The following is a 288,358-nucleotide window of genomic DNA, read 5'->3' on the forward strand; positions in this document are numbered from 1 at the left end:
CCTGGCGTTGCAAACGCCATGCTCTATCAACTGAGCTACATCCCTGCCGGCCATTCCCTCCCCTACCCTGGACGACGCTGGGCCAATTGTGCGCCGCCCATGAGTCTCCCGGTCGCGGCCGGCTGCGACAGAGCCTGGATACGAACCAGGATCTAGTGGCACAGTTAGCACTGCGATGCAGTGCCTTAGACCACTGCGCCACTCAGGAGTATAGACATTTTACATTTACGTCATTTAGCAGACGCTCTTATCCAGAGCGACTTACAAATTGGTGCATTCACCTTATAGCCAGTGGGATAACCACTTTACAGTTATTATTATTATTACTATTTTATTTTTTTGGGGGGGGTTGGGGGGGGGTGGTAGAAGGATTACTTTATCCTATCCCAGGTGTTCCTTAAAGAGGTGGGGTTTCAAATGTCTCCGGAAGGTGGTGAGTGACTCCGCTGTCCTGGCGTCGTGAGGGAGCTTGTTCCACCATTGGGGTGCCAGAGCAGCGAACAGTTTTGACTGAGCTGAGCGGGAACTGTGCTTCAGCAGAAGTAGGGGAGCCAGCAGGCCAGAGGTGGATGAACGCAATGCCCTCGTTTGGGTGTAGGGACTGATCAGAGCCTGAAGGTACGGAGGTGCCGTTCCCCTCACAGCTCCGTAGGCAAGCACCATGGTCTTGTAGCAGATGCGAGCTTCAACTGGAAGCCAGTGTAGTGTGCGGAGGAGCGGGGTGACGTGAGAGAACTTGGGAAGGTTGAACACCAGACGGGCTGCGGCATTCTGGATGAGTTGTAGGGGTTTAATGGCACAGGCAGGGAGCCCAGCCAACAGCGAGTTGCAGTAATCCAGACGGGAGATGACAAGTGCCTGGATTAGGACCTATGCCGCTTCCTGTGTAAGGCAGGGTCGTACTCTCCAAATGTAGTAGAGCATGAAGCTACAGGATCGGGTCACCGCCTTGATGTTAGCGGAGAACGACAGGGTGTTGTCCAGGGTCACGCCAAGGCTCTTCGCATGCTGGGAGGAGGACACAACGGAGTTGTCAACCGTGATGGCGAGATCATGGAACGGGCAGTCCTTCCCCGGGAGGAAGAGCAGCTCCGTCTTGCCAAGGTTCAGCTTGAGGTGGTGATCCGTCATCCATACTGATATGTCTGCCAGACATGCAGAGATGCGATTCCCGACCTGGTTATCAGAAGGGGGAAAGGAGAAGATTAGTTGTGTGTCGTCTGCGTAGCAATGATAGGAGAGGCCATGTGAGGATATGACAGAGCCAATTGACTTGGTGTATAGCGAGAATAGGAGATGGCCTAGAACTGAGCCCTCGGGGACACCAGTGGTGAGAGCACGTGGTGCGGAGACAGCTTCTCGCCACGCCACTTGGTAGGAGCGACCGGTCAGGTAGGACGCAATCCAAGAGTGAGCCGCGCCGGAGATGCCCAGCTCGGAGAGGGTGGAGAGGAGGATCTGATGGTTCATAGTATCAAAGGCAGCAGACATGTCTAGAAGGACAAGAGCAGAGGAGAGAGAGTTAGTTTTAGCAGTGCGTAGAGCCTCCGTGACACAGAGAAGAGCAGTCTCAGTTGAATGACCAGTCTTGAAACCTGACTGGTTTGGATCAAGAAGGTCATTCTGAGAGAGATAGCAAGAGAGTTGGCTAAAGACGGCACGCTCAATAGTTTTGGAGAGAAAAGAAAGAAGTGATACTGGTCTGTAGTTGTTGACATCAGAGGGATCGACTGTTGGGTTTTTTGAGAAGGGGTGCAACTCTCGCTCTCTTCAAGACGGAAGGGACATAGCCAGCGGTCAAGGATGAGTTGATGAGCGAGGTGAGGTAAGGGAGAAGGTCACCGGAGATGGTCTGGAGAAGAGAGGAGGGGATAGGGTCAAGCGGGCATGTTGTTGGGCGGCCGGCCGACACAAGTCGCAAGATTTTATCTGGAGAGAGAGGGGAGAAATAAGTCAAAGCATAGGGTAGGGCAGTGTGAGCAGGACCAGCAGTGTCATTTGACTTAACAAACGAGGATCGGATGTCGTCAACCTTCTTTTCAAAATGGTTGACGAAGTCATCCACAGAGAGGGAGGGGGGAGGAGGATTCAGCAGGGAGGAGAAGGTGGCAAAGAGCTTCCTAGGGTTAGAGGCAGATGCTTGGAATTTAGAGTGGTAGAAAGTGGCCTTAGCAGCAGAAACAGATGAAGAAAATGTAGAGAGGAGGGAGTGAAAAGATGCCAGGTCCGAGACAATGGTGGAGCAGTATAAAAGCTTCATTTGACTTTAAGAAATACAAAATGTCAACAACATCAGATCTCCAGCTCTGAATCCTCCCATCCTAGACCCTCTGCAAATGCCACATCAGCCTCTCTCCTGCTTCCTAGAAGTTACCCAGGGAGGTATTGAGAAAACCATCTCCAAAATTAAAACCTCAGGTGCCCTGGATCCTGTTCCAACTGCCCTGCTCAAATCATGCACCGGGCCCTCGCAAAACACAGGTTGTAAACCACTCCCTTCAATCTGGCAGTGTCCCACTCGCACTCAAGACAGCTATCATCATCCCCCTTCTAAAGAAGCCCACACTGGACCCGGAAGTTCTGGCCAATTATAGGCCAATCTCCAACCTCCCCTTCCTTTCCAAGGTGTTGGAAAAAGTGGTTGCTGTACAGCTCCAAGACCATCTCAATCACAACAACCTGTTTGAATAGTTCCAGTCAGGTTTCCGGCCGGCCCATAGCACTGAAACAGCCCTACTCAGGGTAACCAACGATCTCCTGATGGTGGCTGATGTAGGCCCCCCCGGTCTCCTGATCCTCTTGGAATTAAGCGCAGCATTTGCTTCCAGAACACCATCAGACTCTCTGGACCAGCCCTGAGCTGGTTTCGTTCCTACCTCTCAGACAGGACTGAGTATGTCTTGCTAGGTGGGTCCAGGACCCAGACCCACCCAGTCACCTAAGGTGTCCCACAAGGATCCGTTCTCGGACCCATCCTGTTCATTCTGTACATCAGTGGTCACCAACCGGTCAATCGTGATCGACTGGTTGATCTCCAAGGTATTTCTAGTCGATCGTCAAACATTTCTTTAATAAAACCCAACGATAAATAGGAACGCAATATGTTATTTTTATTCGTATCGCGCGGTAGGTGCACCAGATTAATTTGCTCTGCGTGCTGGGTAGGCAAAGTGTTCCGATTTTGAGACATTTCAGGTGTCTGAAGGTACAAACTCTTCAGCCCGGAGAGCAAATCAAGTGCACTATAGGTCTACTGCTGGCGAATCAGATGTCTCAGATTACCGTGTCTGCAGTAACGTAGCAGGCTTAAAAGAAAGCTACAGCAAAGTTGATACTGTGAGATTTCAAAACGTTTAAAACCATGACTAGAGAGAGACTGTCAATGAATACAGCAAAAAGCTGCTGTTTTTATGAGTGAGTTCATGTTTAAGTTCTTACTCAGCACTGTCAACACTTTCTATTCAACACTTATATAAGCCATAAAATGCGTTCTTCCTACTTCCACTCGTGCTACAACCAGCACTGCATCTGCAATTAATGAGTAGGAAAGTGTATTGATAGGCTTGCGTAATTATTAGTGGCTGGTCTTTTTTAATATCGAGGAATATTTAACAGTAACAACATTTATTTGTGCATGAGGCAAAAATAATGCAGTGCGACTTGAGTTTTGCCATCAGCTGGAAGACTGTGTCCCTTTTTGGTCAGTGTCAGCGGAGGAAAGGGAGAGCCGAGGGACGTTGAGTCGGACCCTCAGTCTGCTGCGCTCTCCCTCCGCTGAGACTGACCATCAGATGCAGGCACCATCAGCCCAGTAAAATAAAAATAAAAAGCAAATTATTTAACATTTTGAACAATGTATTGGTAGGGCAATTCAAGAAAAGCCAATATGCGGTGATAATGTATTGGGGCCTATAGCCTACTGCACAAACCTCATTGCTACAGTACTGTTAATGTTGCATAGGCTTACACTTTTTAAGTCACGGGAAAAAATAATCTGTGCGGTAGATCTCGGCTTGCATTTTGACTCAGAAAGTGATCTTGACTCAGAAAAGGTTGCTGTACATGCTCCCTCTCGGTCATGTCATCAGCTGGCATGGAATGTCATTCCACTGCTATGCTGAGGACACCCAGTTGTATGTGAAACTGCCCCAAGTCCCTGCCTTGAGGAGATAACATCTCATTCAGAATCAAATTCAAAACAAAATTCAAAACCCTCCTGGTGACATTCTGATGTAATCTCAGGTCGAGCGATAGCCTGCTCCAGGACCAAGCTCCGCTCCATGGGGGATCTGGCTTTCTGTTCAACCCCCCGCCTCTGGAATGCACTCTCGGACCACCTGAAGGCACCACAGACTGGGCTCCTTTAAAACTGGCCTAAAAACCCTTGTCTTTAGACAGGCCATCTGTTAGTTTTGTAGGGTTTTTGTAGCAAATTTTTGGTTTATGTACGTTCTGTTCCTACAAGTTAGATCTTAGTTCTTTTTTAAGTAAAGACTTTAAAGGACAGTCCGTTTTTCATTTCAATTCATTTATCCCTTTGTATATTTTAAAGTACTTTGGTTTATTTCCTTGTATTTTCCAAGTTTTGAGGAATAAAACCCTCTTAAGTTGAAATTGCAAACTGATGACCTCCAACCACCTGCTGATCTCCTACCTGGCTTTGTTATCTCCACCCGACGCCACTGTCTACCTGGATCAGTCTCCGATGCCTAATTCCCGGGCAGTCAAACCTGCGCTCTTACCCTCGCTGTGACAATACGGCTACCCCTCAGTTTCGAAGCCGCACTGTTCAAAACTCAATATCTCTCCAATAAACCATTTGTCTATGACTTTATTAGTGAAAACAGCTTGGACTTCCTATGTTTAACTGAGACATGGTACAGGCAAGGAGAAACATGCCTGTTAAACGAAGCTGCATCGATCAGGCATGCACAGACGGCCGCCGAGGAGGTGGTATCGCTGTTTTCTACCATACTAGCCTGAAAATGACTCTACTTCCTCTTTCTGATTACATGTCATTTGAGTACATTGCATTCAAATGTAAGCCTCCACAAAGCCTCAGTGTCGTTGTCATGCAACACCCCACAAAAACAAAATCCCTCATTCATACATGAGTTCTCTGAACTGTTGACTTCACATTGCCAGTTTCTACCCAAGATGTTGATTATTGGTGATTTCAACATCTGTGTTGATAACCCACAGTGCCCCCTTGCTGTCGACTTTTGTAATCTTCTGGACTGCCTGAATTTAGAACAGCATGTTGATGTTCCCACCCACAACCATGGCCATACAGTGAAGGAAAAAATTATTTGATCCCCTGCTGATTTTGTACATTTGCCCACTGACAAAGACATGATCAGTCTATAATTTTAATGGTAGGTTTATTTGAACAGTGAGAGACAGAATAACAACAAAAAAATCCAGAAAAACGCATTTCAAAAATGTTATGAATTGATTTGCATTTTAATGAGGGAAATAAGTATTTGACCCCTCTGCAAAACATGACTTATTACTTGGTGGCAAAACTATTTGGCAATCACAGAGGTCGTTTCTTGTAGTTGGCCACCAGGTTTGCACATCTCAGGAGGGATTTTGTCCCACTCCTCTTTGCAGATCTTCTCCAAGTCATTAAGGTTTCGAGGCTGATGTTTGGCAACTCGAACCTTCAGCTCCCTCCACAGATTTTCTATGGGATTAAGGTCTGGAGACTGGCTAGGCCACTCCAGGACCTTAATGTGCTTCTTCTTGAGCCACTCCTTTGTTGCCTTGGCCGTGTGTTTTGGGTCATTGTCATGCTGGAATACCCATCCACGACCCATTTTCAATGCCCTGGCTGAGGGAAGGAGGTTCTCACCCAAGATTTGAAGGTACATGGCCCCGTCCATCGTCCCTTTGATGCGGTGAAGTTGTCCTGTTCCCTTAGCAGAAAAACACCCCTAAAGCATAATGTTTCCACCTCCATGTTTGACGGTGGGGATGGTGTTCTTGGAGTCATAGGCAGCATTCCTCCTCCTCCAAACACGGCGAGTTGAGTTGATGCCAAAGAGCTCGATTTTGGTCTCATCTGACCACATCACTTTCACCCAGTTCACCTCTGAATCATTCAGATGTTCATTGGCAAAATTCAGACGGGCATGTATATGTGCTTTCTTGAGCATGGGGACCTTGCGGGCACTGCAGGATTTCAGTCCTTCACGGCGTAGTGTGTTACCAATTGTTTTCTTGGTGACTATGGTCCCAGCTGCCTTGAGATCATTGACAAGATCCTCCCGTGTAGTTCTGGGCTGATTCCTCACCGTTCTCATGATCATTGCAACTCCACGAGGTGAGATCTTGCATGGAGCCCCAGGCCGAGGGAGATTGACAGTTATTTTGTGTTTCTTCCATTTGCGAATAATCGCACCAACTGTTGTCACCTTCTCACCAAGCTGCTTGGCGATGGTCTTGTAGCCCATTCCAGCCTTGTGTAGGTCTACAATCTTGTCCCTGACATCCTTGGAGAGCTCTTTGGTCTTGGCCATGGTGGAGAGTTTGGAATCTGATTGATTGATTGCTTCTGTGGACAGGTGTCTTTTATACAGGTAACAAGCTGAGATTAGGAGCACTCCCTTTAAGAGTGTGCTCCTAATCTCAGCTCGTTACCTGTATAAAAGACACCTGGGAGCCAGAAATCTTTCTGATTGAGAGGAGGTCAAATACTTATTTCCCTCATTAAAATGCAAATCAATTTATAACATTCATGACATGCGTTTTTCTGGATTTTTGATGTTATTCTGTCTCTCACTGTTCAAATAAACCTACCATTAAAATTATAGACTGATCATTTCTGTCAGTGGGCAAACGTACAAAATCAGCAGGGGATCAAATACTATCTTCCCTCACTGTAGCTATAGATAGTACACTGCATGATGAAACAATCCTTAGTAAGCTAGTGTTTTGAGGGTGGACTGACTGTATTATTTGGCATTACTGGCTTTACGCACAACAACTTTCTATCCAAGCTGGGAGAGAGCGCGAGGATGGCTCATGTTATGCAGGTTCAGGTAGCCTATACAGGACAGTTATATATTCCCAGAAATCTATTGGTAGCTGATTAATATGGCGTTGCATCTAAAATGTATTTTACAATCTGCAATGTTTGAATTTCCAACTTAATTGAACAAGTAATTACATTGCCGCCAGCCAGCATTCTAAAAATGGCAGCAATGTGACAACGTGGATAGCTTCGTGAAATGTTAGGCTTAACCATGAGAAAATTACTACCAAATAGGCCTACAAATACACATTTATCCATTAGTTAAGGCAAAGCTATACATGCCCTGGCACCACAGAAAGCCTATCATCGATGCGGTAGGCATGCAGCCGCATAGACGTCGCAATTTCAGCACCATGGACAGCGAACAGTAGTCTATACTTTGTGAGTATAGTTGGCTGACACATTCGATTTTTGCGACCTTGCGTGGGTCCAGAGAAACTGCTTTATGCCAGCAAATCATGCCCCGAGGTAAACCATTTAACCTTTCTTACACCTAGCTTATGCATTTCCCACCATCTCTTGTTGATGGAATTATGCAGAAGAAATGAAGGCTCTATCATGTTGACAAGACAATTCTACAAGGTAAGATGTGTCAATGACATGAGTACACACGTGAATGTCGTCCCTCATTCTGTTCAGGAGGGGTTTATGACACTAACAACTTTCCAACAACAAACAAAAACACGACGTAAAAACCAAGAAGTGAACTACCATGTTATAAACGCAAGCATAAGTAGTCCGCTTCAATGCTATCAATACAAGCATAGGGTTTCAGTCTAGGCTTGTTGAACCTAAATCAGCTCCTAGCCAATGCTACCTTTGTGAGAGTGAAAACATGACGCAGCACCCAGTCCTTAATAATGGAGATCAGTGTTTCTGGTTGGCCTTGGCCAGTCACTACAGAGGATTTTGATCAACAGTGAAGCATATCAATATTTTCTTACCTCATTGATTTTGTTACTTGGAGTCCTTTCCTTTCAGGATGCAACTCAGGAGCATACCTTCAGCATGTCTCCACTGTCCACTGCAAGAGCTTCAAGGACATGCACACACAGAGACACACACAGTCAGCGAGACACACAGAGAGAGAGAACCGACACAATGTCACAATGTCACCTTTTGATGGACTTGCCTTACCTCCAGGGCTATTTGGAGATAAAACATGTGGAAGGAACGCCCCACTAAACCTGCTTCACCTTGAGACTGACTGACTACAGAGTAACATCCAACAATACTAGTATTTTTTCAATGTTCTCTTAAGAAATATAGCACTTTTATATTCCACGTCTCTAAAATACACTGAACAAAAATATAAATGCAACATGTAAAGTGCTGGTCCCATGTTTTATGAGCTGAAATAAAAGATACCAGAAATGTTCCATACACACGAATAGCTTATTTCTCTTAAATTTTGTGCACAAATTCGTTTATATCCCTGTTAGTGAGCATTTCTTCTTCGCCAAGATAATCCAGCCACCTGACAGGTGGCATATCAAGAAGCAGCATGATCATTACACAGGTGCACCTTGTGCTGGGGACAATAAAAGGCCACTATAAAATGTGTAGTTTTGTCACACAACGCCACAGATTCCTCAAGTTTTGAGGGAGCGTGCAATTTGCATGCTGACTGCAGGAATGTCCACCAGAGCTGTTGCCAGAGAATTGAATGTTTATTTCTCTACCATAAGCTGGCTCCAACGTTGTTTTAGAGAATTTGGCAGTACGTCCAACCGGCCTCACAACCGCAGACCACGTGTATAGCGTTGTGTGGGCAAGCGTTTTGCTGATGCCAACGTTGTGAACAGAGTGCCCCATGGTGGCGGTGGGTTATGGTATGCGCAGGCATAAGCTATGGACAACGAACAAAATTGCATTTTATGGTTGTGAATTTGAATGCACAGAAATACCTTTATGAGATCCTGAGGCATTTTTATCTTTTTAAGGTATGTGTGACCAACAGTCACATATCTGTATTCCCATTCACGTGGGATCCATAGATTAGGGCCTAATTAATATTTTTCAATTGATTTCCTCATGAACTGGAACTGTTGCGTTTATATTTTTTGTTAATTATATATAACTTTATTTTAGATCTGATGTAGTTTCAACTCTGTGTGGGCTGGTGGAGAAATATTAAGGTTAGATGGGAGGCTGCTTGCTGATAAGGATTCTGTGCGTTTCATGTGCTCAGTACTTTCAGCACAACAACAGTATACAACTTTACACACATACACACGTCGTAAATAATGACACGACCTCTGCGAAAGTAAACTAAGGTCTCCTTTATTATTATTTTTTCCATTATATATATCTATCCGTTTTTTTCTACATAAGAGGCCTTTAAAAGTATGTCTTCATGCTTTAGGTGCAGCTTCAGTGTGGGAGCACATGCAAGATGGTGGTCCAGGTGGAGAATGCACAGCGGATGTGGGGTGAGAGGAGGGTAGAGGAGTTCTCTGACCACCCCGAGTGGACCACACCAGGACCACTGAACAGTCACCAAATAATCACAACGCAGTCAGGACGGCCGACCGAACGAGGACTATAGACCACTGGGATCACTCGGTTATAGGGAAGCAGTTCAGTTTCTTGCAAATAGTTCCGACCTGTCCATTTTGGAGGACGGTTTGTGTCATGACATCATCGATTTACATCTTTAGTGCAGTCAAAAAAAGAAGAACCATACTATAGAGAAGCAGGCAGGCTTAAAAAAAAAAAAAAACAGTAAGTTTAAAGAGAGCACGATGAAGGGGGAAGGGAACCTTTCTTTCTGGTCCTGTTCCTCCTGGGGCCTCATTAAAGGGGGTGTTGGGGGGTATATTGCTTGTGACCTGGATCTTTTCTGGGGGGAGGGGGCATCAATCACAACATGACCGCAGCCTTATTTGCAGTCAAGAGGCCTTTCAGAGACATGATTCAAAATATTCATGTGTATCACAAGGACACAGCGACACAAGACATTTGACTTTGCTCAACAATTACTAGCACATCTCTGGCAGTTGCAGTGAAGGAACGGGACTAGCATTTTTTTTTTTTAAAGGCCCAGTGCAGTCAAAAACATGATATTCCTGTGTTATATATACGCTGCTCAAAAAAATAAAGGGAACATTTAAACAACACAATGTAACTCCAAGTCAATCACACTTCTGTGAAATCAAACTGTCCACTTAGGAAGCAACACTGATTGACAATACATTTCACATGCTGTTGTGCAAATGGAATAGACAACAGGTGGAAATTATAGGCAATTAGCAAGACACCCCCAATAAAGGACTGGTTCTGCAGGTGGTGACCACAGACCACTTCTCAGTTCCTATGCTCCCTGGCTGATGTTTTGGTCACTTTTGAATGCTGGCAGTGCTTTCACTCTAGTGGTAGCATGAAACAGAGTCTACAACCCACACAAGTGGCTCAGGTAGTGTAGCTCATCCAGGATGGCACATCAATGCGAGCTGTGGCAAGAAGGTTTGCTGTGTCTGTCAGCGTAGTGTCCAGAGCATGGAGGCGCTACCAGGAGACAGGCCAGTACATCAGGAGACGTGAAGGAGGCCGTAGGAGGGCAACAACCCAGCAGCAGGACCGCTACCTCCGCCTTTGTGCAAGGAGGAGCAGGCGGAGCACTGCCAGAGCCCTGCAAAATGACCTCCAGCAGGCCACAAATGTGCATGTGTCTGCTCAAACGGTCAGAAACAGACTCCATGAGGGTGGTATGAGGGCCCGACGTCCACAGGTGGGGGTTGTGCTTACAGCCCAGCACCGTGCAGGACGTTTGGCATTTGCCAGAGAACACCAAGATTGGCAAATTCGCCACTGGCGCCCTGTGCTCTTCACAGATGAAAGCAGGTTCACACTGAGCATGTGACAGACGTGACAGAGTCTGGAGACGCCGTGGAGAACATTCTGCTGCCTGCAACATCCTCCAGCATGACCGGTTTGGTGGTGGGTCAGTCATGGTGTGGGGTGGCATTTCTTTGGGGGGCCGCACAGCCCTCCATGTGCTCGCCAGAGGTAGCCTGACTGCCATTAGGTACCGAGATGAGATCCTCAGACCCCCTGTGAGACCATATGCTGGTGCGGTTGGCCCTGGGTTCCTAATGCAAGACAATGCTAGACCTCATGTGGCTGGAGTGTGTCAGCAGTTCCTGCAAGAGGAAGGCATTGATGCTATGGACTGGCCTGCCCGTTCCCCAGACCTGAATCCAATTGAGCACATCTGGGACATCATGTCTCGCTCCATCCACCACAGACTGTCCAGGACTGGGAGGAGATCCCTCAGGAGACCATCCGCCACCTCATCAGGAGCATGCCCAGGTGTTGTAGGGAGGTCATACAGGCACGTGGAGGCCACACACACTACTGAGCCTCATTTTGACTTGTTTTAAGGACATTACATCAAAGTTGGATCAGCCTGTAGTGTGGTTTTCCACTTTAATTTTGAGTGTGACTCCAAATCCAGACCTCTATGGGTTGATAAATTTGATTTCCATTGATAATTTTTGTGTGATTTTGTTGTCAGCACATTCAACTATGTAAAGAAAAAAGTATTTAAAAAGATTATTTCATTCATTCAGATCTAGGATGTGTTATTTTAGTGTTCCCTTAATTTTTTTGAGCAGTGTATATTTCCACACTGAGGTTGGAATAATACTGTGAAAATGCTGATAATGCCCTTTAAGTTTTTAAAGCGGTTTAAAAAGGCCGCCTGAATTTTCTGCCTGCTTTGGTGTGATGGAGTTTTGGCCTGCCTGGTGACATCAACAGGCGGCAAGTTAGTTAATAGACCAATAAGAGAGTTCCAAACCTCTCTGCCAATAACATCTAGCTTTCAGTTTTCCCCTCCCCACTCAGACCACTCCCAGACAGTCCTAGCATAATTCTTGCTTGAGAAACTGCTCTTAGCTAAGACAATATTTTTGTTTATTTTTGACCATTTTAATTGAAAACAACCACAGTAAGGTACTTAATTGTTACCCAGAAATGATTTTGAGATAATAAAAAAAGGCTGCATTGGACCTTTAAGAGTTAAAAATGAAGACAAAAACAAATCAAATACATCCCAGCAGTTTCATGGGGGGCAAGGGGGAGGGAGAACAAGAACTAGACAGTGAAGGAAGAATAGTTGCACAGGCATCACATTTTTAACCAGTATTAATGCTATACGCATAATTTCCATTGCAATATAACAGAGGTTGACAATAACAACACCTTGATAATCAACAGCTACAGAAATACTGAAAGAGCCTAACAAAATTCCATCACAAAGCTGGAATACAACAGAATACAACCCATCATTTTATACAAATAAAAAAATACATTGATAAAATGAAAGTACAAAAACATTGTAATATTATACCCAGCAAACTGTGTGAAACACATCTTAACCCCCCCCCATTCTTTGTCATTGCTCAATAAAGAAAATTGTGAGAAAAACACAAGGACATCATCTTTGGTGCAGATTCCACCGCAATCTCTAATGTCCTGTTGCTATGACATTTATCGAGCTGTGTCACGCACCCACCTTATTCTAGACATTCACTATATATACAAAAGTATGTGGCCACCCCTTCAAATTTGTGGATTCGGCTATTACAGCCACACCGTTGCTGACAGGTGTATAAAATCGAACACACAGCCATGCAATCTCCATAGACAAACATTGGCAGTAGAATGGCCTTATTGAAGTGCTCAGTGACTTTCAACGTGGCACCGTAATAGGATTCCACCTTTCCAACAAGTCAGTTGGTCAAATTTCTGCCCTGCTAGATCTGCCCCGCTCAACTGTAAGTGCTGTTATTGTGAAGTGGAAATATCTGAGCAACAACGGCTCAGCTGTGAAGTGGAAGGCCACACAAGCTCACAGAACGGGACCGCCGAGTGCTAAAGCACGTAAAAATAGTCTGTCCTCGGTTGCAACACTCACTACCGCGTTCCAAAATGCCTCTGGAAGCAACGTCAGCACAAAAACTGTTTGGCGGGAGCTTCAAAAAATGGGTTTCCATGGCCGAGCAGCCACACACAAGCCTAAGATCACCATGCGCAAGCCAAGCGTTGGCTGGAGTGGTGTAAAGCTCGCCGCCATTGGACTCTGGAGCAGTGGAAACACGTTCTCTGGAGTGATGAATCACGCTTCACCATCTGGCAGTCCGACGGACGAATCTGGGTTTGGCGGATACCAGGATAAAACTACCTGCCCCAAAGCATAGTGCCAACTGTAAAGTTTGGTGGAGGAGGAATAATGGTCTGGGGCTGTTTTTCATGGTTCAGGCTAGGCCCCTTAGTTCCAGTAAAGGGACATCTTAACACTACATCATACAATGACATTCTAGACGATTCTGTGCTTTCCTGTTTCAGCATGACAATGCCCCCGTGCACAAAGCGAGGTCCCAACATCAGTGCCCGACCTCACTAATGCTCTTGTGGCTGAATGGAAGCAAGTCCCAGCAGCAATGTTCCAACATCTAGTGGGAAGCCTTCCCAAAAGAGTGGAGGCTGTTATAGCAGCAAAGGGGGGACCAACTCCATATTAATGCCCATGATTTTGGAATGAGATGTTCGACGAGCAGGTGTCCACATACTTTTGGTCATGTAGTGTACGTACAACACGCACACTGCTGGGACTCAAACCAAGCACCTTCCCCCTGCTGTTTTGAACCAAATATATTGGATATAAAAATACACCAAGCTAAAGAATACCCCATAACCATTCATTTGCAGTGTGTCTGTTTACATTGTGGTTTGTCGCTGGCCATGTACAATGCTGATATTAAAAGGTATATGACCAGCCTATAAGGGAGAGCACATAGATAATGCATTAGAAAGTTGTCATTACTGGCATCCAGAGTTTATCATGTTGTAGAAATAGTTGAAATAGAAAAGATTAACGGGAGAGGGTGGTGAAGAGGGCATATAGAATACCCAGGTATATGGACCAATTGGACTAGGAGTGAGAAAACACGGAATTGGTCATTGAGTGGGCGGTACCAAACTCAACTTTGTAAAATCTCTCATGCGTTTCTTTGTGTTGCCTTGGAAGTTTACTCACACAATGAGCAATCAACAATCGTGTTGCTTACAAGAGTTATTTAAATTATGACATAAGCTCTTGGAGACGTATGCATTTCCCAGCTCTCTATGAATGACATGGTCTACTTTACACCTTCATGACAACCCCAGATTGACAGATGTGTTATGTCACCAGACTTGTATTGTGTGGCATGACCATGACTAATCAATCCGAGGTTGTGGACATAAACATTTATAAATGCCCAGGGCATGGATGCATAATGTCCATGAGGATCATGCTTATGAAGAAGGTGTAATGTAGCTCCTATGCAGTCAGTGTCATTGACAGAAATACTTAATTCCTGTCATTATTTAGTTGCAGTGTAATCCTTCATCTCTCAAACACAAAAAGTCCAAAGTTACAATACTAAAAACTAAGCCCCCGCCCAGAAAACAAAACAAACACATTAAAGAGAGAAACATGATTCAAAGCTCCCTGTGCAGAAAAAATTAACTTGAGGAGATCCTGGTGGTTCTCTACCGAATCAGCTCTGCAGACCTCTGAGACAGTTCCCATGCAAAGCCATGGCTTACCATCAATAAGAAAAAACGTGCAGCACATCCACAACTCCCCTCAACCCCCCAGGTCAAAGGACTCAAGGAGAATCATGGACAGCCTCCACCAGGCCCCCGTGTTCAAGTATGGAATGGGAATGCACTCAATGACCAAAAATGGCAACAAATAAATAGACGTAAAAGGTCCAAAAGAGAAGATTTCAAATTAATAATAATTGAATGACTGTAACCAACATTTTGGATTTATTTTTAGCATCATGTCATATGTGCTTTTAATAAAGGGGTTGTATTGTAATGAAATAAGACATTAAAAGGTAAAATCCTACAATAGGTTAAAAAGATACCATGAAGTCACATGGCATTTGGGTTTACACTAGTGTAAATACATTTAACTGAATAGTAGAAATAGAATCTAGCCAAATTATTGTACATTCTGGTTACAGAAATACAGTGGGGAGAACAAGTATTTGATACACTGCCGTTTTTGCAGGTTTTCCTACTTACAAAGCATGTAGAGGTCTGTAATTTTTATCATAGGTACACTTCAACTGTGAGAGACGGAATCTAAAACAAAAATCCAGAAAATCACATTGTATGATTTTTAAGTAATTAATTTGCATTTTATTGCATGACATAAGTATTTGATACATCAGAAAAGCAGAACTTAATATTTGGTACAGAAACCTTTGTTTGCAATTACAGAGATCATATGTTTCCTGTAGGTCTTGACCAGGTTTGCACACACTGCAGCAGGGATTTTGGCCCACTCCTCCATACAGACCTTCTCCAGATCCTTCAGGTTTCGGGGCTGTCGCTGGGCAATACGGACTTTCAGCTCCCTCCAAAGATTTTCTATTGGGTTCAGGTCTGGAGACTGGCTAGGCCACTCCAGGACCTTGATATGCTTCTTACGGAGCCACTCCTTAGTTGCCCTGGCTGTGTGTTTCGGTCGTTGTCATGCTGGAAGACCCAGCCACGACCCATCTTCAATGCTCTTACTGAGGGAAGGAGGTTGTTGGCCAAGATCTTGCGATACATGGCCCCATCCATCCTCCCCTCAATACGGTGCAGTCATCCTCTCCCCTTTGCAGAAAAGCATCCCCAAAGAATGATATTTCCAACTCCATGCTTCACGGTTGGGATGGTGTTCTTGGGGTTGAACTCAACCTTCTTCTTCCTCCAAACACGGCGAGTGGAGTTTAGACCAAAAAGCTATATTTTTGTCTCATCAGACCACATGACCTTCTCCCATTCCTCCTCTGGATCATCCAGATGGTCATTGGCAAACTTCAGATGGGCCTGGACATGCGCTGGCTTGAGCAGGGGGACCTTGCGTGCGCTGCAGGATTTTAATCCATGAAGGCGTAGTGTTACTAATGGTTTTCTTTGAGACTGTGGTCCCAGCTCTCTTCAGGTCATTGACCAGGTCCTGCCGTGTAGTTCTGGGCTGATCCCTCACCTTCCTCATGATCATTGATGCCCCACGAGGTGAGATCTTGCATGGAGCCCCAGACTGAGGGTGATTGACCGTCATCTTGAACTTCTTCCATTTTCTAATAATTGCGCCAACAGTTGTTGCCTTCTCACCAAGCTGCTTGCCTATTGTCCTGTAGCCCATTCCAGCCTTGTGCAGGTCTACAATTGTATCCCTGATGTCCTAACACAGCTCTCTGGTCTTGGCCATTGTGGAGAGGTTGGAGTCTGTTTGATTGAGTGTGTGGACAGGTGTCTTTTATACAGGTAACGAGTTCAAACAGGTGCAGTTAATACAGGTAATGAGTGGAGAACAGGAGGGCTTCTTAAAGAAAAACTAACAGGTCTGTGAGAGCCGGAATTCTTACTGGTTGGTAGGTGATCAAATACTTATGTCATGCAATAAAATGCAAATTAATTACTTAAAAATCATACAATGTGATTTTCTAGATTTTTGTTTTAGATTCTGTCTCTCACAGTTGAAGTGTACCTATGATAAAAATTACAGACCTCTACATGCTATGTAACTCTACATGCTTTGTAAGTAGGAAAACCTGCAAAATCGGCAGTGTATCAAATACTTGTTCTCCCCACTGTATATATATATATATATATATATATAGTAACTACATGGTATATGGACAACTTCATGTAAAGTCTAGCAAATAAAACTACAATGACTAAAAAGAATTCCAGTTAAAAATGGCAAGACTTGATTAGATGGGCAGATTGAACATGAGTACCATCGATTAAAAAAAGAACGTTGTACAGAGACAGAAACAGCAAGTGATGACATCACAGCCATGAGGAATGAGAGCTGAGTGATTGGGACGGAAGGAGGTGGCCATAACCACATGCATTATTTCTCACAAACACTCAGACTGACATACACATACACACACGCATGCACGAGGCACACACAAACGCACGCACACATACAGACGCAAAGTTTCAGTGGCTGGTAGTTTCGAGGAGCCTCTCTCTCAGGCCTAGAGAGGTGGTTGGGGTGCAGTGGGTTGGGTGAGGAGGTTCCCCCTAACCTCCTGATCAGGAGTTGAGGGAGAACTGGTCCTGCTCGATGGGCTTCTTCACCCAGGCCCCCAGGCCCGACTTGTGGAAGACCTTGATGAGCGTCTGCTTGGCGTTGTGGTACTCCACCGCTGCCTGCTTGGCATCATGGTACGAGCTGGGCTTGGACACCTTGATCCTCAGTGTGGATGACAGCTGGGGTGGGGAGCAAACAGATGTTGAGATAAGAAGACTATGTTGAATCAAATATTGAGGAGCAACTTGTACAGTGTTTAAATGTACAACGACTTCATCTGTGCTTCCGCTGGTCTTAATGTGTTGTGCTGCTCACACCGTCTGTGTGCAGTGCTGAATGTCATAAACACTTAGATGCCTTGACAAGGAGAGACATTGTGTTGTGTGTGTTGGACCTTTCTGTACCTTGGAGTGCAGGCGAACCCAGCGGCTGTAGAGGGCATGCTTGCAGAGGCGCGAGGCGCGCCCCATGTCGTCTTTGCCCGTGGTAGCGTTGATGACCTCCAGTGCCTGGTCGCCCACTGCCCAGTTCACGCTGAAGTTGGGCGCCTTGCCAGGCTGCCTCGCCTCCGCGTTGCTGATGCCTGGAATCACAAATAGATGTGATTGGCCAACTCCACTTTCTAACAGTAAGCATGCAAGTCTGAGGCACTGGGAATCGAATCCGGGACATGATGAACCTAGGCATTAGCTGTGAAAGTGGCAGCTAACTCCCCTTTCTAAAGGCAAGCACGTCTGACCAAGTGGGAATCATACATAGGACTGAGCTCAAGCCTTAGCTCTAAAGGAAACATGAGTCTTCAAGTTTCAGTGAAGGCTTCTCATCGTGTGAGCGTGGTGAACTCAAGCATTTACTACACAAGCGAGGGCATGAAGGGTCAAAGATGCAAGTCTTCGTACAATCTTTGTCCAAGCAGTATCCGTCAGAGATGGTAGTAAAAAAACAGGATAAAGCTTCTTCAACTCTACTACAGGACATGTGCTCCTCCAAGCATGGGCCTAGAGGGGAGATAGACAGGAGGCATAAATACTTATTTCATTGGAGGGTGTTAAACTACTTGGTTCCTTTCTTTTCTGCAGTGTACTGGGCTGATTTAAAGGGGAACTGCACCCACTGATTTGGCCTTGTTTTTTAGCTTGCTTCTCAAGAAATGCTGCCGGACATGACAGAAGCCAAACATGAGTTGGCTTGGGGGTGTGGTTTGATGTGGGTGTTTCTTGGGTGTGTCCTTGCTACCACCAAGACACACCCATCTTTTCAGAATCTTGCCCGCAGCTGTTTTCCCCACACTAAATCGGAACAAACAAACCTCCTGCAGGTTGAGTTCAATAACTACAGGCAGATGTATGGGTGAGATGCTGGAGGAAGCTTTGAATAGGTCTGTAGCCTACAGAGTAATACGAGAAGAATGCAATTGCTGAATTTATGCAGATATTCTAAACTAGGTGTTTTGATAACTTTCAAATGAAGTAGTAGGTCCATGTAGAATAACCAACCTTTTACATAATACCATAGAAGCTGTGTTCTGCTAATATAACAATATGCACCCTTCATTTTTCATTGTCATTCCCGGTTGATACAGATACTGTGCCTATCAGCATTTTGTCTGGTGGTAATGGGGCTACCTTGGCAAACATGTCAGAGTGGTCATACCTTCCTGTGTGGTGTCCTGTATACAACAGGAGTTCCCTGATTCTGGTGCAGAATACACAGATTTTCTCTCTCCCCATATTGACTGATACAATTCAATCCAATAATAGAAAAAGACAATTTAAGTGAAAGTGTTTTGTAACATTTTAATGCAGAGTGTCAGGTCTCTCTCCATTCAGAGACATCAGTATAAAGTCCGTCTGTCAGTCTGGACTTCATCTAGCAAGTCTCCTTGTGCTGGCTCCATACATGTTTCTGTGAACACATACAGGCATAGTCACTGTTCTATTAACAATGGCAGTTAGGATAGGTAATATCTGACACACAAACTATGTTGAAGTTTGAACACGTCAGATAAAACCTACCCAATTAAGGTCTCCCCTTCAAACAACTGAGGCTGCCGTCTGGCAAAAGCATCTCCAGTCCATCTGTAGAAATAGGTAGAGTTGAGTTCATCAGTGACACATTGAATGAAACGTGTTGCTATTACTGGACATTTATGCTGTACTGCATTATTAGTAATCACCTCATTGTGGATGTTTTGAGTGCCTGGTCTCTGCATCTCTGAACACATACACATGGTCACTGTTCTATTACCAATGGCAGTTAGGGATAGGTGATATGACCGTAAACATATACAGTCGTGGTCAAACGTTTTGAGAATGACACAAATACTAATTTTCACAAAGTCTGCTGCCTCAGTTTTGATGATGGCAATTTGCATATACTCCAGAATGTCATGAAGAGTGATCAGATGAATTGCAATTAATTGCAAAGTTCCTCTTTGCCATGAAAATGAATTTAATCCCCCAAAAACATTTCCACTGCATTTCAGCCCTGCCACAAAAGGACCAGCTGCCATCATGTCAGTGATTCTCTCGTTAACACAGGTGAGAGTGTTGACGAGGACAAGGCTGGAGATCACTCTGTCATGCTGATTGAGTTAGAATAACAGACTGGAAGCTTTAAAAGGAGGGTGGTGCTTGAAATCATTGTTCTTCCTCTGTTAACCATGGTTACCAGCAAGGAAACACATGCCGTCATCATTGCTTTGCACAAAAAGGGCTTCACAGGCAAGGATATATCTGCTAGTAAGATTGCACCTAAATCAACCATTTATCGGATCATCAAGAACTTTAAGGAGAGAGGTTCAACTGTTGTGAAGAAGGCGTCAGGGTGCCCAAGAAAGTCCAGCAAGCGCCAGGACCGTCTCCTAAAGTTGATTCAGCTGCGGGATCGGGGCACCACCAGTGCAGAGCTTGCTCAGGAATGGCAGCAGGCAGGTGTGAGTGCATCTGCACGCACAGTGAGGTGAATACTTTTGGAGGATGGCCTGGTGTCAAGAAGGGCAGCAAAGAAGCCACTTCTCTCCAGGAAAAACATCAGGGACAGACTGATATTCTGCAAAAGGTACAGGGATTGGACTGCTGAGGACTGGGGTAGTCATTTTCTCTGATGAATCCCCTTTCCGGTTGTTTGGGGCATCCGGAAAACACTTTGTCCAGAGAAGACAAGGTGAGTGCTACCATCAGACCTGTGTCATGCCAACAGTAAAGCGTCCTGAGACCATTCATGTGTGGGGTTGCTTCTCAGCCAAGGGAGTGGGCTCACTCACATTTTTGCCTAAGAACACAGCCATGAATAAAGAATGGTACCAACACATCCTCCGACAGCAACTTCTCACAACCATCCAAGAACAGTTTGGTGACGACCAATGCCTTTTCCAGCATCTTACCATTAGGCAAAAGTGATAACTAAGTGGCTCGGGGAACAAAACATCAACATTTTGGGTCCATGGCCAGGAAACTCCCCAGACCTTAATCCCATTGAGAACTTGTGGTCGATCCTCAAGAGGTGGGTGGACAAACGAAAACCCACAAATTCTGACAAACTACAAGCATTGATTAGGCAAGAATGGGCTGCCATCAGTCAGGATGTGGCAGAGGTCTTGAAAAATAAGGGTCAACACTGCAAATATTGACTCTTTGCATAAATGTAATGTAATTCTCAATAAAAGCTTTTGAACCTTATGGAACGCTTGTAATTATACTTCAGAATACCATGGTAACATCTGACAAAAATATCTCATAACACTGAAGCAGCGAACTTTGTGAAGACCAATACTTGTGTCATTCTCAAAAATGTTGGCCACGACTGTACTGTGTTGAAGTTTGAACAAGTCAGATTAAAACACACCTAATTCTGTTCTCCCCATCGACCACCGTTGTTCAGCAGGCAAGAGGTGAGGCTGGAGTTGAGGTCTTTGCCAAAGCCCCATTGATGGGCATAGCAGCATAGCTCAGCTTCTGGCCCCTCAAAGATACTGGTCAGTCACACACAAACACACAGAGCACTGATTACATTATCAATGGTGGTTATGATTAGCCTGGAGGAACCAACCTGATCACTACATTCACCTTTCTATTTCACTTCAGATATCATGAAATGTGAAGTGAAAAAGAATGGTGAACACAATGATCAGGCTGGTTCCACCAGGCTAGGTTATGCCCTATACATTCCATGCATCTAGGAAGTAGAAAATAAGCAACAAATAATGTCAGTTTACATAATTTGTTTCCCAATTGGGTTATCAAAATTTATCAAAGTCATGAAGTGGGTTACCTTCTGTATTTGTACAAATGATGAGCCTGTGAAAGCTGTTGCCGCTGACAGGTGAAGGTTGCTGACCGGATCCTTGCCAACATGTGGCAGACTGTTCCATTCATAGGAATGCTCACAGAGAAGGCATGTTTGCATGATGCTGATGAGGGCCCCCTTACTGGTCTTTTCTATGCTGCATGTTTGGCTGCAAACTGGACATCTCACGAACAACTGCAGCAGGCAATCTTATGAGGTGGTGTTGACTGGGAGGGCCTGTGACTACAAGTTGTGTCTGCTTGGCTGGGGAATTAGCCTACTAGTTTATCAAGCCAGGTATTTTTTTAATACAGCTTTTAACAAAGCACATATTACCTGTCGTTGTTGATGAAGCTGTCTGTCATCAGGGCAGTAACTCGGGTCACTATCAGAGGAGGCCTTATGATGGCGTGTCCTTTTCATAGGAGTCGAGGGACACTCTGACAATAACAGAGTAGGTGTCAGAATGGTACTTGTGTTGCATGAGACTTCTATTTGGAGGTCTTGCCAGACAAGCTGTAAAAATAGCATGTGAACAGTGAATTAAATGATTTTTGGAGGTCGCTAAACCATTGCAATCACATTGCTGGACATGTTATGATACCCACCTTTGCTCCTCAGGCTGGCACCCAACTGTGCACTTTGTCTAACAGAAAAACAGGGTTAATGATTGTCATCATCCCTCAATTATAAACATAGCTCGAGAAATAATGTAACCTCGTTTGGAAGCTAATGCTATGCTTTACAGATGTAGACTGACTGGCTCAAGATTGGATTCAGGCCAGTGACGCCGTTACACTACGCAACCAACTGTGACATGCTTTGCTATGGCCTGGGTTGGTTTGAGTTTGTTGCTGCTAGTTAGTACACTGTTGTAGTCAGACATGAGTTAGCTAATACCACCATAGCTGCAACCAATATTTATTTGTGCCCTAGACATGGGTTGCACCTCGGGCGGCTAATGTGACTGTTTTGTCTAAATTACACTAACTTAAAGTGGCAAGGAAATACAATGACACTGCAAATAAATTAGTAAGAAACAACTTATTATGATGTTGTTAAATTTACTTTAGAGAGATGGCAATGTTGCCATTACTGTTCCTTGCAATAATGTTAGCTAGCTAAAATATGGACGTCCCCTCAATCTTAGTTAGCTGGCTAAAGTTAAACTGCATCTGGCGCCATCACAATCATGACAAAAGGTTTTCCTACTAATTATTTGCCTTCTTTTGAAATGTTATCATGTTTCTAAGCCAAATCCGAGTTGTATTGAGATAGGCTAATGTTAGCCAGCTAGGTAGCTAATTAGGTAGGTAGCTAGCTAGTTAGGTAGGTATATGTAGCTAGCTAGCTAGCTAGCTAGCTAGCTAACGTCAGCTATGCTAGCGATGATAGTGATAATGACTATCAAAATATACATAACCAGATACATGACCAACAGTCTATGGTCTAGCTACCGGTATACTCACCACCACTGAGGACCAACAAACTCCAACATCCTATTCCGCATGATAGGGTCCTTCGGCAGGGCATACAAAACATAGTTGTTGGTTGTGCATCCTGCTGGAAGCATGCATTGCATGGTCAATCCGTATAGGGCTTTTCAGTCTCAAATGGCCGTGATCCTTTGAATGCGTTGAGGGCGATGAAACAACGGAGCCCCATTCAATAAAGGGAAGCGAAATGGGCGGAGGGGCGTTTTGAACGTGGAGCTTGGCAAAAGGGGGCATGATTTGTTGACATAATTGTAATCCAAACCCAACCTTAATTTACTTGTGACTCACTGAGGTTCCAAACTCTGTTTTAGACGAGACTGACTTTATGACCAAAATGATCAGATTTACACTTTGTAGTCAATTTTCACACTAGAATAAATGATGCCGACTCATATCGATGACAGGCCGTTTTCAAAGGAATTAGTAGTTTTTTGGGGGGCAGTCGAAATTTAAAGGACTAAATGCAGAGCTTCCGCAGCACAAAGATCCTTCAAGGCAAAACTCTCTAAAGAAGATAAGGTTAATAACCCTCCCATTATGTCTTTACCTGCAGTTTAGGGAGCCATCGGCGGGAACAGACAGGAGGAAGAGGAAGAGGAAAGACGGTAAGGTAAGGTAGGTGAGGAGGAAGTTGAGCGCACCAGTTGGGACAGGTATTGCATTGTGTGAGATCTGGAGGGAGATCAAGGTTGTGTTAATTAGGGCACACCATTGCAAAACGTTTCAATAAGATACAATGAATGTTTTGTGCCTATTATTTCCGTTTCGTGCCTATTGAACACAACCCAGGATACTATACTGTTACTAGGTAATATTATGGAATGGAGAGGTAGTATAGGTCTTAAGCGCATAAGCAGAAACATCCTAACTACACTTCCACAATCCCTGGCAAGCCTTGATAAGGACAGGTGCTGCCAATTAAGGTGATCGTCAGTCAGTGTCCCACCTTGCAAGCCGTGAGGTTGCTGGTTTGTTTGGTGGCCCCGAAGCCTTTCGTTTTGATTTTGAGTCTTTAATTTAGGCATGCCTGTTTGAAGTTGTCTTTTTTGTATATATTTGTTTCCGTCACTATCTTAACATAACAATCAGCTTGGGCTCGCCGACCCAAAGGAGTCAAGACAGAGCTGGCCCTGGACCTAAGGTAAGGTTGCGGTCTCCCTGGGCACATGTACATTCAACACCTGGTCGCATATACTTACTTCTCACAGTTATGCACACACCCAGTCAGATTACAGAACAATTAAGCAAGCCTAGAACCCCTAGACTTAACGAGTCCAGTGTTAAAATTAGGTTGTCTAGTCGGTTCCATAACAGTAACCCTCACCCTTCCTTAGCCCCTACCCTGACAATAGGTGTAGGAGGTTTTTTTGGGCAGTCGGATAGAATGGGGAACACATTATTTTGTCTGTATATGCTACAGAACACATGTAAACTGCAATGTATCTCAGGTTCCAAATCTTTGCTATGAGACTCGAAATTGAGCTCAGGTGCATCCTGTTTCCATTGATCATCGTTGAGATGTTTCTATAACTTGATTGGAGTCCACCTGTTTTAAATTGAATTGATTGGACATGATTTGGAAAGGCACACACCTGTCTATGTAAGGTCCCACAATAGACAGTGCATGTCAGAGCAAAAACCAATCCACGTGGTTGAAGGAATTGTCCGTAGAGCTCCTAGACAGGATTGTGTCGAGGCACAGATCTGGGGAAGGGTACCAAAAAATGTCTGCAGCATTGAAGGTTCACAAGAACACAGTGGCCTCCATCATTCTTAAATGGAAGAAGTTTGTACTCTTCCTAGAGCTGGCCGCCCGGCCAAACTGAGCAATCGGGGGATAAGGGCCTGGGTCAGGGAGGTGACCAAGAACCCGATGGTCACTCTGACAGAGCTCCAGAGTTTCTCTGTGGAGATGGATGTCCTTCTGGAAGGTTCTCCCATCTCTGCAGGACTCCACCAATCAGGATTTTATGGTAGAGTGGCCAGACAGAAGCCACTCCTTAGTAAAAAGCAAATGACAGCCCGATTGGAGTTTGCCAAAAGGCACCAAAAGGACTCTCAGACCGTGAGAAACATGATTATCTGGTCTGATGAAACCAAGATTGAACTCTTTGGCCTTAATGCCAAGCGTCACATCTGGAGGAAACCTGGCACCAATCCCTACGGTGAAGCATGGTGGTGGCATCATCATGCTTTGGGGATGTTTTTCCATCGGTATGGACTGGGAGACTAGTCAGGATCGAGGGAAAGATGAACGGCGCAAAGTACAGAGAGATCCTTGATAAAAACCTGCTCCAGAGTGCTCAGGACCTCAGACTGGGGCGAAGGTTCACCTTCCAACAGAACAATGACCCTAAGCACACAGCCAAGACAATGCAGGAGTGGTTTTGGGACAAGTCTCTGAATGTCCTTGAGTGGCCCAACCAGTGCCCGGACTTGAACCCGATCGAACATCTCTGGAGAGACCTGAAATAGCTGTGCAGGGACGCTCCCCATCCAACCTGACAGAGCTTGAGAGGATCTGCAGAGAGGAATGGGAGGAACTCCCCAAATACAGGCGTGCCAAGCTTGTAGTGTCATACCCAAGAAGACGCTGCCAAAGGTGCTTCAACAAAGTACTGAGTAAAGGGTCTGAATACTTTTATTTACATGTCTAAAAACCTGTTTTTGCTTTGTCATTATGGGGTATTGTGTGTAGATTGATGAGGGAAAAAAACAATTTAAATCAATTTTAGAATAAGGTTAACGTAACAAAATGTGGATAAAGTCAAGGGGTCTGAATACTTTCCCGAATGCACTGTATTAGGTTACGAAATCATACTTTTTGGATGTAAAGTTAGCTAATGACATGTTAAGCGGAAGACCATACTGAACGATTCAGAACAATATTTTATAAATAATGAAGTGAAATTTCCACGCCTAAGTGCATTTTCACCCACTCTGGGCAGTGGGTGGTCACCCTATCCATTGATTAGATAGTCTCCTAAATATAATTTCTCTCTTTCTCTACTGGGTCTTAACTGGGTCCTTATGGGCAAATCAGTTATAATTACACATACCCAAGACCCGTGACAATCATATCAGATACGATTATTTATTTATTTATTTTTTCAGAAAAACTGTTTGGACAGTTATTTTATTTTCAGGACGGTTTTCATGCATAACCGGTGGTTACATGTTTATTTGTATATTTTTACCCCCTTTTTCGGATCAATTTGTCGGAGGAAACACTGTACAACTGGCGACCGAAGTCAGCATGCATGTGCCCGGCCCGCCACAAGGAGTCGCTAGAGCACGATGGGACAATGACATCCTGGCCGGCAAAACCTTCCCCTAACCCGGACGACGCTGGGCCAAATGGTGCGCCGCCTCATGGGTCTCCCGGTCGCGGCCTGCTGCGACACAGCCTGGGATTGAACCCGGGTCTGTAGTGATGCCTCAAGCACTGCGATGAAGTGCCTTAGACCGCTGCGCCACTCAGGAGGCCCTGGTTACACATCTATACGGTAATTGTGCAGCCCTATTCCCGACCTTCTTTGATTTGAGGGCCCCCCCCCCCAAAAAATATATACAATTCGCGATTGTTTATACCGATCTAAAATGCATATCTCCGCGATGCTTTAGCCTAGAAACAAACAGTAAGAGGAAGATGTGACATAACAATGGGAGTATATTTTATTTGGCATTCATGACAATCAGAAGCTGGGCCATGACATTCTAAAGTCGAGGAGTCAAAGAAATTGTACTTTGCTTGGGAAGTAATCTTTCACAATATGTGACTGTCACTCAATTGATCTATTCACTTTCTGTAAAAGAGAATATGTATAATTAAATAGAAATTTCATATACATTATCATAAAACATTTGGAAGCAGAATAACATTTGGGGAAATCAGGTCTAAAATTAATTGTATTTACTTTCACCATCATCACTATTAGCCCTTCACACTCGTACCCGTATACGGGATTGCAAATGGCAGATTTGCGCACTGATAAACGCCTAAATTGGAACGCATTGGCTGTAAATTAAGTCAAAATGTGCACTTCACATTTCCATATCATAAAACTCATGTCATACAGTGTCAATGTTTATGATCACTATGTACAGTTACAAGATGACATTGAGTCATACCCTGGGTTGTTCTGAACAGAATGTTCCTGTTTGTATTTGAGTAAATTCACCGCGGCACACACACACACCTGAATGCACTCATGACAGCATTCTATGCGCACTAAAATTATACTGAACAAAAATATAAACGTAACACGTAAAGTGTTGGTCCCATGTTTCATGAGCTGAAATAAAAGATCCCAGAAAGTGTGTTTACATCCCTCTTAGTGAGCATTTGTCCTTTGACCTGACAGGGGTGGCATATCAGGAATGTCCACCAGAGCTGCAGGAATGTCCACCAGAGCTGTTGCCAGAGAATTTAATGTTAATTTCTCTACCATAAGCCGCCTCCAATGTCGTTTTAGAGAATTTGACACTACGTCCAACCGGCCTCACAACCGCAGACGAGGTGTAACCAGACCAGCCCAGGACCTCCACATCCGGCTTCTTCACCTGCGGGATCATCTGATACCAGCCACCCGGACAGCTGATGAAACTGAGGAATATTTCTGACTGTAATAAAGCGCTTTTGTGGGGAAAAAGTTATTCCGATTGGATAGGCCTTGCTCCACAGCGGGTGCGCCAGTTTCTCAAGTATGGGTGCCCAGTCATGTGAAATCCATAGATTAGGGCCTAATTTATTTATTTCAATTGAGTGATTTCCTTATATGAACTGTAACTCAGTAGAATCGTTGAAATTGTTGCATGTTGCATTTATATTTTTGTTCGGTATGTGATCGGTTTCCCTGAATTGCATTATAACTTAGCTGGTCATGTTGGCAATAGAACAAGCTGTCAAATGATGCCCACCTGCCCCCAGATTGCGATTTCTAATCGACCGTTTTTGGATTGCTTAAACAACAGTAATTGTGTGATGGCGGGGATGCAGGGTCGTGTTTAAAAAAAGAAATATATTATATATATATATATATATACATACATACACACACACACACACACACACACACACACACACGTGTACTTGCTCTAGTTCCTCAATGAGAGCAAGCACCTTATAGTTGAAGAATCTTCTTTGAGTCAAAAAGTCATTAAAATGACTTAGGAACTATGCACACTTTGGAGAAGAGTGTGGCCATTTGGAGACATCAGTTAGCCCTTTCACTCAAACCCTTGTCATTTTGATGTCTTATGTTGCACTTATCCCACATTTTCCAGGAATATTCTTATCATGTTACTGAATGTATCCAGAGTATTTTCAGATTTCGTTATCAACAAATGCGGAAAAAAGTACAGTAAATGTAAAATGCACATAAATAACAGTGTAATGTTTGGATTCAGTCTTCTGTCAGGTGAACTGTTGTCCTCACCTTAAGTCTAATCATTTTCCCATAGTCTCCAAACTGTTCCCATTCAATTGCTGCCATGGTTATGCATATGCTTTTCATATTTCTTCTGTAAGAAACATTTCCATTTAGCCCTATCCATATAGGCCAATTCCCATGAGTGTAAAGGGTTAAATAGACTACCTAAAAGATGTCAAGAGTCTTGTTAAACTAAATAGAATAGCAGGAAATGAGCTTCAAAACAGAACATTTCCTAGTTCCCTCAAATTGAACAAAATCAAGCTGGTGGGTATTTAATATAGGCTCTCTCAATATGGGGGCTCTGGGGGAAAAAAGGTTGGGAACCCCTAATCCTATCTGATTACCCATGATTGGTGTTTACCCTTGTGCCCACGGAGTCACAGTGTCCAGTTTTATTAGGGTTCACAGAGACAGTGTGAGGAAACAGACAGAGGACAACTAGCCACCTAAAAAGAGTGTTGAAAGTATTGGAATGTTTGAACGTGTATGCATGCGGTGCTACTTGAGTTAGTGTAGTGTGTTTTCCTTGGCATGAGAGTCTACGCCCATGTCGTGTTCATTAGACTCCAAAGAGATGAAAACGGGGAGAGACTTTAACACGGAGCGACTACCTGGACAGAATGTTGTTTTGTGTTGCAAAATGTTTTTTTTATTCCTTTGTGTGTCCCAATTTACAATGCCCTGAGTGTAGGAGAGTCTAGACACTACAGTATTAGGGGTGCAAAGAAGTCAAGGTGTAAAGGTGAGGGTACTGACCGCTCAGTAGAGGCCTGTTGAGGCTGAACTGTTGGGGCAGGTCCTCGATGTCGGCGATGCGCTGGTACATAGCCCGGGAGAGGTGGTCGCCGTGGTACAGGCTGCCCAGGATGATGCTGGAGAAGTAGATTGGCTCTGTGAAGTAGCTCATCAGAGAGCCCTGGATGCCCACCACATTCCATCTGCAACAGAGATGTTGCATTAGTATACACAAGTACACACGCATGCACAATGACACAGAAACACACAAAGGTGCACACGCACAAATGCGTGCACACGCACACAACTTAGGAATGGGTACTCACTCTGAACGATCCAATTTCCTTTCTTTCGCTCTACATTCTGTGTTGTTACATTACCAGAGCCATGTTTCCCATCAATTTCCTTCCACACTCTCAATGAAGCATTTATGCCAATTGCCTTGGAGAGAGGCGACTTCCAAAAGGCAGACGGGAGCTAAAATACCATTACCAGACGACAGAAACGAGACCCTGACAAACAGCTCTGATAACTGCTGCTCCGCTCTCCTCCTGACCTGAGGCAGTGTGCGTGAGAGTGTGTGAAATTAAGACAGACTGGAGTCGCAGTCAGACAAGGCTAGGAGACCTCCAGTTTTCCATTAGACCTCAGCAGGGACATCTTCCATATGCAATGGGGGGGGGTTGATCGTTGGACTGTATCATTACTGTTGTTCCTCCTCTCATCCACCTGACTTGATAAACATGATTTAGCCCCTTACGAATAGCAGCCAGCCCCCAGTGGCCATGGAGGTTCTGGGGAGCACAATCAAAGAACCTTAAATCAGACAAAAATATCACTGCTCTGTGTGCACATGCACACTCGCGTGCATGCACACAGACCCACACTTGAGTGTGCTAACGGAGAGTGGTGATGAAGCTCAAGTGATTGGGACTTTGAATGCCGTCACAATCAGTTGCTTTTTCAAAGAAAAAAACAACTCTGGAGAGTAACACTTCTAATGAGGCCCTTTAACTTGCTGGGAACAGGAAGACCTAGGCCTCCATATAATGCCTTAGCGCCAGGCCAGTTAATCAAAGGAGAATGGTGTAAAAAAACACAAACCACAGGGAAAGAACAATGAGGGCTAGGTGAAACAACGCTAGTTCATTTAGCTAAATGGCCATTGCCGAGTCATTAATCATTCATTCGGAGATGGTTGGAAGTGCATTTCTTTCCTTTTTGCTGCCATGGTCATGTTGGGAGAGGATGTGTTGTGTAGAGAACTGGCGGGTAAGCCTGTTCTGTTAAGACACTTTCTATGCCTTGCTCTAAAATCAGGCTATACGCTAGGTTAGTGCACAGGCTACCTGTATACTGTCATCTTGTTTTCCTTTGACTCAGATCTTTTTGTTACATAGTATAATAATATCGACTGCCATTATTGCATGTTCAAAAACATTAGGCGTGTGACACTCCTGTTGGCATTGAAATTGGAGGAAGGGACTAGGAGGGAGAGTTAGGGAGTTGATTGCATCATACATCAACGGGGAGGGATAGATAGCTTTGCCTTGACTGTGGACAGTGAGCAGGGCCGTGTGGGCTGCCTGCGAAAATACCTGGGTTGGACCCCATCGATTCATCGATTTGCCTGAATCAAATGAGACTGGGCCTGACTGAAGTGAGATATACAGGATAACGCCTAGCAACTAAGTGCTATCACATATAAAACAAAGACTAACTGCTCTAGAAAACCAGCCCACTACGCAATTTTGCAATCCTCCATTATTCATTTTTACAATATTATTTTTGTTCTTACGCATTGGCAGAAATTTCTGCATTGTATCACAGGCCAATCTAAACAAAACTAGCTGAAAACACACAAAATAATTGCAATTAAAGAAGTATAACTCATACATAAACAGTATTTCAACCAAACCGCAATTAATCATGTATTAATCTATTCCAATGCATTAAAGAAGCAACGCAGAGTCTGCTAAATGGGTGGAAGTGGCTGATAGATACTCTACATCAATGCATTATGTGTGTGTGCGCACATGCGTGTGTGTGTGTGTGTGTGTGTAGGTGAAGTTCTGTAGGGGTAGGAGTAGATAAGCCACGGCACACTGAAGGAAGACTGTGTGTATGTGGGTCATTAGGCTTGACACTGCTAGCTCTATTACCATGCCATCACCACAGCACACACTGGCTGACATCACCGTAGCCCTATGGGTGAATTGCCCAACCTGTACTTACAGCAACTTAACGGACATCTTTACACAGATACTAGTAGCCTAACTATGGTTCATACAAGTAGGCCATAAAATATAGCTGTATCGACCACAAGAAGAGCTTACTGACAGTAAGGATTAAGTAAGTAATGGGCAAGAATTGGAGTCCAATTCAATTCCTCAATTGAAACAACCTGGACCACACCACTTATCGATACTACATGGTGTATCACAATCTTGTTGGCTTTGGGGGAGGATATTTGGTGAAAGAGATACCAAAAGGGGCCACAACGACCAGGTTACCTTGCGATCTTGTCACTGCAGGACATGGTGAGCAGCCTCTCTCCCTGCAGCACCCCGTCCCATGTCTGGATGGTGTTGCTGGTCCTCACAGGGATGGTCCCCTCCCCAGACTCTATTTTGGTCCTCAGCTGGCCCCGCGCCTTCCGGTTGGGGTGTCGGTCGCCTTGGTCTGTGGGAGGGGGGACAAGTACAAGACCGATGGATTAATCCTAAACCAGTTGCTTTCAGACCATGAATTAATGTATCTGATTTTGCCTTTAAAATGGATCACACAAAATCAATTTTCTTGGATGCTGTCAATAAGCTATTAAGGGTCAGTACCACCAATATGTATGCAATCCTGGCAACATGTACACTTACACAGTAGATTTTATTTTATTTGACAATTTAAAATACATAAAATGTTACACCAGGCAACAGATACATATAGATACAATTGTCGAGGATACATACACAAAAAAGTCAAGAGACTTGTTTCCATTGTGGTCCTCTAGGGCATGACACCAAATCATCTCAACAGTGCAAAGGATACAAAATACAACTTTAAATACAACTTCATTGTATTAATCAAAGCATTTCTAAATATTGGAATCTAATTCAAAACGCCAGCAGGCCTAATCAACTCACTGACTAATTGTACAAGAGTATTTCCTTTTGTGTTTCTCTGAATGCAGGGAAACATTGTGACAGAATAATTTTGGTGACATAAAGAGGGTGAGTAATCAGAGAGCGGGGTAGAGAGAGAGACATAAGAGCGAGAGAAAGGAGAGAGAGAGAAAGGAGAAGAGAGAGGAGAGAGAAAGGAGAGAGAGAGAGAGATGCAAAGAGAGAGAGGGAGAGAAACAGACCCACTAATTAATGTGAAATCCTAATTAAACGAAACCAAGCATAAGAGGAAAACATACAAAAATTAATTGAATAAAATAAACAAGCTCTGATATTGAATTCTCAACAAGCGTAAAATTTGATTAAAAAATGTGTCAGCCAGCTAAGTGAGGGGAATGGAGACTCTGACCCGAAGCTGAGGTTGATTGACTCTGGTTGTCAAAGGTCACTAAACATATGATGTCACCAAAGGGGACAGCCCTATATGTACATGTTCACTTAGCAGCAGCATTTAACCCCTTACACTCGTGGGAATTTGCCTATATGGATTAGGCTAAATTGAAATGTTTCTTACAGAAGAAATATGGAAAGCATATACATAACCATGGTAGCAATTAAAAGGGAACAGTTTGGAGATTATGGGAAAATTATTAGACTAAAAGGTGAGGACACAACAGTTCACCTGACAAGACTGAATACAAATATTACACTTGATTTTATATGCATTTCACATTTACTGTACTTTTCGCCGCATTTGTTGATAACAAAATCTGAAAATCCTCTGAATAAATTCAGTAACATGATAAGAATATTGTGGACTACAGGGTAAAAAGGAGGACTGAGCACGCCCCCATTCTCATTGACAGGGCTGTAGTGGAACAGGCTGAGAGTTCCTTGGTGTCCACATCACCAACAAGCTATCATGGTCCAAACACACCAAGACAGTCGTGAAGAGGGCACGACAAAGCCTATTCCCCCTCAGGAGACTGAAAAGATTTGGCATGGGTCCTCAGATCCTCAAAAAGTTATACAGCTGCACCATCGAGAGCATCCTGACTGGTTGCATCACCGCCTGGTATGGCAACTGCTCGGCCTCCAACCGCAAGGCACTACAGAGGGTAGTGCGTACGGCCCAGTACATCACTGGGGCCAAGCTTCCTGCCATCCAGGAGCTCTATACCAGGCGGTGTCAAAGGAAGGCCCTAAAAATTGTCAAAGATTCCAGCCACCCTAGTCATAGACTGTTGTCTCTGCTACCGCACGGCAAGCGGTACCGTAGCGCCAAGTCTACGTCCATAAAGCTTAACAGCTTCTACCCCCAAGCCATAAGACTCCTGAACAGCTAATCATGGCTACCCGGACTATTTGCATTTTAAAACGCATTCTATAGCCAACAGCCACGGGATGGTTTTTCACTACCGTTGAAACAATTTATTTGAAGTCTTCAATACATTTTAATATTTGTAGCTATTTTTTAAGTAAATACCTGCAGTCAACTTCTGCAATTCGTTAGGAGATAAAGATGATTGTGTTCTTCATTTCAACTGTCACATTATTTTACATTATGACGCTTATGTAGTTGAGCCAGTCACGTCTGTTTTTTTACTTCAATAGAGTGCTCAGGGATGTGCAATTACTTGACAAATAAAACTCAATGTACACTACCAGTCAAAAGTTTGGACAAACCTACTCATTCAAGGGTTTTTCTTTATTTTAAAAAATGTGTACATTGAAGAATAATAACACATATGGAATCATGTAGTAACCAAAAAAAGTGTTAAACAAATCCAAATATATTTTATATTTGAGATTCTTCAAATTGCCACCCTTTGCCTTGATGACAGCTTTGCACGCTCTTGGCATTCTCTCAACCAGCTTCATGAGGTAGTCACCTGGTATGCATTTCATAACAGGTGTACCTGGTTAACAGTTCATTTGTGGAATTTATTTACTTCTTAATGCGTTTGAGCCAATCAGTTGTGTTGTGACAAGGTAGGGGTGGTATACAGAAGATAGCCCTATTTGGTAAAATACCAAGTCTATATTATGGCATGAACAGCTCAAATAAGCAAAGAGAAACAACAGTCCATCATTACTTTAAGACACGAAGGTCAGTCAATACGGAACATTTCAAGAACTTTGAAAGTTTCTTCAAGTGCAGTCGCAAAAACCATCAAGCGCTATGATGAAACTGGCTCTCATGAGGACCGCCACAGGAAAGGAAGACCCAAAGTTACCTCTGCTGCAGAGGACAGGTTCATTAGAGTTACTAGCCTCAGAAATTGCAGTCCAAGTAAATGCTTCATAGAGCACCAATAATAAGAAGAGACCTGCTTGGGCCAAGAAACACGAGAAATTGACATTAGACCGGTGGAAATGTGTCCTTTGGTCTGGAGTCCACATTGGAGATTTTTGGTTCAAACCGCCGTGTCTTTGTGAGACGCGGTGTGGTTGAACGGATGATCTCCACATGTGTAGTTCCCACCATAAAGCATGGAGGAGGTGGTGTTATGGTGTGGGGTTGCTTTGCTGGTGACACTGTCTGTCATTTATTTACACTTAACCAGCATGGCTACCACAGCATTCTGCAGTGATACGTCATCCCATCTGGTTTGGGCTTAGTGGGACTATCATTTGTTTTTCAACAGGACAATGACCCAACACACCTCCAGGCTGTGTAATGGCTATTTTACCAAGAAGGAGAGTGATGGAGTGCTGCATCAGATGACCTGGCCTCCACAATCACCGGCTCTCAACCAAATTGAGATGGTTTGGGATGAGTCGGACCGCAGAGTGAAGGAAAAGCAGCCAACAAGTGCTCGGCATGTGTCGGAACTCCTTCAAGACTGTTGGAAAAGCATTCCAGGTGAAGCTGGTTGAGAAAAAGCAAAGAGTGTGCAAAGCTGTCATCAAGGCAAAGGATGGCTATTTGAAGAATCTCAAATATAAAATTTATTTTGATTTGTTTAACACTTTTTTTGGTTACTACATGATGTTATTTCATAGTTTTGATGTCTTCACTATTATTCTTCAATGTACAAAATAGTGAAAATAAAGAGAAACCCTTGAATGAGTAGGTGTCCAAACATTTGACTGGTACTGTATATCTACTGGATATTCCGAAAGTTATCCCACACTGGTCGATTCCGGGTCCTGTACTTTTTACATTAACAATATCAAATTATCGAGAAAAAAAATTGTAACCTGCACTTGCTGATGATACTGTGGTGTATGCTATTGCCCCAACGGTTGACCAGGGTCTATCCGAACTACAGTCTGCCTTCATTGTATTACATAAAAACTGAATTGACCTGAAATGAGTACTGAATGCAGGTAAAACTAAGTATATGTTGTTCTCTAGATCGCATAAAAATAAGTCTAATTTAAGCATATGTACTTTGGATGGTGTCCATTTTGATCGTGTCCGTGCTTACAAATATCTGGGCATCTGGATAGATGAAAAGCTGTCTTTTAAAAAGCATATTGATGAGTTAGTTAAGCTGAGAATAAAAATGGGTCCGGTCTCTCGCTAAATAGTAGAAAGCAGATTATTCAGTCGACGTTCCTATCGGTCCTACACTATGGTGACATCATCTATATGAACACAGCTGCCACTTCATTAAAGCTGTTAGATGCATTTTATCATAGCGCACTGCGCTTTATTACGGCCGACAATTTTAGTACTCATCACTGCATTTTCTACCAGAAAGTTGGTTGGCCCTCTTTGATGTCACATAGGTTGATACATTTCAATGTTTTCATTTATAAAGCCCTTTTACAAAAAGTCCCACTGTACCTAACATCATTACTCAACTTTAGAGACATGAGTTACCACACCCGGTCTCAGGGATGGCTAACTCTGGAAATTCCTTTGGTCTCTCCTGAGTTAGGTAAATCAGCTTTTAGTTTTCTTGCACCTTATTTGCGGAACAATCTTCAAAACGTTCTTACATTTGCTGTTCTGCTGCCTCTAGGGCAATTCAGAAAGTTGATTGAGGACCTTATTACATATATATTTTTTTTTTTAAGACCGTGTTTTTCTTTCTGCTTGCATTTATATTTTGATGTGTTTATTTTCTGTAATTTATGTAGCACTCCTTGATAAAATAAAGGTAAATAATTACACATATATATATATATATATATATATATATATATATATATATATATATATATATATATATATATATATTTATTGTGGTATCCTGGGAGAAAAAGAGAGCGGCGAGGAGTGAGCCTACAGATGGAACGAAGCTCCCGGATGCACGGAGATGAATATGAGAAGAAGAACCGAGCCAACCCTAAGTTATTTTGTTGTTATGTTTATTTTTTGTTGCCTAGTAAAGTCGTGTTCTGACTTGAACCACCCTCTGTGTCCATCCCTGTGCGCTCAACCCAACAACACCCCACGGTTTTCCACAATATATAAAACATTTTCCTTCAAAGAAAATACATTAGTGCAACACATCCGGCATAAAATAGCTTCATTTTCATTAGATGACAACAGAAGTGAAATGCTATTTTACAATGAAAAATAAAGGTATTTTTTGCAAAAACGATGCATGGCCATCATGTTCTAATGTTTAAGCCTATCATAGAAAGAATGCAGCCAGCTACATTTCCCAATGTTTTGCTTAAAGGTAATCTTGCACTTTACAAAGAAAAATAGGCTGGCTACACCGAGAAAAGTAGCTCCACATCAGTCAGAGCACTGTCTGCTGATAGAACGCCCGTTCGTGAATTCTCATCCGAGTTTAGAAGTGCAACTGAGGCACAAAATTAGTCTGATGCCGAGCAGCAGTTACAATATGAAGTATTTTAGATCTGCATTTACAAAACGCGACAAGATATTTCTGATGCGTTTTATCTTTTTTTCCCCCCGCGTGAAAAATGCAGATTTCTGCATTAACACGACCTCTAAGTTTACTTTTCTATCTAAGTAAGTGGATGAATTAATAAGGTGACGGGGCATCATATTGTTTTAGCTTTCTGCCATGTTTGAGAAGTCAAAAAACTTTGGATGAGTTATTTTTACAGCTGCCACTGCTATCTCTGTTCTCGACCTGTCTGCTCCTCCCCCCTCTTCTCTGAACAGAGCAGGCAGGCCCGTTGCCCTAGCGACTCCAGACAGACACAGCTTGTAGACATGCTGCTGGAGAGCAAGTACTGTTATTCCTACAGACAAGCATGCGTCAAAACTTTGTTAATTTGCTCAACGTCTCTCGTTCACATTTGCTTGTAAAATGTCCAGACTTTATGAGCTGAATTGCCCATCTTTGCAATTCGTTTATTTTCATTTGCGCTCATTAGCATATTTAGCTAGCACCTTCCATGGAAATTCACTATAACTTGTGCCAATTTTGTTAGCATTCTGGTAATAGACACTCAATGGGCTTTAGATTTTTTTAGGGGTGCCCTGTTGTGTACTTAGCCGGTAATACCGTAAATCCCATGGTGAGGGAAGGACGGTATGACGATATGAAAATCTGGATACCACCCGTCATCCTTGTCACTCTAGATCAAACATAGTGATCATAAATGTTGATACTGTAAATGACATGAGTTTTTAAATACGGAAATGTGAAGTGCAAATTTGGACTCACGGCAGTGTGGTTTGCTTCATCAAAGCAGTATTTATTATAATCCTTAACATCAAATTTTTCAACAGACAACAAAGGCTCAAAAGTAGCCCAATTAGCGGGAGGGATTTGGGCATCTTCTTGTCGCGCGCAGTGCTCAAGTTTAGAACGGTTGTCAGTCAAAACCCATACAGCGCTGTGAAGCGGAGAACCTGAGGTCTGACGTCATGTATAGCATGTTACTGTACAGCCACTGTGTTCCAATTTAGGCACTTATCAATAGCCAAATTTGACATTTGACGATTTGCAGGCAATGAGTTCAGAACAACAAATCACCAAAAATGTATATGGAAAATACTACCATCCAAAAGAGCACTTGAGATCAGAAGGGCAATGAGGTATGTGCTCTGCACAGGTATAGTCCTATCTGTGCCCATGCCTGACTGTTAGCATTGCTATTAGTCGTTAGCCTGCTATTACCGCCATGTAATACATGTTTTGTATTTCCTTCTGTTCCAGAGAAAACCACTATTACTATTCACTTCCACTATTACTCCTTCTTGTTTGCTGTGCGTTTGTCTTGAGTGTCGTAATAAATGTTTGAACTGTGTATCTGTCTCCTACCGGTCATTCTACGTCCTCTAACCGGGAAGCCGGGGAAGTTGTACCTCAGTTGATGTAGCTCAGTTGGTAGAGCATGGCGTTTGCAACGCCAGGGTTGTGGGTTCGATTCCCACGGGGGGCCAGTATGAATATTTTTATGTATGCACTCACTAACTGTAAGTCGCTCTGGATAAGAGCGTCTGCTAAATGACTAAAATCTAAAATCTTAAATTGGCACCTCCTTCGGAGTCTAACACCACTTGGTGGCGCTCTTTTTCACTTGCATTAAAGAGATAGTTCAGCGAATTGCATTAACTTAAGAACAAGAAGTTTATGATCAGAAATGTTGTTCTGGGTTTATATGACTGTGCATCACAAATTAACATAGGGTCTGCCTAGTAACCGATAACTAGGCTTCATATAAACTTAAGGGCAGAACGCATTCACATCTCCATTCACATCTAAAAGCATTAAGCAGGCGCTGGATAGCCAGACATATGCATCTGATGAAGAAGACAGGAATCATGCCATCATTGTACATGGTGGCACAGAAGGGTCAGCAAGAGGCTTGGTCACATCTCTTACTGTCATATGGTAAGGAGCAGTGCCTCATACCTTCCATGCCGGCCTCGTGCGGTGAGAAGATGCGTGCGTCTCCGCAGGGCGAGGTGCTGATGTAGAGGTGGAACTGGACGTTGTCCTTTAGTCGGTAGCCACGCTTGTCGCAGCGCATGAATATAGACTTCTGCTGCTCCTCCTTGTTGTTGCTAGGTAACAGAGGGTGAAAAAAAGGGGACAGTAAAGGGTGGGCAGTGGGACCAAATTTCACAGAAAACAAAAACTACTAAAATAATCAGCTGAAGCAAGAACAAAAAAGGAATGCCATGTTGCAATTGAATAAACTATTTGCAACCATTACAGCATATAGAAAAAGTTATGCAACAGTGGACTTGATTTTACAACTAAATACAAATCCAGGACTATGACTTCATGACCCAAGAAAGGTTAGCTACAACGAACAAACTCCAATCAAAATGGGAGTCATTGTGTGCGTTTGTGTTTTCAACGGCCTCTGCCATTGCCTTCACCCCTTGACCTCTCACCTTAGGAAGTGCTCCAGCTGGGCGTAGAGGTACCGGATGAGCGAGCGGCGGGCGATAATCTCTGCGTGGCAGTCGTTGAGCGCCAGGCCGCGGTCACTCATGTACTCGCCGTTGATGCACTTGGTGCCCGTGGAGACACAGATCACCTGGGCCTCTTTCACGTCCGTGCCTGGGGGTAGGGAACAGAGAGGCTCAAAATTCACCATTACATTCAATAAAAGCCATTTGTGTTGATGGTTTTTACTTTTCTATTATCCCATTTCATTTACATTTTATTGTATTTTAGATAAGGGACATGTACAGTGCGCCTTCAGAAAGTACTCACACCCCCTTGACTTAATCAACATTTTGTTGTGTTTCAGCCTGAATTCAAAATGTATTAAATTGATTTTTTTCCTCACCCATCTACACACAATACTCCATAATGAGAAAGTGAAAACATGTTTTTAGAAATTTCAGCAAATGTATTGAAAATGAAATACAGAAATATCTAATTTACATAAGTATTCAACAGTGCTTAATTTGAACAGGATCCGGCACCTCTCAGATTTGACTTTGTTTGTTCCGGCACCTATTTGCCCGGATCCGGTACCTGTCGCGGCATGATTTATTAATTGTTTCACTGTTCGCACTGTAGACATTCTAATAAAAGCGATCAGCGTTAAATCAAGTTGCCTTCTCGTTATTTCTCCCGGCCCCCAGAAAGACCATCATGTAAAAGCGCGGTGATCCTTCTGTGAAATCATCCCATCTTGCCACACTGATTCCAGACCTGCTCTCTTATTTGTACATAGATGTTATAGGAAGGGCCGGTGTTGTAAGTAACTGATCTTGACACAGGTCTTGGTAGTGGTGGTCAGCTAGTGAAGAGGTCCCTATGTAATCACGTCACATATCGTCTTCCTACTGAATTTGAATCGTGGGAAAGTCAAATAAAAAATGGATAAGAAAAGGAAATCGAGTTTGATGACATGAAGTCAAAAAATCCAGAGAAAGATGGTGAATCGAACCCAGAACGAGCCAGAGAACTGTCATTGCCGGAGGAGAGGAGTGAGGGTGCTAATCCCACCAGTTCAGCGTCACCACCGGCACCTCCACTAGCTAGTAGGCATACTAGCGAGTCAGACTCAGCGGGAGACGGGGATCTGGGGGAGAGGGGTTCAGTGCATCCACTGATGAAGTGCTCGGAGCAGGTGCAATTTGCAGAATTCAAAGTTGGGCTGTACAACATGCAAAAAGGTAGGGCGCTTGGGTCTAGAAACAACTGGAGGGATTCAACTAGCAAAAGAGTGGGTGGAATGTACAGTAGGTTAACATCCTATGCCTGTTCTACTGCTACATGTCTTAAATTATATGAAATTCGGGTCTTGTAAGCCCCACAGCTGAGTATGTATGTATGCATGCATATGGCGGGTGTTCTGCAGTGTCTAAGAATGTTGCTCTATATTGATGTCTAGAAAATTAGGCTATAAGAAATTCGGACTTGTGTAAGCCCCGCAGCTATACTCAAGTATGTGGGCATACTGCAGTGACGTCTAAAATGCTTTGAATTAAATCAGCACCTTGGAGAGTGCTACCACCATAGACAGTAGGCTACTTGGCTGTTTACTCTGTCTGCCGCGCTGCTACGTTGTGTTTGACACCGGTACCTCAGAGCCCCTCGGATAACCCTCCTTCTCACGCTCACTATGTGTTCCGGGACCTCCCGATTTACAAATTCAGCACTGGCATTCACACCCGAGTCAATACTTTGTAGAAGCAACTTTGGTGGCGATTACAGCTTTGAGTCGTCTTAGGTATGTCTGAATCAGCTTTGCACATCTGGATTTGGGGATTTTCTCCTATTCTTCCTTGCAGTTTTTCTCAAGCTCTGTTACATTAGATGGGGAGCGGCGGTGAACAGCAATCAATATTTTATGGGATTCAAGCCTGGGCTTTGGCTGGGCCACTCAAGGACTTTCGCATTATTGTTCTGAAGCCATTCCAGCATTGCTTTGGCTGTATGCTTGGGGTCTTTGTCCTGTTGGAACGGAAATCTTTGCCCCAGTTTAAGGTAGTTTGCACTCTGAAGCAGGTTCTCATCAAGGATTTGCCTGTATTTGGCTCCATTCATTGTTCCCTCTATCCTTACCAGTTTCCCAGTCCCTGCCACTGAAAAGCATCCCCATAGCATGATGCTGCCACCACCATGCTTCACAGTAGGGATGGTGTTAGACAGGTGATGAGCTGTGCCTGATTTTCTCCAGACAGCATTCAGGCCAAAGAGTTACATTTTGTCTCATCAGATGACAGAATATTTTGCCTTGGGCTATCAGTCTTTCACGTGCCTTGTTGCAAACTCCAGGCGTGATGTCCCCCCGTGTAGCTCAGTTGGTAGAGCATGGCGCTTGCAACGCCAGGGTTGTGGGTTCGATTCCCACGGGGGGCCAGTATAAAAATGTATGCACTCACTATCTGTAAGTCGCACTGGATAAGAGTGTCTGCTAAATGACTAAAAATGTAAATGTAAAAAAATGTGATGTCATGTCCCTTTTTCTCAGGAGTGGCTTCCGTCTGGCCACTCTCCCATAAAGCCCAGATTAGTGAAGTGCTGTAGAGACTTATCCTTCTGGCAGGTTCTCCCATCTCAGCCAAGGAACTCTGTAGTTCTGTCAGAGTGGTCATTGGGTTCTTGGTCACCTCCGTGAACAAGGTCCTTCTTGCCCGGTTGCTCAGTTTGGTCGGAAGGCCAGCTCTAGGCAGAATCAGGGTAGTTCCAATTTTTTTCTCCATTTCCCAATAATGGAGACCACTGTGCTCTTGGAAACTTTCAACACTCCAGAAATGGTTTTATACCCTTCCCCACATATATGGCTTATCACAATTCTCTCTGAGATCTATGAACAGTCCCTTGGACTTCATGGTATAGTTTCTGCTCTGACATGCACTGTCAACTGTGGGACATTATCTAGACAGCTGCGTTTCTTTCTAAATCATGTCCAAACAATTGAATTGTACACAGGTAGACAGTGCATGTCCAATCAAGTTGTAGTGACATCTCAAGGATGATTAAAGGAAATTGGATGCACCTGAGCTCATAGGGGTGTGAATACTTATGTAAATTAGATATTTATGCATTTAATGATCAATACATATTTTACTTTTCTTCTAAAACCATGTTCTAACTTTGTCATTATGGGGTATTGTTTGTAAATGGGTAAGAAAAAAATCGATTTAATCTATTTTGAGTTCAGGCTGTAACAACAAAATGCGGAATAAGTCAAGGGTTATGAATACTTTCTGAATGCACTATAGTTTCTTAGGTATTCATACGAATATGCACGTGTGTATTTGTCCCAAAAAATTGTGAATAGGAAATTTGGCTTACAAAGCCAATGATGACCAGCAGCATCGTGCACTATCAATCATGGACATTGACCCACAAACTCAAAAGGAAAACTTTGATGTGCACAATGATTGAGAGGTTGTGCTAATCCCACCCATCATGTGGTTAAGAAGCTTCATTTCCTCCCATCGATACACTTCTGCCTCTTGGCTGGGTTTTTATGGTCTGTACAAATCTAGTGGTGTACCGTTTGGCAGCAGCAACGCTTCCCAAAAGTGGAGAACGCAGTGTTTTTCCATTAGACTTAGTAACAAAGCGTACCTGTTGTCATGACGACCCCTGCCAGGACTTTCCGCCGCGCGTGGGGGGAGGTGAAGTTGTCCGTCAGCTCACTGAACTTGTCCACAACCAGGCGAGAGACTGCGTTGGCGAGGACCTGGGACCGCACACACACAGCAGAGATGAGACACGCAACAACAACCACAGGCTTCAGGTAGAGGTTGCCTGTTTGGGTTTAGTTTATCCTGCTCATTTCATCCTGCTCAATCAAGTGGGGAAGCTGATGACATCACGGATTCACATCAGACCAACTCCTTGAATGCCCTACTCCTTGAAGTTTGCAGTTGTCTAAAAAAAAACTTTAGTGTAGGTAATTAACTGTATTTATACTTGGGATATCACTTTTCAACAGTAAAAGTTGACTTTGTTTTTGCTGGAGGACAATTTTAAGCTTACCACCTTCTAGAAAAAAAGAAGACAATTAGAGCAGAGCCTCTGCAACTCAAGCAAGGAACCAACAGAAGAGCAACAAGCATAAGGACACCAACTCAGGACCAAAGGAGCAACCTGAAGGAGGAACCCCAAATTAACCAGAAACAGCCATTTTCTCCTTCATGCGGCGTGAACATTCAAAAAGCCACAACATACTTTGATCACAGACAGAGTATAACATAATTTAATGTTCAGGATCTCGAGGTCTTCACTTCTGGTCTTACATTCTATTTCCTACCTTTTCATGATCATTCTCATTATGTTTGTAAACATTTTGATGTGTTGTTAAATGCTGATTGTATAAAGAAATGGTGTTTGTCTATTCTGGTAAAAAACTCCAGTAAATATTTTGATTAGTGTTATTAAATGCTGAAAATGATTACAACCAAGGAGAGACAACGGCTGAATAAGCACAAATTAACGAGATTAGTCCAAATATCACTTCCCCGGTACGTCAGAGTCACCCAGTTGGAAGGGAATAATTTGACTTCTGAATTCCGTGGGTTGGTTGTAGGCAGCGCAGAAACGTGTGGACGTCTGTGTTATCCTTTGGGAACCAAACAGCCTGCCAAAAACAATGAGGCAATTCCAGTCTGGCAATAAAAAACAGAGTATTCTATCACTCATGTTTCCCTGATTTTCTAATTAGCCCCGTCCATATGGAGCGCCCGCTTCAGCTGGGTTGATGGTAAATTTAATAAATATTAACCGACAGAATTAATAGACCAATTAGCAGGTGCAGTATCGTTGACATGAGCTGCCTGTTTGAAGGAAGCAGGCTGATGGCAAGTGGAGGGAGAGTAAAAAAAGGAAAGTGCGAAATGTTCCTGGTGAGAAAAGACAATGGAAGCCATTGACAGTGTGCCCCATTAGCTGCTTACCTGTCTAGACTGCACTCTCTGCACACACCGGCAGGACTGACAGTCACTTCTGTGATGACCAATCCCCACCCTCACCACCAATTCTTATCAAACTGAACCAAGCTTTATTGAGTCTTTAAAAAGAGCAGGCTTTTGAAAGGGATACCTTCTTTGAGCACCTGTAAGGCTGGGTTTACACTGAGTGCTTCAATGAAATAGGTCTCACATCTAGGTAGGAAAGAGCCTGGACAGTCAATAGTGGTTGTTTCAACAAGACTAAAAAAGGAGATGTAAATTAAGATAGAGGCACGCTATTTCCTGGTGTTATCAGCTGGCGATTAGGGGAGCTAAGAGAAGTGTAAATAGATGTCTCACATCATCTCAGTACTAAAGCACCTCACATTTTCATCTCCTGTCTCATCTTCAATCATGCTTTAGGCCTGATCATGTCATCTTAATTTTCAATTAATGTCTCAAACCCAGCGTTGATTGGCAGGAGCGTTAATTGTTCCAGTGGGGACTTTCATAAAGAAAATACTTCAAAATATGAGGTAGTATATGACTGATACTGAAGGTCTTTAGATAAGGTCGTAGACATTGTGATTAAAAGAGAGGAGATATTGTTAACTCCAGTGGTGAAAATACCTCTGTGTCCTCAGCTTTAAAACCACATAAGCTAATTGAACGTTTCCCCAGTTTACAACGTAATAAAGAACTATTCTCAAACTCTCAGCAGATGGGTTTCTTTGACCAAAACATCTGGATATTTATAAATATTTAATGCACTCCCATAATTCAAAATACTAAATTACAACAGTTTGAGAAAGCCTTGCATAAGTGTTTTGGCTATCCATAATGTATCACAGAGAAGGCATACTTTCTGGGGAAGCTCTGTTTTGGACTCTAGGGTGTTAGACCTTTGTGCTTGAGGGCATAAGTGCTGTGATTCCTTTGTTCAGCACCTGAAAACATTACATGTAGAGTATAAAGCATATCACTCATCCCTATTAAAAACGGTTCACATTGGTTTTTTCACAGTCAGTGAGTGCAGATACAATTTTGGTGCTATAACCTGTTCTAAAAGGGTATTGACTGGTGGCAGAGTGGGCTTGTTCAGAGGGACCTAGGTTTGGGATCTTACCTGGGGTAGGTGGAGCTGCAGTCCCTCTCTGGGGATGGGCTGTTGGGAAGGCGTCTGGTCCAGCTGCATGTTGAAGAGGGCTGAGAGGGCTGCCTGGGCAGCCCGGGCCTTGGCCAGCTTCTTGTTTCGTCCAGAGCCTTCGAACTGCTGCGAGTCCACCAACACTTGCATGACAAAGTTCTTTGCATGGCTCTCGCCGCTCTCGGATACAAAGTCATACTTGAGGCCTGGCCTCAGCTCGTTGAGGATCATGACAGGGTTCTTGCCGCTCGAGGGCGAGGTGAAGGACGAGGGAGGGGGCAACAAGGCCTGGGCTAGGTTAGCACCTGGCGTGGAAGGCATGGAGTACTCTCCCAGTGAGTTTAAGGAGCTGCTGCCATTGGAGCCCAGGTAAAAGGAGTCCTCGGGCGGTGCAGGCGTCTCAAACCCGTTGAAGAGCATGTCTGGGAAGTCGGCCTGGTCGGACGTGAAGTCTGTGTTGACTGTCAGTGTCCGGCCCATAGCCAGGTGCGCTTCGGAGGCGTTGGGGAACTGGACAAAGGAGCGCAGTGCCTTCTCTGCCGCATTCAGCTTGGCCTTCTTCTTGGTGGGACCTGAGCCCTCGAACAGCTGCCCATTGACCTCGACGGTCATGACAAACACGGGAGCGTGGACCGGACCTGTTTGAGATAGCAGCTTATACTGCAGCCCCGGCTTAATTTCATTCAGCTGCATAAGGGCATTCTTGGGTAGAACCGGGCCTGGCGTTTTCTTACGCTTCTTGGCCCGGAACTTGGAGTGCGTGTGGCCATTGTTTCCCTCCTCTAAGGGGCGCTTCCTGCTGCCCCCGCCACTGCCGTTGGGGAGCTGCTCAGCCACAGCCTCCCCCACTTTGGAGGAGACGTTGTCCAGGTTACGGTTTTCCTTTACGTCGGTGCTGCTCGAACCTGCGGTGCCCAGAAAGAGTAACTTACAACGCCTTCGTTGCAGGACCTTGTAAATGTAAAATTTATAGATTCCTATATCACTCTTTGGAACTGAACTGGTGATGTGTGTTATGTTCATTTGTTAGAGAGGCTTAACTGATATTACATTGACCCCAAAGGATCAAATATACATCTCATGAGGAAAATCCATTTAGCAATTAAGTTTTAGAAAAATAGCCAATAATTGTCATACATATAAATTGTCATAATGATAGGACTGTACTTTCTTCAATATTCAAGGGAAGTTGGATTCTATAGCATTGCAAGAAGGATTTAATCTATACAATATATGCAATTACTATGTCAATGGGGAAATCAGTGATTGGGAAATATTGTAAAAATCAGGCCAGCACAACAATAAAAACATTGAGTTCCTCCCTCTACAAAAGGGAGAACTATTTGCATTTGCTGGCCTTTGTCAGGGAGGTTTCTGTTGATATGTCAGTTTAGGGAGGGGTCAGGGGGAAAATATGTGGAAGAGTTGTGGTACGTACACACACGCATACGAACACACTGATCTTCACTTTGATTGGATGACCTGTTCATCACCCCACAAGTATCGTTCCTCCTATCTGCTGGCTTTTTAATGATAGGTTGACGTTAGAGTGCTGAACTAGCTCTCATAATAGTGGAATTGCAGCTCTAGAATATTCTAAGGAACACAAATCACCATGTCCTGTTGGCAAAGTGGATGGAATGTTGGCAAAATTTTCATTTATAACATCCTCCAGCAAAGGCTTGATAGGTTACTCCTTTCGGTACTCAGGGGAGAGAACCGGCAGTGCAAATGACAGGGTTTATTGGGAAGATGGAGGGTGCAGGGAAGAGTGCGAGGAAGAGCAAGGAAAGAGGACACATTCCGCAAGACCAACAAAGTCTGACAAGGATGGAAGGGTCCAACCTGAGCTTAGGTACCAGTATCAGAAAGGTTTTAGATCTTTAGACAACCTAATTGATCTGATATCCATTACTGGCTTCTTGGTAACACAGAGCTCTACTTTCAAAAACATATCAAACTATGCATTTTCAAACTACATGAGATCAGAGCTCTTCAGAGGCTCTGTTGGGGTTTCCATCAACTTCTGAACAACACAGAATCCTTAGCTTCTGACAGGCGCTGATGTTCGTCAAGTTTCTGCATACTAAAATAGAGGGCACATCCCACAAGCAAGACAAAAAAATCCTGCTCTCATGTGTTTCCAAATTGTAGTCTCTTATATAACCAGACTAATATGGAGCCCTAACCCTCCTTATAATGTGCACTTGCATTAAAGGATGTTCCACTCAAACAACATAATTTACACGATTTCATTTACTTTGGATGTAGTTGATTCCCCAAGACAGTTTTCAGATCTGTATTTGCCTCGTGTGATTTAAGGTACAGTATGTATACATTAGTGTAACATGGATGTGTGTGAGTGCTTTCTGGAGGAGGTCTTGAATTGGGGAGTATCACTGACACATTGAAAATAGGCTGGTGGACTCTGAGGTAGCCATGCAACAAGCCAGGCAAGAAGGAGTCTTAACAAGGGGATGTAAGGGAAATAACTACAAAGGAGAAAAACCAAAAGGCATGAATACTGTAACATTAAGAAGTGGCTTTTGCCATTATAGACAGTGTACAAAACATTAAGAACACCTGCTCTTTCCATGACATAGACTGACCAGGTTAATCAAGGTGAAAGCTATGATCCCTTATTGATGTCACTTGTTAAATCCACTTCAAATCAGTGTAGATGAAGGGGAGGAGACGGGTTAAAGGAGGATTTTTAAGCCTTGAGACATGGATTGTGTATGAGTGCCATTCAAAGGGTGAATGGGCAAGATTCAATATTTAAGTGCCTTTGAACAAGGTATGGTAGTAGGTGTCAGGGTGCACCGGTTTGTGTCAAGAACTGAAACACTGCTGGGTTTTTCACACTCAACAGTTTCCCGTGTGTATCAAGAATGGTCCACCACCCAAAGGACATCCAGCCAATTTGAAAATTGTAGGAAGCATTGGAGTCAACATGGGCCAGCATCCCTGTGGAATGCTTTTGACACATTGTAGGGTCCATGCCAACGAATTGAGGCTGTTTTGAGGACAAAAGGCAACTCAATATAAGGAAGGTGTTCTTAATGTTTTGTACACTCAGTGAAATTGGTAACTTTTGATGAGTCAATGAATATTTAGGCCTAATTACTTTCATTTCAGTACAGCTACAGAAAACGTAAATGTCTTGTCGATTTCAGTGGAGTATGTAAATATTATTTTGAGGCATATGCGTCTCTCAATGTATTTAGAATGTCAGTGAGCATGTTTCGAACACTGTTTTTCAAACTGGAATCCAGCTGGTATGAATGTGAGCAAAGAGTGAGCATACTTGAGGAACAAACAAATATGAATAACTCCTCCTGGTGTTCAAGTAAATTACAAATGTCCATTGCTCAAAGCAATATGTTTGTAGCGATCTTTAAAGCGTCTAACTAACCTGGAGATAAATAACAACAATAGTCCCAGTATCAAAACTCCATGAAATGTCCCCCTCTGCTTTGAGACAGTTGCCGGCGTTTTAGAAACATGTACAGAAACTGACCAATTGTAATGAAGGTGTGAAACCGGTATGTGAAACTACAATGGCAACCATCCATTTCAACCTGGGATAGACCAGGCAGCCATTTTCTTCTGTCTGTTCAGAGTGGTGGGGATCTGGGGGCAGAGACCCATTCACAGGCATGGCTGCTGGAGCTCAGGGCTCAGATTCCTCCCAAAATGTCCAATTCAATTTGAAGAGGGAGGATGACATTTTTTTAGAGGGTGTGCATAGAGCAATATAAGTTGAATCCAAGGAATTTATTGAAGATGTTGTGGTGGGAAGATGTAGTTCTGCAGTGAAGTTTATGTATATGCGGTGCGTGTCATTTGTGTATGTCCTTTGTGTGCGTGTCTGTTTAGGCAGGGGATCTGGTAAGGGAACAAATGGACACAGGCAGACAGATAATTGGACAAAGAGAGACAGACTCACTCATGTTCTCCTCTTCATCCACATCCATGGTGAAGAGCTTCTGCTGGGGCCGGGGCTGCCGAGCTCCGGCTCCACCTGAGAACAACACGAGAGGAAGGAATGGTCAGTCAAACTCAACCTAGATGTCTCTACCACAAATAACACACGTGCACATTTGAAGACACAAACACATACAACTATAAAAGGAGGGGACAAAGTGTGTGGGGAAATGTCTGGGTTCCTTCCCTACGGGCAGGGGCTGCTGAAAGTGTAAAAAATCTAAATATTCAGATGTACAGACACCCATACCCACAGCCAGGTTAAGTCTACGGTGAGTGTATAAATATTCAGGGGTAGATACTAATCTGGGCGAGAGAGGAGAGGGGGCCCGGTGCTGACAGGCCATAATAGTCGAGAGCAGTCTATTGTGACTTTAATATCCGTCCGATTAGACCTCATTTCCAGCTGCCTGCCGGGAGATATACAGCCATTGACATGGACAGGCCTTTTAGTCGGGCATGACACAGACAGCCATTTATCCTCCAGTAGAAAATGCACTACAGTACACGCACAGTTGTACTGTACAGCAAAGCCGATAGATTTCTAGGTGAGCAGAATTGGGTTCATGCACATGGTATTTGTGTGAGATGGTTCTCTGCAAGTGAATGCAGTGTCTAGCCATCAGTCACCATGGAAAGACCTGGAATCTATACTGAGATCATACTTGAAATCTTTAAGTCATACATCAAGAACACACAGTAGAACTGGATTATACCAAGAGGAAAATTATGTTTTCAGAACCTGTTAAATTGATGTAGAATTGTTAGGGTTTGTCTTTATTTTTACTATGTTCTACATTGTAGAATAATAGTGTAGACATCAAAACTATGAAATAACACATATGGAATAATATAGTAACCAAAAAAGTGTTAAACAAATCAAAATATTCAAATAGCAACCCTTTGCCTTGATGACAGCTTTGCACATTCTTGGCATTCTCTCAACAAGCTTCATGAGGTAGTCACCGGGAATGTATTTCAATTAACAGGTGTGCCTTCTTAAAAATTAATTTGTGGAATTTATTTCCTTCTTAATGCATTTGAGCCAATCAGTTGTGTTGTGACAAGGTAGGGGTGGTATACAGAAGATACCCCTATTTGGTAAAAGACCAAGTCCATATTATGGCAAGAACAGCTCAAATAAGCAAAGAGAAACGACAGTCCATCATTACTTTAAGACATGAAGGTCAGTCAATACGGAACATTTCAAGAACTTTTAAAGATTCTTCAAGTGCAGTCGCAAAAACCATCAAGCGCTATGATGAAACTGGCTCTCATGAGGATCGCCACAGGAATGAAAGACCCAGAGTTACCTCTGCTGCAGAGGATAAGTTCATTAGATTTACCAGCCTCAGAAATTGCAGCCCAAATAAATGCTTCACAGACTTCAAGTAACAGACATCTCAACATCAACTGTTCAGAGGAGACTGTGTGAATCAGGCCTTCATGGTCGAATTGCTGCAAAGAAACCACTACTATAGGCCACCCGAAGAAGAAGAGACTTGCTTGGGCCAAGAAACACGAGCAATGGACATTAGACTGGTGGAAATGTGTCCTTTGGTCTGGAGTCCAAATGTGAGATTTTTGGTTCCAACCGCCGTGTCTTTGTGATACGCGGTGTGGGTGAACGGATGATCTCCGCATGTGTATTTCTCACCATAAAGCATGGAGGAGGTGGTGTTATTGTGTGGTGGTGCTTTGCTGGTGACACTGTCTGATTTATTTAGAATTCAAGGCACACTTAACCAGCATGGCTACCACAGCTTGGTGGGACTATCATTTGTTTTTCAACAGGACAAGCTGTGTAACACCTCCAAGCTGTGTAAGGGCTATTTGACCAAGGAGGAGAGTGATGGAGTGCTGCATCAGATGGCCTGGCCTCCACAATCCCCTGACCTCAACCCAATTGAGATGGTTTGGGATGAGTCGGACCACAGAGTGAAGGAAAAGCAGCCAACAAGTGCTCAGCATATGTGGGAACTCCTTCAAGACTCTTGGAAAAGCATTCCAGGTGAAGCGTTGGAAAAGCATTCCTCATGAAGCTGGTTGAGAGAATGCCAAGAGTGTGCAAAGCTGTCATCAAGTCAAAGGGTGGCTATTTGAAGCATCTCAAATATATTTGTATTTGTTTAAAACTTTTTTTGATTACTACATGATTCCATATGTCTTATTTCATAGTTTTGATGTCTTCACTATTATTCTACAAAAATAAAGAAAAACCGTTAAATGAGTAGGTGTTCTAAAACTTTTGACCGGTAGTGTATATTAGCAAAATGTTCCCACAAAGTTGACATCATTAAACTTCAACAACAACCTCCCAATTCCAGTCTTAAATAGTAGTGTTGATCATTGTTCGTCTTGAACATAGTCCAGATCCAGACTCAAGGGAGTGTGTAGTTAGTTTCTGGCCTAGAAAGAAATGCTCTTCGTTAATAATCACATTCTCTTACTGAATATATTTTTCTCTTTTCCCCAGTCCAACATGTTTTCCCCAGTCCAATGTACTAGTCTTCATTCTTGAGCAGCTACAGTATGTAACCTATGTAGAAATGATGTTGGCCATATGTATAACACATCTGTTGGTCATGTGTACAACAGTTGTCCTTCTGTGGAACCACTTAGACTAGAACTTTGACAACTAGAAAAAACCATAGCATAGAACATTTCATGTCAGCCCTATAGCGAAGTCGATGAGAATTTCTCTTTTAAAATAACATCCTAGTCAAGAGGTGAATGGACCAGGAGACACACGCAATACACACACATGCGCCGGTCTAACAGCTTAGTCACTCTGAAACTACAGCAGAAGTCATGATGAACCCAATAAGAGAGCGCGTGATGATGACGTGCGATAGGGAGCAGATTGTGCTGATTCCAGCTTTCTGTCTTGGTCCCATGCGCCATTCCTCATGGCTGACACTTTAAGCTAAATTAAATGGCCTAATTCATCTTGGCTAATGGTGGGTGACAACAAATATGCTAGCACAATTATCACCCTATTAAAGATTCATATTCAGTCCTATGATTGAAAATGAAAAAGGGCGGTTGTGAGGGGGTTAGCTGGGTGTGGGTAGGAGAGATAATTTGTCTTAGGTAGCCAAGTCAAACTCCAGCCAGGTGTCTTTCCTTCCTCCAATGATTCCCCATCCTCCCCCCACCTCCCCACCTCCCCACCTTGTTCCCTCTTTCACCCGAAGGCTTGAACGCTAAATGCCTCTTTGGCGATTACAGGTTTCGAGATTGGCCCATTTAGGCTGGCTCGTGCGCCCGTCGCTTTTGATTTGAGGTCGCAGAGACGTTTCACCGCTTCGCTCAAGAGCCGCTCATGAATCGGTAAGCAGCCATGAGATCGGTTCCAACCTATGGCCAGTGCATCTACAGCATTCATAAAAACCAAGCTGTAAGGAAAAATAAAATCCAGTGGTGAGTTAGGGCCAAGGACACAACAAAGGCAGAACCAGATCCCTGTCTGGTCCTTCATCCCAACTAACTGTTAGGGTATTAGTGGCATCACTTCATGCTTCAGTAGCCAGCAGAAGGATGCCAGGCTGGGGTACCAGAGTGCTGGCTGGCCAGCTCAGCCCTGCTTAGACCCAGTGTTAGCACAGCTGCATCTGTGTTTGGCCTCAGTGTTTGCCCACAGTCAATACATAGAGGCCACATTTAACCAGCTGCTTTTTTGCTCCACATGGGTCAGTGGCTGTAAAAGTCATCGACGTAGAAAGGAGCATCCTGACCAGGTCTCGACTCTCATACCAGATTTAAAAGAGATTCCTTCCAAATTCCTACGATTCAATAGGATGTTCTTTAGCATTCAAATTGTTGGGAGAAAACTGGTGTCAGTGATCAGCATGTCATATCAGTGTTCCACTCTGTCTACGGAAAGTAAGGAAGGCGAGTCATTGATACGATGGCGACACTACTACAACTATTGCCATAACAACTTAAGTAAAGAACAATGTTGACTTCAGTGGCATAACCTTCAGTCTCAAAGCTAAAGATGTGTGGCTAAACCAGTAGATTATGCTTATGATTATTATCGGGTTAGAGGTCTTGCACTGGTAGATAGACGTGTGTGCTGCTCTCTTCTTTATTCCTTATGCACAAATGATACCAAATCCCACCAGTTGTGAAAGGGGCTGGCTTCAGAAGTATTTCAATGGATGGTTGGGGCGAGGGAGGGGAAAGAAAAGATGAGAAAGAAGATGAGAAAACTCAAATTCAATCACGACGGCGTGAAGGCCTGAGGGAAATAAGGTGGTTTGATTCGTCTTTCATCCCTGACTTTCTCTGCGGTGGAGCGATAGCACGGCGCTTTCGTGGAGGGAGCTGGAACAGAAGAGAGGGAAAGGGGGGGGTGGAGAGGAGGAGAGAGTGGGAGGGAGGGGAGAGAAACATAAAATGCAATCCTATTCTAGGTAAAAGAGAATAATTATGTCTCCTAAAACAAATAAATCAGGATACCGCCCTTGAAAGATAGTGGGAGGAACACAGTCCAGCCAAACGCTGGTAGAGGTTGAGTGTTTGGGGGATGAGAGGAGGAGTACCTTATGTAATAAAAAGACAGCATGAAGACGGAGGTGCATGAAAATAAGTTTATTTCTGTCCGGTGCAACAGGCAAAGTTGCCTTAAGGCAACGTATTCTGTGATTTACATTTACTATCCATAATGGAAAAAAAGGTATTTATGTATTTATTTCTAAGGTCAGGAGCAAAAAAAGGTCTGGAACCTGTAACCACAACGCAGAAAATAATTAACAGCTTTATGGGAGCATTGTCAGTGCCATGGGTGTAATTGAGAGGAGGAGAACAGCGCCGGAAGAAGATGGCTGCCGTTTTACAGCCCTCTAACCAATTGTACTATTATGTGTGTTTTTCCGCGTTATTTGTAATTTATTTTGTACATAATGTTTCTGCCATCGTCTCTTATAACCAAAGAGAGCTTCTGGATATCAGGACAGCGATTACTCACCTCGCATTGGACGAAGACTTTTTCTTCAACGAGGCGTTCGCGAAGGATATTCTACAGACACCCAACAAGGCCCAGATCCCCGTCATTCGCGTGAGGAAGAGACGGAGATATCGTGGACGCAGATCCGGGTGCCTTGTAAGGATCCGACGGCGAGCGAGTAAACTGCCTCTCCCATCAATCCTATTAGCCAACGTCAATCTTTTGAGAATAAAATTGACGATTTAAGATTACGGTTATCCTACCAACGGGACATTAAAAACTGTAATATCTTATGTTTCACGGAGTCGTGGCTGAACGACAACAATGACAACATTCAGCTAGCAGGCTATACGCTACATCGGCAGGACAGAACGTCTGACTCTGGTAAGACAAGGGGCGGCGGTCTGTGTATATTTGTAAACAACAGCTGGTGCACAAAATCAAATACTAAGGAAGTCTCGAGGTTTTGCTCGCCTGAGGTAGAGTATCTTATGATAAGCTGTAGACCACACTATTTACCAAGAGAGTTTTCATCTATATTTTTCATAGCTGTCTATTTACCACCACAAACCAATGCTGGCATTAAGACTGCACTGAATGAGTTGTACAAGGCCATTAATCAACAGGAAAACGCTCATCCAGATGCAGCGCTCCTAGTAGCCGGGGACTTTAATGCAGGGAAACTTAAATCCGTTCTACCTAATTTCTACCAGCATGTTAAATGTGCAACCAGAGGGGAAAAAACTCTAGACCACCTTTACTCCACACACAGAGACGCATACAAAGCTCTCCCTCGCCCTCCATTTGGCAAATCTGACCATAACTCTATCCTCCTGATTCCTGCTTATAAGCAAAAACTGAAGCAGGAAGCACCAGTGATTCGGTTAATAAAAAAGTGGTCAGATGACGCAGATGCTAAGCTACAGGACTGTTTTGCTAGCACAGACTGGAACATGTTCCGGGATTCTTCAGACAGCATTGAGGAGTACACCACATCAGTCACTGGCTTCATCAATAAGTGCATCGATGATGTCGTCCCCACAGTGACCGTACGTACATACCCCAACCAGAAGCCATGGATTACAGGAAACATCCGCACTGAGCTAAAGGGTAGAGCTGCCGCTTTCAAGGAACGGGACTCTAACCCGGACGCTTATAAGAAATCCCGCTATGACCTCAGACGAACCATCAAACAGGCAAAGAGTCAATACAGGTCTAAGATTGAATCATACTACACTGGCTCTGACGCTCGTCGGATGTGGCAGGGCTTGAAAACTATTACAGACTACAAAGGGAAGCACAGCCGCGAGCTGCCCAGTGACACAAGCCTACCAGACGAGCTAAACCACTTCTATGCTCGCTTCGAGGCAAGCAACACTGAAGCATGCATGAGAGCACCAGCTGCTCCGGACGACTATGTGATCACGCTCTCCGTAGCCGATGTGAGTAAGACTTTTAAGCAGGTCAACATTCACAAGGCCGCAGGGCCAGACGGATTACCAGGACGTGTACTCCGAGCATGTGCTGACCAACTGGCAAGTGTCTTCACTGACATTTTCAACATGTCCCTGACTGAGTCTGTAATACCAACATGTTTCAAGCAGACCACCATAGTCCCCGTGCCCAAGAACTCTAAGATAACCTGCCTAAATGACTACCGACCCGTAGCACTGACGTCTGTAGCCATGAAGTGCTTTGAAAGACTGGTCATGGCTCACATCAACAGCATAATCCCAGAAACCCTAGACCCACTCCAATTTGCATACCGCCCCAACAGATCCACAGATGATGCAATCTCTATCGCACTCCACACTGCCCTTTCCCACCTGGACAAGAGGAACACCTACGTGAGAATGCTATTCATTGACTACAGCTCAGCATTCAACACCATAGTGCCCTCTAAGCTCATCACTAAGCTAAGGATCCTGGGACTAAACACCTCCCTCTGCAACTGGATCCTGGACTTCCTGACGGGCCGCCCCCAGGTGGTAAGGGTAGGTAACAACACATCTGCCACACTGATCATCAACACGGGGGCCCCTCAGGGGTGCGTGCTCAGTCCCCTCCTGTACTCTCTGTTCACCCATGACTGCATGGCCAGGCACGACTCCAACACCATCATTAAGTTTGCCGACGACACAACAGTGGTAGGCCTGATCACCGACAACGATGAGACAGCCTATAGGGAGGAGGTCAGAGATCTGGCCGTGTGGTGCCAGGACAACAACCTCTCCCTCAACGTGACCAAGACAAAGGAGATGATTGTGGACTACAGGAAAAAAAAGAGGACTGAGCACGCCCCCATTCTCATCGACGGGGCTGTAGTGGAACAGGTTGAGAGCTTCAAGTTCCTTGGTGTCCACATCACCAACGAACTATCATGGTCCAAACACACCAAGACAATCGTGAAGAGGGCACGACAAAGCCTATTCCCCCTCAGGAGACTAAAAAGATTTGGCATGGGTCCTCAGATCCTCAAAAAATTCTACAGCTGCACCATCGAGAGCATCCTGACTGGTTGCATCACCGCCTGGTATGGCAACTGCTTGGCCTCTGACCGCAAGGCACTACAGAGGGTAGTGCGTACGGCCCAGTACATCACTGGGGCAAAGCTCCCTGCCATCCAGGACCTCTATACCAGGCGGTGTCAGAGGAAAGCCCTCAAAATTGTCAAAGACTCCAGCCACCCTAGTCATAGACTGTTCTCTCTGCTACCGCACGGCAAGCGGTACCGGAGTGCCAAGTCTAGGTCCAAAAGACTTCTCAACAGCTTCTACCCCCAAGCCATAAGACTCCTGAACAGCTAATCATGGCTACCCGGACTATTTGCACTGCCCCCCCACCCCATCCTTTTTACGCTGCTGCTACTCTGTTAAGTATTTATGCATAGTCACTTTAACTCTACCCACATGTACATATTACCTCAACTACCTCAACTAGCCGGTGCCCCCGCACATTGACTATGCAACGGTACCCCCCTGTATATATAGCCTCCCTACTGTCACTTTATTTTACTGTATATATAGCCTCCCTACTGTCACTTTATTTTACTTCTGCTCTTTTTTTCTCAACACTTTTTTGTTGTTGTTTTATTCTTACTTTTTTTTGTTTAAAATAAATGCACTGTTGGTTAAGGGCTGTAAGTAAGCATTTCACTGTAATGTCTGCACCTGTTGTATTCGGCGCATGTGACCAATACAATTTGATTTGATTTGATTTGATTTGAATTGGTCAAATGAAAGGGTGGTGTATTTTGATTGAGCTTCTGACAGGGTGATGGCTTGTGATTGGTCAATTGACAGGGTGATGGCTTGTAATTGGTCTACTGACAATTTGATAGTTTTATATTGGTACGGTGACATGAGAGCTCAGGTCAGGGGCTCTCTCAGTGAAGCACCACTTTGTAACTCACCCTAAATGGCCTGCTCTTTATTTTGATTGAGCTACGGGACACACTTTTACACTCATCATTTGCTACTGCTACTCTGTTCTTTATTTTACTCTTATCATTATCTATCCTGATGCCTAGTCACTTTACCCTGTCTTCGCGTAGATATCTACCTCTTTCTGCACATTGATCTGGTACTGGTACTCGCTGTATATAGCTCCATTCTTGTGTATTTTATTATATTCCTCGTGTTACTATTACTGTTATTTTAAAACTCGGCATCGTTGGGAAGGGCTCTCAAGCAAGCGTTTTACGGTAAAGTCTACACCAGTTGTATTCGGCGCATGTGACAAATACAATTTGATTTGATATAGAACTTAGCTAACGCCACTTTTTAATGTGAATCCATAACCTCTCCCTCCAACTGTAATTTCCCCACTGTAAATCAAAACAACCCAGCCTTTCTGACAAAAAAAAGCCACTCAAGATATCCCTCTCTGCCACGGCTTGTTGTTGGAGGAGCTTTCTCTGAAGTGTCACTTTCATGCTGCCTTTAAAAGCTTGACAACACCGACTTAAGCCCGAGCTCTGAAGGAATCCTCACTGACACAAACTGCATTAAGAGCGCATTTAATACAGAAAGGCCTTTCTCTGCCTTCGATTACGAATCCCCAGTGGTCCCACATGTTGGTGTGACAGCCCACAGCATGTAAGAGACACGAGACGAGCAAGCAATTAGGCTGTCGTAAACACTCAGTCACAGACACAAATGCAAACAAACAAACATGCTGCACACAAGCGAAACTGAAAATATCTACTGCACACACGGACAGGCTAACAAAACAGACTATTTCAGGACCATAGACTGAGAAACATCAATATACCACACAAATATACCACTACCACATGTTTAAACCAGTAGAAGACACTGTTCAATCCAAATCTCTATCCAAAAGTTTCCGGAATAAGGGGAAACAACTTTCTTCCCCCAAGAAATACATCCACATGTGTATTCTTACAGCAAAATAGGTGTCATCTTACACAAAAAAAATCAGGATAGAAGTTTGGATTTTTAGAGCACTGTGTGAAATGCTCTCAGTACACAGTAAAGTGCTAGGAGCAGGAGAAGAGGGGGAGGGGGGTCTGCTTAGAAGAGATGGAGGTGGAGGTTGCGATAGTAGGCTAGACTTTAATATTTGACAGTAGGCTGTACATCACCGGGGTGCTGATGTGGAGGACTTGGAGGTGGAGAGAGTCAGAGAGAAAAGAGTATCAATATGAATTTTTTATTTGATGGTTTTATGTGAGATTGCCTTTCACAGGGCCACTAGAGAGGCGGGTCAGGAGAGAGAGCAGGTTATAATGGGAGCAAGTCAAGGTAGAATATGTTGCAGGTACACACACACACACACCTCTCAAAACACTTGGGTTTCTCTTATTAACACCACACACACTCTCCCTCTCAGTTTTACAAAACTCAGTCCTCACTATGGCACATGGAGCAGGTTAGCGCTGGAGTGAAGACTGGAGAGACACTAAATCATTTCTAAAACCTCAGAGAGAGACACACACAAATACATTAACGACACTGTTCGACACTTCTAAAACGCATCCTTCCTTCTTCAGGTAATCACTGATTTGTATGTGCTATTGGATAGGCAACAGCAATGTTTCTAGATTCTATCCAATATCTTTTTGCCAACCAAACCATGGCAGATCAGTGATTACTTTGAGAAAGAAATAATTTGAAGTGAACCAGTGAGGGATTTTGTAATGTTCAAGCCCATCGCTCTCACTAGCTGTCCAGTTTCTATCTCGGTCCAGTTGCCCAGGGCGGTGACCAGCTAATGCCCCATAATGGGCTACACGTGTGGGGCCACCGGGGGCCTAATGAACTGGGGAGGGGGACCTGTCGTTTTGCCGGATTGAAACTGATGGGCCGGGGTATGGGGGAGAGGAGCGTGGCCGCCTAACATCGCCGCGGTCGTGCCCGCTTCACACACGGACATAGACACACACACACACTCACGCGCACAGCTCAACTGTGCCCCCACGCAACCCTCCATCTCAGACTCCATTATTCAATTTGGTTTCACTAATGACCAATAACCTGTTTGAATTAGCCTGCCAACACCAATTTGACTTCAATAAGAGCAGGCTTCCCAATGCGTTTAAGAGGCCCTGTTACAAGCTGCAGGTGCCAGCTGGACATTTGGACCTGACCAAGTGTCCCATAGAGCAGAAAAGGGAAACCTCTCATCATTCTCAGTGATGTAAAGATTTAAAAGCGGTTGAAAATGTAACACTAATTCTACATTTCATTTTGAAACACTCTCATAAGCAAGACAAGACAAGAGATTAATAGAATTCCAAGGGAACAGAAATGATAGTCGACGGTACAAAACAACAGCACTGCATGACACCCCATAGGATGGTTAGTAATCTAGCAAAACCAATATGGTTGAAATCTTGTCAGGTAGCTCGCTCAATGGGGAGTAATGTAGTATCCATCATTTCACCATATTAGTCGACTGTGTATCTCTTCAAGACCACACACCTGCGCTCCTGCCGATTCAATACAAATCTATTTCTCCCTCTCATTCTCCCCTTCTCTTCAAGGGCGCCGGGTGGCTGCCGCCGTCCACTTCCCCTTTTCAGAGGGACCTGTAAAATCGGTGTGACAGCTATGATTTATGATAGACCTGTGGGGCGGATGTGTGTGTGTGTGTGTGTCTAAGGTGAGTGGCTAAGGTGTGAGAGTTCTTCTGAGCTCTCCACGGGCCATCACCACATGTAGCGGTGCTCACTGTTCAGTCACTGAAGTCACACATAGGAGATAGCGCGCGTGTGTGTTCGTCTAGGAGTGTGCGTTGGGCTGTATGACCTGAAGCAAGAATAAAAACACCAGAAATTGTTACAAAAAAAGTTTACAACAAAGATGAACTAAGGCATGCGCTGACAGCTATTTAGAGGCAAGGGGTCAGCTGCTGTGTGTGTGTGTGTGTGCATATGACAGTGTGCATGCAAGTGTGTATGGCCTCATTCTCTCAAATCATATTTTGAAATGCTGCAGGCTGACCAGACAAAAACTGCTGGTATCAGCATAGTCTCTGCCTCGCTCTCTCCCTCCCCCTCTCTCTCCAACTATCTACTTCCATTGCTCTCCAACTATCTATTTCTCCCTCTCCATTGCACTCTCCCTCGCTCTCTTCCCATTTTCATCGCCTCAATGCCCCTGCTGTGCACTGTACTTCATATTCAAGGCCGGATCAGGGGATCCAGTATCCTCACGTGTAGGGATGTAGCTCAGTTGGTAGAGCATGGCGTTTGCAACGCCAGGGTTGTGAGTTCGATTCCCACGGGGGGCCAGTATGAAAAATACAAAAATTATGTATGCACTCACTAACTGTAAGCCGCTCTGGATAAGAGCGTCTGCTAAATGACTAAAATGTAAAATGTGTGTGCCCACGCAACATGCAACGTTTTCAAAGATTTTACTGAGTTACAGTTCATACAAGGAAATCAATCAATTGAATTAAATTCATTAGGCCCTAATCTATGGATTTCACATGACTGGGAATACAATACAGATATGCGTCGGTAGGTCACAGATACCTTAAAAAAAGGTAGGGGCGTGGATCAGAAAACAAGTCAGTATCTGATGTGACCACCATTTGCCTCATGCAGTGCAATCTCCTTCGCATAGAGTTGATCAGGCTGTTGATTGTGGCCCGTGGAATGTTGTCCCACTACTCTTCAATGGCTATGCAAAGTTGCTGGTATTGGCGGGAACTGGAAGACGCTGTCGTACATGTTGATCCAGAGCATCCCAAACATGCTCATTGGGTGACATGTCTGGTGAGTATGCAGGCCATGGAAGAACTGGGACATTTTCAGCTTCCAGGAATTGTGCACAGATCCTTGTGACATGAGGCCGTGCATTATCATGCTGAAACATGATGTGATGGTGGCGGATGAATGGCACGACTATGGGCCTCAGGATCTCGTCACGGTATCTCTGTGCATTCAAATTGCCATCGATAAAATGAAATTGTGTTTGTTGTCCGTAGCTTACGCCTGCCCATACCATAACCCCACTGCCACCAGTGGTGTAAAGTACTTAAGTAAAAATACTTTTAGTACTTAAGTAGTTTTTTTGGGTAGCTGTACTTTACTATTTATATTTTTGACAACTTTTACTTCACTACATTCCTAAAGAAAATATTGTACTTTTTACTCCATACATTTTCCCTGACAACCAAAAGTACTCATTACAGTTTGATTGCTTAGCAGGACAGGAAAAGTCAAATTCACACACTTATCAAGAGAACACGTGGTCATCCCTACTGCCTCTGGTCTGGCGGACTCACTAAACACAAATGCATCTTTTGAAAATAATGTCTGAGTGTTGGAGTTTGCCCCTGGCTTTCCTAAATTTTTTAAAACAAGTCTGCTTTGCTAAATATTAGGAATTTTAAATGATTTATACTTTTACTTTTGATACATAAGTATATTTAAAACCAAATACTTTTACTCAAGTAGTATTTTACTCGCTGACTTTCACTTTTACTTGAGTAACTTTCTATTAAGGTATCTATACTTTTACTCAAGTATGACAATTGGGTACTTTTTCCACCACTGACCGCCACCATGGGGCACTCTGTTCACAACTTTGACATCAGCAAACTGCTTGCCCACACAACGCTATACATGCTGTCTGCCATCTGCCCGGTACAGTTGAAACCGGGACTCATCCGAGAAGTGCACACTTCTCCAGTGTGCCAATGGCCATTGAAGTTGAGCATTTGCCCACTGAAGTCAGTTACGACGCCAAACTGCAGTCAGGTCAAGACCCTGGTGAGGACGACGAGCATGCAGATGAGCGGTTAATCAAAATCAAATCTTATTTGTCACATGCGGCGAATATAACAGGTGCTTACTTACAAGCCCTTAACCAAAAATGCAGTTTTAAGAAAAAGTAAGTGTTAAGTAAAAAATAGATAAATAAAAATATCAAATAATTAAAGAGCAGCAGTAAAATAACAGTAGTGAAGCTATATACAGGCGGTACCGGTACAGAGTCAATGTGCGGGGGCACAGGTTAGTCGAGGTGATTGAGGTAATATGTACATGTAGGTAGAGTTAAAGTGACTATGCACAGATAATAAACAGAGAGTAGCAGCAGTGTAAAGGGGGGGACAATGCAAATAGTCTGGTTAGCCATTTGATTAGCTGTTCAGGAGTAATGACAGTTTGTGCAGAAATTCTTTCGGTTGTGCAAACCCAAAGTTTCATCAGCTGTCCGGGTGGCTGGTCTCAGACGATCCTGCAGGAAAAGAAGCAGGATGTGTAGGTCCTGGTGTGGTTACACGTGGTCTGCGGTTGGGAGGCCGGTTGGACGTAATGCCAAATTCTCTAAAACTACGTTGGAGGCAGCATATGTTAGAGAAATGAACATTCAATTCTCGTGAACATTCCTGCAGTCAACATGCCAATTGCAAGCTCCCTCAAAACTTGAGACATCTGTGGCATTGTGTTGTGACAAAACAGCACGTTTTAGAGTGTATTTTTATTGTCCCCAGCACAAGGTGCACCTGTGTAATGATCATGCTGTTTAATAATCATCTTAATATGCCACACCTGTCAGGTGGATGGATTATCTTGGCAAAGGAGAAATGCTCACTAACAGGGATGTAAACAAATTTGTGCACAAACATTTGATAGAAATACACTTTTTGTGCGTTTGGAACATTTCTGGGATCTTTTATTTTAGCTCATGAAACATGCGACCAACACTTTACATGTTGCATTTATATTTTTGTTCAGTATATGTCCGTGTGCAAGAGAATCTATGCATTTGAGTGTGTGTGTGTGTGAATGACTGCAGTTTCTATTTCCACAGGTTAAGGTGTGAGAGAGGGGGGTAAACTCCTGCCTCCATTATTACCATGTTCTGAGGTAATGTTGACGGACAGTTGGGAGCGGAGGTCACTGAAAGGTCACAGACAGGAGAGAGGAACAAGAGGGAGGGAGTAGGAGAGAGAGAAAGTCTGCAGTATGGTGAGGACAAGTGTAGGAGTGATGGGTGAAGGGTTAGAGAGAGAGGGAGAGAGAGAAGGAGAAAAAAATGAAGGTGGGAACATAGGGAGTGAACAGAGAGAGACTGAACGATTGTTGAGATGAGACAAGTGAGGGAGACGGGAGACGGAGGGAGGGGAGAGAAGCAAGGCAGCCAGACATGTTAAGAGTACAGTTTCAGCTTCCCCTTGCACTTTGGTGCTTGTTCTCAAATTGTCACTAGTTGTTGTTAGGAATAAATGCAACACATTAGCCATAGCATCATTAGCCCTAACAGTCATACATTGCTTGACAAGGAGTTATTAAACCATCCACACATACAGTGAGGGAAAAAAGTATTTGATCCCCTGCTGATTTTGTACATTTACCCACTGACAACGAAATGATCAGTTTATAATTTTAATGGTAGGTTTATTTGAACAGTGAGAGACAGAATAACAACAACAAAATCCAGAAAAACGCATGTCAAAAATGTTAGAAATTGATTTGCATTTTAATGAGGGAAATAAGTATTTGACCCCCTCTCAATCAGAAAGATTTCTGGCTCCCAGGTGTCTTTTATACAGGTAACGAGCTGAGATTAGGAACACACTCTTAACGGGAATGCTCCTAATCTCAGCTTGTTACCTGTATAAAAGACACCTGTCCACAGAAGCAATCAATCATATTCCAAACTCTCCACCATGGCCAAGACCAAAAGAGCTCTCCAAGGATGTCAGGGACAAGATTGTAGACCTACACAAGGCTGGAATGGGCTACAAGACCATCGCCAAGCAGTTTGGTGAGAAGGTGACAACAGTTGGTGCGATTATTCGCAAATGGAAGAAACACAAAAGGACTGTCAATCTCCCTCGGCCTGGGGCTCCATTCAAGATCTCACCTCGTGGAGTTGCAATGATCATGAGAACGGTGAGGAATCAGCCCAGAACTACACGGGAGGATCTTGTCAATGATCTCAAGGCAGCCGGAACCATAGTCACCAAGAAAACAATTGGTAACACACTACGCTGTGAAGGACTGAAATCCTGCAGCACCCGCAAGGTCCCCCTGCTCAAGAAAGCACATATACATTACCGTCTGAAGTTTGCCAATGAACATCTGAATGATTTAGAGGAAAACTGGGTGTTAGTGTTGTGGTCAGATGAGACCAAAATTGAGCTCTTTGGCATCAACTCAACTCGCTGTGTTTGGAGGAGGAGGAATGCTGCCTATGACCCCAAGAACACCATCCCCACCGTCAAACATGGAGGTGGAAACATTATGCTTTGGGGGTGTTTTTCTGCTAAGGGGACAGGACAACTTCACCGCATCAAAGGGACGATGGACGGGGCCATGTACCATCAAATCTTGGGTGAGAACCTCCTTCCCTCAGCCAGGGCATTGAAAATGGGTCGTGGATGGGTATTCCAGCATGACAATGACCCAAAACACATGGCCCAGGCAACAAAGGAGTGGCTCAAGAAGAAGCACATTAAGGTCCTGGAGTGCCTAGCCAGTCTCCAGACCTTAATCCCATAGAAAATCTGTGGAGGGAGCTGAATGTTCGAGTTGCCAAACGTCAGCCTCGAAACGTTAATGACTTGGAAAAGATCTGCAAAGAGGAGTGGGACAAAATCCCTCCTGAGATGTGTGCAAACCTGGTGGCCAACTACAAGAAACATCTGACCTCTGTGATTGCCAACAAGGGTTTTGCCACCAAGTACTAAGTCATGTTTTGCAGAGGGGTCAAATACTTATTTCCCTCATTAAAATGCAAATCAATTTTTTACATGCGTTTTTCTGGATTTTTGTGTTGTTATTCTGTCTCTCACTGTTCAAATAAACCTACCATTAAAATTATAGACTGATCATTTCTTTGTCAGTGGGCAAACGTACAAAATCAGCAGGGGATCAAATACTTTTTTCCCTCACTGTATAAGCAATTAGGGATGTGACATTCGTAACATTTAAAAACACTTTTTTTTATCGTTTAAATAAGAAAAAATCATAAAATGACGTGAATTGACAATTCAGATATGACCTGTGTATGACCACTAGGGAACGATGCAGTTCAATCTACCGCATCCTGGCGACCTACCAGATGGCGCTCACCTTAGTGTGGTCTCCCACCCCCTCAGCAACGATGGTAGTTCTGCTGTGTGCCTCCATGTTCTCAGTTGTCAGTACACGGGACTTCATGTCCCACTTCTCATTAATGTGATGGCTTGTTGAAGTGATGTATGACATTGTGTTCATAGACATCTAACAATCTGTTAACGCCACGTATTGTGTTTGAGAGCTCTCGCTTTGTACTTGCAGAGTAAACACTGCACAATTTCTCCATCCGGCCGGTCACGGCTTTTCGACACGGCATCTTGTAGTCTGGTTCTAAATATGCCATTAACGCATTAAAGCCGACATCCTCTACCATTGACCATGGCTGCATATCAACTGCAATCATTTGTGTAATCAGCGCTGTGATTTTCTTACTCTGTTTATTATCTCACTGCTGCCAGAGACTCTGGGTCTCACGGTGCCTCCATTTCAGCATTGCACCTGTACTGCCACTGTAGCTTAATTCAACCTCGCAAAATGTGCATTTAACCACCACCTCATTTAACTTTTCAAAGTATTGCCATACAGGACTTCACTGCTGTTGCTTTCCTGTATCACTCTGCCATTTTTCCAACTGTTAACCACGATGACGTGAGAAGCGCTTTATATCCATGGCAAATCATTTGAAAGATGCATATCTCCTCCTACTAATGTTACAGCATTGTTACGTCAGGTATTTGCTTAATTTGATTTTTTTTTCCTTTATGATGATCGGGACCTGTTAGTGCTAGTTTTGTGATAACTGCACTGGGATTGTAATTAAGGATTTTTTCTAGCACAAATCCATGGGAAATTAGGCATACTGTAGGTAGCAGCGTTGACTTAAGGGCCGTCCAACCCTCAGTCCCAGACACGGCGTCCTCCCTGGCTGAACACACATAAGCGTCGTTCTGCTATAGTGGCTTTCTCCTCCATCACTCGCTGACAGCCATTTAGCCAAATGTTAATGGAGGCTAATTACACACTGTTCACTCTGAGACTGTGTGACCCAGCTAGTTTCTTATCATGACAGAGTGCCGTTTTGCATTGTGGGGTCTCCAGCAACGAAATTACGCTACCAATATAAGGCAGTCGTCGACTTGGTGTCTTAATCAAGCGCTTTGGCGTTCGTTTTTCAGTAATTAATGTGACGATGTCGCTTTTCTGACTGTTGTTGTTGGAAGCCGTTTGATGTTGTCTGCCGAGGCTAGAGCAGACTTCCTTCGGCAGCCAATTTGTTGATGCTTTGTGGAGTGGCTGTATCGAGGTAGTTGCTGTCATTTCCAGTCGGAAAATGTTACTTTCCTGAATGCCTTTTAATTCTAATCTGCTGTCAATGGGTGCAGAGTGCCTTGGAAATCTGCAACCCTGTTAATCTAGCATGGAAGCACTTTGGATAGAAAGTGTGTTTGCTTAGTTCAATTCTATGTGCTTCGATTCAGATCTTTTTTAATTTCTTAATACCATTTCTAAAGCATTGGGTTTATCTGATAGCTAACCTCGTAGCAAATTGCTCTTGGAATGTGTGAGGTGTTGTAAGAGAACTCAGAGAAAAGGCTGAACAGTTTCTGGCTAACAGAACTGAATGAAACAGCCCCTCTTCCTACTAAGCAATGGATACACTGAGTGGAGACAGGGCATATCTCACTCAGTCTCCAAAAGCTAATTTTAGAGATTCTGCTGGCTCCGCACAAAACCCTGGGTCCCATTTTCCATATTTCATATACGGCCCATTGGAGAGGCATTGCCTTATGAGTGTCCTCCTCGCCATAATGTATTGTGGAGGCGATACATTGAAGCTTCTTCTGTTGGAAAATATGCTGTTGTGTACAGTGTTACTAGACTCAATGGAAAGTAGCCATGTGCTTCTGTGGTTTGCATTGGATCATGCCATTCACACATATGGTACATAGTCAATGATATTGGAGCACAGCGATCAGCCACAAAAAGGTACTGTTGATGTTTTCAATACAGCAAAACTTTACTTGTGTTTAGGCAATGTGAACGAATCTCCCAGGAGAGTGCAAACACCCGTCTGTTGCCTGAACTACATTGCTATAAACCTCTGCTAGGCTAATTGGCTGGGTAGCTGGTCTGACAGAGCTAGCATTAGCCACTAACTGACAGGCTAGCTGGTCTGACAGAAAAAGGCTGGGAACAGCCCAGCCCATGCCATCAGTTAGTGTAGCCGCTAATCACCAGGGAGGCAAACACAATGAGCTAATACTCTGGGGACTCATCAGGGCTTCCGCTCGCTGAGGGAATTACTGCTAGCTGGGACAGGTTAGCGGAATAACATTCCCTAAACTTCACCTTAAAGTCTTCTTCCCCCGGGTTCGCGCAAAGTGGTGCCGTTATTTCCGCGGCGATAACGAGAAAGGGGTGGAGACGGACGCCTGGCGACGCTGACAGACAAAAGCCTGCTTAAATTTTTGGGGTGTGAGCGAGTCACACGGCTAAAATGCAACTTCAGCTGCGGCGGATTTACTCAGATGAAGGGGCTTGGGTTTGACGATTCGCGGTGGGGGGGCCCGGGGAGTAGGGGGATTTATCAAAGCAAATGGCTGACACATCACCAATGCCGCCACTGAGAGGGAGCGCCTCAATAATTACTACTTCCCTGTTGGGCTAATCCCTAGAGCACTGGAGCAAATCAGGGGGGGAGAAGCTTAGCGTCCCAGAGGAGCCAAGTCAGTCTACATCACTTACAGAGACAGAAGTCTCACTCACATAGAGAAAGAGGTCCGTCTCACTCGCAGAGAGAAGTCGGTAACACTCGCAGAGAGAAGTCGGTAACACTCGCAGAGAGAAGTCGGTAACACTCGCAGAGAGAGGTCGGTAACACTCGCAGAGAGAGGTCTGTCACACTCGCAGAGAGAGGTCTGTCTCACTCACAGAGAGGTCTGTCTCACTCACAGAGAGGTCTGTCTCACTCACAGAGAGGTCTGTCTCACTCACAGAGAGGTCTGTCTCACTCAAAGAGAGGTCTCAGAACCAGTTCCCATACACTTAACAGAAACAAGCACTGTAAACACTAAAGACGCTTCAAACTAACCTGTCACACACTCACACATTCAGAGACGCAAACCTCAGGCACTACCAAAATCAGCAGTACCCAGTCTTACACTGACATCTGTTCAATTTCTACACCCCGAACAGTACTCAATATTTAGATCATACTCCGTCACATACTTGACAAGTCTATGGTAGATTCCATTTTCCCCATCTTACCAATTGACACTTATCGTTTAATGAACAGGTTGCATATTTCAACTACATTACTTTCCTATTTCGATTAATTGTACTGTAGGTAACCACTTCTAGACCAAGATAAACTAACACAGAATCTTTCAAAACAGAACAGAACAGCTTGTGCGAGAAACACACACACACACACACGCAAACAACTTGCATCATACACACTACAGGTAGGCGAGTAGGAGGGAGTACCTTGACGCTCGCTGCGTTTCTTGCGCCTCCTCTTGAACCTCCTGCGGATGAGGCAGTAGTAGGAGCCCAGGCTCTGGGGCCCGGAGCTGAACAGGGCCATGCTGTCCTCCACTGGCTAACACACTGCTCTCCTGTCCAGGAGACACTGACTACTGGACCTCAAGATACTAGCTAGCACTTACCCTTAACATACACAGCCATGTGGTGGAACACTCACAACTCTCCCTCACTCCTTTTCTCTCTTGGTTTCAGTCTCCCTCTACTTAGTTGGAGGGGGAGCAGATAGTGTGTGTGTATGTGGAGGGAAGTGCATACCCTCAAAGGAGAGGACTAGTGCTGTTCCTCAGAGAATTGTAGAACGTCACATGGAGTCGGTCCTATATTTCTCTCGCTCAGTCTTTCATATCCCCTTCTCCCTCGCTTTCAGCAGAGAAGGAAGCTTGCTCCCACCAGCTCAGTGCTTCTATATCGTTTCACTGACACGTCACACTGGCCCTCAGCCTATCACAGGCCGCCTCTGGCTCATCGCCTGGCCTCCACCTGTTCTCTCACACACACACACTTGCCTTGCAAAAGTATTCAGACCCCTTGGATTACAAAGTGGGAGTAAAATCAATTTAACTCATTTTTCTGTGAACAATCTACACAAAATAATCCAATGTCAAAGTGAATGTATATAATTCTTTATTATCAAAAAAAATTAAATATAACTAAAATAGTCATTGCATAAGTCAATAAATGTTAGAAACACCTTTGGCAACGAATACAGCTGTGAGTCATTTTAGGTAAGTCTCTAAGAGCTTTGCACACCTGGATTGAGCAATATTTGTCCATTATTCTTTTCAAAATTCTTCAAGCTCTGTCAAGATGTTGAGGATCATGGGCTAGACAGCCATTTAAGTCTTACCATAGATTTTCAAGCATATTTAAGTAAAAACTGTAACGTGGCCACTCAGGAATGTTTACGGTCTTCTTGGTAAGCAACTCCAGTGTAGATTTGGCCTTGTGTTGTAGGTTATTGTCCTGCTGAAAGGTGAATTCCTCTCAGTGTCTGGTGTAAATCAGACTGAAGCAGGTTTTCCTCTAAGATTTTGCCTGTGCTTAGCTCCATCCTATTCATTTTTATCCTTTAAAAAATCCCCAGTATTTGCCAATGTCACTCATACCCATACCATAATGCAGCTTCCACCATGCTTGAAAATAAAGAGGCAGTTACTCTGTGTTGTGTTTGATTTGCCCCAAACATAAGGCTTGGCATTTAGGCCAAAAAGTGTATTCCTTTTGCTGTGTTTTTTTGCAGCATTAATTTAGTGCCTTGTTGCAAACAGGATGCATGGTTTGAAATATATTTTGGAATATTTTCATTTTGTATTCTTCTTTTCACTCTGTCATTTAGGTCATTATTGTGTAGTCACTACAATGTTGTTGATCCATCCTCAGTTTTCTCCAATCACAGCCATTGAACTGTGGCCTTTTTAAAATCACCAATGGCCTCTTGGTAACATCCCTGAGCAGTTTCATTCCTGTCCTGCAGCTCAGTTCAGAAAGACGACTGTATCGTTGATGTGTCTGGGTGGTTTAATAAATAATCCACAACATAAATGTTAACTTCACCATGCTTAATAATATGATATTCAATGTCTGATTTGTTATTGTTACCCTTCTACCAATCACTCCCCTTCTTTATGAGGCTTCCGGAAAGCTCCCTGGTCTTTGTAGCTGAATCTGTGCTTGCAATACTTGACTGAGGGACCTTAAAGATGATGTATGTATGGGGTACAGAGGAAGGGTTAGTTATTCAAAAACCATGTCAACCCCTGTTATTTCACACAGAGTGAGTCCATGTAACTTATGTGATTTGTTAAGCCAATTTTTACTCGTGAACTAATTTAGGCTTGCCTAAACAAAGGGGCTGAATACTTATGCAACAACTATATTTTAGTTATGAACTTTTTTCTTCCATTTTGACAAGATATTTTGAGTAGATTGTAAAAAAAAAAAAAAATAATTACATTTTTAATCCCACTTTGTAACACAAGGGGTCTGAATACCTTTTGCAAGGCACTGTACTAAGACAGATAGACATGCTTGCACACCAGGAAGAGTAGCTGCTGCTTTTGCAACAGCTAATGGGAATCCTAATAAAATACCAATACTAATGTACACACATACATGCATGCTTATAATGTAGGCTACACACAGTCACACACTCGAACACTGACACTACTGTTAACACACTCATAAATTACTGTAACTGGGCAAAATCTGAGTCTCAGCATTACTCTGTTACCATGGAATTACCAAACTTCAAGTGCTTTCATTCCTCAAAACACACACTCATACAGTACAACAGTGTGGCTAAAGGTACTGCAATGTCCAGCAATGTTTAACATGAGGTGAAATCTCACATACTTCACAGAATGAGTACACCATACACTAATAGGTTCAGGCATAGGAACAAAAAGAGCTGAAGTATTCAGTGTGAACCGTCACAATACCGCAGCACAGTACTCTACCTCCCTCTAGTGTGCATATTTCATCATTACTCTATGATTCCAGTGACAGCAGAGACAATGTCAATGATGCAGTAACCACCAGAACACTACCGTACAGCAAACACACAAACAGGCTTTATCATACAAACCCCATTTTATACCCCATGTATGACAATGACCTTGAATGTGATTGTACATGAATATGATTTTAGCCATCTGTGTAAGCCATACTAATGGATATGAAACAATGAGACAACACAACGGTGCCTTTATCTTGGTAAACACTGCCCCTCTGTGGAATACAATAGTACTGCACATGAACATCAATGCAGCATAGGACACCAGAGGCTATATTGTGCAGCATAGAACAGGACTTTCCAACCCTGTTCCCGGAGAGCTACCATCCTGCAGGTTTTCACGCCAACCCTAATTTAGTGAACCGGATTCTAATAATTACCTGGTTGATAAGATGAATCAGGTTAGCTACAAGTGTGGTAGCTCTCCAGGAACAGGCTTGGAGTGCCCTGGTATAGAACATCAAAAAACACTAGGCAAATGACCAGATCATCTGCAGGATAAATGAAATCGGGAGTTTTAACCAACTTGCATTCATCTATGTAGGCTTCATTTTCCATCAAATAAATAAATAAGAGAGAGAGAGAGAGAATGACTCGTTACACACCTGTTTTCCCTTTGTTGTCCGTTGTGTAGTGCTGGCGCACACTGTGGGTCTTCTTCAGTGGCCTGGAAGAGAAAGGAGAGCACAGGTCAGCTAACAGGTACAGTATATGTAATCACAAACAGGCACAACACATATAGAAAGAACAAAAAAAGGAAGGAAATGCTACTAGGATAATGGTAGAATGAAGGTGCTCTTTGGTAATGGGTTATTGGTGTTCGTATAATTAAAATCATTACATACATTTAACATTTAATTATGGAGTTGTCACACATGCAGCTAACAAAAATCTATGGAAATGTCTGCTCTACTCAAAATTACAACCAACTAATTGCAGCATTACCGCAGAAATGGAAGAGGCAAGTTGAAGGGGGAGAAAGTAAGGACATTGTCTGTTTTTCTATTTAAATTATTATACAAAATTCTTGCAACCAATAGAATGTTATGATATATATACACACACACACACACACACACACACACACACACACATACACACATACACTACCGTTCAAAAGTTTGGGGTCACTTCTTTTCCATGAAAACACACATGAAATGAGTTTGAAGAGGAAATATAGCAAAATGCATAGGAAATTTAGTCATTGACAAGGTTAGAAATAATGATTTTTAATAGAAATAATAATTGTGTCCTTCAAACTTTGCTTTCATCAAAGAATCCTCCATTTGCAGCAATTACAGCCTTGCAGACCTTTGACATTCTAGTTGTCAATTTGTTAAGGTAATCTGAAGAGATTTCACCCCATGCTTCCAGAAGCACCTCCCACAAGTTGGATTGGCTTCATGGGCACTTCTTAAGTACCATACGGTCAATCTGCTCCCACAACAGCTCAATAGGGTTGAGATCCGGTGACTGTGCTGGCCACTCCACTATAGACAGAATACCAGCTGACTGCTTCTTCCCTAAATAGTTCTTGCATAGTTTGGAGCTGTGCTTTGGGTCATTGTCCTGTTGCAGGAGGAAATTAACTCCAATCAAGCGCCGTCAACAGGGTATGGCATGGCGTTGCAAAATGGAGTGATAGCCTTCCTTCTTCAAGATCCCTTTTACCCTGTACAAATCTCCCACTTTACCACCACCAAAGACCCTGTCTTTCAAAGATAATTCGTAGAAATCCAAATAACTTCACAGATCTTCATTGTAAAGGGTTTAAACACTGTTTCCCATGCTTGTTCAATGAACCATAAACAATTAATGAGCATGCACCTCTGGAACAGTCATTAAGACACTAACAGCTTACAGACGGTAGGCAATTAAGGTCACAGTTATGAAAACTTAGGACACTAAAGAGGCCTTTCTACTGACTCTGAAAAACACCAAAAGAAAGATGCCCAGGGTCCCTGCTCATCTGCGTGAATGTGCATTAGGCATGCTGCAAGGAGGCATGAGGACTGCAGATGTGGCCAGGGCAATGAATTGCAATGTCCGTACTGTGAGACGCCTAAGACAGTGCTACAGGGAGACAGGGCGGACAGCTGATCGTCCTCGCAGTGGCAGACCACGTGTAAAAACACCTGCACAGGATCGGTACATCCGAACATCACCCCTGCGGGACAGGTACAGGATGGCAACAACAACTGCCCGAGTTACACCAGGAACGCACAATCCCTCCATCAGTGCTCAGACTGTCTGCAATCGGCTGAGAGAGGCTGGACTGAGGGCTTGTAGGCCTGTTGTAAGGCAGGTCCTCACCAGACATCACCGGCAACAACGTCACCTATGGGCACAACTCCACCGTCGCTGGACCAGACAGGACTGGCAAAAAGTGCTCTTCACTGACGAGTCACGGTTTTGTCTCACCAGGTGTGATGGTCGGATTCACGTTTATCGTCGAAGGAATGAGCGTTACATCGAGGCCTGTACTCTGGAGCGGGATCGATTTGGAGGTGGACGGTCCGTCATGGTCTGGGGCGGTGTGTCACAGCATCCTCGGACTTAGCTTGTCATGGCAGGCAATCTCAACGCTGTGCGTTACTGGGAAAACATACTCCTCACTCATGTGGTACCCTTCCTGCAGGGTCATCCTGACATGACCCTCCAGCATGACAATGCCACCAGCCATACTTCTCATTCTGTGCGTGATTTCCTGCAAAACAGGAATGTCAGTGTTCTGCCATGGCCAGCGAAGAGCCCGGATCTCAATCCCACTGAGCACGTGTGGGACCTGTTGGGTCGGAGGGTGAGGGCTAGGGCCATTCCTCCCAGAAATGTCCGGGAACTTGCAGGTGCCTTGGTGGAAGAGTGGGGTAACATGTCACAGCAGGAACTGGCAAATCTGGTGCAGTCCATGAGGAGGAGATGCACTGCAGTACTTAATGCAGCTGGTGGCCACACCAGATACTGACTGTTACTTTAGATTTTGACCCCCACTTTGTTCAGGGACACATTATTCAATTTCTGTTAGTCACATGACTGTGGAACTTGTTCAGTTTATGTCTCAGTTGTTGAATCTTGTTATGTTCATTCAAATATTTACACATGCTAAGTTTTCTGAAAATAAACACAGTTGACAGTGAGAGGACGTTTCTTTTTTTTGCTGAGTATATATACATATACACTGCTAAAAAAATAAAAAATAAAAAATAAAGGGAACACTTAAACAACACAATGTAACTCCAAGTCAATCACACTTCTGTGAAATCAAACTGTCCACTTAGGAAGCAACACTGATTGACAATACATTTCACATGCTGTTGTGCAAATGGAATAGACAACAGGTGGAAATTATAGGCAATTAGCAAGACACCCCCAATAAAGGACTGGTTTTGCAGGTGGTGACCACAGACCACTTCTCAGTTCCTATGCTTCCTGGCTGATGTTTTGGTCACTTTTGAATGCTGGCGGTGCTTTCACTCTAGTGGTAGCATGAGACGGAGTCTACAACCAACACAAGTGGCTCAGGTAGTGCAGCTCATCCAGGATGGCACATCAATGCGAGTGTTACGTTCCCCAGTTTCTATTGCTGAGAGTTACATCATGTTGGTTGTATGCTAAGAGTTTGGTATGTACTGTGTTGTTGTTGATCTGAGAACCAATTGTAATGTTTTGTGTTAGTTTGTGGCTCAGAGTTCCTTTAAATGTCCTGAGTTAGTTTTTTTCTCAGGTTTTGTTGTGAACCAGTTTGTGCTATTTTTGTTTCATTTGTTCCCAAGGGGGGAAGGGGAAGGCACCTAGGGAGTGCTTAGGCAAGAGGCCCGCGGGCATACATTACCCGTAGAAGTTGACTGTCTATGCACACTAGGAAAGACCTGGGCGGACCATCCCTTGTATTTTGGTTAGTGCACCAGGTGGTGCTAGTTAAGTAAGTAGTGGGTAGGCAGGTAAGGTAGGGGAGGGGGCTTTGATATTTACTTTCTTTGCTTTGGTTCCGTCCAGCCCCTTTTCCCCAAACTTACCGTGCGAAGGAATAAATTCCCTGTTAACGGTATTCTCTGCCTTTTGTCATCCTTACTCACACCTACAGTCCCATACCTCTTTCACACCACGGAGAGTTGAGTTGTAGCAGCGAGCTGTGGCAAGAAGGTTTGCTGTGTCTGTCAGCGTAGTGTCCAGAGCATGGAGGAGCTACCAGGAGACAGGCCAGTACATCAGGAGACGTGGAGGAGGCCGTAGGAGGGCAACAACCCAGCAGCAGGACCGCTACCTCCGCCTTTGTGCAAGGAGGAGCAGGAGGAGCACTGCCAGAGCCCTGCAAAATGACCTCCAGCAGGCCACAAATGTGCATGTGTCTGCTCAAACGGTCAGAAACAGACTCCATGAGGGTGGTATGAGGGCCCGACGTCCACAGGTGGGGGTTGAACTTACAGCCCAACACCGTGCAGGACGTTTGGCATTCGCCAAAGAACACCAATATTGGCAAATTCGCCACTGGCGCCCTGTGCTCTTCACATATGAAAGCAGGTTCACACTGAGCACGTGACAGAGTCTGGAGATGCCGTGGAGAACGTTCTGCTGCCTGCAACATCCTCCAGCATGACCGGTTTGGCGGTGGGTCAGTCATGGTGTGGGGTGGCATTTCTTTGGGGGGCCGCACAGCCCTCCATGTGCTTGCCAGAGGTAGCCTGACTGCCATTAGGTACCGAGATGAGATCCTCAGACCCCTTGTGAGACCATATGCTGGTGCGGTTGGCCCTGGGTTCCTCCTAATGCAAGACAATGCTAGACCTCATGTGGCTGGAGTGTGTCAGCAGTTCCTGCAAGAGGAAGGCATTGAGGCTATGGACTGGCCCGCCCGTTCCCCAGACCTGAATCCAATTGAGCACATCTGGGACATCATGTCTCGCTCCATCCACCAACGCCACGTTGCACCACAGACTGTACAGGAGTTGGCAGATGCTTTAGTCCAGGTCTGGGAGGAGATCCCTCAGGAGACCATCCGCCACCTCATCAGGAGCATGCCCAGGCGTTGTAGGGAGGTCATACAGGCACGTGGAGGCCACACACACTACTGAGCCTCATTTTGACTTGTTTTAAGGACATTACATCAAAGTTGGATCAGCCTGTAGTGTGGTTTTCCACTTTAATTTTGAGGGTGACTCCAAATCCAGACCTCCATGGGTTGATACATTTGATTTCCATTGATAATTTTTGTGTGATTTTGTTGTCAGCACATTCAACTATGTAAAGAAAAAAGTATTTAATAAGATTATTTCATTCATTCAGATCTAGGATGTGTTATTTTAGTGTTCCCTTAATTTTTTTGAACATTTTATATATATATATATATATATATATATATATATATATATAGCTCTGGAAAAAATTAAGAAACAATGCAAAAATATATGTTTCTCTGGTTTTACTATTTATAGGTATGTGTTTGGGTGAAATTAACATTTTTGTTTTATTCTATAAACTAGTGACAACATTTTCCCAAATTCCAAATAAAAATATTGTCATTTAGATCATTTATTTGCAGAAAATGACAACTGGTCAAAATAACAAAAAATATGCAGTGTTGTCTGACCTCGAATATGTTCATGTTCATTTTTAAACAACACAATACTAATGTTTTAACTTAGGAAGAGTTCAGAAATCAATATTTGGTGGAATAACCCTGATTTTCAAATCACAGCTTTCATGCGTCTTGGCATGCTCTCCACCAGTCTTTCACATTGATGTTGGGTGACTTTATGCCACTCCTGGCGCAAAAATTCAAGCAGCTTGGCTTTGTTTGATGGCTTGTGACCATCCATCTTCCTCTTGATCACATTCCAGAAGTTTTCAATGGGGTTCAGGTCTGGAGATTGGGCTGGCCATGACAGGGTCTTGATCTGGTGGTCCTCCATCCACACCTTGATTGACCTGGCTGTGTGGCATGGTGCATTGTCCTGCTTGAAAAACCAATCCTCAGAGTTGGGGAACAATGTCAGAGCAAAAGGAAGCAAGTTTTCTTCCAGGACAACCTTGTACGTGGCGTGATTCATGCGTCCTTCACAAAGACAAATCTGCCCGATTCCAGCCTTGCTGAAGCACCCCCAGATCAACACCGATCCTCCACCAGATTTCACAGTGGGTGCGAGACACTGTGGCTTGTAGGCCTCTCCAGGTCTCCGTCTAACCATTAGACGACCAGGTGGTGGGGCAAAGCTGAAAATTGGACTCATCAGAGAAGACGACCTTACTCCAGTCCTCTACAGTCCAATCCTTATGGTCTTTTGCAAACCTCAGCCTGGCTCTTCTTTGCTTCTCATTGATGAAGGGCTTTTTTCTAGCTTTGCTCGACTTCAGCCCTGCCCCTAGGAGCCTGTTTCGAACCGTCCTCGCCGTGCACTTCACCCCAGCTGCCATTTGCCATTCTTTTTGTAGGTCACTTGATGTCATCCTACGGTTGTTGAGTGACATTTGAATGAGTTGGCGGTGATCCTGGTCAGTAGAGTGTTGTTTTCGCCCTCTGCCGGTCTGTAGCTTTGTTGTCCCCAATGTCTGCTGCTTGACCTTGTTCTTATGAACCACCGTCTTTGAAATGTTAAGGATGGAAGCAACATGACGCTCACTGTATCCCTCTGCCAGTAAAGCCAGATTTGAACCCTTCTTTTCCTCACTCAAAACTTTCCTTTTCAACTCTTTTGGCATGGTCAATAGTTATTTTTTGATTAATATTACTTTTGAGGTACTATTAGCACTGTTTTTGCTATCCAGCTGGTCCTATTGCAAGAGGATAGTGATGACCACAGCAGTGGTTTTTATACTTTTCCTTGTTAAATAAGATTTGGTTCAGGTGATAATCTAATCAGTACCTAATTCAGTAGAATGAGGTGTGCCTGTGTTGGAATTCAACAGACACCGAAATGGAATGGCTGTCATACATGTAGAGATGCTGATTTAAGAAAAATGTGCAGTGGTCTCTTAATTTTTTCCAGAGCTGTATGTATGTATGTATGTATGCATGTATGTATACATGGTTGTATCCCATATATAGATATATATACATATATATACAGTGGGGAAAAAAAGTATTTAGTCAGCCACCAATTGTGCAAGTTCTCCCACTTAAAAAGATGAGAGAGGCCTGTAATTTTCATCATAGGTACACGTCAACTATGACAGACAAAATGAGAAAAGAAAATCCAGAAAATCACATTGTAGGATTTTTTATGAATTTATTTGCAAATTATGGTGGAAAATAAGTATTTGGTCAATAACAAAAGTTTCTCAATACTTTGTTATATACCCTTTGTTGGCAATGACACAGGTCAAACGTTTTCTGTAAGTCTTCACAAGGTTTTCACACACTGTTGCTGGTATTTTGGCCCATTCCTCCATGCAGATCTCCTCTAGAGCAGTGATGTTTTGGGGCTGTCGCTGGGCAACACAGACTTTCAACTCCCTCCAAAGATGTTCTATGGGGTTGAGATCTGGAGACTGGCTAGGCCACTCCAGGACCTTGAAATGCTTCTTACGAAGCCACTCCTTCATTGCCCAGGCGGTGTGTTTGGGATCACTGTCATGCTGAAAGACCCAGCCACGTTTCATCTTCAATGCCCTTGCTGATGGAAGGAGGTTTTCACTAAAAATCTCACGATACATGGCCCCATTCATTCTTTCCTTTACACGGATCAGTCGTCCTGGTCCCTTTGCAGAAACACAGCCCCAAAGCATGATGTTTCCACCCCCATGCTTCACAGTAGGTATGGTGTCCTTTGGATGCAACTCAACATTCTTTGTCCAAACACGACGAGTTGAGTTTTTACCAAAAAGTTCTATTTTCTGACCACAAGACATTCTCCCAATCCTCTTCTGGATCATCCAAATGCACTCTAGCAAACTTCAGACGGGCCTGGACATGTACTGGCTTAAGCAGGGGGACACGTCTGGCACTGCAGGATTTGAGTCCCTGGCGGCGTAGTGTGTTACTAATGGTAGGCTTTGTTACTTTGGTCCCAGCTCTCTGCAGGTCATTCACTAGGTCCCTCCGTGTGGTTCTGGGATTTTTGCTCACCGTTCTTGTGATCATTTTGACCCCACGGGGTGAGATCTTGCGTGGAGCCCCAGATCGAGGGAGATTATCAGTGGTCTTGTATGTCTTCCATTTCCTAATAATTGCTCCCACAGTTGATTTCTTCAAACCAAGCTGCTTACCTATTGCAGATTCAGTCTTCCCAGCCTGGTGCAGGTCTACAATTTTGTTTCAGGTGTCCTTTGACAGCTCTTTGATCTTGGTCATAGTGGAGTTTGGAGTGTGACTGTTTGAGGTTGTGGACAGGTGTCTTTTATACTGATAACAAGTTCAAACAGGTCCCATTAATACAGGTAACGAGTGGAGGACAGAGGAGCCTCTTAAAGAAGAAGTTACAGGTCTGTGAGAGCCAGAAATCTTGCTTGTTTGTAGGTGACCAAATACTTATTTTCCACCATAATTTGCAAATAAATTCATTAAAAAATCCTACAATGTGATTTTCTTGAAAAAAAATTCTCAATTTGTCTGTCATAGTTGACGTGTACCTATGATGAAAATTACAGGCCTCTCTCATCTTTTTAAGTGGGAGAACTTGCACAATTGGTGGCTGACTAAATACTTTTTTTCCCCACTGTGTGTGTGTGTATATTATATATATATATATATATATATATATATATATATATATATATATATATATATATATATATATATATATATATATATATATATATAGCACTGCTGGGTGATTTAAAAAGTCAGTCAATCGATCAATAATATGATACTCTTACCAAAAATGTTATCTTTAATTTACAATATGTACAATCTATGAGAATTGAAAGGTTCAGAACTTTTGTGAAACATCACAGCACAGTTGAAAAATATATGGCAAATAAAAATCCAATATGGATGGTGTTCAGAGATCGATGGGAGGGGTTGAGTGGAGCTGAAGGATGGGACTAAAAACATACAAAAGATAACTATTTAAAAATATACTGTGTCCGTAACATTTCTATAGTATGTATATGCTGGAAGTAGATGCCTTAGTGTTGTTGTCAATTAGTTTACTCCAATTAGGGGAGGGTGGTAGGGTTAGGGGAAAATAATAATGGAAAATATTGAAAAAATCTATATATATTTTATATATTTACAAAATAAATATATGGGGGATTGGAAATGATGCAGACAATTACATTGATGGAAGCCACAATCTGCAATATTAAAGCTGATCTGCTTCATTTTTTATAAACACATTTTTTACAACACACATAGGCATACACACACGAACCGGTACAGTATATAAGGAACTAACAGGCAGGTATTTGTGAGTGTCTTACAGAACAGATTATCCCAACTTCATCCCACTCTTCAACCCTTCCCAGTCCACCCAGACCATTTATGTCCCATTAATCCATCCATGAATCTACATGTCATCCATCACTCAATCCATTCATCCTTTACTTTCTCTCTCCCCCTCCACCCATCTACACTTCCCTTCTTTCCCTTTCTCCCTCCACCCATCTACACTTCCCTTCTTTCCCTTTCTCCCTCCACCCATCTACACTTCCCTTCCTTCCCTCTCTCCCTCCACCCATCTACACTTCCCTTTCTTCCCTCTCTCCCTCCACCCATCTACACTTCCCTTTCTTCCCTCTCTCCCTCCACCCATCTACACTTCCCTTCCTTCCCTCTCTCCCTCCACCCATCTACACTTCCCTTCCTTCCCTCTCTCCCTCCACCCATCTACACTTCCCTTCCTTCCCTCTCTCCCTCCACCCATCTATACTTCCCTTCCTTCCCTCTCTCCCTCCACCCATCTACACTTCCCTCCCTTCCCTCTCTCCCTCCACCCATCTACACTTCCCTTCCTTCCCTCTACCCATCTACACCTCCCTCCCTTCCCTCTCTCCCTCCACCCATCTACACTTCCCTTCCTTCCCTCTCTCCCTCCACCCATCTACACTTCCCTTCCTTCCCTCTCTCCCTCCACCCATCTACACTTCCCTTCCTTCCCTCTCTCCCTCCACCCATCTACACTTCCCTTCCTTCCCTCTCTCCCTCCACCCATCTACACTTCCCTTTCTTCCCTCTCTCCCTCCACCCATCTACACTTCCCTTTCTTCCCTCTCTCCCTCCACCCATCTACACTTCCCTTCCTTCCCTCTCTCCCTCCACCCATCTACACTTCCCTCCCTTCCCTCTCTCCCTCCACCCATCTACACTTCCCTCCCTTCCCTCTCTCCCTCCACCCATCTACACTTCCCTTCCTTCCCTCTACCCATCTACACCTCCCTCCCTTCCCTCTCTCCCTCCACCCATCTACACTTCCCTTCCCTCTCTCCCTCCACCCATCTACACTTCCCTTCCTTCCCTCTCTCCCTCCACCCATCTACACTTCCCTTCCTTCCCTCTCTCCCTCCATCCATCCATTCCTGAGCTCCAGAAGGGCAGTGTTTCCTAGACAGCAGGTTGACAATGACAACCATACACCTTGCCACGTAGCGTTTACAGGTTGGGAGAAGCGGGGGAGACAGAAGCATGTGACAAATTACTTTAGCCCAAAGGAAAAGCGGGCTGAAAATAACAGCAGTTAAAATCTGCAGTAAAAGTCCACAGGCGTGTATAAAATACTTTTATATTCGGTACAGAAAAACAGCTTGGGCCTGCCAAAGCCATAAAGCTTTAAACCCTCAGACTACGACAGAGTGGGGAAAAGAGAGAATACCAAAGGGAGGAAAGGAAGAGGCAGAGAGGAAAAGAGTGATTGATATTGTAGGGGCAGTAAATAGGGACGGCCAGTCCATCCCTTTAACCTGAAGGGTCCTTTGAGGACACCACAGCTGTCTCCATCAATGCCCACTTCTAATTCCCATGGCTGTCTGTGGTACTGTGGCTCAGACCAACTGGCATGTGTTTAGACAGCTCTCCTATAAGAAGACCAGCATGTGCCAGTCGGCCAGAGAGAAAAATAGAGATAGAGAGAGTGCCAAAACTCACACTAGCCCACAGCATTTCCATCACACTACTGACAGTATATAGGCCAAGCACAACCATGAAGGAGAAGGAAGTGGTAGTGGTTGAGAAACAGTAGGGCGTCTCAGACTAAAGAGAAAGCATGAACTTCATACAGTGGTTCCTGAAGAATTATAGAAAAATACCGCTTATTTTTTTTACAAGCCAACACCAGTCAAAGGCCAAACAACTGTCGTCACAATTTCTATTTCTTAAACTCATATATCTCTTTACAGACAGTACACTGAAAAAACATGGTTGAAATAAAAATGGCCATTCCTAAAGTCAGTCATTTTCTCAAAACCTAGTATGCAGATATGTCTGGACCAAATTAAAGGCCACAAATATGATCCAAACAAGATTGCACAATCAAAGTAGGAGTGAGTTATAGTGCTAACGTTGAATGCATGTAGTCACGCGGCCCTGTTGATAAGTGTCATTGTTAGGAGGACAAAACTGGCATGGAACTATTAGCCATGCTATCGTGCACTTTTCCCAGTTGGTTTAATTACAGTCATCTACAATATATGGGCGATTGAAAGGATTGAAATCATGATACTCACAGTAAACTGTAAATAACACAGACAGCCTTAGAATCAGAAGTAAGAGCTGAGAATACGTCAAGCCTAATACTACTAAACACCAGTAGGGGGTAGCATAGTTCTTCATTAGAGCGAGAGCGACAGAGCGAGATGTGTGAGAGCCTGGGTCAGCATCATTAGCATCATTATTTAGGCCAGGTCACTAAGGCTAGGGACCGGGGAAAGCCCCACTGCTGTGCCACAGGGCTCAGGCCAGGGCACTCACCCACTGAGGGGGCAGGGGAATGAGAGACGTGGTGGTGGTCTGTACATTATGATTGGGCAAGATCCAAAACAGCTATGCAAAATCACACTACCACCCGCAGAGAATGAGTGACATGGAGAGGGATGGAGAGAGAGAGGAGGAGGGGGGCTAGAGACCAAACTTCGAGAAAATATGCTTTTGTTTAGGAGTTAGTACATGCAAATCTGTGTTTGAGAGAGGGAGAAACAAGATGGAGATACGAGCGAGAGAGACAGAAACAGTCAGACAGAACGCGACAAAGACACAGCGAAAGAAAGAAGAGAGACGTACATTGAAACAGAAGAGGATAGAGAGATATCTCAAATGCATACTCCTTGGGTCCTCTCTCCTTCTCAAAACCTATTGGCAGAAACGGTCAGAGAGGACGGATCTCTGGCTTTCTCATCCAATGGGTTATGAGAAGGAGACGAGGAGAGAGGACGTGAGGAGTATGCAATTGAGATCTTCCCAGAGAGAGAAAGAAAGATTGAGAGAAAGAGGGAGGAAGAGACAGCGGAACTGTGTAGGCATGGCAGTTTAACTGAGCCAGTCCTCACTCGGCAGATAGTTAGGCCACAGGCGCCACATCAGAGCACACATGCTTGAGGGGGGTCCTGACAAGCCCTCTCCTAGGTGGCGGTCAGGCTTTTGCCGGTTGTATATGTACAGTGACTTGCGAAAGTATTCACCCCCTTGGCATTTTTCCTATTTTATTGCCTTACAACCTGGAATTGAAATAGATTTTTGGGGCGGGTTGTATCATTTGATTTACACAACATGCCTACCACTTTGAAGATGCAAAATATGTTATATCGTGAAATAAAAAAGAAATAAGACAAAAAAACAAAAAACTTCAGCGTGCATAACTATTCACCCCTCCAAAGTCAATACTTTGTAGAGCCACCTTTTGCAGCAATTACAGCTGCACGTCTCTTGGGGTGTCTCTATAAGCTTGGCACATCTAGCCACTGGGATTTTTGCCCATTCGTCAAGGCAAAACTGCTCCAGCTCCTTCAAGTTGGATGGGTTCCGCTGGCGTGAAGCAATCTAAGTCATACCACAGATTTTAAATTGGATTGAGGTCTGATCTTTGACTAGGCCATTCCAAGACATTTAAATGTTTCCCCTTAAACCACTCGAGTGTTGCTTTAGCAGTATGCTTATGGTCATTGTCCTGCTGGAAGGTGAACCTCTACCCAGTCTCAAATCTCTGGAAGACTGAAACAGATTTCCCTCAAGAATTTCCCTGTATTTAGCGCCATCCATCATTCCTTCAATTCTGACCAGTTTCCCAGTCCCTGCCGATGATGGTGTTCTCGGGGTGATGAGAGGTGTTGGGTTTGCGCCAGACCTAGCGTTTTCCTTGATGGCCAAAAAGTTCAATTTTAGTCTCATCTGACTAGAGTATCTTCTATCATATGTTTGGGGAGTCTACAACATGACTTTTGGCGAACACCAAACGTGTTTGGTCTCTTTGTTGCTTCTGATTAATAATAATAATAATAATAATAATAATAATAATAAGCCATTTAGCAGACGCTTTTATCCAAAGCGACTTACAGTCATGTGTGCATACATTTTTACGTATGGGTGGTCCCGGGGATCGAAACCACTACCCTGGCGTTACAAGCGCCATGCTCTACCAATTGAGCTACAGAGGACCACCCATGATTAATGCCCTCCTTGCCTGGTCCGTCAGTTTTGGTGGGCGGCCCTCTCTTGGCAGGTATGTTGTGGTGCCATATTCTTTCCATTGTTTTTATAATGGATTTAATGGTGCTCCGTGGGATGTTCAAAGTTTCAGATATTTTTTTTTATAACCCAACCCTGATCTGTACTTCTCCACAACTTTGTCCCTGACCTGTTTGGAGAGCTCCTTGGTCTTCATGGTGCCGTTTGCTTGGCGGTGCCCCTTGCTTAGTGGTGTTGCAGACTCTGGGGCCTTTCAGAACAGGTGTATATATACTGAGATCATGTGACACTTAAATAAAGTCCACCTGTGAGCAATCTAACTAATTATGTGACTTCTAAAGGTAATTGGTTGCACCACCTCTTATTTAGGGGCTTTTTAGCAAAATGGGGTGAATACATATGCACGCACCACTTCTCCGTTATAAATTTTTTTGAATTTTTTGAAACAAGTTATTTTTTTCATTTCACTTCACCAATTTGGACTATTTTGTGTATGTCCATTACATGAAATCCAAATAAAAAACATTTAAATTACAGGTTGTAATGCAACAAAATAGGAAAAACGCCAAGGGGGATTAATTATTTTGCAAAGCACTGCACATATACAGTACCAGTCAAAAGTTTGGACACACCTACTCATTCAAGGGTTTTCTTTATTTTAACAATTTTCTACACTGTAGAATAATAGTGAAGACATGAACTATGAAATAACACATATAGAACCATGTAGTAACTGAAAAACTGTTAAACAAATCAAAATATATATTATATTTGAGATTCTTCAAATAGACACCCTTTGCCTTGATGACAGCGTTGCACACGCTTGACATTCTCAAAACCAGCTTCACCTGGAATACTTTTCCAACAGTCTTGAAGGAGTTCCCACATATGCCGAGCACTTTTTGGCTGCTTTTCCTCGTCTCACAGAATGCTGTGGTAGCCTTGCTGGTTAAGTGTGCCTTGAATTCTAAATAAATCAGACAGTGTCACCAGCAAAGCACCCCCACACCATAACACCTCCTCCTCGATGCTTTACGGTGGGAACTACACATGTAGAGATCATCCGTTCACCCACACGCGTCTCACAAAGACGAGGCAGTTGGAACCAAAAAATCTCCAATTTGGACTCCAGACCAAAGGACACATTTCCACCGGTCTAATGTCCATTGCTCGTGTTTATTGGCCCAAACAGGTCTCTTCTTCTTATTGGTGTCCTTTAGTAGTGGGGTTTTTTCAGCAATTCGACCATGAAGGCCTGATTCACACAGTCTCCTCTGAACAGTTGATGTTGAGATGTGTCCGTGACTTGAACTCTGTGAAGCATTTACTTGGGCTGCAATTTCTGAGGCTGGTAACTAATTAACCTATCCTCTGCGGCAGAAGTAACTCTGGGTCTTCCATTCCTGTGGCGGTCCTTATGAGAGCCAGTTTCATCATAGCGCTTGATGGCTTTTGCGACTCCACTTGAAGAAACGTTCAAAGTTCTTGAAATGTTCCATATTGACTGACCTTCATGTCTTAAAGTAATGATGGACTGTCGTTTCTCTTTGCTCATTTGAGCTGTTCTTGCCATAATACGGACTTGGTCTTTTACCAAATAGGGCTATCTTCTGTAAACCCCCCCTACCTTGTCACAACACAACTGATTGGCTTAAATGCATTAAGGAAAGAAATTCCAACAAATTAACTTTTAACAAGGCACACCTGTTAATTGAAATGCATTCCAGGTGACTACCTCATGAAGCTGGTTGAGAGAATGCCAAGAGTGAGCAAAGACGTCATATTTTGATTTGAAATGTCACATTTACTTAAGCATTTCAGACCCTTTACTCAGTACTATGTTGAAGCACCTTTGGCAGTGACTACAGCCTCAAGTCTTCTTGGGTATGATGCTACAAACTTGAAATATCTGTATTTGGGGAGTTTCTCCCATTCTTCTCTGCAGATCCTCTCAAGCTCTGTCAGGTTGGATGGGGAGCGTCGCTGCACAGCCTTTTTCAGGTCTCTCCAGAGATGTTCAATCAGGTTAAAGTCCGGGCTCTGGCTGGGCCACTCAAGGACATTCAGAGACTTGTCCCGAAGCCACTCCTGCGTTGTCTTGGCTGTGTGCTTAGGGTAGTTGTCCTGTTGGAAGGTGAAACTTCCCCCCAATCTGAGGTCCTGAGCGCTGTGGAGCAGGTTTTCATCAAGGATCTCTCTGTAATTTGCTCTGTTCATATTTCCCTTGATCCTGACTAGTCTCTGCCGCAGAAAAACAACCCCACAGCATGATGCTGCCACCACCATGCTTCACCTTAGGGATGGTGTCAGGTTTCCTCCATACGTGACGCTTGGCATTCAGGCCAAAGAGTTCAATCTTGGTTTTATCAGACCAGAGAATCTTGTTTCTCATGATTTGAGAGTAATTTAGGTGCCTTTTTGGAAAACTCCAAGCGGGCTGCCATGTGCCTTTTACTGAGGAGTGGCTTCCGTCTGGCCACTCTACCATAACGGCCTGATTGTGTGTGCTGCAGAAATGGTTGTCCTTCTGGAAGGTTCTCCCATCTCCACAGAGGAACTCTGGAGCTCTATCAGTGACCATAGCGATCTTGGTCACCTCCCTGACCAAGGCCCTTCTCCCCCGAGCGTTCAGTTTGGCCGGGCGGCCAGCTCTAGGAAGAGTCTTGGTGGTTCCAAACTTCTTCCATTTAAGAATGATGGAGGCCACTGTGTTCTTGGGGACCTTTAATGCTGCAGACATTTTTTGGTAACCTTCGCCAGATCTGGGCCTCGACACAATCCTGTCTCGGAGCTCTACGGACAATTCCTTCGACCTCATGGCTTGGTTTTTGCTCCAACATGCACTGTCAACTGTGGGACCTTACATAGACAGGTGTGTGCCTTTCCAAATCATATTGAATTTACCACAGGTGGACTCCAATCAAGTTGTAGAAACATCCCAAGGATGATCAATGGAAACAGGTCGCACCTGAGCACAATTTCGAGTCTCATAGCAAGGGGTCTGAATACTTACAGTTGAAGTCGGAAGTATACATACATTTCTGGAATTTTCCAAGCTGTTTAAAGGCACAGTCAACTTAGCGTATGTAAACTTCTGACCCACTGGAATTGTGATACAGTGAATTATAAGTGAAATAATCTGTCTGTAAACAATTGTTGGAAAAATTACTTGTATCATGCACAAAGTAGATGTCCTAACCGACTTGCCATAACTATAGTTTGTTAACAAGAAATTTGTGGAGTGGTTGAAAAACAAGTTTTAATGACTCCAACCTAAGTGTATGTAAACTTCCGACTTCAACTGTATGTAAATAAGGTATTTCTTCTTTTGGTGAACGGGAGAAACTCGCCAAATACAGGTGTGCCAAGCGTGTAGCGTCATACCCAAGAAGACTCTAGGCTGTAATCGGTGCCAAAGGTGATTCAACATCGTACTGAGTAAATGATCTGAATATTTAAGTAAAATGTGATATGTTTTTAAAAAAAAATACATTTTCAAAAATGTCTACAAACCTGTTTTCACCCCGTCATTATAGGTTATTGTGTGTAGATTGTTGAGGGAAAATGATTACATCCATTTTACAATAAGGCTGTAACTTAACAAAATGTGGGAAAAGTCAAGTGGTGTGAATACTTTCCGAACACACTTTACATTGTAGAATAATAGTGAAGACATCAAAACTATGAAATAACACATATGGAATCATGTAGTAACCAAAAAAGTGTTAAACAAATCAAAATACATCTTATATTTGAGAATATTCAAAGTAGTCACCCTTTGTGACAGCTTTGCACACTCTTGGCATTCTCTCAACCAGCTTCATGAGGTAGTCACCTGGAATGCATTTCAATGAACAGGTGTGTCATGTTAAAAGTTAATTTGTGGAATTTATTTCCTTCTTAATGCATTTAAGCCAATCAGTTGAGTTGTGACAAGGTAGAGGGGGTATACAGAAGATAGCCCAAGTCCATATTATGGCAAGAACAGCTAAAATAAGCAAAGAGAAACAACAGTCCATCATTACTTTGTCTTAAAGGTCAGTCAGTATGTAACACAGGAATTGAAGACCCAGAGTTACCTCTGCTGCAGAGGGTAAGTTCATTAGAGTTACAAGCCTCAGAAATTGCAGCTCAAATAAATGCTTCACAGAGTTCAAGCAACATACACATCAACTGTTCAGAGGAGATTGTGTGCATCAGGCCTTCATGGTCGAATTGTTGCAAAGAAACCACTAAAGGACACCAATAAGAAGAAGAGACTTGTTAGGGCGAAGAAACACGAGCAACGGACAATAGACCAGTGGAAATGTGTCCTTTGGTCTGGAGTCCAAATTGGAGATTTTTGGTTCCAACCGCCGTGTCTTTGTGAGACGCGGTGTGGGTTAACAGATGATCTCCGCATGTGTATTTTCCACCGTAAAGCATGGAGGAGGTGGTGTTATGGTGTGGGGGTTGTTTGCTGGTGACACTCTCTGTGATTTATTTACCAGCATGACTACCACAGCATTCTGCAGAAATACACCATCCCATCAGGTTTGGTCTTAGTGGGACTATCATTTGTTTTTCAACAGGACAATGACCCAACACACCTCCAGGCTGTGTAAGGGCTATTTTACCAAGAAGGAGTGATCGAGTGCTGCATCAGATGACCTGGCCTCCACAATCCCCCGACCTCAACCCAATTGAGATGGTTTGGGATGAGTCGGACCGCAGAGTGAAGGAAAAGCAGCCAACAAGTGCTCAGCATATGTGGGAACTCCTTCAAGACTGCTGGAAAAGCATTCCAGGTGAAGCTGGTTGAGAGAATGCAAAGAGTTAGCAAAGCGGTCATCAAGGCAAAGGGTGGTTATTTGAAGAATCTCAAATATATTTTGAGTTGTTTAACACTTTTTTGGTTACTACATGATTCCATATGTGTTATTTCATAGTTTTGATGTCTTCACTATTATTATACAATGTATAAAATAGTAAAAATAAAGAAAAACCCTGGAATGAGTAGGTGTGTCCAAACTTTTGACTGGTACTGTACATACACACAAAAGTATGTGGACACCCCTTCAAATTAGTGGATTCGGCTATTTCAGCCACACCCGTTGCTGACTGGAATATAACAGAGCACACAGCCATGCAATTTCCATAGACAAACATTGGCAATAGAATGGCCTTACTGAAGCGCTCAGTGACTTTCAACATAACACCGTCATAGGATGCCACCTTTCCAACAAACCAACACTCACTATCGAGTTCCAAACTGCCTCTGGAAGCAACGCCAGCACAATAACTGTTCGTCAGGAGCTTCATGAAATGTGTTTCCATAGCCGAGCAGCCGCACACAAGCCTATGATCACCATGCGCAATTCCAAGCATCGGCTGGAGTTGTGTAAAGCTCGCCGCCATTGGACTCTGGAGCAGTGGAAACGCGTTCTCTGGAGAGATGAATCACGTTACACCATCTGGCAGTCCGACGGACAAATCTGGGTTTGGCGGATGCCAGGAGAACGCTACCTGCCCCAACTGTAAAGTTTGGTGGAGGAGGAATACTGGGGCTGTTTTTCATGGTTCAGGCTAGGCCCCTTAGATCCAGTGAAGGGAAATATTAACGGTACAGCATACAATGACATTCTAGACGATTCTGTTCTTCCATCTTTGTGGCAACAGTTTGGGGAAGGCCCTTTCCTGCTTCAGCATGACAATGCCCCCGTGCACAAAGCGAGGTCCATACAGAAATGGTTTGTCAAGATCAGTGTGGAAGAACTTGACTAGCCTGCACAGAGCCCTGACCTCAACCCCATCGAACACCTTTGGGATGAATTGGAACACAGACTGCGAGCCAGGCCTAGTCACCAAACATCAGTGCTCGACCTCATTAATGCTCATGGATGAATGGAAGCAAGTCCCTGCAGCAATGTTCAAACATCTAGTGGAAAGCCTTCCCAGAAGAGTGGAGGCTGCTATAGCAGCAAAGGGGGGACAAACTCCTTATTAATGCCCATGATTTTGGAATGAGATGTGCTAATTTGATTTTTAATAAATGTATCCTCAGAGAGAGAAGTGTAAAAATGGTGATTGACTGGGAATCAATCCTGTCAAGAAAGGACAGAGGGTTGTCAGCAAAGGAATATTTCCTGCCTGTGTGTGTTTGTGTGCGTTAAGGTGTCCGCATACATAGGTTCGGTTTGATCCTATCAGAACTCGGCTAGGCAACAGTCTGTGCTCCCTAAAGACCTTCGCTTGAAAAACGAGCCACCGTAGCTACAACATAGCCAGAAACACTTTCTCAAAATAGTCAGAATTAATCTAAGATAAGTCAAGAAATCTGTGATACATTTTTACTTTTTCGACGAGGTCTTAGTCGTGCAATTTTACATCTGGCTAAGATGTTGGGTGCAGTATTTCTCAAGTGAAAAAATGTGCATGAAAACTAGTCGTCTCTCATTTAATGACAACAAACATGTTCCCATTCCTACTAGGAGTAGTACTGTTGACCAATCACCGATGAAGGGGCATAGACTTCAGCTACCGAACTTCGACTTGCCTCAAGAAAAGATGTCTGCACAAACTGAAATAAAAACCTGCCAAAGACAAAAACATCAGAAATGTGTCATAATATACAGTATGCGCAAACTGTTTAGAATGGGAAGCATACAGTAAGCTTTAGTAAGTAACCCATCTTCTGTAGATATATCTCCTATTCTAATGTGTAAAGGTATACCTGCCCAGAAGGAGCAACCTTGCCCTTAAATTAAACACACTGACCTGGAGTCCATGTATCTCTGTATAGCGTACGACTGCACGTGTGTGCGCCTGTGTACACCTTCCTGTATACATACTGTATTCCTGTGTACATCTTTTTCCATCTCATTACTACTGAAATCCAGTCAGAGTAGACTCACACAGAGTTCTAGAATGCAGAAATTGCGGTCTTACTAAATCGATATTAATCTGGAGGACCTTCTCTAATTTCCTCTGTAGCGTTAGATCCCTATACCCATGGGCCATGGGCCAGTTACGCTCGGCGCTAGTGCTGCCCAATGCAGTGTGAAGGCAGACCTTTAAATATTTAACACTGCAGAGAGGTGCGGGGAAATAAGTACACTCATTTAGCTGTGGTGCTGCAAAATCATTGCCGCCACGCCCAAAATATATGGAACATGAAAAAGTATTTCTGCCGAGGCGCACTTTGAAGATGCTAGAACAGTCCACATTTACATTTCCTTTGCAAACAAAATGAGTAATGAATAGATAAACCTGACAACCCCATAGTAAAATCGTTTTTCTATTTACCTAGTCCGTTGTTGTTGTGCGTTCTATGCAAGATAAATATTCCTCTCAAGGCACTTTCAAATTGCGAATGCCATATGGAGGGAAACATGCTTTCTGACAAGCTGTCAATGTACAACAATTCATAATGCAATCACGGGGAAAACAGCGATTGTAATGGCCTTTGTTAAAAAGGCTTTCCATTCCTACTTTACTTATTCCTAAATATTGACGAACTGCACCATTTCAAACCGAGAGTTTTTAGCAGCGGCATGGTTAAGCATGTTACCGCTCCACAATTCACAGTGAGTGCATAGGTGAGAGTGGGGCTGAACTTAACACGGGTCAATTGTAGGTTAACTTGGGGTAAAACGCAACCCTAACTTAAAATATTTTGGGGGGAGTGACTTTTTAAAAAATGCGATGAGACGGATTACATTTTTAGTTGAGCAAGAGTAGTGGCAACCAGGGAAAGTGTTGGGGGTTGGGGGGGGGTGGTGACATGAAGTTGTTTCTTTGGGAAGTAGGAGGAGTATTTCCCTTCTTAGTCTTTCTACATAAAAATTCTGATGGGGGGGGGGGTACTCAGTGCAAACACACACATGCATACACAAGTGCATGTACGCACGTACCACGCAAGCATGCAGGCGTACAGTATACACCTGTGAAGGAAAATGTTATGTTTGTGCTATTCTAATAACCAATTAGACTGGGTTCATGCAAGTGACTGATTGAGCGTGCCTGGGAGGAATCGTCACTATCAGTATAAGCAATTTGGCAGTAAAATCAGAACATTGCTTTGAGATATGAAAGGGGTCTCTCAGTTTCAAGGTCTCAGCTTGGAGAGAAGAAGCCTTGTGAGGTATTGATCGGTCATGTGCATGAACCAAACGTTAATGATGAATAATGTAAATCATGCAAATACAACTGGTCTGTGTAAGCAGTATATAAGAGAACTAACGGGACTGCCATGGCAGAGCTCCCAACCGACGTGTATTATGGTGCATTAAGTTTGTTGGAACCTCTCCAGCTTGCTGATAATAAAGAATGATTCATTTAATATTGACTTCAAGTGTCCCTGGTGGTAATTTCCACGACACACCTCATTTGAACTCCTTTGAAATCCTGGAAAAATTCAGCTAACACACAGCAATAACCTCAATCAGCATCTTATAACTAAAGTCAGAGGACAGCAGCTTTCTCCTGTTGATACGACTCAATGCTTTGTCCTAACGCTCAGCCCGACCTCCTAGGAGGCAGGCCCATATGGGAGCCAGCCTGGTGTTAGGTAGGGTGGCACTGGGATGGGTCCCCGTTGTGATGCCGCTCAAGGGCAACACAACAGACGTCTCGGTCTGGCCCCTGGCAGCCCACACGCACCACAACACAAGCCTGGGGGGCTCTGGCATACACACCAATGAGGAAGGGAGGGAAGGAGGCCCAAAAACATCAGGCGCCTCTGGGAAAGAGGAGTGTCAGAAGGTCAAATCTGGACTAGCAAAGGCGGGAGGGAGTAGGTTGCTGTGGCTTGTTCAATAAATCAGAGATAATAGCACTAGACCAGCTTTGATATACAGGATTTACATTCTGTAAACCCTCTTCAGCACAGAGGAGCAGAGTGCAGAGTTGGATAATTAAAGTAGCCCATAGTAGAACTAAGTCAGCACTTCCTCACTTTAACAATGTTCACAAGCTTTGGAATATTCCCTTCCACCTGTGTCCTCATTAGGAGCTCTCCCTGTCTTGTCTTAACGAATGGGGGGCACAAAGAGATTGCCTATATGGAAGTGAGACAAAGAGGAGTATATTGACTACGTTTCTATCTGCGGAGTTCAGAAAGTTTCACTTTGCTGAACACACCCCTGGTTACCCAGGCAGTAACCACCTCTGGAGTGTCTGATTGGAAGGGGGTAAAAAATGGCAAAACACTGACTGAGAATTGAAGCTGTGCACCTCTGACACAGACTAGTATTAGCACCAGGTTTGGGGTCAATTCCATACCAATTCAGATGATTAGAAGAAAATTGGAGTTGGAATTGGAATTTCAGTTTCCTTCCTGAATTGGAATTTAATTGGAATTGACCCCAACCAACTATGATTAGCACCCGGCTGGAAAGCTGCACAGCGGGAGATTTGTATTTCGCCCCAAAATATCCTTATTATTTGCTTCGGCACACCTGCTGGTGTGGCAGATTAGTGTGTGTGTGTGCGTGCGTGTGTGTGTAGGGTGGCGTCCCCCTCTCCTCTGGAAATGCTGGCTCTATTTGGGTCAGGCATCTGGGGAGATGCCAGTCCAAGGTGGCGCGGTGGGTAGCTGGGCATTACAGCTGCAGTGCCCACCGCCTATCCCCCACAACACACACACACACACACCCTTGGAGCCACCAGGTGCCACCACCCAGAGCGGGCACCAGGTACTGCCACCTGATTAGTGATGAGGGCTGTGTGCGTACTGTACGCGTGTACGTTAGTGATGCGCAGGTTGACTCATAACCAGCCAGTTCCCACCAATGTTCCCTCCAATTTTTGGTCACTGAGCAAATTTCAGGTCTGCTGAGCACAAACTTGAACATTGTGAAAATTCTGTGCAACGTCCAGTACGCGTTCACTGAGGCTGTACCCACTTTAAGTTTTAACAGTGGCGAAGTAAGCTACTGTGGCTATTTGATCACATGAACCTGCTTTTCCACTTGTCCTTCAGACGAGGTTACTGAAAATGTTGTTGTGTTGTTCAATGCAAGAAACGACTTTACAAAATAAAATGCATTATTATTACCATACCATTATTACAGAGAATCAGACAAATTATGCTACCCTCTGCCTATTGGCTACTTAGCCATCTCAAAATACAACACTGCCCCTTTAAGAAAAAGGGTCTTTACCTGACTCGCTTTTCAAAGATGTCTAGAAATGTACACGTTTTGTGCTCTTGTAGGAAGCAATCATCCCCTACTGCTGACTACAAATGATCTATAACAGGGCTACTAACTCCCTAACAAAATGTGCACACGTGGCTACATGCAGCTCTCGCTTTGATTTCAAAACAAGCACATCTACTCACGACCGCTCATGCTGTAAATACAGTCCAGTTCAAAGTAAATGGCACAGATCCATATGGCAATGGTCTAATTTGCATATAGGCCTACTGCAGCTCTGATAGTTTATGTCGCCAACCTTTTCTGAGTCAAGACCACTGAGTCAAAATGCCGCTCACATGACTTTAAAAAAACGTAAGCCTATGCAACATTAACCAATTAAAAACAGTACTGTAACGATGAGGTTTGTGTGGTAAGCTATAGGCCCCAATACATTAACAGCGCATATTGGCTTTGCTTGAATTGCCCTGCCAATGTATTGTTGTTCAGGCCATTTTCAAAATGTGATTTCTAAATTTGAGGTAGGCTATAATATGATCACACCGGTAATAGATCTGTTGTTGTATTACTTGTGAAGCACAACTTTAAATAATTTGCTTTTTATTTTACTGGGCTGATGGTGCTCAGTGGAGGGAGAGAGCAGCAGACTGACGGTCTGCCTCAACATCCCTCCGCTCTCCCTTTCATCCACTGACACTGACCAAAAAGGGACAACGTCTTCCAGCTGATGGCGAAACTCGAGTTGCACCGCATTATTTCTGCCTCATGCACAAATTCACGTTGTTACTCCTATGAACAGAGAAAGTGAAATATTTCTCAATATTAAATAAGACCCAAGCCGCTAATAATAACAACACCACAAGCCTATAGATACACTTTCCTACTCATTAATTACTGCTGCAGTGCTTCTTGTAGTGCTGAGTGGAAATAGGACGAACACGCATTTTATGGCTTATAAAAGTTTTGAACACAAAGTATTAACCGTGCTGAGTAAGAAATTAAACATGAACTCACTCATAAAAACAGCATCTCGTTGCTGTATTCGTTGACAGTCTCTCTCTAGTCATGGTTTTAAACGTTTTGAATCTCACAGTATCAACTTTGCTGTAGCTTTCTGTTATGCCTGCTACGTTACTGCAGACACGGTAATCTGAGCCATCCGATTGGCCAGCGGTAGGCCTATGGCGCACTTGATTTGCTCTCTGGGCCTGCCAGGAAGGCAGAGTTTGTACCTTCAGACATTAAATGGTTCAAAATGCCAACAGTTCGCCTACCCAGTGTGCAGGGCAGCTAAATCGGGTGCACCTACCGCCAACAGCCCGAGACAAATAAAATAAATAGGAATATAAGGCTTTATCGTTGGTGTTTGTACAGAAATGTTTTGCGATCGACTAGGAATGCCTTGGAGATCGACCGATTGGTGACCACTGCTCTAGAAAGTTGAGTGAAGTTCAATCTCATGCTTCTCTGTGGGCTGATATTTCGGTGCAGCAGTCCCAGAGAGCTGCGCGGCAGTCCCAGAGACCTGCGCGACAGTCTCAGGGATACTGCGCGCAGCTTAGAGGGAACATTGGTCCCCACGGTTATATCCGCGGGGCGGGCGGGTTTATGGCCATTAAATATTGTGTGGAGGATGGGTGGGTGGGTTGAATAAAGAGAAAACAATGCATTAGAAAATCCATATTTTTTTTTGTGTGCAATTGATATCTATAGGCTACATTTAGTTATCTCTTTAATTATTTTTATCTGGCAGTGCCTAAGCTTTAGGGCTAAAACTGTACGCTCACCAAACACTTTTGGGAACTTGGTCAGAAAAAGTTCACGTCGATCCACTGAGGACAGCAAGGACAATGTCAGTAAGAGAAAAGCTGAGACATGGAGAGTTGACAAAGAGAAGGGAGGGACAGAAAAGTCATGTTTGGGAAAGAGGATGAAAGCAGTGCCGACTTTATTGTGTGGGATGATTGTGAGGCGCTATACAAATTTGACTGTCACAAGACGGGGACTTCAAATATGGCACGACAAAAGGGAACTGCATTTTCTATATTTGTGGGTTAGGATCGGGTGCGGGCCTCAGATTTTCACTTAAACACATCAAGTCGGGTGGTTGCAGATCGGTCATTAACAATTGAACAAACAGTTGACCCGCGCATCACTAGCCTGCGTGTGTGCATGCGATTGTGGAGATGAAAACGTATTATACCAAACAACCATGAATGTCAAAACGACTGTTCTATGACCCATCCCAAACATCAACCACTCGAAACTGATAACAAAACTATCACGCATCAACTGTTACCATCATACAGTAGGAAAGAAAAGCAATTAAACTACCACAGTCACACGCACACAAATCAGATCATGACTCTATACTACTGCTTCCTGTTACAAGCAGAAGCTCAAAACAGATAGTCCCCGTGACACACTCCATAGAGAAATGGTCCTCTGAAGCGGAGGCTATGCTGCAGGACTGCTATGCTAGCGCTGACTAGAATATGTTCCTAGACTCCGCCTATAGCATTGACGAGCTAACCACCTCAATCACCGGCTTCACAGTAAAGGTTTGCTGCTTCCCCAATCAAAAGTCCTGGATTCTATTCTATTATTTTACTTAGTATCATTATTATTTTTCCTTTTATTGAGATTGCATCATCTGTAGATATGTTGGTGCGGGATGCAAATTGAAGTGAATCTAGGGTGTCTGAGATGGAGTTGATGTGTGCTGTGACCATCCTTTCAAAGCATTTCATGATTACAAATGAGTGCTACATGGCAGTAGTCATTGTGGCAGAATTCTGTTAATCGATTACAGCTCAGCGTTCAACACCATAGTGCCCTCCAAGCATGTCATCAAGCTCGGGACCTTGGGACTGAGCACCACCCTCTGCAACTGGATCCTGGACTTCCTGACGTGTTGACCCCAGGTGGTGAGAGTAGGCAACAACACCTCCGCCATTCTGACCCTCAACACAGGGCCCCCCCAGGGGTCTGAGCTTAGCCCCCTCCTGTACTCATTGTTTACCTATGACTGTGTGGCCACAAACAACTCCAACATCAAGTTTGCGAAGACAACGGTGGTAGGCCTGATTACCAACGACGATGAGACAGCCTACAGAGAGGTCGTCAGAGACCTGGCAGTGTGGTGCCAGGACAATAAGTTCTCCCTCAACGTCAGCAAGACCAAGGAGCTGATTGTGGACTACAGGAAACAGGGGTGCTGCAGTGGAGAAGGTCAAGAGCTTCAAGTTCCTTGGTGTGCCACATCACTGAGGACTTAACATAGTTCTCACACCACCACAGTCGTGAAGATGGTACGGCAGCGCCTCTTCTCCCGCAGGAGGCTGAAACAATTTGGCATGGCCCCTTCAACAGCTGCACCATCGAGAGCATCCTGACTGGTTCTATCACAGTCTTGGATGGCAACTGCACCGCCTTTGACCGGAAGGTCCAACAGAGGGTGGTGCGGACGGCCCAGCGAATCACTGGGTGCGAGCTCCCAGCCATTCAGGACGTACATGCCAGGCGGTGTCTGAGAAAGGCCCGAAATATTGTCGAAGACTCCAACCACCAGAGACACGGACTGTTCTACATGCTCCCATCTGGCAGGCGGTACCGGTGCATCAAGGCTCAGACCAAGAGACTCCTAAACAGCTTCTATCCCCTGGCCAAAAGACTGTTAAATGGCTAACAACTACTGCTCTCCCACAGACTATGCCCATCCACAGGTTTGTACCCACTCAGACACACACCTGCTAAACTGATTTGATTGGATTTATTACTACCATTACGATGCTGTTCATGGATTGCCATTACCATTAGTAACCATCTACACTACCAAAAGTATATGTGGACACCTGCTTGTCGAACATCTCATTCTAAAATCATGGGCATTAATATGGAGTTGGTCCCCCCTTTGCTGCTATAACAGCATCCACTCTTCTGGGAAGGCTTTCCACTATATGTTGTAACATTGCTGTGGGGACTTACGTCCATTCAGCCACAAGAGCATTAGTGAGGTCGGGCACTGATGTTGGGCGATTAGGCCTAGCTCTCAGTCAGTGTTTGATGGGGGTTGACGTCAGGGCTCTGTGAGGTCAAGTTCTTCCACACCGATCAGTGTTTGGTTTTCGCCAGGCATAATGGGACCCATCTCGTCCAAAAAGTTGACTCAAGTTTGCCAAAAAGCACCTGGAAGATCATCAAGACTCTTGGAAGAACGTTCTATGGACAGATGATTCAAAAGTATAACTTTTTGGACGACATGGTTCCAGTAATACCTGGTGAAAACCAAACTCTGCATTCCACAGTAAGAACATCATACCAAAGGTCAAGCATGGTGGTGGTGGTGTGACGGTTTGGGGATGCTTTGCTGCCTCAGGACCTGGACGATTTGCCTTAACAGAAGGAACCATGAATTCTGCTCTGTATCAGAGAATTCTACAGGAGAACGTCAGACCATCCGTCTGTGAGCTGAAGCTGAAGTGCAGCTGGGTCATGCAGCAAGACAATGATCCAAAACACACAATCAAGTCTACATGAAAATAGCTAAAAAGCAACAAACTGGAAGTTTTGGAATGGCCTAGTCAAAGTCCAGACCTAATCCCAATTGAGATGTTGTGGCAGGACTTGAAATGAGCAGTTCATGCATGAAAACCCACACGTCACTGAGTTAAAGCAGTTCTGCATGGAAGAGTGGGCCAAAATTCCTCCACAGCGACGTGAGACTGATCAACAACTACAGGAAGCATTTTGTTGGAGTCATTGCAGCTAAAGGTGGCACAACCAGTTATTGAGTAAGGGGGCAATTACTTTTTCACACAGGGGAATTGGGTGTTGCATAACTTTGTTTCTGAAATAAATATGTAATTGTTGTGTTATTTGTTCACTTATTTTCCCTTTATCTAATATTAGGTTTTGGTTGAAGATCTGATAACATTCAGTATCACAAATATGCAAAAGTAGAGAAAATTAGGAAGGGGGCAAATACTTTTTCACAGCACTGTATATATATTAACATGAGTATAATATGGTACTTATATCTTGTTGTTGTAGTAGTATTATTACTACTACTACTGCATAGTTGGGAAAGAGGTCTCAAGGTAAGGGATGTAGCTCAGTTGGTAGAGCATGGCATTTGCAACGCCAGGGTTGTGGGTTCGATTCCCACGGGGGGCCAGTATGAAAAGATAATGTATGCACTAACTGTAAGTCGCTCTGGATAAGAGCGTCTGCTAAATGACTAAAATGTAATGTAAAAGTAAGAATTTCACTATACTGTTTTAATATACTGTGCACGTGGCAAACAAACTTTGAACATTGAAACGCATGGTCCAAAACCAGGCCTATAAGTGTAATCTGGCCTATTCAACCCCAGCCCCTTGGTGGAGGCGTAAGTTGCTCCTAGACGCTGATATTGGGTCAGTTTGCATTCCCCCCACTAATGGTTAAGGTTAGGACTGGGGAGTGGAAGCTGATCTAGAGGAAACTTCACCCTGGAGCCCAGCCCCTTTAAACCTCCCATACCCAGGGTAACAAAACAAACACTTGTTTTTCCCACGCTGGCTCTATTCAAAAGCTGGAACTAATGTTACACCAACTGTGCTTTAAAAGTAGGCCACCAGTGTGTGTGTGTGTGTGTGTGTGTGTGTGTGTGTGTGTGTGTGTGTGTGTGTGAGAGAGAGAGGGAGGGAGGGAGAGAGAAAAATGGGGGCATAGAATTGGTTTACACCTGGGCAGGTGAAAGTCATTTATGACTTTCAAGCTTGAAATTAGAGTACCTTCAAATCCTTTCAAATACAAATATGTGCACAAACATGCATGCGCCCGCACACAAACGCACGGATGTGGGTAAGACCATTCAGCCAAAAAAAAACATTGCCAAAGGAGTGACCAAAGTGATCAGACGGTAAGGAAATGGAAGGCTATAATAGCGTGTCATTCACAGGACATATGGTACCTTAGAGGCTGCTCAAAATGTAGCATTAGTTCATAAACCATAGCAATGAGGGTCTAGGCATAAAGCGATTTCTCCCTTTCCCTCCCTCCCTCTCTCCTTCTTTCTGTCTACCCGTGCAGTGCCAACCCAAACACAGCGTTTCCACTTGGCTGTGTGTGTGTGTGTGTGTGTGTGTGTGTGTGTGTGTGTGTGTGTGTGTGTGTGTGTGTGAGAGTGATGGGTGTTGGAGTAAAAAGGGTATGGTGGTGGAATGACGGATAGGTTGTGAATCTCTCAGCCACCGTCTGTCTCTATTCCTCTACATCTTGCTAACTTCTTAAGAATGCTCTGCTGCTCACATTCATTCACATGAAAGCACACACAATGTTTTTCTTGCATATCCCAACTTCCCTAGACACCCGCAGGGAGTGGGGTCACAGCCTGGGTCACCATTGTCCAACACCACTGGAGCAATTGGGGTTAAGTGCATCACCTTGTCGGCTTTGGGATTCGAACCAGCAACCTTTCGGTTACTGGCCCAACGCTCTAACCTCGAGGCTACCCTGCACTGGTCCTGACAGTTCTCAATTTTTCAATCTCTCACGCTCTTTTTCACTCAACTAAAATATTTACAGCTGCTGTACAGGTGTGCCTTGTTAAAAGTTAATTTGTGTAATTTCTTTCCTTCTTAATGCGTTTGAGACAATCAGATGTGTTGTGACAAGGTAGGGGGTATACAGAAGATAGCGCTATTTGGAAAAAGACCAAGTCCATATTATAGCAAGAACAGCTCAAATAAGCAAAGAGAAAAAACAGTCCATCATTACTTTAAGACATGAAGGTCAGTCAATCCGGAAAATGAAGAACTTTGAACGTTTCTTCAAGTGCAGTCGCAAAAACCATCAAGTGCTATGATGAAACTGGCTCTCATGAGGACCGCCACAGGAAAGGAAGACCCAGAGTTACCTCTGCTGCAGAGGATAAGTTCATTAGTTACCAACCTCAAATTGCAGCCCAAATAAATGCTTCACAGAGTAAGTAACAGACACATCTCAACATCAATTGTTCTGAGGAGACTGTGTGAATCAGGCCTTCATGGTTGAATTGCTGCAAAGAAACCACTACTAAAAATACACCAATAAGAAGAAGAGACTTGCTTGGGCCAAGAAACACGAGAAATTGACATTACCCTTGGAAATCTGTCCTTTGGTCTGTTGAGTCCAAATTTGAGATTTTTGGTTCCAACCACTGTGTCTTTGTGAGACGCAGAGTAGGTGAACGGATGATCTCCGTATGTGTGGTTCCCACCGTGAAGCACGGAGGGGGAGGTGTGATGGTGCTTTGCTGGTGACACTGTCAGTGATTTATTTAGAATTCAAGGCACACTTAACCAGCATGGCTACCACAGCCTTCTGAAGTGATACGCCATCCCATCTGGTTTGCGCTTAGTGGGACTATCATTTGTTTTTCAACAGGACAATGACCCAACACAACTCCAGGCTGTGTAAGGGATATTTTACCAAGAAGGAGAGTGATGGAGAGCTGTTTCAGATGACCTGGCCTCCACAATCACCCGACCTCAACCCAATTGAGATGGTTTGGGATGAGCTGGACCGCATAGTAAAGGAAAATCAGCCAACAAGTGTGAAACATATGTGGGAACTCCTTCAAGACTGCTGGAAAAGCATTCCAGGTGAAGCTGGTTGAGAGAATGCCAAGAGTGTGCAAAGCTGTCATCAAGGCAAAGGATGGCTACTTTGAAGAATATAAAATATATTTTGATTTGTTTAACACTTTTCTAGTTACTACATGATTCCATGCGTGTTATTTCATAGTTTTGATGTCTTCACGATTATTATTCTACTAGAAAATAGCAAAAATAAAGAAAAACATTTGAATGAGTAGGTGAGTCCAAACTTTTGACTGGTACTGTAAGTATTCACACCTCTGTTCTTCAAGCTCTCAAGTTGGTTGTTGATCATTGCTAGACAGCCATTTAAGTCTTGCCATAGATCTTCAAGCCGATTCAAGTCAAAATTGTAAGCAGGCCACTCAGGAACATTCAATGTCATCTTGGTAAGTGACTCCAGTGTATATTTGGCCTTTTGTTTTAGGTTATTGTCCTGCTGAAAGGTGAATTTGTCTCCCAGTGTCTGTTGGAAAGCAGACTGAAGCAGGTTTTTCCTCAAGGATTTTGCCTGCGCTTAGCTCTATTCCGTTTCTTTTTATCCTAAAAAACTCCTTAATCATTGCCGATGACAAGCATATCCATAACATTATGCAGCCATCACCATTCTTGAAAATATGAAGATTGGTACTCAGATGTGTTTGCTCTAAATATAACACTTTGTATTCATGACATAACGTTAATTTATTTGCCACATCTATTGCAGTTTTACTTTAGTGGCAAAGGACAAATGCTCACTAACAGGATGTAAACATTTGGGCACACATTTTGAGAGAAAGAAGCTTTTTGTGCATTAGGAAAATGTCTGGGATCTTTTCTTTCAGCTCATGAAACATGGGACCAACACTTTACATGTTGCGTTTATATTTTTGTTCAGTGTGCAATGTTGATCCATCCTCAGTTCTTAGATCACAGCCATTAAGCTCTGTAACTGTTTTAATGTCCCCATTGGCCTCATGGTGAAATCTGAGTGGTTTCCTTCCTCTCCAGCAACTGTGTTAGGAAGGACGCCTGTATCTTTGTAGTGACTGGGTGTATTGATTCACCATCCAAAGTGTAATGAATAACTTCACCCTGCTCAAAGGGATATTCAATGTCTGCTTTTCTTTTACCCATCTACCAATAGGTGCCTTTCTTTGCAATGCATTGTAAAACCTCCCTAGTCTTTGTGGTTGAATCTGTGTTTGAAATTCACTGCTCGACTGAGGGACCTTAAAGATAATTGTATGTGTGGGGTACAGATGAGGTAGTCATTCAAAAATCAAGTTAAAGACTATTATTGCACACAGAGTGAGTCCATGCAACTTATTAAGCACATTTGTACTCCTGAATTTATTTAGACTTGCCATAACAAAGGGGTTAAAAACTTAGACTCAAGGCATTTCAGCTTTTCATTTTTAATTAATTTGTAAACATTACTAAACAAATAATTCCAGTTTGACATTATGGGGTAGGCCAGTGACAAAATCTAAATTCAATCCATTTTAGAGTCAGGTTTTAACACATGTGGAAAAGGTCAAGTGGTGTGAATACTTTCTGAAGGCACTGTATGTATAGTATGATTACTAATGCGCCTCCGCTGAATACCGTTTTAGTGTTAGCCAGGGCTAGAGGATATAATGGCGAAATGACTAAGTGTGTTTTGATAGAGAGCAGGGCCCTCTAATTCATAGTGGCATATACACATTGATTCAGAATATTTTGAATGTCAACCTACACTATATGGCCAAAAGGATGTGGACACCCCTTGAAATGAGTGGATTCGGCTATTTCAGCCACACACGTTGCTGACAGGAGTATAAAATCGAGCAGACAGCCATAAAATCTCCATAGACAAACATTGGCAGTATAATTGCCTTACTGAAGAGCTCAGTGACTTTCAACGTGGCACAGTCATAGGATGCCACCTTTCCAACAAATCCATTCGTCAAATTTCTGCCCTGCTAGAGCCCCGGTCAACTGTAAGTGCTGTTATTGTGAAGTGGAAACGTCTAGAAGCAACAACGGCTCAGCCGTGAAGTGTTAGGCCAGAACGGGGCCGCCGAGTGCTGAAGCGCGTAAAAATCACCTGTCCTCGGTTGCTACATTCCCTACCGAGTTCCAAACTGCCTCTGGAAGCAACGTCAGCACAATAACTGTTTGTCGGGAGCTTCATGAAATGGGTTTCCATGGCCGAGTAGCCGCACACAAGCCTAAGATCACCATGCAGAATGCCAAGCGTCGGCTGGAGCGGTGTAAAGCCATGTAGGGTATCTCCACAAAAGGTCATTCAAGGTGAGCAGGGGAAGACAGAGACAAAGACAGAGAGAGCGAGGCTGAGAGCGAGAGAGATTGTCTGAAAAAAGAAAATCCAATTACAGTTGGTGTAGGAGAGGTTTATTCTTTCTTCCTCAAATCACCAAGTAGGATAAGGTTACCTCTAGAGACTGTTCTAAGGTCAGTTTGGCATTGTCCCCACTAATGGCTAGGATTTGTGTAGGGTAAGCTGACCCTAATTCTGTGTCTAATAGAAACCTATACCATTGCTTCCCCCAAAATTTTTTTAACCTTTAAGAGTTTCTGGCCATTATCATTGTCCAAATGACAGCGCCCACTCTCTCTATATGTTATCGCAGATATGCATTTTAAGATTAACATGCAAATCATCACCAAAGGATTGACAGCTCAATCAATTAGAGACGTTCTCCATCATTTCCCTTTAAGCACATCATCAATTCGCTTAAGAGGGTATAATCAATCCATGTGGAACCTCTGCAGCTGTCTGGGGTGTGCACGTGTTCGTGTGTGTGTGTGTTTGTGTGTGTGTGTGAGTGTGTGTTTGTGTGTGTGAGTGAGTGAGAGAGAGACTCATTGTCATTGAAGGCCACTAAAACCGACAGCGGCAAATATCTACCCACAATGCCTTGGCTTGTGTCAGATCAGAGGTTGTCGCTAAGGGCTTCAAATTACCTCCTCACATCTGCTCCTGTTCTGCACTAATATGCCCCTGACACACAGTTGTGTATTGCTATACTTGTGAGGACTTTTTGGGGACCAACAATTGATTCCCATTAAAAAAATAATTTTCCCTAACCCCTAAACCTAACCCTAAATCTAACCCCTAAGCTTAAAATAGCCTTTTTCCCTTTAAGGACTGGTCAAATGTCCTCACTTGTACAAATTCTCCTTGGTTTACCATTCTTGTGAGGACTTCTGGTCCTCACAAGTATAGTAAACCAAAAAAACACACACACACACCACCATTTCCACTCACACTTCAGTGAACGAAGGACATCTTTCTGATGACTCGGATGAGAAAGGCTAGAAATGACTTAATGACTCAAAGTATTGTATATACAGTTGAAGTCGGAAGTTTACATACACCTTAGCCAAATACATTTAAACCCAGTTTTTCACAATTCCTGACATTTAATCCTAGTAAAAATTCCCTGTCTTAGGTCAGTTAGGATCACCACTTTATTTTAAGAATGTGAAATGTCAGAATAATAGTAGAGAGAATGATTTATTTCAGCTTTTATTTATTTCATCACATTCCCAGTGGTCAGAAGTTTGCATACACTCAATTAGTATTTGGTAGCATTGCCTTTAAATTGTTTAACTTGGGTTTTTGGGTAGCCTTCCACAAGCTTCCCACAAAAACTATAGTTAGTTAACAAGGAAATTGTTGAAAAACAAGTTTTAATGACTCCAACCTAAGAGTCCAACCTAAGTGTATGTAAACTTCTGACTTCAACTGTATACAGTATATTCAGGTCTTTCCTCATTGGGGAGAATAACATGAAGTGCTTGCCGTTCCGTCTGAAACCAGATACGATGGTCTCAGTGATTAAAAGCAATGCAGCGCCACATCAAAGAACTGCTCAAATCCATAGCCCTCGCTACACAGCCTTTCAGATCTTTCATATCAAAGCAGGATTTCCACGGTCACCCCACAGTGGCTTTGAAGCTTCCTCCCACACACACACTATATACAGGTAACTGACAAAATAAAGGAAACACCAACAAAGTGTCTTAATAGGGCGTTGGGCCACCACGAGCCAGAACAGCTTCAATGCACCTTGGCATTGATTCTACAAGTGTCTGGAACTCTATTGGAGGGATTCGACACTATTCTTCCACGGGAAAATTTATAATTTTGTGTTTTCTTGGTGGTCTCATGCAATGCTACAGAATTGTTGAGATCTGGTGACAGACAGCCATGGCATATGGTTTACATTGTTTTCATGCTGATCAAACCATTCAGTGACCACTCATGCCCTGTGGATGAGGGCATTGTCATCCTATGGGGGCATAGCCATGGTAGCCCAAATAATGGCCAAAATAATGCCCCTAATTGCTTAATTAACTCAGGAACTACACGTGTGTGAAACACCTGCTTTCAATATACTTTGTATCCCTCATTTACTCAAGTGTTTCTATTATTTTGGCAGTTACCTGTATATACACAAACCAGGGTTTCGTTAGGGAAATGTGGCGCCGGACAACGTGACCGGGAAGATTTTAAATTTACCGGCCATTTGAGAGATTTCCCAGACCCATATGCATTGGGTGCATAACCCATTAGGGCATCCGCCCACGGTGCTCAGAATGACAGAACATGCAACTCATGTAATGATGCCGCCGCCAATAAAATGTCATTTTCAAACATTATCCAAAATGCAATTCGTGGGAAAACATTCTAGACAGCGCACCTGGGAAAACACCATTCTACACAGTAAAAAATGGGGTGTTAATATTTCAGAGTAAAGTTATTTTAACCCAGATAGAGTATTTTCAACATTTTTGAGAGTAAAGTTGCTCTATCAGTGGAGTTAAAAGTGAGTGTAAAAATCTGCAGATACGCAGTGACAATTTCAACTCTACAGCAGTGATGAATACCCGCCACTCTGCTTTGCTGAAGTTTGGCACGTACGTTGGTGGAGGAAGATTGCGAAGGAGTAGCTAGGCCACAGATATTGCTAGGTAAGTTACATCCCCGTTTTTTCAACACCAAACCGGTATTTTTTAACTTTACATAATTTTAGAGTTGTGCTGATGTCAAGGTCATATTTTAAGTTACGAGTTCCATGCGGCGGTCCCCCTTGCAGTGACCTCGTCATCAGCCAGCTAAATTAGCTTGTAAGTTCAGATGGTTGACAGTAATAACTGTTATATGATATACCCATGGAATATGTTTGATATTTTTGTGAATGGCTTGCTGTTTCATATGGCTAAAAATAGGTAACGTTAACTTAGCTAATCAGTTCGTTTGAAGGACACCACCGTTTGGCATGAGCGCAGATTGTGCTTGTCATGCGGTTAGCTAGCTTGCAATCAGTATCGGTAACTGTCTTTCTTTGTGTTGCAATATTTTCACGAATGAATTTTGTCAGAATGGTAAATACGTAAAATAACGTTCGCTAACAACAAAACATTTATACAGATAGTATTGTTAGCTAACGTTATTGTATAGCTTCCCAGGCTTCCTTACACTAACGTTAACTGTTTTTTATAAAGCTATATATAACGGTAATGTTAGCATGCTTCTGATAGTTAGCCAGCTAATGTTGGTGTTATAAAACGATAACTTAGATCACTGATTTGCATGACGGGTTTGTTTAACATTGCTTAACCATTTTAATGGTTAGCTACTGTTCGAACTAAAATGGCTAATGAGCTAACTTTGACACATAGCTAGTTATTTGGTAGCTAATGGGACAATGTGCCTCTAAACTTGAACTAGCCTACACCCATTTGCTGCAGAAAATGGCAGCTTAACGTTATATTCAACCAGCACAACTTTGTCTACTTCAGCCTTTGTAATTGCAGTGTAACGTCTAAGTAATGCATAGTGCATTGCGTAGCTAGTACTACTGAGATAAATGGATAGTTAGCTAACGCTTAGTTGAACCAGCACTAAATGATGATTTTGAATATATATTTTCTTTGTTAACAGAGGCAAAATGCTGTTGCGTGTTCAGCTCGGGGAAGAGCAGAAATACGTCAAGCTGTCTGAGCTGACATTCAATGCTTTCTTGAAAGAAGATAATAGGTTAAAGCAATACATATCACCCTAATGACAAAATAATACAGCATTAAGCTATTATCTTATGATATCTATTTAGGTCTATAGTCATTTCTGCTGTGCTTTATATTTTCAGTAACATAAAATCAGGTGCAGATCCTTGTCTTTCATCATTTTGTGAACACATGAGGCAACCTTAAGTATGAACTTGGATTCTTGTGAGAAGGGAATGCATGTTTTTCTTTTTTTTCTTCTTTTTTTAACAGTGTGTCTAAAATTCAACATACCAGAAAGCAGAAAGCCAGACATTAAGGTGTATGACCAGTCTGACACAGAAGTTGACTCAGATGTTTTTGAAGAATTAGTAAAGGAGTCACCTGGAACTTTCAGAATCATGCTGGGCAATGGACTTGGTATTCATTCATTCAATTAGTTTTTTAGTTTAAAGGCCAGAATGAGAACCCTTATTGTCTTAAAAATAACAGTTTATTGTAATATGTTTCTATGTTTTGCACAAATTTCATAATGAACAGATACCTCTCATTCATCATCATGCTCGGGTACATCTGATGACACCATCATTCTGAATTTCACTGTGTGTGACGATGTTGAAGAAGTAGCGGCTGGCGAAGGAAGCCAGCCTAAAAGGCCATGCCACATAAACTATGAGGCAAAAGCAGTAAGTGGTGAACATTGCTGTTAAGTCCAATCTGAATGTTGTTTCATCATGTGACAGCATTACATATTGTTTTACAATTACGGAAAGCACATTTCTTTCCACCTATAGCTGATTGAAAAAATCCTAACATCAAAGCCTGGTGGTGAACGCATTATGCAAGAGTATGGAAAAACCAAATCTCTGACAGATGCCACCAGAAGACAGATGATCAACATACTTGCTGCTGAGATGACAGAAACACATGGGTAAGCATTAAGCATATAGATGGGCTGTAAAGAAACATTGTTATTATTTTCCGGTTATTAATTATGTAAAATGTGTTGTGCAATATCAATTCAGTGTGATGTTAACTTTGAATTCATATGCTAGGACATCCCCCCCCCAAAAGTGTCAGAGTGATGTATGCACAGGGGATAGTAGCTTTGTTTCCCTATCTAGAAGACCCATACTCACAACATGGATATGTAAGTAAATGGGTTATTGCAACATTATGCACATATTCACTCTATGAAATGGGAATAGTACTCCTTTATAATTTATTTATAATAATATAGGATCATTACTACGATCCGGAGAGTGGTTCCGGATACCTTGCATGGCGATTGAAGACCATACAAAGAAAAACAGCAGAGGAAAGAGGTGCCTCAGTCAGCAAATCTCCTAAAGGTATGTTTTCTGATCAGTGACATGTAATTATAATGGTGACCTGTGAATTGTACAGAAAGGATTTCTTAACACTGTATTTTGTCTTAAGTTGGTGGGCCAGGCCGTGATCGTCAGCCCTTCACCTATGACAGAGAGCCATCTGATGAGGATGTGGAAGCAGCTATTGCTGTTTTGAGACACTCTGCTGATGAAAACACTGTCCGTGAGAAGATGAAAATGACCTTCATATATCGGCAAGCAATGGTCAACGATGAAGCCAAATCATCAGATGTCTTCTCGGTCTTCCCAAGATTTCTGGACACACCAGGACTGGTATGACAACTTAATTCACTGCATCACCAAAAATATCCAATGAAGAATAAGGTAACACTCATTATTTCTGTCTTTGTGTGTTACATTGCAGATAGAACAAGATTTCAGACTTCTGTTTGGTGAGGCCACAGCCAACAAATTGTTGGAGAAGTGGCCAACCACTTTCAAAGCAAAAGTAATAAAGGAAAGCCATGGACTTGTATCCACCACAGAACTCTTGGATTTGATGCGCAATGCTGAGTCAGCTGCTGAAGTTGAGAATGGTATGAATGAACTGTTTTACTTTTTATGTGGATAATGTAGGTGTGCATTATATGTCCATAATGGTGCAAGTTGTGAATAAGAATGTTATGCTACGGCACAATGTTAACCAGGTTTTTATTTACTTATTTGTAGGCTGGGACAGTGACATGTCTGCCATCTTGCTGCTGCTACATTTGCTACCACCATCTGCACAAGGTAGAAAGAGGCCGGGAAAGATGTCTGCATATCAAGCTGTAGATCAGCTCATCAGATTTCAAAAGGTATGCTTAACAGTTGTTTAAAATATATATTCCATCATCTCAATCTTGTGCACAGTTTGAGGTGATCTTATCTGTTGTCAGAGGTTAGTCACCAAAACAATTCTGTTGAATGTGTTTTTTTTGTAGGTTGGAACCAGTGTGCAGCAGCATCTTGACAACATCACCCAAAGCAGTCAGCCCTACCTTCTCGCCCAGGGATCCACACAGAGCAGCATTCACTCCTACTTCATTGTGGTTGACAAGCATGCTCTTCCATGCAAGGCAACAGGTTCAGTAGGAGCTTTTGACGAAGTCTTTAAAGCCCATTACGTATTTGGTACGTCATACAGTTCTTCCTTGAGCAGCTTTTTCACTTTTGTGCAAACAACCATCTATAACATCGACATGGGGGAAACAAAGGAGACTCCTAGAGTTGCTGAGTTGCGAGCAAGAATGGTGCGTTAGTTGAGATAAAACTATGAAGTGTTTTCTTTGCAAAAGTGACCATGGAAGTCCAAACAACCTTGTTAAGCACCTTAAGATAATTCATGGGCTATGTACAGGCAGGACTATTTTTCTGAAATGTGGTCAAGAAGGATGCTCACGTTCTTTTGGTAGCTTTTCTGGTTTTAGAAAACATCTTAACAAGTGCCACGGAGAAAGTTTAGTAGATTCTATAGAAGATGATCTTTCAGACCCTCAAAGTACCGTCAACACCAGTAATATTTCTCATGTTGAAGTGTCGACTGAATGTTTAGAGGCTGAGTCAGAGTTATCTTCGCCATACATTGTAAATAGTTGTGCAGCTGTTATTTCTGATCTAAAGGCAGCAGGTGTTGGTCAAAGTACAGTAAATACTGTAGTGATTTCCATGGAAGAGATTGTTCAAGATATTCATCAGCATGCTAAAGAAACAGTGATAAAGCATGTATTTAGTAATGAAAGAGAAACAGAAATGTGCAAGAAAGTTGAGGCGTGTTTTGAGGGGTTAGAGAATCCTTTCACAGTTCTAAATTCGGAATACAAGCGATCAAAATTTATGACTGCCAAGTGGGAAATAGTAGAACCAGTTGAATGTGTGATTGGTTCAAGATTTGACACAAGACGAAATAAAAAGACTGGAACATATGATCAGGTAGTAGTTCAAGATAAATTCATGTATATTCCAATTTTATCTGCACTGCAGTCAATATTTAAAAGTCAGTATTTTGCAGAAATGTTGCAAAGCTCAGCTACCAGCAACTCTAGACTGAGAGATATTTGTGATGGATCTTTTTTTAAAAGTCACCCCCTGTTCTCAACTGAGAAGCAGACAATACAGGTCCAGATGTTCTATGATGATTTTGAGGTCGCCAACCCATTGGGTTCCAAGCGAGGTATTCATAAATTGGGTGGAGTATATTTTACTTTAAGAAACTTCTCTCCAAAATGGAATTCTTTTTTGGCTAACATACACCTGTGCGCCTTATTTCATACTCAAGATGTTAAACGATATGGTTTTAGTGAAATTTTTGCTCCCATTGTTCGAGACATTAAAGTGTTAGAGAGCGATGGTATTGAGATTCCATTATACAGTGGTTATGTACGTGGCACTGTAGTACAGGTAACAGGTGATAATTTGGGTTTGCATAGTTTGTTTGGTCTGGTGGAGTCTTTCAGTGCAAGGTACTGTTGCAGGTTCTGTTTAGCAGAAAAGGAGGACTTTCAAACAGAATTCTCTGAAGATTCTTCCAAAATAGTTTTACGCACCAAAGATATGCATACTGCTCACTGTCAAGAAATGGCTTGTAATCCATCCCTTCCGTATGTTTTTGGTGTGAAAAGGTCATGCATATTAAATTCATTGAGGTATTTTCACACAACTGAGAACTTCTCAGTTGATGTGATGCATGATGTGTTAGAAGGGGTTGGCCAGTACGAATTGAAGTTATTATTTCTGTATTTGAATGAAAAACATGTTACATCAGGAGAAATACATTCAAGAATACAAAGTTTTGATTATGGTTTCACAGAGAGAAATAACAGGCCTGTGACTGTTAATTTAAGTGAAGGATCTAATGATCTGGGACTGAATGCAATTCAGTCCTGGTGCTTACTTAGGAATGTTCCTCTTATCTTTGGAGATTTGGTAACTTCTACTGACCAACACTGGGGCCTGCTTCTTTTATTATTGCAAATAATTAACATTATATTCTCGCCCATGTTATCTCAAGGTCTATGTGTATATTTAAAACATTTGATTGTTGATCACCATACACTGTTTAAGAAGTTGTATCCTCAGAAAAAACTTTTACCAAAGCACCATTTTCTTATCCACTATCCCCGCTGCATCCAGAAAATAGGGCCTGTACTTCATAGTTGGTGTATGAGGTATGAAGGCAAACATAATTTTTTCAAAAAACAGCTTAAATCGTTTAAAAATATTACCAAAACGCTGGCAAAAAAGCATCAGAATCATATGGCATATAGTTGGCGAAGATCAACAACTTTTAGTCGGTTAGATATTGGTCCAGGAAAAATGGTGGCTTTAAATATGGTAAAAGGAGGTTCTGAAATTGCTTTGGCAATGCAAGTGCCCAGTAGCATTCAGGTTATGAAGGTTAATTGGGCTAAACATAATGGGTATGTTTATCGCCCACACTTGGTTATCTGTGGCGAAGTTGACTCTGAAGTGCCCTTGTTTTATCAGATTGAGTCAGTTCTGATAATGTGTGAAAAACTGTTACTACTCACAGTGCCTTTAGTTACAGTAACTTTTCAAGAACATTTCCATGCATATGAGGTGATCAGATCAAAGCATGATTTAGTTTTTTTTCATGTCGACAACCTGCACTACCCTAGACCTTTTGACATACAAAGGTCATATGGAGGAAATGACACAGCTCTCCTTGTTGTGCCATATTGCTTTCTCTGGTGAACATTTTTATGATGTTATACTTCTGTCATAGACAAGGCAATGGGTGTACAATGTAAATTCACGGACATTGAAATTATACTTTTTTTTTTCAATAAATGTGGGTGCTCTCATCTTGTATTATTGTGCTTTGTTTTATTTGATAGTATTGATATTTCTATAATTCAGTAACACTACATCATATGATTTAAAATAAAAAATAAAAAACACTGTAGAGAAATGAAAAGTAAATATCATTACACTTTAAAGTGTCATTTTTTAAAGTAAAATTGTAGTTGACTTAACTCTATACAGTGTAATCATATTACTCTCAACAGTGTGATTAAACTACAGTGTTAAATATTTTGACACATTTCATTGTTATTTTTTACACAATATGGAGTAGAATTAACTCTAAAAGTTTTACACTGACCAAAGAGTACATTTTACACTGATTTTGAGTGGGACCAAATGTTATCTGAAACAGAGTTAAATTCAACTCGATAGGAGTTAAATTAACACTTCTGTTTTTACTGTGTAAAAATAGTACCTGATAGCGGTTCCATTTGTGACACATGAAGATCTCTGTTAGAAACTTAGAAAGCAGGTAATCTAAAGTGCTAATTTGACTAGGATTGTGCCTTTGGCTTCTGGACAACGAAATAAAGTTGATATGAACAGGAGAGAAATGGCATAGCGGTGGATCCAATAGGGAAGTAAATGGAAATACATTTGCCAAAATTATATAATTACTCCGGTCTATACATAAATAAATAAAATCATTCAAAATACTTCACCAGAAAGCATGACTTAGCCACAGATAAATTGAGGATAATTTGTTTCTTTTAAAAAACAGCTGTGGATCGTTTCAAATCACAGGACTAAGCCTATTTGGGGAGGCCGCAATTTGGGCAGCGCGCGTGGCAAAAGGCCTAGATGATTATTGAGGTGGCTGTCAGTAAAAAGCATCTAAAATATGTGTGAAGATAAAGTGTCTTGAGTATAATTTAAAATGTTGAGACAAGAAGGGGAGGGGTGTGTGGCGAAGATACAGTTGAAGTCGGAAGTTTACATACACTTAGGTTGGAGTCATTAAAACTCGTTTTTCAACCACTCCACACATTTCTTGTTAACAAACTATAGTTTTTGCAAGTCGGTTAGAACATCTACTTTGTGCATGACACAAGTAATTTTTCCAACAATTGTTTACAGACAGATTATTTCACTTATAATTCACTGTATCACAATTCCAGTGGGTCAGAAGTTTACATACACTAAGTTGACCGTGCCTTTAAACAGCTTGGAAAATTCCAGAAATTGGTGTCATGGCTTTAGAAGCTTCTGATAGGCTAATTTACATGATTTGAGTCAATTGGAGGTGTAACTATGGATGTATTTCAAGGCCTACCATCAAAATCAGTGCCTCTTTGCTTGACATCATGGGAAAATCAAAATACATCAGCCAGGACCTCAGAATAGGCCTGAAGGTACCACGTTCATCTGTACAAACATTAGTATGCAAGAATAAACACCATGGGACCACGCAGCCGTCATACCGCTCTGGAAGGAGACGCGTTGTGTCTCCTAGAGATGAACGTACTTTGGTGCGAAAAGTGCAAATCAATCCCAGAACAACGGCAAAGGACCTTGTGAAGATGCTGGAAGAAAAAGGTACAAAAGTATCTATATCCACAGTAAAACGAGTCCTATATCGACATAACATGAAAGGCCGCTCAGCAAGGAAGAAGCCACTGCTCCAAAACCGACATAAAAAAGCCAGACTACGGTTTGCAACTGCACATGGGGACAAGGATCGTACTTTTTGGAGAAATGTCCTCTGGTCTGATTAAACAAAAATATAACTGTTTGGCCATAATGACCATCGTTATGTTTGGAGGAAAAAGGTGGTTGATTGCAATCCGAAGAACACCATCCCAACCGTGAAGCACGGCTGGCAGCATCATGCTGTGGGGGGTGCTTTGCTGCAGGAGGGACTGGTGCACTTCACAAAATAGATGAAGGAAAATTATGTGGATATATTGAAGCAACATCTCAAGACATCAGTCAGGAAGTTAAAGCTTGGTCGCAAATGGGTCTTCCAAATGGACAATGACCATAGCATACTTCCAAAGTTGTGGCAAAATGGCTTAAGGACAACAAAGTCAAGGTATTGGAGTGGCTATCACAAAGCCCTGACCTCAATCCTATAGATAATTTGTGGGCAGAACTGAAAAAGTGTGTGCGAGCAAGAGGCCTACAAACCTGACTCAGTTACACCGGCACTGTCAGGAGGAATGGGCCAAAATTCACCCAACTTATTGTGGGAAGCTTGTGGAAGGCTACACAAAACGTTTGACCCAAGTTAAACAATTGAAAGGCAATGCTACCAAATACTAATTGAGTGTATACTTCTGACCCACTGGGAATGTGATTAAATAAATAAAAGCTGAAATAAATCATTCTCTACTATTATTCTGACATTTCACATTCTCAAAATAAAGTGTTGATCCTAAATGACCTAAGACAGGGAATTTTTACTAGGATTAAATGTCAGGAATTGTGAAAAACTGAGTTTAAATGTATTTGGCTAAGGTGTATGTAAACATCCGACTTCAACTGTATAGGCAAGTCTCTCCAGAATAGCCTGATCGCCTGTCGCCTGCACTTGAATTGTGAACGCGAGGCATGCTTCAATTACCAGTTCCACCAAAACCTTTAACACACGATTGCACTTAGAACTGTTGCGCAATGGATGGGTTTATACTCCAGCCGCAACCAGTTGATGAGCTGCAGGAGAAACCCCGCTCAAAATAGGCTCTGTATGCTGTGCACATGTGATAGATGTGTTGGATAAATAAGATACATGATGACTAACGAAAATACACACAAGCCAATTGAATTCCACTAATTTAAGCAAATTGACCTATAGACCAATAAGCATGACTGTCAGAGGTATTTACATAGACTGGTATTTCCATCAATTAATAAAAAGCATTACATTGCAACAGAAAAAAAAATATTGTGGCCATTTTGCCAATTTGTTTATCTGTTGTTGTTTAGTTTTTTTTTTTGTTTTTTGTTTTTTGGGGGGGGGGGGCAAAAGCCAAAGGAAACCCTGAAAAACACACACACACGAGTGCACACACATCAGAAATATTCACCTTTGACACTGTTTGTGTGAGCCCTTTGAGAAAGGCAGACACATGCAAGGGATAAGTCCCATAGGGCGGTGCACAATTGGCCCAGCGTTGTCTGGGTTTGGCCTGTGTAGGCCGTCATTGTAAATAAGAATTTGTTCTTAACTGACTTGCCTAGTTAAATAAAGGTACAATAAAATAAAAAATAAAAATAAGAAACATGTGGCGCACACTTAAAATTGCTAGTTCAAAGATAGAGTGCATTCGTAAAGTATTCAGACGCCTTGACTTTTTCCACATTTTGTTAAGTTACAGCCTTATTCTAAAAGTATTTTTTTTATAAACATGAAATAAGCGCTAGACAGTCAGGGAGCATTGGAAATTCAAAAAACTATGGATAGAGGACAATTTTTGGCACATTTTTACTATAACCAACATTCAGTGCGGCCTTCCAGACCTCGTTGAAGACCGAATGCGGCCTCCGGGGCAAAATTAGTTTGACACCTCTGCTCTATGGCAACAACGTTGACTCGATGGAGGATGGGGTGCATACACAAATAGAGGAGAGGACTGGTGCAAAGGAGAGGGAGGGAGAAAAATGAGAGCGGGCAAGAGAGGAGAAGATGTAGGAGAGGAAGGATGTAGGAACAGCAAGAAATAGGGAAGGAAAGGGCACAGAGAAAGAGAGGGACGCTGAGCGTGAGGTAAATTTAAAATGCATTGAGACAATACAGTGCGTTCAGAAACTATTCATAACCCTTAACTTATTCCAAACTTTGATGTGTTACAGTCTGAATTTAAAATGGATTAAATAGATTTCCTCTCACCTATCTACACACAATACCCCATAATGACAGTGAAAATATGTTTAGAATCGACTGAAAATTAAATACAGCTATCTCTTTTACTCAACATCACTGAGTACCACTTCATATTTACAAGCATGGTGGTGACTGCATCATTGTATGGGTATGCTGGTCATCGGCAAGGACTAGGACGTTTCTTAGGATAAAAATAAACGGAATAGAGCTAAGCACAAACAAAATCCTGGTTCAGTGTGCTTTCCAACAGACATTGGGAGACAAATTCACCTTTCAGCAGGACAATATCCTAAAACACAAGCGCAAATATACACTGGAGTATATATAGCCTAGTTACAGTTTGGACTTAAAATCGGCTTTAAAATCTAATGGCAAGACTTGAAAATGGCTGTCTAGCAATGATCAACAACCAACTTGACAGAGCTTGAAGAACTTTAAAAAGAATAATGTGCAAATATTGTACAATCCAGGTGTATTGACTAAGGGGTGTGAATAATTATGTAAAAGAGATTTCATTTTCAATAAATGTGCTAAAACATCTAAAAACATGTTTTCACTTTGGCATTATGGGATATTGAGTGTAGAAGGGTGAGAACAAATATATTTTGAATTCAGGCTGTAACAATAAGTCAAGGGGTATGAATACTTTCTGAAGGCACTGCAGGCTTTCCATAAAAAAGGGGTTGAATACTTGACTCAAGACATTTCAGCTTTTCTTTTTTTTTTTTAACAGAATTTCACTTTGACATTGTGGGGTATTGTGTGTAGGCCAGTGACACAACATCTCAATTTAATCCATTTTCAATTCAAGCTTTAACAACAAAATGTGGAACAAGTCAATGGGTGTGAATACTTTCTGAAGGCACTGTAGGAGGGAGAGAGAAATAGGAGGAACACGATAGAGAGGAATGATTAATGGAAATAAATATTTGTTAAAACACCAAAAATTGGTGATTGTCATTGTGCCTACACTTTTAGCCTGAATTGATGGGTCTACTGCTGTCCGTGTGCGTCAGTCTCGACAAGTCAACTCTGTCTTGGGAAAAAGTTCCGTGTTCTTGTCGAACCACAGCGCAATTTGTAGCGTATATACACACACACACACCACATTGCTCATGTTTTACCGGTACATCGTACCCCGCTATTTATTTTGCCAGGACGCCATACCGGATTACTTTCACCCCTGGAAGAGACCCAGTGCACAAAAGCCCCCAGCCAGAAACATTATCAGTATAGCAGAGTGGTACACAAATATGCATTTCAGCAATCCAACCTCTCAGTTCATATTTCTGTTGCTGGATTAAATAAGAACCTGGTCCTGTGTTTGACTGTGTGTGGTAGCCAGGAGAGGATGTAGGTGCACGTGTGTGTGCCCACGCAAGGGTTTCCGTTAGCCGGTAAATGCCGGCTTTTGGACCCCCCCTTTTAATTTTTTTGTCCCACAATGTCCAAAAATAATACAATTACATTGCAAAATAATACTATTTATTTATTGATGGAAATACCAGTCGTTGTGCTCCAACTTCAAAGGCAAATATACTTCATAGGCTAATAAATCCTCAAGCAGCTTGGAAATTTGTGTCATTGTGTGCGTTTCTATTTTTACTCACACAAAAGGGGCAAGGTCCTCATAAGGGACTTCAGCTAAGAGTATTTAGACTGGGCAAAACTGGCAAAGATTGTGTTGATTATCCCCATTTCCAGTGTGCTTTGGAAAGAAGTGCTTTCATAAATGCATGGCGCGAGCCTCGTTTCACAGGAGCATTGTAAAATAAGCTTTCTCTCAATGAACCAGCCTTAACGAATTTAGTTTATTTAAATATCGAATTTGATTGTCCAACATCAGTTTTATAATTACTTCATTTTGTGGCTGCCTAGTGTCCTCTTTCCACTGCTGTGGTGCTGAATCACAGCAGGAGTGGGGCGGGCCGGTCCGGTCATGGCTAGAAGGGTTCCAGCGTTGTCAAATTAACATCAAAAGTTGCATTTTAGCTAACCCTAACCCTTTTCCAAACCTTAACCTAATTATCCTAACCTGCTACAAAGTCGAATCTGACATAAATTTTACAAAAGCTGGATCCCTTCTAGCCATGACCGGCCGGTCCTTGAGTTACAATCTATTAAGCATAATTCAAATGTTCAAGCCAGTCTAAATTTAAATTGGAGAGGCCTAGATTGTGTTTGAAAACAGCTGTGTTTTATCAATTAAAATGTTCATACAAATAGCCTAAAGGACAGCTCTTTAGCAAATTATATTATACACATATATTATACACATATAATAATACCCTAAGCAGTGGTAGGATAATGTTTTTTTCTTTTTTTAAATGATTTATAGCTGGGATGACGACGCAACGGGCAATGTTTTGCTTTTCAATAAAACCTGTCATGTTGGTATAAGAACATCATTTAACTTTATTACAACTTTGCAGGCTAAGTTCTATTCGGTTAAGATGAATTACAATAATCTAAATTAGATTTTGAGCCCCGTGGGTGGACGCCCTAATGCATTACACACCTAACGCATATGGATGTCCGGTAAATTTGTCAAATGTCCGGTAATTTTAAATCTTGCAGGTCACGTTGTCCAGCGCCAAATTTTCATAACGCGTGCATGCATTCATGCATGTGTAATCATCTCCTGTGGGGAACAAACTGTTGCATTGTTTCATTTTGATCCCCTCTTTCAAGTAGGAGGTTAGTATTATAAAAACAGCGCAATATAGTGTTGCCAACTTAGCGACTTTGTTGCTAAATCTTGAACGTTTTCAGACCCCTCCAGCGAAGTTTTTGTTGATTTAGTAACTTCCTTGTTTGTGTGTGCCTCCGCCGGCTGCTGCCTGTGTGTGCACCCGTCATTTGCTCCCCTTCCCCGCCTCTCTCCGCTCTAGCCTCTAGGTCCTCTCCCCACTGCTGCAGCAAGTGACGTTATTACATTGGTTCGTTGTTTTTAAATGATACCAAAGCTCTCCAATAAATAAATAAAAATGTATTTATTTTCTAAAAACGTTATCTACCTTCTGTTTTTTTCCTGTGCTGCTTAATTATTTAAAATCGGTTCCTCTTTCAAACGTTCCATTTAGTTTTGCTTTGGATAATTTTTTATTGAGTGAGACCAGCATAAGCATAAAACAATTAAATACATTTTTAATGCGTATATTAACATTATGACATCATGTCATGACGTCATCTAGTGACAAATGGAGCAACCAACAGCTACTTTCCTTGAAAAAAGTTTGCAACACTGACAACATATTGTTCTTCTCACACACACACACTGACACACACACACAGCTGGGTGTATGACCGCACTGTCTGGCCCCAAGTCATTCTGTGGCCATCTCTCTCCCCTCAATGTCTCACTGTCCCAAACACACATTCTCAAACTCTTCTCTTCCAAATAACACTACCAATATCTCACTCATAACAAACACACGTAGATGTAATGATAAAATAACGATTTATGGACATACTAATCAAAACCAGGGGTTAGTATCTAAAACGCCAAAAACCATAATAATGCCACAACAACCCTGTACTACACGGTGTGTACTCTGTTGTGCCACTGCCAATATGTGACAGGTTTGGGATCAGTGTGAGACTTGAACACCAGGTTGATAGAGTTGACTTTGATGTGTATTGGCCTGACATGGGTTCCGGCAGGGACAGATTGCATTGGGCTGTCCCTGCTGAGCTTGGCATTCTGATGCCCTGGCTAGCCTGGCTAGCGGTGGCTAGCGGTTAGCGCGTCCTTGGCTGCCCTTTCTGGTGACTGGTGATGTAGTGACTGGACGCGGTGACTGGATGTGGAGACGAGGGGGGGTGGTGGGGTTTAGGGAGTGGGCTGAAAAGCTCTCTAGGTCAGCTGCTCCCAACCTTTTCTGTTCTGAGGAACACCAAAAGCTCGAGGACAGGTTGGAAACCACTGCTCTAGGTGAGAGATACCTGGAAAGCGAGAGGACACGTCAAGTTCAAAGACACATTGTTTATGTTATCTGTACATCAGCGCAAATTCCAGTCCGGAAGGGCTGAAACACTTTTTTGTTTCTACCTCATTGTTAATTGCAATCAGGGGTGTTCTGGACCTCCAGGACTGGAATTAAACAGCTTTGATGTACATACAGGGATACAGCCACACATGCGTGCAGGCTATACACACGCATATGCACATAAATCCTCTCACCAGTAGGGTTGGGCGGTGTCCAGATGTTTATCCCTTCATACTGTTCCCGTACCATACCAGGGTATACGGTATTACAAAGGGTCGCTGTTTCTATCCAAACGAACATAAACTAATTGCAAGGACAGACAACCCAGTTCATAAAGTTGTACAACTATCTCAAAAGGGTACTCACAGTTTGCTGCACGCACAAAACAAATATTAGATAGCAGCGATCTTGATCCAGGAGGGGACTGATTGTCTCTGACGTAACCAAGAAGCTTGATCTTGCAAGCTAGACACTTAACTAGCAAGTTAGCAAAACAAATGCATAGCTGAAGAACTTATTTGGCACATCTGAGATAGTTATAATATATTTAGCTGCCAAACATTAGTAGTGAATTTCAAGTGTAACTTGATCACATTTTTTACGCTTTAGTCATTTAGCAGACGCTCTTATCCAGAGCAACTTACAGTTAGTCAAATCAAATCAAATTTTATTGGTCACATGCGGCGAATACAACAGGTGCAGACATTACAGTGAAATGCTTACTTACAGCCCTTAACCAACAGTGCATTTATTTTAAACAAAAAAAGTAAGAATAAAACAACAACAAAAAAAGTGTTGAGAAAAAAAGAGCAGAAGTAAAATAAAGTGACAGTAGGGAGGCTATATATACAGTAAAATAAAGTGACAGTAGGGAGGCTATATATACAGGGGGGTACCGTTGCAGAGTCAATGTGCGGGGGCACCGGCTAGTTGAGGTAGTTGAGGTAATATGTACATGTGGGTAGAGTTAAAGTGACTATGCATAAATACTTAACAGAGTAGCAGCAGCGTAAAAAGGATGGGGTGGGGGGGCAGTGCAAATAGTCCGGGTAGCCATGATTAGCTGTTCAGGAGTCTTATGGCTTGGGGGTAGAAGCTGTTGAGAAGTCTTTTGGACCTAGACTTGGCACTCCGGTACCGCTTGCCGTGCGGTAGCAGAGAGAACAGTCTATGACTAGGGTGGCTGGAGTCTTTGACAATTTTGAGGGCCTTCCTCTGACACCGCCTGGTATAGAGGTCCTGAATGGCAGGGAGCTTTGCCCCAGTGGGGGTATGTACTGGGCCGTACGCACTACCCTCTGTAGTGCCTTGCGGTCAGAGGCCAAGCAGTTGCCATACCAGGCGGTGATGCAACCAGTCAGGATGCTCTCGATGGTGCAGCTGTAGTTAGTGAGTGCATACATCATTTTATTATTTTTCATACTGGCCCCCCGTGGGAATCGAACCCACAACCCTGGCGTTGCAAACTGAGCTACATCCCTGCCGGCCATTCCCTCCCCTACCCTGGACAACACTGGGCCAATTGTGCGCCGCCCCATGGGTCTTCCGGTCGCGGCCGGCTACGACAGAGCCTGGATTCGAACCAGGATCTCTAGTGCCTTAGACCACTGCGCCACTCGGGAGGTCACCTCTCTTGCGCTACACAACAACGAATAGTGACGTCACGAAGCGAAACCTACTGTGGGTATTTCAAAATACCCCGGTATACGGTATACCGCCCAAGTCTACTCACCAGCACAGCTAATTTCCTCTGACAGTAGTGTTTCTTTAAACCACTGATATCCAAGGAGAACGCACACTCCCTGTGTAGAGATGTAGGGCATCGGATGGAAAGCTTTCTTTCCATCTCTACCTTCCATCCACTCGCTCCCTCTCCCCTCTTCTTACTCTTGATAGTGTCCTTTCATCCCCCTCTCTCCATTTCCCTTCTTCCCCCGATGCCCCCTCTCTCTCCAAGGTCAAATACAGGCTCCATGTGGTGTGTTAGCCTGACGACTCACATTCAATTCTTCCGCTGCTCTGTCGCTACATACTTTAGTCAGACTACCATCGTTTAAGTCATTTGTGGTGACGAGGGGCATGGTATTTTCAAACCACCGCTTTACACACATGTGTTCTGGCCCAACCCATCGGTTTCTGGTCCAATCAGATGGTCCCGAATGGGTTCGCATTCGGTGAAGGGTCAGGGAGGTACTCCGGCGTTTGGCCTGAGCAAGGAGTCTGGGTAGCCAGGCAAGTGGTGTGTGTCTTTTCTGCCGTAGGGCGGGACACACTCCAGGCTTCTAGTCTCTCACACCGGAGGGCCTCAGACATAAAAACACATTCTTTGAGCTTTAAAAGGCCTACTAGTCGCACATCCACACGTGAGCGAAAAAACACACAGATGAGAAAACACACAGGCACACTCACACATATACAAAAAGGGAGAGTAACCCAAGAATGTAATGTTATCATTACACCATCTGTTCTGGTACAGGGTGTGAGGTAGCAAGATTGCAATTGACGCAATGGAGCAATTGAGGGCAGACGTCACAAACGAGAGCCAGGGACATACCACACACACACACCACCGCCGCAGTCAGCCGTGATCGATAGAGTAATGGTGTATCGGCAGTGGAAACTATCACACGGCGCACTGGGGAAAACATCACCCAGTCACAACCCCCTAAGGCAATTTAGGAGGGAGGGGAGACGGGATGTTTTGCAAAGTTGTTACTAGTTCTGTCCCAATATACAGCAGGCACAACATCACAGTCAAAGCACTTAACATTATCTGAGCACTGTGGTAGGAATACAAAGGTCTGTTTTGCAAAAGAGACATTCTCTTGATGACACCACACTCTGTAAATAATGGAGAAAGGGGAGAAACCGATACTTCTAGACAAGCAAACGTTTAAGCAGAGTGGGGTAAACACTGCCTACCCTAAGCAGTGGTAGGATAATCTATAATAGAAAAGTGGACCTACCGTGAGAAAGGGGTGAGAGCTGGAAGTTACTTCTTTGGAGTTCACTCTGCGTTTACTGAGAGAAAGAGAGCGAGAGAGGGCAGGGGAGAGAAAGAGAACAGTTAGGATGAGCAAGCCTTGTATAACACCATTGTACATTCAGTGCATACATAACACTGCCTCATCGGAAAACGCAGAAGCCAGTATCCAATGGACCTTGGTGTTATTTTAACAGCTCCAATTTCAACGAATGTGCCGTTAAGACTGCAAATTAAATCTTAAATGAGATTGACTGTACCGAGTTTGCACATCACTGGAGACATAAATTGCGTCCCAAATGGCACCCTAATCCCTACATAGAGCATTACTTTTGGTCCCTGGTCCAAAGTACTGCACTTTATATAGAATCCGGCATCATTTGGGACATAGCCATATTGTAGCAAACAAGTGTTTTTCACCCGGCGCTGTCAACATGTCAGAATGGGGTATAGTCCCCTCAACACACATTACCAAGCTGGGGACACTGGGACTGAACACCTCCCTCTGCAACTGGATCCTGGACTTCCTGCCGGGCCGCCCCCAGGTGGTGAGGGTAGGCAACAACACCTCCACCACGGTGACCCTCAACAAGGGGGCCCCTCAAGGGAGTGTGCCTAGTCCCCTCCTACACTCCGTTTACCCACGACTGCGTGGCCATGCATGACTCCAACACCATCATCAAGTTTACTGATGACATGACGGCGAGGAAATCAGAGACTTGGCATTGTGGTGCCATGATAACAACAACCTCGCCCTCAACGTCAGTAAGGCCAAGGAGCTGATCATAGACTACAGAAGAAAGAGGGGAGCGCAAGCCCCCATCCACAGGGCTGTAGTGGAGCGGGTCGAGAGCTTCAAGTTCCTTGGAGTCCACATCACTAAGGACTTAGGACTTAACATGGTCCACATACACCCGCACAGTCGTGAAGAGGGCACAACAGTGGCTCTTCCACCTCAGGAGGGTGAAAAGATTTGGCATGGGCCCTCGGATCCTCAAAAAGTTATACAGCTGCACCATGCCATTCAGGACCTCTATATCAGGCGGTGTCAGAGGAAGGCCTGAAAAACTGCCAAAGACTCCAGCCTCCCAAGCCAGACTGCTCACTCTGCTACCATCCAGCAAACGGCACATTGGCTGTAGGACCAACAGGCTCCGATACAGCTTCTATACCCAAGCCTTAAGTGCTAAATAGCCATTAGACTGCTAAATAGAAAATTAATGTTTACCAGGACTATCTGCACTGATCTTAAACACTCACTATATATATATATATATATATATATATATAAAAATACACACACTCTCTCACACTGACATTCTCACACAAAACCCACATTCACATACACTAACCCAACAAACACACACTTTCTCATCATATGCTGCTGCGACACTGTTCTTTATTTTACTCTTATTATTATTATTATCATCTATCCTGATGCTTAATCATTTTACCCTGCCTTCATGTACATATCTATCTCAAATACCTCATACACTTGCACATTGATCTGGTACTAGTACTCCCTGTATATAGGTAAATTCTTGTCTATTTTATATGTCGTGTTACCATTTTTCTTTTTACTATTATGTTTTAACTCTGCATCGTTGTGAAGGGCTCGTAATTAAGCATTTCACAGTTAAGCCTACAACCGTTGTATTCTGCACGTGACAAATACAACATGATTTATATTCTGAGTCGTGTCACAGCCAAGGCGATTTCTACACCACTGGTGGTGAATGGGCTCAATTGAAAATGATGTGTGAACACCCATACACACCTAAAATGTTTTCACTGCACGCACGCATACAGTAAAACGCCCAACATTCACACGGGCACACACACCTATACAAGCGTACACTAGGCTTGGGCGGTATACCGTATACCGGGTATTTGGAAAAAGCCACAGGATGGTTTTTCCAATACCGTCAAAACAATGTTTTTATACATCTGAACATTTGTAGTTACTTTAAGTAAATACCTGCAGTCAACTTGTGCAATACATTAGGAGATAAAGATTGCGTTCTTCATTTCACCGGTAACAATTTTTCATTATGAAGCTTATCGGTAGTCCCCAGTCATGTGGTGTTTGTTTAGTAACACACAGCAACGAGAGAGACTGGAGCCTTGTGTGTCACCTCATGTTGTGCAGCATGCACCAGGTGTTCTATTTACAATATGGAATTCACAACTTAATGTTTGCCGGATAGATACACTACCAAAAGTATGTGGACACCTGCTCGGGGAACATCTCATTCCAAAATCATGGGCATTAAAATGGAGTTGGTCCCCCCTTTGCTGCTATAACAGCCTGCACTAGATGTTGGAACATTGCTGCAGGGACTTGCTTCCATTCAGCCACAAGAGCATTAGTGAGGTCGGGCATTGATGTTGGGCGATTAGGCCTGGCTCGCAGTCGGCGTTCCAATTCATCCCAAAGGTGTTCGATGGGGTTAAGTTCAGGGCTGTGTGCAGGCCAGTCAAGTTCTTCCACACCGATCTCGACAAACCATTTCTGTATGGACCTCGCCTTGTGCACGGTGTCATTGTAATGCTGAAACAGGAAAGGGCCTTCCCCCAACTGTTGCCACAAAGTTGAAAACACAGAATTGTCTAGAATGTCATTGTATGCTGTAGCGTTCAGATTTCCCTTCACTGGAACTAAGGGGCCTAGCCCGAACCATGAAAAACAGCCCCAGACCATTATTCCTCCTCCACCAAACTTTACAGCTGGCACTATGCATTGGGGCAGGTAGCGTTCTCCTGGTATCTGCCAAACCCAGATTTGTGAAGCGTGATTCATCACTCCAGAGAACACCTTTCCACTGCTCTAGAGTCCAATGGCGGCGAGCTTTACACCACTCCAGCCGACACTTGGCATTGCGCACGGTGATCTTAGGCTTATACATATTTAGGCCTACTCTCACACGCACACTCTCAACCAGTCTCTCTCTCTCGCCGTATCCCATCCGAATTATAGCTTGCCCATTAAATCAGCTAAAGCTGTAATTATACCACCTCCAACATGTCATCTGATTGTGAAGAATGATGAAATCACGCTGCAATCCCCTGGTTCGAGAGAGAGAGGGAGGAGACGGGTGTTGGGTTTAAAACGAATTGGTATGCATTCTCTGCGGAGCACATTTTCATTACAGACAAACAAGCAAACAAACAAGCTTACTATTAAGAGTAAGAATAGCAGAATACACCACGTGCAATTTCAAAATCTGGTTGGGCATCTGCATTTTTTTCTCTAAGCCTAATATACGCACCCGGCCACCCTACAGTGTGCAGGACCCCATTGCTTCGTACAATTTGTAACACTCACCTCCCTTCCGAATGCTTTTAAAAGAACAATACAAATTAACAATCATATCACGTAAAAGTGAATTACTTAGTCTTTAGGAAACACAACCAAATACAGAGATTGATGGGAATGGGGGGGAGGGGGACCCATGTACCCCACTTAAATCAAGCAGGCTTCAGTCAACCACTTGGCTTTAGTCACCCTCAAAATTGGAGGAGACAAATCCAGCTATCCTTGTCAGGCCTCACACACTGGGCAGACAGGGGTCCTGGCATTGAGAGCTCGCACAGCTTCCCCACATATGGTGCTGGATCAAGAGTGACCTCATTGAAGAGGATAGCCAGGAGCCTGTCTACGTAGCATGCAATGTTTTTGAAAAGGGAAATGTTTGTTAAATTAATTGATGCTATCAATTTGTTGATATAGTGATCAACTCATTCTACAATGTGTTTTCTAGTGTTTTTTTAATTACTAATTTTGAAGTATGCAATATTTGGTTGTGCACAAAAAGTTGGCTACCGTGAAACTTATCAAACTCGGAAAGTTAATTTTAGTAAACCCTGGCAAGATCCACTGTCAATGATGGCATCCGTTTTCAGGATTAGCTTCCTGGCAAGACCCATTGAATGTTCTCCCACACTGATAAAGCAACTTTACTCGAAATGTGCACTGCACACGCGTGACTTTATTATAATTTTATAGCGTGTCCACACGAAATGAAAAGCAGCCACTGTTGTCGGATGTCTTCATTCTTCAGAAAATAGTGTAAAGGTTAATTTTACACTATGGCATACAGTCACAACACAGTGGGCTTTTTCCAGTATGCTGGTAAGTAGCTTGCCAACAAACATTCACACCACAGATGAAAGGTTAACAGTATCTACTAGAAGCTAGCTTACAGTTTGTAAAACAAAGGCGTAGGGACACAAGTGATGACGGTTTTAAGGCGGTACATATTTAAATGAGATATGGTAAGAAGCTACCATTGGTGTATAAAAATTCCTACTTCATGTAGCGTTGCATAAAGCCGGAAGTAAATCCTTGGTAATGCCTGCCTCCTGAATTCAAGTGTTTTGACAGAGGGGGAGGGGACCAGTTACTTTAAGATCAAACTTTATCAATGCACCAGCTACAGTCATTTTTTCATACTTGGGTCACCCTATTTGAACTGGTTTCATCCAATTTGATGCTTCGTAAACAACTGACAGTGAAATGCTTACAATGGAGAAAAACCCAAAAAGAACACGAGGAATAAATACACAACGAATAACGATAACTTGGCTATATATATATACACATATACACACACACAGTTGAAGTCGGAAGTTTACATACACTTAGGTTGGAGTCATTAAAACTTGTTTTTCAACCACTCCACACATTTCTTGTTAACAAACTATAGTTTTTGGCAAGTCGGTTAGAACATCTACTTTGTGCATGACACAAGTAATTTTTCCAACAATTGTTTACAGACAGATTATTTCACTTATAACTAACTGTATCACAATTCCAGTGGGTCAGAAGTTTACATACACTAAGTTGACTGTGCCTTTAAAAAGCTTGGAAAATTCCAGAACATTATGTCATGGCTTCTGATAGGCTAATTGACATCATTTGAGTCAATTGGAGGTGTACCTGTGGGTGTATTTCAAGGCCTACCTTCAAACTCAGTGTCTCTGCTTGACATCATGGGAAAATCAAAAGAAATCAGCCAAGACCTCAGGAAAAAAAATTGTAGAAATCCACAAGTTTGGTTCATCCTTGGGAGCAATTTCCAAACGCCTGAAGGTACCACGTTCATCTGTACAAACAATAGTACGCAAGTATAAACACCATGGGACCACACTGCCGTCATACCGCTCAGGAAGGATGAACGTACTTTGGTGCGAAAAGTGCAAATCAGTCCCAGAACAACAGCAAAGGATCATGTGAAGATGCTGGAGGAAACAGGAACAAAAGTATCTATATCCACAGTAAAACGAGTCCTATATCGACATAACCTGCAAGGCCGCTCAGCAAGGAAGAAACCACTGTTCCAAAACAGCCATAAAAAAGACAGACTACGGTTTGCAACTGCACATGGGGACAAATATCATACTTTTTGGAGAGATGTCCTCTGGTCTGATGAAACAAAAATAGAACTGTTTGGCCATAATGACCATCGTTATGTTTGGAGGAAAAAGGTGGTGGCTTGCAAGCCGAAGAACACCATCCCAACCGTGAAGCATGGGGGTGGCAGCATCATGCTGTGGGGGTGCTTTGCTGCAGGAGGGATTGGTGCACTTCACAAAATAGATGGCATCATGAGGAAGGAAAATTATGTGGATATATTGAAGCAACACCTCAAGACGTCAGTCAGGAAGTTAAAGCTTGGCCGCAAATGGGTCTTCCAAATGGACAATGACCCCAAGCATACTTCCAAAGTTGTGGCAAAATGGCTTAAGGACAACAAAGTCAAGGTATTGGAGTGGCCATCACAAAGCCCTGACCTCAATCCTATAGAAAATTTGTGGGCAGAACTGAAAAAGCGTGTGCGAGCAAGGAGGCCTACAAACCTGACTCAGTTACACCAGCTCTGTCAGGAGGAATGGGCCAAAATTCACCCAACTTATTGTGGGAAGCTTGTGGAAGGCTACCCAAAACGTTTGACCCAAGTTCAACAATTTAAGGGCAATGCTACCAAATACTAATTGAGTGTATGTAAACGTCTGACCCACTGGGAATGTGATGAAAGAAATAAAAGCTGAAATAAATCATTCTCTCTACTGTTATTCTAACATTTCACATTCTTAAAATAAAAGTGGTGATCCTAACTGAATTTTTACTAGGATAAAATGAAAAACTGAGTTTAAATGTATTTGGCTAAGGTGTATGTAAACCTCTGACTTCAACTGTATACAGAGAAAGCATGTCAACCTATGCCCTGCATTAACCTAATGCATTTTAAACTACCCAATGTCAGGGCCAGTAAGAATTATGTTCAGGCCAGTAGATCTTTGGCCCGACCGGGCCAGTGAGAAAAAAAGTTAACGGACCCTGTCAGGTGAAATGAGGCCTACATATGCTAAATCACAATGTCCCCCCCTTTCCCATCCCGTCTGTGTGCGTGTTCAACAGCCTGTCCTATGTGTGTGTCAGGGAGAGAGACCGTGATTGAGAGAGTGTTTTGCTAGATCTGTTTATCAAATCTGTTCTGAGCAAAATAAAAACATAATCGAAATCACTACTTATGAAAAGGGCTTTGTGGAGATTTCATGAGCAAAACAAAACAGCACCGAAATCTCCCATTCGATTCGCTGGAGCCTCCATGGATAACCGGTGGAATGAGTAAATGAGTTAAGCGGATTTGACGAGCAAAGGAAAATCCAAACAATCTTCTAGGCAAAACACAAAAAGGGCTAAATTATTTTGTTGTGCCTATTGATAGTCGCGTCAGCTGTCCGATACTATACTCCAGGACCAACGTTATTGACGCCTGGTTTTACAGCAATAAACCGAGAGCAGAAAGACAGAGGGAGGAGAGAAAGACTGAAGAAAAGAGAGAAAGCTGGGTTGAATGGTCAGCAACTGTCATACCATGTCTTTACATTTACATTTTAGTCATTTAGCAGACGCTCTTATCCAGAGCGACTTACAGTTTTTAGTGAGTGCATACATATATTTTTTATTTGATGTGTATGACTTTAGTACCCATCTACTCTTCTAAACATAGGGGCTATGATAACATCAATATGAATTACTGCAGGCTATAGAGGAGTGTGCAAGAACAGTGGCAAATCATAGGGATTTCTGTGTTTTGTGCTCTGTCTATACTTAGCATGCTAGGCCAATGGATAAGGATAATGTAAGTAGACAATTCCAAAAACAAGGCAAGATTGTCCAATCCAAAGTATTCTATACTTAATAACCATTTCAAAGCACACCTGCAAGTAGTTAGTACAGCACTCATTATATAACAAGTAAAGCTAGGATGGCTGAGCCTTTGCACGTATTGGGCTTTTTCTATCACTTATATTAAGTCACTACTCAAATCGGACAAGCAAGCCCATATATTTGTTGTTGACTGAGGGGCTTTTGACACTGAGCCGAACCGAGCCAAGGCAAACCAAGCTGTACCGAGCTGGCCTGATTACGCATCCACCGTAATTGCTGGAACCGTGTTCCCGAGACAGCACAGTTTGGTTCGGGTCGATAATGTGAAAAGGGTACTAATGACATTGAACAGAACCTTTCCAAATGGGTCAAGCTCGGCACCAACAGCGATAGATAGGAGCCTCTATTTGGGTTCCAGCAGAATGACTGGGTTGTTATTACAGTCGCTGGCCATACAGTCGCTGATCCAAAACACACAGCACTTTGATATGAGATCCATCTGTTTTTTGGGGAGGTTGACTAGGTCTGGACATGTTGGACAAAGAGGGAGGGAGGGAAGGAGAGAGGGAGGGAGGGAGAAAGAGAAGGGGGGAGAGAGAGAGGGGAGAGAGACCGAGAGAATACAAGTATAAAGTGTGGTATTATGAAGTGATCGGTTCATATTTAATATGCTATATGTCCTAGACGATGTACCAATGTTGTGACTCATTAGGACCAACAATGTATGGATAAAGCAGGTCTCAAACTGCATGGGTTGGGCAAAAAATGATCTTCAAATCTTACAGTCGGAACATTCTAATGCTGGGACATCACTCCATAAGAGAGAAGGCATTGCATTTTTCATGACATCACTCCCACATTCTACTGTAGGGCTGGTAGCGTCTTAAGATTCATAATCAGGCCCTGCAATAAAAATCAAACGTACGTCTCGGAAGCAAAAGAGTCAAAAAAATAGTATCCAATCACTATTTCCCTTTGAAATGGATCCCCACTCTAACTCTCCCCACGTGGGACCAGTAGCGTCTGTAGTTGATCAAGCCAAATATGAAGCAGCGGCCTAAAGTGTAAAAAGTCAATCCTTTTCACAGTGCCTTCAGAAAGTCTTCATACCCCTGAATCCTTTCTGAAGGCACTGTACACGAGTCGGAGTCACTAGGTCTTATCCTGCTCTTCCTCTACATAAGTAGAGTGCCTGAAAATATATTTAGTGGGAAATGGTTCCATTTGGGCTGATAAAGACTCGCTGAAAGAGAGTGTGCATGTATGTGTGGGAGCGTGTGTGGGCTGTGAAAGCTCATGTATGTGTCATATGAAAGCACAGATATACACACACATGGGTTGCCAATTGGCGATTTAAAATGAATATACACGTTTTTCATTCACACACACAGTCTTGCGCAGCTAACCTTGTGGGGATACACAATACAGTCCCATTCAAAATCCTATTTTCCCTAACCTAACTGGTACCCTAACCTTAACCCAAAAATCTAACCTTAACCCTAACCCTAGATCCTAACCCTAATTCTAACCCTAACACTAATTCTAACCCTAACACTAACACTAAACCCCCTAGAAATAGCATTTGACCTTGTGGGGACCAACAAAATGTCCCCAGTTGGTCAAATTTGTCTTGGTTTACTATTCTTGTGGGGACTTCTGGTCCCCACAAGTATAGTTAAACACACACACAAAGAGTACAGAGTACAGAGCCCAAGGTGAGATGGTCTCTGTTCTAACGATTCCCCCAGCAGGCTGCCTACAAATTAACAACAATCTTTACCACTGTCATAAATGATATATCACTGCCCGTGCTGCAAGACTATAGTGAAGATGAATTCATCAGAGATGTTACCTCTGCAGTAAAAAAAAAAAAAAAAAGAAAAGAGAGAAGCGGTCCCATGAAGAATAGCCTTGCATTTTTCATCTTCCTCGACATCCGTCAGTGCACACCTGGGCAGAGTAGTATGCCCAGGCACACACACAGTGTCCGGATTCATGTGCAGAAATGGCTAGACTGTAACTCAATCTTGTCGGTGGGTCTCGAATTGCCTATAAACCTGCCTGTCTGCCTATACGCCAGTCTCTCTCTCTGTCCTCCTGTCTCAATGTCCGTCTGTCTACTATGACTACACTACAGTATCTCCGTCAGCATTTGCCAGTATCCTGTGCCCAGTCCCTGCCTGCTGTGCTTGCCTGTGGCGGCACTCATTGACTCCCTGTGTTGACTAGCCCAGTGTGTTGTCACTCTTTTGCCGACGCTGCAGTAAATAATCATCCTTACTGTAATGGAGGTGAAGAGGGGGAGACGGGGAGACAGAGGACACCACAGGCACTTTCCCTGCCAGGATGAACATAAATCAGTGTGACCATCACACCCCTCCTAGGCAATTTCCCTAAAATCCATGCGTCGCCACTAATGGAATTCAGCATGACCGGTGCTGGCCCCGACGTGTGTGTGTCCAGTACACTGCCAATTATGTGTGGATCAGGCTCCACTGGAGGCCTATATTTGCCTGTGCAGATAGAGCGAGAGAGATGGAGAGAGAATGGGAGAAGCAACAGCAAGAGAGAGAGAGCGCCCAGGTTTCCAGCCAGCAGAGCTCCTGACGGAGTTGAGGGAGTTAATTTGCTAAAGGACAGCACAACAGAATGACAGTCTCAGCCCCTTAATACTGCCACTTGAACACCGCCAGGCACTGCCACCCGTGCCACAGCCAGGGTAGGGGGTTATATAACACAAAAAAACAAAAAGGCTGAATTCCCAAAAGGGGAATCGGATCCTTCAGGAGCAAGCATAGCGCACAACGAATCAGCCCTAATCAACCGAACAGGGTTTGGATTTCCACCAGAGGGGTGACAAATACAAATCCCAGACCCCCTGCTATTTGTCCTGTCCAGAAATAGAAATTGGGTAGAGCCGGAATTGTTATATTCTAAGACCTGAAAGAATACATCAAAAAGTCTCTGTGTGCCAGATGACGCAGGTTACAGTCATTCAGTGTAACGCACACTTCCGTTTTATGACACGGAGCTCATGGTTGCGGCGGTCATATGGACACCTTTCATTATTGTGTTCGGAATCGGAAACACAACCCGTGTTGGTTGTAGTGTCACCTTCAATAAGGCAGCCTTAGGAAAGCGATTGGGTAACCCAACACAGGGATATGATATTCATATGGTCTGCCTTTTTACATATTCATGGATTATTACTGTTGAGTTGCCGAGTTGAAGAGTGATGATTGTGTGTCCTCTTGGTGCCAATGTCAAGCCATGTCACTCAAAGGCCAGGACAGAGCCACACCAACCCAGGTCTCATACTGAACAAACTCTAGCAGTTAGTTACACATTATTTTTAAATAAATATAAACTGCAGCCGCTCCAATTGATCTACAAGCTTAAAGTCATGTCTGTCAGGCACAAGTTGGGTCAGGATGAACAATCTGAGAAGTCAGAGAAATCCCACAATGTCTCAAGTCAAACAGCCTTCACAGCTCAGCCATGGAGCAGTGACAGCGACATCTACCAATGAACAGTCCAAATAGTCTGAATTGTTTGTGGAGTATTCTAGAATACCAGTGTGCTGTCTATAGAGTTTTCATCCACGCACTTGGAATTACGTAAGGTGTGTGGAGTGAACTACACTGTTTAACTTACAGAGTCTCTGGGCAGTCAGTGGAGTGATGCAGATCTTTGCCAAAGCTTCAATGTCCTACGAACAGGTGTCAGAGCTCATGCCTGAAAAAAGAGAGAATATCAGTATTAGTATTATAATTTAATTGTTCTTTGTGTAAAACAGAAGTCAGCCCAGCTTACTTTACACTGATCAAAAACATAAAAACACAACATATAAAGTGTATTCTGGTCTGTAATAAAGCCCTTTTGTGGGGAAAACTCCCCAGTGGGTGGGCCTGGCTGCCAAGTGTGTGTGCCTATGCCCTCCCAGGCCCACCCATGGCTGCACCCCTGCCCAGTCATGTGAAATCCATAGATTAGGGCCTCATTTATTTATTTCAATTGACTGATTTCCTTAAATGAACTGTAACACAGTAAAATCTTTGAAATTGTTGCATATTGCGTTTATATTTTTGTTCAGTATAGATAAAACAATACTGAACCTTATGGGAAGTGTCTGAATTTCATTATCATAATTGTATAGCGTGTCCACGCGAAATGAAAAGCAGCCACTGCTGTCGGATGTCTTCATTCTTCAGAAAATAGTGTAAAGGTGGATGTAACATCGATACGAGGGTCCACTTACCCACATGCACCGACCCTCAGCCCAGCGGTGTGAAATGCATGACCACCAACAATCAAAAGTCCAAGACATCACAAAATGTCTGCCAATCAAACTGTGTGGTAGTCCATATTCGTAAGGCCCAAGGAAACTGGCAGAAGTGTCAGACGACCCCACCAACCAATTGCATTAGGTGATCCAATTATAGGGGCATCAAGGAGAAGTACCGGAGAGAGGCTGGAAACAGTGGCAAGATGGCTCCTTTTGACAAGGGCTACCTTAGCTAGGAGTAAATTGGATGCTTGGCATCTGAACAAATCACAATCAAGTAGGGACTTGACCTGAAAGCGACCTGTGTCATAAGGCAGTGCCAGTGCAGGTGGCAAGATTGGCATAGGAGACGGGCTTTGGCATGCCAGCCAGAATGTCAGTCTGCACGATGATACAGGTCAGGACCATTACAGTAATAAATAACTGCAAGTAAGCAATTCAGATATCACATGGCCATTTGTCCTTGAGTGACAACATTGACCCGATACTGGTTGGTCGGGTCAAAGGAAACCCGACAGCCATTCGACACTTAGAAAATGAAGCCGGCTAGACAAAGCATTCCAAACAATATTTGAGTAGATGGATTCAACTCAAAGTATGCGATATGTAACGTAAGTGGATGTAACATTGATACGAGGGTAAAGGGAGGAAAATAACTTCAGTAGTGTTCATTAAATTCGAATGAATGCAAATACTGCTTGTTAGCACTTATGTAGCAATGATGGGGAGTGACCTAAATACACATTTTTTCCTAAGAGCGAAACGATTTCCACTTAGCTAAAAGAAAGAAAAAAAATCACTGCGCTGCCCTTAAGTGAGCTGTTCAGCCAACCAAAAGAGGCTAGGGTGGGGTGAGTGGTGCAGTCTATATGGCAGCTGCACGTGGCATATGGGCAGCTGGGTCTGAAGCAGCCACTCTCCATGCATCACGTCTTATCACTGCTCATGCGTGTGGAAGAGATGGAGAAGGGCATCAGTATTCCAGGCCCTCACCAAGGTGTTCTTCCTCTCCCTGCGCCCCCATAATCACAGCCAAGACGGGGGATTTCTCCTACAAGGACCGGTCGCCTTCTTACCTTCTCGCACCGCCCTATCTGCTAGTGGTGAACAAACTCACGTCCTCAGTGTGCGAGGAGTAATGCTGGCACACCAGATCCTACTCCAGATGTTGACAACTTGATTTGACACCACAGGGATCTTCATCAGGCCACTGGGGTCATAAAATCGTGGCGAGCTTGAAAGTTTGTCGATATCCTGTGGTTTGTCATGGGGACATTTTTGCATAAGGTTGCGACATTGGTAGCATGGTAATCGCAACAATCCGACACTGCATGGGTATGAAAGGTATCACGTCATTAATGGTAATGTCATTCAAGCGATATTATAAAATCACTGCATGGTTATGGAACTGTTATGACATCGGATTGGTTGTTTTATTTACGGCATGGTAAGTCCTGTGCTGCCCTTACTACATAACTCCATTCATAATAACATACAGGGAAAAGTGGAGGGAAAGCTATTGAGGATGGCAAATACATAGGATGGCATCATCCTGGCTTTAAAACACAGTCTAGAAATAGAGCAGCATATCCTGTCATCCACTGAGACCAGGAAGCCAGTGAAGTTTCAGTTAAATTGAGCAACTCCCCAAAACGCATCCACGTCACACAAGCTAAAACATATGCAAGACAGTGACTGTAAAAGTTAAATTAGGCATCTTATCCCACTGTTGATTGTGACAAATATCCACTCTCAAGCACTCACACAAACCCCCCGCACACGCATGCGTGTACACACACACACAGCACAATGCCAGAACTTGTCAATTCAACTCCCTAAGGGATATGATAGTATATAATAATTAGGGCCGGGATGATACCAGTATCGCAATACTTGGCAAGGAAACAAAACACAAAGTGGATTTAACTTTTTTTAGGAAGAACAGCGCTAACGTTGGAATGAAACATGTTGTCATCCAGAGTCACATGTATTTATTTTCCAAGCTATAGCACACAATACTTTACATACAGCAGGTTTTTGAAGGACCAAAGAGTGAAGTTTACTTCGTGTTTTCATTTTTGCCATGGAAAAAATATTGTGATAGTGGTATCGTCACAGCCCTAATGACAATGCTCATCTGCATTGCCACAAAGATGTATAGGTAGGCCTGTACAACCATCTACACTCTCACACAGACACACAGTCTCCACCCCTCAATTACAGCCTTCATCTTCTCAGCAGGTATCCAAGTTATTGTCAAGGGGATAAAAGCGCCCAATGAAGATTAGGGGCATGTTAAAGGGAAAGGGGTGTGGATTAAAGAATGGAGAAACTCTAGAGTGAGGTGTTTTTGACACCCGAGTTCAACTATGGCAACAACGCTTAGTGAAGAATCTCCCACAGACTGGCACAGCAATGTCAAAATGGAGACGCTAAGTGATGCAAGCAGTTCTGTAGCCTGGGTGTTAATCCGTTTCTGATTGCCAAGGCAACAACCCAGAAGCAGACAGGTAACCAACCAGACTAGCTATCTTGTGACAAAGGCTAAATTCCCCCTGGATGCAGTCAGAGGGAGAGACTGCTGCCAACATCCCAACTGACTTTACTTTCAGTAACAAAGGACAGCCTATCATATATGTTCTAAAGAACAACAAGAAACCAAAATATTACGCTTATAGCAAAATGATCTCACAGTGCATTTGACTAGACATAAGCAGGCAGTCACAGCCGATGACCCCCAGTTTTCCAAGATTTCTTCAACCCACAGTAGCAGCATAGTCCATATGTTTTGTGGTTAGCGCTGACGCCATTTTCACCTCTGCGCGAAGTCCGCTAAGTCCACATCTGCAGACCCCATAAAACAGACACTCAAACAGCCAGTGGTTTTCCCCTACATCTACGGCACCAGCTTTGCATTCTTTCTAACTAAATCCTCCAAGTCCATTTTGGGAAGCCAAAACGGTGAAATATGCCCATCTAGATAGCCCAAAACTGGAAGCAGACAGTTTGGAAAGCATTTGATTTTCACATTTCCGAACTGCTTGGTTTCAGAAGGGTGACAAAGGGTGTTAAAGTGCCAAGTGTATTTGTTAGAGGAGCGTGACAGAAACTGATCAGAACAGTTTCAACACAGATGTAATTAACCACATTCCCTGAGTCTGCCAAAAATGTAGACTGGATGGATTCCCATCGTTGGATTTCCCTACGACTCAGACAAACTCTTAAAATTCTCTCTCGCTTTCTTGCAATGATACGGTTACTGCAAAGGCCTTGAAAGAATCCTATGAAATATACATTAGACGATCCCAAAAGGTTGATTATCTCCCTCTGTGTGGCTTCATCTCCCATGGGCCAGGAGGTACTGTAGGTAAAAAGCAGACTGTCGCCTCGTCAAGCAAGAAACACAGTTAAGACATCACAGGTCTAATGAGGGTACAGCCGCAATGTCTGCAGTAACCTCTTGTTAGAGCCAAAAAGCACGCACTGCTCCACTGCTCATATGGGCAGTATAAAAGGCTGTTATAGCCCTGCAAAGCAGCAATATGCTCTAAGTGCTAGAGAGACAACACTAGTATTTAGTTGTTTCAATTGCTGCATAGAAAGCTGGACAATAACAAACCGGACCCATTTCAAACCCAGTTGGGCAGCACTCTGCACTCCAAAGTCAACTGTACATATACCGCTAGACTGAAAAGCTAGCATCAATGTTTATACTACAACTGCAAATTAACCAAATGGGGCATATAAAGGCCGCACACTGTCAATGTCACCCAATAAAACCGCTTGGCTACCCACATTAAAGAGCTCCTATTGGCTTATCTGTGGAAATGACTGACAGTGTGTGATAATAGTCTCCCCAGGACACTAGTCTCCCATCAATACCATTATTACCTCTCAAACAGACCCAACACCATTCATTATTAATGACTAGCGAGGGGCAACACAGGTCGGGGCTCTCGCTCATTCAATGAGTGCTGGGAAACAGTCAGAAAGGCCAAGGAGGAAAAGGGCAAAGGAGGGTGAGGCTATGGGCGTCGCTAGGGCTGCACTATATATTGAATTAACTCAAATTGATGTTTTAGTGTAATGCTCCAAATGCCTCTATCGAAAGAATCAAGGTTTTTATATTTATTTTTTGTGCACTTAGAGCATATTGCATATGGTTTTTATGAGCGTTTGTCTTTTTGCTCGTTTCTCCTTTGCTGTGTGCACCTTCCCACTCGCACACAGGCACCAAGCCTCTCCCCCTGCCACTCACAACAAAGATGAACGATCCCTTCTTACACTTTGACAAGCAGTTTCAACTCGCTATTTGCATTTGAGGTTTGGTCCAACAGAATCGGTCGATTCTCCTTCGCATTTATATAAGGAATTGGCAACTCATTCTTATTCTGAGAAATTATTATCTTCTTATCCCAGTAGGCCACTTCATTTCAACATCTAAACAGTAAACAGGCTGTTGTTGTTGTTGTTGTTGTTGTTCAAACAGTTGGAAATGAACTGTTATGAATACACCCTCCTGTCCAACTGTTTTACCTTGTTATCAACTAAATAGATCCAAGTTGGCGACACTTTAAATATAAAGATTAGCTGGCTACTCAATAGCACGTGGGTTTGTGATTAAGAGATTGTTTAGGAGACCTGTGTTCATTTTCTATGCCTGCTACTAGAAGTTGGTGTTTATTAGTGGATGTGCAGCATGGATGTGCGTTCTGGTTAAATTTGTACCAAAAAGGGCATTTTCTTAGACAAGACTTAAAAGCCAGATCAGTGATTATTTTAATGAAATTATTAGTGGGTCTTAGGGTTGTGGAAGACATATTTAACCTAGGTATAATTTTACAATACCAAAATTCATTAGATTATTCCTGACTGTATTTACGTTTAATTGTGCAACAAAGCTTATTTAGAGAAACCCCCCACCCCAAAAAAGATAACGCCCAGCCCTCCGCATCGCTAGTCCATCGGACAGAGCAGTGAATGAACACAACACTGGTTATGTCCTTACAAGGGAAGCCTCCTAATAGAATAATGCTTCAAATCAATAACCTGCTAACTAGCAAGATACCTGAATTCCCTGAGCCAGGAGAGATACCTGGAGGTCACTTAGAAGAAATATGAATATAACTGACATTTCTGGGGCTCAAACTAATCGGCTAGATGACGTTACGATAGTAATTGATGATCTACCCAACCATTTCACGCTTCAGCGGTCGAAGCTTCTTTTGACGCTTGATGTTTAATAGCGCGTTGCCGGTGCTAAATCCTCTTGTTTAGTCTGCATTTTGGAAGGGAACTGAGTGGCAGCCCCGTGGTCCTAAGTGGTTGTGATGGAAGCCTCACAGCTGCTAGATCAAAGGGAGCCAATAATGGAGCCGTGGGAAAGGACAGGACGCCCAATCATAGGACTTCTGATCACAGGACTACATTGACATTATCTGAGCACACAAGAGGATGATCGGGCATTTACCTAAGGAGACAAAAGCTGTATTTTTATATTTTATTCAAACTAACTGATTTGTTATCTAAATAAGTACAGAGCATATTCAACCAGAACAATAGGCCTTATCCGGACACAGGTGGTGTGCAAAGGGAAAGTATTTCTCCTTTATTCTGTAGCTTGATCTTCATCTTTTTAAATAGGGAGCCCATTACTAATTAAAACTCGTTTTCTCATGGCTCTCTCGTCCCTTTGCAGCATATATATAGTAAGCAATATGTTTGGAACATCGGATCGCAATAAAATCATAGTCTCGAATCGGAATACATATAGAATGGTCAGAATCGCAATACATATTGCATCGGCATCTAAGTATCGCCGTAACGTCATATTGTGAGGTCCCTGGCAATTCCCAGCCCTAGTAGTCTACTCATTTCCCTATAATTTCCTCCTCCCCTTCCCTCTTTCTATCTCTCTGATAAAGGCACGTGGCAGCAACCAGGAGCATTAACACAGAAGTCACAACCAATCCTAACCACCCCTTTGAGAATGGGTGGGGGAGGGTTTAAACTGCAACACAAAGGCCAACATAGGTCGAAACACAGAGAGGAATGCATCCGTGTTCATCTGTAACATCTGTCAAATGTATTTGGCATCCATATAAGACCCAAACACACTACCATGTTTAAACTAGCACATTACTGGTGTCAATGCAAAGAGGAGATTCTACCATGTATTTTTTGTATGGGGAACATAATGTAGGCTACTACATTTCTTTTCATACTGAATTATGACTATCTGAAGTTACTAGTGGGGTGAAGACCTGGGCATATCGCCATATCTCCAGTCTTATCCTCTGCTTGACTGACAGTCTCCATGGGTTCGGTTACATTAGGAAAACGAGACCCCGTCGTATGTGTGTTTCACCCCCTGTGATCAGCAGTGATCACTACAGGATAAGCGGTCAGCCCGATAGCTGCTATGAATAAAGCCCATTACAACAGATTCCCGTGTGTATCCAGAATGGTCAACCACCCAAAGGACATCCAGCGAACTTGACAACTGTGTGGGAAGTATTGGAGTCAACATGGGCCAGCATCCATGTGGAACGCTTTCGACACCTTATAGAGTCCATGCTCCGACGAATTGAGGCTGTTCTGAAGGCAAAAGGGGGGGTGCAACTGAATATTTGGAAGGTGTTCTTAATGTTTGGTATACTCAGTGTATATCAAAGTGAATAGCACCTACAGTTCAAGTGCAGGGGGAGGATGTGCAAAACCACTGATGGACCATTTGCAGTAGATACACCTACTGGTATGGTGCAATGTAAAAGACTAAGCAACAACACTTGACCTTACTGTAAAAGGACAAGCGTTAGAGACAGCCAGAGAGGAAAATATCCACATCACAAAAAATTAAGTAAACCATCCATGGCTCTGCCTGACAGTCATTATGTTCAATGCAGAACTGACACACACACACACACACACACACACACACACACAGCCTACATGCTCGCTCAAACACACACATCAGGCTGATTAGCCCTTGGGGTAAGTACACACTATAGATTATGAGTCATGGCTACTCATTAAAAGGGGAGTAAAGAGGAGCGCTGCATTAACAGCTCTGGGCTCGTCTGACTGATTTCCCCGTAAACAACCAAATTGGCCCTGTAGCGCCACAGTGGGCAGCGCTGCGTGTATTTTTAAATTTGACATTTTAGCCATTTAGCAGACGCTCTTATCCAGAGCGACTTACAGTGAATACATATATATTTTTTTTATACTGGCCCCCCGTGGGAAACGAACCCACAACCCTGGCGTTGCAAACGCCATGCTCTATCAACTGAGCTACATCCCTGCCGGCCATTCCCTCCCCTACCCTGGACGACGCTGGGCCAATTGTGCGCCGCCCATGAGTCTCCCGGTCGCGGCCGGCTGCGACAGAGCCTGGATTCGAGCCAGGATCTCTAGTGGCACAGTTAGCACTGCGATGCAGTGCCTTAGACCACTGTGCCACTCAGGAGTATGTGTCAGGGTTGGGCTCAATTCTAATTGAAGGCAGTCAATTCAGGAAGAGATTTGAATTAAATATCTAGACTTAAATAAATTGCAGTTTTTTCGATTATTGAATTGTAATTTTAGTTTACTTCCTGAGTTGATTGCCTTCAACTCAAATGGAGTCCAACCCTGTGTGTTTTTTAAATATTTATTTTACCTTTATTTAACTAGGCAAGTCAGTTAAGAACAAATTCTTATTTACAATGACGGCCTACACCGGCCAAACCCGGGCGATGCTGGGCCAATTGTGCGCCGCCCTATGGGACTCCCAATCACGGCCGGTTGTGATACAGCCTGGAATCGAACCAGGGGGTCTGTAGTGACGCCTCAAGCACTGAGATGCAGTGCCTTAGACCGCTGAGCCACTCGGGGAGTGTTTGCGTGTATAGGAGCTATTACATATACAGTTCCAGTCAAAAGTTAGGACACACCTACTCATTCAAGGGTTTTTCTTAATTTTGACATTGTAGCATAATAGTGAAGATATCAAAACTATGAAATAACACATATGGAATCATGTAGTAACCAAAACAGTTAAACAAATCAAAATATATTTTATATTTGAGATTCTTCAAATAGCCACCCTTTGCCTTGATGACAGCTTTGTACACTCTTGGCATTCTCTCAACCAGCTTCATGAGGTAGTCACCTGGAATGCTTTTCAATTAACAGGTGTGCCTTCTTAAAAGTTAATTTGTGGAATTTCTTCCCTTCTTAATGCGTTTGAGCCAATCAGTTGTGTTGTGACAAGGTAGTGAGGGTATAGCCCCATTTGGTAAAAGACCAAGTCCATATTAAGGCAAGAACAGCTCAAATAAGCAAAGAGAAATGACAGTCCATCATTACTTTAAGACATGGTCATTCAACACGGAAACTTTCAAGAACTTTAAAAGTTTCTTCAAGTGCGGTCTCTAAAACCATCAAGCGCTATAAAGAAACTGGCTCTCATGAGGACCACCACAGGAACGGAAGACCCAGAATTACCTCTGATGCAGAGGATAAGTTCATTAGAGTTACTAGCCTCAGAAAATGCATGCCAAATAAATGCTTCACAGAGTTCAAGTCACAGACACATCTCAACATCAACTGTTCAGAGGGGACTGTGTGAATCAGGCCTCCATGGTCGAATTGCTGCAAATAAACCACTACTAAAGGACACCAATGAGAAGAAGAGACCTGATTGGGCAAAGAAACACGAGCAATGGACATTAGACCGGTGGAAATGTGTCCTTTGGTCTGGAGTCCAAATTCGAGATTTTTGGTTCCAACCACCGTGTCTTTGTGTAGTTCCCACCGTAAAGCATGGAGGTGGTGTTATGGTGTGGGGGTGATTTGCTGCCGACACTGTCTGATTTATTTAGAATTCAAGGCACACTTAACCAGCATGGCTACCACAGCCTTCTGAAGTGATACGCCATCCCATCTGGTTTGGGCTTACTGGGACTATCATTTGTTTTTCAACAGGACAATGACCCAACACACCTCCAGGCTGTGAAGGAAGGAGAGTGATTGAGTGATGCATCAGATGACCTGGCCTCCACAATCCCCTGACCTCAACCCAATTGAGATGGTTCGGGATGAGTCGGACGGCAGAGTGAAGGAAAAGCAGCCAACAAGTGCTCAGTATATGTGGGAACTCCTTCGAGACTGTTGAAAAGCATTCCAGGTGAAGATAGTTGAGAGAATGCCAAGAGTGTGCAAAGCTGTCATCAAGGCAAAGGGTGGTTATTTGAAGAATCTCAAATATATTTTGATTTGTTTAACACTTTTTGGGTTACTACATGATTCCATGTGTTATTTCATAGTGTTGATGTCTTCACTATTATTCTACAATGTAGAAAATAGTAAAAATTAAGAAAAATCCTTGAATGAGTAGGTGTGTCCAAACTTTTGACTTGTACTCTATCTAATATATCTATCTAATATATCTATTTATATATATATATCTATATACAGTCATGGCCAAAATTGTTGGCACCCCTGAAATTTTTCCAGAAAATGAAGTATTTCTCACAGAAAAGTATTGAAATTACACATGTTTTGCTATGCACATGTTTATTTCCTTTGTGTGTATTGGAATAACACAAAAAAAAACAGGAAAAAAGCAAATTTGACATAATTTCACACAAAACTAAAAAAATGGGCCGGACAAAGTTATTGGCACCCTTTCAAAATTGTGGATAAATAAGTTTGTTCCAAGCATGTGATGCTCCTTTAAACTCACCTGGGGCAAGTAACAGGTGTGGGCAATCTAAAAATCACACCTGAAAGCAGATAAAAAGGAGAGAAGTTGACTCAGTCTTTGCATTGTGTTTCTGTGTGTGCCACACTAAGCATGGAGAACAGAAAGAGGAAAAGAGAACTGTCTGAGGACTTGAGAACCAAAATTGTGGAAAAATATCAACAATCTCAAGGTTACAAGTCCATCTCCAGAGATCTAGATGTTCCTTTGTCCACAGTGCGCAACATGATCAAGAAGTTTGCAACCCATGGCACTGTAGCTAATCTCCCTGGACGTGGACGGAAGAGAAAAATTGATGAAAGGTTGCAACGCAGGATAGTCCGGATGGTGGATAAGCAGCCCCAAACAAGTTCCAAAGAAATTCAAGCTGTCCTGCAGGCTCAGGGTGCATCAGTGTCAGCGCGAACTATACGTCGAAATTTGAATGAAATGAAACGCTATGGCAGGAGACCCAGGAGGACCCCACTGCTGACACAGAGACATAAAAAAGCAAGACTACAGTTTGCCAAAATGTACATGAGTAAGCCAAATTCCTTCTGGGAGAACGTCTTATGGACAGATGAGACCAAGATAGAGCTTTTTGGTAAAGCACATCGTTCTACTGTTTACCGAAAATGTAATGAAGCCTTCAAAGAAAAGAACACAGTACCTACAGTCAAATATGGTGGAGGTTCAAAGATGTTTTGGGGTTGTTTTGCTGCCTCTGGCACTGGGTGCCTTGACTGTGTGCAAGGCATCATGAAATCTGAGGATTACCAAAGGATTTTGGGTCGCAATGTAGGGCCCAGTGTCAGAAAGCTGGGTTTGCGTCCGAGATCATGGGTCTTCCAGCAGGACAATGACCCCAAACATACTTCAAAAAGCACCCAGAAATGGATGGCAACAAAGCGCTGGAGAGTTCTGAAGTGGCCAGCAATGAGTCCAGATCTTAATCCCATTGAACACCTGTGGAGAGATCTTAAAATTGCTGTTGGGAAAAGGCACCCATCCAATATGAGAGACCTGGAGCAGTTTGCAAAAGAAGAGTGGTCCAAAATTCCGGGTGAGAGGTGTAAGAAGCTTATTGATGGTTATAGGAAGCGACTGATTTCAGTTATTTTTTCCAAAGGGTGTGCAACTAAATATTAAGTTAAGGGTGCCAATCATTTTGTCCGGCCCATTTTTTGAGTTTTGTGTGAAATTATGTCAAATTTGCTTTTTTCCTGTTTTTTTTGTGTTATTCCAATACACACAAAGGAAATAAACATGTGCATAGCAAAACATGTGTAATTTCAATACTTTTCTGTGAGAAATACTTCATTTTCTGGAAAAATTTCAGGGGTGCCAACAATTTTGGCCATGACTGTATATCATAAACAAAAAAGCACAGACCCAAGTAGCCCTGTTGGAACAGTAGATTGGTCCCAGGTTTTAGACCGTAGCTATTCGTTTACACCTGGGAGCCAGGGCAGGAAGACTGAGACTGGGAGAGAGTGAACAACCCTGAGGCCTGAGAGGATGTTGGATAACTGAATCAACCTGTAGTCCTAGGGCATACGGTTTTGGTAATTTTTTGTTGAGAAAGGGGGAACAGTCAGAGCAGGGTTTGAACCAGAGACCTTGTGGTTACGGGGCAAGTGCAGTACCACCTGTGCCATAAAAGGTCAGGCCTCTTGGCAGAGGCAGTAATACACTCTCATAAAGGGAGGGTGAGGCTACCTTGAGATAACCCTGATAACAGTAATTAACAAGTATAAGATGATCAAAATGTAGTTGTCACAGTTTATATAACGACAATGATAAAAAGATGATAAGCGTTAGTCAAATCAAAGACACTGATACCGATTATACCAAATCTAGGTGATGATAACAATGAATGGAAAACATGATATTGTCATGTAATCCTTCAATCATTATCATTCTCTTAGATTCATGATACTGAGGACAACCATGATTCTGATGATGCAACAGGCCCGTGCTAACAACTTTCAGAAGCTCAAACTCTGTTTTGAAAATCCACACAGTCATTGTCATTCTTCTACCATAATGTTGTTGATCCATCTCTTTCTCTCTGTGTGCATGTGCGCACACACACAGCACAGGGAAATCCTTGAAGTGAGGAGAGCACTACAAATCACCATAAAACAACAATAAAGGCCCTCTTCGTGGAGAGTTGTGTTTCATGTCATCTTCTTGGCGGTGAATCACAAGGCTAACAAGCCCGGGAAGGTGCATCAGTCTCTGGTGCAGAGAGGGAGGGAGAGAGTCGGGACTGATAGCGTCGCTCATAAACCAGATTAACACTGATGGAAACAGAACAGCTTCACCATGACCTGTGACTGACCGCAGGTGAGAGAAAAAAAAGAGGGAGAGATGCTGAGAAGAGCATTATCTACTTTACATGGAGATTCATCTCTGTGTGGTCTCGCAACACAAACACGTTTCTGTAGATTCCAGTCAAACGATAGCAACAAAATCACAGAACAAAAGAGAAGACAAAATGATGGTAGAGGAGAATAACTATGAGAGGGTGGATCAGAAAAGGGGGGGGATATGTGATGGCAACATGGGGAAATGGGAAAAGAGAAGAGCTAGAGGGAGATGAGTCGGAACTCAGCAGGCCACCGCAGAGGATAACAGTGCTTGTGTAATGCATTCAAATTGTACCACCTTCCTGCCGGGGTCGGAGGAGCTCTAGTGGAAGTGGCCGGGGGAGAGAGAGTCCTTGACGCATGCAAATTTTCTGTGCGAATGGTTGGACTTAAAAAGGTCCAAATATTTTAATAGGGTCTATACAACAAACATGGTCATGCTTACAGAAAGGTTTCGGTGTGGATCCAAAGAAAGTGCACATTGGTTGTCTGTGCGCGGTGTGTCATCATGTCATGCATAATGACTGTGGGTGTGTGTTTGGCGCAACTGCGATTGTGTCCATTTTAGTTAGCGTGACTGTCTTTCTAGGACACCCTTTGTTTTTGCTCCATGCACTCGGCTGCGGCAAAAGTTGCCTTATAATAGACTTCACTTCATTTCACTTCTATTCAAGCCCTCCAACCCAGTTCCACTTGTTTAACTCAGCCAAACCCATCCAGCTGTCCATCAAATAATAGAGAACTGTCCAACGGTTCTGGCCCGGTTTAAAAAGCACCATCTGCTCCAGGAACGCCATCTTTTTGAGTCGTCAATATGACTGCATTGATCGCTATTAAAAAATGTTTGATCTACTGCTCCTGTATCGCAGCATCTTAATCCTCAAAATGTCCTTATGGTGCCTTTGTACACTGCCAGTCAAAAGCTTGGACACACCTACTCATTCAAGGGTTTTTCTTTATTTTTACATAGTAGAAGAATAGTGAAGATATCAAAACTATTAAATAACACATATGGAATCATGTAGTAAGCAAAATATATTCAAAAAGCCACCCTTTGCCTTGATGACAACTTTGCACACGCTTGGCATTCTCTCAACCAGCTTCACCTGGAATGCTTTTCCAACAGTCTCGAAGGAGTTCCCACATATGCTGAGCACTTGTTGGCTGCTTTTCCTTCACTCTGCCGTCCGACTCATCCCAAACCATCTCAATTGGGTTGAGGTCGGGGGATTGTGGAGGCCAGGTCATTTGATGCAGCACTCCATCACTCTCCTTCTTAGTAAAATAGCCCTTACACAGCCTGGAGGTGTGTTGGGTCATTGTCCTGTTGAAAAACAAATGATAGTCCCACTAAGCCCAAACCAGATGGGATGGCGTATCGCTGCAGAATGCTGTGGTAGCCATGCTGGTTAAGTGTGCCTTGAATTCTAAATAAATCATAGACAGTGTCACCAGCAAAGCACCCCCACACCATAACACCTCCTCCATGCTTTACGGTGGGAACTACACATGCACAGATCATCCATTGACCCACACCGCGACTCACAAAGACAGCGGTTTGAACCAAAAATCTCAAATTTGGACTCCAGACCAAAAGGACCAATTCCACTGGTCTAATGTCCAACTGATCATAGTGGAAGGTGAGGTCGTTGCAAAATCGAATAGAATGTTTAATATAACCCTGGTCCTGGGCTAGAGAGTGCAGATTTTTGTTACGGCCCAGCACAAACACCTGATTTCACCTAATCAACTGCTTGACCGTTAGCTGATCATTTGTGCTACGATTAGTGCTGGGTTGGAACAAAAGCTTGCACACCCCTATGGGTCTCCATGGACCAGAACTCACAGGAAAAATCCACCCAAAACCACTCATTGCTTTAAATTGACAGTGTTAAATAACACTAATATGTGAGAACAATATCATTTGTGAACAAATGTTTCATTTTGGCGTTAAAATAAAGGTTGGCAGCAACATGGAACAAAGTTGACTACAAAATCCACAATGCAATGCTCTCTCTATGGGCTGGCTAGCTAGCTAGCTAGCTAGCAAACGTAGCAACAAACAATAATAGAAAATACAATATCAGCATGTAAAATAGATAGTTTGCTACAATCTCACCATGTTCAACCTGCAGATCGACGTGCCTCACAAAGTGTAGTCTAACATTTGCAACGGCAGATATACTACTGAGGAGACGGGGAAAGTTGCCCATGCTACATCAATGGGCCGCGTGGTGCATTCTGGGACAAGGAGCGCTCTCCTTCAGGGAGTAAATGGGAGTCCATTGGGCACTAGCTCAAAAACCCAACATTAGCACGAATTTCGTCAACAAGAAGAACATTACAAATCTTTTGCGAGATAATTAACTTGCCATCTGTAATATCGTATAGCTTTGGAATTGTGATATTACGTACTTTTGAGGAAAATAGGCACGTTTCTCGACATATACACTGACTTTGAGAAGGGATTGCGTGACAATTAGCTTAGCAACCACGTGACGCAACATTTCTCGAGGTAGGAATACTGCAAAAAATATGATCAATGGCACATTCGACATCCTCCCGAGTTATGACATCGGCTGACATGTACAGTGCATTCGGTAAGTATTCAGACCCTTTGACTTTTTACACATTTTGTTACATTAATCTAAAATGGATTAACATATTATTTTCACACATCTACACACAATACCCCATTATGACAAAGCCAAAACAGGTTATATATTTTAGCAAATTTAAAAATAAAAAAACAGAAATACCTTATTTACATAAGAATTCAGACCCTCTGCTATGAGCTCAGGTGCATCCTGTTTATTTAGATCATCCTTGACATTTTTCTACAACTAGATTTGAGTCCACCATTGGTAAATTCAATTGATTGGACATGATTTGGAAAGGCACACACCTGTCTATATAAGGTCCCACAGTTGACAGTGCATGTCAGAGCAAAAACCAAGCCATGAGGTCAAATGAATTGTCCATAGTGCTCCGAGACAGGATTGTGTTGAGGCTAGATCTGGGGAAGGGTACCAAGAAATGTCTGTTGCATTGAAGGTCCCCAAGAAGACATTGGCTTCCATCATTCTTAAATGGAATTAGATTAAAACCACCAAGATTATTCCTAGAGCTGGCCGCCCGGACAAACTGAGCAATCAGGGGAGAAGGGCCTTGGTCAGGGAGGTGACCAAGAACCCGATGGTCACGCCAGAGTTCCTCTGGGGAGATGGGAGAACCTTCCAGAAAGACAACCATCTTTGCAGCACTCCACCAATCAGGCCTTTATGGTGAAGTGGCCAGACGGAAGCCACTCCTCAGTAAAAGGCACATGACAGCCCACTTGGAGTTTGCCAAAAGGCACCTAAAGGACACAGACCATGAGAAACAAGATTCCCTGGTCCGATAAAAACAAGATTGAACTCTTTGTCCTGAATGCCAAGCGTCACGTCTGGAGAAAACCTGGCACCATCCCTACGGTGAAGCATGGTGGTGGCAACATCATGCTGTGGGGATGTTTTTCAGCGGCAGGGACAGGGAGACAATCAGGATCAAGGGAAAGCTGCTCAAGAGTGCTCAAGACCTCAGACTAGGGCAAAGGTTCACCTTCCAACAGGACAACGACCCTAAGCACACAGCCAAGACAACGCAGGAGTGGCTTCGGAACAAGTCTCAATGTCCTTGAGTGGCTCAGCCAGAGCCCAGACTTGAATCCGATCGAACATCTCGAGAGACCTGAAAATAGCTGTGCAGCGACGCTCCCCATCCAACCTGACGGAGCTTGAGAGGATCTGCAGTGAAAAATGGGAGAAACTCCCCAAATACAGGTGTGCAAAGGTTGTAGTGTCATACCCAAGAAGACTCGAGGCTGTAATCACTGCCAGAGGTGCTTCAACAAAGTATTGAGTAAAGGGTCTGAATTACTTATGTAAATGTGATATTTCTTTTTATTTTATTTTTTTTATACATTTTCCAAAATGTCTAAAAACCTGTTTTTGCTTCGTCATTATGGGGTATTGTGTGTAGATTGATGAGGAAAAACAAATGTAATCAATTTTAGAATAAAGCTGTAACGTAACAAAATATGGGAAAAATCAAGGGGTTTGAATACTTTCCGAATGCAGTGTATGATAGACATTTTCACTAACTTCCAGTTTAGTGAGAGCGACTATCACAGTGCTACGTCATACCCGACGGATTTCTGCCTGCTTGAACGCCAATAACTCAGATACACATGAAATGACCCAGGGAATCAATAGAACATCACTCAGAGGTTAACAAAAACAATTTAACATTCAAAAAGGGTGAACCCTTCCTCTAAGAACATAGTGAGAAGGGAAACTCCATTGTGGTGTAGGGTGTGTAGAGGAGCCTGGTGCTTTTAAAACTCGCTTCTGATTTTATGTACAACGTGGCCCCAACCCTGGCATTGCTTGTAAACCAAAACCTGTCACCAACGCCCAATGTACTTAAAACAGACCTCCATCATAAACATCTCCATGCAATGTGGTACAGCACAGCTTTCCCATAGCCTAACCCCCATCAGATAAAAGGAGGTGGATGGGGGAAGAGGAAGAGAATGGTTGGAGAAGAGAAAAAAGCCACGAGACAGAAAAAGAGCGAGTGATCAAGAGAAGAGATGGAGAGAAGATGATACTGGAATACCTAAGGATAGATGCATCTGTGTGCGTGTATGCATGTATTCGCGAATAGACATGTAGACACAGGGGATATTCTTCAAAGTGAGTGTAATGCAGTGGCCGGCCATTCCTGAGGTGTCACCCCCTCCCCCCTCTCCAATTGCCTCCATCTTAATCTTCCCCGGGCTGTCTACCTCCTCCCCATGCATTGAAGGAGGAAGGCAGTTGAGAGGACACACTTACCCATTCATCCACGTCCATTCATTAATTCTGTCGGAGGACAAAAAATCCCCCATTTCATTGGGCTCTACATCTATCAGAGCGTATTACAGTGCAGTGTACAGTGAGGGGAAAAAAGTATTTGATCCCCTGCTGATTTTGTACGTTTGCCCACTGACAAAGAAATTATCAGTCTATAATTTTAATGGTAGGTTTATTTGAACAGTGAGAGACAGAATAACAACAAAAAAATCCAGAAAAACCCATGTCAAAAATGTTATAAATTGATTTTCATTTTAATGGAGGGAAATAAGTATTTGACCACCTCTCAATCAGAAAGATTCCTGGCTCCCAGGTGTCTTTTATACAGGTAACAAGCTGAGATTAGGAGCTCTCCTAAGGGAGTGCTCCTAAATTCAGTTTGTTACCTGTATAAAAGACACCTGTCCACAGAAGCAATCAATCAAATCAATCAGAATGCAAACTCTCCACCATGGCCAAGACCAAAGAGCTCTCCAAGGATGTCAGGGACAAGATTGTAGACCTACACAAGGCTGGAATGGGCTACAAGACAATCACCAAGCAGCTTGGTGAGAAGGTGACAACAGTTGATGCGATTATTCGCAAATGGAAGAAACACAAAATAACTGTCAATCTCCCTCGGCCTGGGGCTCCATTCAAGATCTCACCTCGTGGAGTTGCAATGATCATGAGAACGGTGAGGAATCAGCCCAGAACTACAAGGGAGGATCTTGTCAATGATCACAAGGCAGCTGGGACCATAGTCAGTGACCAAGAAAACAATTGGTAACACATTACGCCGTGAAGGTCCCCCTGCTCAAGAAAGCACATATACATGCCCGTCTGAAGTTTGCCAATGAATATCTGAATGATTCAGAAGAGAACTGGGTGAAAGTGTTGTGGTCAGATGAGACCAAAATGGAGCTCTTTGGCATCAACTCAACTCGCCGTGTTTGGAGGAGGGGGAATGCTGCCTATGACCCCAAGAACACCATCCCCACCATCAAACATGGAGGTGGAAACATTATGCTTTGGGGGTGTTTTTCTGCTAAGGGGACAGGACAACTTCACCGCATCAAAGGGACGATGGACGGGGCCATGTACCATCAAATCTTGGGTGAGAACCTCCTTCCCTCAGTCAGGGCATTGAAAATGGGTCGTGGATGGGTATTCCAGCATGACAATGACCCAAAACACACGGCCTAGGCAACAAAAGAGTGGCTCAAGAAGAAGCACATTAAGGTCCTGGAGTGGCCTAGCCAGTCTCCAGACCTTAATCCCATAGAAAATCTGTGGAGGGAGCTGAAGGTTCGAGTTGCCAAACGTCAGCCTCCAAACCTTAATGACTTGGAGAAAATCTGCAAAGAGGAGTGGGACAAAATCCCTCCTGAGATGTGTGCAAACCTGGTGGCCAACTACAATAAACATCTGACCTCTGTGATTGCCAACAAGGGTTTTGCCACCAAGTACTAAGGCATGTTTTGCAGAGGGGTCAAATACTTATTTCCCTCATTAAAATGCAAATCAATTCATAACATTTTTGACATGCGTTTTTCTGGATTTTTTTGTTGTTATTCTGTCTCTCACTGTTCAAATAAACCTACCATTAAAATTATAGACTGATCATTTCTTTGTCAGTGGGCAAACGTACAAAATCAGTAGGGGATCAAATACTTTTCCCCCCTCACTATATGTCTTCTTCACTAGTTGATATCTATGCAGGGTTGACATCAGAATATAAAGGGATCATTGTGCTGTACAATAACAAGGAAGAAATGTGTTAATGGTCCAGCTCCACTACGAGCCAATCAGGAGGCAAATTGAAATTCTATTTGAGCATGGGGGTCTTCACGAGAATTGAGTGGATTCCGTTTTAATGAACTAACTCCAACAGTCAGCGATCAAGCAATAAATGGGATTTGTGTGTCTGTATTTCCGTTCCTATTTTATAAAACTATCAACACCTAACAAGTCATCCTCTGTGTGATTGTTAAAACATACACTCTCTCATACAAATGAAGGCAGTGAAAATGTATGAAACCACCCTGTAGCAATAAAACTAAGTGAGGCTTTGTAAATATCAGAATAACTGAAATAACAGAGAATAAATATTGGGCAATACGGAATATTTCAGATGGAAAAACAAATACGTTTGTGACCCACTTGCTATGTTTATTCAACACACCTTTTGCCCAAGTTCATTTTTCACCTTCATTTGCAATAAATCATTTTGGGCTAAGAAAACAAAAACCTATGCCCATGTTAATTTAGTGGGGAAAGAAATAAATCAGCCATATTTCTTTGCAATATGTGGTTATCTACATCGCATCGAATGGTAGAGAGGTATGGCTAGAACTATAACCCAGAAGATATAGTCCCCATGCGAACAATATACAGTTGAAGTCGGAAGTTTACATACACCTTAGCCAAATACATTTAAACTCAGTTTTTCACAAATCCTGACATTTAATCCTAGTCAAAATTCCCTGTCTTAGGTCAGTTAGGATCACCACTTTTATTTTAAGAATGTGAAATGTTAGAATAACAGTAGAGATAATGATTTATTTCAGCTTTTATTTCTTTCATCACATTCACAGTGGGTCAGACGTTTACATAGACTCAATTAGTATTGGTAGCATTGCCCTTAAATTGTTTAACTTGGGTCAAACGTTTTGGGTAGCCTTCCACAAGCTTCCCACAATAAGTTGGGTGAATTTTGGCCCATTCATCCTGACAGAGCTGGTGTAACTGAGTCAGGTTTGTAGGCCTCCTTGCTCGCACACGCTTTTTCAGTTCTGCCCACAAATGTTCTATAGGATTGCGGTCAGGGCTTTGTGATGGCCACTCCAATACCTTGACTTTGTTGTCCTTAAGCCATTTTGCCACTACTTTGGAAGTATGCTTGGGGTCATTGTCCATTTGGAAGACCCATTTGCGACCAAGCTTTAACTTCCTGACTGACGTCTTGAGGTGTTGCTTCAATATATCCACATCATTTTCCTTCCTCATGATGCCATCTATTTTGTGAAGTGCAACAGTCCCTCCTGCAGCAAAGCAGCCCCACAGCATGATGCTGCCACCCCCGTGCTTCACGGTTGGGATGGTGTTCTTCGGCTTGCAAGATACCCCCTTTTCCCTCCAAACATAACAATGGTCATTATGGCCAAACAGTTCTATTTTTGTTTCATCAGACCAGAGTACATTTCTCTAAAAAGTACGATCTTTGTCCCCATGTGCAGTTGCAAACCGTAGTCTGGCTTTTTTATGGCGGATTTGGAGCAGTGGCTTCTTCCTTGCTGAGCGGCCTTTCAAGGTTATGTCGATATATTACTCATTTTACTGTGGATATAGATACTTTTGTACCTGTTTCCTTCAGCATCTTCACAAGGTCCTTTGCTGTTGTTCTGTGATTGGTGCGAAAAATGCAAATCAAAGTACATTAATCTCTAGGAGACACCCATGGTGTTTATAGTTAAGTACTATTGTTTGTACAGATGAACGTGGTACCTTCAGGAGTTTGGAAATTGTACCCAAGGATGAACCAGTCTTGTGGAGGTCTACCATTTATTTTGAGGTCTTGGCTGATTTATTTTGATTTTCCCATGATGTCAAGCAAAGAGGCACTGAGTTTGAAGGTAGGCCTTGAAATACATCCACAGGTACACCTCCAATTGACTCAAATTATGTCAGTTAGCCTATCAGAAGCTTCTAAAGCCATGACATCATTTTCTGGAATTTTCCAAGCTGTTTAAAGGCACAGTCAACTTAGTGTATGTAAACTTCTGACCCACTGGAATTGTGATACAGTGAATTATAAGTGAAATAATCTGTCTGTAAACAATTGTTTGAAAAATTACTTGTGTCATGCACAAAATAGATCTCCTAGACGACTTGCCAAAACGATAGTTTGTTATCAAGAAATGTGTGGAGTGGTTGAAAAACAAGTTTTAATGACTCCAACCTAAGTGTATGTAAACTTCCAACATCAACTGTAGTTTAAAAAGTACAAAAACTCAAACCCTGGCTTCGATAATGTAATATAAAATAGTGTGTACATCACATACACACAGTAAAGCCTGAGTGAGTGAATTGTTTTTAACCTTTATTTAACTAGGCAACCTTTATTTAACTAGGCAACCTTTATTTAACTAGGCAACCTTTATTTAACTAGGCAACCAAATCTTGTGGGGAGATTAGAGTGCTTAGCTATGGCTTAAGCAGATTTGTTATCGCGTGACTGATCAAATCATTATAGGTCGATAGGATATCAGGTCTCCTTCTCACACATATTGATAGAGGGAGAGAGAGCTAGAGATTGAGCAAGAGAGATAGAGATTGAGCAAGAGAGAGAGAGAGATTGAGCAAGAGAGATTGAGCAAGAGAGAGAGAGAGATAGAGATTGAGCAAGAGAGAGAGAGAGATTGAGCGAACCCCAAGCAAAATAATAAGGAAAGAGAGGGAAAGTAAAGCATGGCTAGCCCCATCCATCCATCCTTTCAAAGAGCATTATAAAAATGCACCACACAGCACACCGTGGACGGGTTGTCATATCCACCTGGCAACAGCCTCTCTAGAGAAAGGCATGGATGGAGGCCTTGTTGATTCGACACAGGGAGGACGACTCAATCTGAATTAAGATTCAAACGAGGGGAGAGAGCTCAGAGTGTAAACATACAGATATAATTAAATTAATTAATATCAATTAGCAAACGCGCAGAGACCTGAAGGCAGCGGCCAACATTACACAATTAGATGTTTTTTTGCCTCAGAGCTACACATTTAATAAATCGCTCATACATACACACACAGTATGCACAGCGAAGGAAACAATTTGCTTGGTTTTAGAAAAGGTGCCTTGGAGGACCTCTGGAATACACAGCCATCTAGATTTTGCATCAGCAGTTGGTAGAGCTATCCTTCACCCCCTGGTATTTGGATGTCTATTTGACCTTGAAAAGGATATGCTTAGTCACAGCATTGTAGAGGTCAAAATGGTGAAGATTGGTGGTGGTGTAACACGTGGTCTGTGTCCACACATGTAAGTGTTAACCCAGAGCAGAAGATTACACAGAGACACTAACACACTTTTGAAGTTACTGCGGGGATGGAAATCACCTTCTGTCTAATCAGAAGCTAGGAGGATGCAGGTGCCCCGTTCGGCGGCATGAGAGTCAGACAGGAAGTGTAACACTGTGACGGCGGGAGACAAATAACTGCTACGAAGCCAACAATCAAAGGCTGTATTAGTTTGTGTGACAGCTCCATCATCACACAAACAAACCATGAGTCTCAGCTCATTTGGTAGTTAACTAGCCTCCAAGTCACTTCCTTTCTGCCACAAGGTCATGGAACGTTAGCAGAACCGTGCTGTGTGCTTTATAATAATAATAATAATAATAATAATAATAATAATAATGCTTTCATGGTCTGTGTTTGACTTGGCCATCCACTAACGACATGAAAGTACCAGGCTTCAAAACAAAAGTGATTACAACTTTATCAAATATAGATTGTCAAATGTTTAACCTCTATTTATAAGTCTTCTGAATTTGTCTACTGATTGGACAAAACTTAAGAGCTACTTTACCATGACTAGTGACTAAATCGGATGATAAGAGTGACTATGATGATTAGAATGACTGATGATTAGAGTGACTACATTATGCAACAAAGAATCATGGAGTTCATATGCTTTATTTAAATAGCCTTGAGTCAAGCAACAAATGTTGACTTTATCGTAATTGTGTGAAGTCATCATGTTGAACTTTCAAAATCCGTGGCACAGTGAAGTAGGGAGATGTCAAAGTGGGAGCAGGATGACTAGGCCCACCTGGAGAGGCAGGTTGAGAGGGGCATTGGCCCATTGAAAGGACATCACCACTGTATCTCAGGAGTCATCCTCTGTGTGAGGCCTCCTTTCTTGGACTGCTCAGCCAATGGGGTTAGGCAATGAAGCAAAGGACAAATAGATGAGAAATGTTTGAGAAGGAAAAACAGAAGTCATCTTAATTCCGGCACGCCATCTCCAGTCAGTGAAAAGCAACCTGCAGCAAATGTCAGACTGGGTGAAGTGAACCACTAAAGACGCCAAGTCTGGGTGGCACTGCCAAGCGTTGGGGCGCTGAGAGTCAGCCGTGATTTGGGGAGTTGGGTGCATCTGGGGATTCTATTCTAAGCAGCCACATATCTGTGAGGGGACACAAAAAAATCCCCCAAAACATGGGATATTTTTTTGTTTGAACACAACATAAAAGCATGCAAAGGCTTTTCTGGCTTGTAGTCAGTTTGTTGGACCTCAGCAGTGATGGGGGAGAAAGAGGGGGAATCACAAGTATTGTACCCTTCTTGCATTTGGGCCCTTTCCACTAGTGTTGCTAAACATTTCAGATCTGAGGAGATCTGCCAAGACACATGAGATTAGTTTGATGTCTGTGCTTGAGTTTCCACTTTCTCAAAGGGACTTGAATTTATCTGACAATCGTCAGAGAGTGGCTGTCTGGAGAGGTCAGGGTTCTCACCCATGGAACTCAACCCCAAGAGGAATAATTGGGACCATGTGCATACACAAACACACAGATACCCCCCAAATATACTTACACATTGATACACACACACAAACTTTCACACAAGTTTTCCACCGGCCAGACTCCAACAGATTACGACCTATCATCTCAGTACTGGTTTGCTCTGATCCCCTTGTGTGAAATTTGTCACTTCATCACTGATGGAAATAGAGAAATTAAACATACAAAACACAGCCCAGCAGTGACCTGGCAGTCCACAACAGCTCTGTCAGGAGGAATGGGCCAAAATTCACCCAACTTATTGTGGGAAGCTTGTGGAAGTCTACCCGAAACGTTTGACCCAAGTTAAACAATTTAAAAGGCAATGCTACCAAATACTAATTGAGTGTATGTAAACTTCTGACCCACTGGGAATGTGATGAAAGAAATAAAAGCTGAAATAAATCACTCTCTCTACTATTATTCTGACATTTCACATTCTTAAAATAAAGTGGTGCTCCTAACTGACCTAAGACAGGGAATTTTTACTAGGATTAAATGTCAGGAATTGTGTAAAACTGAGTTTAAATGTATTTGGCTAAGGCGTATGTAAACTTCCGACTTCAACTGTATATGGTTTTTCATTGCTATTACGTTTGTGGGGGGGAAAACACAAATCACTTCGAAATAAAATCTTTATAATGCACCGAATTGAAAGCCAAAGCTAGCTAATTAGATTTTAACTCTGTGGTTACACGGAAACCAAAGAAGGGAGTAAAGAAAATAAAAATGTAGTCATGGGGTTGTATAGCTGTACTACAAACGGTAAGCTGCTTTAGATAGGATAATCTGCTAGTGTGTTCAAAATGTAAGTATTACTGTAATGCATATAATACTGTATTGTAATGTAGCATTTATGCCATGTAAAGGTATGAAAAATGTAATCTTGGATTTAGTGCAACACAATGAATCAATGGGAAACATACAGTGCCTTCAGAAAGTATTCACACCCCTCGACTTTTACCACATTTTGTTGTGTTACAGACGGAATTTTAAATGTATTAAATTGAGATTTTGTGTCACTGGCCGACACACAATAGCCCATAATGTCAAAGTGGAATAATGTTTTTAGAAATGTTTACACATTTTATTAAATGTCTTGAGTCAATAAGTATTCAACCCCTTTGTTATGGCAAGCCTAAATAAGTTCAGGAGTAAACACTTGCTTAACAAGTGTTTAACATGATTTTTGAATGACTACCTTATCTCTGTACCCCACACATACAGATAATTGTAAGGTCCCTCAGTCGAGCAGTGAATTTCAAACACAGATTCAACCACAAAGACCAATGCCTTACAAATAAGGGCACCTATTGGTAGATGGAAAAAATTAATCAGACATTGAATATCCCTTTGAGCATGGTGAAGTTATTAATTACACTTTGGATGGTGTATCAATACACCCAGTCACTACAAAGATACAGGGGTCCTTCCTAACTCAGTTGCAAGAGAGGAAGGAAACCGCTCAGGGATTTCACCATGAGGCAAATGGTGACTTTAAAACAGTTACAGAGTTTAATGGCTGTGATAGGAGAAAACTGAGGATGGATCAACAGCATTGTAGTTACTAACCTAAATGACAAGAGTGAAAAGAAGGAAGCCTGTAGAGATATATTTTTTTTTCTTCAAAAACATGCATCCGAATTGCAAAAGTAAACTACCCAAAAATGGTCATGAATACAAAGAGTTATATTTGGGGCAAATCCAACACAACAGAGTACCACTTCATATTTTCAAGCAAGGTGGTGGCTGCATAGTGTTATGGGTATGCTTGTCATCGGCATTGACTAGGGAGTTTTTAGGGATAAAACAAAACAGAATAAAGCTAGGCACATGCAAAATCCTAGAGGAAAACCTGGTTCAGTGTGCTTTCCAACAGACACTGAAAGACAAATTCACATTTCAGCAGGACAATAACCTAAAACACAAGGCCAAATATACACTGGAGTTGCTTACCAAGACGACATTGAATGTTCCTGAGTGGCCTAGTTACAGTTTTGACTTACAATCAACTTGGAAATCTGTGGCAAGACTTGAAAATGGCTTAGCAATGATCAACAATCAACTTGACAGAGCTTGAAGAATTTTTATAAGAACAATGTTCAAATATTGTACAATCCAGGTGATCAAAGCTCTTAAAGACTTACCCAAAAAGACTCACAGCTGTAATCGCTGCCAAAGGTGATTCTAACATGTATTCACTCGGGTGTGAATACTTATGTAAATTAGATATTTATGCATTTCATTTTCAATAAATTAGCAAACATTTCTAAAAACATGTTTTCACTTTGTCATTATGAGGTCTTGCGTGTAAATGGATGAGATTTAAAAATATATATATATATATTCATTTTGAATTCAAGATGTAACAACAAAATGTGGAATAAGTCTAGGAGTATGAATACTTTCTGAAGGCACTGTACATGCTGTTAGGCTATGTATCAGTAGTATGATACTTTTAGAACTGCGGGGTGCCATGTACAGTAGCCGGAGGCGGCAGATGGGCCTGTGCCGTTGCTGCCGCAGGTCTCCGTTGAGAAGAGCAGGGCTTATGATCTCCGTCCGGACACTAATTTCCCATGATCCTCAGCGTGGGCATCATCAACAAAGCAGATGCCCTGCAGACCTGAACGGAGACCTTCGTTATAGGTGTCTCTCTCACACACACACCAAGTTCCAGAGAGGCATATTCAAGACAGGGCATCAATTCGTTTTAATTTACATTTGCACACCTACTGCAGAGGTCCCATTCAGGCTCGCCATGAAAGTTATTCAAACAAAGCAGGCAACATCATATTCACAACTGCATAATACTCAAAGCAGAGCTGTAAATTGTAATTGATCTGTGTGTAAGCAGATCTGTGGAGTGCACTGTGCAGCCCAGCGGGGTGAGCTTGACTATGTATGGCACTTTAAGAGGCCTGCAGCTGGTTTCCGACAGAGAGAGTGCTTCCAGGATGAATCAGAGCATCACGAACAGCAGGTGTTGCTGTTCCTTTACCCACCAACATCCAGAGAGTGCATATAGATGAATAAAACAATTAATATCTGTGCATATGTAATATAGCCTACTACCAAAGTCTAAAAAAATTATAAATCGCCAAAGTTTCACCCCGCAACTGTGTTTTAGCCAGGACCTTAAGTTGGAGCAATGTCAAAAAAGATAAGACTCATATCTGTTAGCAGTGCACACTGAAGTGAGCCCTCTTTAGTCGTCAGGATCTCAGTTTAAGCCTGGCTAATGGCCCAAGCAGCCTGAGTGAGTTACAGCCCTGGACAAAAGGAGGAGATCGGCTTGGTATCAGCTCCATTCTCTTAAACCCGAGGAAACAAGAGGAGTCAGGGATTACACCAGCTAAATCACTCCGCCGGCGTAACCAGCCATGGCCCAGTAACATTGCTTCTGTGCTCATGCCAATTTGATCATGAGGGAATGAAACAGCAGAGAATCCTCTCTGTGATTACTATGTTACTTCACTCAAAAGGTTAATTGGAGATTTTGTGTGGGGGGAATGGGATTGGGTGTCGTTTTTTTAGTAACACTTGATATAAGGCAAATACTGTTATTCTAGTCTGCCTGTCAGTGCTAAAATATCAAATAAAATGCAGTTTGTCATAATAGTGTAGTAACAAAGTCTGTGGTGCCAGCTGTGCTTGTGGTATGCCTGCTTCCAGTCTCTTTGAGAGGCAGTCGTCAAGGCTGATGTACGTAGTCAGCAGCAAATGACCCAAACCGCTCTCTGTGTGCGCACACACAAACACACTAGGCGTTTGTATGACACCAGGGAGAGCTTGCTTTAGGCTAACTATGAGCACTTTTGCTGCATTTTTGTCTCGAATGCAGCTTGGGAACTAACGCGTCACCCTTTTATTTAACCACCACGGCGAGCAGTGAATTATAACGGCGTAGCGAGCGCCACGGTAAGCAGCCTTGCCTCTCGAGACTGTTGCAGAATAGAGGCAGCATGTATGCTGTGGTTCACCCAGAAAGAAGAGACGCAGTCTACCTGTGTGGAAAAAGGGAATGCTTTATCAAAGCAAGGACCTTCTCACTTGCTGATTGGCTGATCCAGTCTAGTGCCTAGATAGACCTAGTCCATGTGGGAGAATCCTATTTTCACCTGCTATTCTATACTATGCATCACTTCTTGTGTACTGACGCATGTTGCATGTTTGCTTTTGGCATCTTCTCAAAAGGACATGAGAAGATATGAAAATATGCTAGCCAGTTTAATCATAAACAAACTTCATAAGTGTGGAGAGCTGAGATAGCGAGGGTGGGGTAGCAAGTGTGAGATGGAGAGTGCCATGGTGAGGAGAAGGGATGTAGAGTGGGACATAAGGAGAGAGCGAGCGCTCGGCTTGAGAAAAGCATTAGCACTGCGCATCTGTCATCAAGATCAAAGAGGTTAATTTGTAACTTTTGTGCTGCCTTCTCCCTGGTGAGGAGTCTCAGCAAAAAAATGCTAAAATCCCATGCTCTCCCTTAGCCAGAGAAATCAATCATCTCAAAACTCCAGGAGGCCTATGTTTGGTACGAGATTAAAACGAGCTGTATAGGGCTGAACCTGAAGAGTGAACGTTTCAACGGGTCAACTTTTGTGGACGTGATTTGGATATCTCTACAGTCCAGCAACAATCACAACAATCCTAGTTCAATCAATATGGCGTGTAGGCTATTGCATAACAATCCCATTCAGAAAAAGGGCACAGCATCCACATTAATCTATGGGTTTGTACCCTTGTGCAGCAAGGAAGAAGCAACTGAGCCTTCGATAGTTTTGCTTTCTGTTCCGCTAACAAAGCCCTCCAGAAGACACTTCTCTTCTCCTTGAACAAAGCGCCTTTGTTTCAAGCGCTCTCACACATGCCCCTGTCCAACTAAAATCACCATCACCTGGCGCATGTTTCCAGATAATTGACAGTCTCTAAACCTGCAGGCCAACCGCGAGAGTGCAATATCTCTCAGTCAGCATCACACAGTGAACGGATCCTCTCCAAGCTCAACAAAGCAAAAAAAAGCTTTAACAATAGAGGGTCCTTGGACCCCTTGGACCCTTGTCAATGGGAAATCCAAATTGAATGCAGTGTCGTATGCTGCATTGCCTATGGAGGGAATAATCCTCATTGGAGGCCAATTATGTTCATCTGTCGGTGTTGCCATACAGTCAGTGTGGCGTTGGCGAATGACTACCATTTCCTTTGTGTTTGCTGAGGCATTATTGTTCTTCCCATTTTACATTTACATTTACATTTTAGTCATTTAGCAGACGCTCTTAACCAGAGCGACTTACAGGAGCAATTAGGGTTAAGTGCCTTGCTCAAGGGCACATTAACGTCATTTAGCAGACGCTCTTAGCCAGAGCGACTCACAAATTGGTGCGTTCACCCTATAGCCAGTGGGATAACCACTTTACAATTTTGGGGGGGGGGGGGGGGGGGGGTTAGAAGGAATACTTTAGCCTATCCCAGGTATTCCTTAAAGAGGTGGGGTTTCAAATGTCTCCGGAAGGTGGTGAGTGACTCCGCTGTCCTGGCGTCGTGAGGGAGCTTGTTCCACCATTGGGGTGCCAGAGCAGCGAACAGTTTTGACTGGGCTGAGGGGGAGCTGTGCTTCCGCAGAGGAAGGGGAGCCAGCAGGCCAGAGGTGGATGAACGCAATGTCCTCGTTTGGGTGTAGGGACTGATCAGAGCCTGAAGGTACAGGGGTGCCGTTCCCCTCACTGCTCCAAAGGCAAGCACCATGGTCTTGTAGCGGATGCGAGCTTCAATTGGAAGCCAGTGGAGTGTGCGGAGGAGGGGGGTGACGTGAGAATATAGGGCTGAATATAGGGCTGTTCCCATGGTGTGTTGACCTCCTCTTGAACTCAAACTAAGCCATGTGGTAGACACATGGAGGAAGCACTTCAAACCTGAGGTAAAGGTAATTCCTCAAAGCACCCATCTCACATTTACTGTAAAATGCTGGTCATCCAATACAGAATAGGTCAAGAGGAGAAACATTCACTCAAAGTCACAGTGAGGACTGTCTGTAAATCTCGCTCTCCACTCAGTGCCAATGTCATGTCACCGTGGTTCTAAGCCTTTCCGAAGGGCAGGGAGAGGGACGACGCACAGACATCGGATTAGACATGCACTTAGCCATCGGGGCGAGGTCTGAGTTTACAAGTGCGCGCACTCAGCCATTGTGCGTCAGCCAGACAACTTTTTAAAGATCAACTGCCGCTTAGGCAGTTTAAAACCAGAGAAGTTGGTTCTATGTGGCATCGATATGAGTCAGAACATTCATTCTAGGGGTCAAAGTTGACTACAAAGTGTAAATAGGAAGAGGTTTGTCATAAAGTCAGTCTCGTCCTAAATGGAATTTTGTAAGTGAGTTCGTCATGACTTACTGGAGGGTTGGGTATGGATTACGATCATGCCCACTTGCCCAGTGCCCACTAACGAGAGAAGCAGCTGCGCATGCTCTTTCCAATCATAGCAGCCAGTACCTCCAGACAGGGAGACAGACCTGCCCAATATGCAGCGCCTCAGACTTGCTTACATAAGACAACACGTCGCCAATGTTATGTTGAAATAACCCTTGGCCCTAAGCCCTTTATGAAGTGACCACTTGCTGATGTGTTTGATAGTGCCAAATCGCTCGAGACTGCCACTTTTTGGGGCAAAATTAGAATTAAGACAATCAGAGCGCACTTGTATCGCAACCAACTGCAACTTGTCAATATTCCAAAACCTATTCGCGAGCATCTTGTGTACCCGCGCAACCTGTTTTTAACATGATTCCCTATGAAACACTGCCAGATAAAGATAGTGAGAAAGTCGTAAAAAACTAAAACGGCACCGAATCACACACGTCGCCACTCGCCAGTGACTTGATAAGTTGATTGTGGCCTGGCTGCTCAATGTGACTGCTAACTACTACTTGCTAGCTTCATTGACAAAGACAGAGTTAGAACTTAGCTAGCAAGTGATTTTGGGCATTGATAAACAGTGTGTAGCTTGTGCTTTATTTATGATAGTTTGACAGCTTGCAGATTAAGTTGTAGACATGTTATTGTTCTCAGAAATCAGTCCTGAGCGCGCAGCGATTTTCGAATCGATAGACTGTATGCAGTGCACTGACTAGTTTTTAATGATTTTTTTTTTTACTTGAGAAATAGTGCACCAAACACCTTAGCTGGATTTAAAATTGTGCGACTAAGACCTAAAATCGGCAATAACGTCTAAATTACAGATTTCTTGATTTGTCTTAAGATTAATTCTGACTATTTTAAGGAAGTTACTATTTTGAGGAAGTGGCCACGTTGTTGCTATGGTGACTATCAGGAGGGACAAACAACAGTACCTGCCAGGGTACGATATATTAACATAAAACACACCCACATCAAACCACACCCAAGACAACTCTCGTTTGGCTTCAGTCATGGCCGTTAGCATTTCTTATTGAGCAAATCAGGAAGCGCAGTCACCCTTTAAAGGAGAAAGAATTGAAATGTACAGTCACGGGAGAGAAAGGCAGATGGGTGGAGGTCAGAAAAAGACTGACCGCAAAAAAGAAAGGCAAGCAGATAAACAGATGCGTGTAGTCAGCATCCTCGGGGCGCCGCAGAGCCCAAAAGGTAACTAAGTGAATCGGAATGAGTCTTTCTCCCCCCTCCCTCCCCCCCTCATCAAAGCAGCTCTAAACAGCTTGCTTCCCCCCTGCAGTGTCTTATTTATGTTTCAATTTCTGGCACTGATCTCCAAGACTGTCTCTCTCTCCCTACACACAGATGTTGAGATAATTAAAGTCAGCCCCTTTTGTCTGCAGAGGTCACGCATAACATTTGCACCGAGCGCAGAAGCAGCAAAAACAGACAGCTCGAGTCTCTGTGGCGGGCCCTGGAGTATGTGCGCAAACACAGGCACACACAGAGAAGCACATACACTAAATAGATTGGATGCATGCATGGAGATTTTTCTGTAGCCTGACGAAGGCACACATAATAAAGCCATGAATAGTGGTAGCATTAATCTCACCATTGCTGTTTTTATAATGATAAAGTGACCAAAAGCCATGTTCCTTTTTTAATGGAAGGATTTGTATGGAAAGCAAATTGAAGCCAACAGAGGTTGTCGTCCTCATAATAACCGCATAGTTTAACCGCAACACCCTTCAATTGAAGCAGCGCGAAACAAACGAAAGTGGCCACATTATCACAAAAACGGATCAAAAATAATTAGAAGGGGCAAGAGAACTTGTCTGATTTAAGGTAGACCTATTCCAGTACTTGAATTTCTGAACTCCAAGTTCAAGTAGGCTACTCCAAGCCTCTTGTATTGTTTAAAATTGCAGGTGTAACATGGAAAACTAAATGTATTTGTCATGTTTCATTACCAGATCATATTGTGAATAAACCCACTCTGCTATGTAATCTGTTATTATATCCAGAATAATTAATAGGAATAGCATTGGGTGTTGCGCAATAGTCTATCCTACACAATTGCCCACAGTAGACTGTGTCCAATGCTTTTTCTGTTAAATATATCAAGACCCTGCTGTAAATCAAGCAGACAACAGATGGTCATCAACTCGCTAGGGATATTAGATCCAACGTGGATCCAGACACAACGGTCTTCACCAGCGTAACGAATGACACACCAAAATATTCGACATTCCTCATGAACACCTTATTTCCAGCACTTGGGTTGTTGTTGCATTGCATGCACTATCACAACAGCGGTTTGTCACTTGACTGTCATTTGGAAAATTCCTTCCTAGATCAGATGCTGATGTGTGAAAATATCAGCTGGACACCAAATGCGCAACCAACAAGTATTATGCGTAATTATTGAAGAACCACATTAATAACAGTATCGATTTAGGTTTTACGTATCTTTCGGTTAGAGGCACTCGATTTTGAAATTCGCATTTATTCTTTTGGATTTGTGTGCCCATGAAAAATACGTTTTCACTCTGTAACATAAGACACTAAATGTTATGTAGTTACACTGCATTTCTGCGATCTCTATACAAAAAAATAATGTCCGACAGCTAGATCCAGGATACTTACAGGATTCAACTTCAATGTCACATTATTTTTTTTTGTCATTAGTTAGTGAGTGCATACGTTTTTTCTTCTTCATACTGGCCCCCTGTTGAATCGAACCCACAACCCTGGCGTTGCAAACGCCATGATCTACCAACCTAGCTACATCCCTGCCGGCCATTCCCTCCCCTACCCTGGACGACGCTGGGCCAATTGTGCGCCGCCCCATGGGTCTCCCGGCTACGACAGAGCCTGGATTTGAACCAGGATCTCTAGTGGCACAGCTAACACTGCGATGCAGTGCCTTAGACCACTGCGCCACTCGGGAGGCTAATTGAACTGATGAATGCTTAATTTATGACATAACGACAACTGACACTGACATAAATGCAAGGACAGAAAAGTAATGTTTTATGTCACATGATTTTGGACAAATCCCTCAAGACACCAACCATGACAAAGGATTAAAACAGGTTTTAAATCAACTCTTCCACTTAATTGAATATAACTATGATCCCCCCTTATATCTTAATATAATGACGTGATTTTTCTGTTGCAGATTATTATCAATGACTTATCAACAGCTGTAACAAGTAGTCCAGTGTAGGAAATCTTTTTTTTTTTATAGAAAGAGCCATAAGCAGTAGTAGTCCTGACCCTGAGAGAGCCCCAGTATGCCTTCACATATCCCTACTAATGCTACTGCATTGCGCCACAGTCCATTTCGTGAGCAGCCTGATAGCATGCCAGTGACTTCAAACAGGAAAAAACTCCAGCTACCCATAAAAAGAGCTAGTCTAAGCTGGGAACACTTTGACGAGAAGTCTGCAGTCTATCAATGATTAGTTGTTGCATTTCGTCAACAAGATAATATATAAACCACCTCAAGTCCATTGTGGTGGATATATTCAAATATTTCAGTCTCTGCATTGTGTGTTGTTTATTCACTCTCGATTCTAGTTTTAATTATATTCATAAAAAGAAACAGTGTGGGTCTGAAGCTGTATGGTTAGCCTAGCAATGAGCATAGCTCTCACTGCGCTAATACAGTGAATCATAAGAAGAGCCATTTGGCTTTGGATCATGACTCTCTAATCCCAAACAAACACCTAACTGTTAATGAAACTGAGGCACCCAGACGGTCAAACCCCAGGCAAAGAGAGTTATCCTGCCATTTAAAGGCAATCACAGCCTTCCTCGGCATAGCCGATTATCAGTTTTACTCACTTACCACATTAGCGGTTTTCCCTTTACATTGAGGCTTGTGATGTGTGTGCGCAGACATCCAATGTGAAGTGTGAAGGTCACTGCGGAAGCCTCGCTGTCTCCACCTTAACTCCCCAATGCCCTTTCTGTTCAATTGTGACACTGTCTATCAAGGCCATCAGGTTGTTGGGGTCGAGCGGTGTCACCTCTTCTCATTAAAAGAGAATCACCTCATTAAGTACCTTTTGTATGATGTGCTTTGTATTCTGATACAAAAGCCTTAAAAACATGCACACGGTACTTTGCCCTTTGCCTTGACAGAGCGCCGAGAACTGAAAGAAAGGCCTAATACTGCTCTGGTCAACTGTTCTTGTCACGACTAACTGAGGAGGAACCTGATGGAAGCATACAGTTTGCATCTGTAAATGGCCACTGGCAGGTTTCCCTTTTACCCTTTTGCTGTAGGCCTAATTCAGAGAGGGATTCATTTCATTGTGATAAAACTGCATAAAGTTCAAACCGTATTAACAACCGTATTGCACTTAGTAATTTAGAATGAGCTGTAATGTAGAACTACATTATGTTGCATGAATAGTACATGGACAATATGTAATTGCGTTCTTGTGACGATGCCTTCTAAATTGCCCTCGAGGGGATTTAATAGTTGTATTGTACTGTATTCAACACACATGTAAACAACCATACCTACCCGTGAAAAAACACATTATTGCCTTGGGTGGGAAACTATCAGCTCCTGTCCTACTAGAAAGCCCAGTACTGCGGATCACACATTAGAAAGTGAGAGATCAGTGAAAGGTGCTAAAATCTCGCATACTCCTCCAGTGCTGCAAAGTAGAAGCACCTTTGGCAGCGATTACAGCTTTGAGTCTTTCTGGGTAAGTCTATAATAGCTTTCAACACATGGATTGTGCAACATTTGCCCATTATTATTGTCAATTCTTCAAACTGTCAAAACGGTTGTTGATAATTGCTAGACAACCACTTCCAGTTATTGCCATAGATTTTCATGTAGATTTAAATCAAAACTGTAACTCTGTCACATAGGAACATTCACTGTGTTCTTGGTAAGCACCTCCATTGTAGATTTGGCCTTGTGTTTTAGGTTATTGTCCTGCTGAAAGGTGAATTCATCTCCCAGTGTCTGGTGGAAAGCAGACTGAACCAGGTTTTCCTCTAGGATTTTGCCTGTGCTTAGCTCCATTCCATTTATTTTTTTATCCTGAAAAACTCCCCAGTCCTTAACAAATACAAGCATACCACCACTATGCTTGAACATATGGAGAGTGGAACTCAGTAATGTGTTGTATTGGCTTTGCACCAAACATAACACTTTGTATTCAGGACAAAAAATGAATTGCTTTGCCAATTTTTTGGCAGTATTACTTTAGTGCCTTATTGCAAACAGGATGCATGTTTAGGAATATTTGTATTCTGTACAGGCTTCCTTCTTTACACTCTGTCAATTAGGTGAGTGCTGTTGAGTAACTACAATGTTGATCCATCCTCAGTTATCTCCTATCACAGCTATTAAACTACCTGTTTTAAAGTCACCATTGGCTTCATGGTGAAATCCCTGAACGGTTTCCTTCCTCTCCGGCAACTGAGTTAGGAAGGATGCCTGTATCGTTGTAGTGACTGGGTGTATTGACACACCATTCAAAGTGTAATTAATAACTTCACCATGCTCAAAGCTCAAAAGGGATATTCAATGTCTGCTCCCCCCCCCCCAATATCTACCGATAGATGCATATGGTGGGGTATGCGAAGAAATGGGTGGTGGCATGTCTCTCCAATTTTAGAACTACCAGGAGGTTGGGGTCAACCTAATAGAAACGCGCACTGCCTAGCAAACATTAAGAGCTTAAGAGCGTAGTGCGTGCCAATGCAGTCTCAGCGTTACGGCTTAGTATGAAATGTAGCTGTAGGCAGAACTTCATCACAATCATGACTAGGTCGGTTCGCGGAAATAGAAATTGAGGCTTTGATACCGGCAACACCAAATTGAGATTCTTCAAAGTAGCCACCCTTTGCGTTGATGACAGCTTTGCACAGTCTTGGCATTCTCTCAACCAGCTTCACCTGGAATGCTTTTCCAACAGTCTTGAAGGAGTTCCCACATATGCTGAGCACTTGTTGGATGCTTTTCCTTCCCTCTGCGGTCCGACTCATCCCAAACCATCTCAATTGGGTTGAGGTTGGGGGATTGTGGAGGCCAGGTTATCTGATGCAGCACTCAATCACTCTCCTTCTTGGTAAAATAGCCCTTACACAGCCTGGAGGTGTGTTGGGTCATTGTCCTGTTGAAAAACAAATGATAGTGGGACTAAGCCCAAACCAGATGGGATGGTGTATCGCTGCAGAATGCTGTTGTAGCCATGCTGGTTAAGTGTGCCTTGAATTCTAAATAAATCACAGACAGTGTTACCAGCAAAGCACCCCCACACCATAACACCTTCTCCTCCATGCTTTACAGTGGGAACTATACATGCGGAGATCAGTTCACCCACACCGCGTCTCATAAAGACGCGGCGGTTGGAAACAAAAATCTCCAATTTGGACTCCAGACCAAAGAACACATTTCCATTGGTTGTGCTTCTTGGACCAAGCAGGCCTCTTCTTCTTATTGGTGTTCTTTAGTAGTGGTTTCTTTGCAGCAATTCGACCATGAAGGCCTGATTCACACAGTTCCCTCTGAACAGTTGATGTTGAGATGTGTCTGTGACATGAATTCTGAAGCATTTATTTGGCCTGCCATTTCTGAGGCTGGTAACTCTAATGAACTTATCCTCTGCAGCATTGGTAGCTCTGGGTCTTCCATTCCTGTGGCGGTCCTCATGAGAGCCAGTTTCATCATAGTGTTTGATGGTTTTTGCGACTGCACTTGAAGAAACTTTCAAAGTGCATGTCTTAAAGTAATGGACTATCATTTCTCTTTGCTTATTTGAGCTGTTCTTGCCATAATATGGACTTGGTCTTTTACCAAATAGGGCTATCTTCTGTATACCCCCCTACCTTGTCACAACACAACTGATTGGCTCAAACGCATTAAGGGGGAATGAAATTCCACAAATTAACTTTTAAGAAGGCACACCTGTTAATTGAAATGCATTCCAGGTGACTACCTCAAGAAGCTGGCTGAGAGAATGCCAAGAGTGTGCAAAGCTGTCAAGGCAAAAGGGTGGCTATTTGAAGAAACTCAAATATAAAATATATTTTGATTTGTTTAACTTTTTTGGTTACTACATGATTCCATGTGTTATTTCATAGAGTTGATGTCTTCACTATTATTCTACAATGTAAAAAATAGTAAAAATAAAGAAAAACCCTTGAATGAGTAGGTTTCCAAACTTTTGACTGGTAGTGTACATTTAAGCCATTAAATATGCTTCCATATGAACAACTGAGAAAATGTGTATTGACGTTGTGTAGGCTACTGATAATTTAGACAAAGAAAAGCAATAAAGCATACTTATGGTGAACTTCAAGAGATTACACATTGTATTATATTTTATACTGGAAAAATGTATTTTGTAGAGTAACCCTCAACAAGATTGTCACCAGACTCTTCATCAACCATCTCCCTGACCACCTTCCTCTGATCATGCCATGATGAACTGTCCCTAACCATCTTTGGAGGATGCTTGCACTCAAAAGAATTGGCATCTAGGGAAAGGAGATACCTAGTCAGCTGCACAACAGAATGAATTCAACCGAAATGTGTCTTCCGCTTTTAACCCAACCCCTCTGAATCAGAGAGGTGCGGGGGGCTGCCTTAAATCGACGTACATGTCGGTTATTTAAAAAAATATATCATTCCAGACAAAATTCTACAAGCCCCTTTATGACTATAAATGGCATAAACTTGAAAAACAGCCAAAAACATTAGAAGAAAATTACATTATCTGATGGCACGGCTGGTTTTGATAAAATGCCTGCATTCCAACCACTTATAAAGTCATATGTTTGTAATTGTCCATTCAAAAACACAGGCAGGAAGTCCTTTTGCATTTCACCTCAGGAATTGCAAAAGGATGTCAGCCGACATGGGTTTTGGAATGTATTGCACCGATAATGGAACATTTATACAACTATAGACCCCAGATTCCTCTTCTGACACAATTATGTAGAATTATCGGTTTAGCATCAACTACTATGCATGACCAGAACACTCTGGCCTATCAGCAATTGAACAAGTAAATAAGTAAATTGAATGAGTTTATGAGATGCATAGTCAGTCTATCATGTCAGCGATATGCGTTCGTCCTGGAATGCGTCAAATTAGACGCAGGCTTTCTCTGCATTTTGATGAAATGTTTCCGAAAAACCACAAGGCCTTTCCATCTAAAATGGACCCATGAGCACCAACATGTGAAGTTCATAGGAGCACTGTTTCCGCTACAGTCATTTTGCTGTGGCGCTGCTCCACGGCAAAACCATTGCTGCTAGAACAGTCCACATTTAATTTTCCTCTGCAAACAGAAACGAGCAAAGAATAAAAAAATTGGACAACCCCATAATAGAATACTTTCTATTTACCTAGTCGGCTTGTTGTTGTTGTTGGGTGTTCCATGTGAGATAAATATTCCTCTCGAGGCGCATTCAAGTTACAAGTGCCATAGAGAAGGAAACATGCTTTCTGACAAGCAGTCAATTCATGCAATCGCAAAAACAGGAGTTTTAACGGCCTTTATTTAATAAAAGAGGCTCCCAGTATTCCATTCCTATTTATTTCTCAACTCCTAAATATGGGCGAACTGCACCATTTTAAACCCAGAGTTTTTAGCAGAGGCATGGTTAAGCAAGTTACAGCTCTGCAATTCACCATGAGTTCCTCTTTAAGGAACACCTGGGATAGGATAAAGTAATCCTTCTAACCCCCCCCCCCCTTACCCCACCCCACCCAGGTTTTCCTACTTACAAAGCATGTAGAGGTCTGTAATTTTTATCATAGGTACACTTCAACTGTGAGAGACGGAATCTAAAACAAAAATCCAGAAAATCACATTGTATGATTAAGTAATTAATTCATATTTTATTTCATGACATAAGTATTTGATCACCTACCAACCAGTAAGAATTCCAGCTCTCACAGACCTGTTAGTTTTTCTTTAAGAAGCCCTCCTGTTCTCCACTCATTACCTGTATTAACTGCACCTGTTTGAACTCGTTACCTGTATAAAAGACACCTGTCCACACACTCAATCAAACAGACTCCAACCTCTCCACAATGGCCAAGACCAGAGAGCTGTGTAAGGACATCAGGGATAAAATTGTAGACCTGCACAAGCCTGGGATGGGCTACAGGACAATAGGCAAGCAGCTTGGTGAGAAGGCAACAACTGTTGGCGCAATTATTAGAAAATGGAAGAAGTTCAAGATTACAGTCAATCACCCTCGGTCTGGGGCTCCATGCAAGATCTCACCTCGTGGGGCATCAATAATCATGAGGAAGGTGAGGGATCAGCCCAGAACTACACGGCAGGACCTGGTCAATGACCTGAAGAGAGCTGGGACCACAGTCTCAAAGAAAACCATTAGTAACACACTACGCCGTCATGGATTAAAATCCTGCAGCGCAGGCAAGGTCCCCCTGCTCAAGCCAGCGCATGTCCAGGCCCGTCTGAAGTTTGCCAATGACCATCTGGATGATCCAGAGGAGGAATGGGAGAAGGTCATGTGGTCTGATGAGACAAAAATAGAGCTTTTTGGTCTAAACTCCACTAGCCGTGTTTGGAGGAAGAAGAAGGATGAGTACAACCCCAAGAACACCATCCCAACCATGAAGCATGGAGGTGGAAACATCATTCTTTGGGGATGCTTTTCTGCAAAGGGGACAGGATGACTGCACCGTATTGAGGGGAGGATGGATGGGGCCATGTATCGCGAGATCTTGGCCAACAACCTCCTTCCCTCAGTAAGAGCATTGAAGATGGGTCGTGGCTGGGTCTTCCAGCATGACAATAACCCGAAACACACAGCCAGGGCAACTAAGGAGTGGCTTCGTAAGAAGCATCTCAAGGTCCTGGAGTGGCCTAGCCAGTCTCCAGACCTGAACCCATTAGAAAATATTTGGAGGGAGCTGAAAGTCCGTATTGCCCAGCGACAGCCCTGAAACCTGAAGGATCTGGAGAAGGTCTGTATGGAGGAATGGGCCAAAATCCCTGCTGCAGTGTGTGCAAACCTGAAGACCTACAGGAAATGTATGATCTCTGTAATTGCAAACAAAGGTTTCTGTACCAAATATTAAGTTCTGCTTTTCTGATGTATCAAATACTTATGTCATGCAATAAAATGCAAATTAATTACTTTAAAAATCATACAATGTGATTTTCTGGATTTTTGTTTTAGATTCCGTCTCTCACAGTTGAAGTGTAACTATGATAAAAATTATAGACCTCTACGTGCTTTGTAAGTAGGAAAACCTGCAAAATCGGCAGTGTATCAAATACTTGTTCTCCCCACTGTATGTTCCAATATGTTAAAATCATTTTAACAAATCATTTTACCAATATGTTATTGGGCTCATTTCTGGAGGTGGAAATAGTATTTTAGATGGTGTCAGCATAATTTTATTTTCATAAATTTGAGTAGAATGTTCTTTTGAAAAGTCACCAGAAATTTGCTTCAGTTTTCAGAACACTATATCAACGAATTAATCGCATCATAACTCAGAACAGTAAATAAAAGGAAATTCAATTCACTACCCATTTAACAAACATTTCCCTTTTCCAAAACATTAAATTCTACATGGACAGGCTCTCCTCTTCAATGAGGTCACCCTTGATCCAGCACCGTATATAGAGAAGCTGTGTGAGCTGTCCATCCCAGGACCCCGGTCTGCCCAGTGTGAGAAGCCTGACGAGGAGGCCATAGCTGGATTTGTCTCCTGCTTCAATCTTGGGGGTGACTGGAGGGTGGCAGGTAGCCTAGCGGTTAAGAGATTTGGGCCAGTAACCAAAAGGTCGCTGGTTCTAATCCCCGAGCCGACTAGGTGGAATCTGTCGATGTGCCCTTAAGCAAGGAACTTAACCCCAACTGCTCCTGTAAGTCACTTCGGATAAGAGTGTCTGCTAAACGTTATTTTTTTATTTATTTTTAATGAAGTCAAGTGGGTGACTGAAGCCTGCTTGATTGAAGCGGGGTACATGGGTCACCCTAATCTCCCGCTCCCCTTCCTATCAATCTCCATGGTTGGTTGCATTTCCTAAAGCCTAAGTAATGCACTTTTACGTGATATGATTTTGTATTGTTTTCTTTAAGCATTCGGACGAGAGATGAGTGTTACAAATTGTACGAATCAATGGGGTCCTGCACACCGTAGGGCGGCTGGGTTCCTATATTAGGCTTATGGCAAAACATTTTTTTTATGTCAAATGAGGTCTCCCCATTATTCCTCACCTTTATTTCTCATGTGTGTTCATGTTGATCAATATTTCAGCTATGCTGGCCTATTGTAAATTATCAAATACATTTATAATGCTAAAGCTGAGGCACCAATAAATTGTCCAGTACACTTATTGAATGCTGTTTTCATGTACATTCCCTTATATCCCCTAAGGGACTCAGGTTTTACTAATTCTTGTGAAGTGTATCAGTGAACTGTGTTCTGTAATTAGTTACAAAACAATAGTAATGCAATTGTGTATTGCTGCGGTTTGTCTGATATCCAACATTCCAGGATCAGCTCTGTTTACCATGAGCACAATTTGCAGAGAAAATGGGTTGAGGCATACATGACGTGGCCCATAATCCCAGTCGGTACTAGATAGAACGTTGTGGCCCCACCCGCCTGTGGGGGAAAACAACCTGTGGTTACCTTGGTTACCCCATTGGCTCACAGCAAATACTTGACCTTTGTCAAATGCACATTTCTTGTCTGCTTGTTTTAGTCAATTACAAAACTACATTTAAGAAAAGTACAACGTGTCTAAAGATTACTTTCCAACATTGCCTACTCCAAAGCGTTCTCACTACTTGGAAAAACGTATATTGAGTGGAGTTACAAACGGACTATACTAAACAAGTTAAATGTCTTACCTGTGATGAAATGTTTCACATAGCTATGTGTAGCCTACTTGGACAACGGGTCCCCACATTTCCCACGGCGAATAGGGGATCAACACTCAAGACCACGGGGCCAGACAGTATTCAGGGTGCTTTATACGAACATGGGCAGACCAGCTGGCAGGCATCTTCACTGTCCTTCTCAACCTCGCCTTGTCCCAGTCTGTAATCGCCACTTGTCTCAAGCTGACAACCATCATTCCTGTTCCCAAGAACGCTACGGCTACATGCCACAATAACTACCTGTAATATCTGTAATCATGAAGTGCTTTGAAAGGCTGGTCATGGCACACATCACCACTCCAATTTGCATTCCGCCCCAACAGTTTTACATACGACGCAAATCTCATTTGCACTCAAATACTGTCCTATCACACTTTGACACTACAGCTCAGCGTTCAACACCATAGTGCCCTCCAAGCTCGGGACCCTGGGACTGAACTCCTCCCTCTGCAACTGGATCCTGAACTTCCTGAAGAGCCCCAGGTCGTGAGAGTAGGCAACAACACCTCCGCCACACTGACCCTCAACTAGGGCCCCCTCAGGGGTGTGTGCTTAGCCCCCCTTCTGTACTCCCTGTTTACCCACAACTGTGTGGCCACGCACGACTCCAACTCCATCATCAAGTTTGCTAATGACACGACGTGGTAGGCCTGAACACTAATGGCGATGAGACAGACAGCTTACAGGGAGAAAGTCAAAGAACTGTCAGTGTGGTGCCAGAACAACAACTTCACACTCAACGTCAAAAAGACCAAGGAGCTCATCATGGACTAAAGGAAACAGGAGGGGGTGCACACCCCCATCCATTGGGCCGCAGTGGAGGGGGTCAAGAGCTTGAAGTTTCTCGGTGTCCACATCAATGACGACTTAACATGATCCTCTCACACCAGACAGTCGTGAAGATGCACGGCAACGCGTCTTCTCCCTCAGGAGGCTGAAACGATTTGGCATGGTCGCTCAGATCCTCAGGAACATTTATAGCTGAACCATTGAGAACATCCTGACTTGTTTCATCACCGTCTGGTATGGCAACTGCACCGCCGGCGACCGGAAGACCCTACAGAGGGTGGTGCGGACGCCACAGCACATCACTTGTTTTCTTTAAAAAAATAAAAATAAGAGTCCACAACAATGCTTACACCACATCAGGAGATCATATATAAATTCTGATTTATTTTTATTTTGGGGTGTCGTTACCCTTTAACCACAGGTGTGCGTTCCAAATATCTTTAACGGTTGCCCCAGTGTCAATGTCAGAATGCACTCACTGTTCCAAAATGTGATTGTTACGCAACAAGACAGTGAAACCCACGCTGCCCTCAAACCAAGACGCTGCCTGCTAATTATCTATAGGCTATATTTCAACTTGTCAATTTGAAATTAATTTCTAAAAAGTTTTATTTCATAACAGTTTGAATTGAGTTGTGTTCCGCCTCATCATTAATTCCCACAGAAGTACCCCATTCCACTGTTGCGGACAATTTATGTTTGAGGCTTTACTGAACCGGACAAACTCCTCTCTTTGATGAGAGCCCAAGCAGCTCCCCAGTATATCCCAAGATCAAGTATGCAGACATGTTCGCAGTCTAGCGCAAACTTTTCCCCTGGCATATTTTCTGGTGCTCACATTGAATTCATGGTTGTTTTCCTTACAAATAACAACTTTGGACATGTGTGCACTCCAAGCAAAGTAAGTGCCTTATTTTCTGTATATCTTGTTGTTGTTTCTACTGTAGTCCATTTGTATGTACAGTTGAAGTCGGAAGTTTACATACACTTAGGTTGGAGTCATTAAAACTCATTTTTCAACCACTCCACAAATTTCTTGTTAACAAACTATAGTTTTGGCAAGTCGGTTAGGACATCTACTTTGTGTGTCACACAAGTAATGTTTCCAACAATTGTTTACAGACAGATTATTTCACATATAATTCACTGTATCACCATTCCAGTGGGTCAGAAGTTTACTTTTTTCCCCCACTGTATGTGTGGCACTGTTTGTTGACATTATACAATGCATTCTGGGTGTCACGTAAACGTCTGTCAGACCAAAGATGTTATAACAGAATGAGGTGAGGGATGGTTCATTCATCTTTCGAGTCAACTTCCGGAAGTAAATGAAGGGAAGTGAATGATGGTATATGACACCTCCTTCAACATGCATACTGCAAACAGACCAAACTCATCTTGTGTCCTCTTCTTATCATTGGTTGACTCGAAAAAACAAACATGGCAGCACGCACAATCTACCCATCGTCGGATTACAGTGTTTTACTCAATTATTTTGATCAATAGTGAGCTCACCCGTGATGTGATGAATTGTAAATAGTAATTTCTATTAGCTAATTCATATTATGGTTTCTGTCAACCGAGAGTTAGCTAAATAATATATACCGGTAGTCAATCTTTCCTCAGTTAGCGCTAGGACTAATGTAGCCTACATTTTCCGGTTTGGATGATTGTGTTATGCTGTCACCACTTCAGTGAATGTCTGAACATTGCTTCCAAAAATAAACTGGTCACATTCAGGACATAACGTTTTAAGGACGGTGTTTGTGAAAAATGTTTATGTGAAAAAAAAACAATGTTGCCAGCTCAAACGCTGACTGTTGCGTCGATCGAAACTGGACGTTCTAAATAAGCGTTCTAATCACACCGGTTTGAGCGTACGCTGCAGGGACCACTGTAGAATGATCACACCCGTGTGTTGGTACACTTCAAAGGATTAAGTCAAGTATGCATCTAGCAAGTAGTGTTTTTGTAGCGCACGTGATGGATTGCAAAACAAATACACACTGGATTGATGAAAATAAACATGATATAATTCTGCCAGGTAAGCATAGGATACTTTGTAGTTAACATTTAATTGAGAAGGTTTTTGGGAAAGCCTTTCCATCTACCATAGGATCATTGCTTACGGCTGTGTTAGACAGGGGCATTCTCGAAATACGAATCACTAATGCATTCTGTTCTTGTCTTATGATAAACTTGGGCAACTTAATACATTTTCAATACATTTAGTTGATTCCCTACTAAGGTCAATACATTTTTTTTTTATATTGTCGAATTACATTTTAATGCCTGGATTCCGTGAGGGCCCTAATGATCATATTTGGACCAGAATGGGTCTCTCCACTACCTATTGTACCTACAGTGATGATTCACCATCATCTAATGTTTTCATAATTTATCTGCAGATAATGACCAAAAAGCCTAGGCCTACCAGTAGTACTTTACTGTGCTGTGATGTCCAAACATGTGAAACATAGACATCTATGATTGTTTTATATTTAGTCTGGTCCAGACCAACCAAATCTGGTCTTGTTTGGGGGTGTAGGTAGAATAATGTAGAATAATACCCAAATACACAAAAGAAGGATATTGCATATTTATACCTTTGTGTACCTATTCAGGATACAGCACCATTAAAATAATGATATTCATATCCATAATTATGCATTTCTGTATAGTACAGATCAGGGACCCATGATGTAATACTGTTACTGTAATTCCATTACCTGATGTAAATCCACTTTACCTACTGTAGTTCAATAACCAAAAATATAGAATTTTTCAAACTCAAGGTGTCATGTCATAGCTGACACCCCATTCTTTCTGCAGACATCTTTGAATCTTAATTTGGAGGAGATATAAAACAAAAAAAACATGGTCACATAAAAAAAACAGAGGGAGATTTTACCGTAATTATTTTACCAAACTTTGCATCTGCACAGTTCTTCTAGGAAATCTGTCTGTGTCAATTGTTCAAAGTAGTCATTGTGCATAGAGTTGTATGGTTTGCTATACTTTCAAATCAATGGTTTTTGTCAAAGCATAATTCCGTTACTGTGGAATTACCCCACTTCATTTAACAATGTTTCACAAAGTCATGCCATGGCTTCCCCAAAATAGCCAAAAGGTGAGCATAGCCGCAATAAACCCAAAAGCTCGGTGGTGTCATGAATCCGACCTGTTTTAAAAACAGATCAAATTAAAATGTTCCCTCTGAGTGAACAAAGTGCAGACACATGCCCTCCAGACCAGCATGCACCTGCCACACTCATTTTACAGAGAACACTGCCATTCTTTTTTGTTTTTCCCCTCTCTCCTCTTGGTGCAGTACAGTTACTTTTTTGGAGTGAATTACATACACACCTGACCCTTGGATCGCTCATCATTATGAATGCATGGCTAAGCGGTGCCAGCGTTCCCGACCAGGTGGAATTCCAACTATTCCAGACACAGCAGTCTTTCTACTTTTAAGGAATGGATGTGAGCGATCCCCATGGCAACCTTGAAATTCAATGTCCCTGATCTGGTTCCAAAGCAGAGGAATGAGAGTCAATAATATTATGGAGAAGCTTCTGTTTATTTCTAAGTAATTTACCTTTGTCCTCACTAATAGGAGAGGACTGGATTGGTTGTACGCAGGAAGCATAACGGTTGACAAGGTAAAATGTGGAGGTAGGTAGAAGTTGCCTTTAACCACGGATACAGGGTCCGATTTTTTCATCGCTCTAATTATGTGTGTTGCAACTAGGGAAAGGGTAAACTGATCCTAGATCTGATCTGAGTCTTACATTAAACATAACTTTAAAAAAGTGTCCACTGCCCACAATATTAGTTATCCTCCAGTCAAGCACGACTCCTTAACCTTGCACACCCCTCTAGAGAAGCCACAAACATAACCAACTCGGCGCGTACATTCACCCTCTCCTAAAACCTTACATAGGGGGCCACTCAACAGAGTCAGCCATACAGCACCAAAATACTGTTTCTTCTTTGTCTAGCTTCTTCTCTCCCCTCTATATATAGCCATATCACCAAGGGCTTTACACAGAGCCATGCAGTGTGTAGAGGAGGAGTGGGAGGAAGAGCACCGCCTTCTCATGTGTGACACAGTGAGTCATGACACCCGGCTGTGCATTCTGCCTGACACGAGCGGTGATGGGGGGGGGATTCTGCGCACTCCTGGGCTAGGCTACGTTCGAAGGAGGCTGTCGTAACTTATTGGCAACTCAACAGAAGGCCTCCCTTTCCCTCTCTGCTCACCCTACTCGCAATGTCCCTCTCCATCCTCATCCCTCTCCATCCTCATCCCCTCCCTCCTATCCTGCTGCAGTCATGAAATGAGGGCGCCATGACTTATGCAAGAACTGCATTAAAGATGACAGGGTTCACGACAGTAACAGCATTACAAGGAAAATGGTGCAAAACATTATTTTGACACTGAGTACCAAAAGACCAATCTCACAGGACATTGTAGCCCATCCTTGCTCTGAGTGACATCTAAAAAGGACTGACCTTTTTTCTAAGCGTAACGAACCAAGATGGACTTAAGTGGATAGACATTGGGAGGATTTTGTAAGAATGGAGAGAGATGTATTGTACCATGTGTATAATAAGGACATACACTACCGTTCAAAAGTTTGGGGTCACTTAGAAATGTCCTTGTTTTCGAAAGAAAAGCAATTCTATTGTCCATTAAAATAACATCACATTGATCAGAAATACAGTGTAGACATTGTTAATGTTGTAAATGGCTATTGTAGCTGGAAACGGCTGATTTTTAAATGGAATATCTACCTAGGCGTACAGAGGCCCATTATCAGCAACCATCAGTCCTGTGTTCCAATGGCACGTTGTGTTTGCTAATCCAAGTTGATCATTTTAAAAGGCTAATTTGATCATTAGAAAACCCTTTTGCAATTATGTTAGCACAGCTGAAAACTGTTGTGCTGATTAAAGAAGCAATAAAACTGGGCCTTCTTGAGACTAGTTGAGTATCTGGAGCATCAGCAATTGTGGGTTCGATTACAGGCTCAAAATGGCCAGGAACAAAGAACTTTCTTCTGAAACTCGTCAGTCTATTCTTGTTCTGAGAAATGAAGGCTATTCCATGCAAGAAATTACCAAGAAACTGAAGATCTCGTACAACGCTGTGTACTACTCCCTTCACAGAACAGCGTAAACTGGCTCTAACCAGAATAGAAAGAGGAGTGGGAGGCCCCGGTGCACAACTGAGCAAGAGGACAAATACATTAGTGTCTCTAGTTTGAGAAACAGACGACTCACAGGTCCTCAACTGGCAGCTTCATTAAATAGTACCCGCAAAACACCAGTCTCAACGTCAACAGTGATGAGGCGACTCCGGGATGCTGACCTTCTAGGCAGAGTTGCAAAGAAAAAGCCATATCTCAGACTGCCCATCTTAATCTTTTATTTTTATTGGCCAGTCTGAGATATGGCATTTTTTCATTGTTAAATGAGGAAATAGCAAGCAAGCATTTTATAAGCGGTCTGTTTGCGATTCAAGTTTAAAGTGGGGTTTTTGAAGTGTTTTCTCTAATTTATGCTTTGGCCACAAATACGAGTACAGGACGAGTCAACAACATTCTTTGGGTATGCGTTAACAGAATCTGAGCTTTTGAAAAGGGAGATTTTCACTGGACAGTTACTTTAACAGTGTCAAATAGTGCACTCTTTAGAGTGGACAGAAGTCGACTTGAGAATTGACCAGAAGGCTGTGTGATTGTGGCCTGTTTGTGTACAGATTGGGATAATAACTAAATTACATACAGAGTGTGAGAATGGGCAGACTGGCGGCAGATTACTGCTGTGTGTGTGGTTGTGTTGGGGAGATGAGATTGATTGATATTAACTGTATTACACACCGAGTAGGGCTGTGACGGTCTTGGAATTTGAGGTTACAGTAATTGGCCAGGCCAATGTACATGGGAGGGTTGGGGGGGGTCCAAAGCCACCAGTGTATGTCAGACACGAGCAAATATGTCTCCTTTCCTTAAAAAGTATCAAAAAAACCTAGGCTTTCCTAAAGAAGGCTATAAGATGATGAATTGACAAGGAAAGTATGAAGGGGACAGCTATGCTATAGTATGAATATGAAATTCACAATTATTAAAATTGAAACAAATATGTCCATAGCCTATTTATCAGCGACGCTGATTATCGAGGGGGAGAGTGTTGGAAAGATTTTTCAAATACTGTGAGGAACTTTTATAAATTGAATGGCTTTATATAAAAAATGTAATAAAAAAAAGGACTTTGTTAGCTTACTCTGTGAGGTGAAGGAAAAAATGATTGAGAAGCACAACTGCGCACTTTCCTACCTTTGAGAGAAGCAGGACAGGTACTTGCTCACATACTGGCCACACCGTGCGCGAGCGTTGAAAAATAAATATACACATACATGTTATTCAATCATTGCACCCACACTGCTCGCGCACGTCAACGAGAGTCTGCGTAGCCAGGCACTAAAATAGAACTTGGTTCTATTTGTGACGCGTGACGTGCTGCAAGTCCCGCCTCTCCCATCTCTCATTGGTTTTTAGGAGCATATACCCAACGTGGGTGACTGAAAGATGAACTGAGGTGCACACTACAGTCCAGATGGTGGTGGTAATGCACCTTAAAGTTAGTTGCCAACCGCCATATAAAAGAAATGTGAGTTATATATCCGTCATTGTCATTGAAAGCAGGTACAAGCGGTTCTATCTGCGCTAATTCTATGCTTCCAGTTCTTAAGTTTTGTTTTTGCGTCTTTTACTTTCAGTTTTGTACACCAGCTTCAAACATCTGAAAATACAATATTTTGGGTTATTGAAAAGATTTCACAGCAGTTTAGATGGTACTATGATTCTCTCAAGAAAATGATCAAGATTTTTTTGTGTTACATTAAATACACAATGCATTGTGTGGGTTGAATGCTGTAACACAGAATAAAACAATTAATAAAAGTCCCATGATGGTAGTGACTGCTCATTACTGCTGATCACTTCAGTGCCTTCAGAAAGAATTCATACACCTTGACTTATTCTACATTTTGATTGTGTTAAGAGCCTGAATTCAACATGGATTCAATTGATTTTCCCCACTCACCAAACATAACGCTTTGTATTCAGGACATAAAGTTCATTTGTTGCAGTTTTACTTTAGTGCCTTATTGCAAACAGGATGCAGGTTTTGGAATATTTTTCTTCTGTAGAGGCTGTACTGTCATTTAGGTTAGTATTGTGGAATAACTACCGTAATTTTCGGACTATAAGCCGCGCCTTTTTCCCCATTTTTCGACCCTGCAGCTTATATAACGGTGCGGCTAATCTATGGATTTTTACAGCTAATGGCCACTAGAAGACCTCCTAAATCTATGGATTTTACAGGTTACAGTCCACCAACTTTAACTCTATGGGCTCTATGACTGGTCCGCGCCCCCCACCTTTAAGCGGCGGGCACCAGCAGGAAAAGCTGGAGGCCGGAAAAGAGTGAGACAGGTAGCGCGCAAAAGTAAAAGTGGAACAGAGAGTGGTACGAGAGAACGAGAGACAGAACGAGAGCAAGACAGACAGACATTACGAGAGCGAGACAGTTTGTCTCTTTCCCAACAATCCCCTCTGTGCACGAACCCTTGCATATGGTAATTAAACATTAAAACACATGCGGCTTATAGTCCAGTGCGGCTTATATATGTACACATCATTCAATATCATTCAATTTAGCTGCTGCGGCTTATACTCCGGTGCGCCTTATAGTGCGGAAAATACGGTACAATGTTGTTGATCCATCCTCAGTTTTCTTATCACAGCCATTAAACTAACTGGTTTAAAGTCACCATTGCCCTCATGGTGAAATCCCTGAGCGTTTTCCTTCCTTTCGGGCAACTGAGTTAGGAAGGACGCATGTATCTTTGTAGTGACTGGATGGTATATCAATACACCCCAAAGTGTAATTAATAACTTCACCATGCTTTTTTTTTTTACCCATCTACCAATAGGTGCCCTTTGTGAGGCATTGGAAAACCTCCCTGGTCTTTGTGGATGAATCTGTGTTTGAAATTCACTGCTCGACTGAGGGACCTTAAAGACAATTGCATGTGTGGGGTACAGAGATGTGGTAGTCATTCAAAAATCTGGTTAAACACTATTATTGCACACAGAGTGAGTCTGTAACTTATGTGACTTGTTAAGCACATGTTCTACTCCTGAACTTATTTAGGCTTGCCATAACAAAAGGGGTTGAATACTTATTGACTTTATACTTTTCTTTAATGAATTTGTAAAAAATATCTAAAAAGATAATTCCACTTATACATTATGGGCTATTGTGTAGAGACCAATTATGTAAAACCTCAATTTAATCAATTTTAAATTCAGGCTGTAACACAACAAAATGTGGAAAAAGTCAAGGGGTGTGAATACTTTCTGAAGGCATTGTATTAACCATCAGTTACTCACATTACTTTATATCTCTATAGAGCTGATGCCTATGCTGTCTGACAAAAATCACAATTTTAGTAGTGCTTCAAAGTAAATAAGGCATACTTTTATGACTGCTGAATACCAATATCTCACAAAGCAATTGCTCTCTATCCCCTCTTCATCACGCATTCTTCTGTCTCTTATGTAACAAGCGTTAAAGAAACACAGACCGGACAAGTAGCTGCACAATGGATTATGGTCATTGTAGTCAATTATCACATATTCTGCGCTAAACTACGTAGAACATTGGCCATTGGAAACTACAACTCCCTACTACGTCGCACAGTTTGGGCATGATTTGATTTATCTCTAGAGAAACTGCAACATGCAATTGAGGTAAAAAATAAATAAAACTAACTAAATCGGAATTCAAATATTTGAACCAAAATTAATGGCCAACATTTTTGGTTAATCGCTACCAGTCTCAGAGTGGAGGATGTGGCCAGTTGCTTAGTGCAGCTTGCGGTGCGGTCAGCACGGCCCGGGACGGTGAGAAAAACAGACTCGTGTTGATATGTAGGAGAGAGGGAAAATAAACAAGTCTCATAACTTGGTGGAGCATTGTGTGTGGGCAGGAAGGCAGCCTTTGAAACCGAACGCCCAGACACATGCCATGGAGCAGCGCGCGGAGCTTATGAAACATGAAGAGCATGTATTCACAGCTTCTCTATGAGTCCTGCATTATTCATGGACCTGGCTCCTCTTCCATCGCAGATACATGTACTGCCACATCATGACAGGCCCTGTATTAACAGAGTGATATGCACACATGGGGACGAGGTGTGTGTGTGGTTCATCCCAGATTGTTATTTCAGTCTGCTCAGACCTGCCCGGGAAGCGGTGCCGACAGACATACCGGCCAACTATAGTCTTAACCTGGGATGTGGCTTTCCACACAGCATGCCTGAAATCCACTAAAAGTGCTAAACAGGGTAGGACAGGTAGTCATAGCGAAAGAGGGGGTTATACGCTTAGCTCTCCATGTATACAATAAGTTTGCATTTGAGGGCTTGTACTACAATCTCTCCTGAAAAATGAAAAGCAAAACCAACGGGGGGGATAAAACAGTTTGACAGGGAAACGCTGGGACTCATGCACACCCCAGGGTGGAAGTTGTCCTTTGGCACAGATCTGCGATCAGCTTATCATCCTTGAACCATTAGAGAGGAAAAGTTCAAAATTGACTTTAGATCTAGGGGGCAATTTCATCCTACACCACCGACCAACATAGGCCTTCCTATTCATATCCAAGACAGTATGAACTAACAGCCTACCGTAAAACTTCAATTAAACACAGTCTAAAATAGCCGCTTGTCCCTTATTAGCTGGGCAACTGCACACATTTCAGCAAATAAACGCCTGTTTCAAATAAACGCCAGGTCTAAATGAATTGTTTACGAGGTTACCATGACTTGTTGGAGGTTTAATCGTTTTATTTGTTACATTAAATAATTCAGTAATGACTCGAAAAATTATGGCAATCATAATCACCATTAAGAAACAGCTAGCCATTGGCTGCTTACCGTTGAGAACTGCTAGCTAACTGGCGAGGACAAAAAGTCAACTTCGCGAGTCCAGACCCCTTGAAATCGTCCGATGGCCCTTTAGTGGTAAAAGAACTGCCGAAAATGCACAGTGAAAGAGGAGAATAAATATTCTGTCAAGGATGATAATACATTAGTGCAGGAAATGAATACATTTATTAAAATGCTGAACGTTAATGTTAGAATTAAAAAAATACCTATGCAAATGAGCAAAAGCTGTGTGCATTAAGGAATAAGCGCCTGTTGTGTTCAGAGACATCAAATAAATGCCCGGGCTATTAATTTAAGTTCTACGCTATATATACAAACAATTATGAATTAAGAGAGGGACCAGAGGACTGGGGGAGGACTTGCCTACCTTACCCTCAGATGTTTCATACGGCGGTTGGTATTGATCGGCTAACCTCCTGGCCCCAAGTTGTAAGGCAGGTCCTCACCAGACGTCACCGGCAACAACGTCGCCTATGGGAACAAACCCACCGTCGCTGGACCAGACAGGACTGGCAAAAGGTGCTCTTCACTGACGAGTCGTGGTTTTGTCTCACCAGGGGTGATGGTCGGATTCGCGTTTATCGTCGAAAGAATGAGCGTTACAATGAGGCCTGTACTCTGGAGCAGGATCGATTTGGAGGTGGAGGGTCCGTCATGGTCTGGGGCGGTGTGTCACAGCATCATCGGACTGAGCTTGTTGTCATTGCAGGCAATCTCAACGCTGTGCGTTACAGGGAAGACATCCTCCTCCCTCATGTGGTACCCTTCCTGCAGGCTCATGAGGGAGAGATGCACTGCAGTACTTAATGCAGCTGGTGGCCAAACCAGATACTGACTGTTACTTTTGATCACCCCGAGAACACCATCCCCAGAGTGAAGCATGGTGGTGGCAGCATCATGCTGTGGGGATTTTTCAGAATTTAAGGAACGATGGATGCCACTAAATACAGGGAAATTCTTGAGGGAAACCTGTTTCAGTCTTCCAGAGATTTGAGACTGGGATGGAGGTTCACCTTCCAGCAGGACAATGACCCTAAGCATACTGCTAAAGCAACACTCGAGTGGTTTAAGGGGAAACATTTAAATGTCTTGGAATGGCCTAGTCAAAGCCCAGACCTCAATCCAATTTAAAATCTGTGGTATGACTTAAAGATTGCTGTACACGAGAGGAACCCATCCAACTTGAAGGAGCTTAAGCAGTTTTGCCTTGAAGAATGGGCAAAAATCCCAGTGGCTAGATGTCCCAAGTTTATAGAGACATACCCCAAGAGACTTGCAGCTTTAATTGCATCTTCAAAGTGGTAGGCATGTTGTGTAAATCAAATAATACAAACCCCCCCAAAAATTATTTTAATTCCAGGATGTAAGGCAACAAACTAGGAAAAATGCCATGGGGGGGATGAATACTTTTGCAAGCCATGATAGACAGACACACCCTGTGTGTTTCAATAAAACTAAATATGTACTGAGCTTGTCTGATGCTTTAAGCACACTGTTCGATTAAATAATTAAGACACAAAAATGACTCAAGATCCCGATGGTCACACTGTGGAAAAAAAAAAACGCTTGTGCCTGTGTGACTGGCGCACGTTGACTCACTCTCCTCCCTACTGCAGCGCAAAGGCAACATAGCACAGCAAGTGTTTATTGCGCTGTCCGTGCCGATGCTGCAACATCATTTCAGCCGTTTCTTACTTGTTTCTGACTAAAAAGTTATGTTAACGAAATCCCTAATTTGTTTAGGAAAAACATTCCCTATTCCTTCAACCCTTGCTCTCAACGTGAAACATGTAAGCATTGCATGCAACCAATAGCCTGACCTATAGCCTATCATAATCGCATGGATCGGAGAAAGTGAAAAAGAAATGTGAAACTTCCGAATGTTTACTGGTTGCACAGGAGGAAAAGGAGAAGTCAGATCTGTGGAAGACATGACGTTGTTGTGGAAACTACAGGAGATCAAGAAAAAGGAGGGTATAGGAGCAAGCGTTGCGTGAGTATTATGTGCCAACAGTTGCAGCTAGATTACAATATTATTTTTTCTAACTAAGTTACGCTAAGACTAAACAGGATGCGCTCTTAGGCCTACAGTTCGATGGTTGTTATACAAGGCTACTATAAAAAGCCTACTAATGATAACATTACTTATTATTATAATGATGATCATAATAATTGTAAGAAGAAGGAGGAAAAAGGAGGATATAGGAGCAAGAGCTGTGTGCATATTATGTGTGACAAACAGGTGCTGTTAGATTACAATATAAAAAAATAATCTGCCTGTTTGGAAGTGTAAACACATAATTTATTTAAAGTATTACCAGTCTGTTCTAACGAGAGAAAAAAAATGTAACTTTATTACAGCATAGCAAAGCTGAAAAACTGTCGAATCTGTGAAATTGCTTTATCTGACATTTTGCCGTTGCATCCGGCTTGGTGCTCACGGAATCAGTAGGCTATTTTGCAATTTTTCAGCCATTCCTGAACCTACGACCAAAAACAAGCTACGTATGGGCAGTACCAAAACAAGTGATCTAATTGATTCGGTCTCTTCGCAGCAAAATCTGCAGAGCTGGGATGGTTTTAACCCCAACATATAACGATCTATTGGTTGCAAGAATTTTGTATAATAATTTACATTGAAAAACAAAGTTTTGAATCCGGCATCGTTTTGTGTATCAGTTCATAAACCATGTGCCATGGAATCAATACAACAAAAATATCCTCCCAAGTTTTTTGCAACCTGTATGGCAACCTGTATTGTCAGTAATTTAACAAGAACAACAAAATACATGTTTGGCAATAAAAAAAAGACTAAACATGTATAGTACCTTACACACAATATGGGTAACTTGGGTGAAAAACTAGGTCTATTAAACTGAATGCCATCCCACACCATGTTAGTCCCTAACTTTTGGTGTGATAGTATATGGGTAAAAGGCTGATATTAGCCAGCCCCAACCGCCCCTGGCCTGGCTGTGGACTGGAAGGGTCTGGGTGGCAGTGGGACAGAGGGCTCTCAGTGGCGGTGGAGTGACCCTATGTGTGTGCCCACGCACCATGATGTTGCAGCGAGTAGCTGATGCTAACCAGCTCTGTCGCGTGTGTTAGCCCTTTTTCGCTGAATGTCCATCTTCAGTGGATGTTAGAGATTACGAAACCGCTTGCAAAAGAAAGCACATGTCAAAAAGGGCCCTCGCTATATACCACAGGGACCATACACACACACACGCCAATACAGGCCGACTGAGTTATTTGTTCTAATCTCTGGAGGGCTTTCTCTTGTCTCTTGCTTAAAAATAATGATGCAACTAAGTCTCAACATCCAAACGTATTGAGCATGAATAATGGCTCCAACCTGCGGCTTCCTGCCCTGCAAAATTTGGTGACGGGGGAGATGAGGCGGCACTGACGCGCCCTCCGGGGAGAGCAGGATGGGGTCCCGTCGATCCCAGCCTACACCCAACAGCAACTACCCCCCTCCGCACTGACAACCCCCCTTCAAAACATGTTCCTCCCTCCCCGGGACACACACTGCAACGCAATTAGACTACCCCTACACACACACACACAAACGCCCCTCAACTACCAGAGACCCATCGAAAAGCCAATACTTCCAGCCCAGTAAATTCACTCTTCAAACCACCGCATTTAATTTCCGTTTGAGTCACCCCCTTTCCCCAAACAAAACACACCGCAAATGAACAATCCAAGAGTCAATGTCAATGACTTAAGCTTAGACGGCATGTGGGGCAACTGTATCTGTACACAACAGTGACTTGTATGTGTGGTCTGCTTAAATGTGTATGGTTCTGGTTGTCGGACACATGGTAATGTTAACCAGCAACCAGATTTACTTATTTAACTGTTCAAATCCTGTGCCATTTTTGAGCATGAATAATCCCTTTACCTATAGACCACCTTTTTTCAGAAGAGCAGAGTTTAGGGCCACTTAACACCCAATGACCCAATTCGGTTTCAGTCATGTGAGAGGTTATTGCTCCGTTAAGAATTCCCCTCAGTCACCCCTGTAGGAGGTGAAAAAACAGCAACAATGGCAAAATTCAGATCCCGCCACAACTAGCCCCTCGTTCACGTGAAGAGATTTCATTAAGCCTCAATGCTTATGTTCCTCATTAGGAACTCAAAGAAAACATTTACCTTGTTATTCGTCACTGGTCTTTTTTTTTTTTTACCCTCGGTGGAATCAAGGGAGTGTAAGTGCAGTGGGGATAACTGCTTTTATTAACGCTCTCCCGGAACCTTTAAAAAAACAAATACACAAAAGGAGAAGACATAATACGTCAGAGGATAGGTTATCTGAGATCTCTTACGACTGAAGCTTCAAACGCGAGCAAGGTGATTCATTTGGCTCCTTCTTCCGGCTCCAGAGGAATATCCTTTGAGATTTCCTTTTCCAAACCCAGTTTACTTCAATCAACTTGGAATAGCATGGGGTTTCTTTTAACAAATGGATATGCCACACTATAACTGATTCAGCTACACTAAAGCGGAGGCTTGCAGATAAAGAAAACGAGGACACAGCCTTGTGTGACAATGAGGCCCTGCCTTGCTTCATTCTAAGGCTCATTATTTCTGTGCATCATACCATACATTAACTTATTTTCTGGGCAGGGCCTCTTAATAAGGGTACAGTGCTCCACGCAAATTTAATGTCATGTATTTAAAATTAGTGCTGGTAGCTTTCACTACACCAAAAAGGAAATTGCCAGGTGAAAGTGCCTCTTGCCTTGCTCATTTGATGTCTCTGCAGGCCCATTTGACGCAAGAGGCCATCGTTGTGTCCCTGCAAATTGAGCATATGGTAGTCAAAGATATGACAAACACTGCAATGGCGTTATGTCAAACTGAAGGCCTAAGTCATGTTATGAAAACAGATCTTCAGAGACACTTCTGTGTAGTGAAAGTGTTCAAATATTGTTGTCCTATTCACATAGAACGGTTACATGGAACTGGCCTCCATATAGTCAGGGTGAAATAATAATAATATCAGCCCCACAGGGGTGGGGTATTTTTTAGTCGCTAGCGGACATATGCGAGACAGGAAGGTCATCCATAGCCTAATCACCAGATCGATTATCTGTACCCCTTCATTTTGGTTATGGCAACATAGGCCTACCTAATGAACAAAAACTAACTAATCAAAGCACTGCTCATTATGGGTTCAAATCCAACTTGCCACCTTCAAATGAGAAAATAGCAAACAGAGGTTAAATAAAAATTCTAAAGATTACCCCGAACTCTAGAAAATATGAAACACACGTTACTCGATGTTGGGGTTTCCCTGCCCTTACATCTGCCTCATAATAATGACGATGTCTAATGATGAGCATGAAGCGGGTCCAATGTGATTATCAGCAAGCTGGAGCATATAGGTGACCCATTCCCCCAATCGCTGAAACTCTACGGCAAAGCAAAGTTGCCGGGATGTTTGTTGAAAGTCAACATTGACGGCGCGCTCATGTGTGAACGTTTTGCCTTATTGTGGTTGAACCGTGTGGCTGCAGCATCAGTAACTTTGTGCTTGCCATGAGCTTCTCACTTCTGGTTTGTAGATCAACAAAGAGCCAGGTCATGCCTTTAACAGATCTCAAAGAAAACAGTGTGGCTTTCTGTGGACATGTGGTGATCAACTTCAGCTCTAAATGGACTACCAATAAGAGAAAAACTAGACACATTTTCCCCCCCAGAGTTTGGATGAAAGATCAGCGGTGAAAGTGTAAAGGTTTATTGGAAAGAAGGTGAAAAGGTTTGTCAACAGTCAGTAAGAAATCAGGGTTCTCGTCTCTCTGGCTTTCTTGAAAATATAGCCTGACTGTAACCAAAATGAACAAGGACAGTATCCTTTTATGGCTGAAATGAGCATAGCCTGGCCACCATAATGCATTTCATTAGGCCGTACGTCATCTTCACGCCCGCTACTAGACGGAGAGCATATGGTTTCACACTGCAAAACAAGATGGAGGAGAGCCTAATCTCTGGTCAGCGATCTCATTTATGATCTTTTCATTAAAAAAAGATGACCTTTTCATTCAAGACAGGAGAAACATATTGTTTCAGGTGATAATAAAACATGTTTCGTTTAGTTACTTTTTTCAGAGCTAGGTGCTTATTATCAGATGTATTAGGTTACGAAATCCAACTTTTTGGATATAATGTATAAAAAAAGTATCATATTTGTAAAATGTATTTTATAACATAAAGTGAAATTTTATCACCAAAGTTCGTTTTCACCCACTCTGGGCAGTGGGTGGACACCCTATACACTGAGTGTACAAAACATTATGAACACCTGCTCTTTCCTTGATGTATACTGACCAGGTGAATCCAGGTCAAATCTATTATCCCTTATTGATGAAAAATGTATGCACTCACTGTAAGTCGCTCTGGATAAGAGCGTCTGCTAAATGACTAAAATGTAAAAAAATTAATTGATGTCACTTGTTAAATCCACTTCAAATCAGCATAGATGAAGGGGAGGAGACAGGTTAAATAATGATTTTTAAGCCTTGAGACAATTGAGACATGGATTGTGTATGTGTGCCATTCAGAGGGTGAATGGGAAAGACAAAAGATTTAAGTGCCTTTGAGCGGGGTATGGTAGTAGGTGCCGGGCACAATGGTTTGTGTCAAGAACTGCAACGCTGCTGGGTTTTTCACGCGCAACAGTTTCCTGTACGTATCAAGAATGGTCTACCACCCAAAGGCCATCCAGACAACTTGATACAACTGTGGGAAGTATTGGAGTCAACATGGGCCAGCAATCCTATGGAACGCTTTTGAAACCTTGTAGAGTCCATGCTCTGACGAATTGAGGCTGTTCTGAGGACAATAGGGGTGGTGCCACTCAATATTAAGAAGGTGTTCTTAATGTTTTGTACATTGTCTATAATATAACTGGTTTACAGCCAATGTGTATTATTTAACATTACTATTAAAATAGTACTCACTTATAAGAACGGGTAATTGTTTACAAGTTGCTAGCTATCCCATAATGGCTTCGCCGAAAACCACATATGTTCAACTTGTTCTGTGGTTTGGTAACTTCCTGTTCTATTGACTGACTCTGGCTACACTTAAGATGACGCAAAGTTTGAAAAAAATCAAAGTACGCGGCATCTGTTTCGCAACGGAGCCTAGAACGGCAAAAGGGCGCTGCTATACCACTCCATTTTGGACACAGTGTTGCCAACTTAGCGACTTTGTCGCTATATTTAGCGAGTTTTCAGACCCCTCTAGCGACACATTTTCAAAAAAGCGACTAGCGACAAATCTAGCGACTTTTTCTGGTGTTATTGGAGACTTTTGGAGACTGACGTGAAAGCACGTATCGTTCTTACTCTTCTCAACGAGCAGCGGGTGCTCGTCCCAAAGCACTCACAGGCGGCCCAGTCCCTCCCAGCTGCAGTCAGAGCAGGAGATGTTCACCCCTCCGCATCCAGACTGCAAATCAATTGCGCATGCGGGAAGCCGCCGCTGGCTGATCCCGCCCTGGCTTACATTCAGGGCGGGATGTAAATGTAGGGTGTTTTTTACTCACTTTTTGTCTCTCCCACAACGTTATTCCTCTCTCCTACAGCATCCATCACAATTACATGCACATGGCCAATTATGCAAATTAGGTGATGACGTCATTTTAGCGACTTCTAGCGACTTTTAGGACAGCCAATAGCTACTTTCCTTACTGAAGAGTTGGCAACACTGTGTGGACGGTCCCATTGAAATGAATGACATCTGGCACAGACGGACTGCTCAGATGTAATGTGAATAGGTCATAAGGCTGCTAATGCTAGCAATGATGCATTTAATACATCTGAAATTACATCATAGTCCTCGGGGACGTATGGAGAGCTGACTGAAAGCGCCAGGGTCCTGAACGGGCGGGTGAATGAGTGACGGCTGATGTAATGTGCTTGAGCAGCGGAGGCGGCTGCAGCCTGCTTCCGATCAGCCACTACGGGGTTAACGGAGGCCCTCGCTCTTTGTGGTGACGCTGAGCAGCCATTTGTTTGCCTCAGGTAGCTCCCCCGTCGCTGTAACACGCTAATAACGAGGCAGAGTGGAAGGTAAATTAAACGGTCCAGCAAAAGTGCCCCGGGCAACTGAGCTGGGCTAGGCACAGCACAGGTTTGGCAAGGTATCCATGGCTCAGAGCCTATGCCCCTCTAAGCATGGAAAACTGTCATCACAGCAATTAGTACCGGGCTGCAGCAAATGTAATGAGATTAAGTGTAAATTGATGAGGACAGGCCCACCTAAGAGTGTTTAGTAGAAAAACATGTGTTTGGACATGGTGATCGACTCTTGTGCTGAATCTGGCAACAGTGGCGTGTTTGCTGACACCCTATCAATTGATAGTTTGTGATTGCAGTAGGCAACCCTCGTGGATTACTTAGAGCAGGGCTGCCCAACCCGCTTCCTGGAGATCTACTGTCCTGTAGGTTCATTCCAACCCTAATTTAGTATATCTGATTCAGCTAGTTAAGGTCTTGTTGAGCAGCTAATAAGTTGAATCAGGGGTGTTAAATTAGGGCTGGACTGAAAACCCACAGGACAGTAGATCTCCAGGAAGAGGGTTGGGCAACTCTGATTTATACCATCATCTTTCCAACTTCAATTTGGCAGACTATTCAATTTGTGGGAATAGGGGGATGCCTAAATCTACTTTTCCCCATTACACTAATGAATTGGTTAACTATTCAATATCTACTTCAAGCACCCATTTGTCCCAAACACAGTCAACAGGCCTATTGAATTCAACAAGAACACCGAACATTTCTTGAACCAACTCAGTAGCATAAATTGTAGGCTATACATGATTCAGTTACATCGCATGGTTAAGCACAACCATGATTTAACCTAAATAAGAGTCCTACTGAAAACCCATAAGACAGGTTTTGTATGGGCTATAATAGCCTGGCACAACTTTGCAAGGTACCCAACCACATTTCAATTTGGAGCTTTCGTTTTATTCAGAGAAAAATTGGCTACATTTTGAAATATCTAATTTTGTTAAAAACCCATGACTGTGGCTTTTCAACCGCTATCTTTTACAGGTCAAATTCTGATGGCTTGGTAGCTTACTTCTAAGACGAAATCTAGAGAAAATCAACATTTTTCATTAATTCTCACCATGCGAACTGTCCAAATGACTGATATAACGCTGAACTGGACAACCGTGAATTCTGTCAACTAATCGTGTCGTTCCCCGCCACCAGAACCTTACAATGTATCCCTTTCATCATACTGCGGCTCGCACATGAGGTCTCCCATGCTGTCTCTCCACCGTATCTTCGCAACAGACTAACAGGCACGACAGCCGAAAACGACACCGCCGTAGACTCGAGAAAGGTAATTCAAGAGCCATGTTTGCACGCGATCTACAAGAAAATATTACATAAACACCCCGGAACCCAAGAAAAATAGCCTGTGTTTTCATCCATACCATCCGCCACACTGAGAAGCCGTCAATACTTACAGTATGTGTCGCAATTGAAAGGGACGCTTTCAGAGCCGGAGAAAACTGTGCTCGTCCTCCGTTCAATGTAAAAGCACAGACCGCCTCTTGTCCTCCGTTTTATGGGTTGCTGCAACTGAATGAATTGGCGTGAAGGCACTGCCAGTACAGTTGCACTCACCGCAATACAGACGAACTGCGGCCTAGCCTGCTCTCGCGGTATCGGTCCTCGGAAGCGAGCAACGTGGAAGGACATTGGATTTTCATTGGATGCCCAGGCTACCGAGACTGGATACTAATTAGACAGATCTGATTGGACAAACTCTTGAAGGAGGCTGTAAATTTTTGAGCACCGATTGGGGTGTTATTGTTTTAGAAGGGGATTGGTTTATGTCATGAACTACGCGCCACGCGCTTCATTGAGGGAGTTCGATTAAGCTGAACCGCGGTGCACCGGGCTGTGGCCTGTAACTGTGAATGGGCAAAAGCGGTGAAGGAGTAGCGCACTTCTCAAATCGAACAGTCATCTGCGCCGCTCATTCATGTTGTCAACAAGGCAGCATGATGCATCGTTCATAAACATACATCTCTTTTTCATAATATACAGTTAATGTTCGAAAACTAGTTTTCATTAGGAAGGCAGATCCCTTTTTCATGTGAAAACACAGAATCCTACTCATTACTCAACATTACTTTTGTTTTGAGCCAACTTCGACATCGGAATTATTATATTGGGTAAAAAAAATAAAAAATCCAGGCCACTCTTGAACATCTATATGAAATCAAATCAAAGTTTATTGGTTGTGTACACATATTTGCAGATGTTATCGCAGGTGCACGAAAAGCTTGTGTTTCTACCTCCAACAGTGCAGTAATAATACTTAGCAATACAAAACAATATGCACATAATCCAACAAGTATAAAGGGAAGAAATAAAAAAATATATCGGAGCTCTGGGGGTCCATGCCCCTGTCATCAATGTCTTTATTGTATACATTATTTTGAGGGTAAAAGTTATTAATTAACCTTTTTAATTTCCTTATAAGTACTAGAAAGCTAAGTGTTTGTTTCTTGGGCTTCAGGAATGTGACTGAAAAAGTTGAAAATAAAAAAGTAACTGATTGAAAGTACAAGGGGATATCAGTGAACAAACGCCGTGGTCAAGGCTGCAACGGGGCCAGTGTTATTAGTGGAGCTTACTCAGGTGTTCAAAAGCGCATATCAGACTGACAGCCTAATGCTTCTTAGGTAGTTCTTTAAGAGTTGTAGTTTAGAAAATAATCTCTCTGCAGAAGTGACAGTTACAAGGATGTTAACCCTAAGGATGGGGGGTTCTACTAAGCTAACATATGGAATTGTTTTAAGATGGTCATACCAAGGATCATTTAGCTATTTGATTTGGAGTTTTAGGACCCCTTAAGGTATCAAAAAAGTATATGTACAAATTATTTGAAGAAACATTGAATTTGGCCTTACTGCTTTCAGCCCATAGAAACACATTGAATAACAGCTTCATACATGGATAAACAAATAGTCCAAAAAAATCTCCATATATACTGCATTTCCATTAATTTTTTTAACTGGTACCCGACTACCTTCAGACTAGTCTTGTGAGGCTTGTGGGCATATAGAGGTAAACGGAGAACACCATCGTGTTCATGAGAATATCAACAGCCCCTTATCTCTGGTATACAGTATCTTGGCACGCATCATTCAACACTAAGTTTAAATTGTGTGCTGCGCAATGGATATATAATGCACAATGTCTCAGGAAATACTTTCTGGGTTGGCAATACTCAGTATAGAAAACAGTCGGGCCTGCAACCTGGACCTACAGGCCGTGGTGAAAACATTTACACACAGGAAAGGAGGACTTCAGGACACCAGTCTTTCAAGTTGGATTTCATATGATTTAATTTAATTTACCTTGAATATTGCAGCCCATTTGTGTAGGATATTAGCCAGACAAAACCCGCTGAGTTCAACAATAAACAGTGGCTGAATTTATCTTCAAGATGACTACTTCTTTCCTCATTGTTAGGCTATTTGATGTGTAATTTTATAAAAAGTTTATAAATAGTAGCTAAGTACGGTATATACTGTAGCAGTCATGGGTGACCAGGGGGTACATGGGAGGCTGAGCAAGCACCCTTTTGGGGCTCCCGTGTTGAGGATCAGCATGGCGGAGGTGTTGTTGCCTACCTTCACCACTTGGGGTCGGCCCATCAGGAAGTCCAGGACCCAGTTGCACAGGGAGGGGTTCAGACCCAGGGCCCTGAGCTTAGTGATGAACTTGGAGGGCACTATAGTGTTGAAGGCTGAGCTGTAGTCAATGAACAGCATTCTTACATAGGCATTTCTCTTAATCCAGGTAGGATAGTGCGGTGTGCAGTGCAATGGCGATTGTGTCGTCGGTAGATCTGTTGGGGCGGTATGCAAATTGTAGTGGGTCTAGGTTGTCAGGTAAGGTGGAGGTGATATGGTCCTTAACTAGCCTCTCAAAGCACTTCATGATGACAGAAGTGAGTGCTACGGGGTGATAGTCATTTAGTTCAGTTACCTTTGCTTTCTTGGGTACAGGAACAATGGTGAACATCTTGAAGCAAGTGGGGACAACAGACTGGGATATGGAGAGATTGAATATGTCCATAAACACTCCAGCCAGCTGGTCTGCACATGCTCTGAGGATGCGGCTTGGGATGCTGTCTGGACCGGCAGTCTTGTGAGGGTTAACAAGCTTAAATGACTCATGAGCGGAGGGGGCCCGCATCTAGATAGAATCTAAAACTAGATAGAAAGTATGTGGAAATTATAATGGACCTATATACAGTATTTTCAAATAACAGCCCTTTTTCTGGGCCGCAAATTGAATTTGACAAACAAATCGGTCCGAAACAAATCTGTGCGGATCTCCATTGAATATCGAAATCCCAATGTGGCCCTTGAGCCAAAAAGTTTGCCTACCATCGGGCTAGATGTAACAGGTATGGTGATATTGGTTTGTTAGTTAGGCTACACTGTAACAATGAGATTTGACACAAATGTCAAATTAGGCCTACGTGTGGACATTCATTAATATCACAAATTGACCTAGGTCAATTTTCATGAAATAGCCTCTGTAGATTTGAAAAGACATGAGGATGGAATTCTATTATGAGAGGGGGTGAATGGAGCTGTTAAATTCACTGAATTATAATTAGCTCATGAACAAACTGAAATGGATCACTGGGAAATTGCTGGGCAGTGTCAAATTCAACCCAGCCAGTCTGATCTGGAGGCCTCCTCTAGAGAACTGAATGGGCCCACTGTATCACATTAAATAAGCTATATTGCTTGTATTGCACATGTGTTTTAGTGGTTGAAAAGTGGCTATTTTCAAGAGACTCAAAATGACATGCTATTACAAGTTTAGTGTTACCTGATTTTGAACAACATTGTCAACATTTTGCCTAATAAGTATTTATTGGAATATTTTAAATGTATTTTATGTCTTTGGGCTTTATGTGAACTAGTAATTGTTACAAAAACAATAGTCCCTTCATTAGTATTTCAATAAAATGTTTATGCATGCGAGGGATACAGCAAATGTTATCCAGAGAGAAATAGAAAACTGCCAATTAAATGTCAATGTTATGCTCTTACAATGGATATCTTGATTAGAATAGCCTGTAATATTTTGTCTAAGCACATACTAAGCATGTAATACTTTTTTGTTTAAAGGCCCAGTGCAGTCAACATTTTGTTTTTCCTGTGTTTTGTATCATGTACAACAGCTGATGAAACTAACACTGTAAAAGTGTGAAAACATTTGATCAGTGTTATTTCTTAATAGTTGCGGGTTGAAAATACAATATATACAGGACCTTGTAATCAGCAGGTTTTGCATGGGTGGAGTTTCGGATTGGCTGGTGACATCACCAGGTGGTAAATATAATAGACCAATAACAAAGAGAGCTCCAAAGCTCTCTGCCAATAACAGCTAGTTTTCCATTTTCAGGTGCCCTCCCCACTTAGATCACTCCCATACAGCTTGAGAAATAGTTGTTTGCTAATTTTAATGGACAATTATTACAGTATGCCTAAGGTACTGTACTTTCATTTCTTTTTTAAAGAAATAACAGAGGACTCTCCAGCTTAGACACTGATGTCACCTGCCAGCAGGGGTGCTTTGGCTACTGTATGGAGAAATAAACGTAATTACACGTGGCAGCCCTTCATACATTATATCTTACTGCATGTGTGTGTGCATGTGCTTGCATGTGTCCGTAGGCCTGTGTGTGTGTGTGTCTCTATGCCCGTGTGTGTGTGTGTGTGGTGTGTACATGTGTGTATGTGCATGCGTGTGTTTTAACGTACGTGGGTGTACATATAGGACAGGTGTGTGTAGATTATCCAAGCGACAGGTGTGGCACTTTAATGAATATTTTATGGATTCCAAGGATATCAAGTTGACATCAGTGTTTCTTCTTCCCAATGCAGTTTTAAATAAAATCAAAGTTTATTGGTCGGTGTTAACGCAGGTGCAGCAAAATGCTTATATTTCTAGCTCCAACAGTGCCGCAAAATCTAGCAATTAAATAACAATACACACATAATCCAAAAGTAAAATACAAATTCCCATTTTGAACCGTTTCATGTGTCTGAAGGTAGAACTCTGCCTACCCGGCAGTACCAGAGAGCAAATCAAGTGCACTTATGCTGGCCAATCAGATAGCTCAGATCACCATGTCTACACAGTTTCCAGTTTATTTTTCTTGAGTGTACTTTTAAAAGAGCTGAGATTTACTTTGAAGTGCAAAGTGTAGCAATACATGTGAAATCAGTTATTGATACAGCCATGGTGGCGTAACAGGAAGATCGGAATGCTGTGAACCAAGACGTTCTGAGTTCAAATCCCAGTTGAGGACATGTTAAATAATAATTACTGTATAAATGAACATGCACAATGTAATCATGTATGTCAAAGTGTTACAAATACATATGTCTAAAACAATGTATATTGAAAGCACTGTTTGTATTTGTGGGTATCCCTAACCTTGCCAACAGACAAAGAGCTGTGAGTGGTTCAACAATCAGAGCCTTGATGGGCTCGGCAAGGGGTGACGTGTAATGAAACAAATTATTTGGGGGGAGAACGTCTCTTTGGGACCATCAGGCAACTTCCTAAACACTTCTTTAGGGACGTCACCGGAACAAGCCGGGAAATAGACAAAAACCTTCAGGGAACCATGACAGAATGTCCTATGTTTTAAACGTGCTTGGACACATGAATGTTCTTGCAACGTTCCCATGAAACGTGTCAAGAACATTAATATATTTAATCTGAGAACAAGGTAAGCACGTTCTGGGTAAGTTTGTTTGACATTAAGGAAATGTTCTCCTAACTCTAACGCCAAAACATGCTAAATAGGTTCTAAGGAGGTTTTTGCTAATATACAGTGCATTCGGGAAGTATTTAGACCCCTTCACTTTTTCCACATTTTGTTACGTTACAGCCTTATTCTAAAATGGATGAAATTATTTTACACACAATACCCCATAATGACAAAGTGAAAACAGGTTTTTAGAAATACCTTATTTACATAAGTATTCAGACCCTTTGCTATGAGACTCGAAATTGAGCTCAGGTGCATCCTGCTTCCATTGATTATCCTTGAGATGTTTCTACAACTTCATTGGAGTCCACCTGTGGTAAATTCAATTAATTGGACATGATTTTGAAAGGCACACAACAGTCTATATAAGGTCCCACAGTTGACAGTGCATGTCAGAGAAAAAACCAAGCCATGAGGTTGAATAAATTCTCAGAGACAGGATTGTGTCGAGGCACAGATCTGAGGAAGGGTACCAAAAAATGTCTGCAGCATTGAAGGTCCCCAGGAACACAGTGTCCTCCATTATTCTTAAATGGAAGTAGTTTGGAACCACCAAGACTCTTCCTAGAGCTGGCCGCCCGGCCAAACTGAGCAATCGGGGGAGAAGGGCCTTGGTCAGTGACGTGATCAAGAACCTGATGGTCACTCTGACAGAGCTCCAGAGTTCCTCTGTGGAGATGGGAGACCCTTCAAGAAGGACAACCATCTCTGCAGCACTCCACCAATCAGGCTTTTATGGTAGAGTGGCCAGACAGAAGCCACTCCTCAGTAAAAGGCACATGACAGGCCGCTTGGAGTTTGCCAAAAGGCACCTAAAGACTCTCAAACCATGAGAAACAAGATTCTCTGGTCTGATGAAACCAAGATTGAACTCTTTGGTCTGAATGCCCAGCATCACGTCTGGAGGAAACCTGGCACCATCCCTACGGTGAAGCATGGTGGTGGCAGCATCATGCTGTGGGGATGTTTTTCAGGGGCAGGGACTGGTAGACTAGTCAGGATCAAGGGAAAGACGAACGGAGCAAAGTACAGAGAGATCCTTGATGAAAACCTGCTCCAGAGCACTCAGGACCTCAGACTGGTGTGAAGGTTCACCTTCCAACAGGACAACGACCCTAAGCACACAGCCAAGACAAGGCAGGAGTGCCTTCGGGACAAGTCTCTGAATGTCCTTGAGTGGCCCAGCCAGAGCCCAGACTTTAACCCGATCGAACATCTCTGGAGAGACCTGTAAATAGCTGTGCAGCGACGCTCCCCATCCAACCTGACAGAGCTTAAAAGGATCTGCGAAGAAGAATGGGAGAAACTCACCAAATGGGTGTGCCAAGCTTGTAGCGTCATACCCAAGAGGACTCAAGGCTGTAATCGCTGCCAAAGGTGCTTTAACAAAGTACTGAGTAAAGGGACTGAATACTTATATAAATGTGATATTTCCGGTTTTTATTTGTAATAAATTTGCAACAATTTCTAAAATCCATTTTAAACATTTTAGAATAAGGCTGTAATGTAACGAAATGTGGAAAAGTGAAGGGGTCTGAATGCTTTCCGAATGCACTGTACATAGAATGTTCCCCTAACTAATGAAAAACTGGACATTCAAACATTAGGGGAACATTACAGGTACAGTAACACAACAAATATGTTCTCTGTCCCTAGAAATGTTAGCTGGGTTTGTTTTCTCTGACATGTTTGTGTCACCAGGGGCTATTTGGAATCCAGACTGTTATTGGGATTGTCTATCGATCCATTCACTGGGATACAATATCTCTAGGACGAGGATTAAGGCTTGAAACAACAGTGTCATAGTGTGAATCTAGTTCACAAAGTCATTTAACTCAGTGACTCAGACTCATACTTTGGGGCTAAAGCCTCTGGCGCAGTTCTTGTCCCCATTGGAAGATCTCTGTAGGAATGCATCTCAACCAGCATCTCCAAACTCCTGGACTAATGTCACGAAGTTCAGGTCTGTGTAAAAGAAAACAAGTATTGACATTTGCATCTGCACATGCAGGGATATATGGTGAGCATTAGTGGAGGGTAAATGCATGTAAACACCTGCGCAGGCGTTGACCCACCTTTTTACAGAGAAATGTATTGAAAGTAGAGGTAGTGTTACTTTACTCACCACAAGCACCGACCAGTGTTTACCCACCTATTTTTTACCACAACATCACTGGTGGTGACAAGAGTCTATCCAGGGAGAGTTCAAGATTTTTATTGCGAAATTGATACATACAGTACAGTAAGCACATTTCATATTCTCACATACATGATTGTTAAATCAGTGTAACGCCCTGACGTATGGAACTCTTGTATGTTGAGTCAGGGTGTGGAAATCTATGTGATGTATTTCTATGTTTAGGATCTAGGTTGTGTTTCTATGTTTGGCCGGGTGTGATTCCCAATCAGAGACAGCTGTCGCTCGTTGTCTTTGATTGGGGATCATACTTAAGTAGCCTGTTTGCCTACCTTAGTTGTGGGATCTTGTTCTGTGTTTGGCTTGTATGTGTATGGCCGGAGGACTTCACGTTACGGTGTTTATTGAGTTTAATAAACATGTTCGCATACCACGCTGCACCTTGGTCTGACCTGTCTCTCAACGATCGTGACAATCAGATAAGATTCACTTACAAACATTTAATTTCCCCCTGATTTAATTAGCATGTGACAAAGATACTCCCATCATCTCACAGATTGCAATATTTGGCATGAGTAGCAAATGTGATGTCACAGCGCCCTATTCAATGCTGTGTCAGTAACAATATAGCTTTGTTCTGTACCTTTCTCATCTGCCTGAATGAAGTCCTTGGTGTGTGAATTCCTTGTGCCTGTGCTTGTGAACTAGAGCATATGCTCATAAAAAGACAGAAAGAGACTTCTGTGTAAAAAGAAAGAAAATAAAAGTTTGCCTGTTCAGGGTTGGAGACTTCAGAGTGCCGCACCAATCAAGAAGTTGTGTCAAATCAATGGTCTCTCTCTTTCTTTCTCTCTCTCTCTCTCCCTCTCTAAGGTTTAAAGGGTTTAAACTGACATTCCCACAGTATGTCTCAGTCTAATTGGTAGAAGTGGACACATTTTACAGAGTTTCAGATCATTGCATCAGGAGGGATGTTGATTGAGTGTTAACCTTTTGGTCACTAGTGTTATGATTGCCAAGTGGAACTCTTTGAACACTTGTTCCCATTGTCAAGATTACTTTGTGTACCTAAATGGATGTTTAGGCCTACTGGGCAATGTACAAAAAGCACAGAACGTCCCCACTCAAAAGGTAGTTCATTCTATGCTTAGCAATGTTAAAAACACTTTAAAAAAAGAGGGGATCATACACCGTGGTAATTTAAAACTAGCCTCTTTCTTAAGCATATCAGTGTTTTGGAAACATATCCAGCTGATAGTAGCATGTTTTACAAAACAGTTGTCATGGAGACTGTAGTCTATAGATATTATAGACTAAAGATTATAATCTATACATATCCTGTATTCACAAAGTATTGACTTATTTGTTAATATGTCCAATATAGATGCTCACAAATTAGATGTTATGTCTCACAGACTTAACATTGTACTGCTAAATACAGTTGAAGTCGGAAGTTTACACACACATTAGTCAAATGCATTTAAACTCAGTTTTTCACAATTCCTGACATTTAATCCTAGTAAAAATTCCCTCTTAGGTCAGTTAGGATCACCACTTTATTTTAAGAATGTGAAATGTCAGAATAATAGTAGAGAGAATGATTTATTTCAGCTTTTATTTTTTTCATCACATTCCCAGTGGGTCAGAAGTTTACATACACTCAATTAGTATTTGGTAGCATTGCCTTTAAATTGTTTAACTTGGGTCAAACGTTTCGGGTAGCCTTCCACAAGCTTCCCACAATAAGTTGGGTGAATTTTGGCCCATTCATCCTGACAGAGCTGGTGTAACTGAGTCAGGTTTGTAGGCCTCCTTGCTCACAAACGCTTTTTCAGTTCTGCCCACGCTTTTTCTATAGGATTGAGGTCAGGGCTTTGTGATGGCCACTCCAGTACCTTGACTTTGTTGTCCTTAAGACATTTTGCCACAACTTTGGAAGTATGCTTGGGGTCATTGTCCATTTGGAAGACCCATTTGCAACCAAGCTTTAACTTCCTGACTGATGTCTTGAGATGTTGCTTCAATATATCCACATAATTTTCCTTCCTCATGATGCCATCTATTTTGTGAAGTGCACCAGTCCCTCCTACAGCATGATGCTGCCACCCCCGTGCTTCACGGTTGGGATGGTGTTCTTTGGCTTGCAAGCGACCCCCTTTTTCCTCCAAACATAACGATGGTCATTATGGCCAAACAGTTCTATTTTTGATTCATCAGACCAGAGGACATTTCTCCAAAAAGTACAATCTTTGTCCCCATGTGCAGTTGCAAACCGTAGTCTGGCTTTTTAAATTGCGGTTTTGGAGCAGTGGCTTCTTCCTTGCTGAGCGGCCTTTCAGGTTATGTCGATATAAGACTTGTTTTACTGTGGATATAGATACTTTTGTACCTGTTTCCTCCAGCATCTTCACAAGGTCCTTTGCTGTTGTTCTGGGATTGATATGCACTTTTCGCACCAAAGTACGTTCATCTCTAGGAGACAGAACTCGTCTCCTTCCTGAGCGGTATGACGGCTGCGTGGTCCCATGGTGTTTATACTTGCGTACTATTGTTTGTACAGATGAACGTGGTACCTTCAGGCGTTTGGAAATTGCTCCCAAGGATGAACCAGACTTGTGGAGGTCTACAATTTTTTTCTGAGGTCTTGGCTGATTTATTTTGATTTTCCCATGATGTCAAGCAAAGAGGCACTGAGTTTGAAGGTAGGCCTTGAAATACATCCACAGGTACACCTCCAATTGACTGAAATTATGTCAATTAGCCTATCAGAAGCTTCTAAAGCCATGACATCATTTTCAGGAAATTTCCAAGCTGTTTAAAGGCACAGTCAACTTAGTGTATGCAAACTTCTGACCCACTGGAATTGTGATACAGTTAATTATAAGTGAAATAATCTGTCTGTAAACAATTGTTGGAAAAATTATTTGTGTCATGCACAAAGTAGATGTCCTAACCGACTTGCCAAAACTATAGTTTGTTAACAAGAAATTTGTGGAGTGGTTGATAAACGAGTTTTAATGACTCCAACCTAAGTTTATGTAAACGTCCAACTTCAATTGTATGTACATGGCAACATGTACATATTTAGCAGTAGGGGTGGTGGTCAAAATCAGCTGGCCAGGTACAGTGCAGAACCCATCCCTGAAAGCTATGCTCTTCTCTTCAGGAGAGTACAGAGCAAAAATAAGTATTTATAATTATACTGTCCTACCCTCCCCCTCTAATTACATATAAAGATGTGATAATGAATACTAGCAGAGGTTTACTCCAGGACTGATCACTAGCCTGGTCCCAGATCTTTTTGTGTTGTATATGGAACTACTATGGTCATTGTCATGCCAAACAATAACAACATCCATAGGAGTTGGCTATACAGCACAAACACATCTGGGACCAAGCTAATGTATGCTGCTTCATCCACCAGTGGAGAGCAGAAAGATCATTGCTTTAGGCTGCTGAGTAAGTCTAAATACAGTGAGGGAAAAAAGTATTTGATCCCCTGCTGATTTTGTACGTTTGCCCACTGACAAAGAAATGGTCAGTCTATAATTTTAATGGTAGGTTTATTTGAAAAGTGAGAGACAGAATAACAACAAAAAAATCCAGAAAAATGCATGTAAAAAATGTTATAAATTGATTTGCATTTTAATGAGGGAAATAAGTATTTGACCCCTCTGCAAAACATTACTTAGTACTTGGTGGCAAAACCCTTGTTGGCAATCACAGAGGTCAGACGTTTCTTGTAGTTGGCCACCAGGTTTGCACACATCTCAGGAGGGATTTTGTCCCACTCCTCTTTGCAGATCTTCTCCAAGTCATTAAGGTTTCGAGCCTGACGTTTGGCAACTCGAACCTTCAGCTCCCTCCACAGATTATCTATGGGATTAAGGTCTGGAGACTGCCTAGGCCACTCCAGGACCTTAATGTGCTTCTTCTTGAGCCACTCCTTTGTTGCCTTGGCCGTGTGTTTTGGGTCATTGTCATGCTGGAATACCCATCCACGACCAATTTTCAATGCCCTGGCTGAGGGAAGGTGGTTCTCACCGAAGATTTGAGGGTGCATGGCCCCTTCCATCGTCCCTTTGATGCGGTGAAGTTGTCCTGTCCCCTTAGCAGAAAAACACTCCCAAAGCATAATGTTTCCACCTCCATGTTTGACGGTGGGGATGGTGTTCTTGGGGTCATAGGCAGCATTCCTCCTCCTCCAAACATGGCGAGTTGAGTTGATGCCAAAGAGCTCCATTTTGGTCTCATCTGACCACAACACTTTCACCCAGTTCTCCTCTGAATCATTGAGATGTTCATTGGCAAACTTCAGACGGGCCTGTATATGTGCTTTCTTGAGCAGGGGGACCTTGCGGTAGCTGCAGGATTTCAGTCCTTCACGGCGTAGTGTGTTACCAACTGTTGTTTTGGTGACTATGGTCCCAGCTGCCTTGAGATCATTGACAAGATCCTCCCGTGTAGTTCTGGGCTGATTCCTCACCGTTCTCATGATCATTGCAACTCCACGAGGTGAGATCTTGCATGGAGCCCCAGGCCGAGGGAGATTGACAGTTATTTTGTGTTTCTTCCATTTGCGAATAATCGCACCAACTGTTGTCACCTTCTCACCAAGCTGCTTGGTCTTGTAGCCCATTCCAGCCTTGTGTAGGTCTACAATCTTGTCCCTGACATCCTTGGAGAGCTCTTTGGTCTTGGCCATGGTGGAGAGTTTGGAATCTGATTGATTGATTGCTTCTGTGGACAGGTGTCTTTTATACAGGTAACAAGCTGAGATTAGGAGCACTCCCTTTAGGAGTATGCTCCTAATCTCAGCTCGTTACCTGTATAAAAGACACCTGGGAGGCAGAAATCTTTCTGATTTAGAGGGGGTGAAATACTTATTTCCCTCATTAAAATGCAAATCAATTTATAACATTTTTGACATGCGTTTGTCTGGATTTTTTTGTTGTTATTCTGTCTCTCACTGTTCAAATAAACCTACCATTAAAATTATAGACTGATCATTTCTTTGTCAGTGGGCAAACGTACAAAATCAGCAGGGGATCAAATACTTTTTTCCCTCACTGTACATACAGTACATATATACATACATACATATAAATACATATACATTCATATATACTGTATACATATCCTTTAAAAATATATATATTTTCCTTTATTACTTTCTAACCCTACCACCCCTCCTCTAATTGGAGTAAACTAGTGAACAACAACGCTTAGGCCTCTACTTCCAGCTTATACATACTATATACATTTTATGGACACAGTCTATTTTACAATAATTCTATTTTGCTTGTTTTTAGTCCTGTCCTTCCTCTTCCCTCAACCTCTCCCATCTATTTCTGATGTCCATCCGGTTTGATTTCTATTTGCCATATCTTTCAAACTGTGCTCTTTCACAAAAGTTCTTAACCTATAACCTATATACGTTTTGAGGACACAGAATGTTTTACATTAGTTATCTTGTTGTTATTAGTTGTTATTTGTGTGCAGGCTCTTGTTCCAGCCCAGCACTGAGTCAGCAAATCAAGGGCTTAGCGAATAGTTGATTGAATCAGGTGAGTTTGTCCTGGGCTGCTACAAAATCCTTCACACCTTGTGTGTCCCCAGGACTATGAGTGAAGAACATTAGGTGGAAGTTGTATCTAACTGCTAATCCAGGATCATTTTTTTACTTATTTATCCCTCATGGGTGATGGCTAGGACTGGGGCAGGGGAAGCTGATTGTAAAACCTATAGGGTTCTGAAAGAAACCTGCAGAGAAAGGGAGAAGAGACAGGACGCCACCCCCACAGCAAGCAGAGCTGTAATTGGAAGAAAAATTAAGATTAAAGAACCTGAGAGCCCAGGCAGTGTGGAGGGTAATTGATTCATAATGGCTTAGCAAGGAAGACCACCACAGCAAGGGAATGAGAAGTGGGAAAGTGGTCGGGGGGCTAAATGTGTGTGTTTTTCAAGTTTCCGTTTATTCGCCTAGTGCACAGGATACAACAAGTGTAAAACGGTATAGTGAAATTCTTACTTTGAGAGCTCTTTCCCAACAATGCAGTGATAAAAATAATATTTATATAGATATAGACTAGAAGAGTTACTATTTTCTGGGGTTGATAGAACACATCTTAGTTTTAGGTTTGGTGGCATAGTTCTGAACTCATTGAATGTATGGAAGAGGGTGGAAAAGGTCATAGGTCATCAGACAAAATTCCATCAGTTATATATGGAACAATTTCCATTTATTGACGGATGGACATCCTTTCACACAGGCCTCTTGGTCTTCAAATGGTGTTTATGTTTTGAAGGACATTTATAGTGAGATTGGCTTGCGCACATTTCAGGATGTTAAAGATGACTATTCCCTGCCAGTATCTTCATACTTTCTGTATCTGCAGTTAAGGTCAGCAATGAAAGCTTACGGTGTACCCTGGAATTTGCCCTTGCCAGAACACCCAATGGCAGGCTGGATAGGTCCAGATAGAAGTTCTAGAGGGATAGTAGCAGAGATATATGACTCACTTACAGGGAAGACATAAGAAATGACCCATGGAGGTCATATGGGAGACAGAGTAAGAGAGGATGGGATTAACCCCTGATTGGGATAGGATATGGTCAAGTCTGAGCAAGACATCTAAGAATCTTACCCTTCAGCTCATTCACTTCAAATTGAATCACAGAGCACATGCAATTCCATATAAACGTTTTCAGATGGAAATAATAACAAACCCAAACTGCACACCCTGTACAAATAATGCTGTAGGTACTTTTATGCATATGCTCTGGGATTGTTCAGTTTTACATACATTTTGGAGTGACGTGCTTGGTGCTGTCAAGATTATCCCAGATCCTTACCTGTGCCTGTTGAATGATGACTCATCTTTGACACTTATTCAACGTAGGATTTTACTAGCCAAATTTACAGCAGCAAAGAAAACAATTTTGCAGTTATGGTGGAATCCAGGGCTGGTTCTTGAAATTTACTAGATGAATGTTTCCAAGAATATTGTTAATTTGGAGGCTGTCCACAGTGCAGGCATGGGCAGGGATATCCTCCGCCATAAGGGACCAACTGGTTAGGGTGACTTACCTCTCTTTTCTTCCCCTTTTTGTTTCCTTTGACTGTCTCTACTATTTGAGAAGTTTGCCTCGAGCTGTTGGTGGGAGATGGGTGGGAGGCTTGTCCAAATCTGTAAACTTAACTGTATTTTTATTTTGTGATTTTTCATGGGCTGGAGCATTGTGTGGTGTTGACTCTGCTTGTTATGTCTGTTTTGTTTGTTGATTGTTATATATTTTTTACGTTGTGTGAAAACTCAATAAACATTTAATCACAAAAATTATAATAATGCAAGTATATACAGGTATGCTGACATTGAGGGAGAGGTTGTTGTCCTGACACCACACTGCCAGTTCTCTGACCTCCTCCCTGTAGGCTGTCTCATTGCCGTCAGTGATCAGGTCTAGCACCGTCGTGTCGTCAGCAAACTTGATGATGGAGTTGGAGTCGTGCAAGGCCACACAGTCATGGGTAAACAGGGAGTATAGAAGGGGCTAAGCACACACCACTGGGGGGCCCTCGTGTTGAGGGTCAGCATGGCGGAGATGTTGTTGCCTACTCTCACCACCTGGGGTCGGCCCGTCAGGAAGTATTCAGTCCCAGGGCCCCGAGCTTGGAGGGTATTATGGTGTTAAACGCTGAGCTGTAGTCAATGAACAGCATTCTCACATAGGTATAGGGCAGTGTGGAGTGCAATTGAGATTGCATCGTCTGTAGAGGCAGAATGCAAATTGGAGTGGGTCTAGGGTGATGAGGTGTGCCATGACCAGTCTTTCAAAGCACTTCATGATTACATTGAAATTTTAGTCATTTAGCAGATGCTCTTATCCAGAGCAACTTACAGGAACAATTAGGATTAAGTGCCTTTCTTAGGGGCACATCGAGAGAGTTTTCACCTAATCGGCTCGGGGATTCAAACTAGCAACCTTTCGGGTACTGGCCCAACACTCTTAACCACTAGGCTACCTGCCACCCCAATTACTGCTCTTAGTGCTACAGGGCGGTAGACATTGAGTTCTTAGGAACAGTAATGATTGTCAGCTGGAGACATGTGGGGATTACAGACTGGCACAAGGAGAGGTTGAAAATGACCTTGAAGATGCCTGCCAGTTCGTCTGTGCATGCTCTGAGAACGCGCCCTAGAATACTGGCCGGCCCCGCTGCCTTGCGAGTGTTGACCAGATTCAAAACCTTACACACGTCGGCTTCAGAGTGAGATCACCCAGTCCTTTGGGACAGCAGCGGCCGTCGTGCATGGCTTGGTGTTGTTTTTGTCGAAACGTGCATAAAATGTATTGAGTTCGTCTGGTAGAGAGGCATCGTTGGATAGATCACGGCTAGGTCTAACTTTGTAACTCCTAATGGACTGTAGCCCCTGCCACATGCGTTGAGTGTAATATGATTCCACCTTGTTCCTATACTGTCCTTTTGCCTGTTTGATGGCTCTGCAGAGGTCGTAGCGAGACTTCTTGTACGTGTTTGTGTCCTCAGCTGTAGCCTCTGGGTTAGCTGTGATAGCCCTGTGAGCAGTAGCTCTGTCCTTTAGCTTAGCGCGTACCTCAGTGTTAATCCAGTGATTTTGATTGGGGAAGCAGCGAACCTTTCTCTTTGCCTTAGTCTCAACAGGACACCCGATCTCTTGCCTATTTTTCGCATGCATTTAATCTTGGTTAGCCCGATGATTGGATCGGAGGTACATAAAGAGCCCAGGCTAGATGAGTCGAAGTCGTTGAAGCCAACATTTAGGTTAGTAACTGCCGATGTGATGTTCAAAAGGTTTTGTCGATCATATAATACATTTTAGAGGATACCACAGAAGGTTGGTGGCAACTTAATTGGGGAGGACGGGCTCGTGGTAATGACTGGAGTGGAATAAGTGGAATGGTATCAAATACATCTAACACATAGTTTCCATGTGTTTGAAGCCATTCCATTCGCGCCGTTCCAGCCATTATTATGAGCAGTCCTCCCCTCAGCAGCCTCCTGTGGCAGATACATTTAGCGCAAAGAAAGTACAAAAAAAGTGTGTGTGTGCATGCGAGAGAGAGAATGTCAGTTTGGTGGAGGGTTGAAGGATGGGAGGAGTATGTGCATGTATTGGTAGGAGAGCAGGAAGGGGGGTTGTCTGGAAGAGTCTGCGACTGAGGAACCGAAGCTGCCTCTTGGGCACATTCATGTCGGATACAAACCTCCACCAGTAAACATACACGCATTGCACACACATTTCGCTTATCTTGTGTCTACTCTGTGATGTGAAATGAATACCACAACATTCAGCTAGCTACACCAATGGGTGGCGTGAGGTAAAACCACCTCTGCCTAATTGCTTCTCACTTCGTCATTAAACTGAAGATGATACAAGTCCCTGGTGCGCCCTGAAATACCCTCTGTAAGCATTTCAGAGATTTTTGTAATAGCCACTGGAATTCGAAGGCAAAACAAACACTAAACCGCATTGCTACATCTTGGTAAACACTTGAATAATTTAAAGTAGGCGGTGAAGTGGGGTTCCTCTCTCCACACGGGAGAGAAGAGAAGTTAACCCCAAGGGCCCAGAGAGAGAGTTTGTCTAGAAACCCCCAACTGTACCCAGGAACATCAACCTAACCAAGGGGAAAAGACTGGAGTCCAACCACGGCTTGGGGCATGGGAGTTAACTAAAATGGTGAAAGGCCTCGCAATTAGCAAACAGTCTCCATTCTTATTTGGACTCTCCTATGGAGATGAAAAAAGGTTGAAAATTACATTTCCGTAGCTCTTCAGTCAGACGCCAGATTGTTTTTCTCTCCAATACACAATAAAATGAGAGGGAACAATACAACTCCCAAGCATGCAGTCTCTGCATTCCAGTCTGTTTCTCTTTGACAGTGTGTGTGTGGCATAGTGTGTGTATATGTGTTTGAGTGTGTACGTGTGTGTCTGCTTGAATTCGTTTTATTTATTTGTGTGTGTGGTTTTGTATTGGGAAGCAGATTCCCCTGCCTGAGGTGAAAGGGACCTCAGTCTTGGCCAGCCTGGAATAGGCCTTGTGCAATCAGCATTGAACAGACCTCATCAAATCAAATCAAATGTATTTATAAAGCCCTTTTTACATCAGCGGATGTCACAAAGTGTTTATAAAGAAACCCAGCCTAAAACCCCAAACAGCAAGCAATGAAGATGTAGACGCACGGTGGCTAGGAAAAACTCCCTAGAAAGGCAGGAACCTAGGAAGAAACGGTCCCACTTCACAAAAGCTTACCAGCCAAACAGCTGACGCATGGGGAATTAGCGCCCTTGTGATGTCTATCTCTGGCAAAGGCCAGAGTCGATTGTCAGCCATATTGCCATAAAGTCACATAAAGAGGGTAGGCGAGGGGCGGTGGGGGGGGGGGGGGGGGGGGCATTGTGAGCCAGTGGGGGAGACCAGATGGAGGCTTGGGCATTTTGGACCAGGGCCCTCTGGAGCTGTGGCTGACACAGCTTTGGGTTCTGTCGTGCTAATTTAGCCAACTAGATTAGCATAATTACCAGTCTCATTGTTCTCCCTTCCTTTACTCTCTCCTCTTGAACTTGTACTCATTTGCTTCAAGTTCCTTTCTTTATTTATGTTCCTTAGAACAAGTTGCCATTGTTGTCAGTGGGGTGTCAAATCGACAGAGACTTGGGAGGTCAGAGTAAGGACAGCTTCCTCAATACAGACTGGGAAGAAGAAGCACAAAGTACAACAGTGCATGAGATGTTATACAGCATCAGTTGTTATCCCATTGCATGGATGTATTACTTTTTTTGCAATGCATTAGATGAAAAAGATGAAAAAGTGCAAGTTGGAAAAATTCAGGGAAAATTGATGAAATCACAAAAACAAGAACCCTAAGTGCCCGGAAATTATACTACAATCATGTGCACAACAGTAGAATCCATATACCCTTTGTAGAATCTGATGAATGTCTGCTTTATATCCTAATAAATTGTCCGCGATTAAGTAATGTCTTCAGCCACAATAACATGGTGGTGGTGGTGGGGGGGGGGGGGTGATTGTTGTCTAAGGCTCGTTCTCTTTCTACCTCCACAACAAATAGTGCAATAACGAGACCCATTTAGTTCCACTCAATGGAGGGAGAAAACCTACTTTGATCAAGATCAATTATTTATTGAAAAGCTTTCATAGCACATGCTTTTTCTCTGGTGTATCCGCAAACTCCAAACTCATTAGGCAAATTACAGTTGGGCCAGAACAGAGCAGCACGGCTGGCCCTTAAATATACACAGAGAGCTAATATCAAGAACATGCATGTTAATCTCTCCTGGCTCAAAGTAGAGGAGAGATTGACTGCATCACTACTTGTCTTTGTGAGAGGTATTGATGTGTTGAAAGCACCGAACTGTCTGTTCAAACAGCTAACACACAGCTCAGACACCCATACATACCCCACAAGATATGCCACCAGGGGTGTCTTCACAGTCCCCAAGTCCAAAACAGAGCGTGGGAACACACAGTACTACATAGAGCCATGACTACATCCCACTGGTTGAATCAAAGTTGTTTCCACGTCACTTCAATGAAATGACGTTGAACCAATGTGGAATTTAAAATCTGTGCCAAGTAGGATGGAACTCTCTTCCACATAAGGTAACTCAAGCTAGCAGTAAAGTTTACACATACGTTAACAGCTTAGGGGGGGGGGGGGGTAGATGGAGTATTAAATAACAAATACACTGTATAATACGTAAGTTTACATACACTTAGGTTGGAGTCATTAAAACTCATTTTTCAACCACTCCACAAATTTCTTGTTAACAAACTATAGTTTTGGCAAGTCGGTTAGGACATCTACTATGTGCATGACACAAGTAATTTTTCCAACAATTGTTTACAGACAGATTATTTAATTTATAATTCACTGTATCACAATTCCAGTGGGTCAGAAGTTTACATACACTAAGTTGACTGTGCCTTTAAACAGCATGGCTTTAGAAGCTTCTGATAGGCTAATTGACATCATTTTAGTCAATTGGAGGTGTACCTGTGGATGTATTTCAAGGCCTACCTTCAAACTCAGTGCCACTTTGCTTGACATCATGGGAAAATCAAAAGAAATCGGCCAAGGCCTCAGAAGATAAATTGTAGACCTCCACAAGTCTGGTTCATCCTTGTGAGCAATTTCCAAACGCCTGAAGGTACCACGTTCATCTGTATAAACAATAGTACGCAAGTATAAACACCATGGGACCACGCAGCCGTCATACCGCTCAGGAAGGAGACGAGTTCTGTCTCCTAGAGATGAACGTACTTTGGTGCAAAAAGTGCAAATCAATCCCAGAACAACAGCAAAGGACCTTGTGAAGATGCTGGAGGAGGCAGGTACAAAAGTATCTATATCCACAGTAAAACAAGTCCTATATCGACATATCCTGAAAGGCCACTCAGCAAGGAAGAAGCCATTGCTCCAAAACCGCAATAAAAAAGCCAGACTACGGTTTCCAACTGCACATTGGGACAAAGATCGTACTTTTTGGAGAAATGTCCTCTGGTCTGATTAAACAAAAATAGAACTGTTTGGCCATAATGACCATCGTTATGTTGCTTGCAAGCCAAAGAACACCATCCCAACCGTGAAGCACGGGGGTGGCAGCATCATGCTGTGGGGGTGCTTTGCTGCAGGAGGGACTGGTGCACTTCACAAAATAGATGGCATCATGAGGAAGGAAAATTATGTGGATATATTGAAACAACATCTCAAGACATCAGTCAGGAAGTACAAGCTTGGTCGCAAATGGGTCTTCCAAATGGACAATGACCCCAAGCATACTTCCAAAGTTGTGGCAAAATGGCTTAAGGACAACAAAGTCAAGGTATTGGAGTGGCCATCACAAAGCCCTGACCTCAAACCTATAAAAAATGTGTGGGCAGAACTGAAAAAGCGTGTGCGAGAAAGGAGACCTACAAACCTGAATCAGTTACACCAGCTCTGTCAGGAGGAATTGGACAAAATTCACCCAACTGATTGTGGGAAGCTTGTGGAAGGCTACCCGAAACGTTTGACCCAAGTTAAACAATTTAAAGGCAATGCTACCAAATACTAATTGAGTGTATGTAAACTTCTGACCCACTGGGAAGGCGATGAAAGAAATAAAAGCTGAAATAAATCATATTCTCTACTATTATTCTGACATTTCACATTCTTAAAATAAAGTGGTGATCCTAACTGACCTAAGACAGGGAATTTTTTACTAGGATTAAATGTCAGGAATTGTGAAAAACTGAGTTTAAATGTATTTGGCTAAGGTGTATGTAAACTTCCGACTTCAACTGTATATGAACATACACGCATGAAAATATACTGTGCATAATATACTGATATACAAAACATTAAGAACACCTGCTCTTTCCATGACATAGACTGACCAGGTGAATCCAGGAGAAAGCTATGATCCCTCATTGATGTCACATGTTAAATCCACTTCAATCAGTGTAGATGAAGGGGAGGAGACAGATTAAAGAAGTATTTTAAATCCTTGAGACAATTGAGACATTGATTGTCTCAGGAGCTGTCAAAGTATGAGGCATACACCAACATACCTACATGCATACATAAGCCTACCTAAACACACACACACACACACACACACACACACACACACACACACACACATGCACTAATGCGCACACACACACATGCACACACCTTCTAGACCAACCTGTACCTGTACCTGTAAGTTTTTATGTTGATGACACCCAACCATTGCTAAACTGACAACACTCTCATTATTATATAGCGCACATAAAATCTATGTTAAGATTTATGATTGTTTCAGATTGTTTCAGATTGTGTAAGATTGATTGTCATAACCTGTCATGATCCTTTATGACGGTATAATACGAGCATACTGTCAAGCATTAGTGATGGGAAGTTCAGCTCTTTTTACTGACAGATCTTTTCGACTCGTTCAGTCAAATAACGTATATTTCGACTCATTTCATTCATTTAAGCCAGTAATGCCCAAAGCACACAGGACCCCCTACCAGCGACGATTAACTAAAAACTTGAAAGAATCATGATTTTGCAAGCCTCTCATTCACCAAAGGGAGCTGGAGCTGTCATCTGTGACTGAAACGTACACTACCGGTCAAAAGTTTTAGAACACCTACTCATTCAACGGTTTTTCGTAATTTTTTACTATTTTCTACATTGTAGAATAATAGTGAAGACGTCAAAACTATGAAATAACACATATGGAATCATGTAGTAACCATAAAAGTGTTAAACAAATCAAAATATATTTTATATTTGAGATTCTTCAAATAGCCACCCTTTGCCTTGATGACAGCTTTGCACACTCTTGGCATTCTCTCAACCAGCTTCACCTGGAAGGCTTTTCCAACAGTATTGAAGGAGTTCCCACATATGCTGAGCACTTGTTGGCTGCTTTACCTTCACTCTGCCGTCCAACTCATCCCAAACCATCTCAATTGGGTTGAGGTCGGGGGATTGTGGAGGCCAGGTCATCTGATGCAGCACTCCATCACTCTCCTTCTTGGTAAAATAGCCCTACCTTGTCACAACACAACTGATTGGCTCAAACGCATTAAGAAGGAAAGAAATTCCACAAATTAACTTTTAAGAAGGCACACATGTTAATTGAAATGCATTCCAGGTGACTACCTCATGAAGCTGGTTGAGAGAATGCCAAGACTGTGCAAAGCTGTTATCGAGGCAAAGGGTGGCTGTTTGAAGAATCTCAAATATAAAATATATTTTGATTTGTTTAACACTTTTTTGGTTTCTACATGATTCCATATGTGTTATTACATAGTTTTGAGGTCTTCACTATTATTCTACAATGTAGAAAATAGTAAAAATAAAGAAAAACCCTTGAATGAGTAGGTGTTCCTAAACTTTTGACCAGTAGTGTATAGAACTGTGCTTCAAATAATGTACATTTGTGTTTGCTAGGCATACAAATACGATTATTTCTTGATACCTTTGAAACGCGGCCACAACCGGACCAGATTGTGAACGACTCTTGGCGGAATGCAATTCTTGCATGCACCATAAAATCATTTATCAGTTCTAAACATATATTTTCCTTCTCTTTGCTGCGTGCAGCATAATACATGATTGACAGTTGGTGGTCAAAGCACGTCTACGGAGCCACTGAACCGGAGGAGCGCATATTAATCCTGCTGTAGAATTCATTGCGGCCAGCAGGTCAAACAAATGACTAAAATGAATGAGTCACTCGAAAAATTTATCATGACTCGAGTCAGTAAAAAGAGTTGTTCAAAAAGAACAAATCGTTCACGAACTGCATATCACTAAGCATACTGTCAAGCATACTGTCAAGGCAGGCCCAAACTAAGTCTATTGGAACTGATTCTCTGTCTTTTGTGAAGCATCCAAAGACAGGCTGGGAAACCTCAGCCAAGACTGGGACCGTTTTCCTAGGTACACTCATTGCTCCAAGGCATGACCGTAAACTAAAGACTTCACACAACACTATTGGAGAACAATAAAAGGCTCAGTCTTTATGGGAAAACACACTAGTTGGGAGGGTGTGTCTGTTTATGCCAGGTGCATGGCTCAGCAGGCCAAAACTCCCAACTTGGAAAAACAAGCTAGCTGTTGGAATGTCAGGAACATCATAGGTTCAACTTTGTTCTCACGAGTTCCCACTCCCGCACACCTGAGATCAGGGTTGGGCTCTCTGGGCCGACTGGATGGATATATGTCACCGTTATTTAGTCATTTATTCTTCATCTTATTTATCCAGGTTAGTTTAATTGAGATAAAATCCCTTTTGCGAGACGATGGCAATACCGCCATCTTAGTAAAAATGTCACTAACAATGTTAATTTTGGACAGCATGTTTTGTTATAATACAGACAGGTTATACATCTCCAAATGTATAATTCATATAACAAATGAACATCCTAATACCAGACTATTGAGTGCACTGCATACTGAACATCGTCATGGATTAGGGTTAAGGGTTACTTTTATACCTTTTATAGTTGAAACCTGTGAGTGGCTATGAAGGAAAGGCTAAGCGAGAAAATATACTGGATTTCAGCACAGGATTTACAGAAATCCTACTTTGTTGACGTCCGGTGTTATTAGTCTATCCCCACTGTTCAGTGTGCCCTTTTAAGGACTGCTCTGCTTAATAGGTTACGCAATACATAAGGCTTAAAAATACCAACTCCTGAAGGCGTTGTGGGTAACAGTCGACTGCTCCTTAGCCAGAAATCCACAGATCATGTTCAAAACCACCCTACTACACCCCAGGTCTCTGTGTTTCAGTACTGAGCAGTGCAGAGAGCACAAAGACTTCTGATGAATTAAGGATGATGTAAGCTTACACACGTTCAGAAAAGCAAATGATAACATTAGCGCTCGTCAACGATTTCAGGGTTCATTTCACACTCATTCTCCAGTTTGTTTGCTTAATCAGGAGCACGTGTTAAAGCAGTCTATTAGCAAACAATAGACCTTGTAATTTGCACACTGGATCCAGTGATCTTTGTATTCAATTCAATTTGAATAACTTTATTTGTAGCTATAATATATTGTCATGGAGGGCTCTGCAGGGCTCTAAGACGGAGGCAACTATAATAACATCAAATTAATCAGAAATACAGTGTAGACATTGTTAATGTTGTAAATGGCTATTGTAGCTGGAAACAGCTGATTTTTAATGGAATATCTACATAGGCGTACAGAGGCCCATTATCAGCAACCATCAGTCCTGTGTTCCAGTGGCACGTTGTGTTTGCTAATCCAAGTTTATCATTTTAAAAGGCTAATTGATCATGAGAAAACCCTTTTGCAATTATGTTAGCACAGCTGAAAACTGTTGTGCTGATTAAAGAAGCAATAAAACTGGCCTTCTTGAGACTAGTTGAGTATCTGGAGCATCAGCAATTGTGGGTTCGATTACAGGATCAAAATGGCCAGAAACAAAGAACTTTCTTCTGAAACTCGTACGTCTATTCTTGTTCTGAGAAATGAAGGCAATTCCATGCGAGAAATTGCCAAGAAACTGAAGATCTCGTACAACGAAAAAGTCCAGTGTCTGTGTTCTTTTGCCCATCATAATCTTTTCTTTTTATTGGCCAGTCTGAGATATGGCTTTTTCTTTGCAACTCTGCCTAGAAGGTCAGCATCCCGGAGTCGCCTCTTCACTGTTGACGTTGAGACTGGTGTTTTGCGGGTACTATTTAATGAAGCTGCAAGTTTAAGACCTGTGAGGCTAGACACTCTAATGTATTTGTCCTCTTGCTCAGTTGTGCACCGGGGCTTCCCACTCCTCTTTCTATTCTGGTTAGAGCCAGTTTGCGCTGTTCTGTGAAGGGAATCACAATCTTCTCCTTTCCCCCTTCTGATAACCAGGTGGCGAATCGCATCTCTGCATGTCTGGCAGACATATCAGTATGGATGACGGATCACCACCTCAAGCTGAACCCTGGCAAGACGGAGCTGCTCTTCCTCCCGGGGAAGGACTGCCCGTTCCATGATCTCGCCATCACGGTTGACAACTCCGCTGTGTCCTCCTCCCAGAGTGCGAAGAGCCTAGGCGTGACCCTGGACAACACCCTGTCGTTCTCCGCCAACATCAAGGCGGTGACCCGCTCCTGCAGGTTCATGCTCTACAACATTCGGAGAGTACGACCCTGCCTTACACAGGAAGCGGCACAGGTCCTAATCCAGGCACTTGTCATCTCCCGTCTGGACTACTGCAACTCGCTGTTGGCTGGCCTCCCTGCCTGTGCCATTAAACCCCTACAACTCATCCAGAATGCCGCAGCCCGTCTGGTGTTCAACCTTCCCAAGTTCTCTCACGTCACCCCCCTCCTCCGCACACTCCACTGGCTTCCAGTTGAAGCTCGCATCCGCTACAAGACCATGGTGCTTGCCTATGGAGCAGTGAGGGGAACGGCACCTCTGTACCTTCGGGCTCTGATCAGTCCCTACACCCAAACGAGGGCATTGCGTTCATCCACCTCTGGCCTGCTGGCTCCCCTTCCTCTGCGGAAGCATAGTTCCCGCTCAGCCCAGTCAAAACTGTTCGCTGCTCTGGCACCCCAATGGTGGAACAAGCTCCCTCACGACGCCAGGACAGCGGAGTCACTCACCACCTTCCGGAGACATTTGAAACCCCACCTCTTTAAGGAATACCTGGGATAGGATAAAGTAATCCTTCTACCCCCCCCCCCAAAAAAAAATTTGTAAAGTGATTATCCCACTGGCTATAGGGTGAACGCACCAATTGGTGAGTCGCTCTGGATAAGAGCGTCTGCTAAATGACGTAAATGTGCCCTTGAGCAAGGCACTTAACCCTAATTGCTCCTGTAAGTCGCTCTGGATAAGAGCGTCTGCTAAATGACTAAAATGTAATGTAAATGGAATGTAAATGGAATAGTACACAACATTGTACGAGATCTTCAGTTTCTTGGCAATTTCTCGCATGGAATTGCCTTCATTTCTCAGAACAAGAATAGACTGACGAGTTTCAGAAGAAAGTTATTTGTTTCTGGCCATTTTGATCCTGTAATCAAACCCACAATTGTTGATGCTCCAGATACTCAACTAGTCTCAAGAAGGCCAGTTTTATTGCTTCTTTAATCAGTACAACAGTTTTCAGCTGTGCTAACAATGGCAAAAGGGTTTTCTAATGATCAATTAGCCTTTTAAAATGATAAACTTGGATTAGCAAACACAACGTGCCATTGGAACACAGGACTGATGGTTGCTGATAATGGGCCTCTGTACGCCTAGGTAGATATTCCATTTAAAAATCAGCCGTTTCCAGCTACAATAGCCATTTACAACATTAACAATGTCTACACTGTATTTCTGACCAATTTTATGTTATTGTAATGGACCAACAAATTGCTTTTCTTTCGAAAACAAGGACATTTCTAAGTGACCCCAAACTTTTGAACGGTAGTGTATATCTATATGTCCTCTTGTCACATTATACAAGGGATTGTATATGCATTCACACTACACAAATGTGTATTTGTACATGCTCATACTAAACACACATATTCCTGAGACACACTCATTCACACATGCGCGCACGCACACACACACAATTGCAAAAGCCAGACATCTTGTACAGACATGGCATGTGATCAGGGCTTAATGGCCTACTGTAATTCAAGGAATGAGAACGAGAACAATCTCTGAATGAATCCGCTACATGTGGGTGCGGGTAACCCAGGCATCTGCTGTGGTCTACTGAATCATACACGGTGCCTTCCCCCTTCCATTGATTACAGCTAAGGTTACAGCAACAGGGCTGGGAGGCAATGGGTTTTCCAGTACTATGTCAATGGAGGAGTCTGAATAATGCTAGGGCCATCGCTTTGTCCATGTCTCTCTTGAAAACTAGATGTATATCTCAACAAGACTAACCTGGTTAAATAAATAAAAAAGCCCAGCGCGATGGTTAGCCCAGCACAACACTGCTTAGCATGCCTCTTTGACATCATGCGACGCAAAAAATTACAAAGCATTGAAACACTGGGAGGTGATAATCGCCACTGAGGCCTTTGTCTGCTCCAGCGTAATGGGACCTGTTGACTCCTAAACTCAACAGCTTCTCCCACTCCCTGCCAAAAGAGGCCAAAACACACAGTGGGTTTTACAGTTCACATTAAACAACAAGGGGGCTCTTTGGCCTGTCCCTGTGTTTTGCATTTGTATCCCGGGAGACAGAAGTAAACCAGACTACCAGAGTAGGTGTTTGTCACATAGGAGAGGTACTAGACCCTAAATAAACTTCGTCTGGATGCTTTCGGACACTAGGGACTGATTTAGAATCAACTCTTTCTATCCAAGAGTTGAGATGATAAAAGGGAGGGGATTGTAAAGAAAGAGAGAAAGAGGAAGCGGGAGAGAGTGAGAGTGAGAGAGAGAGAATGTGTACTGTATATGTGTGTGTTTATTTGTGTGTACGTGTGAGTGTACTGTGCATTCATGTGTAAATCCAGTCCGGGACCACAAACAACCAGTTCATTAAGTATAACAACATATTTACAGCAGTCACATGATAAAATACATTATGTATCCCATGTGTTCACTGTTTCGTAATAACAGAGGGTACTTCACTGGGGAGACTTTTATGACTTTTAGGAAACTTGGATCTTCCACATTAGATATGGCATTCATCTTTATGAGAAGCATTTGGTTTTATGTTGTGTGCCTGCTTTTGGGGAAGCTACTGGGTATTAGAAGAGCATTTTGTTTTTTTTCCTGTTGTACCCTTATAATAATACTCTTGATAAAGATGTCTAGAGGGAAGTCCACTTTATCTATCTAATGTCTATTTATCATGTGGCGAGACAATGCGATTGCCAGATTAAACTATTCAGTGTGTGTGTGTGCATGTGTGTGTGTATGTGTGTGTGTTTTCTTTCTCTAAAGTATGAGTGTGTGTGTGTGTGCCACATACCATACCACTGCATGCCTCCAGTGCAAACACTGTGGGAGGTGTGGTGTGTGTGATGGACTCCCAGCCGAGAGCCTGGGAGCTCCCTGGCTGCCTGTGAAACACTTCAATGGGGATCCTTGCTGCCACACAAACCACCTCCTCGTCCTGTCGGTCAATGTGCGTCTCCATGACGACTCAGGCTGCCACCCCTCCTGAGGCAGTGTAGCCCTCACTGCTCTGTGTACAGTTCCTCCCTCCTTCGTCCCAAGGGATCCCCACAGGGCACCCATTAGGTTACTTTCACTGTTGTGATTGCAGACACAGTTGTTTAGACTGGAAACCAAGAAATAAAAGGTCAGGTATCGCTGACATTGGCTATCTGCTCTGGCATGCCTGTCAGGAACTGCAGTTGGGGATTTTTTTCTCCTATTTTCTTATCTTTTATGGGCAGTTTGCCAGGATTGACACGGTGATGGATGTGTCAGGTGTAGCAGGTTTTTATTTGTTTGGCTCGGTTTCAATATAAACCATAACAGCGGTATTGACTTCCATGCCATCGGAGGGAGCCTAGGGAAAAATTGACAACATATTGCTTTTTGACAATGGTTCAACGGAATGCAAAGTACCATCAAAGTACCTGCCAGAAAACATCACCGTGCCAGCTCTGGCCATGTCATTGTTCACGGACTAAATCAGTTTTCTCTGTAATGGATGGATCCTTAAAACCTGGTCAGCTCCAGCTGCTGAGGGAACATTTTAATGAAAAGTAATGCGAAGCCTCTGAGGAGGACTCCTGTTTCGCATTAAGACTGGAGATCACTCTTGTAGGGGGGCGAGGGAGGGCCTAGAGGCCTATAAGACCTTTATTGATTGAACCTGCTGCCGTAAAGCCCTCTGGTCGGTGGTTAAATCTCCCTATCAGTGGCTGGCTGTCAGTCTGGCTGAAGCTCGGGGTAGATGGGGCTTTGACAGCAGGGCCAAAATGAACAGAGTTAATCTCCATAAAGACAGAAGGGGCCCCTGCGGTGAAGGCTCTCAACAGCAAAGAAGTCAACCTCCTTTCCCCACTCCATACATCCAGCTATACACAAACTACATAGTGCGATGTCCAATAAAAATCTCAGGTTACCTTTCCCTCTTCCCCAATGATGTGATACCAGATCCATCGACCCTCAATATCAAGAAGACAGGGTCCTTCTTAATCAACAGACTAGTTTAGGACGGCACCCATCAGAATATAAAAACACCACTAGAAGAGTTTATCTCCGTTGGTTTGTTCTCTGTGGGATGGAGAAGGTGGATACAGTTATTGACCTGTCTTCATATTTCCACAGCTCATTGACCCTAAAGTGGTCCCCCAGGGTTTGGTACATTTTTACTACGAATATAGAAGCAGTTTCTCTTTCCACACATTCAATGTTTTGAAATACACCATATGAAGACATTGTAAGAGCATCATCATTGTGCGTCCTAATCTTATTTTCAGTGGCGATTTTAGCATGTAAATCTTGGCCTACATGAAGCTGTCCCAACAGCAGAGTCTCAAAAGCAGTCCCAACATCTTACCACTGCTACACCTGGCTATCAGCGGAGCCTTGTCTGGCAGTGAAACAGTTCATTCAGCCTCATTTACTGCCTTAAAAAAAACATAGCTGATATGGCTGACTTGCTTAAACAAATGTGGTTTCTACTGACAATTGAGATGTACAAACTATGCCATAAGGGGATGACAAGAGGATAAGAGGCAATCCGTAATTTCGATTAAGACATTAATGAGCGAGCTAGGACGGACGTAGTCAATATAACTATTTGTTTAGCACTTTTGAAATGTACAGCGACAGAATTCAGAACATGGGCCTTTCTTATAGTGTTCTCCCTGTGCACCAAGTCAGAACCGTAGGATAAATAAATGAGGCATATTAGCAGACAATGAAAGCTCTTACAATATTCAATGATTACATTTCTCTAAAACAGGTTATAGGCTACATGTGCACCACCAAGTCAGAACAGTAGGCGAAATTAAGATGGGAAAATAGACCAAATTATTAGGGTTGAGGTACATGGGCTACTAACAGCTTACTACACAACATACACTTAGTATTACTTTCTTAGCTACAGTATACAGTTGAAGTCGTAAGTTTACATACACTTAGGTTGGAGTCATTAAAACTTGTTTTTCAACCACTCCACACATTTCTTGTTAACAAACTATAGTTTTGGCAAGTTGGTTAGGACATCCACTTTGTACATGACACAAGTAATTTATCCAACAATTGTTTACAGACAGATTATTTCACTTATAATTCACTGTATCACAATTCCAGTGGGTCAGAAGTTTACATACACTAAGTTGACGGTGCCTTTAAACAGCTTGAAAAATTCCAGAAAACGATGTCATGGCTTTAGAAGCTTCTGATAGGCTAATTGACATCATTTGAGTAAATTGGAGGTGTACCTGTGAATGTATCTCAAGGCCTACCTTCAAACTCAGTGCCTCTTTGCTTGACATCATGGGAAAATCAAAAGAAATCAGTCAAGACCTCAGAAAAAAATTGTAGACCTCCACAAGTCTGGTTCATCCTTGGGAGCAATTTCCAAACGCCTGAAGGTACCACGTTCATCTGTACAAACAATAGTATGCAAGTATAAACACCATGGGACCACACAGCCGTCATACCGCTCAGGAAGGAGACGCGTTCTGTCTCCTAGAGATTAACGTACTTTGGTGCGAAAAGTGCAAATCAATCCCAGAACAACAGCAAAGGACCTTGTGAAGATGCTGGAGGAAACAGGTACAAAACTATCTATATCCTGTCACGCCCTGGCTCTAGGGACTCTTTTAAGTTGCGCCAGGGTGTGTAGAGCTTATGTTTTGTGCTCGTTGTGTCTAGTCTAGTTTTGGTATATCTATGTTGGCCAGAGTGGTTCTCAATCAGAGGCAACGAGTATCAGCTGTTGCTGGTTGTCTCTGATTGGGAACCATATTTAGTCAGGTGGTTTTCCCACAGTGTTTGTGGGATCTTGTTCCGTGTTGGTTTGTGTTTTGCACCTGTGGACGTCACGTATCGATTTGTTGTTTTGTTCGTGTATCATTTAATAAATAAGTATGTTCACCTTCCACGCTGCGCCTTGGTCCTCTATATCCGACGATCGTGACAGAAGATCCCACCAATACAGGACCAAGCAGCGTGCCCAGGCAGGAGAGGAGAAGCGGCGCCAACCGGGCAGTCGTCGGACAGGCGAGGGGCACCCCCAATAAATTTTTAGGGGGGGGCACATGGCAGGGACGACGGGGCCACTGGAGGCAGATAAGGGGCGAGTTGGTGGACGAGGAGAGAAGGCCACCGGGTTACGGGAGCCATTGGTGTATAGAGGGAAGGAAAATGTAGAGGCACGGCGAGAGGTACTGAAGTGTGTTGCCAGTCCGGTCCGGCCCGTTCCTGATCCCCGTGTAAGGCCAGTGGTGTGTGTTCCCAGTACGGTCCGGCCTGTTCCTGCCCCTCGCACCAAGCCTATGGTGCGCGTCGCCAGCCCGGCCCGGCCTGTTCCTGCTCCCCGCACCAAGCCAATGGTGCGCGTCGCCAGCCCGGCCCGGCCCGTTCCTGCTCCCCGCACCAAACCTGTGGTGCGCATCGCCAGCCCGGTCCGGCCTGTTCCTGCTCCCCGCACCAAGCTAGTGGTGCGCGTCGCCAGCCCGGCCCGGCCTGTTCCTGCTCCCCGCACCAAGCCAATGGTGCGCGTCGCCAGCCTGGTCCGGCCTGTTCCTGCTCCCCGCACCAAACCTGTGGTGCGCATCGCCAGCCCGTGCCCGTTTCACCGGTGCCTGGTCAGGTACCGGTCAGCTGCTCCACATCGGAGCCTGAGCAATCCGCTCCACCGAAGTCCAGTCCAGCTCCAGCCAGTGGGGCTAGACCAGACCAGGGGCACTACGGGGGGGTTAGTAGAGGGTGGTGGTCAAGCCCGGAGCCGGAACCGCCTCCGAGGAGGAATGCCCACCCAGCCCTCCCCTGTTCGGTGATGTTTAGGCGTGGTCGCAGTCCGCGCCTTTAAGGGGGGGTACTGTCACGCCCTGGCTCTAGGGACTCTTTTAAGTTGAGCCAGGGTGTGTAGAGTTTATGTTTTGTGCTCGTTGTGTCTAGTCTAGTTTTGGTATATCTATGTTGGCCAGAGTGGTTCTCAATCAGAGGCAACGAGTATCAGCTGTTGCTGGTTGTCTCTGATTGGGAACCATATTTAGTCAGGTGGTTTTCCCACAGTGTTTGTGGGATCTTGTTCCGTGTTGGTTTGTGTTTTGCACCTGTGGACGTCACGTATCGATTTGTTGTTTTGTTCGTGTATCATTTAATAAATAAGTATGTTCACCTTCCACGCTGCGCCTTGGTCCTCTATATCCGACGATCGTGACATATCCACAGTAAAACGAGTCCTATATCGACATAACCTGAAAGGCCACTGTCAAGGCTGAGGTGTATGTGGTGTGGGAGTCAGGCGCAGGACACCGAAGCTTAGTCCAACAAAGTTTACTTGTGAAACCACAAGGCAAAGATACAATGATCGGCCTCAAAACAAAACAGAGGTGAGCAATTACGCAACTATGCATAAAACAATAAAACAACAAAACAGAGACAAACACGCAGCACAACGGACAGGCGAAAAACAACACACAACCTAACCAATATCAAACAGGCAACTTATAGCACACGTAATCAGACACAAACGGACACAGGTGTAATAGACAGACAAAAGCAATCAAACATAGAAACATTCAACGGTGGCAGCTAGTACTCCGGGGACGACGAATGCCGAAGCCTGCCCGAACTAGGAGGAGGAGCAGCCTCGGCAGAATCCGTGACAGTACCCCCCCCTTGACGCGCGGCTCCAGCCGTGCGCCGACCCCGGCCTCGGGGACGGCCAGGAGGACGCGGACCCGGGCGCGTGGGATGCCCACGGTGGAACTCAGTCAGGAGGGATGGATCTAGGATGTCCCTCCTAGGCACCCAGCACCGTTCCTCCGGACCGTACCCCTCCCACTCCACGAGATACTGGAGACACTCATCCGGCGCCTCGAGTCCAAGATGGTCCGGACCCTGTACGCCGGGGCCCCCTCGATGTCCAAAGGGGGCGGAGGGGTCTCTCCTATCTCATCTTCTTGGAGTGGGCCAGCTACCACCGGCCTGAGAAGAGACACATGGAACGAGGGGTTAATATTCTTGTACTCAATAGGCAGTTGTAACCTGTAACACACCTCGTTCAATCTTCTCAGGACTTTAAAGGGCCCCACAAACCGCCGACCCAGCTTCCGGCAGGGCAGGCGGAGGGGCAGGTTTCGAGTCGAGAGCCAGACTCGATCTCCCGGTGCGTACACCGGTCCCTCACTGCGGTGGCGATCGGCGCTCGCCTTTTGTTGACGGATGGCCCGCTGCAGATGGACATGGGCAGCGTCCCACGTCTCCTCCGAGCGCCGAATCCACTCATCCACCGCAGGGGCCTCGATCTGGCTCTCGTGCCATGGTGCCAGGACCGGCTGATACCCTAAAACACTATGGAAAGGTGTTAAATTGGTGGAGGAGTGGCGGAGAGAGTTCTGGGCCATCTCTGCCCAGGGGATATACCTAGACCACTCCCCCGGCCGGCCCTGGCAATAGGACCTCAGAAACCTACCCACATCCTGGTTGACTCGTTCAACCTGCCCATTGCTCTCTGGGTGGTACCCCGAGGTAAGGCTCACCGAGACCCCCAAGCGTTCCATGAATGCCCCCCAGACTCTGGAGGTGAACTGGGGACCTCGTTCAGACACAATATCCTCGGGGACCCCGTAGTGCCGGAACACGTGGGTAAATAGGGCCTCAGCGGTCTGTAGGGCAGTAGGGAGACCCGGCATTGGGAGGAGACGACAGGCCTTGGAAAACCGATCCACAACGACCAAAATGGTGGTATTCCCCTGGGAGGGGGGTAGGTCGGTCACAAAATCCACCGAGACGTGGGACCATGGTCGTTGTGGAACGGGCAGGGGATGTAACTTTCCCCTGGGCAAATGTCTAGGTGCCTTACACTGGGCGCACACCGAGCAGGAGGAGACATAAACCCTCACATCCTTAGCTAACGTTGGCCACCAGTATTTCACGCTAAGGCAGTGCACTGTCCGGCCAATACCTGGATGTCCAGAGGAGGGTGATGTATGAGCCCAATAAATAAGGCGATCACGAACCTCGAGCGGAACGTACGTCCGCCCCACAGGACACTCGGGGGGAGTAGGGTCGGTACGCAGTTCCCGCTCGATCTCCGCATCGACCTCCCACACCACCGGAGCCACCAGACAAGACTCCGGCAGTATGGGAGTAGGCTCAATGGACCTCTCCTCTGTGTCATACCGCCGGGACAGGGCGTCTGCCTTACCGTTCTGGGACCCTGGGATGTATGTGATCTTAAAAACAAACCGGGTCAGGAACATGTTCCACCTAGCCTGACGAGGGTTCAATCTCCTAGCTGCCCGGAAGTACTCCAGGTTACGGTGGTCAGTCAGAATGAGGAAAGGGTGTTGAGCCCCCTCAAGCCAATGCCTCCACACCTTTAGGGCCTGGACTACAGCTAACAGCTCCCTGTCCCCTACGTCATAATTACGCTCCGCCGAGCTGAGCTTCTTAGAATAGAACGCACAGGGGCGGAGCTTAGGTGGCGTGCCGGACCGTTGCGACAGGACTGCCCCAATACCGGCCTCGGACGCGTCTACCTCTACTTGGAATGGTAAAGAGGGATCCGGATGCGCCAGCACCGGAGCCGAGGTGAACAGGTTTTTCAGTTTGGCAAATGCCCTGTCCGCCTCAGCTGACCACTGCAAGCGAACCGGACCTCCCTTTAGCAGGGACGTAATGGGAGCTGCAACCTGTCCAAAGCCCCGGATAAACCTCCGGTAGTAATTAGCAAAACCCAAAAACTGCTGCACCTCCTTTACAGTGGTTGGAGTTTGCCAATTACGCACGGCCGACACACGGTCAACCTCTATCTTCACACCAGACGCGGACAACCGATAACCCAAAAAGGAGACGGATTCCTGGAAGAACAAGCATTTCTCTGCCTTGACATACAAGTCATACTCCAACAGTCTCCTCAATACTCGGCGCACCAGGGCTACATGCTCGGCTCGTGTAGAAGAGTACACTAGGATGTCGTCGATGTATACTACCACACCCTGCCCATGCATGTCCCGGAAAATCTCGTCAACAAAGGATTGGAAGACTGAAGGAGCATTCATTAACCCGTATGGCATGACGAGATACTCGTAATGACCCGAGGTGGTGCTAAATGCTGTTTTCCATTCATCCCCCTCCCTAATGCGCACCAGATTGTACGCGCTCCTGAGATCCAACTTTGTGAAGAACCGCGCTCCGCGTAATGATTCTGTCATAGTCGCAATCAGTGGAAGAGGGTAACTGTACTTAACCGTGATCTGATTGAGACTACGGTAATCAATACACGGGCGCAAACCCCCGTCCTTCTTCTTCACAAAGAAGAAACTCGAGGAAACCGGGGAAGTGGAGGACCGTATGTATCCCTGTGCCAAGGACTCGGCTATGTAAGTCTCCTCTTGAGACAGGGGATACACACGGCTCCGCGGAAGTGCCGCTCCTGTTTGGAGATCTATCGCACAATCCCCCTGTCTATGAGGTGGTAGCCGTGTTGCCCTCGTTTTGCTGAACACAAGTGCTAAATCCTCATATTCAGGGGGAATGCGCATTGCGGGCACTTGGTTCGGACTCTCTACCGAGGTCGCCCCTAAGGAAACACCTAGACATCTCCCTACACACTGGGCAGACCACTCCATAAGAGCCCTCTGTTGCCACGCAATGGTAGGATCATGGGCGCTTAACCAGGGAAGCCCCAGCACCACGGGATACGCAGGAGAGTCAATCAGATAAAACTGAATGATCTCCTCATGACCCCCCTGCGTCGTCATCTTAAGTGGTGCTGTGACTTCTCTGATCAACCCCGACCCCAACGGCCGGCTGTCTAGGGCATGAACAGGAAAGGGGGCTTCTACCGGCCGAAGGGGAATTCCTAACCTATAACAAAATGCACGATCAACAAAATTCCCAGCTGCGCCTGAATCTACTAGCGCCTTATGCTGGGAATGAGGTGCCACCTGTGGAAATCTCACAGGTATACACATGTGACCAACAGAGAGCTCTGGGTAAGTGGGGCGCCTACTCACCTGAAATGACTCCCCAGTGCGTGACCTGTTGTCCCCTCTCCCAGGAGACCCTCCCCAGCACCTGGCCGAGGTGTGTCCTCCACGGCCACAGTTGGTGCAGGGGATGGCCCCCCTCGGGTTCTCTCTCCTCCTCTCTCTAGCGCCAGCACCTCCGAGCTCCATGGGAATCGGCTCAGAGGTGCTGGAGGGTGGAATGGACGACCCCCACTCGGGACGTCCGCGGGTAGCCAGCAGGGTGTCGAGACGGATGGAGATGTCCACCAACTGGTCGAAGGATAGGTTGGTGTCCCTGCAGGCCAGCTCACGATGAACGTCCTCTCGTAGGCTACACCGTTAATGGTCGATGAGGGCCCTCTCATTCCACCCCGCATCCGCCGCTAGAGTCCGGAACTCCAGGGCGAACTCCTGTGCGCTCCTCTTCCCCTGTCGGAGGTGGAACAGACGCTCCCCCGCCGCCTTCCCCTCAGGTGGATGATCGAACACAGCCCTGAAGCGGCGGGAGAACTCCGCGTAGGTGATGGTAGCGGCGTCTATTCCCCTCCATTCGGCGTTGGCCCACTCCAACGCCTAGCCGCATAGACAGGAGATGAGGGCGGAGACGCTCTCGTATCCCGAGGGCGCAGGGTGTATGGTGGCCAGGTAGAGTTCCACCTGCAGGAGGAACCCCTGACACCCGGCTGCAGAACCATCATATGCCCTCGGGAGCGAGAGCCGAATGCCACTGGGTTCCGGTGCTGAGAGAGGAGGACTGGCCGTTGGTGATGGGATGGTGTGAGAAGGCGTGGGCACCTCTCCCGTAACCAACCGGCGCAGAGTGTTGGACACCTCGTTCATGGCGGCCCCAAGTTGCCGGATCATGGTGTCTTGGTCGCTGATCCGATCCTCCAGCGACTTGGGTGCCGCCACTGCTCCTGCTGACTCCATACTGGTGTGTTGTTCTGTCAAGGCTGAGGTGTATGTGGTGTGGGAGTCAGGCGCAGGACACCGAAGCTTAGTCCAACAAAGTTTACTTGTGAAACCACAAGGCAAAGATACAATGATCGGCCTCAAAACAAAACAGAGGCGAGCAATTACGCAACTATGCGTAAAACAATAAAACAACAAAACAGAGACAAACACGCAGCACAACGGACAGGCGAAAAACAACACACAACCTAACCAATACCAAACAGGCAACTTATAGCACACGTAATCAGACACAAACGGACACAGGTGTAATAGACAGACAAAAGCAATCAAACATAGAAACATTCAACGGTGGCAGCCAGTACTCCGGGGACGACGAACGTGGAAGCCTGCCCGAACTAGGAGGAGGAGCAGCCTCGGCAGAATCCGTGACAGCCACTCAGCAAGGAAGAAGCCACTGCTCCAAAACCGCATAAAAAAAGCCAGACTACGGTTTGCAACTGCACATGGGGACAAAGATCGTATTTTTTTGAGAAATGTCCTCTGGTCTGATGAAACAAACATAGAACTGTTTGGCCATAATGACCATTGTTATCTTTGGAGGAAAAAGGGGTTGCTTGCAAGCCAAAGAACACCATCTCAACCGTGAAGCACGGGGGTGGCAGCATCATGCTGTGGGGGTGCTTTGCTGCAGGAGGGACTGGTGCACTTCACAAAATAGATGGCATCATGAGGAAGGAAAATTATGTGGATATATTGAAGCAACATCTCAAGACATCAGTCAGGAAGTTAAAGCTTGGTCGCAAATAGGTCTTCCAAATGGACAATGACCCCAAGCATACTTCCAAAGTTGTGGCAAAATGGCTTAAGGACAATAAAGTCAAGGTATTGGAGTGGCCCTCACAAAGCCCTGACCTCAATCCTATAGAAAATGTGTGGGCAGAACTGAAAAAGCGTGTGCGAGCAAGGAGGCCTACAAACCTGACTCAGTTACACCAGCTCTGTCAGGAGGAATGGGCCAAAAATCACCCAACTTATTGTGGGAAGCTTGTGGAAGGCTTCCTGCAACGTTTGACCCAAGTTAAACAATTTAAAGGCAATGCTACCAAATACTAATCGAGTGTATGTAAACTTCTGACCCAATGAGAATTTGATGAAAGAAATAAAAGCTGAAAGAAATCATTCTCTCTACTATTATTCAGGAATTGTGAAAAACTGAGTTTAAATGTATTTGGCTAAGGTGTATGTAAACTTCCGACTTCAACTGTATATATATATATTTAAACTCCTGAGTGGCGCAGTGGTCTAAGGCACTGCATCGCAGTGCTAGCTGTGCCACTAGAGATCCTGGTTTGAATCCAGGCTCTGTCGTAGCAGGCCGCGACCGGGAGACCCATGGGGCGGCGCACAATTGGCCCAGCGTCGTCCAGGGAGTGGGGAGGGAATGGCCGGCAGGGATGTAGCTCAGTTGGTAGAGCATGGTGTTTGCAACGCCAGGGTTGTGGGTTTGATTCCAGTATGAAAAAAATAAATGTATGCACTAACTGTAAGTCGCTCTGGATAAGAGCGTCTGCTAAATGACTAAAATGTAAAATATATAGCAATAAAAGAAAAAACATCTAAAAAATATCTCTAATGAATAATATGCAACCATTCAAACAACTGCATTAGCACCTGTGACTGCTTTATGCCTATCTCCCATGTCAATATGCCTTGCCTATTGCTGTTTCGGTTAGTTCTAACTGTACTTTTTCAATGTAGAGCCCCCAGTCCTGCTCAACCTGTCTTAGATTTATCCTTTGTCCCACCCCCCACACACGCAGAGACCGGCTCAATCGGTGCCTCCAGTGATGCTATCTCTTTAATCTTTACCCAACGCTTAGGTTTACCGCCACTGTACTCATATTCTTCCATATCCTTGTCTGTACATAACGCCCTGAATCTATTCTACAATGCCCGGAAATCTGCCCCTTTTTTTCTCTGTACCCAATGCACTAGAAGACCAGCTCTTAAAGCCTTTAGCCGTATCCTTATTCTACTCCTCCTCTGTTCCTTTGGTGATGTAGAGGTTAACCCAGGCCCTGTAGCCCCCAGTATCACTCCTGCTCCCCAGGCGCTATCATTTGTTGACTTCTGTAATCGCAAAAGCCTTGGTTTCTTGCATGTTAACATCAGAAGCCTCCTCCCTAAGTTTGAGTTATTCACTGCTTTAGCACACTCAGCCAACCCTGATGTTCTAGCAGTGTCTGAATCCTGGCTTAGGAAGGCCACCAAAAATTCTGACATTTCCATCCCCAACTATAACATTTTCCGTCTAGATAGAACTGCCAAAGCGGGCGGAGTTGCAATCTACTGTAGAGATAGCCTGCAGAGCTCTATCATACTATCCAGGTCTGTGCCCAAACAGTTTGAGCTTCTACTTCTAAAAATCCACCTTTCCAGAAATAAGTCTCTCACTGTTGCCGCTTGCTACAGACCCCCCTCAGCCCCCAGCTGTGCCCTGAACACCATATGTGAATTGATTGCCGCCCATCTATCCTCAGAGTTCGTATTGCTTGGTGACCTAAACTGGGATATGCTTAACACCCTGGCCGTCCTACAATCTAAACTAGATGCCCTCAATCTCACACAAATTATCAAGGAACCTATCAGGTACAACCCTAAATCTGTTAACATGGGCACTCTCATAGATATCATCCTGACTAATTTACCCTCTAAATACACCTCCGCTGTCTTCAACCAGGATCTCAGCGATCACTGCCTCATTGCCTGCGTCCGTAATGGTTCCACGGTCAAACGACCACCCCTCATCACTGTCAAACGCTCCCTAAAACACTTCAGCGAGAAGGCCTTTCTAACGACCTGGCTCGGGTTTCCTGGATGGATCAAATCAAAGCAAATTTTATTGGCCACATGCGCCGAACACAACAGGTGTAGACATTACAGTGAAATGCTTACTTACAGCCCTTAACCAACAATGCATTTATTTTTTTATAAAAAAAGTAAAATAAAGTGCAAATAGTTCGGGTAGCCATGATTAGCTGTTCAGGAGTCTTATGGCTTGGGGGCAGAAGCTGTTGAGAAGTCTTTTGGACCTAGACTTGGCACTCCGGTACCGCTTGCCGTGCGGTAGCAGAGAAAAGAGTCTATGACTAGGGTGGCTGGAGAATTTGACAATTTTGAGGGCCTTCCTCTGACACCGCCTGGTATAGAGGTCCTGGATAGCAGGAAGCTTGGCCCCAGTGATGTACTGGGCCGTACGCACTACCCTCTGTAGTGCCTTGCGGTCGGAGGCCGAGCAGTTGCCATACCAGGCGGTGATGCAACCAGTCAGGATGCTCTCGATGGTGCAGCTGTAGAATTGTTTGAGGATCTGAGGACCCATGCCAAATCTTTTCAGTCTCCTGAGGGGGAATAGGCTTTGTCGTGCCCTCTTCACAACTGTCTTGGTGTGTTTGGACCATGATAGTTCGTTGGTGATGTGGACACCAAGGAACTTGAAGCTCTCAACCTGTTCCACTACAGCCCCGTCGATGAGAATGGGGGCGTGCTCAGTCCTCTTTTTTCCCTGTAATCCACAATCATCTCCTTTGTCTTGGTCACGTTGAGGGAGAGGTTGTTATCCTGGCACCACACGGCCAGGTCTCTGACCTCCCTATAGGCTGTCTCATCGTTGTCATTGATCAGGCCTACCACTGTTGTGTCGTCTGCAAACTTAATGATGGTGTTGGAATCGTGCCTGTCCATGCAGTCATGGGTGAACAGGGAGTACAGGAGGGGACTGAGCACGCACCCCTGAGGGGCCCCCGTGTTGAGGATCAGTGTGGCAGATGTGTTGTTACCTACCCTTACCACCTGGGGGCGGCCCGTCAGGAAGTCCAGGATCCAGTTGCAGAGGGAGGTGTTTAGTCCTAGGATCCTTAGCTTAGTGATGAGCTTTGAGGGCACTATGGTGTTGAATGCTGAGCTGTAGTCAATGAATAGCATTCTCACGTAGGTGTTCCTCTTGTCCAGGTGGGAAAGGGCAGTGTGGAGTGCAATAGAGATTGCATCATCTGTGGATCTGTTGGGGCGGTATGCAAATTGGAGTGGGTCTAGGGTTTCTGGGATAATGGTGTTGATGTGAGCCATGACCAGCCTTTCAAAGCACTTCATGGCTACAGACGTCAGTGCTACGGGTCGGTAGTCATTTAGGCAGGTTATCTTAGTGTCCTTGGGTACGGGGACTATGGTGGTCTGCTTGAAACATGTTGGTATTACAGACTCAGTCAGGGACATGTTGAAAATGTCAGTGAAGACACTTGCCAGTTGGTCAGCACATGCTCGGAGTACACGTCCTGGTAATCCGTCTGGCCCTGCGGCCTTGTGAATGTTAACCTGCTTAAAAGTCTTACTCACATTGGCTACGGAGAGCGTGATCACATAGTAATCCGGAACAGCTGGTGCTCTCATGCATGCTTCAGTGTTGCTTGCCTCGAAGCGAGCATAGAAGTGGTTTAGCTCGTCTGGAAGTCTTGTGTCACTGGGAAGCTCGCGGCTGTGCTTCCCTTTGTAGTCTGTAATAGTTTTCAAGACCTGCCACATCCGACGAGCGTCAGAGCCGGTGTAGTATGATTCAATCTTAGTCCTGTACTGACTGTTTGCCTGTTTGATGGTTCGTTGGAAGGCATAGCGGGATTTCTTATAAGCGTCCAGGTTAGAATCCTGCTCCTTGAAAGCGGCAGCTCTACCCTTTAGCTCAGTGTGGATGTTGCCTGTAATCCATGGCTTCTGGTTGGGGTATGTACATACGGTCACTGTGGGGATGACGTCATCGATACACTTATTTATGAAGCCAGTGACTGATGTGGTGTACTCCTCAATGCTATCTGAAGAATCCCGGAACATGTTCCAGTCTGTGCTAGCAAATCAGTCCTGTAGCTTAGCATCTGCGTCATCTGACCACTTTTTATTAACCGAGTCACTGGTGATTCCTGCTTTAGTTTTTGCTTATAAGCAGGAATCAGGAGGATAGAGTTATGGTCAGACTTGCCAAATGGAGGGCGAGGGAGAGCTTTGTATGCGTCTCTTTGTGTGGAGTTAAGGTGGTCTAGAGTTTTTTTTCCTCTGGTTGCACATTTAACATGCTGGTAGAAATTAGGTAGAACTGATTTAAGTTTCCCTGCATTAAAGTCCCCGGCCACTAGGAGTGCTGCCTCTGGATGAGCGTTTTCCTGTTCACTTATGGCCTTATACAGCTCATTCAGTGCAATCTTAATGCCAGCATTGGTTTGTGGTGGTGAATAGACAGCTATGAAAAATATAGATGAAAACTCTCTTGGTAAATAGTGTGGTCTACAGCTTATCATAAGATACTCTACCTCAGGCGAGCAAAACCTCGAGACTTCCTTAGTATTTGATTTTGTGCACCAGCTGTTGTTTACAAATATACACAGACCGCCACCCCTTGTCTTACCGGAGTCAGCCGTTCTATCCTGCCAATGTAGCGTATAACCCACTAGCTGTATGTTGTCCATGTTGTCGTTCAGCCATGACTCTGTGAAACATAATATAGTACAGTTTTTAATGTCCCGTTGGTAGGATAACCGTAATCTTAGGTCATCTAATTTATTTTCAAATGATTGTACATTGGCTAATAGGATTGATGGAAGAGGCAGTTAACTTGCTCGGCGTCGGATCCTTACAAGGCACCCCGACCTACGTCCACGATATCTCCGTCTCTTTCTCATGCGAATGACAGGGATTTGGGCCTTGTCGGGTGTCTGTAGGATATCCTTCGCATCCGACTTGTTGAATAAAAAATCTTCGTCCAATACGAAGTGAGTAATCGCTGTCCTGATATCCAGAAGCTCTTTTTGGTTATAAGAGACGATGGCAGAAACATTATGTACAGAATAAATTAAAAATAACGTGGAAAAACACACATAATAGTACAATTGGTTAGAGGGCTGTAAAACGGCAGCCATCTTCTCCGGCGCCATTTTATATTGACCTCATTCCGTCAGTAGAGGATGCCTGGTTGTTCTTTAAAAGTACTTTCCTCTCCATCTTAAATAAGCATGCCCCATTCAAAAAATTCAGAACTAAGAACAGATATAGACCCTGGTTCACCCCAGACTTGACTGCTCTTGACCAGCACAAAAACATCCTGTGGCATACGGCATTAGCATCGAACAGCCGCCGCGATATGCAACTTTTCAGGGAAGTCAGGAACCAATATGCACAATCAGTTAGGAAAGCAAAGGCTAACTTTTTCAAACAGAAATGTGCATCCTGTAGCACTAACTCCAAAAAGTTTTGGGACACTGTAAAGTCCATGGAGAATAATAGCACCTCCTCCCAGCTGCCCACTGCACTGAGGCTAGGAAACACTGTCACTACCGATAAATCTACGATAATCGAAATTTCAACAAGCATTTTGCTACGGCTGGCCAAGCTTTCCACCTGGCTACCCCTACCCCGGCCACCAGCTCTGCACCCTCCGCTGCAACTTGCCCATGCCCCCCCCCCCCCCATGGGTGTACCTCAGCCGCACTCAAGGTCCTAAACAATATAATAACCGCGATCGATAAAAGACAGTACTGTGCAGCCGTCTTCATTGACCAGGCCAAGGCTTTTGACTCTGTCAATCACCACATTCTCATTAGCAGACTAAATAGCCTTGGTTTCTCAAATGACTGCCTCGCCTGGTTCACCAACTACTTCTCAGATAGAGTTCAATGTGTCAAATCGGAGGGCCTGTTGTCTGGACCTTTGGCAGTCTCTATGGGGGTGCCACAGGGTTCAATTCTCGGGCCGACTCCATTCTCTGTGTATATCAATGATGTCGCTCTTGCTGCTGGTGACTCTCAGATCCACCTCTACGCAGACGACACCATTTTGTATACATCCGGCCCTTCATTGGACACTGTTAACAACCCTTCAAACGAGCTTCAATGCCATACAACACTCCTTCCGTGACCTCCAACTGCTCTTAAACGCTAATAAAACTAAATGCATGCTCTTCAATCGAACACTGCTTGGACCCGCCTGCCCGACTAGAATCATTACTCTCGGCGGCTCTGACTTAGAATATGTGGACAACTACAAATACCTAGGTGTCTGGTTAGACTGTAAACTCTCCTTCCAGACTCACATTAAGCATCTCCAATCCAAAGTTAAATCTAGAATCTGCTTCCTATTTCGCAACAAAGCCTCCTTCACTCATGCTGTTAAACATGCCCTCGTAAAACTGACTATCCTACCGATCCTTGACTTCGGCAATGTCATTTACAAAATAGCTTCCAACACTCTACTCAGCAAATTGGATGTAGTCTATCACAGTGCCATCCGTTTTGTCACCAAAGCCCCATATAATACCCACCATTGTGACCTGTACGCTCTCGTTGGCTGGCCCTCACTACATATTCGTCGCCAAACCTACTGGCTACAGGTCATCTATAAATCCCTTCTAGGCAAATCCCAGCCTTATCTTAGCACATTGGTCACCATAGCAACACCCACCCGTAGAATGCGTTCCAGCAGGTATATCTCACTGGTCATCCCCAAAGCCAACACCTCCTTTGGTCACCATTCCTTCCAGTTCTCTGCTGCAAATGACTGGAACGAACTGCAAAAATCTCTGAAGCTGTAGACACTTATCTCCAAGCATCAGTTGTCAGAGCAGCTTACCGATCACTGCACCTGTACACAGCCCATCTGTAATTAGCCCACCCAACTACCTCATCCCCATATTGTTATTTACATTGTTATTTATTTTGCTCATTTGCACCCCAGTATCTCTATTTGCACATCATCTTCTGCACATCGATCACTCCAGTGTTAATACTAAATTATAATTATTGCCTTACCTCCATAACTTACTACATTTGCACACACTGTATATATCTTTTCTATTGTGTTATTGATTGTACGTTTTGTTTATTCCATATGTAACTCTGTGTTGTTGTTTTTTTTTCCACACTGCTTTGCTTTATCTTGGCCAGGTCGCAATTGTAAATGAGAACTTGTTCTCAACTGGCTTACCTGGTTAAATAAAAGTGAAATAAAAAAAATATGAGTAGAAAACGTATTTCACTTACCAGTCTAAAGTGGCGTCCTCTCCTTCCAAAAACATATCTTCAGCTGTTGCGTCTAAACTTTATTCACTAAGTCCTCATCTACTGGTTCTGTGACACTTTCCCGGTCGATTTCTGCTATAATCTTGTCCAAATCTGTATACCTGGACTTTCATTTAGCTTTTCCAGTATTAGTAGCCATATTGTACTTTCAAGCGATGTGCCACTTCCTTGTTTAGATTTCCAATGGACACTAAACTGCGTTGCGCACATGCTGAATACACATGCTTTTCCTCAGACAAAGGACCATCTCATACTCCTGTAAAGCTCAGCTAATTGGCTATATAGCTAGCTATGTTTCAAAACGATAGGTATCTTGGTCATTGGACCAAGATACAGTCAATCAAGTCAACAACGCCTGTCTCATCGGCGCGTAATGATGTCGTGTCTTTGTGTCTAAAAATGTTTTTGTATCGGATATACCTAATGCAGAATGATGATGGAAAGACTGGTTACCTTCTGGAGTTTCTGAGGAATAAATAGGAACCAAACTTGACTGGCTGAATCAAGGTTTAGCATTCGATTTTCAAAGATATATTTATTTGCAAGTTGAACGAGTGGGAATACAACATTGATCATGCATACAACATGGATCGTGTTATAATGTAAAAAAGGATTTTATCCAAAAAAACGACACTATATTTTATCTCTGGGACCCTCAGGATGACAAATTAGAGCAAGATTACTGAATGTAAGTACATTGTTTACCTTCAGATGTGAATGTATCAAACCTGTCGCCGTGATAAAAGTGTTTTGTTGTTGTGCACTACCCTCAAATAATAGCATGGTATTTTTTCGCTGTAATAGCTACTTTAAATTGGACACTGCAGTTAGATTAACAATAATTTAAGCTTTTTGCCCATATAAGAAACGTATATGTCCCGGAAAATTGGCTGTTGTTTACAACGTAGTTGTAGTCACATTATGCATATTGAGCAATAACTGTCCCGTTCACTGGATACCCGTCCAGTAGATGTTAAAAATGATTTGCCAGTAGATTGTCGACTTGATTCATGATGATGACTGCTAGCTAAGATTTTGAAAGTATGATGTTGACATGATCAGTCCAATCAAAGCTACTGTAGATAATGATGATGTCATTTTATCTGTGGCCAATGACCTTGAGCCTTCTTGGATGGGCACTTCTAATGTAACTCCATGGCAGCACCCAAGGGGCTTGAAATTTTGAGCTCTACCCTTCTACTTGGTGGTGACGTAGTGTCTCCATGAGTGACAAAACACTGAGTCAATCACGTGGGGCCAGTATAAAAAAAATATGTATTCACTAACTGTAAGTCGCTCTGGATAAGAGCGTCTGCTAAATGACTAAAATGTAAATGTAAAATGTATTTTCCGCTGGCTGCCCCACCACCACAAAAAGCACTGAGCTAGGCTGAAACACCTGCATTTTGGAGCTGCCTTACTCAAGAAAGCAATAAAAGGGACCATGTTTGTATGTGGCTTTATTAACCCAATGATTATTATTAATTTTCACATTGTTTGCAAACTGATATGTGACACGTATTAATGCCAAAATAACATGCAAAACAGGCAACCCCCCTCTATTTTTATACATTTTTTATTTGTAGCTATGAATGTGGGGCCCTGAATGACGGGTCACCACTGCTTATGTAACAAGGTGAGTAGGACGGAGCCAGGCGTAGGAGGTGTGAATCAAAGAACAGGGTTTATTTGGCCAATACAGCAGTCCGCAGCAATCCGTAATCCAAATACAGTGCGACTTAAAATGCGTACTGGGAAAACAAAACACACGGGTGAATATCCCGGCGATAAAAGTAACATAATGCTAGCTAGCGACAACTCCACATGGAACAATAACACACAAAGACATGGGGGAGCAGAGGGAATAATTATACAGAGACTGATGAGGGGATACGTACAAGGTGTGTGTGAAAAACAAGACAAAACTAATGGAATGATGAAAAGAGGAGTGGCATTGGCTAGATGGCCGGTGACGACGAACGCCGAAGCCTGCCCGAACAAGGAGATGAGGCAGCTTCGGAGGGAGTCATGACAGCTTATTTTACACCTAGTCTGTTGCGATGTACGTTCTGACAGTGATGCTGTCAGGTACACTAGAGAAATAAAACTTAAGTAAACTAGATTAAGCTGTCTCTCCTGACATGACAATGATATGGTAGGAAGCTTTTGCATCTGATGAGATGCTCTAATTGTCTGCATTTTTCTTGGGTGAACACTGACAATGGGAGTGACAGGAAGGGTGTCAGTCCACTTTGAACAATGCTCCTCCTGTATCACCCAGAAGTTTTATTTTTGTAATCTCAGCCACAGCAGCAATTTCCTAATATCCTGATTTCCTACCGCTGTTTGTCAGGCAGCCACAGCAAGTGCAAAACACTCCACAAAGCTTTCATCTGTAAGACCCACTTATAGATACAATACCCAGAACCCCAAGTGTAATTACATGGCCTGAAATGTCTCTGATTACAGTTCTCCTACGGCACATCATAAAACGAGCAAATCAAAGTGTGAGTGGGGCCGATCGAGAGGGTTTGATAAAGGGGTCTAGAGTAAGGCAATAAGTGTACGAGAAGAAGACAGTGAACAACACAATATTCAGCCAATTAAGTCAACTCAACCGCACACATGGCCTAACATGTGGGACCTTTGATTCTGCTCCTTGATCTAGAGCAGGAGAATTGGCTCATCAAGGCTGTAAAACGACATCTGTGTGCTGTAGGACTCCACCTCTCACCAAGACCCTCACCCCCCACCCACACACACACACATTATCCCTTCCTACCGTTCCTGACCATCACACAAACATGGTTGACTTTGTTCCTTTATCGTGATGTGTACCTCCCAGCACTAATACGATGGTTATGGGGTCTTTACTCTATAGTGAGTCAGAGAAAAGATTGGGGCTGAGCCAAGAATCAAATCAAATCAAACGTTATTTGCTTCGTAAATAACAGGTGTAGACTAACAGTGAAATGCTTACTTACAGGCCCTTCCCAACAATGCAGAGAGAAAAAGGAAATAATATTGGCTATATACACGGGATACCAGTACTGAGTCGATGTGCAGGGGTATGAGGTAACTGAGGTAGATATGTACATATACTGTAGGTAGGGATAAAGTGACTAGGCAACAGGCTAGTTAATAAACAGTAGCAGCAGCGTATGTGATGAATCAAAAGAGTTAGTGCAAAAAGTGTAAGTGCAAATAGTCTGGGTAGCTATTGGTTAACTATTTAACCAACTATTTAGCAGTATTATGGCTTTGGGGTAGAAGCTGTTCAGGGTCCTGTTGGTTCCAGACTTGGTGCATCGGTACCGCTTGCCGAGCAGTAGCAGAGAGAACTGTCTATGATTTAGGTGGCTGGAGTCTTTGACCATTTTTAAGGCCTTCCTCTGACACCTCCTGGTATAGAGGTCTTGGATGGCAGGGAGCTCGGCCCAAGTGATGTACTGGGCTGTACGCACTACCCTCTGTAGCGCCTTGCCGCGGATGCCAAGAAGTTGCCATACCAAGCCGTGATGCAGCTAAACAAGATGTTCTCAATGATGCAGCTGTATAACCTTTTGAGGATCTGAGGGCCCATTCCAAATCCTTTCAGCCTCCTGAGGGGGAAGAGGCGTTGTCGTGCCTTCTTCACTACTGTGTTGGTGTGTGTGGACCATGATAGGTCCTTAGTGATGTGGACAACGAGGAAATTGAAGCTTGTGATCCGCTCTACTACAGCCCTGTGGATGTGGATGGGGGCGTTCTTGGTCCTCTGTTTCCTGTAGTCCACGATCAGCTCCTTTGTCTTGCTGACGTTGAGCGAGAGGTTGTTGTCCTGTCACCACACTGACAGGTCACTGACCTCCTCCCTATAAGCTGTCTCATCAACGTCAGTGATCAGGCCAATCACCATTGTGTCGTCAGCACAACAGTGTTGGATTAGTGCGCGACAATGCAGTCGTGGCTGAACAGGGAGTGGAGGAGGGGACTAAACACGAACCCCTGAGGGGCCCCCGTGTTGAGGGTCAGCGTGGCGGATGTGTTGTTTCCTACCCTCACCACCTGGGGTTGGTCCGTCAGGAAGCCCAGGATCCAGATGCAGGTGTTTGGTCCCAGTGACCTGAGCTTAGTGATGAGCTTGGAGGGCACTATGGTGTTGAATGCTGAGCTATAGTCAATTAACAGCATTCTCACATAGGTGTCCCTCTTGTCCAGGTGGGAGAGGGCAGTATTGAGTGAAATAGAGATTGCGTCATCTGTGGATCTGTTGGGGCGCTATGCGAATTGGAGTGGGTCCTGCGTGTCTGGGATGATGGTGTTGATGTGAGCCATGACCAGCCTTTTAAAGCATTTCATGGCTACAGATGTGAGTGCTACGGGGCGATAGTCATTTAGACAGGTCACCCTGGGGTTCTTAGGCACAGGGACTATGGTGGTCTGCTTGAAACATGTAGGTATTACTGGCTGGGTCAGGGAGAGGTTGAAAATGTCAGTGAACACACTTGCCAGCATTTCAGCACATGCTCGGAGTATGTGTCCTGGGAAATCCGCGGCCTTGTGAATGTTAACCTGTTTAAAATTCTTACTCACATCAAATCTTCGAAGCCTCGAGCCAAGAGAGGCACAATGTGCGATGTGTCAGGGAGAGAGGCAATGTGTCAGGGAGAGAGTCGAGGCAGGGCGAGGCAGCCAAGCATAACCGCTTCCTTGCCTCTGCTCCAGAAAGTGACAACAGCACTGCACCCTGAGCTTCACCACACCACATACAGTGCCTTGGGAAAACATTCAGACACCTTGACTTTTTCCACATTTTGTTAAGTTACAGCCTTATTTAAAAATGTATTGAATTATATTTTTTAATCATCAATCTACACACAATACCCCATAATGACAAAGCAAAAACATTTTTTTATACATTTGTGTAAATCAATTACAAATACAAAACTGAAATATTACATTTACAAAAGTATTCAGACCCTTTACTCAGTAATCTGCTGAAGCACCTTTGGCAGTGATTACAGCCTCGAGTCTTCTTGGGTATGATGCTACAAGCTTGGCACACCTGTATTTGGGGAGTTTCTCCCATTCTTCTCTGCAAATCCTCTCAAGCTCTGTCAGGTTGGATGGAGAGCGTTGCTGCACAGCAATTTTCAGGTCTCTCCAGAGATGTTAGACCGGGTTCAAGTCCGGGCTCTTGCTGGGCCACTCAAGGACATTCAGAGACTTGTCCCAAAGCCACTCCTGCATTGTCTTGGCTGTGTGCTTAGGGTTGTTGTCCTGTTGGAAGGTGAACCTATGCCCTTGTCTGAGGTCCTGAGCGCTCTGGAGCAGGTTTTCATCAAGGATCTCTCTGTACTTTGCTCCGTTAATCTTTGACTTGATCCTGACTAGTGTCTCAGTCCCTATCGCTGAAAAGCATCCCCACAGCATGATGCTGCCACCGCCATGCTTCACCGTAGGGATGGTGCCAGGTTTCCTCTAGACCTGGCGCTTGGCATTCAGGCCAAAGAGTTCCATCTTGGTTTCATCAGACCAGAGAATAATGTTTCTCATGGTCTGAGAGTTTTAAGATGTCTTTTGACAAACTCCAAGCGGGCTGTCATTTGCCTTTTTCTGAGGAGTGGCTTCCGTCTGGCCAATCTACCATAAAGGCCTGATTGGTGGAGTGCTGCAGAGAAGGTTGTCCTTCTGGAAGTTACACCCATCTCCACAGAGGAACTCTAGAGCTCTGTCAGAGTGACCATCGTGTTCTTGGTCACCTCCCTGACCAAGGCCCTTCGCCCCCTATTGCTCAGTTTGGCCGGGCAGCCAGCTCTAGGAAGAGTCTTGGTGGTTCCAAACTTCTTCCATTTAAGAGTGATGGAGGCCACTGTGTTTTTGGGGACCTTCAATTATGCAGAATATTTTGGGTACCTTTCCCCAGATTCTAGCCTCGACACAATCCTGTCTTGGAGCTCTACGGACAATTCCTTTCACCTCATGGCTTGATTTTTGCTCTGACATGCACTGTCAACTGTGGGACCTTATATAGACAGTTGTGTGCCTTTCCAAATCATGTCCAATCAATTGAATTTACCACAAATGGACTCCAATCAAGTTGTAGAAACATCTCAAGGATGATCAATGGAAACAGGATGCACCTGAGCTCAATTTCGAATCTCATAGCAAAGGGTCTGAATACCTATGTAAATAAGGTATTTCTGTTTTTTATTTTTAATACATTTGCAAAAAATTATAAAAAACTGTTTTCACTTTGTCATTATGGGGTATCGTGTGTAGATTGCTGAGGAAATTGTTTTACTTAATCCATGTTAGAATAAGGCTGTAACTTAACAAAATGCGGAAAAAGTCAAGTGGTCTGAGTACTTTTCGAAGGCACTGTACGCTGCTTATTTGGAGACTGGTGAGAAGGGCTTATCCACTGTACAGAGAGGGGATGCCCAGCTCTGATGGTTGGGGTTTTGGTGGAGCGGTAAGTGCCGGGGGTGTCAATTTTGTCACTACACCCTTACAGAAGCATCACCTGCACACAGTTCCCGCACCGTGTGCCCTCACATAGACATCACAGGTGTGATGTATTTTTCTGGGTCTCTCCAGGGCTTTGATGGTGGCTGCCTCTCATAACAAAACCAGGTGCGGGTGGTGTGATGAAAAAGCGAAGCTACCTGTCCATCAACAGTCTCCTCTTTTTTTTTTTTTTTTGGGGGGGGGGGGGGGGGTCAAAATAATACACCACCAATGACCCCCATGATGAAAGCTGATGAATAATCAAAGTCCTATTGTTCCCTTGCTTTGCCTCCTCTGTATTTCAAACACATGACAGAAACAGAACACAGGGCTCAGTTGAATTGAGCTTATTCTTGATTAAACTATAAGCTTTTTATAAAAGTGTCTAATATCTCCACCTCCAAGCAACCATCGCCATACGTCTATTAAGTGCAATGTGCTAATATGCTAAGCTGGCTGAACAGTGAGCTCATAAAGAAGCATTTTCTTCATAGATGTACATATAAGGCAGTGGCCAAAGGCTGCTCATTAGTCTCCGACTCCGATCACAGGTGCCATAGTTAAGTAGGCAGAGACAGCTCACTACACAAAACAGACTCCGTCAGGAACTCTCTCTCGAAATACAGTACCTCACACATGACTTCAGCATCAGTGGTGTGTATTCATGGATGCCAAGGAAAGCCAGGCATCCCCAAATAATTGACCAATATTTTTTTTGTAGATAATTTATCTTTTGTCTCTCTGTATTTCATAACTTTCCTTCAATTTGCAAGTGGCTGAATGTATCTCACCAGAGAAGCCATCTGAGCGAGCGAAACAGCGCCCCTCTGTCTTTGTACTTGTAGGATATCTATCTGATGCTGTCTTGTCCAAAAGAGTATGACATTGTTGCCACCCGTAGAATTGAATGCAGGGGAAACCAGCGAGCATTTGGCTTCCCTTGATCATTTTCTTTTTAAATAATAGTCAATCAGTGTTGAGCTAAACTGAGCCAGCTCAACTGTGAATGGTCCTGGAGCACCAAGAAAAATTGTCAAGGGAAGCCAGTTTGGATTTGGCTTCACTCCAATCACATTGCATCGAGAGCATACGTCACTGACAGAAACTCGTTGTGCATCTCGTTGTGTTGTTGTTCTCCGGTGGCTTGCTATCTAGCTAAAATTGTCCCTTTCCTAAACTAGTATGGATGGAGATAGGGATTTTGACTTTTGGTTTTACTGAATTCTGCATAGTGGCCAATGATTATAATGGCGTTTCTGATTCAACCATAAATTCATACATTGTGCCCCTGGCCTGAAAGGATGAAAGTTCAATATGTAGCTAGATGTAGAAGGCTAATGTTAACTAGCTAACGTTGCCCATGAAAGGAAGTTAGGCTAGCGAGCAAGCTTTTTTTCTTTTTTATTATTATTAACCCATCCACTTCTGAGGACACATATTTTATTTGTTTTTTTACAGTGTTTCTGCTACATTTACATACTTTTTCATACACATTTTACATATACATTTTACATATACATTTTACGTACCTATATGGTACTTTTTTATTAAGCAATGACATAACAATAATATATTACCAAACATAAGCTCTTTAATCCCACCCCTCAGCCACTCTCAGCCCATCCCACCTATCACCATAGACTACCCTTGTTTGGTTTCCATGTGCCATATATTTTTCAATTGTGCTGTGATGTTTTACATACATTTTGAACCTTTCTAATCGTATAGTATCCACAGATTGTGAGCTAAAGATGAAAACCTTTCCTACGAGTATTATTATATTATTTATTGACTGACTATGGCTTTCCAAATACCCCCAACACTGCTATTTGTACGGTTAATTTTAAATGAATGTTGTGATTCTTTAACCATTCCTGAACCTGTGACCAGAAACAAGCTACATTGGGGCAATACCTGCAGCAGGCGATGTTGGACGGAGTCAGGCGCAGGAGAGGAAATCATGGAATAAATGGTTTTTTCAAATAAACAGAGGTACGCAGCAATACGTAATATACACTAGTGCGGTAAACGGCGCACTGGGGAAGACAAGGCACACGGGTGAATATCCCAGCGATACACAATACAAATCTAGCTCCACCGAGCTATATATCCTCTACAATGAACAATCACACATAAAGACAAGGGGGCAGAGGGAACACTTATTCAGGTACTGATGAGTGGATATAAACTAGGTGTGTGTAATAAACAAGATAAAACAAATGGAATGATGAGATGAGGAGCGGCAGTGGCTAGAAGGTTGGTGACGACGAACGCCGAAGCCTGCCCGAACAAGGAGAGGAGGCAGCCTCAGAGGAAGTCGTGACAGTACTCCCCCCTTGACGCGCAGCACCAGCAGCGCTCCGACACCGGCCTCGGGGACGACCAGGAGGACGCGGAGCAGGGCGAGCCGAATGGCGAAGGAGGACATCCCGCAACAGGGAGGGATCGAGGATATCCCTCACCGGGACCCAGCACCCCTCCTCCGGACCGTACCCCTCCCACTCCACGAGGTACTGAAGGCCCCCCACCCGACGCCTCGAATCCAGGATGGAACGGACGGAGTACGCCGGGCCCCCTCGATGTCCAGAGGGGGCGGAGGAAACCTCCCGCACCTCAGACTCCTGGAGCGGACCAACCACCACCGGCCTGAGGAGAGACACATGGAACGAGGGGTTAATGCGGTAATCTGGAGGGAGTAGTAACCTAAAGGTAACCTCGTTTATTCTCCTCAGGACTTTGAACGGCCCCACAAACCGCGGGCTCAGCTTCCAACAGGGCAGGCGGAGGGGCAGACTTCAGGTCGAGAGCCAGACCCGATCACCCGGTACAAAGACCAGGGCCTCACTGCGGTGGTGGTCAGTGTTGGCCTTCTGGCGACACACGACACGTTGGAGGTGGACATGAGCAGCGTTCCACGTCCCTTCCGCGCACCGAAACCAGTCATCCACCACAGGAGCCTCGGTTTGGCTCTGATGCCACGGTGCCAGGACCGGCTGATAACCTAAAACACATTGAAATGGCGATAGCTTAGTGGAGGAGTGGCGGAGAGAGTTCTGGGAATATTCGGCCAATGGCAAGAACACTGACCACTCACCTGGCCGGTCCTGGCAGTAGAACCGCAGTAACCTACCCACATCCTGATTCACCCTTCCACCTGCCCATTAGACTCGGGGTGAAAACCAGAGGTCAGGTTGACCAAGACCCCCAGACATTCCATGAACACCTTCCAGACCCTGGATGTGAACTGGGGACCCCGGTCAGACACTATGTCCTCTGGCACCACGTAGTGCCGGAAGATGTGTGTAAACAGGCCTCCGCAGTCTGCAGGGCCGTGGGGAGACCGGGCAGAGGAAGGAGGCGGCAGGCTTTAGAAAAGCAGTCCACAACGACCAGGATGGTGGTGTTACCTTGAGAGAGGGGAAGATCAGTAAGGAAGTCAATACACAAGTGGGACCATGGCCGTTGTGGAACTAGTAAGGGCTGTAACTTACCCGCTGGGAGGTGCCTAGGTGCCTTACTCTGGGCGCACACCGAGCAGGAGGAGACATACACCCTCACATCCTTAGCCAAGGTAGGCCACCTGTACTTCCTGTTCAGGCAGCGCACTGTACGTCCGATACCTGGTTGACCAGAGGAGGGGGATGTGTGTGCCCAATAGATCAGACAAGAGCCGACACGTACCGCAGCCCAGCTGGACACTGAGGTGGAGATGGCTCAGTGTGTAACGCCCGCTCTATGTCCGCGTCCACCGCCCATACTACCAGCGCCACAATGCAGGAGGCCGGGAGTATGGGGGTGTGATCTATGGGCCTCTCCTCTGTATCGTACAGCCGTGACAGTGCATCTACCTTCACGTTCTTAGTACCTGGGTTTAACGGCGGTATGTAGGACAGTGTCAAATCAAACCGGGTGAAGAAAAGGGCCCACCTGGCCTGGCGAGGGTTCAGCCTCCACGCTGCCCGAATGTACTCCAGATTACGGGGGTCAGTCCAGACGAGGAAAGGGTGTTTTGCCCCCTCGAGCCAATGCCTCTATGCTGTCAGGGCTCTGACAACAGCCAACAGCTCCCGATCACCGTCGTAGTTCTGCTCTGCCGGGCTGAGCTTCTTGGAGAAGAAGGCAGGGGGCGGAGCTTGGGTGCTGTGCCCGAGCTTTGAGATAGGACAGCGCCTATCCCTACCTCGGACGCATCCACCTCCACTACGAACGGTAGTGATGGATCGGGATGGGCCAGTACTGGGGCTGAGGTGAACAGAGCCCTCAGGATACTGAAGGCCCTGTCAGCCTCAGCAGACCAGCGGAGCCGGGATGGCCCACCATTCAACAGAGAGGTGGTGGGAGCTGCGACCTTGCCAAAGGCCAAGATAAACCTCAGATAGTAGTTGGCAAAGCCAAGGAAGCGCTGCACCTCCTTTACTGTGGTTGGAGTCGGCCAATCACGCACGGCTGACATGCGGTCTCCCTCCATCTCCACACCTGAGGTGGTATTGCGTTATCCGAGAAAAGAGACGGACTGCTGGAAAAATAGACACTTCTCTGCCTTGGCATAAAGGTCATGTTCCAACAGTCAGCCCAGCACTTTGTGAACCAGGAACACATGATCGGCGCGTGTAGTGGAATACACAAGAATGTCATCGATGAAGACCACCACATCGCGACCAAGCATGTCCCGATACACCTCGTTCACGAAGGACTGGAAGACTGATGGAGCATTCATCAAACCGTATGGAATCACCAGGTATTCGTAATGCCCTGTGGTTGTGCTGAATGCTGTCTTCCACTCGTCCCCTTCTCGGACACGCACCAGGTTGTACGCACTCCGGAGATCTAATTTTCTGAAGAAGCGCTCCCCATGTATTGACTCGATCACAGATGGAATGAGGGGTAGAGGATAACTATAACGAATAGTCCCCTTGTAATCAATGCAAGGGCGCAGACCTCCGTCTTTCTTCTTCACAAAAAATGAACTTGAGGAGGCGGGCGAAGTGGAGGGACGTATGAACCCCTGGCCCAGGGACTCTGAGACGTACAGTATGTCTCCATTGCCTCCGTTTCAGCCTGCAACAGGGGATATACCTGACTCCTGGGAGGCATGTGGGTGTTCGATACCAGGGGTGATGCGAGAGTGTCCTGCCTGCCGCCTCCAAACCCAAAAGAACACTGACGACAGCGTGCAGTAGAATGTCCTCTTGTGCCACAAGAGTGACACTGGCGCTGTCATCCTCCGCTCTCCTGGATCGCCGTACCACCCGTCATCTCGTGATCTGGGTTGGGGGAGGGGGGGGGGGGGGGGGGTGGGTGAAACGGGCAGGCACCTCCCAGGACGTCCTATAGAAGCCAGCAGGTTGTCCAACCGGATGGCCATGTCCACCAGTTGATTGAAGGACAATGTGGTGTCCCGGCAGGCTAGCTCCCTTCGGACGTCCTCTCGCACATGGTACCGGAAGTGGTCGATGAGGGCCCGCTCGTTCCACCCGGACCCAGCCGCTAGAGTCCTGAACTCCAGGGTAAAGTCCTACACTGTCCTCATCCCCTGCCTCAAATTGATCAGCCGCTCGCCCGCCTCTCTCCCTTTGGGAGGGTGATCGAAGACGGCCCGGAAGAGGCGAGCGAACTCCCCGTAGTTGTCCAACGCGGCTCTTCCTACACTCCAGACCGCGTTGGCCCACTCCAGGGCTTTGCCCGAGAGGCAGGAGATGAGGGCGGACACCTTCTCCCGCTCCGAGGGAGCCGGGCTAATGGTGGAGAAATAGAAGTCCATCTGCAGGAGGAACCCCTGGCAGCGGGCAGCTGTCCCATTGTATTCCCTCGGTAGAGACAGGTGAATACCCCTGGTTGCTGGTGTGTGGGTGGCTGGATCTGGTAGCTCAGCTTGTTCCGCAGGGTTGGATCCTCTCCTCTCCAGGCGCTGGACGGCCTGGAGAACACGATCCATCGCTTCGCCCAAGCTGGCTAACATGGTGGAATGCTCCCGGACCCGCTCAATGACTCCAGGCATATTCCGTGCTCCTGCTGACTCCATGCTGTTTGGGTGTCTTATTCTGTAACAAGGTGAGTAGGATGGAGCCAGGCGTAGGAGGTGTGAATCAAAGAACAGGGTTTATTTGGCCAATACAGCAGTCCGCAGCAATGCGTAATCCAAATACAGTGCGACTTAAAATGCGTATTGGGAAAACAAAACACACGGGTGAATATCCAGGCGATAAAAGTAACATAATGCTAGCTAGCGACAACTCCACATGGAACAATAACACACAAAGACATGGGGGAGCAGAGGGAATAATTATACAGAGACTGATGAGGGGATATGTACCACGTGTGTGTGAAAAACAAGACAAAACTAATGGAATGATGAAAAGAGGAGTGGCATTGGCTAGAAGGCCGGTGACGACGAACGCCGAAGCCTGCCCGAACAAGGAGATGAGGCAGCTTCGGAGGGAGTCATGACAGTTTATTTTACACCTAGTCTGTTGCGATGTACGTTCTGACAGTGATGCTGTCAGGTACACTAGAGAAATAAAACTTAAGTAAACTAGATTAAGCTGTCTCTCCTGACATGACAATGATATGGTAGGAAGCTTTTGCATCTGATGAGATGCTCTAATTGTCTGCATTTTTCTTGGGTGAACACTGACAATGGGAGTGACAGGAAGGGTGTCAGTCCACTTTGAACAATGCTCCTCCTGTATCACCCAGAAGTATTATTTTTGTAATCTCAGCTACAGCAGCAATTTCCTAATATCCTGATTTCCTACCACTGTTTGTCAGGCAGCCACAGCAAGTGCAAAACACTCCACAAAGCTTTCATCTGTAAGACCCACTTATAGATACAATACCCAGAACCCCAAGTGTAATTACATGGCCTGAAATGTCTCTGATTACAGTTCTCCAACGGCACATCATAAAACGAGCAAATCAAAGTGCGAGTGGGGCCGATCGAGAGGGTTTGATAAAGGGGTCTAGAGTAAGGCAATAAGTGTACGAGAAGAAGACAGTGAACAACACAATATTCAGTCAATTAAGTCAACTCAACCGCACACATGGCCTAACATGTGGGACCTTTGATTCTGCTCCTTGATCTAGAGCAGGAGAATTGGCTCATCAAGGCTGTAAAACAACATCTGTGTGCTGTAGGACTCCACCTCTCACCAAGACCCTCACCCCCCACCCACACACACACACATTATCCCTTCCTACCGTTCCTGACCATCACACAAACATGGTTGACTTTGTTCCTTTATCGTGATGTGTACCTCCCAGCACTAATATGATGGTTATGGGGTCTTTACTCTATAGTGAGTCAGAGAAAAGATTGGGGCTGAGCCAAGAATCCAATCAAATCAAATGTTATTTGCTTCGTAAATAACAGGTGTAGACTAACAGTGAAATGCTTACTTACAGGCCCTTCCCAACAATGCAGAGAGAAAAAGGAAATAATATTGGCTATATATACGGGGTACCAGTACTGAGTCGATGTGCAGGGGTATGAGGTAACTGAGGTAGATATGTACATATACTGTAGGTAGGGATAAAGTGACTAGGCAACAGGCTAGATAATAAACAGTAGCAGAAGCGTATGTGATGAATCAAAAGAGTTAGTGCAAAAAGTGTAAGTGCAAATAGTCTGGGTAGCTATTGGTTAACTATTTAACCAACTATTTAGCAGTCTTATGGCTTTGGGGTAGAAGCTGTTCAGGGTCCTGTTGGTTCCAGACTTGGTGCATCGGTACCGCTTGCCGAGCAGTAGCAGAGAGAACTGTCTATGATTTAGGTGGCTGGAGTCTTTGACCATTTTTAAGGCCTTCCTCTGACACCGCCTGGTATAGAGGTCTTGGATGGCAGGGAGCTCGGCCCAAGTGATGTACTGGGCTGTACGCACTACCCTCTGTAGCGCCTTGCCGCGGATGCCAAGAAGTTGCCATACCAAGCCGTGATGCAGCTAAACAAGATGTTCTCAATGATGCAGCTGTATAACCTTTTGAGGATCTGAGGGCCCATTCCAAATCCTTTCAGCCTCCTGAGGGGGAAGAGGCGTTGTCGTGCCTTCTTCACTACTGTGTTGGTGTGTGTGGACCATGATAGGTCCTTAGTGATGTGGACAACGAGGAACTTGAAGCTTGTGACCCGCTCTACTACAGCCCTGTGGATGTGGATGGGGGCGTGCTTGGTCCTCTGTTTCCTGTAGTCCACGATCAGCTCCTTTGTCTTGCTGACGTTGAGGGAGAGGTTGTTGTCCTGTCACCACACTGACAGGTCACTGACCTCCTCCCTATAAGCTGTCTCATCATCGTCAGTGATCAGGCCAATCACCATTGTGTCGTCAGCACAACAGTGTTGGATTAGTGCGCGACCATGCAGTCGTGGCTGAACAGGGAGTATAGGAGGGGACTAAACACGAACCTCTGAGGGGCCCCCGTGTTGAGGGTCAGCGTGGCGGATGTGTTGTTTCCTACCCTCACCACCTGGGGTCGGTCCGTCAGGAAGTCCAGGATCCAGATGCAGAGGGAGGTGTTCAGTTCCAGTGTCCTGAGCTTAGTGATGAGCTTGGAGGGCACTATGGTTTTGAATGCTGAGCTATAGTCAATGAACAGCATTCTCACATAGGTGTCCCTCTTGTCCAGGTGGGAGAGGGCAGCATAGAGTGAAATAGAGATTGCATCATCTGTGGATCTGTTGGGGCGCTATATGAATTGGAGTGGGTCCTGCATGTCTGGGATGATGGTGTTGATGTGAGCCATGACCAGCCTTTTAAAGCATTTCATGGTTACAGATGTGAGTGCTACGGGGCGATAGTCATTTAGACAGGTCACCCTGGGGTTCTTAGGCACAGGGACTATGGTGGTCTGCTTGAAACATGTAGGTATTACAGGCTGGGTCAGGGAGAGGTTGAAAATGTCAGTGAACACACTTGCCAGCTTTTCAGCACATGCTCGGAGTATGCGTCCTGGTAAATCCGCGGCCTTGTGAATGTTAACCTGTTTAAAGGTCTCACTCACATGGAATCCTCGAAGCCTCGAGCCAAGAGAGGCACAATGTGCGATGTGTCAGGGAGAGAGGCGATGTGTCAGGGAGAGAGTCGAGGCAGGACGAGGCAGCCAAGCATAACCGCTTCCTTGCCTCTGCTCCAGAAAGTGACAACAGCACTGCACCCTGAGCTTCACCACACCATATACAGTGCCTTGGGAAAACATTCAGACCCCTTGACTTTTTCATCAATCTACACACAATACCCCATAATGACAAAGCAAAAACAGGTTTTTATATATTTGTGCAAATGTCTTACAAATACAAAACTGAAAAATTACATTTACATAAGTATTCAGACCCTTTACTTAGTACTTTGTTGAAGCACTTTTGGCAGCGATTACAGCCTCAAGTCTTCTTGGGTATGACGCTACAAGCTTGGCACACCTGTATTTGGGGAGTTTCTCCCATTCTTCTCTGCAGATCCTCTCAAGCTCTGTCAGGTTGGACAGCTATTTTCAGGTCTCTCCAGAGATGTTTGACCGGGTTCAAGTCCGGGCTCTTGCTGGGCCACTCAAGGACATTCAGAGACTTGTCCCAAAGCCACTCCTAAATTGTCTTGGCTGTGTTCTTAGGGTTGTTGTCCTGTGGGAAGGTGAACCTACGCCCTAGTCTGAGGTCCTGAGTGCTCTGGAGCAGGTTTTCATCAAGGATCTCTCTGTACTTTGCTCCGTTCATCTTTGCCTTGATCCTGACTAGTCTCCCGGTCCCTGCATCTGAAAAACATCCCCACAGCATGATGCTGCCACCACCATGCTTCACCGTAGGGATGGTGCCAGGTTTCCTCCAGACCTGGAGCTTGGCATTCAGGCAAAAGAGTTCAATCTCGGTTTCATCAGACCAGAGAATCTTGTTTCTCATGGTCTGAGAGTCTTAAGTTGTCTTTTGACAAACTCCAAGCGGGCTGTCATGTGCCTTTTACTGAGGAGTGGCTTCCGTCTGGCCAATCTACCATAAAGGCCTGATTGGTGGAGTGCTGCAGAGATGGTTGTCCTTCTGGAAGTTTCTCCCATCTCCACAGAGGAACTCTAGAGCTCTGTCAGAGTGACCATTGGGTTCTTGGTCACCTCCCTGACCAAGGCCCTTCGCCCCCGATTGCTCAGTTTGGCCGGGCAGCCAGCTCTAGGAAGAGTCTTCGTGGTTCCAAACTTCTTCCATTTAAGAGTGATGGAGGCCACTGTGTTCTTGGGGACCTTCAATGCTGCAGAATTTTTTGGGTTCCTTTCCCCAGATCTGTGCCTCGACACAATCCTGTCTCGGAGCTCTACGTACAATTCCTTCGACCTCATGGCTTTTTTTTGCTCTGACATGCACTGTCAACTATGGGACTTTATATAGAAAGTATTTTGCCTTTCCAAATCATGTCCAATCAATTGAATTTACCACAGGTGGACTTCAATCAAGTTGTAGAGACATCTCAAGGAAGATCAATGGAAACAGGATGCACCTGAGCTCAATTTCGAGTCTCATAGCAAAGGGTCTGAATACCTATGTAAATAAGGTATTTCTGTTTTTTATTATAAATACATTTGCAAAAAATTCTAAAGAAGTGTTTTCACTTCGTCATTATGGGGTATTGTGTGTAGATTGCTGAGGAAATTGTTTTATTGATCCATTTTAGAATAAGGTCTGAGTACTTTCTGAAGGCACTGTACGCTGCTCATTTGGAGACTGGTAATAAAGGCTTATCCAGAGAGGGGATGCCCAGCTCTGATGGTTGGGGTTTTGGTGGAGCGGTAAGTGCTGGGGGTGTGAATTTTGTCACTACACCCTTACAGAAGCATCACCTGCACACAGTTCCCGCACCGTGTGCCCTCACATAGACATCACAGGTGTGATGTATTTTTCTGGGTCTCTCCAGGGCTTTGATGGTGGCTGCCTCTCATAACAAAACCAGGTGCGGGTGGTGTGATGAAAAAGCGTTGCTACCTGTTCATCAACAGTCTCCTCTTTTTTTTTTGGGGGGGGGGGGGGGGGGGGGTCAAAATAATACACTACCAATGACCCCCATGATGAAAGCTGATGAATAATCAAAGTCCTATTGTTCCCTTGCTTTGCCTCCTCTGTATTTCAAACACATGACAGAAACAGAACACAGGCTCAGTTACATTGTGAACTGAGCTTATTCCTGATTAAACTATAAGCTCTTTATAAAAGTGTCTAATATCTCCACCTCCATGCAACCATAGCCATAAAGCCCATTAAGTGCTAATGTGCTAATATGCTAAGCTGGCTGTGAGCTCATAAAGAAGCATTTTCTTAATAGATGTACATATAAGGCAGAGGCCAAAGGCTGCTCATGAGTCTCCGACTCCGATCACAGGTGCCATAGTTAAGTAGGCAGAGACAGCTCACTAGACTAAACCGACTCAGTCAGGCACTCTCTCTCGAAATACAGTACCTCACACATGACTTCAGCATCAGTGGTGTGTATTCATGGATGCCAAGGAAAGCCAGGCATCCCCAAATCATTGACCAAGATTTTTTTTGTAGATAATTTATCTTTTGTCTCTCTGTGTTTCATAACTTTCCTTCAATTTGCAAGTGGCTGAATGTATCTCACCAGAGAAGCCATCTGAGCGAGCGAAACAGCGCCCCCCTGTCTCCGTACGTGTAGGATATTTATCTGATGCTGTCTTGTCCAAAAGAGTATGACATTGTTGCCACCCGTAGAATTGAATGCAGGGGAAACCAGCGAGCATTTGGCTTCCCTTGATCATTTTCTTTTTAAATAATAGTCAATCAGCGTTGAGCTAAACTGAGCCAGCTCAACTGTGAATTGTCCTGGAGCACCAAGAAAAAGTGTCAAGGGAAGCCAGTTTGGATTTGGCTTCACTCCAATCACATTGCATCGAGAGCATACGTCACTGACAGAAACTCGTTGTGCATCTCGTTGTGTTGTTGTTCTCCGGTGGCTTGCTATCTAGCTAAAATTGTCCCTTTCCTAAACTAGTATGGATGGAGATAGGGATTTTGACTTTTGGTTTTACTGAATTCTGCATAGTGGCCAATGATTATAATGGCGTTTCTGATTCAACCATAAATTCATACATTGTGCCCCTGGCCTGAAAGGATGAAAGTTCAATATGTAGCTAGATGTAGAAGGCTAATGTTAACTAGCTAACGTTGCCCATGAAAGGAAGTTAGGCTAGCGAGCAAGCTTTTTATTTTATTTTAATATTATTAACCCATCCACTTCTGAGGACACATATCGTATTTGTTTTTGACAGCTTTTCTGCTACATATACATTTTACATTTTACATACACATTTTGCATATACTTTTTACATACATGGTACTTTTATATAAATCAATCACATAACAATAATACATTACCAAACATAAGCTCTTTAATCCCACCCCTCAGCCACTCTCAGCCCATCCCCCTATCACCATAGACCACCCTTGTTTGGTTTCCATGTGCCATATATTTTTCAATTGTGCTGTGATGTTTACATACATTTTGAAGCTTTCTAATCGTATAGTATCCACAGATTGGGAGTTAAAGATGAAAACCTTTCCTACGCATATTATTATATTATTTATTGACTGAATATGGCTTTCCAAATCGCCCAACACTGCTATTTGTAAGGTTAATTTTAAGTGAATGTTGTGATTTTTTAACCATTCCTGAACCTGTGACCAGAATCAAGCTACATAGGGGCATTCCAGAATAAATGATCTAATGATTCTGTCTCTTCGCAGTAAAATCTACAGAGCTGTGATTGTTGAGTGCCCCATATATATAGCATTCTGTTGGTGGCAAGTGTTGAATCAAGTGTTGTTTTTTGTACCAGTTCATAAACCATGTGCCATTAAATCTGTACATCGAAAATCTCTTTCCATTTATTTTGCTACCTGTATGGCGCAGTTTTTTCCTCAAATGAAAATGGTATATTTTTGTATTTATGCCATTTCCTTTCAGCCAAATTGTATCTTTAATACAGAGCATTCCGAAAGTATTCAGACCCCTTGACTTTTTGTTACGCTACAGCCTTATTCTAAAATTGATTAAATCGTTTTTCCCCCTCATCAATCTACACACAATACCCCATAAAGACAAAGCAAAAACAGGTTTTTAGACATTTTTGCAAATGTATTACAAATAAAAACGGAAATATCACATTTACCTAAGTATTCAGACCCTTTACTCAGTACTTTGTTGAAGCACCTTTGGCAGTGATTACAGCCTCGAGTCTTCTTGGGTATGACACTACAAGCTTGGCACACCTGTATTTGGGAAGTTTCTACCATTCTTCTCTGCAGATTCTCTCAAGCAGGTTGGATGGGGAGCATTGCTTCACAGCTATTTTCAGGTGTCTCCAGAGATGTTCGATCAGGTTCAAGACCGAGCTCTGGCTGGGCCACTCAATGACATTCAGAGACGTGTCCAGAAGCCACTCCTGCGTTGTCTTGGCTGTGTGCTTAGGGTCATTATCCTACTTGAAGGTGAACCTTCATCCCAGTCTGAGGTCCTGAGCGCTCTGGAGCAGGTTTTTAATCAAGGATCTCTCTGTACTTTGCTCCGTTAATCTTTCCCTCAATCCTGAGTTGTCTCTCAGTCCCTGCCACTGAAAAACATTGGGCACTGGTGAAGTGGACTGCCCCGGCTCTGGTAGGGAGCAGATAACAGACCACTGGTCTGGTGCGAGGAGCAGGCACGGGGCGCACCGGGCTGGGGACACACACCATTTGTCTGGTGCGAGGAGCAGGCACAGGCCTTACCGGGCTGGGGACACGCACCAATGGTTTGGTGCAAGGAGCAGGTACGGGGCGTACTGGGCTGGTGACACGCACCACTGGTTTAGTGCGAGGAGCAGGAACGGGCTATACCGGGCTGGGGACACGCACCACTGGTTTGGTGCGAGGAGCAGGTACAGGGCGCACCGGGCTGGCGAAACGCACCACTGGTTTGGTGCGAGGAGCAGGTATGGGCCGTACAGGACTGGAGACTCGCACCACTGGTTTGGTGCGAGGAGCAGGTACGGGGCGCACCGGGCTGGTGACACGCACCACTGGTTTGGTGCGAGGAGCAGGTACGGGGCGTACCGGGCTGGTGACACGCACCACTGGTTTGGTGCGAGGAGCAGGTACGGGGCGTACCGGGCTGGCGACATGCACCACTGGTTTAGTGCGAGGAGCAGGCACGGGCCGTACCAGGCTGGGGACCCGCACCACTGGTTTGGTGCGAGGAGCAGGTACGGGGCGCACCGCCTGGAGACACGCACCACTGGTTTGGTGCGAGGAGCAGGCACGGGCCGTACCAGTCTGTGAAGGCGCACTGGCGGCACAGTGCGTAAAGCCGGCGCATAGCCTGGTGCCTGCACGGTCACATGCTCCTCAAAGCGAGTGCGGGGAGTTGGCTCTGCTAAACCTTGCTCCGCCAGCCTCTGCTCTAAGGCCCGAGCTCTCTGCTGCTGGAGGGTTAACTCCTTTCTCAGCTCCTCCTGTTGTCTGGCCAGCTCCTCTCTCCGTGCATCCACTGACTCCTTCTCCCTGCCTCTGATTGGGAACCACACCCGGCCAACATAGAAATATATAACATAGATCTCACACCCTGACCAACTCAACTAGAGATCTCAATGTCAGGGTGTGACAATGTTGAAATGTTGAAGTTGAAACTGTTCTGGAATAGTTGAGGCAGCTCCTGTTTTCTTTGCAACGTGCGTTAACTCTCTGTGGTTCTAAATCAATAGTTGTGTAGTGGTCCGAAAATGTCGGAAACATTAACTTGCTTGACCATACTGTAGGTCATCTAACTGTTTGTTACATACGATATGCTTTGTGGACTTCACCAGACAGAGGTTGCTCTCCGGTTTTGTGATGAAACAAATGTGTGGTTGAATTTATTCTGCCACTGTGTCTTCTTATTGTCTCGGCCTCAGGCCTATATATCACGGTCGCAAGGAATGTGAACTAGCAGGTTATAGAGCAAACAACGCAATTATCACAACATGTTTTTTTTTTATGGCTTGTCTTCCCGAGTTATTTTAGCCACGCACCGCTACTCTGTTGTGCTCCCCCCACCCCCGCCCTTTTATTGAAAAATATTTGTTTAAATGAAGAAAAAAAATCCAGCCGTTTTTTCTCACTACCTCCATCTCCTTCAGGCTGTGTCCTAGAGTCATTCTAGCTAGCTGACATACCATTAGAGGTCTGTCCACGCTAATTAACGTCTCATTTGAAAAAGTCCACCACTTTCTCTCTCTCCCTTAATCTATTTTTCTCCCTTCCTCTCTCTTTCTCGCTCCCTCTCTCACTTTCTCGCTCTCTCCCTCCCTCTCTTCTACCCCACTCCACTGTGGCTTCGTCATCATTACATTTGTTACATTTCCATAGAGACACAGAGACAGGATATGCCTTGGGACTGAGGGTACGAAACACAGCTCGGTGGGCACCCACCTAACTCCCAACCAACCTTCCCAGCCGTTCATACGTCAGTAAATCAATCCCCCTCCGTTCACCTCGCTGCCTTCAACCTTTGAAGTCGGATCATTAGTTGCTTTACACACCTGAAGAATCACATATTGGGAGATGGAAACATCAAATGGACTCGAAACTACCCACAGCAGGGAGAGAGACACCTGATGAAAAAAGAGAAAGGTGCTGGAAGAGTTTGGGGAAGGAAATGGCAGATGATCATACATACGTTTTATCACTCAATTATCAATCCGCCATCCGTCATCAACACAGTTATTCCCGACAGCAACGTCCTTGGACAAACCCTTAATTATATACCTAATGATGAAGGAGGATGATTTGAAAAACCTTTATTTTCTGTGTGAATATTCGGTCCTTAGGAGAGGGACCTGCTACTTCTGAGGTGGAATCTGATTTGTCACTGTTTGTGTATACTATAAATAAAAATGTGGTTGTTGTTTTTACGGTAACTTACTGGCAGCCAGTTACTGTAAAAAGGTACAGTATGTTACTGTAAATTCAAAAAAACGTTGGTTTAACAGTACATTACTGTGAACTTTGTGTGCGCTCCTCCACCCATCCTCCACACATCCTCCCTTCACTCTCAACTCCACAGTCCCAGCAGTGAGCTGAGGAAGCTGGATCGAGTCTATGGTTGTTTTTACCATGGAGGGATTAATCATGCTGATGATTATGCACTCTACCAGAGTTCTCCACTGGACATTAACGGGGAATTAATTAAATTCGAACTTAGGATCGGGGTAATTTAATTGGGGAGGAGATGATTGCCTGTCTTAACGGCTGTCCTATAGACATGAAGGACTAAGTTATAACTAGAATATATCTGTTGTATCTGTAAATTACTGTAGGCCCTAGGGTTTCACGGAACCCTGCGGTTATGAAAGGTCTGGAATGACTCCATTTGGTGTAGGAGAGAGAACAAATCTAAATGTATAGAGTACGACCCTACCTTACACAGAAAGCGGCACGGGTCCTAATCCAGGCACTTGTCATCTCCCGTCTGGATTACTGCAACTCGCTGTTGGCTGGGCTCCCTGCCTGTGCCATTAAACCCCTGCAACTTATCCAGAACGCTGCAGCCCGTCTGGTGTTCAACCTTCCCAAGTTCACGTCACCCCGCTCCTTCGCACACTCCACTGGCTTCCAGTCGAAGCTCGCATCTACTACAAAACCATGGTCTGAAGCTGGAGACTCTTATCTCCCTCACTAACTTTAAGCATCAGTTGTCAGAGCACCTTACCGATCACTGCACCTGTACACAGCCCATCTGAAATGAGCCCACACAACTACCTCATCCCCATATTGTTATTTATTTTGCTCATTTGCTCATAATCTCTTGCACTATCATTCCAGTGTTAATACTAATTGTAATTATTTTGCACTATGGCCTATTTATTGCCTTACCTCCATAACTTGCTACATTTGCACACACTGTATATATATTTTCTGTTGTATTTTTGACTTTATGTTTGTTTTACCCCATATGTAACTCTGTGTGGTTGTTTTTATCGCACTGCTTTGCTTTATCTTGGCCAGGTCGCAGTTGTAAATGAGAACTTGTTCTCAACTGGCTTACCTGGTTAAATAAAGGTTAAATAAAAAATAAATAAATGGTGCTTGCCTACGGAGCTGTGAGGGGAACGGCACCTCCTTACCTTCAGGCTCTGATCAGACCCTACACCCAAACGAGGGCACTACGTTCATCCACCTCTGGCCTGCTAGCCCCCCTACCTTTACGGAAGCACAGTTCCCGCTCAGCCCAGTCAAAGCTATTCGCTGCTCTGGCACCCCAATGATGGAACAAGCTCCCCCACGATGCCAGGACAGCGGAGTCACTGACCACCTTCCGGAGACACTTGAAACCCTACCTCTTTAAGGAATACCTGGAATAGTATAATAGTAATCCTTCTACCCCCCCTTTACTACCACTGTCTTTTGTCTAAACTAACACCTGACTTATTTCACCTGCTAGCACTGACTTGTTTAAAGAAATATACTTATTGTGATCGAGATGTAGTTGTCCCTGATTGCACTGACTGCTCACAGCTGCTTGTTTGAAGAAGTGTACTTACTGTGATCAAGATGTGGTTGTCCCACTGGCTATCCTAAGTTGAATGCACCAATTGGTAAGTCGCTCTGGATAAGAGCGCCTGCTTAATGACTTAAATGTAAATGTAAATGTATTAATTCATTCTATTACTTGCTCATTTCCACAACCTAACTTGTTTGCTTGGTTTGATTATTTTATTGCAAAAGTTGCAAAAGATGAGCCTAAGTGAGCTAATTGTCTCTTAAAGACCCCACACACTGTAGGCAAAAACATAATTAGCATCCTCCTATTAAATTATTTGTCCTTGGCCTTCCTCTGACTGCTCGGTCTGTCCCCTGCTCTATTTGTGTCCCTGTCACTACACACACACACACACACACACACACACACACACACTTCCATTGGCAAGGTGAACTCAGCAGGAGGCACTGCATGTGGCTTTGACGATGCAGACATGAGAGGGCTTCTAAAACTCACTGTGTATGTGTATGCGTGTGCATATGAGCCAGATGGAGGACATTTATAAAGAAAGGGATGAGCTCAGTCATGGCCGGCCCTAGCCTTTTGGAGGACCTAAGCAAGATTTGGTTGGTGGCTCCCCCACCTAACTGGGAAAACATTTTAGTGGCCCCCCTCTTTATGGCGGAGAGAAACATTTAAGTTTGAAAGTTAACTTCCTGCAATTCTACACATTTTGACATGGGGAGTAGAGCAATTGTTGCAGTTTTAAAGCTTTCTGCATTTCTACACATTTTTGCCATGGGGTGGAGAGAAGTTTATCAATTTTATAAAATAATTCATGCAATTCTACACATTTTGCCATGGGTCAGAGATACATAAAAAAAAAGCAAATTTCCTGCAATTCTACACATTTTGCCAAGACTTATGCCGTGTTAATGATACAGTATCTGAGTGAGAATGACTAACAAAATCAATGGGGGCCCCCTGGAGGTCAGGGCCCCTGTGCCCAGTCGGTATTCGGCCAGGATTACTACAAGTTAGATACCTGGCTAGACTAATTTACCAATCTAAAAATGTACCAATCTAAAGAGAAAGACTGCTGATGCACAACCACATTTTGAAATTGCACCTTGCGTATTCTATTATTCTAACTCTCAACAGTAAATTGAGACCAGAGGAGCTCATAATAATGGCCAGAACTGCACAAACGGAATGGCATCAAACACTTGCAAACCATATTTACTTATTCCACTCCATTACCAAATCAAATCAAATCAAATTTGATTTGTCACATACAGTCGTGGTCAAAAGTTTTGAAAATGACAAAAATATTTATTTTCACAAAGTTTGCTGCCTCAGTTTTTATGATGGCAATTTGCATATACTCCAGAATGTTATGAAGAGTGATCAGATGAATTGCAATTAATTGCAAAGTCCCTCTTTGCCATGAAAATGAACTTCATCCCCAAAAAACATTTCCACTGCATTTCAGCCCTGCCACAAAAGGACCAGCTGCCATCATGTCAGTGATTCTCTCGTTAACACAGGTGAGAGTGTTGATGAGGACAAGGCTGGAGATCACTATGTCATGCTGATTGAGTTAAAATAACAGACTGGAAGGGAGGGTGGTGCTTGAAATCATTGTTCTTCCTCTGTTAACCATGGTTACCTGCAAGGAAACACGTGCTGTCATCATTGCTTTGCACAAAAAGGGCTTCACAGGCAAGGATATTGCTGCTAGTAAGATTGCACCTAAATCAACCATTTATCGGATCATCAAGAACTTCAAGGAGCGAGGTTCAATTGTTGTGAAGAAGGCTTCAGGGCACCCAAGAAAGTCCAGCAAGCGCAAGGACCGTCTCCTAAAGTTGATTCAGCTGCGGGATCGGGGCACCACCAGTGCAGAACTTGCTCAGAAATGGCAGCAGGCAGGTGTGAGTGCATCTGCACGCACAGTGAGGCGAAGACTTTTGGAGGATGGCCTGGTGTCAAGAAGGGCAGCGAGGAACTTGTCCGGAGAAGACAAGGTGAGCGCTACCATCAGTCCTGTGTCATGCCAACAGTAAAGCATCCTGAGACCATTCATATGTGGGGTTGCTTCTCAGCCAAGGGAGTGGGCTCGCTCACAATTTTGCCTAAGAACACAGCCATGAATAAAGAATGGTACCAACACATCCTCCGAGAGCAACTTCTCCCAACCATCCAAGAACAGTTTGGTGACGAACAATGCCTTTTCCAGCATGATGGAGCACATTGCCATAAGGCAAAAGTGATAACTAAGTGGCTCGGGGAACAAAATATCGACATTTTTGGTCCATGGCCAGGAAACTCCCCAGACCTTAATCCCATTGAGAACTTGTGGTCAATTCTCAAGAGGCGGGTGGACAAACAAAAACCCACAAATTCTGACAAACTCCAAGCATTGATTATACAAGAATGGGGTGCCATCAGTCAGGATGTGGCCCAGAAGTTAATTGACAGCATGCCAGGGCGGATTGCAGAGGTCTTGAAAAAGAAGGGTCAACACTTCAAATATTGACTCTTAGCATAAACTTAATAAAATTGTCAATAAAACCCTTTGACACTTATGGAATGCTTGTAATTATACTTCAGTATACCATAGTAACATCTGACAAAAAAATCAGAAAACACTGAAGCAGCAAACTTTGTGAAGACCAATACTTGTGTCATTCTCAAAACTTTTGACCACGACTGTACATGTGTTTAGCAGAAGTTATTGCGGGTTTAGCGAAATGCTTGTGCTTCTAGCTCCGACAGTGCAGTAATATCTATCAAGTAATATTGTCAAGGGCTGATGTAAGTGTGGTGTGGAAGTCAGGCGCAGGACACCGAAGCTTAGTCCAACAAAGTTTACTAGTTAACCACTAGGCAAAAATTCAATAAACGGCCTCAAAACACACAGAGGCGAGCGATTACGCAAACTGTGCGTAAACTCCAAAACAACAAACAGAGCAAACACGCAGCACTAACTGACATGCGAAAAAACACCCACAACCTAACCAATACAAAACAGGCAACTTATAGAACACATAATCAGACACAAACGGACACAGGTGCAATAGACAGACAAAAGCAATCAAACATAGAAACATTCAACGGTGGCAGCTAGTACTCCGGGGACGACGAACGCCGAAGCCTGCCCGAACAAGGAGGAGGAGCAGCCTCGGCAGAATCCGTGACAGTACCCCCCCCCCCCCCCTTGACGCGCGGCTCCAGCCGTGCGCCGGGGACGGCCAGGAGGACGCGGACCCGGGCGCGTGGGATGCCCACGGTGGAACTCAGTCAGGAGGGATGGATCTAGGATGTCCCTCCTAGGCATCCAGCACCGTTCCTCCGGACCGTACCCCTCCCACTCCACGAGATACTGGAGACCACTCATCCGGCGCCTCGAGTCCAAGATGGTCCGGACCCTGTACGCCGGGGCCCCCTCGATGTCCAAAGGGGGCGGAGGGGTCTCTCCTATCTCATCTTCTTGGAGTGGACCAGCTACCACCGGCCTGAGAAGAGACACATGGAACGAGGGGTTAATATTCTTGTAATCAATAGGCAGTTGTAACCTGTAACACACCTCGTTCAATCTTCTCAGGACTTTAAAGGGCCCCACAAACCGCCGACCCAGCTTCCGGCAGGGCAGGCGGAGGGGCAGGTTTCGAGTCGAGAGCCAGACTCGATCCCCCGGTGCGTATACCGGTCCCTCACTGCGGTGGCGATCGGCGCTCGCCTTTTGTCGACTGATGGCCCGCTGCAGATGGACATGTGCAGCGACCCACGTCTCCTCAGAGCGCCGAATCCACTCATCCACCGCAGGGGCCTCGATCTGGCTCTCGTGCCATGGTGCCAGGACCGGCTGATACCCTAAAACACACTGGAAAGGTGTTAAATTGGTGGAGGAGTGGCGGAGAGAGTTCTGGGCCATCTCTGCCCAGGGGATATACCTAGACCACTCCTCCGGCCGACCCTGGCAATAGGACCTCAGAAACCTACCCACATCCTGGTTGACTCGTTCAACCTGCCCATTGCTCTCTGGGTGGTACCCCGAGGTAAGGCTCACCGAGACCCCCAAGCGTTCCATGAACGCCCCCCAGACTCTGGAGGTGAACTGGGGACCTCGGTCAGACACAATATCCTCGGGGACCCCATAGTGCCGGAACACGTGGGTAAATAGGGCCTCAGCGGTCTGTAGGGCAGTAGGGAGACCCGGCATTGGGAGGAGACGACAGGCCTTGGAAAACCGATCCACAACGACCAAAATGGTGGTATTCCCCTGGGAGGGGGGAAGGTCGGTCACAAAATCCACCGAGAGGTGGGACCATGGTCGTTGTGGAACGGGCAGGGGATGTAACTTTCCCCTGGGCAAATGTCTAGGCGCCTTACACTGGGCGCACACCGAGCAGGAGGAGACATAAACCCTCACATCCCTAGCTAACGTTGGCCACCAGTATTTCACGCTAAGGCAGTGCACTGTCCGGCCAATACCTGGATGTCCAGAGGAGGGTGATGTATGAGCCCAATAAATAAGGCGGTCACGAACCTCGAGCGGAACGTACGTCCGCCCCACAGGACACTCGGGGGGAGTAGGGTCGGTACGCAGTGCCCGCTCGATCTCCGCATCGACCTCCCACATAACCGGAGCCACCAGACAAGACTCCGGCAGTATGGGGGTAGGCTCGATGGACCTCTCCTCTGTGTCATACCGCCGGGACAGGGCGTCTGCCTTACCGTTCTGGGACCCTGGGATGTATGTGATCTTAAAAACAAACCGGGTCAGGAACATGTTCCACCTAGCCTGACGAGGGTTCAATCTCCTAGCTGCCCGGATGTACTCCAGGTTACGGTGGTCAGTCAGAATGAGGAAAGGGTGTTGAGCCCCCTCAAGCCAATGCCTCCACACCTTTAGGGCTTGGACTACAGCCAACAGCTCCCTGTCCCCTACGTCATAATTACGCTCCGCCGAGCTGAGCTTCTTAGAGTAGAACGCACAGGGGCGGAGCTTGGGTGGCGTGCCGGACCGTTGCGATAGGATTGCCCCAATACCGGCCTCGGACGCGTCTACCTCAACTTGAAATGGTAAAGCGGGGTCCGGATGCGCCAGCACCGGAGCCGAAGTGAACAGGTTCTTCAGTCTAACAAATGCCCTGTCCGCTTCAGCTGACCACTGCAAACGCACCGGACCCCCCGTAATGGGAGCTGCCACCTGTCCAAAGCCCCGGATAAACCTCCGGTAGTAATTAGCAAAACCCAAAAACTGCTGCACCTCTTTTACAGTGGTTGGAGTTTGCCAATTACGCACGGCCGACACACGGTCAACCTCTATCTTCACACCAGACGCGGACAACCGATAACCCAAAAAGGAGATGGACTCCTGGAAAAACAAGCATTTCTCTGCCTTAACATACAAGTCATGCTCCAACAGCCTCCTCAATACTCGGCGCACCAGGGCTACATGCTCGGCTCGGGTAGAAGAGTACACTAGGATGTCGTCAATGTATACTACCACACCCTGCCCATGCATGTCCCGGAAAATCTCGTCAACAAAGGATTGGAAGACTGAAGGAGCATTCATTAACCCGTATGGCATGACGAGATACTCGTAATGACCCGAGGTGGTGCTAAATGCTGTTTTCCATTCATCCCCCTCCCTAATGCGCACCAGATTGTACGCGCTCCTGAGATCCAACTTTGTGAAGAACCGCGCTCCGCGTAATGACTCCGTCATAGTCGCAATCAGAGGAAGAGGGTAACTGTACTTAACCGTGATCTGATTGAGACTACGGTAATCAATACACGGGCGCAAACCCCCGTCCTTCTTCTTCACAAAGAAGAAACTCGAGGAAACCGGGGAAGTGGAGGACCGGATGTATCCCTGTGCCAAGGACTCGGCTATGTACAGTGGGGAAAAAAAGTATTTAGTCAGCCACCAAATGTGCAAGTTCTCCCACTTAAAAAGATGAGAGAGGCCTGTAATTTTCATCATAGGTACACGTCAACTATGACAGACAAATTGAGAAAAAAAAATCCAGAAAATCCCATTGTAGGATTTTTAATGAATTTATTTGCAAATTATGGTGGAAAATAAGTATTTGGTCACCTACAAACAAGCAAGATTTCTGGCTCTCACAGACCTGTAACTTCTTCTTTAAGAGGCTCCTCTGTCCTCCACTCGTTACCTGTATTAATGGCACCTGTTTGAACTTGTTATCAGTATAAAAGACACCTGTCCACAACCTCAAACAGTCACACTCCAAACTCCACAATGGCCAAGACCAAAGAGCTGTCAAAGGACACCAGAAACAAAATTGTAGACTTGCACCAGGCTGGGAAGACTGAATCTGCAATAGGTAAGCAGCTTGGTTTGAAGAAATCAACTGTGGGAGCAATTATTAGGAAATGGAAGACATACAAGACCACTGATAATCTCCCTCGATCTGGGGCTCCACGCAAGATCTCACCCCGTGGGGTCAAAATGATCACAAGAACGGTGAGCAAAAATCCCAGAACCACACGGGGGGACCTAGTGAATGACCTGCAGAGAGCTGGGACCAAAGTAACAAAGCCTACCATCAGTAACACACTACGCCGCCAGGGACTCAAATCCTGCAGTGCGAGACGTGTCCCCCTGCTTAAGCCAGTACATGTCCAGGCCCGTCTGAAGTGCATTTGGATGATCCAGAAGAGGATTGGGAGAATGTCATATGGTCAGATGAAACCAAAATATAACTTTTTGGTAAAAACTCAACTCGTCATGTTTGGAGGACAAAGAATGCTGAGTTGCATCCAAAGAACACCATACCTACTGTGAAGCATGGGGGTGGAAACATCATGCTTTTGGGCTGTTTTTCTGCAAAGGGACCAGGACGACTGATCCGTGTAAAGGAAAGAATGAATGGGGCCATGTATCGTGAGATTTTGAGTGAAAACCTCCTTCCATCAGCAAGGCCATTGAAGATGAAACGTGGTTGGGTCTTTCAGCATGACAATGATCCCAAACACACCACCCGGGCAACGAAGGAGTGGCTTCGTAAGAAGCATTTCAAGGTCCTGGAGTGGCCTAGCCAGTCTCCAGATCTCAACCCCATAGAAAATCTTTGGAGGGAGTTGAAAGTCTGTGTTGCCCAGCGACAGCCCCAAAACATCACTGCTCTAGAGGAGATCTGCATGGAGGAATGGGCCAAAATACAAGCAACAGTGTGTGAAAACCTTGTGAAGACTTACAGAAAACGTTTGACCTGTGTCATTGCCAACAAAGGGTATATAACAAAGTATTGAGAAACTTTTGTTATTGACCAAATACTTATTTTCCACCATCATTTGCCAATAAATTCATTAAAAATCCTACAATGTGATTTTCTGGAATTTTTTTTCTCATTTTGTCTGTCATAGTTGACGTGTACCTATGATGAAAATTACAGGCCTCTCTCATCTTTTTAAGTGGGAGAACTTGCACAATTGGTGGCTGACTAAATACTTTTTTTCCCCACTGTAAGTCTCCATAGCCGCTGTCTCTTCTTGGGACAGGGGATACACACGGCTCCGCGGAAGTGCCGCTCCTGTTTGGAGATCTATCGCACAATCCCCGTCTATGAGGTGGTAGCCGTGTTGCCCTAGTTTTGCTGAACACAAGTGCTAAATCCTCATATTCAGGGGGAATGCGCATTGCGGGCACTTGGTTCGGACTCTCCACCGAGGTCGCCCCTAAGGAAACACCTAGACATTTCCCTACACACTGGGCAGACCACTCCATAAGAGCCCTCTGTTGCCACGCAATGGTAGGATCATGGGCGCTTAACCAGGGAAGCCCCAGTACCACGGGATACGCAGGAGAGTCGATCAGATAAAACTGAATGATCTCCTCATGACCCCCCTGCGTCGTCATCTTAAGTGGTGCTGTGACTTCTCTGATCAACCCCGACCCCAGCGGCCGGCTGTCTAGGGCATGAACAGGGAAAGGGACTTCTACCGGCCGAAGGGGAATTCCTAGCCTATAACAAAATTCACGATCAACAAAATTCCCAGCTGCGCCTGAATCTACTAGCGCCTTATGCTGGGAATGAGGTGCCACCTGTGGAAATCTCACAGGTATACTCATGTGACCAACAGAGAGCTCTGGGTAAGTGGGGTGCCTACTCACCTGAAATGACTCCCCGGTGCGTGACCTGTTGTCCCCTCTCCCAGGAGACCCTCCCCAGCACCTAGCCGCAGTGTGTCCTCCACGGCCACAGTTGGTGCAGGGGACGGCCCCCCTCGGGTTCTCTCTCCTCCTCTCCCTAGCGCCAGCACCCCCGAGCTCCATGGGAATCGGCTCGGAGGTGCTGGAGGGTGGAATGGACGACCCCCACTCGGGACGTCCGCGGGTAGCCAGCAGGGTGTCGAGACGGATGGAAATGTCCACCAACTGGTCGAAGGATAGGTTGGTGTCCCTGCAGGCCAGCTCACGACGAATGTCCTCTCGTAGGCTACACCGGTAATGGTCGATGAGGGCCCTCTCATTCCACCCCGCATCCGCCGCTAGAGTCCGGAACTCCAGGGCGAACTCCTGTGCACTCCTCTTCCCCTGTCGGAGGTGGAACAGACGCTCCCCCGCCGCCTTCCCCTCAGGTGGATGATCGAACACAGCCCTGAAGCGGCGGGAGAACTCCGCGTAGGTGATGGTAGCGGCGTCTATTCCCCTCCATTCGGCGTTGGCCCACTCCAACGCCTTGCCGGATAGACAGGAGATGAGGGCGGAGACGCTCTCGTATCCCGAGGGCACCGGGTGTATGGTGGCCAGGTATAGTTCCACCTGCAGGAGGAACCCCTGACACCCGGCTGCAGAACCATCATATGCCCTCGGGAGCGAGAGCCGAATGCCACTGGGTTCCGGTGCTGGGAGAGGAGGACTGGCCGATGGTGATGGTAAGGTGTGCGAAGGCGTGGGCACCTCTCCCGTAACCAACCGGCGTAGAGTGTTGGACACCTCGTTCATGGCGGCCCCAAGTTGCCGGATCATGGTGTCTTGGTCGCTGATCCGATCCTCCAGCGACTTGGGTGCCGCCACTGCTCCTGCTGACTCCATAATGGTGTGTTGTTCTGTCAAGGGCTGATGTAAGTGTGGTGTGGAAGTCAGGCGCAGGACACCGAAGCTTAGTCCAACAAAGTTTACTAGTTAACCACTAGGCAAAAATTCAATAAACGGCCTCAAAACACACAGAGGCGAGCGATTACGCAAACTGTGCGTAAACTCCAAAACAACAAACAGAGCAAACACGCAGCACTAACTGACATGCGAAAAAACACCCACAACCTAACCAATACAAAACAGGCAACTTATAGAACACATGATCAGACACAAACGGACACAGGTGCAATAGACAGACAAAGCAATCAAACATAGAAACATTCAACGGTGGCAGCTAGTACTCCGGGGACGACGAACGCCGAAGCCTGCCCGAACAAGGAGGAGGAGCAGCCTCGGCAGAATCCGTGACAAATATCTAACAATTTCACAACATATACCCTATACACACAAATCTAGTAAGGAATGGAATTTAAGAATATATACATATATGACAAGCAATGACAGAGCGGCATGGACTAAGATACAGTAGAATATTATAGAATAGAATACAGTATATACATATGAGATGAGTAGTGCAAGATATGTAAACATTATTAAAGTGACTAGTGTTCCATTTCTTAAAGTGGCCAGTGATTTTAATAGGCAGCAGCAGCCTCTAATGTGCTAGTGATGGCTATTTAACAGTCTGATGGCCTTGAGATAGAAGCTGTTTTTCATTCTCTCGGTCCCAGCTTTGATGCACCTGTGCTGAAGGAACATTCACTGTCTTCTTGGTAAGCAACTCCAGTGTAGATTTCGCCATGTGTTTTAGGTTATTGTCCTGGTGAAAGGTGAATTCATCTCCAAGTGTCTGGTGGATTTTGCCTGTACTTAGCTCCATTCCATTTATTTTTTATACTGAAAACTCCCCAGTCCTTAACGATTACAAGCATACCTATAACATGATGCAGCCGTCACTATGCTTGAAAATATGGAGATTGTTACTCAGTAATGTGTTGTGTTGGTTTTGCCCCTAACACTTCGTATTGAGGACAAAAAATGAATTGCTTTGCCACATTTTTAGCAGTATTACTTTAGTGCCTTGTTGTACAGGATGCATGTTTCGGAATATTTTTATTCTGTACAGGGTTCCTTCTTTTCACTCTGTCTTAAAGGGGCCAGTGATTTCAATAGGCAGCAGCAGCCTCTAATGTGCTAGTGATGGCTATTTAACAGTTTGATGGCCTTGAGATAGAAGCTGTTTTTCATTCTCTCGGTCCCAACTTTGATGCACCTGTACTGACCTCGCCTTCTGGATGATAGCGGGGTGAACAGGCAGTGGCTCGGGTGGTTGATGTCCTTGATGATCATTTTGGCCTTCCTGTGACATCGGGTGCTGTAGCTGTCTTGGAGGGTGGGTAGTTTGCCCCTGGTAATGCGTTCGGCAGACCGCACCACCCCCTGGAGAGCCCTGCGGTTGTGGGAGGTGCAGTTGCTGTACCAGGCGTTGATACAGCCCGACAGGATGCTCTCAATTGTGCATCTGTAAAAGTTTGTGAGGGTTTTTGGTGCCAAGCTAAATTTCGGAGGTTGAGGAGGCTCTGTTGCGCCTTCTTCACCACGCTGTCTGCGTGGGTGAACCATTTCATTTAGTCAGTGATGTGTATGCCAAGGAACTTGAAGCTTTCCACCTCCTCCACTGCGGTCCTGTCGATGTGGATAGGGGGGTGCACCCTCTGCTGTTTCCTGAAGTCCATGATCATCTCCTTTGTTTTGTTGACGTTGAGTGAGAGGTTATTTTCCTGGCACCACACTCCCAGAGCCCTCATCTCTTCCCTGTAGGCGGTCTCGTCATTAATGGTAATCAAGCCCACTACTGTTGTGTCGTCTGCAAACTTGATTATTGAGTTGGAGGCGTGCTTGGCCACGCAGTCATGGGTGAACAGGGAGTACAGGAGGGGGCTGAGCACGCACCCTTGTGGGGCCCCAGTGTTGAGGATGAGCGAAGTGGAGATGTTGATTCCTACCTTCACCACCTGGGGGTGGCCCGTCAGGAAGTCCAGGACCCAGTTGCACAGGGCGGGGTTCAGACCCAGGGCCTTAAGCTTAATGATGAGCTTGGAGGGTACTATGGTGTTGAATGCTGAGCTATAGTCAATGAACAGCATTCTTACATAGGTATTCCTCTTGTCCAGATGGGATAGGGCAGTGTGCAGTGTGATGGCGATTGCATCGTCTGTGGATCTTTTGGGGCGTTAAGCAAATTGAAGTGGGTCTAGGGTGACAGGTAAGGTAGAGGTGATATGATCCTTGACTAGTCTCTCAAAGCACTTCATGATGACAGAAGTGAGTGCTACGGGGCGATAGTAATTTAGTTCAGTTACCTTTGCTTTCTTGGGTACAGGAACATTGGTGGCCATCTTGAAGCATGTGGGAACAGCAGACTGGGAAAGGGAGAGATTGAATATGTCCGTAAACACACCAGCCAGCTGGTCTGCACATGCTCTGAGGATGCGGCTAGGGATGCTGTCTTCAGTTTTGAGTTTTGCGCGAATGCTGCCATCTATCCACGGTTTCTGGTTAGGGTAGGTTTTAATAGTCACAGTTGGCACAACAACACCTATACACTTCCTGATAAACTCAGTCACCGTTTCAGTGTATTCATCTAAATTATTTTCACAAGCTACCCTGAACATATCCCAGTCCACGTGATCAAAACAATCTTGAAGTGTGGATTCCGATTGGTCAGACCAGCGTTGAATTGTCCTTAGCACGGGTACTTCCTGTTTGAGTTTCTGCCTATAGGAAGGGAGGAGCAAAATGGAGCCGTGGTCAGATTTGCCGAAAGGAGGGCGGGGGTGGGCCTTATAACCAGTTTGCATAAAGTCCAGTGAAGTTCTTTGAGGGCCGTCGTGGTATCGGCTTGAGGGGGGATATACACGGCCGTGACTATAACCGAAGAAAATTATCTTGGGAGATAATACGGTCGGCATTTGATTGTGAGGTATTCTAGGTCGGGTGAACAGAAGGACTTGAGTTCCTGTATGTTACTACAATTACACCATGAGTCGTTAATCATGAAACACACACCTCCACCCTTCTGCTTCCCGGAGAGATATTTATTCCTGTCTGCGCGATGAACTGAGAACCCATCTGGCTGGACCGATTTCGACAGAATATCTCCAGAGAGCCATGTTTCCGTGAAACAAAGTATCTTACAGGCCTTGATGTCTCTCTGGAAAGAAATCCTTGCCGGAGCTCGTCGAGCTTGTTAACCAGAGACTGAACATTAGCGAGTAGTATACTTGGAAGTGGTGGGTGGTGTTGAAGTTGAATCAGCAGGCCGCTCCGAGTGCCTCTCCTCCGCCGGCAATGTTTTGGGTCAGCAGCTGGAATCAGTTAAATTGCCCTGGGGAGAGCAAACAAAGGATCTGCTTCGGAAAAGTCGTGTTCCTGGTTGTAATGCTGGTGAGTTACCGCCGCTCTGATCCAATAGTTTTTCCCGGCTGTATGTAATGATACAAAACACTTTCTGAGCTAATAGTGTAAAAAATAATACATAAACAAACAAAATACCGCTAAGTTTCCTAAGAGATAGTCGCGAGGCCGCCATCCTCGTCTGCGCCAGGCACACATTCACGAGTCCGATCTCCCCAATTAAGGTGCCACCAACCTCCTGCGGTTGAGACCCTGACTGAGTTCCTAAAAAATGGTTGGGGGGCCCTAAGCGACCACTTATTTTGCTTATACCTGAGATCAGTCAGTTAAGAGAGAATGGATGAAGGCAGTAGTAATCAACCTGGGAAAGTGACGGAGTCTCATGACAGTGGGAATTACTTTAGGACTGGGGCAGGGGATGACTTTGGTTAAATTACTTTTGTTCAAATGGAACTAGCGATGACAAGGTGGACCCAAGGCCAAGAGGGGTTGAGTTTGTCCACACTTTCATTCCAGATCTCATGCCCCCCCCCCCCCCACCCCCCACCCTTCCTCATCCATCTGGATCCCACACTTAATCTCAGCAAGAATGCCTCAAGATTTTAGAGCCAGGTTGTAAAGGAGGGTGGGTTAATGATGAAGATTATAGGGATGAATACATGAATGAGGAATGAGCCACATTGAGAACATACTATGAGGTACATGAGAGTGTTCAAGGGGATGGACAGAGAGCATGGATGCATGTCAGGAGGAATGAATGACTGAATGCGGGTAACCATACACGCTCATGCTGCATACGAAGAGACAAGCCAGACTGGTGTAGCAGATGCATCTGACAGCAAAGCTGAAATAGAACAAATCAAGCGATTACATCTCATCCCAGTTATTGCTCTGTGGGGGGAAGGAAATGACAATGATGTAAGTAACTGGGTACAGTTTCAAGGTTAGAGAGGACAGCATAAAATGGAGTGGTTGATCAGGTGCAGGGGGGTTCAAACTGTTTAAGAGCCATATAAAACATCTGCATATACAAGCTCTCATAGAATATCCTGTGCATATGGACTCCACACATACCTATTTATATAGTCAGTCTAAACTACAGCAGGCTTTTAGAAAATAATGCTGGGCAATATTCACATTGTTAAGATGGCCAATGGGTGGGCAGCAGGGGAACCAAATAAATATGTAGGGTAAAATGTTCCGCCCAAAACCTATATTTTGGTATTTGTTTCATTAGTCCATTGTTGACATAGTCACAAAATATTTTGCTTGTCAGCAATCAAGTTTTCAAGATATGTAACTTTCAAAATACTGAAATCATCCTAGTATGATGCATCATACAGGGATGATTTCTGTATTCAAAAAGGAGTGGTGGGTTAGCGAGGGGTGGAGGCGAAGATTGGTAGCAGTAGCGATTAGTGGAGGGAATTCTCCACCAGAATACTGGCCTTAGATCAGTATTAGAAAAAAAACGGAGTGCTTTGCACACAGGTTCTATAAAAAAATAAATAATATATATATATATATATATATATATATATATATATATATATTAAACACTGGAATAGCACCAACAAACATAATAATATAATAATATGCCATTTAGCAGACGCTTTTATCCAAAGCGACTTACAGTCCTGTGCGCATACATTTTTACATGGTATCCTCGCCTCGATCTCCTACAAAACTTTGCAGGTTTCTACTTTTTCTAGCGTTTTTCTATAATTTTCTCACTATTATTATTTGCATTATTGTCTCATTCACTTCTCTTTTTTTTACCTGCACTGTTGGAGCTCGGAGCATAAGAATTTCACTGTACACTGCGGTTACATCTGTGACCCTGTGCATGTGACTAATAAACGTATCTAATCTAATCTATATAAGGATCTCTGCAGCATTCATATTCCAGAACAACACTGCCATTGTGTGTTCTCTCCCGGGAGTCCAGGCCTCTCACACCAAAGATGAAACGTTAATGTGCAGCGGCCGACACAGCCATAGATCACAGTTACGACTCTGCCAACTTCCAACCCCCTACCCAGGATTGAGATTGTGCTTGGCCCCAGTAATGACATGCTGGTGAGTGTATTGTGTCGCCACTTTGCATGCAGAGAGCACTAACTTTTAACTCCTTTCAGATGAAGTCCTCAGGAAACACTACTGAATTGGAAATGCTGATGGTTTCCAGATGACCCAACGTATTCATGCTAAATATATTCTTCCCATTGTCAAAATATGGATAATGCCAATGTCAATATACAATAACGATTCTATAGTGGCTCAGCTAACAAGACTTCTGTGGCCTGAAAAGCATAGCCAGCATAGCCAGCCACACCTGGTGAGCTGGCAGATACCACTGAGTAATCAATCAGCTGTGGTTAGTTAAACAAGGTCAGAACAAGTACAGTATATCAGGGAAACATGACATGCTTCTTCAAAGGGTTGCTAGCTATGACAGCTGTTTGTCCTGTTCTACAGCACAACCATGTCTGTTCTTGTTCTTCCCAAGATTTATAACATTGAATGGAGCACCTGGATGGCGGTGGTGGTTAGGGCCAGACAAACTGCACTGTAGGGCAGGAATTGTGTCCATTTCATGTCCATTCCTGTCACGTTCGTTCATAGACGGGTCAGACCAAGGCGCAGCGTGATATGCATACATGTTTATTTTAAACTTAATAAACAACGACAAAACAATAAACCAACGAAACGTGACGTCCAAAGGTAACACACAACTTAATGAGTGCCAATAGGCTGCCTAAGTATGATCCCTAATCAGAGACAACGAGTGACAGCTGCCTCTGATTGGGAACCACACCGGCCAACATAGAACTACACATACTAGAACATAAACATAGATCTACACCACATAGAAAATCACACCCTGACTCAACAAATAAGAGTCCCCTGAGTCAGGGCGTGACAATTCCTGTCAGAAGATTGAATTGAAATTCAGTTTAGAAATCCTTGACTTCTCATAGCAATTAGTGGATAATTTAAAATCCAATATCTTAATTTACTGGGATTTAACACAGCGGAAAGTGTGTAGAGAATAGGAGAGATTTGTTTTAAAAGACATGTCTTGTGCAGTGGCGATTTTAGCATGTAAATATTGGTGGGGCAAACTCATGTATTTTTAAATTTTTATGCTTGCCAGCAAAGCCACTACACAACACAACACTAAACAATACATTAATTGCACTATAACAGTGACAAACGGTGCCTACATAAAGCTGTCCCAACAGCAGAGCTTTCTTTTCAGCACCATGGAGTGAATCCTTACCACTGCTACATCTGGCTATCAGCGGAACCTTGTCTGGCAGCGAAACAGTTCATTCAGCCTCATTTACTGCCTTTAAAAAAAACATAGTTGATATGGCTGACTTGCTTAAACAAATGTGGTTTCTACTGACAATTGAGATGTACAAACAATGGCATAAGGGGACGACGAGCGGATAAGAGGCAATCTGTAATTTCGATTAAGACATTAATGTGCGAGCTAGGACGGACGTAGTCAATATGACAATTTGTTCAGCACTTTTGAAATGTACAGCGACAGAATTCAGAATATGGGCCGTTCTTACAGTATTGTCCTTGTACACCAAGTCAGAACCGTAGGATAAATAAAGGGGGCATATAAGCAGACAATGAAAGCTCTTACAATAGTCAATGATTACATTTCTCTAAAACAGGCTATAAGCTACATGTGAACTACCACGTCAGAACAGTAGGCTAAGTTATGAGGGGGAAAGGGACCAAATTATTAGGGTGAGGCACATGGGCTACTAACAGCTTACTACACAACATACACTTAGTATTACTTTCTTAGTTATAGTATACATATCTCTCTGGCACATTACATCATTTATGCAGCAGCATACAATACATGTTTGGACTTACCTTGTTGTGCTGTGCTGACTTGAACAGGAAGGTGGCACGGCGGTCCTTGTGGGCAAATTGTGTCATCAAACTTTGTCCTCAAAGTCTGGCATTCTCTGGATTTATGGTGCTTTCAAGACAACTGGGAACTCTGAAAAAAACAAGGTTGAATCATGAAGTCAGTGATCTTCAGGTCGAAGCTCTAGAAAGAGGCCCGATTTCCCATGTTTTACATTTACATTTTAGTCATTTAGCAGACGCTCTTATCCAAAGCGACTTACAGTTAGTGAGTGCATAAATTTTTCATACTGGCCCCCGTGGGAATCGAACCCACAACCCTGGCGTTGCAAGCGCCATGCTCTACCAACTGAGCTTGGAATTTTGAGTTGGATGACCGTTCAAAACTTATTTTCCCAGTCTGAGCTAGTTTTGTTCAGAATTCCCAGTTGTCTTGAACTTACTGAAGTCTCACATTTCCCAGTTCCGAGTTTCCAGTTATTTTGAACGTGCATAAATTATGCTGGATTGACAGCATGGCTAATGCCCATGGTGTTGAATGTTTATCCTTTAAGCTAGGAAAAGAGACCCCTAAACCCAGACTTGGACCACACACCCACTCCACTGAATAGCAGGCTAGTCATTGCTTTGCAACGCTTGCAGTTAGCCATTTATTCCTTCCAAAACACTCATTGTTGAATTTACGATTACCAACTTGTTGTGTGATGTTTATGTCCAATGGCCGATATAAACCAATGGACATCGCTTTGTGCACGGGGGCATTGTCATGCTGAAACAGGAAATGGCCTTCCCCAAACTGTTGCCACAAAGTTGTAATTGTATGCTGTAGTGTTAAGATTTCCAATTACGAATCTGCCCCATACCATTATTCCTCCTCCGCCAAACATTACAGTTGGCACTATGCATTGGGGCAGATAGCGTTCTTCTGGCATCCGCCAAACGCAGATTCGTCCGTCGGACTGCCAGATGGTGAAGCGTGATTCATCACTCCAGAGAACGCATTTCTACTGCTCCAGAGTCCAATGGCAGCAAGCTTTACACCACACCAACGGACGCTTGGCATTGCGCATGGTGATCTTAGGCTTGTGTGCAGCTGCTCGGCCATGGAAACCCAGTTCATGAAGCTCCTGACAACAGTTCTTGTGCTGACGTTGCTTCCAAAGGAAGTTTCAGCACTCGGCAGTCCCGTTCTGTGAGCTTGTGTGGCCTACCACTTCGCGGCTGAGCAGTTGTTGCTCCTAGACGTTTCCACTTCACAATAACACCACTTACAGTTGACCGGGGCAGCTCTAGCAGCGCAGACATTTGACGAACTGCCACAATGGCCTTACTGAGCTCATCAGTAAGGCCATTCTACTGCCAATGTTTTTCTATGGAGATTGAATGGCTGTGTGCTCGATTTTATAACCCTGTCAGCAATGGGTGTAAGCCCTCTGGCCTTCCGGGGGCTGTTAACCCTTGCTATTATAAGCCAATATAATAGCCTCCACTATCCAATGGGATAGACGTTGATGAGAGAGGGGCCTAACCTTGGAGGGGGGTGCCCAAGAAACAAATAGTTGTTCGCTCTGGCATACAGTCAGGGAAAAAAGTATTTGATCCCCTGCTGATTTTGTACGTTTGCCCACTGACAAAGAAATGATCAGGCTATAATTTTAATGGTAGGTTTATTTGAACAGTGAGAGACAGAATAACAACAAAAAAATCCAGAAAAACGCATGTCAAAAATATTATACATTGATTTGCATTTTAATGAGGGAAATAAGTATTTGACCCCCTCTCAATCAGAAAGATTTCTGGCTTCCAGGTGTCTTTTATTTACATAAAAAAAATATACATTTTCTACATTTAGCAGACGCTCTTATCCAGAGCGACTTACAAGAGCAATTAGGGTTAAGTGCCTTGCTCAAGGGCACATCAACAGATTTTTCACCTAGTCAGCTTGGGGATTCGAACCAGCGTCCTTTCGGTTACTGGCCCAACGCTCTTAACCACTAGGCTACCTGTAACGAGCTGAGATTAGGAGCACACTCTTAAAGGGAGTGCTACTAATCTCAGCTTGTTACCTGTATAAAAGACACCTATCCACAGAAGCAATCAATCAATCAGATTCCAAACTCTCCACCATGGCCAAGACCAAAGAGCTCTCCAAGGATGTCAGGGACAAGATTGTAGACCTACACAAGGCTGGAATGGGCTACAAGACCATCGCCAAGCAGCTTGGTGAGAAGGTGACAACAGTTGGTGCGATTATTCGCAAATGGAAGAAACACAAAAGAACTGTCAATCTCCCTCGGCCTGGGGCACCATGCAAGTTCTTACCTCGTGGAGTTGCAATGATCATGTGAATGGTGAGGAATCAGCCCAGAACTACACGGGAGGATCTTGTCAATGATCTCAAGGCAGCTGGGACTATAGTCACCAAGAAAACAATTGGTAACACACTACGCCGTGAAGGACTGAAATCCTGCAGCGCCCGCAAGGTCCCCCTGCTCAAGAAAGCACATATACAGGCCCATCTGAAGTTTGCCAATGAACATCTGAATGATTCAGAGGAGAACTGGGTGAAAGTGTTGTGGTCAGATGAGACCAAAATTGAGCTCTTTGGCATCAACTCAACTCGCCGTGTTTGGAGGAGGAGGAATGCTGCCTATGACCCCAAGAACACCATCCCCACCGTCAAACATGGAGGTGGAAATATTATGCTTTGGGGGTGTTTGTCTGCTAAGGGGATAGGACAACTTCACCGCATCAAAGGGACGATGGACGGGGCCATGTACTGTCAAATCTTGGGTTAGAACCTCCTTCCCTCAGCCAGGGCATTGAAAATGAGTCGTGGATGGGTATTCCAGCATGGCAATGACCCAAAACACACGGCCAAAGCAACAAAGGAGTGGCTCAAGAAGAAGCACATTAAGGTCCTGGAGTGGCCTAGCCAGTCTCCAGACCTTAATCCCATAGAACATCTGTGGAGGGAGCTGAAGGTTTGAGTTGCCAAACGTCAGGCACGAAACCTTAATGACTTGGGACAAAATCCCTCCTGAGATGTGTGCAAACCTGGTGGCCAACTACAAGAAACGTCTGACCTCTGTGATTGCCAAGAAGGGTTTTGCCACCAAGTACTAAGTCATGTTTTACTGAGGGGTCAAATACTTATTTCCTTCATTAAAATGCAAATCAATTTATAACATTTTTGACATGCGTTTTTCTGGATTTTTTTGTTGTTATTCTGTCTCTCACTGTTCAAATAAACCTACCATTAAAATTATAGACTGATCATGTCTTTGTCAGTGGGCAAACGTACAAAATCAGCAGGGGATCAAATACTTTTTTCCCTATCTGTAATGCTCTCATCTATGTAAGTAAATGCGCAACGCATGTGTTGGACGCAAACGGTGGAAACACTTTTCTTCCAAAGGGCGGCGGGTGGAAAACCACAAGCTCTAAGGCAAGACAATTGAATTATCGCTAGCCTTAGGCATAAAGGAGGGGTTAGGTAACAAAGTTACCTTAGATAACCCAGGGGCAAATTGTTGTCACAAAAAGTGGACTGACAGTGTGTGCAGCTCACTCACTCACTTTGCAGACTTAAGGGCAATCACTAAATAAGTTTTAAAGGAGAGATATTTCATCTCCACAATTTCCAGTGGCCCAAAAGGCTGCTGTGAAATAACTTTAAGCAAAATGACAAGTCCCAAGATGGGGCTAAAGGCTAGGAGGCTGGACGTAAGCGACACGCTCCCTTTATAAAATGACAGCAGAGGGTGC

At 43.9% G+C, this 288,358-nt stretch overlaps 1 protein-coding gene and 2 long non-coding RNA genes across 5 annotated transcripts; 2 read left to right on the plus strand and 1 right to left on the minus strand.

Moving 5' to 3' along the window:
• Positions 1-16,705: 16,705 nt before the first annotated feature.
• On the minus strand, positions 16,706-199,243 carry LOC311143572 (double-stranded RNA-specific editase 1-like; the record flags this gene model as incomplete). Of its 3 annotated transcripts, none has more annotated exons than XM_084179425.1 (11): positions 16,706-17,311; positions 17,537-17,715; positions 29,107-29,288; positions 31,599-31,767; positions 39,002-39,153; positions 39,490-39,658; positions 43,136-43,250; positions 45,587-46,512; positions 49,557-49,631; positions 72,712-72,773; positions 125,384-125,389. In XM_084179425.1, the coding sequence occupies 9 exons, from the start codon at positions 49,582-49,584 to the stop codon at positions 17,135-17,137; spliced, it is 2,097 nt and encodes a 698-aa protein (XP_084035551.1). In that variant the 3' UTR covers positions 16,706-17,134. The 3 variants fall into 3 exon arrangements, with proteins under 3 accessions (XP_084035551.1, XP_084035552.1, XP_084035550.1); XM_084179424.1 differs by lacking the exons at positions 16,706-17,311; positions 17,537-17,715 and adding exons at positions 136,232-136,312; positions 199,028-199,243 and having other exon boundaries at positions 28,981-29,288; positions 125,384-125,438; XM_084179426.1 differs by lacking the exons at positions 72,712-72,773; positions 125,384-125,389 and adding an exon at positions 69,508-69,634.
• On the plus strand, positions 109,467-111,019 carry LOC311143988. The gene is made up of 6 exons (XR_014614458.1): positions 109,467-109,830; positions 109,951-110,096; positions 110,205-110,341; positions 110,466-110,560; positions 110,651-110,762; positions 110,851-111,019. It is a non-coding gene; the product is annotated as an uncharacterized lncRNA (long non-coding RNA).
• On the plus strand, positions 111,206-114,609 carry LOC311143990. Its single transcript, XR_014614459.1, has 3 exons — positions 111,206-111,337; positions 111,471-111,598; positions 111,725-114,609. It is a non-coding gene; the product is annotated as an uncharacterized lncRNA (long non-coding RNA).
• Positions 199,244-288,358: the final 89,115 nt, after the last annotated feature.

The sequence above is a fragment of the Coregonus lavaretus genome, assembly GCF_964263955.1.
Source record: "Coregonus lavaretus genome assembly, chromosome: 16".
NCBI classification, from domain to species: Eukaryota; Metazoa; Chordata; class Actinopteri; order Salmoniformes; family Salmonidae; genus Coregonus; species Coregonus lavaretus.